The following is a 288,358-nucleotide window of genomic DNA, read 5'->3' as shown; positions in this document are numbered from 1 at the left end:
GCAGAGAGCCTCTCTGCCAGCCCCTTGGTCAGTATTACAGAATACCCAGTGTATTTTGCTTTGTAGTACTTATCTGCAACTTTATAATTCGCCCCCCAACCATCTTGTGTGTATACCAGTGAGTCTGAAGGTAACATCTAGGTGAGAGAAGTAGCGTAGAGCCCCTAGGAACAAGGGGTGGGGGTGGTAAGCAGGTCCGAGGTAGAGGATCTGAATAGAATAGCTGATGGGTTTGGGTAAGGAATGAGTAGGGTATTGGTCAGTGGAGTTGCTTCCTGGGCCTGTGTGAATGCTTGTGCAATTCATTGACCCTGGTTGCCCCAGGTGAAGGGACAAAAACAGAGGGCTTTCCACTCACTGGGAGCTTCTGGGGTATGCCAGAAGCCTATCAGGCATGCGGTGGCTGCCTGGATCTAAAGTTCAGAGAGGTCATAGTGGCAGGTGTCATGTGCTATCAGCCACAGGCCCAGAAGGCATGAAGGAAGATGGGAGAAATGATGAGGGCCTTGGGGCAGCAGGTGAGGAGCTCCCTGCGGGAAGAGCCAGTTAGGGTGAGTATGATACAAACTCAACACTGAACCAGGAAGGTAGATGCAGCAAGCCGGGAGAACACAGCATCACTGGACCAAAACGCAAGGTTATGTCAGAAGATGTTGGTCCTTGGCTCCTAAGATGGACCCCTTAAAAATTTCCACCAGCCGGTCTCTCCAGTGCCTGATCCAAAGACATGTGTTGGGTGGACTACAGAAATTCTTTGCTCTCCAAGTGACCTCTTTCATGAACTTTCCACCCATGAACTGAATTGAGCCCCACGAGAACCCTTATTCATCATTCAATTTTTCCAAGAGAGAAACCAAAGCATGGGGAGAATAAATAACTTTTCCATATCAAAGGGCCAGCAGGGATTGTTGGGGATTTGAACCCAGGCAGTGTGGGTTCCGGAGTCCACAGCTCTGACCACCACCCTGTCTTAGAACCCCGACCCTTTTTCTGGCTCTTCAAGGAATAATTTTTAGATTGATTTATTTATTGGAGGAGGGTGAGGCATACATGTCATAACACATGTGTGGAGGTCAAAGGGCAGCTTGAGGGGCCAGTTCTCTCCTTCCACTATGTGGGTCGGGAGGGTGAAATTCAGGCCATCAGGATCGGTGCCCAATGCTTTTATCCACTGAGCTATCTTGCCAGCCCCTGGCTCTTCTTGGATGGCAAACCATTTGCATTCTCCAAATTTCATGGATCAGAATGGTAGCTGTGGGTGTAAACACACAGGAAGGAGTCAAACTTGCCTTCTAAGCCATTTGGTTAAGGCAACAGTCCCATCTTGCTTCGTTTTGCCCTTCTTCATTTGCTTTATTACAGGTTGGGGAAGGTTTCCAAGCTCCAGGATCCTTCTTTCCAGTTTCTGGGGTCAAGATGCCCACCCAGAGGGCACTGAACCATCCAGAGTTGACCCTGCTTCCGGGGTGGGCAGGGATTCTGAAGCCAGAGCCCACTGGAGCCATTTGGGGGAAGATGGTCTACATAGCCAGCAGCCATCCACACATATCCACTCAGGACATGCCTCCCCACCCCCAAGTTTCTTGACTGGACTCTAATCCAAGTCTGTTTTGTTCTGAGCCCCGTACACCAACACCCTTGGTGACAGGCAGGCTGCACCCATCTCTTTATGACTGAGTTTCAGAAGGGGCCATCTTTCAGCGTTATTCAAACCATGATGCTTTCCCACAAAGTTAATAATCTATGTGTATGTCTCTGTTGGCATTCATCTTCAAATCTACATGAGCCTAGAAGACAGCCTGCATTAAAAAAAGAAAAAGAGATCCTGATAGGCAGCCAGTTGTGTCTTTCACAAAACTGAGCTGCAGTTTCTTTGGCTGATAAAGTCTCGGCCTGGCCAACTGTAGAGTATATTTTAGTTATTTCACACGCAAACAACACTCCGGAGTTTTGTGTTCGGTTGTGTTTTTACTATATTGACCTATAAATACGTTGAAAACATCAATGTGTTATTGTGATAGGCTTTCTGAAAACCTACCCGAACTTTCTCCACTTCAGAAATGATATGTTTTAAGGTAGAACTTCCTGTTTATGAAACCACACAAATTCCCCACCCTTCCCCCTTTGAACACCTCACCAACCTGAGTGTTGCGGTTGCCGCTTGACACCAAACGTTAAGAAGCATTAAGGAAGTATCAGGAACTGGGTGGCACTGAGGTAGGCAGATGCCCCAGGGCTGTTTATCCTTACTGGAAAGTCATGGATTCAGATTGTCCCCATAGGTCTGTTGCAATGAATATCTAGAAAACAGAGTTTGGCCTCATGACAAGCATTGAGAGAAATATGTTGGCCTTTTCATTAATGTAACATTATGCGGATTTTGTAGTTAAAGAAACAACACAACTTGAGCCTGGGGAGATGACTAAGCAGGTGGGGGTGCTTGTGCAAACATGAGGATCTGGCTGTGGATTCTACATGAAAAGTCTGATATAACCATCCATGAGCCAGGAGGATCCTGGGACTTGCTGGCCTTCAGAGAAGCTCCAGGTTCAGTGAGAGACTGTGCCTCAAGGGAATGAGGTGAAGAGTGATAGAGCAAAACATCTGTCCCCCTCTGGCCTCTGTGCATAAGGGTGGGTATGCACACCTGCACACATGTGCAGAGAGAGAGAGAGAGAGAGAAAGAGAGAGAGAGAGAGAGAGAGAGAGAGAGAGAGAGAGAGAGAGAGGGGAGTCTCCACTCTATAGCCGCATTCTACGTAAGAAATCTTGCCTTTGACTGGCCAGTTTCACCAGCTAATTGGTTCTGCACTGATGACCCTACTCATTCATTCTTAGTAACAAGTGGTAAGCCAGACCTCCATGGAGAAACAATGGCTTCCTCATGGAAACTCAGGCTCAGACAATTCCTCTGGGTCTGTGTCCAAGCTATTGAACCTCAGCTAGGATCCAACTTAATGTCCTGAAGGGCTGTCTAGGCAGAACAACCTGGGTGCAAATTCTCCCCTGATAGCTGTCTAAGCAGGAGCTTGGCTTCTTGTTCCTCCCTCTCCATCCACCAGACACAATCACCACGCTGTGCTAACCGAGTCTCCTAAATACCAATCGACTCAAGGCGTTCTGCCTCAGCCTCCACCACCCTTAGCTTCAATACAATCTCCTCAGGGCCTCCTTGCCTCCACATAAAGGTCTTTAAACACACACACACACACAAACACACACACATGCACACACACACACATTATAACTGGGCACAGTAACACAGGCCCATAACCTCAGCACTCAGGAGGCTGAGGCAGGAGAATGGCTTCAAGTTTAAGACCAGTTTGGGTTATATATCAAAATTATCTCTCAAAAGCAAACAAATGAATACAAATTATGCAAGAGCCCTGTCTAGTTTAAATGTCATCAGTGAGTGCCACCAGTCACTTCTGAGGCGCCTCTTTGTTAGCCTCATGTCTCTCTCCACACCCTTGGCACTCCTGCCTTCCCAGGTTTGTCTCCTATATGCCCACTTGTACCAGCTACCTCCAAAACCCTCTCCAGTGTGAATGCAGCACATACCCTCCCAGGCCTGTTCTCTGCATTCCTCCCAAGAATTCCTTCTCCTCTCTCTACTTAGCACCTAATTCTTGGACTTCATTTTCTTCTTTCTTTCTTTCTTTCTTTCTTTCTTTCTTTCTTTCTTTCTTCCTTTGTGGTTTTTGTTTGTTTGTTTTTTTGTTTTGTTTTTTTTTTTGGCAGGCTTTCGCTGTAGCTTTGGAGCCTACTCTGGAACTCACTCTGTAGACCAGGCTGGCCTCGAACTCACAGAGATCTGCCTGCCTCTGCCTCTAGAGTACTGTAATTAAAGGCTTGTGCCACTACCACCCTGCTGGACTTTACCTTCAATGGTTCCAATTATCTGTAATCATTCTACATTATGTGGAATATTTCAGATGTAAATGATCTGTGATGTTTAAATTATTTTTGTATAGTTTATTGTTGTTGTGACTCTGATTCATTATGAGATCTTGATCATCTCTTGCTGTACCTAATTTACGAGTTAAATTTTGGGGCTGGAGAGATAGCTCACAGGTTGAAAGTACAGTATTGCTCTGGAAGAGGACCAAGTTTGGTTCCCAGCATCCATAAGTGATATGGGATTCCCCTCTGTATGCTGTGATTACCGTTGATTAATAAAGAAATGTCTTTGATCCTATAGTAGAGCAGAACAAAGCTAGGTGAGGGAAACTAAACTGAATGCTGGGAGAAAGAAGGCAAGAGTCAGGAGAAGCCATGTAGCCCATCAGAGATAGATGCTGGACGCAACCTTGCCAGTAAGCCACAACCACAAGGCAACACACAGATTAATAGAAATTGGTTAAATTAAGATGTAAGAGCTAGCCAATAAGAAGCTAGAGCTAATAGGCCAAGCAGTGGTTTAATTAATACAGTTTCTGTGTGGTTATTTCAAGGCTAAACACCCAGGAACAAACACAAGCAGCCTCCTACAACACACAAGTGACTCACAACCACCTGTAACTCTAGCTCCAGGGTATCTGACACCCTCTTCTGCTTGAATGTATGCAAACACATACCCAATTTTTTAAAAGACGAATTTTTATAATTTAAATTTATCATAGGTACACGTAAGAGAAAATATAGCATATTTTGAGCTTTGTGCTATCTGTCTTAGATTTTTACATAGCATTTAAAACATGCACCTGACACAGGTAAGAATTCATGGTCTCCAGAAACTGCTCTGTCCCCATGCACTGTGCCAGCGGCCCCCTGATGCCTCGGGCTCTCCATTGTCCTGGATGGAATTTCTCTCTGGTCTTAGCTAGTTTTTCAGGCCGAAGTCTCACTTTGTGTGCCATATTTTGTCCTGTGTCTTCAGCTGCATGTAGCCTCTGTCACAGAGGAGACATTAAATACATTTTTGGTTACTGACCAGGTTCAGGCTCAAGGGTGTCATTTTTGTTTGTTTTGTTTTTGCTGTTTTGTTTTGTTTGTGAGACAAGGACTCACTATGTAGCCCTGGTTGGACTGGAACTAACTATATAGACCAGGTTGGCCTGGCACTCAAACGTTCCTGGCTACCTCTGCCTCCGAATTTTTGAGCTTAAAGGTTATTTTGCCATGCTTAGCCTACTCAAAGTGGCTTTTAATATATTGGCCTCACCTAACATCATTGACGGGTTTACAGATACTAGATTCAAATTTCAGCTTTAAGATATTGTTAAACTTTCCTAGTTTATGAAGACATGGATGATATGTTTTTGTGGGTTTTGTTTTGGCATTTCAATAGTGCTTGCCATACTATTTCCCCATGTACACTGTATATCGGCTGGTACTTTAGAATTCAGTTCACGCCACTGTTACTTTATAGCGCTCTAGAGATAGGACCATTTTAGAATAAGCTGGATGGATTAAAAAAAATTAGTAAAGCAAAAAGAGAATTAGAATGAAATCTACAAAAAAAATGTCAGTGGAGTAGCAATGGGAAAAACTTAACACAGGCTTTATAATTTACAATGCTCAGAGAAGAGAATGTGAAAATACTTAATAAAATGTTTATTGTGAACATTCATAAAAAAAGATATTATTAAATTATGCTTTCATGCTATAGTATAATAGATTTGACCATATCATTTACAATGGATATAGCATATTGCAGGCCGGTGGGCATGTTATAAAACAAGTTTGTTTTGAGGACCTTCAGAGACATCGTACATATCCTGTCATTTTCTGATTACTTACAGAAAAATTTTCAAGGTTGCAAGGCTGGCCATTTTTAAGAAAAATGTCATGGTTTATAGTCCTTTATCTGTGCAAAGGAGGAATTTCTCATTAGAGTGTGACCAAAATAAACTGTAGGAATAATCTAAACCCCGAGGCTGGCTTCAGACAGCAACGGGTCCATAGCCTTTCTGAATTTTCCATCTATAAAGCAGCCCACAGTTCACACGGCTGGGCTCTACAGTGTATGACTTTAATAAGTTTGAGGCTAGCATGGGAGTATATGTGTAAAATGAACCATTAGTCATTTGATATTTTAGGGATTTCTGGAATGTTATTTGAAAGATGGGTTGAGCCGTTTCTTTGAAAGTTTCAAAACCGCTAGCTGAGGAGGCAATGTCCTAGACCCGAGCCTGCCAGTAATTCAACAATCAGTGCCTAAAAAAACAAGGCTGCCTGGGGACTGAGCCCAGGGAGGCCCAAACAGGAAAAAACACTTTAGCATTTTGCTAAAGAAGCCTGGAGAACGAGAATATGCTTCGAGCTTCATCCGGGCACCCAGATCCCTGACCTCAAAGATTTGTGGCTTAGCCTCAGAGCTGACTTCAAAATGGTCTGGCCCCTCCCTGCTCAGCAGTGGGGGAATCCCTTGAGGAACAGACACAGGTGCCTGAACACTAGAAGCTGAGACATAGACCTGGAACGTTCTAAATTCAACGACAATAGAGCTCAGAGCGAGCCAGGTGAAGCTAAATGAAAAGGGCCAGTCAGGGCCGTTCTGTTCAGAACGAGGATAGGACACAGCAGCCCTTCCTTCTCCTATTTCCAGATACCATATTCAACACAGGGGTTTAACTTTGCTTGGGGCTTCATGGCTCCCCCTGGTCATATGACTTTTTCAACAAAGGTAGATTAGATACCAGACTCTCTTCTGGTCCTTCCTCCTCGTCCTTTTCTGCTTCCCCAGAACTTTCCCCCACTCTTCAAAAACATTGTCTCTCCAACAGTTGGCGGAGGGGGAGGGGAGATATCTCCTTCATTGATGTAGAGCTACTGGTAAGGTGCCCATGTTCCTGCAAACACCCCCTCCCCATCCTCCTGCAAACACCCCCTCCCCATGTTCCTGCAAACACCCCCTCCCCATCCTCCTGCAAACACCCCCTCCCCATATTCCTGCAAACATCTCCTCCCCATCCTCCTGCAAACACCCCCTCCCCATCCTCCTGCAAACACCCCCTCCCCATCCTCCTGCAAACATCCCCTCCCCATCCTCCTGTAAACACCCCCTCCCCATCCTCCTGCAAACACCCCCTCCCCATCCTCCTGCAAACATCCCCTCCTCATGCTTCTGTAAATAACCCTAATGAAACTTACTGGGTGATGAAATAAGGGGGCGGAGCATGAGAGTAGAAAGTGGACTAGTTGGGGAGAGGAATGGAATTAATTGGGTGTGGGAAGAGGCAAGATGTTGAGGTGATAAAATAGGATCAAAATATATAATGAGAATAATTATCTGCAATTAAAATTTGATAGTAAAGCCGTTTTGTAAAGTCCTCTCTCAGTTCTACCTCTGTTGCTACTGGCCTATCTGTCCCTGAGCTTCACATGCAACGTCCTGCCCTCAAGACATGACTGTTCCATTGAGTCCCCTCCCCAACCCAGTGCACCTGGATTTCCCCTGCTGTACCAATAACATCATCTTTTCAAAGGTCACTGGCAACTTCCTGATTTAAGTCCCAGAAGCTTTCTGGAAACCCACGCTCTCACTGGCTTTTTTCGTAAGGATTTCTACAAGCGACCACGCCTCAGTTTTGAGATGCCCTTTGCTCTTGTGACCTCACTTCCTGCTTCTCCCTCCCCCTTCCTCACCACTTCTGTCTCCAGAAGCTTTTTCTACCCCTTTCCATGCTTCTAAAGTAGTGGTTCTCAACCTGTGGGTCATGACCCCTCTGGGGTTGAATGACCCTTTTACAGGGTATCCTGGGTATCAGATCTTTACATTATGAATCATAACAGTAGAAAAATTATAGTTATGAAGTGGCAATGAAACAATTTTATGTCTGGAGGTCACTGAACCATGACACTTAGTTTCTTCTGTACGTTGTCTTATTGGTTTGTAGATGGTGATGTCTTTCTGTGACCTTGTGTTCTCCTCTCTGTTTATACGTGTCCCTAAGCTCCTTTTCCCCTGTATGAAGTCATACTGAATGAGGGTCTCCTAATGACTTCATCTTAATCATCTCTGAAAAATTCCCCCTTTCCCCAAATGCAGCCCATTCTGGGACACAGGAGATGGCCATTTCAACACACGGATGTTTGGAAGTGGAAGGAGAGACACAATGTGGCCCTTAACAGTGACCATTCTCATTCAATTCTTGGTCCTTTTAGATTTTTTTTTCTTATGCCCATTCTAAAACTGGGTATATTGTTATCAAGCAAAATGTTTTTGTTTTCTCTTATTGAAAAAGTATCATATCTCATGAAAACATCCAAGGTGTTGGGGAAGAAAGATTAATATGATGCTGTGAGTTCTAAATGAAATTTAGCTCTGTTTTCATCTGCACTCACAGGCCCATTCCCAGAATGCTCCCAGCACTTCTGGTGAGTGCTGGCGGTGCCCACAGGCTGTGCTCCCATCTCCCACCTAAATTCCCACAACCTTTCCAGGCTCCTCCTTCCTCTGCCTGGATACGGTGACCAGATTGTTCGTCCCTTTCCAAGACTGGCTGTGTAATTTGTCGTTCAATACAATATTTACAGGGCTCCTTATTGAAAAGTATTTTTAGAACTTTAGATAATGATGTTCAGAGTATGAAATTCACTGAGGAAACAATCTATTAAGCAATCAGGACACTATCTGGTCTTCTGTACATCCCCCCCGGCCCCACCTTTTCTGGCATTGTGCAATCCCTCATCAGCTTGGGCTTCTGTGAATCTCCCAGGAGCCACGTTCATCTTTATATGCTTGTTAATTCCCACCCAAGACATCACACCTTGAAGCCTCTGATTGAAACCTTTGGGATCCCCACACTTCTTACCCACAGAGCCCAGGGTTTCGAGCCAGTGTTTCTTGATCACTTGACTTGACTCCTGCTCACTCATTCACAGAACACAGAAATGGGGCAAATATCGTGCCCATTTGCTTTGCCCTGGCTGTCCTCACACAGCTCCACCTCCATTCATTGGCATCGACTCTGATGTTCTTTTGAAATACTGCTTCCCCATCTAGGCCATCAGAACCCCTAAAGACAGGGCCTGCCTCTCAAAGGAAGTGTTTCATGGCCTCTCACTTGCTTTGAGTACACCACTCTGGGAAGCTCTATATCCAGAGTCTTGTTGAGCCAAGCTGATGACAAGCCAAATGTCCAACTTGGGGCTTATGTATGTTTTACATTTCTACTTTGAGGTTCCCATTCTTGTCCCTCTAAGGGCTTAATGAGGATGGGTGGGTTGTGCAAGGCCACAAGTATTGGCAGGTGGTGGGTCAGAATTCAAAGCCAAATCGAAACTCAAAATTTGTGATGAACCTTGTGTGGCCAATGTTGATGTGCTACTCAGAGACCCACACAAAGAAAACCCATCTTTGTCGTTTTAACCTTGCGTGAAGTGCTGTGCCAGCCACGTTCGGCCCTGGTTATTCATGTGACCATGTGATCGAGCAGCATGCTTGGAATTCTAGATTAGTCAAAGACATTGTAGAGAATAATCATATTACCTTTATCTTTTCTGTGTGTGTACACATTTACATATGCTTGTGGGTTCATATGTATGTGCAGAACAGAGATTGATGCTGGGTGTCTCTCTTAATTGCTCTTCACCGCATTTTTTTTAAAATATTTATTTATTGGGGTATATATTCCATAGTGTGTGTGTGTGTGTGTGATGTGTATGTAGGTCAAAGGACAACTTGTGGATATAAGTTCTATCATGTGGATCCCAGGATTAGAACTTAGGTCTTTGGTTTTTTGTTACAGCAACAAGAAACCGACTAAGAAAGGGCCCAGATATGAATGGTTCTAACCTTTTTTTAGCCCCTCCCCTGCCCAGCATTATAACGTTGTAGAGTAAGAACTGGGGGAGGGCTCAGCACCTGTCAACACGAAGAGAATGCACAGCCACTACCTGCCTTGTGTAACAACTCTGAAGGATAGGGGAGAAGCCCATCATATACTTCCAAGTGAAGAGAAAACAGAAGGTAAAGTTCTGTGTGTAGTGGGATCCCGTTCTAATACTTCTACATTTGAACAAACGCGTTATGTCTTACTCGTAGCAACTTGAAAAAACAAGCACGGTGGAAAATGAAGACCTATTTCCCCAAAGGTATTCCCCCAATGTGTTGTATACATTTTGGATGAGATTATCTTAACAACTTTAAAATGTGTTTAATGTGTCCAGTTAAGACACATTACAGCTATAACTACAGGTAAAACCGCTAAGGTGTGTATTTCTTGGGACCATGTGTGGGTGCCCCCTATTTAGTTGGAACTCAGAGGCAAATCTACGTGTGGCAATGGGCTTCAGGATTTCAGCAACTCTGTCCTTACCACACTCTGGCAGCTGTTGGGAGAAATAGAAGAAGATGTTGCCAAAGGCCCTTCGCCTTCTGTCTGTAGGCATGTGAGTCTCTGTGCCTGGCAGGAACTTGGTCAGGCGTATACCACTTCCTCTTCATTGGGAATTCCAGGACTGACGTGGTAATGTGCTTTGACCTAAGAGCGGGTGACCAACCCGAAGCAAGGCTGGTAAATGAGCAGAGTTCTGCTGACTCACTGTCTTGTGTCTTCCCACACGGCCTGTGAGAAAGGAGCAGGGGATGCTGGCTCAGATGGCTCCTGGCACCTCTGTCAGCCAATGCCCCTCTCTGTTCCACTTGCCCCCACTGTTTCTAAGTTACCTGATTCTGACCTGGTCTGTAGTGAACCGCCATCTGCCCATCAGCTGCCCCTTGCTGGCATTCTAAGAATGCAGGTTGGGTGTTCATGTCTTCACAGTCTCCTTACCAATTCCACATCTCTTGTCACATCTCTGCTTAGACAGGAACTTCCTGACGCTCTGTGCCGACGTCCAGCCTCAGTGAACAGCAAGAATCTCACTAAATACAACACATCCCACGCTCTGACATCTCTCTGAGGCTGGAGACAGAGCTCAGTGGTAGACCATAAACTTAGCATACCCAAGGAAAAGCTTACTGAGCTTCAGAGAAATGGAATGAATGAGGAAAAACCACAATAGCACGATGAAACAAGTCAGGCAGAAAGAAACGCTTGGTGCTAGGTCCATCTGGGTCTGCCCACCCTGTGAGGAGAGAGACCATCCGTGGTCACTATCTTAGTTTGCTCTCTGTTGCCGTGATAAATACCATGAGCTAAAGTAACCTGGTTAGGAAAGGGCCTATTTCAGCTTACAGTTTACAGTTCATCGTGAAGGGAAGACAGGGCAGGAACCTGGAGGCAGGAACTGATGAAGAGGCCACAGAGGAACACTGCTTACAGTTTGCTCCCTATGGCTTGCTCAGCCTGCTTTGTTAATACAATCCAGGACCACCTGACCAGAGATGGCACCATTCACAGCGGTTTGGGCCCTCCTACACTTTGTAATTAATCAAGAAAATGACACGCAGAGTAGACTATGGGCCAATCTGATGGAGGCATTTTCTCAGTTGAGGCTCCATCCTCATGACCCTAGTTTGTGTTGAGGTGACAGAAAACTGACTAACATAGTCATTCATCTGCCTGTGCTGCTTTCTCCCCACTTCTTCTTCTGGTCCATCTGTTGGGGGATATTCAATCACATCATGACTTTTGAATTTGCATTTGTGTTGATTAAATAAAATTAACCTTGGGAGGAAGCTGAGTTAGCAACTTGTTGACATAAAGTAATTCTAGAACATTAGAGGGCATCCGGGAGAGATAGAGAGACACAGGAAGCAGTAGGGAGTGATTTGGAGAGGTGCAGCTTTTTCTGGTTTGGTGAAATGGAAGGACGTTCTCTTTGGGAGATGCCAGCAAAGAGAGAATGTTAACTAGTTGTGACCCGGTCTCTCTGAGCTAGCAGGTTTTCACCCCAACCTTTGGCTCTCGAGTCTTATTTATAAAAAGAACAACTGCTACCATTAGCAGCAGTGACATAGCCAGTGCCTGAGGGAGCAGAATTCTCACCAGACTGCACCCAGAGAAGCAGGCAGGTAACTGAAGAGTCATAATCGCTGGCTGAAATAGCAGTAGATTAAGGCACAACCACTGTGCTGAGGTTAAAACAATACCCATCTTTCTCCATAAAGCATCACAAATGTTGCTAGGACAGCACTTAAATTATTTCATTGTTTCCTATGTATCCTTATCTCTTCCCAGACAAGACACTCTTTGAGAACTCAGACTACTTTTCTGAGTGTATTAAACTTGGGATTGAGCCAAGTACTCTTACCTGGCTCAGCCCCTTGATGGTTATATGACCACAGTAAATCACAGAACTGCCCTGGGGAATGGTAATAATTATGCATGACTAGTAGAAGTAACAAGCACTATATGAAAGAGACGTGGTATTTGTTTCCCCAGTCTCGACACATGCCGTGTTTTGTAATGCCAGTCACGGGCTCATCATGTCATAGGTGGTCAATGAATATTCGCTGTTGACTGGCAGATGATGAATTATATTCCACTAAACATATATGGATCTCATCTATGTGTCTATTCCTTAAGCACGCTTTATGGAAGAGTTTGATGGTTCTCCCCTGAGAGCCATGGTAAATTAGAAATCAACATTACAGATTTTGCTGGGTTTGGGGATGGGTAGGGAATGGGTTTGAATCCATGCTAAGTACATCATGCACCACTGATCCCTTATTGATTTTTTTTTTAATCCCTCTACAATTTCACCGAAACTGTTGTCAATCAGTGTTACATCAGTTTTCTGCTCATGGGGAAAACTAACAATTCTTTCTTTGATCTGTCTGCATCTTCCAGCTCACCCAGGGTGATTCATATGGAGCCCCGCATAGTGGTGTGCCCCTATACACATGCTTGGAGACAGGAGGGTTGTGAGTTCAAGATCAGCTTGGGTTATATAGCAAGAAAAAAAAGATTTGCACAGGGCTCGGTCACTCTCCTTAATATAAAGCCCATTGCCTTCATTGCCAAGGTTGTTAGTCACATAAGTTGACACAAAAATTGTATAGCCTTAGAGGAAACCCCACACCAACTGCTGCTTTGGAGGACTTGTGCGAGCAGCCTGTGTTCTTTCCCACAAATGATCCCTCCATTAACCAACACTACTAAATGTAGCATGTGGAAAACTTACAGGAAAACCAGAGCCTTATACACATGTCACAAAGCCATAGATTCTACAGATTATTGAGCAAGGAGTTTAATCCATGACACTCAGAAGGAAGTTGATTTTAATACTTACCCTAAGTAGCGTCACATCTTAGGGAGATTCCCACATGCGTGCAGTTGTATTTCTCCCACCTGGTGCAGGGCAGGCTTAGAAGGCACTCTTCCGAATTTCATAACTACTTTCCGTTCCTAGTACTTAGCATATATCAGGTGTTTAATAAAGGCCTAATAAAAGAGGGATGAGTGAGTAGCCAAGAAGTTCCCATTTTCCAGGAACTGTATTAATCTGTATAAAAACTGAAACCAGGTAGAATTCATTTTCATATTCTGTTTGGTTTATCTAAAATTCTCTTTTGAAAATGCCCTCAGTGTATGCACCATTAAATTGCTTTACATCCTCTCCAATCTTCTACCGTTGAAAGCCAGTATCTAGTTCCCACTTGAAACGAATTTCACTTAAATTACAAAATGTTCCTAAGCACATTTGCTCAGGGACCTGCTCAGCAAGAGCACTTGCTGAGGGCTCCAGCTCCAGCCCCAGCACCCATGCCTGGCAGCTCACAATCACATGCCATGCCAGCTCCAGGAGATCCAACACCTCGTTCTAGCCTCCTCCAGTACCTGGGCGGACATGCACATACCTGTTTACACAATGCATATCATTAAAAATGCAATGTTTCAAAAAGAAACCTTTGTTTGGTTGTCAGCTTCAATGAAACTTACTGTTGCAGGATATTTGATCCCACTGTGTGAAAATGTATCTGTTTTACCTTGCCTGCCTAAGGGATCTGATTGGTTTAAAAGAGAGTGCAATGACCAATAGTTAGGCAGAAGAGACGAGGCAGGACTTCCAGGCAAAGAAAAGAATTCAGGGTTGGAATCTGGTGCAGCAGGAGATGCCAGCAAGACACAGAGGAGTCGGATGTGCAGAATGAAGGAGAGGTAAAGAGCCACTTGGCAAAACATAGACGACTAGAAACTGATTGATTTAACCGTTGGAATAGCTAGTTGGAAACAAGCCAAAGCTAAGGTCAAGCTTTCATAATTAGTAATAAGTCTCTGTGTCATTATTTGGGGTCTGACGGTCCCAAAAGGAAGTCCAACGAGAAAGACCAGATGGGAAAGATGACAAGTTAGTATTGAAAAGAACTTCCAACTACCAAGTTGTTGAAATCAGTTAAAAGTTTTCTAATACATAACTGGGTGGTGGTGGCGCACACCTTTAATCCCAGAACTCGGGATGTAGAGGCAGGCGGATCTCTGTGAGTTCGAGGCCAGACTGGTTTACACAGCAAGTTCTAGGACAGGCTCCAAAGTTACACAGAGAAACCCTGTCTTGAAAAAGCCAAAAAAAAAAAAAGTTTTCTACTACTAAATTGAACTGAGCCTCACTCATAAAGGCTCAGTGGCCATATCCAGCTGCAGGCTACCACACAGGACATTGTGGCCCTGGTCCATGTAAGTCTCCATGCAGCCTGCAGTCATCACTTACAAAGCATTCCACAGAAACCAGCCTTCACTGTCTGTGACATGTTAGGCGATGGAACTTTCCATCTGGGCCTCTATGTAAAGTCACTTTCCTGCTGAGCCACTGGGAAGAAGTAAGATAACCTTGGACTATCAAATACCCCTCCCTGGTAGCTCAAGTTAAATTCTATGTAACAGTAGCATCTTCTGTAGATCCCCGGGCAGCTGAAGTGGCAGGGAATTTTCAAAGGAATTTACAGCCCAAAGGACACTGCAAGAAGATGGTGAAAGCACCTGGCTCTGCCCCCTGGGGAAGATGGTGGGGACTCTCTGAACCTGCCCAGAGCTTCAACAGGCCTGATGCCAACACCCTGGGCCACCTCTCTCCTTCTCCAGCTTGGCTCGGTCAGAAAAGAGGACCAATGTCAGATAAAGAAACTAAACACTCCAGTCAGGTCATTCTACTCACTGTGGCAGAGCCTGGGGGAGGTTCCTACTCAGATGGCCTTGTCCTCTCCCAGCTGGCCCTTCCAGCCCAGGAAAGAGTCGGGGAAAGGTCAAGGACCTCTCTGTCGACATGCGCACTGGCTTGCAGGGACAGCCAGGGCAAGGCTTCATGTCTAAGACTCTGCAACAAGAATTAAGGGATTTTACTCAGCCCCGTGGACTACTGTGAAGGTTAAAATGAATGCACAAACTGTGTATAAAAACAGTTGAAAAGTATTTCAGTATTTCCCCCTACTACTATACTATGGAAGCCCATCAGCTGCGTGGCTTTCTAACGTGCATCAGGAAAACCCGAAAAGGCTGGGATGCGCGATGGATTGTGTTAATTTCTATTCAGGGCTAGAGATTGGGAAAGCAAATGCATGAAGTTTTTGGAGGTAAATGAGGCTTTCAGAATGTTAAAGGCTTGTACCCTTGAACCCACAAATTCTACATTTAAGGGTAACTGGGGAAACACGTGGCAAAGATTTATGTGCAAGGATTTCACTGCACTGTAGCCTGGAGCAGCAGAAGGCAAAATCTGCCTGAAGTTCTAGCAGTGGTTGAGAGGAGAGAGAGACAGAGACAGAGAGAGAGACAGAGAGAGAGAATTGTGTGCTGCCGAGAAACAATGGGACCTATGTGTGTCCCTGTGCAAAGGAGGCCATGACATTGCGCTCGTTTTTAAAAGCCAATTCAGGCAGATCAGGAACTATAAATATGCCGTGTATCACATCACGCTAAAATTATAGAAAGACATCAACAAGTAAGCTCTTGAAAATGGACCTCGTTATACTCGATACTTTGTATTTTGTTTTTCAGTTGTTTACATTATGCATGGGCCACTTCTTAATAATCAAAAGAGTAAATATAATTCCATCTTTTATAAAAAAGAAAAGGGGGAAAGGAAAAATTATGTCCAAAATGTGCTAAGCAATGAAGATTTGAAAGGATTTCAAAATACAGTACAGTTCCTCGAGCAGTTTGGAGAATAGCTGAGCAGGCTTAAAAGAAAAGCGTGAGGTTCTGGAGATGGTTCGGTGGCTAAATCACTTGCCATGCCAGCTTGAGAACTGGAGTTTGAATTTTCAGACTCCACATAAATGCCGGGTGGGTGTGGAGACCCAACTCCAGGGTCCGGAAGGGGAGATAGAAAATCCTCAGAGCAAGCTACTAGCTAGCCTAGCCACACCAGAGAGCTCTGGGTTCGAGTGAGCCCTGTGTCGGTGAAAAAAGTGGAGGCAGATCGGGGAAGACTCCCAGTGTCAACGCCGCACCTCCACACACGTGCCCACAAGCACTCGAACACACATATAAATACACGTGTGCGTGCATACGCACAGGAAAAGAAAGAAACCCTTCCCTTCCTTATCTTCATTACTCTCTCAGGAGTTACGTTTCCCAAATCACTGGGCAAATTTTATCTTTAAATGATTACGTGAGATCTCTTACTATTTTTTTTTAAAGCATTTCAAATCTTTTGAAATCTCAAAACAGATTTTTACTCTACTTTTCCTGTTTATTCAAAGACTATTCCCAGAATTCCCTACAGCATGGATGGGACCGTGTGCTAGAGGGGAGCAGACATATTTCTTACCTGACCGTGGAGGCTTTGCAGTAGGATGAGAACACAAGAGACTTAGGTAAATAACAATAATGTAGAAGAACAATTACAATAAGTGTCATAAAGATATGCTGGATACAGGGTTGCAGGGTGGCAGGGTGCCACTCAGCAGACTGTGACAGACCAGAAGACACTTGGCCTGCTCTGGGAAAGGGCGGTACAATTGGGAAGGTAAACATTACTTTCCAATTTTAGAAATGAGCTGAGAACTGTCTGGTAGCTCGGGCAGGCTCAAAATCTTTTATTTCCAGTGACTCAACCAACCTCTGCCCACAGCACTGCCTTGTTGGCTTCCCCCAAGGGTGAGCATGTGGGCTTGGTGGGCTGGTGTCCTGACCTCAGGGTAAGTAGTCTCAGCTCTTGGCTGAATGTCTGCACTGCAGGGTGATTTCCCCTCAGCCCATAAAAGCAGACATTGGATGGACTCTCTTGGTTCATTTGAAACCTCTCAACAATCCTGACCTCTGAAAACAGGCAAAAATCACATGCATGTGCCACCCCCACACACACCGTATGAGTCGTAGTGTGACCCACGTGAAGAAGCCACTTCCACCACGTGGGTTCCCAGAACTAGCCCTTGAGCCAGGGCTCCCCTGTGAAACAGCCGTAGAAACTATTTCCTCCTTACTGCCACATTCTAGAATGTTCCTGAGCAAGATGCTCATTTTCCTCTTTCTGTGGCTTTGTTCTCAGGGCAGCATAAGGAGAGTCTGTGTGAAGGTCACCCTTTCCTCTGGTGACAGTTCTAAGTCCTGGAGAACAAAGGAGCGGGTCGGAGGCTGGCATCTTGGACCGAATAAGCCACATTCAGACAGGCATTCTGGGGAACCACGAGACTGTGAGCAGCAGATGGTCAGGCGCCGTTAGCCAGAATGGTCCTCTCCCGTTCTGCCCCGTAGACATTTATTACTCGGCTGGAAGGTGCCAAGCACAGGGGGTACAGAAACGAACAACCTGGTCCCGAATCCCTGGGAGGCTGCAGTCTGTGGAGGAGAGGTGGCAGATGATATTCATAGCCATCAGCGACCAAGCGCTATGCTAGCAATGACTTCAATCCTACAAGATAGATTTTGTTCAGGCTTCTTTTCATACATGCCGAAGCAAGTGCCCTTAGAGCCCAGAGATGGAGCACATCGCCCAGGAGCGCCCAGGGGGGCTGCAGTAGGGATTGTCTTACAGAAAGTTCACTTCATGTTTCGGTGATCCGTACGGAAACAGCAGAGCTGGAAGGAAGTTCAGGCGAAGTGGGAGACTGTGGAAGCAGAGGATAGATAGGTAAGCAGACCTTAGTGGGCCAGTTCTCCAGGGACAGGGGCTTCGTGAAGGTGGCTACTCCTGTTCCAAGAGACGCTCTAGAGTGCTGCTTCCCTAACAGAGGCCGCTTCAGCTCTCTCTTGGGTAACTCCTCTTTTCCCCTCAGCAGCGGGTTGTTCTTATTCAGCATCTCCGAACCTAGTGAGGACAAACATATCCAAGAAGGTTGTCAAGGGGCGTTGTTACCAGTCTACTCTGAGTTCTAAGAGCGAGGCTTCAGTCTCCAGAGAATGACCTTGCAGGAGGACTTCACCTCCTGAGAGCACTTCGTGTGTTTGCTCCAAGCAAGAATCCTAGCAGGAAGGTTGGGGAAGGGGACCTGAACCAACTGAATTTGCCCCGGGGCCACCTTTCCTGTTTCCGGAAAGCTCCACAGGTGGTGGCCAGCTGTGACCTTTGTTTTTCCAGTAGCTGTCAGTTTACTCAATTGTAGAATGTACAGAGTTGGGGTTGGTACTTCCTCTGACCCACCCTGTCAGAAACACCCACGAGCCCAAGTGAGCACCGCAAGAAGAAAGGTGAATCTCCACGCCCCTTTGTGCCCATTCAATGAGCTACTTTTATTTCAAATAGTCACTCTTTACGGGTGGGGAAAAATTGTCCTAACCTCTGCTTGCATTGGCAGAATCTAGACATATGGGTTCTGAGGATCTTAAAGGTAATTTGAATTGCCGTCTGGGTTTCGAGGTCTGGGCCCATTCCGCTGTAACCCTTTCTACCTTTGTCAATGGTAGGAAACCGTTTTATCATGTAGGTTGCTGGATGTTTCAGATAAGATGGCAGATACAAGAGAGAGTATCAGACAGATAAGAAACCAGACCAGGGTTCATTGGGAAGAGACTTTACAACATCCATCTCATGATGGGCTGATGTTTTAGCAGGCAAGGGACAAAAAAAGTAAAAAACTGGAAATGAACATAGCGACCACACACCAGGGCTCATCAGTAAAGTAAGTCCCGGCAAGAGCTTGCTGTCAGAATGAGAATCATGAACGAGGTGGTTTGGTTCACGTGAAGACAAGGGAGAGAGCTGCAGTGAGCAGAACAGATGACCACAGCGGTGCAGAGAGAGGCCGAGCGTGAGCTCTTCCCCATGTGCCTGTCCCCCTTCCCACTGGAAAGTGAGCGTGGGGTCAGGAAGTCTTGGAGTTCAGGTTGCTTCTCAGATTGCTAACTCGGGGATCATCTGGCTGCCCCAGTCATGGCTTTTAAGAGTGGGGAAACCAGCCAGGGAAGGCGAGACGGCTAACCTGAGGTCACAGGGCGGAGCATAGCCAATGGCTCTGCAAGCAGACCAAAGGGTGAGGGGGGGGAGAGGGAGGGTTGTGGGCACTGAGGGATGGGACCCAACCCAGCCAAGGCAGATCTTTCCTTGCTCTAAAGGGACTGCAGCAGATGCCACTAGAATCGGAATTTTACCTCCATGATTAGACTTCCCAGGCAAGTCTGAGAAACACAAGGCAAACCAACTGGCTGTATAGTTTCCACCGTGCCAATTAGGGTCAGTGACAAGAACGGAGCTTTCTCCATCTCTGCTGTTGCCACATGGGGTCAATAGATTCCTCAGGCTGTCACAAAACAACTCTGTATCCTTATTTGCTCTATATGTAAAGAATTTTTTAAAACTTCTTATTTTGTAAGAATGTGCCCAGTCCAAAAAAATACATTTAAAATTTTTTTGACTGAAATTTTTATAAATTGTCTAATAGAAGAAGTATGTAGAAAACATCCTATGTCATGAAGTCTACACTTAAAAGTTCAAGTTGTCATGCTGAGGAGTTGTCATGCTGAGGAGGTGTTCGGTGGGTCTGATTGCTTTTGCCTAAGGACCCCAGTGCAGATTCCAGATCCCCGGTACTCACCTAGAAAGCCAGCCTTACTGCACTCACCTGAAACCCCTGTGCTGAGGACTGTTGGGACTTGTTGGCCATCAGCCAAGCAAATAAACTGTGAGCTCCAGGTTGGGTGAGAGACCCTGTCTAAAGGGAACAAAGCAGAGAGTGGCAGAGAACATCGAACATCCTTCTTTGGCCTCTTGATGCTCACGGACGGGTGTGTGTACCTACACGCACAGACACACATGCGCACGTATCCCAATCAAATGCATCCAGGTTTCGAAGCCATCCTAAGGCAAAGTGTTTTTGGAAGACAAGTGTGTCTCTGCCGGTGTTGCATGATCTGCAGAATACCAGGGCAAGCAGCTTCTGATGTGGGACTGCTCCAGAGACAGACCTCTGCAGGCTCTCAGGGCGGCAGTGAAACTGAGACGTCTCCTCTGGATCAAAGGTCCGGCAACAAGTCATGGCAGCAATTAGTTCATCAGGACAGCCGATTGGTTGGGCTGTTTAGTAATCAATTTGCTGGTACGTGGCCCTTCCAGAAGGTGGATGACCTTGTAGGGTGCCTGCTCTGTGTTCTAAGTAGCTTCCCTGGGCCTACTTTGTACAAACAACCAATAACAATTGATTTGATGATGTCATCCATAGAAAACTGGTAGAAGTTATTTTTGCCAATCTATTGTGCCTATTATGTAGGGCCTTCTATGGGTCCTGGGCTGAGCTGTCTCCACCTACCTGAGTACCCATCTGTACAGTAACCCAGTCATGCATTTACAGATCCATCTCCTGAGGCTCAGTATGTTTAAGGAACTTACCAAGGTCACACAGCAGTTAAGCAACTTAGCGAAAACTTATAGCCATTTACACTTGTTTCTAAATCCTACCCAAGATTCCTCCGACTACTGTATACTGCAGTAATGGCAGACAATTACCAGAGCCAATATCCCGGGCAGTTCCTGTATCCAAATACTAAAGTCTATCAGGATTCAACAATCAAAACTGCCATAGACCTGATTATTTTCCTCTTTGGTTTAACACACCATTTAGAGACGGAGCACAGGGAGCAGGTAGGCCAGGGGAGCATAGCGCTTCTCCAGGCTCTCAGAATAGCTGAGGACCCATGTCTGTACGATGCCTGCTTAACAGGAGCTGGGTATATTCAGTAAGCACTCATGCGCATCAGCAGTTCTAAGAATACGATCTAAGAGTGAATGCTGGCTTTTAGGGAGGCAGAGGCAGGCGGATCTCTGGGAGTTCGAGGCCAGCCTGGTCTACAAGAGCTAGTTCCGGGACGGTCACCAAAGCTACAGAGAAACCCTGTCTCGCAAAACCAAAAAAAAAAAAAGACCTTAAGGTGACATATAGGGGCAATGTCAATAGCCCTGACTAATGCTTAGTAGGCATCTCAGGGCTCTTGTAAAAATAGTCTCTATTAGTTGACTCAGTAACTCCATGCAACTGGACCATTTAGAGAAGTGATTCAAAGAAAGCTGATCTCTCTCTCTCTCTCTCTAACAATAGTTAGAGATCTGGAAGACAAGTGGAGAGAGATATAATAGGATTCAAGAGATGAGCTTGGAAACAGGAATCTGTAGCTTGTGTAATATGAAGATGCCAAAGCTGAGATAGGCATTGCTTCCTTTTGACTCGTTAGGGTGTCCGCCACCCTATTCCCAAATAAATTCGCGTGGAGGTTTATTCTTTCTTATGAATGCTTGGCCTTAGGTTGGGCTTGTTTCTAGCCAGCTTTTCTTTAATTATCCTGTCTTTTGCCTTGGGACATTTATCTTTCTCTATTTCTACATATTTTTTTTCTTCTTATTCCGTGTCTGGCTGTGTGTCTGGGTGGCTGGCCCCTTCTTTTCTTGCTCCTTGAATGTTTTCCCCCAGGTTTCTCCTCCTATTTAGTCTCTCTACCTGCAAGCCCTGCATTCCCTTTCTCTTGCCTTGCTATTGGCTGTTCATCTCTTTATTAGACCTATCAGGTGTTTTAGACAGGCAAAATAACACAGCTTCACAGAGTTAAACAAACGCAACCTGAAAGAATGTAACACATATTTGCATCATTAAAACAAATGTTTCACAGCATAAATGAATGCAGTGCATCTTAAATTAATGCTCCACAACAAGCTATGATGAAGCAAGGAATCTGCTTCTTGGGGAAGGCCAGAGGCACGGGCCATTGGGGGTAGCTACTCGCATCTCCTGCCGCCTTCAGTAGCACCTTCCTTGTCTTCCCTCCAAAACAAGAACCTGGGAAGACTGAGAGTTCGCAGGGATGTGGTAGGCAAGCCAAGAACATTCTGGTGCAGAAGGCCTGAGGGGTATTACTGACTTTGGAATCACTGGTTCTATTTCCATTATCTTGTCCTAAAAAAAAAAAATCAGTAATAAGATGCATACATTTCAGTCAGTCTCACTGCTCCAGTTTGAATATGACTCACATGTTGGAAGCTGAGTTCCAGTGTGGTAGTTGTGAAAGGTCATGGAACCTTCATGAGCTTAGGGCTGGAGAGATGGCTCACTGGTTTTGAGAGCACCCAGCTCTTGCAGAGGACTTGAGTTCAGTTCCCAGCATTCCTTTCCGACAGTTCACAACCATCTGTAACTCTAGCTCCAGAGGATCTGATGCATCTGGCCTTTGAGGGCAACTGTCCATATACTCCATACATAAACACACTCATACACATAATTAAAAATAAAATATATGTTTTTAAAAATTTAAGCCCGGGCTGTGAGGTGATGCATGGATGAAGACTCCTGTCCCCAGGCTGAACAACCTGAGTATGATGCCTGGAACCTACACGTGGAAAGACAGCCATTCCCCGCAAGTTGTCCTCTGGCCTCAACTCCTGTGCCCCACCCCACACACTACACACAAGGCCTTGGGAAAGATACAGGTCACCAGGGACATCACCCTCAGGAGGGAAAAATGCTGGTGATTAGTTCCCATCAGAGAAAGGCAAGAGTCACCCTCCCCACACAGGCTTCCTTTTTCCCCATCCAATTGTCCTCTCCCGTAATGTGTGGCCACGAACCCAGACTAGAGCCGAAGAGAAGTGAGCCATGCCCATGAGCTACATAGACTTACCCAGCGTCAACTATTTTACTATAACAACGGAAAAGGGACTAGTAGAGCCACTGAGAGTTAGATGGTATAGCGGTGCCTACGCAGGTGCTATTTCTGTCCTCCTGTCAACTACTCTGTGAAACTGCCTTTAATAGCTAAATTTTTTGTTTTTCTTTATTATATTTTTTAAGAAAACAAAACTATCTTTTTTCATTATACATACCAATCCAAGTTCCCACTTCCTCCCCTCCTCCCATTCCCTCCACCTACATCTCCCCCCATCCACTCCTCAGAGAGGGTAAGGCACATTGTTTTGGGGAAGGTCCAAGGCCCTCCCTACTAAATCTACATTAAGCAAGGTATCCATTCAAAGAGAATAGGTTCCAAAAAAGCCAATACAAGCAGTAAGGATAAATCCCGGTGCCACTGCCAGTGGCCCCTCAGTCTGCCCCAGCCGTTCAACTGTGAACCATATTCAGAGGGACTAGTTTGGTCCTATGCCTGTTCCTTTCCAGTCTGGCTGGTGTTGGTGAGCTCCCACTAGCTCAGGTAGACTGTTTCAGTGGGTGTACCCATCATGGGCTTGACCTCTTTGCTCATATTCTCATTCCTTCCACTATTCAGGTGGACTTTGGGAGTTCAGTCCAGTGCTCCGATGTGGGTCTCTGCCTCTGTTTCCATCAGTTGCTGGATGAAGGTTCTATGGTGATATTTAAGATATTCATCAGTCTGACTACAGGGCAAGGCCAGTTCGGGCACCCTCTCCTCTATTGCTTAGGGTCCTTGTTATTTAGATTTTCTACATGAACTTTAGTTGAGGATCACGAACTACAGGCTCAATATCCTTTGTTTACAGCTAGTATCCACTTATGAGTAAGTATATACCATTTTTTTTTCAAGACAGGGCTTCTCTGTGTAACAACTCTGACTGTCCTGGAACTCACTCTGTAGACCAGGCTAGCCTCAAGCTCACAGATCTGCTGCCTTTGCCTCCTGAGCGCTCAGATTAAAGGCTTGGACCTTTTTGAGAGCTGGTTGGTGAGATTAAAGGCATATGCCAGCACCGCCCGGTTTAATATCTAATTTTTATACATGAAAATAGCCTAAACTTAGTGCGGTTCATTTACTCAGGTTTGGATATCCAGGATTTCCACCCTCGCTTTCCTAGGACCCAGGAACTTCCCACTGTCTCATATAACCTTTTACTCTTCAGTCCAACCAACACTTACTGAGCCTTCTCTGAAACATGGGAAATATAGGGAGAAATCTGAAGAGGCAAAACAAAGGAGCAAGGGTTCCGGACATTGGACGGCTTGTAAGAAAATGAATCTACAGGCCCCTGTCACCCAAAGGACTGGGAAGAAGGCCCCATTGTGATTATGAACTGGCATGTGATGAAGACATGGGAGAGAAAGAGAAACGGAGCTGAAGCTACGCTGCCACCTGGGGTGGGGCCATGTGATGTTTGGGCCTGCGCTGCTGCTGAGGGCCATGTCTGGGTCCATAGTCCAACCGCAGCCAGGGTGTGTGATGATGTCCATAGCCTGTGTTATCACTGAAGGCTGTGTGGATGCCTGGGGTCTAGGCCACCACCTGAGGTCACATTAGTGTCAGAGGCCATGATCTCACAGGGACCATACTGATCTGATTGGCCCATGCTGCCACCCAGGGCCATGGTGATGTCCTGGTCTGAGCTGTGGCCCAGGGCCATATCTGGTCCATGGTCCTACTGCATCCTGGGTTTGCACTGATGTCTGTGACCCGTGTTACCACCAGGGACCATGGGAGAGCTGGCCCCCGTGTCTTGTGCACCAGAGAGTTTGTTCCCACCCCTTGTCAGCTACCTCAGTGGGAGAACTGGCCCCCACTCCTGGGAGAACTGGCTTCAGTGGTGCGAGCATGAGAGAGCTAAGCTAGCCCCAACTTGATGGCCCTGGGAGAACTGGCCCCCCACCTTGTCAGCCACTGCAGTGGGAGAGCTGGCACTGCCATTCATCTAGGGAGGGGTCCTGGCAGAGGCCCAGGCTAACCAACGTAGCTACCACCCAGGCCCACATCCAAGGTTTTGAATTGACCCACTCCAACATCTACCCCATCTATGACCTTTTGGAACATATGAAGGCAGCGGTCCTGTGTAACCGTAGCTGCAGGAGCTCCATGACCTGAGAAAACAGCAGGATATCCCAAAGGAGTTTCAGTGGGGGTCCAGTATTGATGGTGTTCCAGAAACCAGAGGCCCTGAAGCAGACCGACGACTCACTGCAATCACCACTGACTCTGTTTGAGCAGAAGGGTAGAGTATGTGACACACTATAGTTCTCAAGGCCACTATGACAAATGAATATGTGCCAGAGAGGCAGGAAAGATGGAGGAGCAAAGGGTTTTTTGGTTTTCGTTTTCAATTATTTTTATTTTCTTTTGGGGGAAGTCTACAAGAGTGTAGGGAGAACATGGAGGCCTGGGAAATGAGTGGGATTGGGGTGTATGGTGTGAAATTTTCAAAGATTCAAAAAACATTATACTAAAAAAAAAAATCTCTGAAGAATCTACTCAAAAAAAAAAAAGAAGGAAGGAAGGAAGGAATAAGGGAAGAAAGGAAGGAAGGAACGAAGAAGGAAGGAAGGAAGGAAGAAACAAAGATTACTACGAAGAAGAAAGATGATTCGTGAATAAGTGTGAAGTCACAGACAGGAGCAGTTCCTGGTGAGAGGAACAGAGGCGTAGGTCATCTTTGACTGAGCGCTGCAGGACAAGTTGGGGTTAGAACAAGACAGAAGCGACATCCATGGTACTTCAGAAACTGAGAAACAGCCGGATCATTCTGGGGACATTTTGAAGATCTTATTCATTCATTTTAGTTAAGAAGAAAGCATTGCAGCTTTAAAAAGAAAATGTATTACACTCCATTCCACATAAAGAGAAATTCACATACCTCAGGAGTACATTCGGTGATTTTTAAGAACTGTGTATACCTGTGCCATCACCATCCTAGTCAAAACAAACCACTCCAATCACCCAGCAGGCACCCTCAATCAGCCCCATCCCTCACCACCACGCCAGCCCTCTGGCGTGTGCCACTTTGTGTCTGATTACTTTCTTACAGTGTGGTGTCGGGACCCACTTAGGCCTCCTGAATACTAAGTAAGCAGTTTCCCCCTGAGCTATAATCCAGCCCAGTTACGTTTTTTTGTTGTTTTGTTTTAATATGGGTGACATTCTCACACAGAAAACAGAAAGACCTGAAGCTATGGCTTCTCCCACAGTTGGCGCACCCACAGAGCCTTTATGTTCAGACCTTCCACATGAAGAACAGCTGTGGAGTTTATAGGCACTTCCTCCTGATTGTCGAGCATCCTGGTGAACTTGAAGAGACTATTTGCAAAGTTTTTGGAAACAATGTTTTACACTCCAGAACATGTTTCTACCGCCTTCTATCTGGCCCTCCCTGCTTCCTCCTGAGTAAAGGTTACAGGAACAAGTCCCCTGCCAAACACAAGGGTGCTTCATCCTCCCAGCTGTGATAAAAGAAAGAAAGAGGCCCAAAGTGATTCTGCATCTTCCATGCACAACAAGCTAAAAAGCTAAGGAAGGCTGGGCACAATTTAATGTTACTTTGGAGGCAGAGGCGGACTTAAGCTAAGGAGTTCAAAATCAGCCTCTCTCTCTCTCTCTCTCTCTCTCTCTCTCTCTCTCTCTCTCTCTCTCTCTCTCTCTCTCTGTGTGTGTGTGTGTGTGTGTGTGTGTGTGTGTGTGTAAGAGAGAGAGAGACAGACAGACAGACAGAGTCTCAAATTAAAAAAATAAGCGAATGAGGTTAAGAAACCAATTGGAAAGTTGACATAAATATTACTTATTTATGTACTTACATGGTAGCCCATAACCATTCCAAACTCGAGTTCCAGGGGGTCTGATACCCTACTCTGAATTCCAAAGACACCAGGCACACACATAGTGCACACACATATCTGCAGACAAAACACTCCTATGCATAAAATAACCAAATCTTTTTTTTTAATTTTTAAAGAAACTAAGTGATAGGAAGAAATTTGGCACCCACCCCGCTGCATCTTCTATTTACGACAATTTCTCTCTCCAGTCTTGCAGTTCAACCCCAGTCAGTGCTTTCTTTACAAACCAAATTGCTCTGATAACACTAATGACTAGCCAGGGGGCCACCCTGGTGAGGTGGCCTGTTCCACCCTGAGTCACTCACTGTCCAGGTGACTTCCTGTGTTACCGCTGTTGGGAGGGGGGGCTGGCTTTTCTTCAACAGCAGAATTTGAGATCCACCAAGAAGGATCTCCCAGAGGCAGAGGAACAGAGAAGAGAGAAGAACAGACAGGAGGGAAGCATTCACCGCGTGAGGCAGTATCCTGGAAGAAAAGGACGCATTTGTAGAGGAAGGCGACTCACCAACAACTGCAGAACTGTCCTCAAATTACATGGCATTGCTACACACCCCGGACAGAAACTCTTAAAGACTTCCACTGATTCCAAACAGTACCAAGGCTTTGGAAAGAGACTGGGGCATCCGTATGGATCAGCTTCTGCTGTAAGTGATAACGAGAGGACAATGCACATGTATACCTTCAACATCCTACAGGAAAACATGTTGGAATGAAATTCCCACCGAACCCAGCCATGACCAGAACGGAATGGCATTCCAATGCTTTGTTCTGCTTTGCTCTGTCTTGTGGTGGTTGTTTGATTTGGAGAGGGTCTAGATGTGTAGCTCCTCAGGTTAATCTCAAACTTGGGATCCTCCTGCCTCAGCCTAAGGGTTGGGATTATAGCCCGGCTCCCTCCCATCCCTAACTCCTCTTTTGTGTTCTTAAAGGAAGGGTAGGATCTACCAGGATGAAGGAAGGGTCTAACAAGTGAGCCCCCCTAGATTCAAGACACTCTCCAGCCCAGTGAGAGAGAAGTGCCCACTCTGAAGATGGGCCTGTTGTGGTGACAGAGAAGAAAGACAGATGGACAAACTGTTAAAGAAAGGGTCTCCCCAAAGGGGAAAAAAATGATAGTAATAAATTATATACTATTAGGACACTTAAAGGGGAAGCTGATGTTTGGAAATAGTTATAAGAATAGGATAAATCATCAGTTGTCACATAAAAATCTAACCACAAAGATTTTTGAACCTGGTGGCTCCCACCTGTCATTCTGTCCTCAAAATGCTGAAGTAGGAGGATTGGTGTGAGTTTGAAGCCAGCTTGAGCGACATAGTGAGTTCCAGGAGAACCCGGACAGAGTGTTCAGAGTAAGACTCTGTTTCCAACAAACAAAAACTTATTATTGTGGTAGGAAGGATGGTGGAGGTTTAATGAAAAGGAGAGAGCCGTAACCGCAGCAGGGTATAGGTCTGAGCCTTGAGGACCGTTTCCATTGTCCTGGTGACAGAAACATCACTGCTGCTGCTGACTGAAGTAGTGGAGGCTCAACCTGAGAGGGAGCTGTGACCTGTGAGGGCAGATTCGCTCCTTCTGGACAAGGGACGTAAACGGTAATGCTAAAATGGAAACATAGAGACAGGCACCAAAAGCAAGGTTTTAAAAAGTATGGACACCAATGGGCTGGAAAGATGGCTTGGTGGTTAAGAGCACTAGCTGCTCTTCCAGAGGACCTGGGTTCAAGTCCCTGTACCCACATGGTGGCTCACAGCCTCCTGTAATTCTAGTTCCAGGGCATTTAACACCCTCTTCTGCCTCTGTAGGCACTGCACACACACACGCGCGCACACACACACACACACACACACACACACACACACACACATATATATATATATATATATATATATATATATACACACACACACACACACACACACACACACATATATATGCAGGCAAAACACCCACATACATTAAAAACAAAACCTTCAAAAAAATTTGTTTTAAAAAGTATGGAGGCACGGGGGCTGGGGAAGATGGCTCAGTTGGGAAATTGCTTGCCACTAACCAGGCCAGAGCCCTACCACCCAGGTAGAAGCTGGTGTCTGTGGTGTCAGTGCTGGGGGAGGGGTGGAAAAGAGACAGATGTATCTCTGGAGCTCATTGGTCAAGCCATCTATCTGAATGGGCCTCTCTCTGCAGCTTGTGTGCCATCTGGAATTGGTTTTGATAAATCCAAACATTAGGGCTACATCAATAAGTGATGTTCTCTCCAAAACTAGGGTGAAGAATCATAGAGAATGACATTTTGATTGACTTCTGGCCTACACACACATATACACACCACACACACCTGTGCACATGCACCTGAACACACACACACACACACACACACACACACACACAGATATGCATGCACCCTCACACGCCCCCACACAAGAAAAAAAAATCCAAAGAAACAGCTGACCTGGGAACGGGATAGGTTTTAAAGGGAGACATGGAAAGACTGGGGTAGGGCTGCTGTTTTGTTACAAGCTTGGACAATGATTTTACTTTTTTATGTGCGTGCACAAATGTAAAGAAGGCAATTCTCGAAAGAGAAGGAGGAAAGTTGCTGGCTGCCTTTAGTCTTTAGGTGTCTGGAGACTAGAGTTGCTTTTGAGTAATAACCCAGGATGGGAAACACATCCAAACCCCGCCCCCATCCTGCCAGATGCTGCGATCTGCAGGCCCTCAGGGCAGTGTCTACACCCCTTCAGGGACTCAGCTGGCCTCTGGATCTTTGAAACCGGTCTAGAGGTCATTGAAGGCAGACTGATTTCTCTTGGCGGCTTCCTGGGGGAACAAAACACACAGGCCAGCTCCAGCCCTATCTTGTTTAGCTTGTGAAAGCAATGCATAGGTTGCCAGGCTAATGAACTAACTGTTATATTTAGCTGGAAAGATAATGTAGCCCTAATGTTTGGATTTATCAAAACCAATTCCAGATGGCACACGAGCTGTGGAGAGAGGGCCATCTGGTAAACAAGAGCAGGGCTTGTTTCTTTCTTTCTTCAAGGTGAAAGGTGATAAATGTCACAACTTCCTATGTGAGAAATTCATCTCTGCTGCTGGAAGGATGGTCCTGGGCCTCACATCTTATCGGTGTTCATTCAAACACCTGGCCCACTGTGCTCCTTCAAATAGAGTCAGCTGGCTTTGAAAACCACCTAGTGCGTGGGGAAAGGTTTCAGGGGACCCTGCCTTCGGTGGATTTCAGTATTTCAAACATGCACTTCAAACATATACTCCTGGTGACAGAGGTAGGCATTAATAAAGCCATTGAACAGGCCCTACAGTTACGCAGATTCCTTGAGTATATAAACCAATAACATCAGAAATTATATTTCTTTCTAAAAATGATTTAAGCCTCTGCTGTTATTGTTTTGTTTAGCTCAGTGGGGGGATGTTTTAAGGGCACTTTCTGTTTGACAAGGTGTTTCTGGCATGTTCTTTTGTCTTCGGTTGTTCCCTCTGTAACCAAGTACCCTGTGCCTGGATTTATTCATCAGTTTCCCACCCTCCAGCATCTCTTACTCCCTCCCTCTCCCTCTGCTCAACTCACAACCGAACCAGTAAAATCTTCTTTAAACATTGCTCTGTTTACAGACCTTTACAGCACAGAAAAGCCACCGCCTCTCCAGTGTCTAGAAGACACTGCACAGGTTGTTGTAAAATGACATCCCACCCCCCTTGCTCACCTCTGCCCCTCAACCTCAGCCCCCCACCTTCCCGGCTCCAAGGACTGAAGTCGCTTTTCTTCTGCAATGGGCTTACTAGCTTTCTTCCCAAGGGTCAGACCCTATTCCATGTTCTCTGGAGATAAATGCCTGGTGCTAAATTCAGCAGGAAGGAGAGAATTAGAGGCCAGTCTGGTCTACAAGAGCTAGTTCCAGGACAGGCTCCAAAGCTACAGAGAATCCCTGTCTCGAAAAACTGAGGCGGAGGCGAGAGGGGGAGTGGAGGATTCTGGGTTAAGTACATTTCCAAGTCTGCTCTAGAACTGGCACTATTTGCATGGATTTTGTGTGTCGGTCATCCTAGACGTTAGGCTACACAACACCCTCTCAATACGATGGTGTCCACGTCTCCAGAACTGTGACTGTCCCGTCTTCCATAGCAGAAGAGTCTCTGCAATGAAATCAAGGATCTTGAGATGAGGAGTTTATCTAGTTTATATCCTGGTGGCTCCAGAGAAAACACAAGCGTCCTTACAAGAGGAAGGCAAGAAGTCAGAGACAGAAATTGATATGAGGCCAGAAGAGAGGCGAAGGGGGGGAATGCAGAGGAGGGGTGGAGAAGAGGGAGAGAGAGAGATTTCAAAGAAGCTACACTGTTGGTTTTGAAAATGGAGAAAGAGGTCACATGCTTTAAGATGCCAGCAGCCTCTGGATGCTGGAAAAGACAAGCAAGCAGTGACTTCCAATCCCAGAGCCTCCAGAAGAGCCAGTATCCCTATCAGCATCAGTAAGAAACTAGCATAGCTTCTCTGCAGAAGCCCCTGGTTCTAGTCTCGGGCTACCCTGTGGGATCTCGGTGAGATTCTACCTGGCCCAGAAGCTCAGGCTAATGACTGTTAAAAGTTGTCCTACGTACATCTGTCACTAGTCACATGTGAGCATTTATATTTAAACTGAATTAAAGCACAGTGAAGCATTCAATTCTTGTACCATCCACGTTTTAAGTGTTAATAACCCCTTGTGGCTGCTGAACTGGAAAGCGAAGATGGGATAATTCCATTGTCATGAAAAGTTCTCTTGGGCAACATGAGTTGGAATAGAGTACACACGCCACTCCGTAAAAATCTACTGCCCCGGATCATCGAGATGGGTTCAGTGCTTAAGTGCTCTTGTCAAACCTGACGACCCGCATTTGACCCAGGATCTGCATTATGGAAAGAGAGAACCAAGTCCTCAAAGTCCTCCTCTGGCCTCCACATGCGCTCCATGTATACACACCAATAAATAAATGTAATCCCCCCTCCAGAAAATCTACTGCGCTGATCGAGTCAAATGAAGACACCCATGGAAGTTAAATCTACGACAGCAATAACTCAGTTTTGTGTCTTCATTCTAAAGGGGATGTCCATGGTGTCGTGAGGTCTCTGGCAGCAACAGCGTCAGCTTGGGAATAGCGTTCGAACCCAGATAGATCCAGTTTTTCTGGCTCCTGTTGTACTATAAGGTAGCGTGAGTGCCTCGGGGCATCTCCAGGCTGATGAAACAGGACTCGGAAGGACCATAAGCTCAAAGAGGGACCTCTCAGAACACTTACTCTTCCCAGGCAGGGAGAGCCCTGGGAGCTAGGACTCCCACTCCTAGAGCTAGGCTGGGCCACTGCCTTGCATGGGAACTCTGGTCCACAGCCAGCAACCCTGTTCCTTCCCAAGTTCAGAAGTCTCTTTCTCTAAGTAGAACTGGGATCAGTTGGTGCCTGTGATATAAGGCAGTGATCTGTGTTTTCCCAATGGATAGCAAATGTCCTACCGCTTCCCACACTGATTTGAAACGCCCCTTGGGTGATGCAATAAATTCCCCGGTATAAGCGGCGGCGCTTTTCCGGTTCTCTCTCCCGGCACTGCTATCACGCTGCTCTAACTGCTCTAGTCTGGCAGTTTGGTTTGCCATCTGGCAGGGCGATTCTCCCCTCGTTATCCTTGCTTTTCAGTATTTCTGCCAGTTCTTGATACTTTCCTCTCCCCGATGGGCTTGGACTCAATTTGCCAACTTCCCCTGAATATCCGAGTGAGATTCCCTTTGGAGTTTGCAAACTGATGCGCTAGCTCACTGCCAATTTTAAAACACAAGAGTTCTTATTCGGATGTCTAGTCTCGTATTCCCTGAAAGCTGTACGTTTGTCTTCATTGTATTGTAAGTCACTTCCATGGCATTTGTATCAGAGCAGCTTTTCTCAACCTGTGGGTAGCCACCCGTTTTTGCGCCACCTAAGACCACTGGAAAACACAAGTATTTGCATTATGATTCATAACAGCACAATTACAGTAAGAAGAAACAATGGAAATAGTTTTATGCCTGGGGGTCACCACAACATGAGGAACTGTATTAAAGGGTCGCAGCAGTAGGAAGTTTGAGAACCACACTGCCATAGAGGAGTAAAGAATAACAGCAAAGGAAAATTCTTTCTTTTTCTAATTTACTTAAAGAGGTTGGAATTTGATGGACGTTGTGTTCTATATTATACAGTCTTCTCTTCTTTAAGTTGCTGGAATCTTCCATCCTAGTGAGAGGTTTCTCAAGGATGGACTGCCCTGGACTCCGGGGATAAACCCACAGGCTGCAGAGTGAGTCAGAGCTCAGGTAAACTGTACTTCTCTGCCTCCTTTTAGGATCCTTTCCTCTTATGTTTTCAGTAACGATTCTTTATAAGTTTCTTCTTAGCCTATTTATTAAGAATTTTGTCTAGTCAGGGTTGTGTTAGCCTTCTAGAATGATAAAGGCAATATTTTTTTTCTAGGAACCTTTACCTGTCTTGTGAGTCTAGGAAAAGTTTCTTATTACCAAAGCAGAGAACTTTGCAAGGGAAGATTTTTGTTTGTTTGTTTTTGTTTTTGAGACAAGGTCTTTCTACATAGCCCTGGCTAGCCTGAATTTCACTGTGTAGACCAGGTTGTACTTGAACTCACAGAGATCTGCCCTTCTCTGCTTCCAGAGTTCTGGGATTAAAGGCGTGCACCACCACATCCAACCTAAAGGAGGGATTTTTTCACTGACTCTGTTCCAAAGCAATTGATCTGTTGTTGGCTATGTTCTTTCAAAGTCACTATTGGCCATGGTGCTCTGAGCATAGGACAGTATTAACCCATAAACGCTAATGAACTTCTGACAGATGATATGGCTGGATGGAACTTGAAGACATGCCCCTGAAATCAGAAGTCTCAAGACAAAAAGGTGTGTGGTTCTCCGTCATGGAATAGCTAGAACAGGGAATGGGAGGTGGTATTCCTTATCAGTTATAGGATTTCTGTTTGCCTGATGGAAAAGGCTTGGAAAGTGTGTTGAGTTACTGTTCCCAATATGTCTACTTAATGTGGCACACGTGTGCGTGCATGCATGTGTGTGTGTGTGTGTGTATTCTACCACAATATAGCATTCAAAAATTCCCATAAAGTGATTTTTGCTTTTTAAAATGTCACTTTTGGTCATTTATAGTTCCCTAGAATGTGTTTCATCTAGATGTGAAAACTCTTGATGAGAAATGAGAATGTTGTCCTTCCTCTTAACTTAATACTTATTTATACATCTTTTTCTGTCATTTATTCTAAGCTTTCAAAGTGTATCTGTTTTCCTCACTAACTTCCTCAAATAGTCTTTGGTTATATTGATTATATTGATTTTTTTTTCATTTCAGTTAATTCCTCCTACTTTTATAGAGATCGTTTGTGTATGTGTTCATGAGTGTGCATGTGTGTGTGTGTGTGTGAGTGTGTGTGTGTGTGCTTGCGTGCCTGTGTGTGCAACAGGAGACGACCTTAGGTATAGTTTCTCAGGCTGTTGCCTCACCCCGGCCTGGAGCTTCCTAATCAGGGTAAGCTGGTAGACCAGCTACCTCAGGGACCCACCTATCTCTGCTGCCCCAGGGTTGGGTTACAAGTGCACAGCGCCCGCCACACCTGGTTCTCCTGAGTGGGTTCTGGGTTGTGAATTCCACCTTATCAGCAAGTAATGGACTTGCTGATTGAGCCATCTCCCCAGCCCTTCACACATCTTCTTTAAGAAGATTCTGTTGTCGCTTTTAAGATTCTGTCTTTGTCCATTTCATCTTAACTTAAAATCTGTTTTAGGTTAGCAACTGTTCATTTCAAAGGAGTTAATGACGTCAGTAAAAATGTCTTTTTAACTCTAGAGATAAACAATAAACGTTTATTAGTGACTTAATCTTTTTGCTGCCATTTTACTTTCCCTATTTCTAACTTTACTGTCCGTGGCTTGAGACTTTGTGGTCATATATGTACGTTCCTGGTGAACCATACCGGAATTTTTAACATGTACTGATGAGTAATGCCTCTTAAATTTTTTAAAATTACAAGTGTGGGGCATATACCACGGCACACCTTGGAGATCAGAGGTCAGGTAGTGGGAATTTGTCCTCTTTTATCGGGTGGGTCCTGTGGATGGACCTCGAGTCTTTGGTCTCCATGGCAAACGCCTTCATGTGTTGAGTTGCCTCCCTAACCCTAAATGTATTTTATGAGTGCTCTAAGGTCAACCGAAAAGAATGTACATAAATATATGTCTGCAAATATTCATATAGTTGTGTAAATGTATTCTACGTAATTCTACTATTCATGTCTTGCTTGAATACAGAATTAAATTTTTTTCTGTTTAATCTTAGCTTTTTGAGAAAGGTTTGGATGATGTTCTAATAAACTTGTTATTGCCAATGTTTCTGGTGTATTTTAATGTGTGTTAAGGCTATTTATTATATATAATTAAGAGAATAAAGATTCATGACAATATGTTTTCTTGCTAGACAGAAACATTACCATCACAAAACAACTTTTCTCATTGTAATACATTTAGCTTAAATCTCATTTTATCTGATATTAATATTGTCATGTCTACTGTGTTTACATTTTTAATCTATATAAATTTCAACTTGTATGGGTACTTGGTTTTTAAAATCAAAGTATTATATGAGACTTAAAGTCAAATCTCTTTGCTTCATCCATTTGCCTCCGTATTTCCTCTCCCACTTATTACATTGCCTCCGCTGGTAATTGCTTCCATATTTCTACATAATCATCTTCCATTACTATCTCCTGAATTTCATTTTAGATTCAACCTCTTTCCGGGGTGGGACATTTGCTAGTTAGGGCTCTTACACTCCCCCATCCCACTCCCAGCTTCGTTCCTCGCTCTTCTTAGCAGAGCTAGAATTGTTGATATCTGCATTTGAAAGTATGATTCATAGCTAAACTACTTAATATCCTTTCATTATATATTCTTTTCCATGTAACATCTGCTCTCTTGGCTGTTCATAAAGCTCTGCTTTTGCTTGGTTTAGGTACTTTCCCCCACCCAGCCTTCCTCAAGAAGAGTACGTGTTTCCTTAGCACCCAGCAACTCTCTGCCCACCTGCCATTGGTTGAACCTGAGTGCCTCCCCTTCCCCCTGGGTGTACCCTTCATTCCCTGTGTTGAGCTCAGCACTTGCTCCCTTGTTTTGGGGGACATGACCAGACTCACGGGGACAGGCTGTTTGAGAGAAGCTTGGTTGCATATGTCTTTTCCTAGTCTTCATCTGAGTAGGAGTTTGGGGGAATCTGGGGTGTATTTTTGTGTTGGAAAACATTTTTCCCCCAGGATTTTTTTTTTTATGGTTTTTTGAGACTGGGTTTCTCTGTAGCTTTGGAACCTTTCCTGGAACTAGCTCTTGTAGACCAGGCTGGCCTCAAACATACAGAGATCCACCTGCTTCTGTCTCCCGAGTGCTGGGATTAAAGGCGTGTGCCATCTCTGTGTGACGACTATTTTAACTTGCTTTCTATTGCTGTGATAAACAGCCTGACCAAAAGCAAGTTGGAGGAGCAAGTGGTCTTTTGTTTACTCCATGAGGAATTTTCTCAAATTTCTTGTTGAGTATTTTCAGTTCCCTTCTTCCATCCCCAGTTTTATTTGACTGAATTTCTCAAATGTGCTATGGCAGTTTTTAATTTCCAAAGAAATTAAAGGCAAGGTCTACCACATGCTTGACAAGCACTCTAACTGAGCTATCTCCTCTATCCCAGTGACAACTGTTTTGTTGTTGTTTTTGTTTGTTTGTTTGTTAGTCGAGACAGGGTTTTGCTGAAGTTTTGGGGCCTCTCCTGGAACTAGCTCTTGTAGACGAGGCTGGCCTTGAACTCACAGAGATCCGCCTGCCTCTGCCTCCCGAGTGCTGGGATTAAAGGCTAAAGAGACCCTACTTACTATTGTCAGGTACCAGCATTCTTGGAGTCAAGCACGGAAGGGGACAGGTCACACCTTCTCTACCCATAGGATTCCTTTAACTCTGCATCTCTGCATCTCTGCTCCTCATCTGAGCCCAATGTTTCCCTAGTTAATTTGCCGTCCAGTCTTCTGCCAAGGTGTCTTTAAAGTCCCAGCTGGACCACACATAACCTTTCCTATCATATTTTCTTCTTTCTTCTCACAGCAACCCCTTCTCTGTATGCCCAGAGCGGTGCTTCTGGTGTGGGCTTTGTGCTGGTTGTGACGGAAAACTGCCTGTGTCTGGCTTCCTGGGCCACTAAAGGCACATTAGTTTCTTCTGGGTGGTGAATCATTTAGCAATTAGCTGTCTAACTGTTTCTGTTTTCTAAGTTGTGTTTGTAGTTTATCTTTATAGTTATATATGTGTCTTATTATATATTTACACACACAGATATATGTTTTACATACACACACACTGTCAGTGGGATGATGCAAGCGTAGGGCACCTTTCCTCCACTGTGTTTAACTCAATGCTCCTTGTCTATTAGTATCTCTTTATTTGTTTCTGCATTTTCCAACTTTAAATATATCTTTTGTTCAAGGTATCTTTTCCCATAACAATAACTGCTTTAGATACTTTGCCGGGTACTTTACCCATGTGTTTTTTAATTATGTTTTGGGGTGAAAGTACTGTTCATGCGTCATGTGCTCTGTTATTCACAAAACATTGTTAATTAGGTAGCAGATACATTTATTTGCTGGGATTAATGATAATATAAAAATGAGGTTTTTACTCTGCGATTAATTATATTTTACTAGCAAACTGTTCCCCCTCTTTTCCATATGGCGAGGACACATCAGTTCCTCTGCTGCTGGGCTTCGACATTTATTTTACTCTCTTTTTCCCTCCAGTTACAGCTGTGGCCCTCACTTCCATGACAGCTGCTTAAAAACCCAGTTCTGAGCCGGGCAGTAGTGGCGCACACCTTTAATCCCAGCACTCAGGAGGCAGAGGCAGGCGGATCTCTGTGAGTTTGAGGCCAGCCTGGTCTACAGAGTGAGTTCCAGGACAACCAGGGCTACACCAAGCAACCCGGTCTTGGAAAAACAAAACAAAACAAAGCAACACATCCCAGGCCTGTTCTTTGTAATTGCACACACTGTGTGGAAGAAACAGAACTGTTTCTGTGGTTCTGAGTTCCCAACAACAGCCCCTGTGCAATTCTAGCTACCTTTTGTATTCCAGGGATTGACAGAAATAACTTTCTTATGTTATTTCTCTTCTTGGTCTGTTTGTTTTAATGATTCCTTTGTGGAGGGGGTGTCTTAGTTAGGGTTTCTATTGCTGTGATGAAACACCACAACCAAAAGCAAACTGGGGAGGAGAGGGTTTATTTGGCTTACGCTGCTACTTCACTGTTCAACACTGAAGGAAGTCAGAACAGAAACTCAAACAGGGCAGAAATTTGGAGACAGGAGCTGATGCAGAGGCCGTGGAGGGTGCTACTTACTGGCTTGCCCCTCATGGCTCGCTCAACCTGCTTTCTTATAGACCCTCAAGACCACCAGACCAGGGAAGGCACCACCCCCAATGGGCTGGGCTCCCCCACCAATCACTAATTAAGAAAATGTTCTACAAACTAGCCTATGGCCTCCTGAGTACTAGGATTAGGATTAAAAGAATGTACCACCATGCCTGGGTCCACTAGTCTGCTTTCTATTGTTATGGCAGATTACCACAGACTGACTAACTTTTTTAAAATAAAGTTTAACATAATTTCTTTATTGAATCTTTGGGAATTTCACATCATGCACCCCAGTTTGGCTCACCTCCCAGTCCCGCCATATCCTCCCCTCCCCCCTGCAGAGCCTCCCCAAATGAAAATTTAAAAACATCAAACCAAACCAAAACAAGCAAACAAAAAGAAAAATAAAAACAAAAGAACAAAATCAAAACAACAAAAAACAAGCAAAAAGTCCTCTTCACTCCTCCATCTTCCCCACCTCTCAACACCTCTTCATTCTTCTAGTGGCGTTGGGAGCCCTGACGGGCTAATTCTTGAACAGAGGTTTGTGTAGCTCGGGGCTCTGGAGGCCAAGAAGACTCTGAGCATGGCACCAGCATCAGCTTGACCCCTTCCTGATGATGCAGCGTGGCATGCAGAAGGCATGAAGCAACAAGACAGAACAAGTGTGCCCACTAGAGCTCGCCTTCCAAACAAAGCTGCTCCGTGAATAGCTGAATTCATTCTTGGGAGCTGAGACTCCACAATCCAGTCACCTTCCAACATTCCACTTGTCTAGGAACAGATCTCTGCCGACCACACATCAGAAAGGGGGTCTGTCATCTAGTACAGCGTACCGCACCAGTGAACCACCAAAGCCCAAGTCATCCAGCCTGAAAATAAACTAAAGAAGAAATAAAAAACAGTCAATAAATATTACAGAAAGTGTTCAACATCCTTGATCAAGAAAATACAAATGCAAACTGGTTTGAGACTTTTCTCTCACCCTGGACAGAAAGGCTATAATCAAGAGATCAAATGCCGGCCGGGAAGTGGAAACGGAGGGATCCTTTTTCACTGTTGTGGGAATGTAAATCTGTGAAGCCACTATGGAAAATCTAAAAATAAAATGACCCTCTGACCTACTCTTGGGTCAAATACCCAAAGGACTCTAAGTCAACATACCACAGAGCACAATAGCTGGGAAACGCAGGCAGCCGAAATGCCCATCAACGGATAGAGAAAATACATACGCATGATGGAATTTTGTGTAACCATGAAGAAAAATCGCAGCTTTGCAAGAAAATAGATGTAACTGGAACTCATTAGGTTAAGCAAAACAACCAAGACTTAGAAAGACAAATATTCCCATGTTTAAAGACTGCATGTTTTTGCTTATATGTGGAACCTACATTTAAAATGATCTGTGTATGTGTGTGTGTGCGTGTGTGTATATGTGTGTGGGGTTTTCTTTGTGTGTGATTTGTGTGTGCATATGTATGTGTGTGCATGTATGTTCACATGTGTGTATATGTGCATGCGTGCTCGCGCGTGCGTGCACATTTGTGTGTGTGTGCATGTGTGTATGTGTGTGCATGCATGTGCGCATGTTTGCGTGTGTTTGTGTGTGCGTGTTTGTGTGTGTGCGTGTTTGTGTGTGTGCGTGTTTGTGTGTGTATATGTGTGTGTTGTGTGTGTGTGTGATGAATCTAAGAGAGGGCAGCAGAGTACATATGACTTGAAAGAATAGCTTGCCTGGGAGCAAGCTGGAAACCAGCAAGGGACATTCGAGGAGGGGAGAGCAGGAGAACAAAGCATACCGACATGTATGTATGAAGATGCCATGGTGAAACACAGTCTTTTGTATACCAACTGAGAAAAATCAATGATAATTTTTTTAAATCCTGCTTGTCACAACCAATATGTACTGTGTGGTTGCGTTTCTACCGTATGATATTTAGGCAGCTCCTCTGCTGCCTAAATTCTTCCTTCTTGGACTTGCCACTCTCCATCTTTTTCCTGCTCAGGTCACAGAGTCATATCAGTTAGCGTGGCTATCAGCTACATAAAGATGTCCAGTGAGCCAGGCACGGTAACACATGCACTTAATCCTTCTGCTGCATACACACCTCAGCTTCAAAGATAGGCATTATCTCAGAGTAAAGGGTTGGGAAAAGAGTTTTCAGAAAAAAGTGGACCTAAGAAGCAAGTCAGTGTAGCTATCCTAATATCTAACAAAATAGACTTCAAACTAAAATGAATCAAAAGAGACGAAGAAGGGCATTTTATGTTTATCAAAGAAAATAAATCCATCAAAATGAAGTTTCAGTTCTGAACATCTATGCCTCAAATATAAGGCCACCCACATTTGTAAAAGAAATATTACTAAAGCTTAAATTTGTTGTGTGATGTTTTACTCTTTTGGCTCTTTGGGGGACCCGCCACTCAGTTCCCAAATAAATCACACACGAAAGCTTATTCTTAGTAATAAATGTCCGGCTTTAGCTTAGCTAGTTTCTTGCCAGCTTTTCTTAAATTATCCCAACTACCATTTGCCTCTGGGCTTTTAACTCTTTCTATTTCTGTACACCTTTAGTTACTTCTTCCTCTGTGGCTGGCTGTGTAGCTGGGTGGCTGGACCCTGATGTCCTCCTCTCCTTGCTCTCCTGCTCCTCTTCTTCCTCAGTGCTCCTTCTATTTCTCCTCTCTGCCTGCTAGCCCCGCCAATCCTTGCTTCTGCCTCGGTATTGGCCATTCATATCTTTATTAGGAGCACTAGGTGTTTTAGACTGGCACAGTAACACAGCTTCACAGAGTTAAACAAATGCAGCATAAACAACTGAAAATAATATTCCCCAACATAAAGTGCACATCAAACCCCACACATTAATAGTGGGAAATTTCAACACCCCACCCTCACCAATGAACAGGTTGGCCAGCAGAGCTTTAACAGAAAAATAAAGGAACTAACCTAACAGATGTTATGACTCAAATTGACTTAATAGATATCTACAGAACATTCCATCCAAACACAAAAGAATATACCTTCTTCCCAGCAACTCATGGAACCTTCTCTAAAACTGACCACATACTCAATCACAAAGAAAATCTCAATAGATATGAAAAAATTGTAATAAGCTCCTGTATCTTATTGGACCACCATGGATTAAAGTTAGAGTTCAACAACAACACAAATTACAGAAGACCTTCAGCGCATAGAAACTGAACAACTCTCAACTGAATCACCACAGTGTCAGGGAAGAAACAAAGAAAGAAGTTAAACACTTCCTGGAATTCAACGATAGTGAATCCACATCATACCCAAACTTATGGGACACTATGAAAACAGTGCTAAGAGGAAACTTCATAACACTAAGTGCTTACAAAAAATAATTTGGAGAAATCTCACAATAGTGATTTAACAGCATACCTGAACGCTCTAGAACAAAAAGAAGGAAACTCACCCAGGAGAAGTAGGTATCATGAAATAATCAAACTCTGGGCTGAAATCAATAAAAAAATAGAAGCAAAGAAAAAGATACAAAGAATCAATGAAACAGAGAGTTGGTTCTTTGAGAAAATCACCAAGATAGACAAACCCTTATTCAAACTAACCAAAAGGCAGAGAGAAAATAGCCAAATTAGCAAACTAAGGAAATACAGAGAATCATTAAATTATACTTCAAAAACCTGTATGCCACAAAATTGGAAAATCAAAAAATAGACAAGGTACCACGAACCAAAATTAAATTAAGACCAGATAAACAACCTAAATTGACCTATAACCTCTAAGGACATAGAAGCAGTCATTAAAAGTCTCCCAATCAAAAAAAGTCCAGCACAGAGTTCTACAAGAATTTCAAAGAGCTAATATCAATACTCCTCAAATTGTTCCACACAATAGATTTCCCTAAAAAAGGGAAGTAGAAGAGATTTCCTGGGTAATCTGGGGATGGGGTGGGGGGTGGGTGAAGATGTGGAAACATGGGGGTTTGGGTTGGGCAGTTTGGGGGTGGGACAAACAGGGAGAATAATTAAAGAGAAGATATCCCTATTGGGAGCAGTTTGGAGGTTAGGTAGAAATTTGGTGCCAGAGAACCCCCCAGGAATCCACAATGATGACCCTAACTAAGACTTCTAGCAATAGTGGAGAAGTTGCCTGAACTGGCCTTATCCTGTAGTCAGATTGGTGACTACCCTAATTGTCATTAGGGAACCTTCATCCAGTAACTGATGGAAGCAGATGCAGAGATCCCCAGTCAACTGTAGTATAGGAGGGCTAGCTTACACCTGAAATAATCACACGGAAATTGTATTAATTAATTTACTGCCTGGCCCATTAGTTCTAGCCTCTTCTTGCCTAATTTTTACATCTTGATTCAACCCATTTCTAATAATCTGTTTAGAACTACGAGGTCGTGGCTTACCGAGAAAGATTCAGCATGTCTGACTCTGGCAACTTCATGGTGGCTCTCTCTGCCTGCCTTCTTCCCAGCATCCTGTTCTGTCTACTCCACCCACTTAATTTTCTGCCCTATCAAAAGGCCAAGGCAGTCTATTTAATCACCCTTCTACACCAGTCAAGCACTGGACCAAACTTTAGGAGTCCTTCTGAAGAAAAGGAGGAAGGATTTTTACTAGCGGAGGTGGTGTGTGTGTGTGTCTTGGTCATGACAGGGGAACCCACAGAGACAGCTGACCTGAGCTGTTGGGAGCTCACAGACTATGGACTGACAAGGAATCTGCATGGGAGCCATCTAAGCCCTCTGCATGTGTGTGACAGTTATGTAATTTGATTTGTTTATGGGATTCCTTGCAGTAGGATCAGGACCTGTCCCTGGTGCTTGAACTGGCTTTTGGGAACCCATTCCCCCTTGCCCAATCTTGATGCTGGGTGAGGAGCTTGGTCCTACCTCAACTTGGTGTGCCAGGCTTTGTTGATTCCCTTGGGAGGCCTGACCCTTTCTGAAAGAGATGGGAGAGGAGGATGGGAGGGTACAAGGGAGATAGGGTGAAGGAGTGGGAGGAGAGGAGGGGAAAAAAACTGTAGTTAGTATGTAAAATAAATGAAAAAAATTAATAGAAAAAAATCCCTTTATGTCCTACAGGCAAAGTGAGCCACTTTGTCCTTGGTTTACTGCGTTTGTCTGATTCCTTCTCTTGCTTTCCAACCCTCTGCATCTATTCTAAGTCAGACATCCTATCATTTCCTGTTAGTCCTATTCACGGTGTGGCTTTGAATTTCCGATCACATCAGCTATGTCTTTGTTCTGCCTTGCCACATTTTTGATATTTGTACCAGCAACAGGAGCATTTTCAGCCTGTCTCCCCATCTGTAAAAAGAGCATTACATCGGTCTTACCTGAAAGGAGATTTGATAATGAAGTGCCTTTCATACTAAGTGCTTAGCAGAACATCTTGTACGAGAGGCTGTACTGGGGGTGGAGATAAATGGAGGACGGGACAGAGAGCAGCCTAGGCATTTTTTTCTTCTTCTTAAACACATTGTTCCAAGTCAGACTTGGTAGTTTTGATGTTTGCTGTTGTGTTTTGAGTTTTTAAGGTAAAAGCACGCAGGTTCCATGATGGTGATTGCAATATCCTAAGCTCTGGAGAGAAAGGGAAAGACAATAACCTGTTCACCTCGAAGGTAACACAAGAGGAAGATAGCACAAGGACGGAGCATCCATATGGGCTAGTCTCAGCACTGCCCCAGACGGTCGCTCTCTTCACCATCTCCACATGACCGTGCTTCTTCACCTTTATGAGTTACTCTGGACATTTATTTAGAACAGTGGCTGAGCTGTCACGTGGAAACACAAAAATCCAGGACAGCAAAAACAGTGCTGAATAATGAAAGAATGGCTAGAGGCATCACCACCCTGTACTTCAGATCTACGTAAAAACATCGCTGTATTGGCATAAAAATAGACATATTGATCAATGGAAAGGACCTGAAGACTCAGACATAAGTCCACACACCTATGGAGACCTAATTTCTTTTTTTTTTTACAAAGACGTCAAAAATACGTATTAGAAATAAGACAGCATCTTTAATTCATGTGCTAGTCCAACTGGATGACTGCATGTAAAAAAGTGCAAATAGATCCATAGTTAGCACCCTGCATAAAACTCAACTCCAAATGGATCAAGGACCTCAACATAAAACCAGATACCCTGAATCTGAATAGACTAAAAAGTGGAAATAGTCTTGAATCCATTGGCACAGCAAGGGCGTTCTGAACAAGATGCAGATAGCACAGGCACTAAGACCAACAATTAATAAATAGGACTTCATGAAACTGAAAAGCTTCCGTATGGCAAAGAACACCATCATTTGGACACAGTGGCAGCCTACCGAATGGGAAAAGATCTTCACCAGGTATATATTTGATGGAGAGTTAGGTATCTAAAGAATATAAAAAACTAAAAAACAAACAAAAACTGGACATCAAGAAAGGAAATAACCCAGTTAAAAAAAATGTGGTCTAGAACTAAGCAAGAGTTCTGAAAGGGTGAGACCCAAATGTTTGAAAAACACTTAGAGAAATGTTCAACATCCTTAGTCATCAGGGAAATGCAAATTCAAACTACTTTGAGAGTTCATCTTACACCAGTAAGAATGGCCAAGATCAATAAAACAAATGACAGCTCATGCTGGCAAGGATGTGGGATAAGAAGAACACTCATCCTTTGCTGGTGGGAGTGCAAAGTTGTACAGCCGCTATGGAAATCGGTGTGTCAGTTTCTCAGTAATCAGGGAATAGATCTACCTCAGAATCCAGCTTTATCACTCGGGCAAATCCCCAAAGGACTCGACACCTTACTAGAGAGACACTTACTCATTCGTGTTCTTTGCTGCTTTATTCATAATACCCAGAAATTGGAAACTTCCTAGATATCAACTCATGAATAATGAATTGTGGTACGTTTACATGATAGAAAATTGATCAGCTGTTTAAAAATGAAATTTACAGGTAAATGGATGGAGCTGGGAAAAAAAACTCATTCTGCATATTTTTTGACGGGGTAGTATTGGTTGTCCTGGAACTCACCACATAGACCAGGCTTGCCTTGAACTCACAGAGATCTGACTGCCTCTACCTCTCAAGTGCTGAGATTAAAGGCATTGCACCACCATGCCCAGCTCACTGGACATCTTTTCTTCGCTGGTAGCCAAACTCACTGATGTTAGCCTGTATTTGGAAGCAGGTTTGCCCACTTGGTATTTTTGGATTTGAGTCAGAAAGTGTGAATTAAAAATGAGCCCCACTAGAACATTTAAACAACTGACTTAATCACACTAAAGCTTATTTTCCTCTGCAAAGAGAAAGAGTTAGAGCAGGCATGCCCCCGGAGTATTGGGGCTCTAGGTTAAATGTCTGTTTTTGCAGAACTAGTTTGGTGAGTAACAACCAAGAGGTGCAGCCTAACTCCGTCAAACTCAGGCTCTCCTGCCTGGTAAACACACAATCACTGAGTTCCCGTCTTTTTTTTTTTTTTTTTTAAATGATTTATTTATTTATTATGTACACAGTGTTCAGCCTCCATGCCTGCAGGCCAGAAGAGGGCACCAGATCTCATTACAGATGATTGTGAGTTACCACGTGGGTGCTGGGAATTGAACTCAGGACCTCTGGGAGAGCAGTCCGTGCTCTTAACCTCTGAGCCATCTCTCCAGCCCTCCCGTCTTTTTTATATGATCACATTGACTCTTTCTTTCCTCAGTGCTTGGGACTGAACTCAGGGCCTGGCACATCAAGGCAACCACTCTACCACCTAGGTATGCCTCTAGCTCTTTCTACCATTTGCCAGTGTGTTCTTGCTTTAACTGAGTCATGACACAGTCTCACGTATTCCTCTTAACCATGATGGAATTTCATGTCTTGTACACCACTGTGTTACAGACCAGACTGAGCTATCAGTGGGGTGAGTCGATGGAATGCCTTTTATTATCGCTAAATTTGGGATGAGGAGTCACGACACATATTGCAGTTCACGTCAGTTGTCAACTTGCTACACCTGGGAAGAGAGAACTTCAATTGGGGAAATGCCTCTATTGAGCGTGCCCGTGGGGCATTTTCATAACTGCTAATGGATGTAGGAGGTTCTAGTCCACTGTGGGTGGTGTCATTCCTAGGCAGATGGGCCCCAGGCTATATAAGAAAAGTTGCTAAACCTGGCAATGGTGGCGCATTCCTTTAATAATTCTAGCACTCGGAAGGCAAAGGCAGGCAGATCTCTGTGAGTTCAAGGCCAGCCTGGTCTACAGAGCTAGTTCTAGAACAGCCAGGGCTGCTACACCTTGCCTTTTGCCTTTAAAAACAAAAGCAAACATACCAAAAAGTTGCTCACTGTGAGCCTGCAAGGAAGACTATAATAGAGTTCATCCATGGTTTCAGTTCCAGGCTCCTGCCTTTAGTTTCTGTCCTGATTTCCCTTGATGATGAACTGTGAGCTGGAAGGTGAAATTATAGTTTTCCTTTTCTCCTCAAGTTGTGTTTTTGTCGTAGTGGGTACCATAGCAACAGAAAGCCAACTAGAACACCATGGCTCCATCAATGGGTGTATACAGAGAAGGGAAGCTTCAGGCCAACCAACTAGCTCATACACACAACTAAATTAACTATGATATATTAAAATCCTCTTTCAGAAATCATCTATGCACCACAGAACATATTTTAATGTTCATTAAACATGTCTTATCACAGAGAAACTAGGAAGTAAAACATGGAAACCCCGGTGTCTTAGTTTACCATTCTAGTGTTGTGAGGAGACACCATGACTGAGACAATGCATAACAAAAGAAGATATTTAATTGAGGGCTTACTTTCAGTCTCTGAGGGTTAGTCTGTGACCATCATGGTGGGGAGCATGGAGCAGGCAGGCTCAGTGCTGCAGCAGCAGCTGAGAGCTCACATCTGGTCTGCAAGTTGCAGGCAGAGAGAGAGAGAGAGAGAGAGAGAGAGAGAGAGAGAGAGAGAGAGAGAGAGAGACTGAGCCTGGTGTGGGCTTTTAAGACATCGAAATCCCACCCCCAGTGGCATACTCCTCTAAGGCTATAGGGCCTCCAACAAGGCTGAAACTCTAATCCTTCCTAAACAATTCACCAGCTGGGAAACAAATAGCCAAATATTTGAGCCTATGGGGCCATTTTTTATTGAAACGTCACCACACCCTGTTTGCTGCACTTCAGTCCGTTCCAATCAGAGTCAGTTTTGGGGATTCATATTTTGTCTGGGGCAGGGATGATGACCCTGGTCACTCCTGATGCAATAAAGCACAACAACCCCAACCAAGGCATGCCCAGAGGCTACAGCTACAAAACACTTTTTACAAACTGTCTCCGCTTCTTATTTCTGCCCTACTTTGGTACTGTGTAAGAAAAAAGAAGAATTTGGTAAAATGTAAGTCTGTATTATACATGTTACACCCTCTGGAATGGACAGGCAAACCTGGAAACGTCCTCAATGCCATTTCTCTTGACCTCAGGTGAAAGAAGGGCACACCACATGCCAAGCTCCCTTCCCTTCTGTCGACACCACAAAATGGCACACAGAATCATGCCCGAGGGTGAGCTTTGTTCGCCTTTGTTCAGGCCAACAAACCAGGCATTGTCTTTGCACAGTCATTCCGAGCTCTAAGTAGTCGCTGAGAATGTGTAACCAGACGTGGCAATTACCACAAGTGGCCCTTTCCAGTCCCCGGTTCAGCGGAGTGCATTCCCCTCATTCCCGCTTTTGCCTGGTTTTGCCGGCCAAGCTGAAGGCTCGGCACCAGCTGTGTGTAAGACGGCATCTGTTATGTGGCTGGAATTCAGCAAAGGGGAAAAAATAATGGTAACTTGTTCAGCAAGTCTAGGGGCTCCGTGTTGTGACGGTGCTGGTGCATAGTTCCACCTGCGGACGGGAGGGAGGGCCTCTGAGGAAGTGACTCTGGGTGGAACAGGGAGTAAGTCTCTCTCCTGAATCCTAACGCTCTGGAGGCAAAGGCAGGAGTGCAGCCAAGTCTAAAGCCAGCCTGGTCTACAAAATGAGTTGAGGGCCATCCAGGGCTACAGAGTGAGATTCTGTCTCAAACAACCCAGACAAAACAAAACAAAAAGCAAAACAAAGACGGTGTCCCATGACTAATGCCAGCTCCTGTACACAGGGGAACGTGATGCTATGACAACCACCTGGTGCATCATTCTAGAACCTGACAAGAAGCGGAGGAATCCGCAGGCAAAAAGTCCCCCGTTTGCACGCGGAGAACTTTCCTGCCGGTCACTCTACACCTTTGCTTTTGCAGTGGTTTCTCGTGTTTCTCCCAGGCTGCCAAGCCCACATCTGTGAGCTGGACGGCAATGCCAAACCTGAACCTGGGTGTGACATCCTCTGACCCTGACCTTTGGTGCTTCTGGAACCCACAGGCGGACACCAGGTGCCAAAAGGAACCGGGAAATCTGGTGAGTGATCTCCGTGCCTGTATCTCCCTCCAGAGCTGGTGCCACAGTGTACACATCTCGCCGTTCCAGTTCTCCCTCTCACAACTTGGCAGGAAAGTTTTGGATGGAGTTTGAGAAAATATACCAAGAATCTTATATGTGTTCATAGGCTTTGGATTGCAATTCTATTTCAAGAATTTCTCTTAGGAAGCTGAGTAGCCCTCTTTATATATGCAGGGGATACATCCCAAGACACCCCGTGGGTACCTGAAATGAATGGTATGCATACTGTATTTTTTTTTCCTACACGAAATGATTAACTCTGTGTGTGTGTGTGTGTGTGTGTGTGTGTGTGTGTACTTGGTCTAAGTGTATGGAGCATGAATATTCAGGACAAAGACACAATTCCTTCATGCCTCACAAGGGACAAAATAAGCCATTGCAAGATTTTTGTCACTTCCCAGCTTCAAATTGGCCAACTGTCCAATAGGTTTTTCCACTGACTATTTTTGGACTGTGGTTGACTCTGAGTAACTGTCACTATAGGCAGAGAAAGAGAGGATAAAGCAGGACATCCATGCTGGTGTGTCTGGTACTCAGAGCCTAAGTGATTCGAAATAAACTAACAAAATAGGATGGGGGAAATAAATTACATTATAGTCAAACAAGCTATTAAAAATTAGCTCATAAAAATATTCAGTGTTGTAAGAATGTTAAAAATAAATGAAGTGAAAAGAAGCATGCCACCAAATAGTACAATTTTGATTACATTTGCATATAAGGAGATAAAGAAGCAAACCAACATACTTGGGGGAAATGGGGATGTCAATATAGCAAATGTTACGAATTATTGATAAGAATTATTGGTAAATACTTATTAATTTTATACTTTTCTATATTTTATTTAATAATTACATTACTTCGTAACCAAGGGAGTTTTTTTTAAAGCCCCTTTTCATTGTTAATGAATTGGATCTTTTCTCAAAGCTTGGTTAAAATGCGTAAGTTGCCTAAAACGCCATAGTCAAAAGCATGGGTTTGGGGTTGTTGTAAGGAGTCAGTAGATGAAGGCACACAGTAGATGAAGGCATGTGTCGCCAAGTCTGATGACCTAAGTTCAATCTCAGGAACCTATAGGAGGAAGGAGAGAACCAATTCCTGCAAGTCGTCCTCTGGCTCCTCATGTGCACTGTGGCGCGCGCGCGCGCGCACACACACACACACATCCCACTCACAGAGGGGACACGAAACTAAACTAAAAATAAAAGCAACAGGTTGCCAGATGGATCTGGCCTCCAGCCCTGCGCCTGCTACCTTCCGAAGGTGCAATTAAAGAAGGCGTGGTCAAACGACCCGATGCCTCCATGTCTCCCTCACCATGAAACAGTTACGACAAACGTGTTTATTACACAGCATGTAAGGGTTTAATAAGACATGCAAGGAAAGTCCCAGGGATGGTGCCCAACAAATGGTAAACACGTGCTAAATGGGCGCAGCCACCATGCTCTGCTGCTGACGACCTCTGTCATGTCAACACTTGATGGATAGCGATCCTTGGTATCGACTAGCGATTGCTCATCACCCAGCACTTCCGCCCACTACCAACCCTGCACACCCAAATCCACACAGGCTGGAGTCCCCTAGACAAAAACTGTGGACTCTACACAGAGTGAACTCAGCCTCTTTTAAATGATCTCTTGATTCCTTAAAGTACCCACCATGACATCCACGCTTTGGAAATGGGTGGTCTATTATCTTGTTTAGGGAAGGGTGATGGAGTCTATACATGCTCCATAGTATAGAATTGGTTCTTTTCAAATAGCAGCCATCTGCAGGTCATTGAGTTCATAACCAACTGACGAATTTCTGGCTTTCTTGTAGGAGAGGCAAGAGGACTTGAGAAGGGACAAGGTGAATCACCCAGGAGACCCAGCCACACCACTGTGTATTAAAGAGGAGAGAAGAGGTACTTTTGTGTCTCAACAATATTACTGTGGGGGGAAACCTGGCCCCCCTTCCAGCCTTCTGACCCTTGATATTCAGAGTAGTTGATTCTAATTTCCTGACTGCTCAGAGTCAAGTTTTGTGGTCCCAGCTTAGCTTTGCATTTAATTTCTTTAGGCCTTTAACACAAACAAAGCGCTCTCAGTAAGAAAATGGAAATAAGAAGAATAACTGCACAATGTAGTACACATGCCAATCTGATGATGTCACTGACATTCTCATTAAAATACGTGTGTGCGTGCAACAAGACAAATAAATATTTTTGCTTGCAAAGGCCTGCAGCAGCAATAGAGTCATATTCCAGGGATATAAGGAAAGCCGTGCTTACTTTGTCCATGCCACACTCTAATTCCTTACTTACAATTTTGTGTCATGTCATTCTGCCAAATTTGGCAAAAGATATTCTTTCGAAATATTAAACAAATGCATTTGTCTCAGTACTAAACTTGCCACCATTTCTAACTCTGCCATTAGAAAAATTCACAAAATGAATAGTCCAAAGCCAGGAAGGCCTTGTCTTAAAACATGAGTTAGTTTGCAAATATCTCAGCAGAACTAGAGATTATTCAATGTGGAAAAATTGTCATTTTGGAAAATTAAATTTCTGTTTAGAGCTATTTGAACCTTATCTGGCTTTCTTCTTTTTCCTTAATAGTCTCTTCTCTCTCATCTCTTTAGGTGTCCATCAAATGGCCTGATTTTTTATTTATATATAATGCCATCCTAAGGACGCTCTTTATAGAGACTCACAAGTTGTACCTATTTGTTTTAAAAAGTCATTGTATAAATAAATAAATAAGCAACTCACAGCTTCTGGCTGCAGTTTTAAATTTTGATAACGGCTAGAGAGATGGCTCAGTGGTTAAAGAGCACCAGCTGCTTTTCCAGAGGACTCAGGTTCAATTCCCAGCACCCACAAGGCATTTCAAAATCATCTGTCAAAGCAGCGAAACTCAGTGCCTCTTTTGGCTTCTGCAGGCACTCATGGTGCACAGAGAGGTGTCCAGGAAAAACACCCACATACATAAAACAAAGTGAAAAAAATTAAATTTTTGTTAGATGAATGCAGTGTGTGACTAATAAGTACATGCTAGAATAGATAACAAGGAGGGTGGCAGGGGAGAAAACGAGGTGAACCATGGGAAAAACCTACCTAAACCATCACTCATGTGACGAAAGTGTGGAAACCACCACATTCCAGTTAGAAAGAATAATGGGGTACCTTTGAGGATGGGGCAAATCTGGTCTGCACAGAGAGTTCCAGGCCAAACCGGGTTATAATAAATACATAAGTGAAGAAAGAGAGAGAGAAGAAGAAGAAAAGAAAGGCAGAGAGAGAGGAGGGATGTAACTACGGAAAGAAACACCAAAATGGCAAATTACAGTTTGAATAGTGTCTTTTCTCCTCTCTCCAAAAACACATGTTGAAGCCTGTCTTTGAGTTTCCATTGCTGTGAAGAGATACCATGACCAAGGCAACTACTATGAGGAAAACGGTTAATTAGGTTGGTTTGTTTTCCGGTTTCAGTCTTATCATCATGGTGGGGAGCAAGGTGGCATGCAGGCTATATCTTCATCAGAAGGCAACAGAAAGTTGACTGTGACACTGGGAGTGGCTTGCATACAGGACAACTCAAAGCCCACCCCCACATTGACACACTTCCTCCAACAAGGCCACACCCACTCCAACAAAACCACACCTCCTCACAGTGCCCCGCCCCTCGGAGGCCAGTTTCTTTCAAACTGCCACAAATCTCTTACCCCATTACCTCAGAAAGTGACTTTACATGAAAACAGAGGATTTCATTCTCTAAAGTGTGCTCTGTGAAAAACATGAGTGCCATGGTTAGTCAATTTGATGGGATCTAGAGTCACCTAGGAGATGATTTTGGCCAGAAAGCTGCTGGGATGCCAGTGTTCAGCTGTCTCCACTCCGCCTCTGGTGCAATGCGGCCAGCTACCTCACTCTTCTGCCAGCACGACCAACTGTGTCACTTCAAACTGCGAGCCAGAATAAGCCCCTCCTTCCCTGGGTTGCTCTTCTTGTCTATTTTGTCAAATGACCAATATAAAAGACCGGTCTATTTGGTTAGACAAACACACGGAATGAATACATGACCACTTGGTCTATTTCTGGTTGCTGATGCAGAACACCTGACTTTGGTTCGCCTGTACAGAAAGGTTGTTTTAGTTCATAGTTCTGTAGATTACCAGTCCAAGACCAGGCGGGGCTAGCTGCTGGGCTTCTGATGAGGACCTGGCGCTGTTTCGATTATTGGAGGAAAATGAATGGGAAGTGGTTTGGCAGAAAGAAAGCAGGGGTGAGGGGGTGGAGAGGTGGGGAGTGAGGGATGGGGTGGAGGGTTGGGGAGTGGGGGGAGTGGGGTTGGGGAGGATGCTTTCTAACAGCTCAGTCCTTGACAATTTCACATGTGTGTATAATGCCCTCTGACCACCCTTACCTCCCTACCCTCCTTCCTACAAATCCTTTCCCCATATTCTCATCTAATCATTTTGTTTTATGACCCACTGAGTTTAACCAGGGCGGTCTGTGTGACCATGGAGCCATCTATCCACTGGAACACAGTGGGCTCGACAGCAGGTGTGTAACTAAAGATCACATTTTCCCTTCTCCAAGAATCTATCAATATCCGTAAACCTATCAGCAGTAAAGGGTAAGGCCTCATTAGCTGCTCCCCTTTTCATGTCCGATTATTGATAGATTGTCTATCTTGTATAGGCCTGGTGCTGGTAGTTCCAGTTGTGAGTTCATGATTATTTAGTTATTTCAAGTCTCAATGTCATCTCCCAGTTTCTCACCCTATCTTTTACATAAATAACTCATTCTTATAGTAACTAACCCATCCTCTCAGGACTTGATTCCTTCATGGGCTTCAGGTCAGGGGTGGAGTCCCTGAGACCAGAATAACTCCTTTTTTTTTTCTTTTGAGACAGGGTCTCTCTTTGTAGCACTGTCCAGTCTGGAGCTTACTATGTATAGCAGGCTGGCCTTGAACTCACAGAGATCCACCTGCCTTTGCTGCTATCTCTGCCTCCTGAGTGCTGGGATCAAAGGCATCTACTACCACACCTGGCCTAGCATAATAAGTCTTAAGGCCCCATGATCTGTCTGTATTCCTACAGTGACAATGGCTTTTCAACACAAGCTTTTCTGAGGACAAGCTATATCCAGACCATAGCGCCCTCACCAACTGAAATAGTCACAGGCCATTCTCTGATCTATGCATTAGGCACCCACAATGCCAGGGTAGCTTCTGAATCGAGAGGCCAGGTTCCTGACTCACACTCCTTAGTCATTTCTTTCTCTCTTCTCAAGTCCTGGAAACGATTTAAAAACTGTTTATAAAGTATTGCTTAGTGTTGAATTAAAAAATACACTTAATAAATATATGTTATGTGATTACAGTTTCTAGTATACCTTAATGTAGGATTTTCTACTTTCTTAGCAATGAAATCTCATTAAAAATATCACTCACCCTTTAATCCCAGCACTTGGGAGGCAGAGGCAGGCAGATCTCTATTAGTTCAAGGCCACCCAGTCTACGTGTAGAGCTCAAAGCTAGTCAGGGTGTTACAGTGAGACTCTGTCTCAAAAAAAAAATCACTCATATTCTCAGACTTGCGTCACATCAAAAACCAGAATTTGTAGGTGGAAAAAGAGAAAGGAAGGCAGTATTCCTGATACTCTGATGCCCTGGAAACCTCCAGGAACATCTGGTGCCCTCGAAATTCTATGGAATGTCCAGTACTGCAATGCTCCAGAGATTCCACAGACTGTCCAGTATTGTGGTCCTCTAGAGACCCCATGAAATGTCCAGTACTGTGGTCCTCTAGAAACACCATGGAATGTCCAGTACTATGGTCCTCTAGAGACCCCATGGAATGTCCAGTACTGTGGTCCTCTAGAGACCCCATGGAATGTCCAGTACTGTGGTCCTCTAGAGACCCCATGGAATGTCCAGTACTGTGGTCCTCTAGAGACCCCATGGAATGTCCAGTACTGTGGTCCTCTAGAAACACCATGGAATGTCCAGTACTGTGGTCCTCTAGAGACCCCATGGAATGTCCAGTACTGTGGTCCTCTAGAGACCCCATGGAATGTCCAGTACTGTGGTCCTCTAGAGACCCCATGGAATGTCCAGTACTGTGGTCCTCTAGAAACACCATAGAATGTCCAGTACTGTGGTCCTCTAGAAACACCATGGAATGTCCAGTACTGAGGTCCTCTAGAAACACCATGGAATGTCCAGTACTGTGGTCCTCTAGAGACCCCATGGAATGTCCAGTACTGTGGTCCTCTAGAAACACCATGGAATGTCCAGAAAATCTTGCACAATTGTCAGGGAACCTTATGACTCTGAGGAACACAGTTTGAATACCAACTCAGATTTCAGTTTTATCTATTCAATATTCAATGGCACTGGATGATTTTCTCATAGCTCTCTTGTGTCTAAAAAATTGATGATTATAAAATTAATTTTAAGGTTCCTTTAAATAACTGGTCTGCTGAGTTCCTACCTTGTCCTTAGTTTTTGGAAATTTCGAAATGGGTGGTGACTCTTAGAAGTGACATATATTGCTGCGTGGTGGTGGTGGTGCACATCTTTAATCCTAGCACTTGGGAGTCAGGGTCAGGGGTATCTCCAATCACAGTTAATCCTAGAACTCAGGAGGCAGAGTCAGTCAGATCTCTGAGTTCAAGGCCAGCCTGGTCTATAGAGTGAGTTCCAGGACAACCAAGGCTACGCAGAGGATAAACAAAAACAAAAAGCAAATAATAAAACAAAACAAAAAAGAAATGGATATGTTGAATCCATATCCAGATCTTAAATTTTTAGCTTCTCTCCCTATTGACTGGCTTCCTCTGCATTTTCTTCCCTCTATAGAATGACAGAGCTAAGTTGAAAACCATGCCTGCTTAACAGTTCTGTGCACAGTACTATTACAGATTAGAATATTTGCTCTGCTTCTTCTCCGCCTTCTTTCTTCTTCCTTCTTCTCCTTCTCTTTCTCCTTTTAAAACAAACCAGCCAGCTAGAAACAGTATGTTCTAATTCAAGATGCAGTTTGGTGAGAGTAAGCTGCCTTTGTCTTTTGTGGTTCTGAGTTATGCTTCCAGAGTTGAAAGGCACTGTGCCTAGCCAGTCATCCTTGTTCGTTTCCCTTTAACCCTGCCTCTCAGTCCCAGCAATCTCAAGGAGCTGTTCATAGTCCAGAATCAGGATCCAGTCAGTGCCTCCCATCAGTCATGGCTGGCCTCTTGACCTGATTTTGTTGGTCTTCTTTTCTCAATGGTTTCATCACAGAACAGAAGCCTACGGGCATGGGCCAGATGATGGGAATGACAGCGAGTTACGTGAGAGGACAGGAATTTTACAGCTCCCCAGTTCAGCATTCAAAACTCACAGTTCATCATTGGTATTTCACCGCTTTCTCTTTGCTACAGGATACCTTTCGAGAAGTTTTGAGATGGGAGCCACTGTAATTAACCAAGAACTGATCAATAGCCCCGGTGAGCTTGCTTCACCGCTATTGGAGTCTTGCCGTTCATTTTTAAATTTGACTGTTATGGTGTGCATGTGTGTGGTGTATTTGTGGGTGTGCATGGCTCCAGGCGTATGCTGGGGGTGTCTCTGTCACTCTCCACCTTATTTTTAGGGGTAAGGCTCAATCTTTCCTGAGTTTCCTCATTTGGCTAGACTGGCTGGTGAATGAGCTATGGAGATCCACTTACCCCCCAAACACTGGTAGCTTTCGGGTGGGGGCTGGGCATCTCGACTCAAATCATCACGCTTAAGGAGCAAATACCTCACCCACTCCCCATGCCTGACTCCCTTTCGAAGGGATAAACCTGAGTATGACTGAAGTTCCTCTTTAACGGGTACTCTGATAGACAAGTCTCTTTCTGCTCTCACAAAGTAGATGCTGAGCCCCAGAGACCCCTCTGGTCGGGCTCCTTTCTGGAGCTGTATATACTGTGGATACCGGGGGCACAAACACCTACCTGTTGAAGCATCCATAACGCCCACTCAAGGTTTCCAAATGGTTGATTTATACACTGCAAGTTGCTCTGAACTTAAAACTGTTCTGGTTGGGTGTGGTGGCGCATGCCTATAATCTCAGCAGGCTGAAGGCTAATCAAGCGGCTACAAAAGGACATTCTATTTGGAAAGCCAAGATTTGGGATGTAGCTCAGTGGTAGAGTACTTGCCTAGTCTGGAGTTTGAGGCCTAGCTACCCTATAGAGCCCCACTCCCAGCCCCACCCCCCACTAAACCTGTAACAAATACAAAACAGAATTCTGCTTTTTCTTTTATTGATTGGGATCAGTCTCAGGATGTTGGTGAGGTGGCCCTGAAATGCCAAATCCTGCCTCAGTTTCCTAAGTAGCTCCGTGTGCAGGTGTAGGCCGCCTCGCCCAGCTTACTGTTTTCACGTCTACAAAACCCTTTCCTATGAGCACAAGCGCTATGTATGGCTTGACTTCGAAACCCATGGTGAAACGAGATTGTCCTTCTGGCTTTCTCTTGGGAGGGGTGCGGTCACTTTAAGAGGGATTAATACTTTTCTGAGTTTGTTCTTTTGCAGACGGCATTAGTCATCCCAAGAGTGGATTGGTATAGAGCTAGGCTGGGTCTGCTCCCTCCTGCACACACCTGCTTGCCCTTCCCTTTCGGGCATGTGGTGAAGCAGCAGGATGATGTCACGCTCTTGGACTTCCCAGCCTCCAGAACTGTGCGCCAACTGATCTGTTCTTTAAAAACCACTCAGTCTACACCGGCATTATGAAATGATCTTAGGTGGTTCTCTTTTTGTTTTCAGCCTTAGCCAGCTAGGAATGCCTAGCCTAGCTGTTTACAGCAATCCCTTGCTTGGGAACACAGTTGTTCCTAACACCACACGCCTTCCCATGTGTATTTTGGAGGATGATCCTGGCAATGAAACTGACCATACCTAAATCCGTGTCTCTGGATCTGCCTTTGGGAGATCCGCGCTAAGACTACTTCCTCATCACAGATCTGCCAACACCCACAGCCTTAGAAGCACGGACAGGATGTTGGTCCCTCCTAGGGACCACTTCTTCTTTTGTTGCCCTTTGATCTAGCTTCTGTAGTTCACACTGTCTACCCGGTCGGGTGGCTCTCTGGTTATTTCCTTTATTCCTAATGATCTGATCAGTAGTTTAAAGCGTTTTGGTCTTGATTTCAATGATCAAAGGTGATTTTTTTTTTTTGGACAAAATCTCACTCTGGGCCGGAACTCAGATTCTCTTGTTTTTGCTTCACTACAACTGAAATCAGAGGTGTGCCCCACCATTTCCCGGGTGTCTTCTTCTGTTTTTCAGAGCTAAGGATGCGACTCAGGGCTTTGCAAATGCTATGTAAGTGGTCTCATACCAAACCATACTGATAGTCCTTCAAAAATGGCTTTTAAAGGTGGGAACTTGCTGCCAAATTTATCATATTCTCCATCTGTTATTTTTACTGCACATGGTTGGTGCTGTCTCCATACATGGCTGACAGAAATTTGGAGGTTTTTAAGAGGATCTGCTAATCATTTTACCCAATTCTCCAATTTTATGTTAGAAAACTGAAGATTCAAGAGGGTATAAATCTTCTCAACACCTAGGCCACCAGAGAAAGCTCTCTGGCCTGTTGGCCTGCCTCTCCCCCTTTATCCTTCTCTGAACACAGTTAAACATCTTTCCCCTTATTAGATTCAATTGCCTTTTCTCATCAATACTTTTTTTTATTACTTATTTCTAATCAATCTATATCCTCAATGACTTTGAATGCTCAAATCATATCCATGCTATCTACTGCCCTATTCTGATCTGGAAAATACATTTCCCCAAATACTTTTGCAACAAAGAAAAGCTAAGAAATAAGTAAAGCGATGTTGTAATTGTCAGACAGCCTTGCATAATGAAGCTCTCCCCTGAACTTCTGCGCTTGGGCACAGATGTGACTGTCGCCCCTTATACTTCAGGCAGATGAGCTTTCAAAGGTCCCATAACCTACTAGGCTTAGGAGTTACTCACGGGCTGTGGTTTGCATGTATCACTCAGAGTTCCTGTGTTGGAAACGGAATCCCCAGCACAACAGTGTTGAGAAGCAGGATGTTTAGAGGTGCATGAGCTTCGCAGACACTGTCTGCACACTCCTTGACATAACTGGGATTTTAGATGTCCCTCAAAGGCCCTTGTGTTGTGTTGATGGCTTATTCCCAGATAAGCCAGGAAGTTAATGGGAGAACTTTAAAAAGTGAGGTCTAGTATGGATCCTGGATCACTAAGCAGTGTGTGTGGGGGGAATAGGTGGGACCCTCCCCCAACTGCTCCTTCTTCTTTCTTTGCTTCTGGCTGCCTTGGGATGAATGGCGCTGCTCTGGCAGGGTTCCCTGCCACTCTGCCATCTTACTGTATCTTACTGTAGGTCTAGAAGCAATGGGGCCCATGTATCATGGACTGAAACTTCCCAAACTGAGGAAAACAGAGCCTGCTCTTGTTACAGTGATGGACGAGTGACATATTCTGCCTTTACTGAGGACCCTGACTTGAGTCTTCTGCCTAGTCTGGCTGATCTCTCCACTCTTCCAAGTTTTCCTTCTTTATCTAAGACAGCTTTTTTACTCCCTGACCTGAAATGTCAGGGTGGTATTTATTTTCTAATTCTCCACCTTCATAGCTCAGTTTGTGTGCTCAATCAGATACCATTGTAGCAACTTTTCTATTGCCGTGATACAATGCATGAACAGTATAGAAGGAAGGGTTTTTTTTGGGGCTTACAGTTCCAGAGGGGTAGAAGTCCATCACCACCGTGGCAGGGAGCATGGCAGAGGGCAGGCAGGAATGACTGGGTCAGCAGCCGAAAGTTCACAATCCGATCTACAAGCAGGAGGCAGAAAAACACAGCGGGGATGGCATGAGTCTTCTGAAGCCTCAAACCTACCCTTTGTGACACATCTTTGGGAACAAAGCCACACCCCCGAATACTTCCCAAATAGTTCCATCAACTGGAAACCAGGTATTCAAACGTATTAGTCTATGGGGGCATTCTCATTTAAACCACCACAGACACCTAAGGACTAGGGCTTGTCTCTACCCCATTCATATGGTGAAGTTTTACCTCCTCTCTATGGGTTTGTACTTGGAGGTAGGTTCCTTGGGGGAAGTAATTAAGTCGGGGGAAGTCAGAGAGTGGCACCTAATGCCACCAGAAGATGGCTCAGTGGTTACTATCATTTACTGCTCTTGTAGAACTTGAAGATCTGGGCTTGGCTCCCCAAATCCATGTCAGAAGGTTCATAAATACCTGTAATTTCAGTTCAGGGGCACTGACGACTTTTTCAGGCACTTGCACACACGGTGTATGTATCAACAAGCAGGCAGACATACATACATGTAAATAAAAATAAAACAAGAAAAAAAATTAACAAGGGTGAAGCGCAGAAGGTCAGGACAGCACAGAGCACACCCTCTTCTCCTTAATCAGGCACCCAGGTGGATGTCTTCCAGAGAGGTAAAAGCTGAATACTTAAAAGCATTCATCTTGCACATAGAGCCTCTAGAACCATAAGAAAATACATTTTGCTAGTTACACATCGGTAAGTAGCTGCCAAGATCCTCAGTGGATATCTGAAAATGCAGATAATATCCCGCCCCCCACATGCACATGCATACACACACATATATGCATACAAAAACAATAAAGTCAAGCAATTATAACAACATACTATAATAGGTTGTTTAAAACTCGTGAAGCTTATTTCCAGAATTTTCCACTTAACATTTTCAGATTGAAGTTGTTCTCAGGTAAAGGCTACCTCGGAAAGGAAAAGCATAGTTCACAGAGGGCTACCACACGAAAGGTACCCGGGTCAAGGTCTTTGGCTATGATTACCTGAACTAAAGCATGGCTGTGCATTTTTAGCAAGGCTCCTACCCACAGAGTTAGGGGTTCAAGTGGGGCAGAGGTAAAAGGGTTCAGTTTACGTTGGTTTTGGGTGTAAAAGCAAACATTTGGTCACTGTTATCCAGCAACTCCATCTTTTCCCTGCTCCTGGCAATATGCTGCGCGTGTCGGCACAGTTCTGAGGCACAAGGACAGGGTCTTACCTTTCACCTCCATGCTGCTCTCTGGAATCCCTTCAGGTGTCAAGTCTTTGGAGAATCTAGCATCCCATGACCTCTGAGATCTAGTCACCAGTCCTCATTACTCTGGCCCGAGCTCTTGCTTCTCAGTTTGTCTTTCTTATCTCTTGCCTTTATCTAGTATACTGAAGAGGAAATAGGCTGGGGGGGTTAAGCAACAGGAGCAAGGTTGCACAATTGATAAATAATAGAGCTAGGGTTCAGCCCCAGTTCAGCTTTGCCCTGATTTCTGCAGACTTCAGAGGACAGCTCTTTCTGTCTGGCCGGGATTACAATACTTCGAGTTATGGGTATTTATGAAACTGTCCCATGACCATCACTCAGCTGTAAATTCTCTGAGGATACACTGTGATACTCTTCTGATATCCTGGGCACTGGTTAGCCCTTTCAATAATACATACTGCCCTGAAAGTGGAAAACGACAGCCTCAGCGGTGACATTGGCCATTGCATCTTAGAATGGATGGGGGACTTACAGTAGGATGTGGTGGCTCTGAAGTGATGGGAGGGATTCATATATATAGATGAGAAGGAAGTGGTATGAGGTAGACCTCAATGTCATGGGTCTGATGCTAATCCGTGGAAAGAGCTGGGGGGGGGATTGCTATATCTGGATAGTGATCAGCTGTGCACACGGGACAAGCTACTTCTTCAGATTTCATTTTCCACTGTGTGAAGCAGGACAGTTAAGAGCACCACTATATTATTATTAATAATAGCATGATCTGAAAGTTCAGTGATGTGCGCTGCTCTAGTTCTCTGAGTAAGTTAACCTTCTCAGGGGAATAACTTAAAATGTCATTGCTGTTGACCAAAACAAAACCATTTAAAAGCACGGATAGACAGTGGAGAGGAACCTCAGAAGAATGCTTACCTTGCATGTGAAAAGCCCTGAACTAGATCCCCAACACAGAATAAACTGTACACAGGTTTAATCCTACCAGGCTGGGAGAATCAGAGTTTAAGGCTATATTTAGCTAACCTAGTGGGGTTTGATGCCAGCCTGGCGTGGGTGACACCTTGTCTTAGAAACCAAAACAAAACCAAATTAAAAAACAAAAGCGGGTGGTGGTGGAACATGCCTTTAATCCCAGCACTCGGGAGGCAGAGGCAGAAGGATTGCTATAAATTCGAAGCTGGCCTAGCGAGTTACACGACAGCCAGGGCTGTTAGTTACATAAAGAGAGAGAGGGGTGGGGGAGGGAGGGAGAGAGAAGGAAGAGAGGAAGAACACTAACAAATTCTCAAACACCTGTTACTATGAATTTCCTAATAAATGGATATAAGGAGTTTCAAATGTAAGTTAACTTTACAATGGAGTTCCACGTCAAAAATCGTAGACTGTAAACAACTAGCAGGAAGCAGGGGAGTGCTAGTCATTCTCTGGGCGCAGCTGACTTGAACTTTGGGTATATACAGGCTGGCCTGGCGAGCGTCCCCACTCCTTTTCCACATTAGGCTCTTAATGGGGTTGTGTAAAACACTTAAGAGTATTTGGGATTTTCCACTCTGAGGCTATAACGTGGCTACCGCCTAACTTAGACCAGTTCATGAGTGTGTGGCAAGGAAGTAGGTGCAGGGCTGCTAGTGACAATAGATGCCCATGTCTGTGAAGCCTGGTACCCTGGAACACCAAGCTCCGCTTCATCTGCTAACTGGTCAGGCCCATTCCAGGCCTCTTAACATGTGGGAGTCAAGTCCCCAATCGGCGATTTTACAATACTATCTGGCCATTCTGGGGTTACTCCCGAGAACACCGGCTCTAAGGTAACAGGGAGCCACCGAACATGTTTTTGGCTGGTCCAGAAATGTGATAAAGATGACTTGATGAAACAGGGTGTAAACTGGCTAGCTGACTTGCTTCCATTGTATTGGAAGAAGCCTGTCTGGTGACTCGTGGTGATCTCCAGGTACTAAGCACGGTCCCGGCTTTAGAGCCCAAACAGATTGTCAGGAACATAGCAACAAGCAATTACAGGGGATTGTTTTGGATTCGGTCCGGCGGTCAAGTGATGTTCAGCCAATCCTCTAACTGCAACCTTGTCACAAATCTAGCCTGGAAAAGAGAATGGAAAGGAAAACCCTGTGGGGAAATGGGGAAACCAGGGGCTCCGCGAACGATAGGCGGCGGAGGGGCAAACCGGGAGAGGTGGGTGGGGACGGAGGTAGCTCCCTTTGCCCGGTCGGGCACACCCTTTCCCCGGCGCGGCGTGGGTCCGTGGCCTTGCGGCCGCGGGGCTCCTCACTGTTCTCCATTCATTGTTAGCAGAGGCAGGGGCGTTCCCTGGAGCCCCGCACCTCCTCCGGGAAGGCCCCGAGGGCTCCCCAGCCCCACCCAGGGCCGGGCTGCCGTCCCGCGGAGGTCCCCGCCGCCCCGCCATTGTTCGAACCCCACCCCTGCTGAATATTCACGCGGTGCTGGCGAGGGCGAGAGCCGGGTTCCGCCCGCTTTCCCGGCCAGACGAGGAGGAGGCGGGGGTAGCTGCTCGCTCCTCCTCAGAAGCGCCGGTCGCTGCCCCGCGTCCCCGCCCCCGCCCCCGCCTCCCGCGGCATCTTTGTCTCGCGGCCTCGCGCTCGCTCGCCGCACTCTCCGGCGCTGCCGCGGCCCCAGCTCCGGGCCGCTCCTCCGAGGCGGACGGACGGACGGGCGGGCGCGCGCGCACGGGCGGGCGAGCGAGCGAGCGGGCGCCGGGGTCTGAGGCGGCGGGCGACGCCCGGGGGGTGGGGTGGGGGGCTGACGGCCGCCGCGCCATGGTGTGAGCCCCGCGGCCCGCGCCCGCTGCGCTCCGAGGAGAAGCCGCGCCGACCCCGGCGGCGGCCTTGCCCGTACGGCCCGCGCCCCGGCGCCGCGGAGCTCCTGACCGCCGCGGCTTGTCGCTCTCGGGGCGGCGACCGGGGAAGATGGCGAACGATTCGCCCGCGAAGAGTCTGGTGGACATCGATCTCTCGTCCCTGCGGGTGAGTGTGGCCGCGCCCTGGGCATCGCGGTGGCCGCGGACACCCGCGGGCGCGGCGGCCCCTTTGTCTGCCGGGCGGGCGGGACTCGTCGCGGCGCTCCTGGCCGGCGGGGACCCGGCGGGGCCAGAGCCTTTGTCACCGCCCTGCATCCCTCCGCCCGGCTCTGTCTCTTCATTTGGGGGGCCCCCTTTTAAAACGACCATCTCCCCCTCCTCTCTCTCCAGGACCCGGCTGGGATTTTCGAGCTGGTGGAAGTGGTTGGAAATGGCACCTATGGACAAGTCTATAAGGTCGGTGTGGGGCGCCTTTGTTCCCCGTGGCGTGGAGAAACTTCTTAGGGGACGAGGGAAAGGGTGACGAGACGCTGCTTGCTGACTGGAGGCCATGCCGCCTGGCCAAAGTTGGGAAAGGGGTTTCGCCTGGCTTTTTTTTTTTCGCTTGTGTTCAGACTGGCCTTAAAAGACCTCATTTCCTGGCTTTGAGATAAAGGAAATAAGCCACACTGTTAGGCATGCACTTTGCTTCAGCAAAATAGAAAAGGAATTTTGAGTTCGAAGATGACCAGAGGGTCTCCCCCCTTCACCCCACCCCCCATTTTTCCTCCAAATCTGGCCTCCACGAAACGTTTGCATTGGTTGGTGAATTAAAATTCAGTGTAGACAGGCCTTGCCTGTGATTCCCCTCAACCACTGGCTGGGTCTTCTTCAAAACTGTCGTCATGCTTCTTCCTGAAGAGTGCTTGCCAGATGACTTGACGTGGGGAGTTTGGTGTTACCTGGAACTGCTTTTCAAAGCTCTGGCCAGCCTGCCCATTTCTGGCGGACAGTATTTTGGGGAGGCCGGGGGTGGGGTGGGGTGGGATGGGGGGGAGTGTGTGTTTGGGTCACCGGAGCAGGAAGAATTACAGTGTGGGGATTATAAAATCTGAATTCCAGGAATAACCTGTGTAACAGCTGTGTAATTGAGATAGCAAGGGAGGAGGAGTAGAGAGGGTGCCCGGTTTCACACCCACCACCCCGGGTCTTTCTCTTCCTTTACAGTTGTGGAGACTGTTAGTCTGTGCTGGGTAGTAGCTGGCACCCGATGTGCCTAACTGTGTCGTTCATTCTGTTGAGTGCACGTTCTAGAAGAAGGCTCAGGCTCCCCCTCCCCCCAAAAAAATGAAGAAAGAAAGAAAGAACTTTAAATTCTCTTTTCCGATTTTTTTCTTGTTACTAAACGTTCTCTGGAAGCTGTCTTCGCCGGGAGAGTTTTCCCGTTGTTAGGACTGGGTCAAGGTTGAGCTACAAGAAAATTATCTTATGAAGGAGGGCTTTGTGGCTCACCATGAAGAATTGTGATTGTTTCACTAAAAATGGGGGTGGTGGTGGAAGCTGACTGCAGACATTTTCTGAGGCCAAATTAAGTGTGGATTCCATTGTCCCTTTTCTGTTTTATGAATAGGGTTTATGTGTTCCCCGTTGCTTCTCCTAGCTTTAGTGCCCCCCTTCCCCACTCTGGGATCTGGATGCTGGCATTGACAGGCCATGGTCTGAACTTGAGTCCATATTTTTAGGTGATCTCAAGTGAATTAGTGTGTTTTGTTGTTTAACTGTTGGGGCCCAGGCCAGATTTTTGAATTTGAAAGGCAGCCCTGTTAACAGCCTGCTGGGCTCATCTGAGTTTGGAAGGCTTTGGAAAATTTTGGAAAAGCTTGTGTTGCAACTCAGAGTGGCTGGTAACTGGCTTAGAGGCTTGCTTCCCAGCCCCAGTGTTTGCTTAAGCACTGCTTGGTTTTTTTCTAACCCACTTTCTCTGGCCAACTCTGAGTGGTGAGTAGACTCTTCCAAGGGAGTTAGCCAGAGCTTGTTTTTGACCTGGTTACACAGTAGTTGGATTGTTCGGGTCTTTCTGGGTGAGCCTGGAGGCTGTGGTAGCAGAGTCAGCTAGAAGGCCCTGGTGCGGTTTAAAAGGCCTGCCCGGATGAAATTAGTTTTAAGAGGTGGGCACTTGGTGGTGTGAATTTGGGCAGGTTCTTTATTGTTCTCCTCCTCTCTTCTTTCGCCCCACGCTTCCTACCCCAAGGGCTCTGCTAAGCAGTGCTTTTGGGGAGTGTTAGGGATACAGTCTCTAGTGTTCTTGGACTCCACCCTCTGCAGCTGAAGTATCCTCTATGCAAATCTAAGGAATTAAGACCTTGACATAGAAGTTGCAGGTCAACGATAACAAAGTAGCGCTAAAGGTTTTCTTCCCAGGCAGTTACACATTTCCCCTCTTCTTTGAGGAAGTTTTCAAGAGAGCACAGTTTTTATAGCACAGTTTGATAGCACACCATTGATTCTGTTTCATCTGTAGTCTTCTTTTTCCTTTTTCTTGAACTTAAGATAACATTTTATTGATAAATACTGGAGTGTTTCCTCCTTCTTTTTAAACATTGTCACAGTGTTATTCCACACTTAGACACACATCAGATTTTCTCTAGCGTGCCCCACCTGCCCTAGTCCTTGCCACTTAGCAGGTACAGGAGCTTGAATTTCTTAGAAATGGCATGTTTCCTTTTCCTTTTAAATGCATAATTTCTAGATCCGATACTGTTGTGCAGAGTGGTTTAGTTGCTATTTTTTTTCCTTGGTTGCTTGGCATGGGGTAGTTTTGGGATTAGTTGAATTTATTACAACTTATAAATTTTAAGCATTTTTAGGTTAAGCACTTGGACAACCTAGAATTCTAATTTATTTCAGTGTTTTATTTTCTATATATATACACACATGTACGTGTATATATATATTCTACATATATACACGTATGTATGTGTGTATGTATATATATATGTATGTATGTGTATATATGTGTATGTATGTGTGTGATTGAGTGTGTAACCCCATGTATGAATATGTATGTGGGTGGCATGTGGAGGCCTGTGGTTAATGTTAGGTGTCTTTGATTGTTTTCTACCTTACATCTTGTCGTAGGCTTTCCACTTAGACCCAGATCTTGTCAGTTTAGCTGGTCTAGTTAGTTGCTTGTTCTAGGTTCCCTGTTTCTACCTCCTACATGGGGGGTTACCATGGGTCACCATGCCCTCTGGGTGCTGGAGATCTGAACTCCTAGCCTTGGATTTGTGCTGCAAGTGTTTTACTTCCTAAGCCACCCTACCTGCCCCTCTATTTTATAGGAACAGAGTGAGGTAGGGTGCTTGTTTTGAGGGGCTGTGCTGAATGAAGTGAGTTTTTTTGAAGATGACTTTGTGAGGATATGGCCTGGTGTGTTTGAACTATATCTGTAGTCTTTTCTTTGAGAGGTAGCTCAGCAGGCAAGAATGCTTGCTGTACTAGCACAAGGACGAGTTCGAATCCCCAGCACCCATGTGAAAGCTGGGTTACCTGTTTATGTGGGGTTGGAAGCTGGAAGACCACTGGGGTTCGCCCTCCAGTCTAGCTTCAGATTCCCTGAGAGATTCTGTCTCCAGGGAATGAGGCAGTGTGACAGAGGAGGATCTATCTCCTCTGTCCTCTGGGTGGTGAACACAGGCTCCAAACACATATGCATATAACATACCTACCCCAAAGGTAAAAAAAAAAACATTAAAAAAATGAATTGAAAGACTATACTTTCTTCAGAGAAATTTATTTCTAGCCTTACTTATCTGGATGATCGTGTGGAAAGATACTCATAGATTAAAGCTTAGAAAAATAATCTTTGGGCTGCTTCCTATGTTCAGTGAGCAGGTGCTTGCCTACTCAGAGGTGGGCCTTCAGTTCTGTCCCTAGAAACCTACTGTGTGTGCAGCTCTGGTTACAAGGTTCTATTCAGAATACCATGTAAGAACAATGTCTGTAGTAGTGGTTTCTTTATCTGCTTTCTAGTTATCCACATTGAATAAATGGCAAATTACAAGTGTTTTTGTTAGTGAGACAATAATAGCATGGAAGATTAAGACCAGCAAAAGGCTAATTTCCATGTTACTTTGGGTTTTATTTTTCTTCTGAATATTTGGGGATTTTTGCTTTTCTTGGGTAACTACCATTATTTTGTATTTTATGAGCATACTGCCGTCTTGAGAAGTACTTAGTAATAGGCATTGCAGGTCTGGGGGGGAGGGAGAGAAGGAGAGAGAGAGAGAGAGAGAGAGAGAGAGAGAGAGAGAGAGAGAGAGAAACATCTGGGTGGACTCAGAGGTACCATAGTTATGGAGGACAGAGCAGATTTGGCCCTGTTTTGCTGACCTTGGAGGAGAGGTGTCAGGCAAACCTGGGTGGCTAAACAGGAAGCTTGTTTAGGCCCAAAGACCTTGATGTAAGGGTAACTAACACTGAGAGTTTGTTTTTGATGATCCTGCCTCTTCAGTTATTATTTAAGGAAGATAGAGGGACAAGCGTGTGTGGCGGACGAAGGAGTGAGAGTGACCATTGGGAATGACAGTATCAGGAAGGCATTGTTTTTGGACTGCAGCTGAGGAACAACCGTATTCCTGAAGCACTGAGAAGCCTTTAAAAGGTTTTACTGGGCTCGGGGATCCCTAGGGACCTATATCAGATGATATTTTGGGAAGAGCAGGTAGGATGGGTGACTTAGGACCTGAGTCCAGAGAGGGGTGGCGAAGGTCTGAAGCAGGGCAGTGGTGGAGGTGCTAGAGGGGAGCAAGGTGGAGGCAAATGCTCTGGAATGTCTTTTTCTCAGTATTTAACTTGGGGAATGCATGTATGCTTTGGTTCTCCCTTTTAAATGCAAGTTCTTGTTACTAGATTAGGTGGAGCTTTGGCTGACAGGGTAGGAGTGCCCCAATTTCCCAGTTGGTTCTGATTGCTGCTCAGGGATAAAGAACCCAACAAGCAGAGCACCTCTTGTTCCTGGTCGGACGTGAAGCCATGCAGTGGGCAGTGAGAATTCTGAGCGTGATGTTCCATCAGGAGAGTGTTGTGTCAGCTGATCTGTAGCTGAGTGGCATGTTCAGACTTGTTCTGAGACTTGGGCTCCCTCACGCTGGAAGGATCCTGGCTGTGGGTAAGGTGGGAGGAAGCCAGCCTGTTGAACAAGTATTGCTGTGCAGCTCTTCAGACTGTCAACCCCAGACTTCTACATGCTGTTTCCCAAAAGCAGGAACATCAAAGCTTGACCAGCGGGCCCTGCTAAGGTGCAGCTTTAACAGTTTCTAAAACATTGTAATAAATATGAACTCATGAATAGCTGCAAACTTGTATTTTGCCTTTTTTCTTAGCAAGAATTGGAGATGTTTATATTTCTATGTATTAACACAGACTGAAAGTATATCCATGCCTTTTGATAGAAGTGCATGTGTTCACAGATTGAGCCTGAAAGAACAACAACAAAAAAAAAAAAACATAAAAAGGTGTTCTCCTTTTGGAGTAGTGTGTCCCAGGAAAGTGGTGCTGAGCGGAAGAATAGTTACCAAAGCAGCTTCCTTTCTAGGGAGTAGAAACATTGTGGTTGAGTGCCTGAAAGGTGGAAGCTTTATCTTAGGGATTTCTGGGTGGTATTTTGTTAGTTTCTTTGCCCCCTGGTGTGAGTGACTGAACTAAGCACGGCCCACACTTGGATCATCAGGCAGTTCTCATTTCTCTCTGCTGTGTTAAGTTCACAATGCCCATTTTATCAGTGCTTTCATTTTTCCCATCATTTATTCCAGTCATTGAAAACAATAGCAGGTAGCAGTAGGACATGCAATTGCAGAAATTCACACTTTTTGTACCCAAAAAGGCAAGGTGCTGAGACACAGCTCTGGTGAGAGGTGAGCACTGCCATGTGGTCACCCCTCAGGTTTATTCTCCAGCTTAAATGAGGGGGTTTCATGGACAGTAGAGTGAAGTGTTCAGAAGGTATTAGATGGCTTCTCTGTCTTCTGTTTCAGGGTTTGAATTGGTGTTAGCAGTGTCTCTCACAGGGTAGACAGATACCAAGTAGATTGTAGCAGACTGGGTATTTGCAAATAGTTACTTAGAGAATTTAAGTAGATTTTACACTGTGTTTGGCTTCTCATCTGAATGATCAGTGTTACAATACTAGTGCTGATAAGGGTAAGGATCCCCATGTGCTTCACTGTGGAAGACTGGGGTGACATTAGTTGACTCTGCTCATAGCACAAGGATTGAATCAAGGTAAACTGTTTGGATATGGCAAGATGGATGGGGAGACTGGAGAAGGGCTACATTGTTACCAGTCGTCAGAAATGTATCTGGATTTTAGAATTTTACACCACTGTTTGCCAAATAGAATATGATCTTTTGTATGAGACTGCTTCACTACCACAGACTGCTGGCTTTGTTTGGGCTAAGAAATTCGCATAGTAATGATTTAGGATACATGTTTTCATGAACATATTTTAAAGAACAGTGTTTTAGGACTTTTATGTTTTATTTAAGGCAAGGAATGTTTTGTGTTTGGGGAGTTTAGAACTAAATTGAGGAGTCAAAAGAAAAATGTATAGCAGAGTTTTTTTCTTTTTTCAGGTACTTATTGTACTGTTTCCAGCATGGGGCTTCTTGTGTGTGTCAGTGCACTGTGGGGAGGGACACTGCTTCCTTTGATGAAGGCAGGAAAGACGGGAGTGGACACAAAGTGACAGCAGCCAGCTGTATGTGCAGCAGGCCTCTCTGTGTGGCCCCCAGGACCTCAGCACCTGCTTTCAGACCCGTGGAACCAGCACAGTTCAAGCTTATTGTGAGACAGATTCTCGCTACACAGTCCTTGATTCATAGCTCTTGACTGGTTAGGAACTCACTGTGTAGACCCTGCTGGCTTTGAACTTGTAGATCTGCCTGCCTCTGCTTTCAGTGCTGGCATTAAAGGCAAGTGCCACTACACTGGCCTAAGGTTGCTTTGAAATGAGGCAGGATCTCCTTAGTTTATCTTTGTAGCTCAGCCTGGCCTTGAACTCAAGGTTCTCCTGCCTTACTTAGTCTCCAGAATAGTGGGGACTGTAGGAATGTCTTACACCTGGCTACAGTTTAGGAGGTTCAGGAACTGTTCAGTAAAACACAGTACAAGCAGATGATTGGAGAATGGGAAGGGAAGATCGGCATATAGAGTGCTGGTGTGTAGTTTCCCACAAGAGTTTGCTGTGCGTGTGCTGTGTCAGAAATGATCTTATTGCACACTGGTAGTGAACTGTGCTCTGAGAAGCTTGGAGCTGACTTGTAAAACTCATAGGGAGCAGGCTCTTAGCTCACCTGGCTTGGCACATCAGCAGGCTGTTGTCAGTGTCTAGCAGTTAACTTCCCACCACTGAGCAGCCGAGCCAAGGAACCTGTGCTTCCAGCTTTGTGCTTATTGCCAAATACCTCTGGTCTCTGGCATTGTGTCTCAGATATGGCTTCGTGTGGACAAGTTATTCTATTACAGTTAAATAATTAAAGAAGGAACCCCAGCTTGGCATTATAATTTAAAAAAATATCTGTTATTTATGATAAGGGCCTTAATGTGTACTACAGTTAGAAGCAGAGTAGGGATCAAGAATCCTAGGATGCTTGTTTCAATATGTGGAGCTGTCCTGTCCTTCAGAGGCATCAGTTTCTGTCCTGTTACCTGCCGCGTTTGATATTTACTGCCATGTCTCCCTATTGTATGTTGGTACCCATTTTTCCTCAGTTTACTAGGTTAGTTCTGCATTGACAGCCTGTGACAGTAGTTGCTGCTCTGAGCTGCTGCAGTTCAAGAGCAGCTGAATACTTGGCTCCTGCACTTGCTCCTTCCATAAATGAGTATGTCATCATTTGGGGCTAAAATGATAGCAGTTTATATTATCAAGACTGTGTAAATATTATTATCTGCGAGCCAACTGGCATATAATGTTTCCTTTCCTAAACAGTACCCTTCCTCTTACATTCCTTTTCTTTGTTATTGCTTAGTTTTCAATGCTTTGCCGTTTCTTTCTCATTCATACACTTTGAAAGATAAGCTAAATTAAGGCCTAGCAAAGTTCAACCTCTCAGCCGTTTTCCCTAATGCTGAGTACATAGAATTAATTGTTTCAGATAACCTGTTAATTTCAGCTTTTCCACCCTGGAGCCCCCTCAGAGCTGGGCGGATAAGACTGCCCCTAGACCTGGTGTCCAGCTGTGTCATGGAGTGTCCCTGTTTCTTATGGCCCTTTCTTTGACTTACTATTGATTATGCTGAGATACATCCTCCAGCAGCCTTCAGGAAAGCATGCAGAATGTGAAGCCGTAAGTCACTGCAGGTCTAAAGCACATCTCCACCTCTGCCCTCCGTTGGCCTCTGCCATGTGCTGGAGCATCCCTTCTTCTAGGGGCTAACCATACTCGCCATGGTATGGAGTGATGTCAGAGAGTCACCCAGTTGTGCAAGACAAAGCAAGGGCTGCAAACTTAGATACGTTCTCTGGAGGTTCGCCCTGTACTCGCTCCGGATGAGTTGCTTTCTTTCAGGTGATGTTTTCTGGGCTCCAGAGGCAGACTGCCTGACTTGTGTCTGTGTCCGTCCTGCCTGGCATTGGGTTCATAAATGCTCTGTGTCTCCTTTCGGTTTTCAGAAATTGATAGAAATGATCTCTGTCATAGTCTCTCTTGGTCTCTCTTTCATTCTTTTGTTTACCTTATGATTTCCAGTAGTTCATGGTGCACATGATAACTCCACCACGATTAGCCAGGAGTTGTGGCTGTGTTGTAAACTTAGGGGTTGGCTCAGGTGTTTCCTGTACTCGGACAGTAACAGAAGCAGCATGGAAACAAAGGGGAACAGGTCAGCCGGGCCTAGTGCAGGCTCCTGTGCTGACTTAGGATGTGCAGGCCCTGGAGGTGAAGGAGAGGAAGGGGGAACGGAGGAGGCATGTGTAGCGCGGTGCTCTGGGGTGCCCTGTGCTGCTTGGAGCAGCTTTTCAAGACAGTGAGTTTGGAAATTGATTTTTCAAAGTTTTTCCTATTTGCTGTAAAGTTGGCCCTGTTGAAGCTTGCATTTTGATGATTTTTGATCCATTTATAGAGCAGCGCAGCCTTTGCCCCCAGCAGTTTTCATAAGGTGATGGCCCAGGTAAGATACTCATCCTCATATGCATTTACTCCCCATTCTAACTCAGCACCAGGCCAGTCCTGGTGGTTCTGTTTGTGTAAATTTACCTTTTTATTTAAATTAGCTCAGTGTGTAGCGTGTGATTTATTTCACATCCTGTTTTTGAGGTTTACCTATATAGTGGTCTGGTGGTTTCTTTTTATTAGTTCATAGTATTCCAGTATGTGGATATACCATACATCTGCCTAGATGTCCACCGCTTCACAGACACTGCAGTTGCGTTTTGTGTGTGGCTCGCTTGAGTGGTGCATTTGGAAGATATTTTTGCCTGGCATTGCGTTCTTGTTCAGAAGGCAGACTGATGGAGTTACCTGAAGAGAAAGGAGCAGGGGTTTTGTGTCCTTGGGGCTTTCCATTTCTGTCAATTTAACCAAACACCCTTTCTGACTATACTACCCTGAATGTGCCTTATCTCTGATTCTCATGACACAGCTTTGCTACAGGGGTGGGGGGGTTGGTGTGGGAGGGGGGAGGTAGCATTTGAAAGTTCCACTTTCCTGAAATCTTTACCTTCTCCCTTGCTGTAAGGCTAAGTCATAGTCTTGAGCTGTGAGTACAGTTTCTTTCTCATTGCTGTACAGACAAGCTTTACTGTCACTGAGTTCACTCTCATCTGAAATAGCATTCTCCCTTCTGTGTGTTTTATAGATTTTATTTTATAAAGGTAGCCAGTGCCGTAATGCTGAAGACCGTTGTCTTCCTTTATCCCAAAAAGGAGCTGTTGATCTGCCAGGATTTAAAAGCCACAAGGTTCAGAGGATAGAGGAGCAGGCCTGAGAGGTCCTGAATTCCACTATGGGATCACACTAGGTGGCAGGAGAGAAGTGACTCATGTGTGTTGCCTGTAGCATTTGTGCACATGCGTAAAAATCTGTATTTGGACAGAAAAATGCATCTCAAGTTAAATAAATGATTTTCTCTGTTATGTGTGAAGGAATGAGGTTACTCATCTGAGTTTGCTGCAGAAGTTCCTTCAGAATGTTTCCTGGGGGAGGGGTATGGGTTATGGGTGGTACTGTGAGACAGGATGTTGCTAAGAAATCCAGACTGGTTTTGAACTCATGATCCTTCTGCCTTAGCCTCCTGAGTGTCTGTCTGAGTGTTGGGAGAATAGGTGTGTGCCAACTTGTACAACTTTACATTTTTTAAAAAATGATTATTTTTTATTAGAGACTTGAGGCATTAGCCCTCCTCTTATTAAGAGTTATGATTGTGCACCTCTTGGGAACTCTTGACCAGGGAACATTCTTTCTTACCTATTTAGACAATGAAAGAACAGTGTTGCCTCTCAGACAAACTTCTTTGCCTACCTCAGTTTTTTCTGATGTCTTTGTGTAATTGCTGAGTAGCTTTTCTGACCGTAACTTTGAGATCTCTGGTTAAAGATAGTTATGGGAGTAGAGACTGTGCATCAAGGGACACAGACCTTCTTAGGGATTCCCAGTGAGATACTGAGTGTTGGGTGTGGTTGAGGATGCACACAGTTGTTGGCTATGCTCACTTTTACATGACTCAAGTCCCAGGGCATGCCAGTGTGAATTTGGGGTGTGTAGCTCCTCAGGCCTCTGAGGCTGTGGGTGCTCTTTCCTGTCATTCTTGCTTTGCTCTCCTATGATTGTCAGGAAAAGAAATTATGGATCCTCAGCTCTTACTTTGGATTTAAAGTCTTAATATTCTTTTTTTTTTTTTTTTTGGTTCACTATCCACAAGTATTTGAGTCTAGTTCAGCTCGGCGAGATCTCTTATTCATTACTGAAATGCTTAATGTGTGTATAATGTGTGCCAGGCACCAATGGAACAGCGAACAGGCAAGTCCGTGTGTGCCGCTGCGTATTTACAAGCCCAATGTTAGGCAGACAGTGAACAGTTTAAGGAAGTGAAGTTACAGATGGAGTCCTGCAGAGGCTGTGAGAGAACCTGTGACTGGAGCAGAAGTGCATTTGTTAAGTAGATGGTGTGTCCACAGTAGAGAGTCTTTGCAGGAGGCATAGACTAGCAAGGAGAAGTAGTCCCTAGGTTCCAGAGAAGCCATTTAGCCTGTGACTTATCGTCTTGGTTAATACCATATTGGAGGCTTGAATAAAGAGAAAGAGAATGGGGAGGATTCTGTGTTTATTATGGTGATTGACTCTCTACCTCAGTTTGCTTTGAGCTAGTTGTGTCTTGGGAACCGTTGCCTCCAACAGCTACTACTGTTGGGTGTTGGTTGCTTTGAGTCTCCTGTATCCATGTTTCAGCCTGTCCATCTCTTCAGAGGTAGGTCTCATTGGCCTGGAATGTCCTCTGAGTAATATTTGGATTCATACTTGGAGAGTGGAGACCCAAAGCCATGTGTGCCCTGCACACAGAAAGGAATCACTTTCTCAGGTGCTGGCCCTCCTGATCTTAGAGCTGGAAAGGGGGGCCCTCTGTAAGATGGCTACATTGGTTACAGGTTTTCGGGATAAACCCATATGCAGGTTTAAAAGTTTCTAGAGTTTCTGTAATAGAAGTAAATGATTGAAAGATGAACTTGCCATTTCTTTCTTAAGCTGTTTTTGAGCAGTTAGTTGTGGGTTGTTTAGTGCTGGGAGTACATTCTGAGAAATGTTGCCCTGGAGGTATTTTGTTTTTCCAGTGTGTAACTTCAGTGTGTGTATAAATGAATGCAACTGTCACTAGGCAGGACGTCATCATGTGTTGAGTCTGTTACTCAGCACATAATTGTTTGCTTTTTGATAATGGATAAAAATTTTATTTTTCAGAGCTTACTAAGTAAAATGGCTTTGTTGGATTTTCCATTTTTAATTTTTAAAATTATAATTATTTGTATATGGTTGGGAACATGCCATGATGTCAGTGTGGAAGACAGAGGACAGCTTACTAGAGTTCGTTCTCTCCTACATTGAGTCCCAGAGATCAAGCTCAGGTTGTCAGACTTGGGTGAAGTGCCCATACTTGTAGAGCCATCTCGTAGGCCCACAAAATCAACAGAATATTTCTAACCTTTTTCTGATCTTAATAGAAAAAAACTCTGCAGCTATTAATGTTAGCTTTCAAAGTGTGAAATTCCTTTTATTTTGATTTAATAGGGCTTTGTCAGCCATCAACCCCCAAGATTGAATTAGACAATTCATTTTTCACTAGTTTGTTACTTAATTAGCTGAAAATAATTTCTGCTGCTTACTTACTGTTACATGAAAGAAGTAGTTTAATGCTAAGTTTTCTATAGGATTTCCTTGTTTGTTTGTTTCGTTGCCCACGACTCTGTATGTAAGGAGTTGTTTTTCCCTTTTTGTCTTTGGGAGTCTTTCCTCCTCCCATAATTCCATTTTTTTTCTTTGCAGGTTACTAGCTGTAATTTTGTTATTTTATAGGTTGCTTTAGAACTTGCAGTGCTCTGCTTGCTTACTTATTAATGAGATAGGGTTTCCCATTTGTAGACCGGGCTGGTCTCCAACTCAAAGAGATTCTCCTGCCTCTGCCTCCCAAGTGCTGGGATTAAAGGCATGCCTAAGTTTTAGTGTAAATTTTTAGCTTACAGTCTAAGTTGAGACGGCATACGTTTCATGTGTAAGTTAGCCTGTATTACCTGTTAAGAAGCAAAGATAAGGGAGGAAGGGTTTATCTCAGTTTGAGGTTTGAGGGCACAGTCCATTATGGTGGAAAGGCATGGCAGCAGAGAGTGGGAGTTGGTCACACTGTAGCCACACAGAGAGCCATTTGTCTTTGCTCAGCTGGCTTCTCTTATTTTTCAATCTAGGATCCCTGTCCTTGGACTGATGTAGCTGACACATTGGGGGATCTTTGCATCTCTGTTCATGCAGAGTGCCTAATCCCTCACAGACATGCCTAGGGCTTGTGTCTCCCAGGTGATTCTAGGTCCTGTCAACTTGATGGTATTGACCAAGTTTGCCATGTTACTGTGTTAGCCAGCGTTCTGTTGCTGTGAAGAGACACTATGACCAAGGCAGCCCCTATAGAAGGAAACATTTAATTGAGACTTGCTTTCAGTTTCAAAGGTTTAGTCCATTATCCTCATGTCAGGGAACATAGTGGCATGCAGGCAGACATGGTAGCTGAGAGTTCTGCATTTGGATTTGCAGGCAGCACAAAGAGTGAGATACTGGGTTTGGCTTTGACTTTTGAAACCTCAAAGCCCACCCATGTGATGTACTTCCTCTAGCAAGGCCACATCTACTAATAAGGCCACACCTCCCAATTCTTTTAAGTAGTGCCACTCCCTGATGATTAAGCATTCAAATTTATGAGCCTGTGGGGACTGTTCTTACTCAACCACCAAATTCTACTCCCTGGTCTCCTTAGGCTTGTAAGCATATCAGAATATAAAAATGCATTCAGTCCAACCTCAGAAGTCCCCATCCTTTGTCAGTCTCAGCACTGTTTAAAAGTTCAAAGTCTCTTCTGAGACTCATGGCAATCTCTTACCTGTAACCCCTGTAAAATCAAAAAAATCAGAAAGCAGACCACATACTCCCAACATACAGCGACACAGGGTATATATTACCAGTCCAAAAGGGAGGAAAGGGAGCATAGTGAGGAAATGCTCAACCAAAACAAGACCTAAAACCAGCAGGGTAAGTCCCAAACTCTGCATCTCCATGTCTGATGTCAAAGCACTTTTCAGATCCAGCTCCTTTCAGCTTTGTTGTCTGCAACATACTTATTATCTCTGTTGGGCTGGCTCCACACCTGGCTTGCAGCTCTTCTTGGCGGGTATCCCACAGCTCTGGAATCTCCAACATCTTGGGGTCTCTAATGAAGTTAGGTTTCACCTTCACACTTTCATGCGGTGGCCCCTCTGGGTCTCCATTCAGGGACACCCCTGTCACATGCCTGGCTTCAGCAGCTTTCCTTAATTGAGGAGGGAGATTCCGTAACCCCTTTCTTGTATCCTTGACTCTAAAGCCAGAACCATGAGGCCAAAGCTGCCAAGTTCTGCTGCTTGCTAGGCTAGGGCTTGCCCACCTCGTTCAATTACAATTGTTCAGCTGTCTGTTGTTGATGGTTTCCTTCACTGCTTAAGCTTTTCTGTAATTTCTTTCTGCAAGTTGGAAGCTTAGCTGGGTGGGATCTTGCCCTGAGGTCACCACTCCCTTTGGACCATTTAGCACCAAGGCTTTTCTTAGCTTTTTATCTTCTCCATCACAGGACTTAGCTTCTTTAGACTTCCTGGTGCTCATTTTCTCCTCAAACTATGTTTTGTAATTTTTTTATTCACTTGCTCCTTTTCGTTATAGATCTGCTTATGACTGGCCATTAATAATCACATGACAGAGTCAGTACTAGATTGTCTTGAAATCTCCTGTGTTAACACCATTAATTCAAAACTCTTCATTTTAGCCTCATGCAGATTTTTTGGGGGGGGGGCAAGGATAAAAAGCAGCCACATTTTTTAAGGAGACAAAACTGGTCTTCTTAGAAATGGTGACTTACTAATATTCTTCCGCTCTGCAACTTCTTGAGCTGGGCTCTCGCAGTCCACCACACTCAGGACCATTATCTTGTATGCTTTTACCAGGATGGCCTGTTAAACCTTGCTTAAAGCGTTCAACTGCTTTCCTGCCTAATCCATAGTTCATGTCTTGCCAAATAACATGGTCAGGCCTGTCACAGAAATACCCATCTCCCTGGCACCAGCTTCTGTCTTGGTCAGTGTCTGTTTCTGCGAAGAGACATTCTGTCACTGGGCCTACCCACACTGACATACTTCCTTCAACAAAGCCACACCACCTAATCCTTCTAGGTAGTACTACTCCTCCATGGCTAAGCATTCAGATATATGAGCCTATGGGGACATTCTTACCCACCTACCACACATGACCTTATAGCATTGTGGCATACAAGTGATTACCATGGATAGTACTTGTCATTTTTTATTTAGACCTGTATTTCTTGGTATCATCTTCTTGTGTCTGAGTATTTTCTGTAATTTATTGTTATTGTTTAGTGCAAGTTGGCTGACAATAAATTCTTTCAGCTTAGTACATCTGAAAGCATTTATTTTTAATTTCTGGAAGATATTTTTGTGCATATAGCATTCTAGGCTCATATTTTTCCTTTCAGTATGTTAGAGTTACTGTCTTCATTTCCATTTTTGCCTCTATTTGAATCTGTTAATTCTTATTTTGTTCCTTTGTTTATAAATGTCATTCTTTCCTGGCTGCCTTTAAAATTTTATTTTTATTGTTGGCTTGATTTGATTATCCTGTGCTCATGTGTGTATGTGTGTGTGTGTTTGTTTGTGTGTCTGTGTGTATGCATTTACCCTGTTGTTTGCTCAGACTCTTTCAAGGCTTCATTTGGGGTGGTCACTACTGCTCAGGTTTCATGTTCACTTACCCTTTAAAAACAAATTTGTTTTTACTAATTTATGTGTATGTATATGTTTGTGGGTATGTGCATGTGAGTTTGGTGTCTACAGAGGCCAGAGGCATTGGATCCCTTGGAGCTGGAGTTCCAGGGACCTGTGAGCTGTCAATGTGAGTGTAGGGAGCCACTTGGTCCTCTGCTGCGCACTTTGAGCCTCCACGCCGCCAGTCAAGCATCTTTTAGTTCCAGGGTCTACTTTGCTAGTAGTTTCATCTACTATATATTTTTAAATTTCAGACATTTTTTTCAAGGATTTTGGATTTTTTTTTGTATTTTTCTAGGCTTTATATTGTCTCTATTTTTTTTGAGCAAAAGAAATAGCTATACTGTTTTAAATAATGCCGATTAATTCTAACCTTTCAATTTTGCAGTTTTCAGTTGACTTTCAGAGACTTATTGTTCTCTTATGGGTTATACTTCCCAGTATGTTTATCTTGAAATGGATGCCATTTACCTTGAATTTTACTGTGTTTTAGTGCTGGGTATTTTTATCTGGGAGTTCAGTTACATAGGAGAAAGTAAGTTAATCTTCTAGGGACCCATTTCTCTGATTTCTAAATAGGACACAACAGGGTGGCACTAGCTGTTTCTTTCTACGCATGCGAGACATTTTGGAGTGCTTAGTTTTCTATGAACTCTGCATTCAGCCATCTCTCTGAATTGGCTCTGTTCCATCAGTTTTTTTCAGTATATATTTTATCTTCACCATAGGTAGTTTCCTTATGCATGTATGGTTTGCACTGGCTGAACTCATACAGACCCCCTTTTAGAGCTTGGGGTTCTTTATGTCTGGGCAGCCTCTGTATCCCTGCTTCTGCATTCCCATTTTAACTCTGACTTCTTTTTTTTTTTAATTTATTTGTTTATTAAAGATTTCTGTCTCTTCCCCGCCACCGCCTCCCAATTCCCTCCCCCCCAATTAAATCCCCCCCCCAGCCCGAAAAGCAATCAGGGTTCCCTGTCCTGTGGGAAGTCCAAGGAACCCCCACCTCCATCCAGGTCTAGTAAGTTGAGCATCCAAACTGCCTAGGCTCCCACAAAGCCAGTGCGTGCAGTAGGATCAGAAACCCATTGCCATTGTTCTTGATCTACCCAGACTCTAAGCTCATCCTTAGCTAAGGGAATATTGGCTGGGTTTTGCTTTGGTTTCTTCTTGAGTAATGGCCTGAAACTTTAGAGGGAGTAGGTAGTCCCAGGAGTCAGGGATCATTCTCTGCCTTTCATTGTTTGACATCCAGTTTCCCCTTTTTTCCTCTCCTTTTTTCTTCCTTTCATTTAAAAACAATTCATTGTATATGCAGATGCACCTGTAAGGCAGTGGTTCCCATCCGGTGGGTTGCGTATCTGACATCCTGCGTATCAGATATTTGCATTCTGATTCATAATGATAGCAAACTTACAGTTATGAAGTAGCAACAAATTAATTTTATGGTTGGGGTCGCCATAACATGAGGAACTATACTAAAGGGTCGCAGTGTTAGGAAGGCTGAGAACCATGGGTGTAAGAACAGAAACGAATATCCAGTGTCTGACTCTATCATTCTCTGCTTATTCTTTTGAGGCATAGTCTGTCTCAGAACTTGGGACTTGGGTTTTCTGAGCAAGGTTGGAAGCCAGTAAGCCCTGTGCTTAGAAGGATGTTGGATGCCCTGGGTTGTTAATGGGCGCTGTGATCTGAACTCTGTGTAATTGCCTGGCAAGTACTCTTAACCACTGAACCATTTCTCCAGGCCTCCTTTTTCTTGGTTGGATCTTGCTTTGTAATTAGTTGCCTTGAGATTCTCCCTTCTCAGCCTCTTGTGTGTTGGAATGTAAGGTGTGTGTACTACCACAATTGCCTAAACATCTAGGTTTCTTGTTTTTGAGAGAGTCTCACAGGTAAAACTTGGCTGGCCTGCTGGTGTTAAAGGTGTATACAAACATGCCTTCCTCCTATTTTTTTTTTTGATGGTAGTATTGACATGTGGAACAAACATGTTAGCTTTAGAAAGAGCTGCTTGTCTTTGTTTTTGTTTTTGAGACAGGGTTTCTCTCTGTTGCCCTGGCTGTTCTGAAATTCACTCTGTAGACCAGGCAGGCCTCAAACTCAGATCTAACTGCTTCTCCCTCAGTACTAGGATTAAAGGTGAGAGCCACCACTACCCAGCTAGAAATAAAGAATTTTTTTTTTTAAAAAAAGAAAAGTGTTATTCTGACGATGTGATTCATTTCCTGCATCACACACCCATTTATAACATGCTCTCCATGGCTCTTAATGTATTCAGAATTGCACACAGTCACAGTCTGATGACATCCTTCACATAGACCCATGTTCTAGTCCTCCTGGTGCCTGATGCCTTCAGCACCTCAGCCTTCTGCTACCACCTTTGTTTCTGTCTTTTGTGGATGTAGGTACTGTAGACATTTCATAGAAATAGAGCCACACAGTGCCTGTCTTCTTTTGACGTGGTGTTTTTAAGGTTCATGGATGTCTTAGTAGGCGTCAGGGGTTCGTTTCCACTTTTTGTCTAATGGTGTTCTATTTTGTGTTTATACCACATTGTATTGGTTCATCAGTTGTTGGACACGTGGCTGGTTCCAGTTTGAGCTACTAGGAATAATGCTTCTGTGGGCATGCACGTGTAGTTTCTGTGTAGACAGTTAGGGCTGTAGGAGTCTGATAAGTGTGAATTTGGAGGAGCTACAGAGTATGTACTTTCTGTGACACCCCCATTAGCCGTATAGGAATGTACTTTTTTTTGCTAATGCTTGTAATATTTGTCATTTTTATTATGGCCTTCATAATGAGTATAGAGTGTATCCTTATTTGTGGTTTTGATTTGCATTTCTCTGATGACTAATGGTGTTGAGCATGGTTTTACTTGCTTTTGGCCTTTTGAATATTTTTATGGATAGAGTTTTCAAGTCTTTTAGCCGTTGTTTAAGTTGGGTGATAACGATTTCTGAATTTACTGCCTGAAAGTTCTTTGTAAGTCTAGGATCGCCAGGCATACAGTGCGCAGCATTTTTCTGAATTCTGTGACTGCATTTTCACTTTCTTGTTGTATAGTTTTTCCAAGCACATTTTTCATTTTGATGAAATCCAGTGTGCCTCTTTTGCCTGTGATGTTGGTGTCATATCCGAGAAACCTTTTCCTAATCCAGGGTTTAGAAGGTTCACGCTTATGTTTTCTGCTTTGCTTTATTTAGCTCTTAGATTCATTTTTAATTACTCTCTATGTGTTTCACGTTGTGTGCATGGCCACCCATTTGCACATGGGTATCTGATTTCTATCCCCATTGTTTGAACCCACTTGTTAAAACTGTTGATTTAATGCGAGAGCTGCTGGACTCCGGCCTCAGTGGCTGCTGTCTGCTTCTGCCAGCCTCACAGCACCTCAATCACTGCACCTTTGCAGTGTTTGGAGGTAGAAAGTGAGCCTTCTTCCAGAGCAGCTCGTCAAAGAGCCTGCTGCTTTTACTTGACATATGACACATTTTTAAGGAACATTGTTAGCAGTTGCTATAAATTTTTACATTCAGTACTTATTTCTCTCAAAGTTAATATCTCACCATTTCTCCAGAATAACACATTTATATATTCATACATATCATGTATATAGTAGATCACCATGTTTTTGTAAGGGGGCATATAGCATATAGAAACATTGCTAAGTCTCACTTGCCATACACATTACTTCAAAGAATAATTTGATAATACCAATGATTTCAGGATCTCGACCTTATCAAATTATAGGCCATATAGTATAGAAGAAGATAAAAGATTTTAAGGAATGGGAATCAAGCCAATATCTAGATGTAAGATATCTGCAAAAAAAATTATGGTGTAAAACACTTCCAGAATATGTACAAATTCTCTATGTTGATAACATATCTTTCAATATCACAAAAGTCTAGTGATCTAGGGTAGATCAAAGTCTGTCCATGGAACACTAAGTAATAGTTTGCTTTGATTTTTTTTTCCCAGAGCCAATTAGTAAAAAATGTCTGTTAAACCGAAATCTTTATTTTGCTTAAAATATTTCCATAGTAGGAAAAATGTGCTCTGCTATCCCCATGTTCCTGTGACAAATGGAAGTTTTTAGTCTCCCATCATCTGACCCTACCAGAAACACTACACCGAGGTGCTTCCTATTTCAGTTGCCATCCTGAATGGTCTCATGAAAAGAGTAAGTCGCCAAATATTTTTGTCTTAATACTCATACAATACAGATAAACCTCAAATCTAATCTAGAGCTCTTAAGAACAATGGTGTACTTAACAAGGAACTCCCTGTATCAGGCTTACCTTAAACTCAAGAGAGTAAAGGCGTATGCCACCATGCCTGGCCCTTCTCACACTTTCAGAGCATAGTTTTCATTCAGTTTGTTCAACTGCTGGTTTATAAATATTAGTAAAAGAGGAACTACCCAGAACACAGATTTCATCAAGCAACCTGTTGAGACTAAATTTCAGGGGAGGAAGTTTTTGCTAAGATGCCTTTCCTTTATGGTGAAGAAACCTTTGTTGAGAAATTAACGTCAACTCTGAGAAAATGGTGGCATTTCTGTGCAGCCTTTAAGGAGCATAATTTTCTGACATTTCAGTTCAGATCTTTGAAGAGAATCTTTTTTTTCTGCTACAGAAGTACAAGGAACTTATTTTACAGCTATCCTATGTGACTACCCACAAGACTTCTGTGCTGGTTTGAAAGAAAATGACCCCCAAAGGGAGTGGCACTAATAACAGGTGTGGCCTTGTTGGAGGAAGTATGTCATTATAGGGGTGGACTTTGTGGTCCCTTGTGCTCAAGATAACCACCCAGTGTCTCAGTTCACTTCCTGTTGCCTGCAAGATGTAGAACTCTCAGCCACTTCTCTAGTACTATGTCTGCCTGTGTACCACCATGTCCTGCCATGATGATAATAGACAAAACCTCTGAAACTGTAAGCCATCTAATTAGATATTTTCCTAATTAGAGTTGCTGTGGTCATGATGTCTCTTCACAGCAATACAAGCCCTAAGACCCCCTCCATTTTTCTAAAGCACGAGGAAACTGACCTTCAGTGAAAGTCAACTCTTATGTTAACTACCTTAAGATGAAAAGTTAAAACTCCTTTCTAAATTGTTTTGCAGACTATTCTGATATTCCATGTAAGCTCGCTTAGGGTTAGTGGCAGTCCTGGCAGGATATTTTGTTTGAACTGTGATCAAAGAATGGATCCTCTAGAGACTATATAGACCTTCTCCTGAATATAAAACCCGCTAGTCATGGTACTAAAACCCACCTCAATTAAAAAAATGCTTGTTCTCCAATTTCCATGAACTCTAGTTGATTTATTAAGAATCCTCCCCAGCCCCTACCCCTTTTTTTTAAATATTTATTTATTTATTATGTATACAATATTCTGTCTGTATGCCTGAAGGCCAGAAGAGGGTGCCAGACCTCTTTACAGATGGTTGTGAGCCACCATGTGGTTGCTGGGAATTGAACTCAGGACCTTTGGAAGAGCAGGCAATGCTCTTAACCACTAAGCCATCTCTCCAGCCCAGCCCCTACCCCTTAAAACAGTGTTGTTATGTTGTGCTGGCCAGCCTTTCATGATTAAGCAGAGCAATGACTGGGCTGGGTCCATGCTCAGCATGGTGGTTCTAGCCCCTCAGGCAGCTGCTGTGTCACTGAGTTAACTGGAAGTTTTGTGGTGTAACATAGGGGTTGGCAGATGTTTAAAAACACTCCTGCCACCTTGGTCACATCAGTTTTCTCTTTGTTCTTTTTAATATAATGTTAAAAAGATACTGGCCATGCCAGGCAGTGGTGGCGCACACCTTTAATTCCAGCACCTGGGAAGCAGAGACAGTGGATCTCTGTGAGTTCAAGGCTAGCCTGGTCTATAGAGTGAGTTCCAGAACAGGCTCCAAAGTTACAGAGAAACCCTGTCTTGAAAAATCAAAAAAAAAAAAAAAAGTTGACTTTGTGGAAGAGCTGGTGCTGAGGGAAAGTTAGGAATTTTCCTCTATCACTTAGGACAGTAGTAGAGTGACCAAATGGTTGTAAGCTTTGCTTTGGTGTAGGAGCCTCAGTTCATGCGTGGCTATGCTAGACCTGCTTTGCTTAGCTTTACAGGAATGAGAGTAGAACTCTGTAGAAGGAAGTCCTATGTTCTCAGCTTTCAGTGTGCAGGCTTCTCATCGGTGGTCTAGGAGAACAATCATGTTGTTCTTGCTCCTCAAATTGCTCATGTTTGAAAAAAAAACTCAGGTACAGCTACAGTAGATTCTGATTCAATATGTCTGTGGGGAGGCCTGGAACTCTGTGTCTAGTCTGCTTGTCTTCGATTCCACACTTTGAGTACTGAGGACACAGGAGACTGAAGTGTTTCATTGGAGCAGAGTGTACCAGTGTCAATTTGGATTGAGATTGTGCAGGGTGAAGTGTCATGTGTAGTCACACACATTGATGATGTGATTAGATTGTGGCTTTAGTGAGAATTCTAGTTTTGGGAGGACTTGGTGTTCTTAGTAGAGAACAGGATATTAGAGATTGCAGTGCCTGACCTTTGGGTACACAGATGGAAGTGGGGTCTTTGTGACTGGGTTAAGGAGATCTGGGGTCTCCCGAAGTCTTTCCTCCTATTAGGAGTACAGATAGGTGGTGCTTCTTCCTTGCCACCTCAAGTGGGGATGTGGTGATTATTAATAGCATTAGAAACTCATGGAGCACATTCCATTTTGGTTTCTAGTGCACGTCTAGAATAAATGTAAAAGTGTCTGAGAGTGTGAATGAAGAAGAGGCCTGTCTTCAGAGTGAGCTGGGTCACAGTAGGCCCAGAGCCAGAGTGGCTTGCACTGTTTGTACTAGAAAAAACAGATGAGACCATTGTGGTGGTGTGGAAAAAAGCTATAGACTCATACAGTGACAGGCGTTCAGACCACAGCTGTGATCTGAGTCAGCGAATTGGGCAGGTATAAAAATAATCAGATGGGTAGCTCAGGGAAGAAGCTTATGCATGCTCCTCCCCTTCTGATTATGTGCCCATTCTTCCATCTAGGGAAGCAGTCAGGAAAAGATGTCATAGTTAGAGTAAAAGCCTGGGACCCAGGTTGTGGGAATACAGATGTCATAAAAGCAGTGGCTGGAAGGTAGGGTGAGCTTGATGAGGGGAAGGACAGGTGAGGGAGAAGCAGGTTAAAAATCAGTCTTGGCAGAGATTTGCATGTCATGCTTAAGCATGCCCCTGTGGGCTGGCGGGTAAGAACAGTGGCTTCTATGTTGGAGCTCTGGAACTTTAGAATGGTGGTTCTGAGGGAACTTTGGGAGCCGGTATTCTCTCTTTTCTGGAAGTTCCAAGACTCATTGAGGTAGAGGGACTTGATCAAAGATTAGTGTCATTCCAGTGTAAATTTCCTCCTCCTCCTCACCCCCACTCCGCCTTCTCGCTGGAAATGTTATCTGAAATAAATTTCTTTCCAGAGCTTGCAAACCAGTGGTTTGAGGTGAAGGAAAAGCTGCTCTGCTAGACCGTATACCGACAGAGTCCCACAGTCACTCTGGTGATTTGTGTGATCTCTTCCTGCCTTGTTTTTAGTTCACATTCACCGTCTTGAATAACAGTTTTGACTCTAAGTAACAGAAAATATAGCGGAATCCCAGCCAGTTTCAAAAGTGGCTGTCCTGTGACATGATGACTCAGGACTTAGGGTTTGCTGGTTTTCCACTTGGCTGTCTTAAGGATGTGGATCTTTCTAGCTGCAACCTCTCTTGTAAAATTTTAAAAAATTTTTATTATCTTGGGTACAGACACTGTAATAAATGTTATTTTTATCAGCTTTATTTTTTGACTTTAATTTCTTTGTTTTTAAACATTCATTTATTTTATCTGTATGAGTGTGTCTACATGTATATATGTGTACTGTGTGTGGTGGTGTCCTTGGAGGCCAATAAAGGGCATTGGCGTCTCTTACTATGGTTGTGAGCCACCAGAGAGTGATGGGAACAGAACCCAGATCCTCTGCAAGAACAGCAAAGTCCTCTTAGCCACTGGGCATCTTTTTAGTTCTCTAGTTTCTAGAAATGTATTCATGCAACTTAATGAAAAAATCTTGGGTTGAACACGTTAGACTAGGTTGTAATTCCAGGACTCTGGAGTCTGCGACAGGATGAGTTCTAGACTAGTCTGGGCTAGTGAGACCCTGTTTCAATGCCCCTTCCCAGGAAGTGAAATCTTTTGTTAATGTTGTCTTGATACGCGAATAATTACTAAGTCTATTTACGGCAGGCTATTATGTAATTTGGAAAAACAAGTACAAGTGTTTATTGCTGAATTTGGTCAGCCGTGGTACAAATTTTGCAGTCTGTTGCATCAGGCGGGCCAGTCTTTAGAGAATAACAGTTTTAAGACTATTTCCTATGATTCATAAGAATGAAAACCAGATTTTATATTTTGACCTTTCAAAGAACTGTAGTCTGGCAGAATTGCACTTAGCTTTATTATAGCAGTTCTAGCATTAATTCAAACTGTCTAGTTATCTACAAGTATAGATTTAACATTTCAGTTTTACAAGTGTGACTTTGATAGTTAATTTCCATCTTCAAGTTAGCAGGCTCAGAATTAAAATAAGTTTGACTACTACTGGAAACTGTCAATATGACATGCCACTATACAGAGGTAATCCCTTGAAGCAGCCTGATAAACAAAGTCCACCTTTAGATGACTTTGGAAAAGAACATTTACCTTTCGTTTTAGAAACGACTTTCCAGGAGATCGCCCAGGTTTGAGAAGGAGGAAGGGCTGTGGACTTGGCAAGGAGAGACGATGTTAGCGGACACTGCCAGAACCATGTCTGAATAGTGTATTCAGCAAGGTGCACCTTAGCTTTGGACTGTAGCCTTTGGCCTGCTGTGTGAGAGGAAGTATGATTAATATTGGATTAGAGACTTGTCATAAAGCTTTACTTTCCCCAGCAGTATTTAGAATATAGTCCTCTCCCACCTCATTTAAAACAGCCCTGAACCTAGCAACAGATCAGCCTCATAGTAGACCTGCTCTCAGTGAATAGCAGCTGCTCAGGTTAGCTGTGTGTAGTCGCTGCCTCCTACTGCACCTGGTGAGTGCTTGCCTATGCCGTGCTCTTTGGAGTTTGGAGACTGCTTACTGGGGTTTATTCAGAGAAAGCAGTCATACAAAATTTGAAGGGAAAATTTCGGACAGCATTGCCGTGTTGTTCAGAATCATCTTGGGGGAGCTGTAAGCAGAAAGGCAGCTTTATACAATGGAACTGTTTATCCGAGGTGTGGACATAGCTAATTGAAAACTTTCCCCACTACCTTGCTCACACAGTATAGTCACTAAGGAAGATCAGAAAAAAATTGTTGCCTGTGCTGCAGCCCCAGGAAGAAAGACTTGATTATTCTTCAGTGCTCTTTGGGCATTGGCGTTTTACAAAGCACTTAGATTACCTTGTCGTGCACACTGCTTCCAAATCCCAGTGCTTCGGTAGCACTGTCAGCCAGGGTTGGTGTGAGACTTGAGCTGATACTGAATTTAGAAGTCCTTTGCAGTACACACACACACACACACTGGAGGTGGGGTGGGGAGGAGGGGCAGGAATAGAACCATTTGGAGCACAGTTACGACTGTAAGTAGGGAACATTTAGAACAAGTGAACTTCAAAGATTGCCAGGGTGCTGTTGTTCTCCACAGATCAGTAGCACGGGAGGTGAGTTTAAATTCAGCCCAAGCACTCTGATTTTTCCAGTTTAGGACAAGGCTGGAGTTAGACTTATAGGCACTAAAGACAGAAGATGTATGGAGTTTGCATGGGCATGGGAGGAAAGGGGTTTATATTATACATACCTGTGCACAGGTGGCCATGGACAGTGCCCACTTGCCATGTCTTTCTTTATCTGTTCTGCTGGAGGAGGGATGGCATTGTTAGGAAAATAGCAACGATTTGTAGACTCTCACAGATTGGTTTTGTGATCCTAAAAGAAAATCCTGTTTGAATCCTAGACATAGCAGTGCTGACTCATCTTAGTGGGTGCACTAATACAAAGTGTCGTACCTGGCGAGCATTTTATAAATTTGATGAAGTCTCATAAGAATTCTTTATCATCTTTTCTTTTATTATTATTCTGCTAATTGGTAGAAAAAAGTTCCCAAATAAAGTGAGCTATTGTCCATTATGTGGTATCACACTGGAGTGTCTGTAATAGGAAAGATTGAGGCTTTGGAAATGCTTTAATTGAAAATCGGTGTCAAGTCAGATCTTGAAAGTATAAAAAAATGACCTGGTAAAATGTTATGTTGAAGTGCCCCCATTTTTTCTAAATTGTATAGCTAACAATTATGTGCTATAAAATTCCCTTTTGTAGTAAAAAAAAAATCTAGAAGAGAAGAACCTCACGGCTAAGTCTGAGACACATAGTTGTCTACGTTGAGAATGTGCAGAATGGAACAGTATGAGAACCGGGCAGTTTGCTTAAAAAGTGTCCACGGCCTCATTATATAGCAGGCCAGAGTTTTAATACTCTTACTTTTCTTTCTTTTTTTAAAAATATTATTTATGTTTTTTATGTATGTGCGTTCTGCATGCCAGAGAGGGCATCAGATCCTATTATAGATGGTTGTAGCCACCATGTGGGTGCTGGGAATTGAACTCAGGTCCTCTGGAAGAGCAGCCAGTGCTCTTAACCACTGAACCACCTTCCCAGCCCTACTCTTATTTGTCAGTTGCCTATCCTTGCATCTGCTCTGACACAGCAGTTCAGCCTTCTCTAGTTTTCCTGATCCTCTGCAAGAAAAAGAGCCCTAACCATCGAGCCATCTCTCCAGCCCTAGACTAGTCATTTTTGCCAAGGCTATCCTCCCTCTGAGTTTCTCGTATGAGGGCAGTGGGTTTTACTTCTTGAATGGTGTCTAAGTAAAAGTCTTCCTGAATGGACAAGTCAACACACTGTACATGCTACCTGTTCTTTGATGCTGGAGTTTCCCGTTGACCTTGCTGTGGAAAATTTTGCATTTTCAAGCAAAATTTTTTTCAAGCAAACAGTTTTCAGAATATTCCAGTTATTCCTCATTTTGGGCAGGGCCTGAAGGTTGTGGCTAGAGGACTGTTAAATTAGTGAGTCCAGGCTGTATTCTGAAGGAAGACCTGTTCTAGCGTAGTGGGCAGGCCAGCATGGAGCCATGTGGCTGAAGGTACTGCTTTGGCTGTTGCTGGGTTAGGAGCCGGAGAGAAAATAAACATGGAGGTGTGTGGAAGAGTCAGTGCTAGAGACAAGAGAAGTACAGACCAAGGGGTAGCTGGCAGAGCAAACTGGGATTTTGACAGACTTTTTTTTTTTTTTTTAAAAAAAAGATTGTTTCATTGTCTTTTTAATTTTTTTTTATTGAGCTATACATTTTTCTCCTCTCCCTTTCTTCCCCTCTCCCATGATCCCCATGCTCCCAATTTACTCAGGAGATCTTCTTTTTCTCCTTCCTATGTAGATCCATCATGTATGCCTCTCTCAGGGTCCTCTTTGTTGTCTAGGTTCTTTGTGGTTGTGGACTGTAGGTTGGTTTTTCTTTGCTTTATGTTTAAAGCCAGTTATGAGTGAATATATATTATATTTGTTTTTCTGGATCTGAGTTACTTCAATATGTTTTTTTTTTCTAGATCCATCCACTTGCCTGCAAATTTCAATATGTTATTATTTTTTGCCACTTTGTAGTACTCCACTGTGTAAATGTACCACATTTTCTTTATCCCTTCTTCGGTTGAGGGGCATTTAGATTGTTTCCAGGTTCTTGCTATTATGAATAAGGCTGCTATGAACATAGTTGGGCGCACATGTCCTTGTGGTATGATTGAACATCCTTTGGGTATCTGCCCAAGTGTGGTATTGCTGGGTCTTTAGTGCTGTAGGAAGATTTGCCACACTTGAGGTAGATTTTTTTTCTTAATTTTCTGAGAAATCACCATACTGATTTTCAAAGCAGCCATACAAGTTTGTACTCCCACCAGCAATCGAGATAGAGGAACATTTCCTTTACTCCACATCCTCTCCAGCATAAGCTGTCATCAGTGTTTTTGATTTGGCTATTCTAACAGGTGTAAGATGGAATCTCAGAGTTGTTTTGATTTGCATTTCTCTGATGGCTAAGGATGTTGAACATTTCCTTAAGTGTCTTTCAGACATTTGAGATTTGTCTGTTTCGAGTTCTCTGTTTAGATCTATACCCCATTTTTTTTTTTTTAAATTGGGTTATTCACTCTTTGGATGTCAAGTTTCTTGAGTTCTTTGTATATCTTTGAGAGTCTTGATGTGGAGTTGGTGAAAATCTTTTTCCATTCTGTAGGCTGCAGTTTTGTCCTGTTGACCGTGTCCTTTGCTTTACAGAAGCTTTTCAGTTTCAGGAGGTCCCATTTACTAATTGTTGTTCTCAGTTTGACACAGACTGAGATCTGAGCAGTGTTGAAGGACTGCTGGCAGGTGCTTTCAGGACAGTTGATGCAGTGGTGCTTTTTTCTCAAGCAGACATGCACCTGCTTTCAGCTTGTGTTTGCTGATGTCGCCTGTTGACATGCGAGGGGCCCGCTTCCGAGGTGTTTCACGCCACTCAAGCATGTTGCCATCGAGTGTTTTGAAGACCAGAATGGTAGACTTGGTACCAGCGCTGCTGCCGTGGTCAGGGTCCTTCTGTTTATCCTTCAACCTTTGACCTTATAGTTACAGATGTTCCCACAAGCGATTGATTATGTCACCTTCTTCTCTGTTCCGAGTGCTGTGACATGTACTGTTAGACACATTCTGCCTGGCCCTGGAGCAGTACAAGCCCAGCTGACATGCGTCCCTTCTTGTTGCTACCTCTCTAGCCTTCTGTCAGGCCCTGGTTCTTACATCATTTCCATCTAGCGCTTAAAATTCTTCTGACCTCTGCCTGAATTCCTCACTGGGCCCAAGTTATAGATGTAGGTGATTAGTCTATTGCCATAGCACTTGGCATTTTCTTTCTGCAGTCTTTGATTAGTGTTAGAGAGGGCTCACCACTACCCTCCTGGCTATCACATAGCTGAATTCAGCCTAGCCTGGTGTAGTAATTCATTATGTCGCTGAATCCTAACCCCCCTAAGAAGTTTCATTTGGTAGGTCTTTCTGATCATCCTACTGAAGTTACCCTTTACGCTGGGCTCTGTAGTGCCTCTTACAGCTTTGCATTGCTCTGTGAATTTTATTGTCAGTGGTGATCTTTTGGGGTGCAGGATTAGTGCTCCTGACACAATAGTTTTTGGCATCCACTGGGTGCTATATCAAGGTTTGTTGGGCAAGATTCACCTTCAGAAAGGTGTGTGTAAAATTAAAAGTCCTGGCAGCAAAAGTCTTCATCAGTTCTTTCTTCTCACTCTTCCTCTCCCTCATTGGTCGGTTCATTTTACTCTTGTAGTATGTGTTTGCTTTGTTATGAGCTGTTCACACACAGGAAAGGAGGAATGTTGGGCAATTTGGAATTCTGGGTATGAAAGTTAGTCATTATGACTAGTCTGTGAAACACAGGTGATAAAGCTGCTAATAAACTTTAATCTCTGAGATTACTCGTCTTCCGGAAGAGCAGCCGTTCTGAGGATACCTTTACGGCTGGAGGGTGTGTGTGCTGCTGTTTACTACATAGTCTTAGATGGTGCCTTGTTTTGGGCTTGCTGTTTTCTTCTTGACTTTTAGATTACATTGTATTGGTCTCATGGTTCCGGAGAACTTAGCAGTGCACACCATCGCTGCCAATGACTAGTGAAGTCTTAGCAAGGCGAGGTGTTTTCATTTCTGTCCCCTCCGCCCTTTGCTATTACTAATTGTTGTCTCATTTGATGGATCACAGAGTATGATTGGGAAATACTGAGTAGTTACATTTGGAGAGAGACAGCTGGAGTAATCTGGCAGGACTGCCCAGTCTCATTAAACATGTTGATGAGTGCACACAGGAGCGGTCCTGTGCTTCCTCCTCTCTTGAATCACTCAAGACCCTGCAGGGTCCTGGGCTTGGAACAGGTGACTCAGATGAAAGTTTGGAAAGTAAAACTGCTGTCGTTTCCGGCTGTTGTTACCATTCATGGCCTGAGCTAATGAACGCCTTCCCCTGCTTTCTCTCCTCTTGCTCTCTCGTGTGAATTCTTGCCTACTTTATTTCTTTTTGCACAGTCTTTGTTTTCCAGGAATGAGTAGAAATGCAGAAGAATGCCGTCATTACTATCTGTTGATCCTGCTGCATGGCAGGCTCTGACCTCCTGTCTGTACATCACTCCCAGATCCTTCTCTCTGGGGGTCTTGCTGTGGAGCCCCGGTTGCCCTGGAGTTTTAACCTTCTGAGTAGTAGCAAGACAGTGGACACTAGGTACTGTGCCAGCAGAACATTATTTTGTAATAGTTTATATGCCATGTACTAGGTTGGTTGGTTCTTTTTTTTTCTTCCATGTGCGTTTGTATCACTGCATAGGAGTAGAGATAGTGAACAATTTTTGAATCCCTTTTCTTCCACCATGTGGGTACCAAGGAACAGAGCCAGGTAGTCAGGTGTGGCAGCAAGTGTCCTTGTTGATCCAACTTGGCAGATCTGCCAGAACAGCTTTTAGTATTTTTAATATAAGTCGCTTGGAAGTTTTCAGCTGTTTTCTTAGAGGACATGTTGTATAGATCAGGGCCGATGATGTATAATTAAATAAGATGGAAACTCTTCCTTTATGGTGGTTACATAGAATTTGTAGTGAAACCGTAAACCCCAGAAATTAATAAAGAATTTGCTTCAGTTAGAGACAGTCACTTCTTTGACTCTCCACTTTGAGAAGTCGAACGTACAGAGGCTCTGGACCTGCCCAGTGGGTCCTGCCTATCTGTAAAAGGCATTCTCCCTTCCTTGCTGTGCTTGGGCAGAGTCTCTGGTTCTTACACCAGAAGAAGTAAGAGTGAGCAGGGTTATTGGGGCTTCTAGGTGCTGACACGGGAGGCCCAGGGTGAAGACCGTGAGTTTCCTGGGAGGAGAGAAAGTTCTGCCATGGCTTCAGTGCAGCATCTGCTGTTTGGGGTTTTAAAGTGACTTACCATCTTGATATCTTCTCCCTAAACATTGTAATTCAAGCCCACATTGTATTCTGTCTCTAATTTATTCTATAAATCTGAAATAGTCCAGAAAGGATTTCCGTCTTCAGTGTCATCACAATGGAAACTGTATTTTGACCTTGATGTCTGCAGTTACTGTTGTTTTCAGGTGTACTGAGTAGACTGCAGTGTTGACATCCAAATGCGAAAATAAACATTTGAAGATTTATTTAGTTTTCTCAGTTCCACTGTCAGCACAAGAAAGCCTTTTTCTTATCTGTGCTGAAAAAGCACCTTATGTTTAGAGTAAGGAAAGGAGCAGGGATAGGTTTTATGAAGTGGGACACTCAACCTCTCTCCTTGCTGCAGCTAACCACAGCAGTGAAGATTATTACATCGGCATGAGTCTCTGTGGCCAGGTCTTCAACTACATACCTGGCCCCTAAAAACATCTCAGTGGTTGTTCCTTGTTTCTGTGGGTGATGAGGCTGAGTTTATAGGGCTTGTTATCTCTCCCAAGGCAAGAGAGAGTTAAGCACTCTCTGCTACCTCAGGACTCTGGGAACATTAGTGTAATAAATAGATATTCTTCTCCCTTAAGGATCTCACAGATTCTGTGTTAATGATGGATTCCTAATTCATACTAAATTAGATCAAGGGCATTTTATTCTGTCTCCTTTCTCTCTGTAGTTACTCATCTTTAATTTCTAATGTAAACTGTGATAGTATTCACCTAAACAAAACTGGAAACAAAACCACTGGCATATGTTTTGGGACATGCTGCCTTGAGTTTGTTCCCTTTCTTTAATCTTTAGCTGTGGGTCCTTATGGTATTTATTTTTCTGATTCTCAGTGCCCTTATTTGAAACAAATAAACAGACAAAAAAACCAAACCAGCCAATCAGAGTAAGTAATGGGGTTGTGAGATGAAGTAAACTTCCTCACCAAGTGTCTCTCCAGGCTGAATGCAGAGTTACCATTGTGCTAGACACCAGAGATAGCAAGAGTCTTCTAACTGCAAGTCTGGAAGAGCTTACAGTCAGTCATTCTGAGGCAGATTTACTTGTCAACAGATAAATAAAAATGTATTGGTAGACAGGAAAAGCACTCCCTAGTGAACATCTACTATTTGAAGATGTCGCTAACAAAGGCATAGGTCAAAGAGTTCTGAGATCTGGTCCCGGGACCTTCCGTGCTCCAGTGGGCCTTGCCATTTGTCCAGGAGGACATGTAAAGACCTCTTCAAAATCTTATGTTCTGGAATTGGTTTCATCCTATCTCTAGAGAAAGTGCCATCCAGCAGGAACTATGAACTTCAACCTCTCTCTGGTCCCCTGGGATTTCTTTTGGAGACCTCCTAGGCATGTGCCAGCATGTTCTGATCTTGATTCATTCAGGTTGAATAACAAGGTATTGTCGAAGGCAACAGGGCTCTGCACTGAAAGCCTTTTGGTAATCTCAGGTTGTCTGATGTCAGTGATCTCTTTGGACTAGGTTGTTTCCCTGAGTCTTTTAAATTAGTTGACTTCTGTTTTCCTTGGCTTCCTGTGCCACACTGCCCTCCCACATCCCTGCTCATGTCCCTCTGCTTACTCATCTGTTGCGCTCCCAGTGCCTTTGTCTTTTCATTGTATGGGGCTTACAGTGAAGAGTGTGTGCCAAAAAGTGAAGCGTCTTCACTCCAGTGCTAGCTTGGGCATGCATTAAAGGAGTGAGACTTCCCACTTCCTCTGGTGCTGCTTTGTCGTGGAGAAACTTTGACTGGCAGATGGAATGGAGGGCACAGAGATTTTTGCTCACTATGCACGCTTTACACGTGGCAGGCAGCCTTCTTCACATTCTAGACGTGACAGGAAGATGACTGCCCTACAGCAGCTGCTCACAGGAAGAGCACTGATTGGTCTCTTGAGACTCCAGTTCTCAGCCGCAGTCAGCCCCTCCACAGATGTGTAGTGCTCCCCCATGTGGCAGGGCCACAGTGAGCTCTTGTATTCTATGGAAAGATGTTGTCACCCTTTATTTCTGTCCTGTCTGCCCTACCCCAGATACAATCACCGTTTTTACCAAGGAGAAAGATACCATAACTCCCTTCAGTGCTGTACCTAGACTGTGATTGATCTGGCTGTTCAGTGCTGACTACAGGAGCTATCAGTGCAGTTTACCTTCATGTGCTGGGACACAATAATATAGAATCTTGAAGGCATTGTTTGTAATTCTCACTGATTCTCAAACTATGTGAGCAGCACTGGCCAGCAGAATTATGATAGGAACCATGTGTCTTTTAAATTTTCCTACAGTGCAATAGAATGTGAAAAAAAATAGGTAAATTTGATTTTAATAATAGGTTTTGTTTAACTTATTATAGCCACAGCTGTTGCTTCATCATTTTAAAATGTCATTATTAATCAGGCAGTTTCCTTTCTAGAAAAAATAAGCCCACTGTATAGTGTGTGTTTATAGTACATGTTCACACCTTCTCAAAGCCCTCAGATAGGCAGAGCAGACTTAGGGGATTTAGCCTTACCTCTCTTCTCAGCTTTTTGGCTAAAATTGAGGGTTGTGAGAATTTGATTTATAATTAAATGAAACTTTGTTTAATTCCTTTTTTCTACTCAATGAATTTTAGGCGGTAGATTTACAGATTTGCCCTTTGGCTAGTACGGAATGGTGTGCTGCCGCTTGTGTTGCGAGGCCTGAACTTGTCTGAGTTCTTTGTGAGTGGTGGTATGTGCAGGGTGGGTGCCTCGAGGGAGTACCGTGAGGGCCAGACCAGTGGCTTCACTGGCCATAGAAAAGGCCTGCCCACGTCTTATTCCAGGTGAAGAACAAATTCTTCAGAGAAACTTGATTTCTGGGCTGATTTGTGTTGTTGCTGAAACCGAAGGTTTACTGAAAGGTCTGTCTGCAACTCCATAGCTTAGCTCCCCCCTTCTCCCAGACAGACTTTGAAGTGGACCTCCCACAGAAGAGTTGACTCCCAGGATAGAGGATGAAACTGACAAACAAATCTAACAACTTGGCCTTGGATTGTTTCTGTGCACTTCAGTTCGGCCAAGAATGATCTATATGTCCTTGTGTCTGAGGGGTGTGAGGCGTTGATCCTGGTCTCCCTAGAACGGAGTAGGCATTTCAGAGCTGAATAATTAGAGACTTCTTTAAAGGAACGGGCATTCCAAACTTCTAATTAGAAAAGTCTGTACTGCATATGACTGCAAATTAAAACAGCTCAGCTGGTAAAGGAGTCTTGATGGCAGTGCCCAACAGCCTTGTTTATTTCTCCTTTTTCCGAAGGATCATTTTTCCTTCCTAAGCCTTATTTATATAGGGATTAGAGAAACTGTCTGGCTTACAAAGTTACCAAAAAACAACAAAAGCTCCCACATGTTATCTCAGACTAACTGTGCCTGTGTTGGGACGAGAAGGAAGCTTTGATTAACTTTGCAGCCTTTCAAAATAATTGGCTAGGCTTGGGCTAGACTGCTCTCACTATGACTGACCAGTTTGTAAAATGATTCTTGTGAGGCACTTGAGAAACTTGGAGCCGTTGATAATAACTTTGGCATTAGCCTCAGAGAAACAGAAATACTTTAAATGTCTTTAGCATATTGATATGTTGGGCATAATTGTAATGTATTTTCCATCTGTTCAAAGGAGCAGCCACACCCTGAGGCTGTGGGTGTAAAGCAGTATCATAGTAATTTAGGAAGTATCCCAGAGAATTTCAGTGGGTTGTGCACATAAATCTATACCCTGCTTTTTGGCTTCTGAATAGTTGAAAGTTTAGTAAGTAAAGCTGTTGAGAGCATGTTAAATACCCAACAAAGGTAGCTAGGTATGGGTGTGTGCCTATAGTGGCCTCAGAAGAAACGTGTTTCTGATAAACAAGCAAAACAAAACAAAAAGCAACTCTATTCTCCGGCTTTGAAATTAGAATTGTTTACTGTCAGGTGATGGACTTATTGAATCTTCATTTATTTATATAATTTGTGTTTCTCCCTCTTGATCCTGAACTTGGAATAGCAGGAAACTACAGTTAGAAATAAAGAATGAGGAAACATATCCAGGGCTATCAGGATGACCTAACAGAGGAAGAGGCTGTCAAAATTATGCATCCAGCTATTGCTAGCTATTGCTGTAAGCTATCTACCATTGTATCTTTTCATTCTTCTTCTTTTTAAAAAATTTTTTTTGGGGGTGTGTGTGCGCAGGCACATTCATTGTGTATGATTGCGTGGGTGTGTATGTGGAGGCCAGAAGTGGGCACATCAGACACCGGATGTCTTCTTCAATTGTTTGCCACCTTATTTTCGAGGCAGTTTTTTTTTTGTTTGTTTTTTAAAATTGAACTTGGACCTTGCTGATTACATCAGCTGGGCTAGCCAGCAATCCCTAGGAACCCTCTTTCTCTGCCTCCCTGGTGCTGGGACTGCATGTGTGTGCTGCCATACCAGGAATTTTATGTGGATGCTGGGCATCTGAAGTCAGTTTCTCCCAACTGGATGAGGCATCTATCTTCTTAGCCCATCGTTTCACTCCCCTTCATGTTGGTATTTTAGCTGTCTCCAGGGTTGACAGCTTGGCTGTAGCACTGATCAGAGCGATAAGAAGTGAGGTAGTGCCATGACCTTGCATGGTTTGAGTCCCAGAATCTTGGCTACACAGAAAATCTGGGATCAGGTGGTCTGGTCTCCCTGGAGAACCTACAGCACTCTTGAGCCCAGTGTGTTTATCATATACATCTAAACAGGAAAGTGGGGTTATTGCATACAGCTGGAAAAGGATGAACTACGAGGCAGGCTTTGTTTGTCTCTATAGGACCAGTCTCTGTCGGGGACTGTTTTAGGCCGTAAGCATCTTTGGGGAAAAGCTGTGGTGGATATTTTCTGTGTACACTGTCAGCATTTGCACTCGGATACAGTCCAAGGAAGACTTTGCCATTCCTCTGAGCCTCACCTGGGGGGAGACTTTGCCAATTCCATGGGGCTGAGTGTTTGCTCCTTGATATGGCCAAGCTCATGTCAACACACATCTGCTCAAGCCTTCACTTGCTCCCTACACGACATCCTTGGGTATTCTGTTGGTGTTCTGCCACTTTCACTTCCCTGGCTGTCCTGGAAAGTTTGACAGAGCTTTAATAATGGTGTTTGAGGTACAAATTAGCATTTCTGCGAAGAATTTTTGTTTACTCTCCGGATGCACACATTCTTACCAGCTGAAGAAACATGACGTCAACTATGAAACAGACTAAGAAACAGGGAAATTGGGCAGTTCTATGAAGTAAAGTACTGCTTCCCCAGAATGGTATTCCTTCCTGGCGTGCCTATGCCGGGGAGAGGTAGAATCCAAAGATCCTTTCTGCATCCTGACCACAGCATATAACTGTTACAGCAAGTAGCATAGCCTTCGCTTCATGGGGAATGGAGTATCTCTGCTGAGGATGGACTTCCTTTTTCCCCGGTGCCTGCTGAGTGCTACTAGGCACAGTGCTCTTTCCATTTACAGGAAGAAGTGACCTCTGCCCTCCTTTGTTCATGCAGACAGTATAGTGGGGTAAGCAGGGACAGAGAAGATGATAGTTTTATTTAGACATAGGAGGGATGTTAGAGATTTGACTGCTGTCCACAACAACAGAATTTAGAGGCTTTAACTGTGTGTGTGCGCGTGCACTATTTTAGTTGGGCTCTCTGGGTTTGCATACACCTCAAGTTTCTGTGTCCTGATGGAAGGTAGGAGAGTTGAGTGTTGAGGCGGGAAACACGTATATATGACTGGATGGATGCGTGAGAAAGAGTTAGGGTGAGAGAATTGAGGGAACATACATTTGTAACTGACTCAGAAAGGCTTTTTAGGTGTCATTTTATTCTCCAAAATCTTTGCATCTTGAACACCTTAAGTGACTAAATTTAGCAGGCATTGTTGTCACAGTCAGTGTGCGTCTCTTGTCCTTAGTGGTCAAGTTGCTTTGTTTTCAGTTATACTCTGTCTCAGTGTAGACCCAGAGGAGCCTGAGGTGTGGGCCGGGATTCTCCTGCTTCTCTGGCAGTGTTTGCATTTTACCTGTGAGTGGTCTGCGTGCATTACTGGGCGCTAGAGAAACGCCCCCAGCACTTGGGGTGCGTCGGTACAGCTCTTTGATTTCTCTGTTATATTTTCCCTTGGAGCCATCCCTTCTTTTCAGAGTTTTAAAGTGGGTTGACACTAATTTATACTGAAGTTGAAGGTCTGACATGCACAAGGATAAAGAAGTCCAAGTAATAGAAGCCTGGTCTGTGAGTTAGGGAGAGTAGCCTAGGATCACACTGCGTGGCGCCACGTGGGTTTGAGATTCTCAGGCTGTGCCTGCAATGCCCTGGCTTGTCCCTTTCTGAGCATTTCATTCAGTGATTCATGCGCCTATCTGAAAGGGGGCAGTTACATCATTGGTTCAGTTTTGCATTGGTTCATTCTTGGCTGAGAAGAGGATGCCACTCCCCTTATTAACCTGCATTTTCTCATGAACACAGTTGTATGACAGAAGCTACTTGGTGTTAGACAGTTCCAGGGCAAAGAAGGAGGGGAGAAAGAAACAGGATGATCTGGAAGGTTCATGGAAGTAGGCCCTGTGCCAGCACTGTCATGTGCTTATCTGTTTGAGCTGAGGAGGACATGGGAAGCTTAGTAAAGTTGAGTTACCTGTCTGTGATTATATGGCTTGAAAGGTTCTGGCTTGGAATTCAAGATCTTTCCACTGAGCAGTACTAAGAATTTTCACTACATCCACTTTCTACGTCATTATCATTGCTGGTCCCTGTCTGTGTCTGTCTGTAAAACCATGGCCAACTGAAGCGCCCCTGTCCTGTTTTTTTCTGGTGCCAGGTTCTGCCTATAGGGAGCACTGGCAGCCTTGTACTGATGGGGTCCTGGCACCAAGGGCAGAACAAACCATAGGACAATGCTTGTTCTGTCTGTGCCATAAGTGACTATAACATTCAGTGGCCGGCTGGAGAGGTGGCTCAGATGTTTAAGAGCACTGACTGCTCTTCCGGAGGTCCTGAGTCCCAGCAACCACATGGTGGCTCACAACCATCTGTAATGAGGTCTGGTGCCCTCTTCTGGCCTGCAGGCATACATGGAGGCTGAACACTGTGTACATAATAAATATATCTTAAAAAAAAAACAATCAGTGGCATTTACTGTGTGTTCTGTGCATGCTGGAAGTTAGAGAGCATGCTTGTACGTAAACCACCATCTCAGGTAATTCTTCAGATTATTTTGTTGTCCATCTTGTAGGTGATGACATTTAGGCTTGGAGTTGTTTATGAAGTTGCCTGAGTTCTTACAGAGCTAGTCTGTGCAGAGTTGTGACTTGAGATCTCTGTTTGAAATAAAAGCTTTTGAATGTGTTTTGGTGGTTTTGCACACACATTTTCATTGTGCTGCCTGGAGGAGATTGTGGAAATGCATTTCCTGGAGAACTTAGCAAAATAGGGTAGACAGACTTTGTTGAAGCTGAGACATGAGAAATGAAGTAGTGGATACAGAGGCCTCATCTGGCTCTGCTCTCTGGAGCACAGAGATAAGTGATTTCAGCAAGCGTGCAAACCATTTTTGGCTTTTTGTGAACTTTATTTCCATCCATTTTGTCCACAAATAGTCACTCACCGAGTCTCATTTAACTCAACAGAACATTTCCAAGCTTTAATCTAACAGATACTTCTTTTCAAACAATATTCACTGTAGAAATTGCCAGCTCTCGAAGGTATTTTGCTGCTTGCTTTGGATTTAGTCAGCTGTGTTTTTATAAGTTTCCCTCACTCTGTGGCTTAAAGAATGAAGTCATCTGTGTGATTTGCTCTTCAGCACGACATCTTGTTGTCTGCTGGAGTTTTTTCCCTTATCTTTCAGTGCTGCGGCCTGCACAGTCTGGATAGCCGAGACTGTGTGTGTGTGCGCGCTCGCCGGAATTGAGACACGGAGGCTTCTTTTCAGGTGGAAGAACAGCAACCTTTATTTTGCCCAGCAACCTTTTATACCTCTATTCCTTCTGTGGAGACCCACCGGCCAGAAAGAACACAAACATCCTTGTCAATTACAGACCACAAGGAAGTTCCCCTGCCGGTCAGGGGGATCACAACATTTCAGGAGTCACTATTGCTCAGCTCATGTGCAGAAGGGTGGTCCTAGTAAAAATGAAGCCAGGTTCTAGGATGATTAGCTAGCCCAACGGGTTCAGAGTTTCTTTCTCTTAATCGAGAAAGACTCAAAGAACGACACCCCCACCCTTTTTGTTCATTGTCAGATATCTATGTGCATGGTCTTTCCTCCCTCATTTTGTGAATGAGCCTTGTGCAGGGTATCAGCAGTAAATTCATTTTAATGTCTTCATGTTGCTGTTCAGATTCAGGAGGTGGTTGCTGGCCCATTTGTGAGAAATCTCTTTCTAGTTTTAGGTATTCCCCTATTCTTCTGTTGCAGTTAGAATTGTTGATTTAAGTTTGCATTAAACAGAGTGAATTAAAGCCCTAGGAAAATGCTCTGGGAGAATGAGGCTGGCATTTAGTTGGTGCTAAAACCAGCAGTAGCGTCTGAGTATTCAGCAGCTAGCTCAGTGGTGGAAAGCTAGAGTCTTTTCTGCTTTAAGCATTTTCAAGAGTGCTGGGAAGGTATCCAGAGGAAGAATATATAGTAACATTAACAAAGATTGACCATCAAGTTGTGTGTTGTATCACAAGAGTGAGTAGCAGAGTTAAATGTGTTTGTTTTCATTTGTTCCTTGCTATTGGGAAAAAAATAAAGATGTATCCTCACTGTTTAGAGTAGCCCATTGAAGGTAGTTGGGGGTAATGAGGAATTTGCCTGTGCTGAACTTGGATTTCATCAAATGTTTTCTAAAAATGGAATTTGTTTTGATTTTTTTTAAAGTAGAGTGAAAAATTCTGTATTCTGGTCTAAAATTTTTGAAGGTTTTCTTGTAGGCTTCACAGTAAAGCTTTTGTCTGCTATACAAACTGAATTCATATGATTAGTACTGGGGAATAAGTATTTAAACACAGCAAGGGTACATTGTCTTGTCTTCTCAGTCTACCCTCTATTTTTCTGAGTCTAAGACTCTACTGGAAAAAAGGTTTATACAGCTAGTCTTGACCTAGGACACTTGGAGGGGCTGAAGCGTATCAAGACTACCTGACTTAAAGCTTCTGTTCCTAGTGTACTGTTCATCCTCGCAGTCAGTACCTGAGTTTGGCCTCTTTCCCTGTTGAGTGTACTTGTTGTTGGACAGGACAGAATAAATATAAACAGGTATTTGTGCTTCATTAAGAAGTATGTGTAGCGGCGTAAACGAATGCAGACAGTTTGTAAAAATATATATAGTTTTAATGTAGAAATAGACTTACAGAACCACCGTTCCCGCGGAGACCAGGAAAGTAGAAGAGCCAGCTCGGAGCGAAATTTATAGGCAGACATTAGCCCGAGGCGAACACGCCCCCTAAGGGGTGGGACTTATCCCTACAAGTATGTATCTCAAGGATGACCTCAGCTAAGACTTTTAACAATAGTGGAGAGGGTATCTGAACTGGCCCTCTCCTGTAATCAGATTAGTGACTACACTAATTGTCTTCAGAGAGCCTTCTTCCAGTAACTGATGGAAACAGGTGCAGAGATCCCCAGCCAAGCACTGGACCAAGCTCCCAAAGTCCAGTTGAAGAGAGGGAAGAGGTTTTGTACCAGCCAGGGGGTCAAAATCATGGTGGGAAAACCCACATAGACAGCTGGCCTGCGCTAGTGGGAGCTCATGGACTCTGGACTGACCTAGCTAGGGAGCCTGCATGGGGCCAACCTAGCCCTCTGCATGTGTGTGACAGTTGTGTAGCTTGCTCTGTTTGGGGCTCCTAGCATTGGGACCAGGACCTGTGCCTGGTACTTGAGCTGACTTTTGGCAACCCATTTCCCTTGCCCAGCCTTGATGCTGGGGGAGGAGCTTGGACCTGCCTCAACTTGATATGCCATGCTTTGTTGACTCCCATTGGAGGCCTGCCCCTTTCTGAATGGAGAGATGGAGGTGGGGTTAGGAGAGAGGGGCTGGTATGTAAAATAAATGAAAAAATTTGAGAAAAGTGTGTATCTTGTATAGGCGTCCTGGCCATACTTTCGTGCATGAAGGAAACCTTATCCATAGCCAAATTTTCATTCTAAGTTTGATAAAAAGGGCTAACAAGAGTCAGTTTCATCTCTTTTTTGTTAGCCACCCTTCTGAAAGTTGTGTATTAGCAAAGCACTTAGAGTGACTTCCAGACAGTTTCGTCCACTTTCTCCACTTTTCTTTTGCATAAGGTTGTTTGTACTAATAAACTCACAATTTCTTTTTTGAGGGGTAACTTTTGAGAAATGAGAATTATATGAGAGGACTTAAACTGAATCTCCCGTGTTAATAAGGGAGTAAATGTCTATGTTTGCTTTCTCGTTAGTCATTGACTTTTCCATCAGAAACTGTAGCCCTCCCTGTAGCTGAGAGGACACCCGGGAGCTGAGGAGATACCATCTAGTCCAGCCTACTCTTGTTTGTGCCTCTCCTGTAGGGGTTGAAAAGGTCCGGGAGATTATTGATCGGTGATGCTTTCTATTGGTAGGGACAGGATTGAACCCTGGCCGTGTCCTTTGTCCTCGAGCCATCTTCATCACAGCTGCGCTGCTATCACTTAGAAGTGCAGCCCTGTGTTAGTTGGACTTTATCCAATTTATTGAAGCCCTGTAGTCATGATTCCACCATTGTTAGTGAATTTTTCATTTTATTTCATGGAGAACATAGAGATGCAGGGCTTGCTTTCTTCCTATGGTTTCACTCAACTGTTGAGACTACTTCAGAAGGGTTTGTGTGTAACTTTGAGATAGAAGTGAGAGGAACACCAAAGGCCAGAAAGACCCCTGCACACTTAGCTAATGTAATTAACAACATTAGCAGCTCACTGAAGTGATTGTTTGACAAGATGCTTTTGGAATATTAACACATTAACCTTCTATTTTTAGGGCATCCCCTCTTGGCAACTCTAGAACACTTGTTAAAAGTTTCAGAAATATTGTGTATAAACTTTGTTTCTGTGTCTATCTCTCTATGAAAATGGAAAACACTATTCTGGTAAATGCTGTAGTGAGCAAATGAAATCTGTAGTATGTTTCAGAATTTTTACTCAGTACAGTAGCAGTAGCAGATCATTGAGTATTTCAATGGGAAAGTGAAACTTTCTAAAAATGGTCAGTAATTGTGGTGGTTTGGGATAAAATGACTTAGAAACTCATAGGGAGTGGCTCAGTTGGGAGGTGTAGCCTTGTTGGAGGAGGGGTGTCGCTGGGTGGGGTGCTTTGAGGCCCCTGGTGATCAGCTAGGCCCAGTGGGCCACTGTTCCTTCCTGCTGTCTAAGGATCCAGAACTCAAAGCCCCTCTCCAGCACCATGTCTGTTTACATTCTGCCGTTGTCTTAGTTAAGGTTTCTATTCCTGTGACGAAATACCATGGCCAGAAAGTAAGTTGGAGAGGCAAGGGTTTATTTGCCTTAGGCTTCCCATGTTCATCATTGGAGGAAGGCAGAACAGGAGCTCAGGCAGGGCTGGAACCTGGAGACAGGAGCTGATGCAGAGGCCATGAAGGGGAGCTGCTTACTGACCTGCTTTCCCTGGTTTGCTCAGCCTGCTTTCTTATGGAACCCAGGAACACCAGTCCAGTGGCAGTCCCATCCACCATGGCCCGGGCCCTCGGCCATTGATCACTAATTGAGAAAATGCCTTACAGCTTGATTTCATAGGGGCTTTTTCTCAACTGAGGCTCCTTCCTCTCTGATGACTTTAGCTTGTGTCAAGTTGACACACAAAACCAGCCAATTCAGCCATGCTTCCCATCATTACAATAATGGACTAAACCTCTCAACTATAATCCGGCCCCTAATTAAATGTTTTCCTTTATAAGAGTTGCTGTGGTCATGGTGTCTCTTCACAGCAATAGAAACCCAAACTAAGGCAGTCATATAACGGTGGATTTAATCATAGAACCCATTGTCCTGGAAGGTGATAGATAACTCAGAGAGATTTTGTATGTTGTAGCTGTGGTGGTAATACATCTGACATCTCTTTTTTGGAAATGGATGGCATAGAGGGTCTTAGGGCTACCATGCCACTTTAGTCCTTTCTGCTAAGTATATAAAGCTCCCCCAGGTTTCAGGCTGGCTATACACTTTTCCCCTGGTGTCCTTAGTTCTAAGGGTCCTACAACTTTGCTTTATATGCTTTTCTGCTTATGAGGAAGCAACTGGTCTAAAGAAAGGAAGGAAAAGACTTGAGAAATTCAGCCAGTGTCAGGAATAGAGATGTTAGAAATAGCCACACACATCATCAACTCCTTCTCTCAGGTCAAACAGAAATCAATCTCTTTCGGGTATTCCCGGCTGTAAAAATTTAGGCTTCTTACTTCAGTGTCAGTAGATTGAAAAGGCTCATTAAGCCATATTAAAATCTTTCTGTGAACAAAATTTGCTGCCTTGGACACTTTTCCCTAGAAAGGAGCTCTTAGCTATTTCTGTTTTTGAAGACATCTTGCGTACCACCATCTCTTAGGCATTTCCTTCAGTCTGTGGATTTCCTAGGAGGGGGAGAGGAAGAGGCCATGAAACTGAGTGTTCTCACTAGCTCCACCCTTCCTCTCTTCTTTCCTTCCTCTCTTTCTGTTTCTTTCTTTGTTCCTCTCTCTCCCGTCCCTCCATTTCTTTCTCTCTCTTTTTCTTTTCCCTCCCTCCCTCTTTCTCTTTCCTTGTTTCTTTCTCTTTCTCTTTCCCTCTTTCCCTCCCTCTCTCCCTCCCTTCCTACCTATGTTTTATTTCCATGTTCTTATATGGTGTAGGACCTTGTACTGAGTCACTGACATAATGAAACAGCAGCATTAACTGGATAAAATAACGCAGTCAAGTGATAGGCAGGTAAACCGTGATTAGAAAAATGCTGTTTAAAAAATCCAGCTGAAACCAGAGTCCTTTAACTGGATGAATAAAAGGAATCTTTTGTCTTAGATGTAGGCTGGTCTCAGACTCATAGTGTATCTGAGTATGTCCTTGGACTCTTGATCTTTCTACCTCTTCTGAGTTCTGATTAGGATTATATGCAACTTCTACTCATGCAGGACTCAAAGAACTTGATTTTATCTTCGGAATTGCTAAGTCTTCTAGAAGCAAAATGTTCAGGCAATAATAGATTTTTTAAGTAGCATTTGTGCTTTACAAATACACTATAAACATTAAATATTCTACTGGAGTAGTATTACTTTTCTTTGATAGCACTTCATTTTTAAGATTATGGTTGTGAAGATTTTCGGATTTGGTTTTTCTTTTATGATTGTGTATACAGTGATGGCTTGGCTTTTCCCAGTGACATATGGGAGACATTACTTCAGCAGTCATGCTTGTGCATCTGGCATTATCGTAGGTGCCCATCTGCATCCGCCCGTCTGCACCGAGTTTATGCAGTATGGGTCTGGATTTAGGACAGTCAGATTCAGGTCAGTTACAGCTGGAAAAGCAGGGAGCTCTAGGGAGAGAGTCCACCTTGCTGCGCTCCCTGGCTGTGCCTCAGCAGGTCTGGAGATTGGACAACTGAGCCTCTTAGTTGATTTATTGACTGGAAAAATTAAACTAGGAGCCCCTGGCAAGCAAAGTCATTTTCAGGATAGGAAGTGTGTGATGGGAAGTGAACTTTTAACTAAACATGATGTAAATGGTGGTGCTGTGACCCATCCTGATGATGGCTTTGATGTCAGAACTTGAGTGTTCTCCATTTAGAGGGGCCCTATCTTAATGGTCTACAAGAATTCTTCATCTAGAATATGTAATATGGTAAGTGACATGTCTTGATGTGATGCTTAACCTACCCTGACTTTAAAGTGGCAAGTTGTCTAGGCTGGCATAGGTAGCACATTTGGTGGTGTCCCCTCCCTTCCCTTTCCTCTGCGCAGTGAGGATTCCCCTGCATTGACTTGAATGCTTAGGGTTTAGAAGGCCAGAGGAGTTTTCAAAGGAGGCCCTTGTGAATAGAGTCTCTGTCTGGCCCAGGCCTTCGATCCTCCATTCAGCTCTGAGTACAGAACTGCTTTTGATACCATCTGCTGAGTTGTCAGCTCTTGTAGAGGTAAAACAGCTGAAGTGGCACAGGGGGAGATTATTAAGGGAACAACCATCTAAATGGGAGCTCTTTAACAAAAGTCTGGCAATAAACATAATTTCCTCATTCGAAATTGCTGTGGAGAAACCCCGAGCATGTGGTACACAAAGCTGTACTGTTGTCTCACTGGGCTAGCAAAGGGCTGAGGGGTTCTCGGACTTAATACAAATTTCCTCCTCTTGGGCCGTAGTGCTTGGCCCTCCTTCTGGTGGAATTGGAAAAAGGAGAGGAAAGGATTGTGGGAAGCAGTGGTTTCTTTTATGCTGGTTCCAGCAGTCGTTTTGGATGGGTAGAGCTGGGTATGTATGGTAATGAATTTTAGTAGCTACATGTATGGAAAGGTAACATATGACTATCATTTACTGTATGTGAGGAAAAGAGGCCAGAACAGCACAGAGACAGAACATTCAAATTGCATTCTTAGACACCTGCTTTGGACTGAGGTAACTGGGAGCCTAAATCCACTTTACCTCAGCATATGGCTCTAGAGAAGAATCTAGCAAGAACAGGAGAAACATAACTTCTTTGCACATACCCTTTACTTCCTGTTTCAGCAGTGGATGTGGCCCTGTCCTCACAGCTGCTGTGAGTGGGATGGGAGTTGGTTCATGGTAGAACCGTTTTGAACAGAGTAAAAGCCCAACCCATTTATTTGTTGGGGTATGCCTTTACAAATTCCAGCCAAGTCGGGTGACTTTTGATAGTATGTATGAACTCTTAGGTCCCCTTGTGCTTTGTGTTGGACAGTGTAGTTTTTCAAGGTTTTTGGTGGTTAAATTGGTGGGGCTTGTAATATAAAATTTTCACCCAGTTAGTTTGTTCTAGACAGAGAAGTATCTGAGTTGTTTCCAGAATGTGCACAAGTTCTCTTGTTTTTCCCAGACAAAGGAATTGGGTGAAGCAAATTTTTCTTGAGTTTTTAAAAACTGTTAACATTCAGAGACTCAGAGGAATGGCCTGGAAAGTGCAAGCTTTCTATAGGAAACAAAGATTAGGAATTAAATAGGATTCTGGCACGAATGCATCTGTGAAAGAGTTGGAAATCCACCTTAACCTGGTACATTTGCAGTATATCTAACAAAGCAACAGCACAAGTGTGCCAGCCCCAGGCTGAGGATGGAGAGAGGTGAGATTTCACAGAGACCAGGCTGCCAACGCTGGGGTACTGACAACCCCTAAATGCTGTTTTTGTCTGAGCACACAGGAATAGATTCTGGCAGTTGTAGTGCAGCTTTTGTTTGTCCTGTGGAGCTGTGTGACAGCGTTATGTGTGGGGGGAGCTTTGTGGGTTTGATGTGCCTTATTAAAGAGGGTTTATTTCACACACTTGGAGATTCTGTTCGCTCAGGTAAGAGGGCATTGACATTAACAAAAACTTATATATAGTTTACATATATTGTTTATATATATAGTACATAAAATGGTACCTTGGTTTATAAAAAGAATGTTGTTGCACTGTAGTATCACATTAAAATATTGTGAGAAATTGCACTCCAGTGGAACCTTGCTTCAGAATTCATATCTCAGGTTTATTAGAAAGGCCATTATACTGAGTATCAGGCTATGGGAAATTTAACTTTGACACCATGTTGCAGTACAATGAGGGTGAGAACATTTTAGTCTCCCCTCACTATTAAGTGGCTATTAAGAGAGATCCAGTGTGTGTGATTCATGTATGGATGTGAGCGAGCTCTTGTGTGTTTGAAAGTTTATGGATTCGAAGACGGCATATCCGTTTGCTTGCATATATTTTAAAATGTATTTTAATGCTATCCAAAGAATTAGTTTGAGGATTAGATTTCCAGTGTTAATTGTATAACTGTTACCTCCTGGCAGTAAAGCAGACCGACAGACTCCACTTTCTGTTTATTTGTTACTCATAACCTAAACTAATATAATAGAAATCCAAGACCCGGATTTCTGTGGTTGTGGCTCATTTACTTCTTTTATTATTCCCTTTTTTCTTCTTGTATTCTCTCGTTTATGATGCTTGTAGGTGAAATGATCTTAGAGTAAAATACTGAAATCATTGCTTAATTGAGCGCAGGATCACTAGTATACGGCCAGTCGGATAGCCGGCCATTATATTGTAGATTTGTAATACTGCCATTATATTGTAGATTTGTAATACTGCCATTATATTGCAGCTTATGCCATTATCCATAGCGTGTTCATAACAGTTAATCAGGACCTACTGGGGGTAAACTCACTAAGAGGAACAAATTTATCAACACAGCTAACACAAGGGAACTGTCAGATGAATTCAAAGCAGGAGACTTTCTTTAAGGAAGCTGCCCCTGCTGTATTAGTTACTTTTCTAGGTGCTCTGACCACCCACTTGACCGGCAAGGAAATGTTTATCTTGGCTTGCAGTTTAAGAAAGGGTGTGGCCTCCCGTGGGAGGTACTGTATGCTGGCTGGGGAGTGGGCTGTCTATTTATACTGTATTATTGTTAGCAAGCAGAAAGAAAGTGAGAACTGGCCATAAAACCTCTACTCTAGGCTCACCTTTAGTGACAAACCTCCTCTGGCAAGTCTCCACCTTCAAAGGTTTTATAACCTTCCCAGACAATGCCAGCAGCTGCACAGCTAAGGTTCAAGGACATTATGAATGTCGGAGGGGGAGGGGCGATGTCACTTTCACAGTGACAAAGTCAAAAGAATGAGTGTGTAAGACCGTTTAGAAACACGCTGAAGTATAGGGTGTGAGTGTATACTAGCTAGTGGGTAACATCTGGGCCATCGTTTTCTTAGCTGTGATAGCGGTATTGGAAAACTCCATGTAATGCTCTTTTTGGAAAGGGTTGTTTTGATGTCTCTGTTTTGAAGTAGTTCATTGCAGTAACCTGTCTTAACTAGAAGAAATCGGTAATGTTACTGTTAGCAGGTGTGTAATCTAGGTATTAAACAATTAGATAACCATTACATGTAGGGCTGTTACTGTTTGTGTTTTAACAATAATAAATCCACAAAATTGTTTTCACTTCTGAAGCAGTACTTTACAGATTGTATTAAAATGTAGACTCACGAATTTCTTTAATGAAATTTGTCATACTTTTTTTTTCTTAACTTTTAATTTTCAAAGCCCAAACAAACCTAAAACAATAACAGAAAAGCTTGTGGCAGTAACGAGTTTGTTTTGTGGTCCAGGGCGTGGGGCGTGCCTGCTGTTTCTGTTGGTCCTGTACCAGTCACACAGGCTCCTTCTCTGTCACCACCTTCTGTGGACACGTGCTCTCATTTAGATTGTTTCTGGACAAAATTTCCTTTCTCCCTTGGTCAGAAAATTGAACTGAAGTGGCTGCCCAGTCTTCCGTGCTGCAAGAATTGTTGACAGGGAAAACCAGTTGTGACTGTTGTTTCCCTCTTCTTTCTGAATGATAGGTGAAGCCGGACTGGGAGAGGGTGATGGCCCTGTAGACTGGGTGTGAGGGATGACACTGCTGTAGCCCTTGTCAGCCAGCGGAGCAGTTTGCTTTTGCCTTAAAGTTTGACCTTAGAAAGGGCCTGGAGGCCTGGAGCAGCCTGTGCCCAGCTCTCAATCATTGAGGCATGGCCTTGGTCTCTTCAGTGTCTTCCCCATGCATAAATATACACACAAGTGGAATTGATTAGGTAGTTTGGAAGGAAATAAACCTCAAGCTTCGTATTTCCAGCTGCTTTCAGATTTAGAGCCTTCTCAGAATTGAGGGTTTTTTTTCTCCCACTTTTCAGAGTTTCCTTTAAAAGTTTGCACGTTTGGTTGTGTTTTCCTAACCTGTGTCCAGCGTTGGCATCTTTGTCTTCATTTCTCTGTTTCCTGTACTAGGAAACTTTTAAACTCTGCTTCTTTGCAGTGGAGAGATATGTTGACAGTGGAAAGGGGAACCATGGCACGTGGTCTGCTCTAATGAGAAAATGTTTTGAGAGGCTTATTTGAGAAGACTGTCTACACGTTGAATAGAAGAGGCTGTAATTTAACCTGGCTCTTATTTCACCTCTCCTCCACTAATTCAAGATTATAAAGTTTTCACCCCTTCCCTCAGTGTGGTTTCCCAGCCTCTAGTCTGAATTCATCTTCAGAAGGAGCTCTCTGACTGCAAAGGATTTTTCCTGAGCAGGATGACTTGCTTTGGTGTCTTGGCTTTGGCTGTGCTGTGATCTCTTATCTCCAAAATAACCTTACTGTTTATTCTCAGATTTTAGAAAGCATAGCTTTGCTACTTTTTTGGTGTGATCCAGTGTCTTTCCTTTGGTGCTGCACCCGCCGCTTTCTCCAGGCCACAGCTTTTGGTGTTGAGAGTGTTTTCTACCTGCTGGCTCAGGGCAGCCTCCCCTGACAGAGGTGCTCCCTTCTGACTGGCACTGAGATGAAGTGTATGGCAAGGCAACTTGTGTTAGCCTTTAATTAGGTATGAAGTTTGCTTTAATAGTTGCTGGGGCAGCCTGGCATGCTAATAACACACACCGCTGCTTGTCCTCAGACCTGCAGTTCTTTTCCTACCTGCTCTCCCACAGTTCACACTGCCTTTTGAGTGTGTGGCTTAATATAAATTGATGCAGTTGTTCAATATAAAGTTATCTCTAAGCTTTTTTTAAAAAATGAATTGAAACACAGAATTTAAAATTTTTCATAATGGTTACTTATTTGTGTATTTTTCCCTTGACATGTACCTCATTACTGCAATTACTTAAGCTGTTTAACTACATTACTGCCTTATCTTTTGAGGCAGCATTCCCGCATATAAGAGAGGCTTGGCTAGGATTCAGGAACCCTCTATTTACCACACTCTCCCATGTGCTGGGATATGGACATGCACTACCACACTTGGCTCGTCTTGAAGTTTTACAGAATAAAAAATACTACTGTGTAAAATTGTGCCAGTGCAAACAATGTGATTTAGCAACAGCTTACCTTCCTCCTGGCCTTGTTCTCCTTTCCTCTTTCCTTTCCTTTCCTTTGCTTTCCTTTGCTTTCCTTTCCTTTCCTTTCCTTTCCTTTCCTTTCCTTTCCTTTCCTTTTTCCTTTTTCCTTTTTCCTTTTTCCTTTCTGTGTTTTTGGGTTTTTTGTTGTTGTTTTGTTTTGTTTTTTGAAACAGAGTTTTCCTATGTAACAATCCTGGCTGTTCTGGAACTAGCTCTTTTAGACCAGGCTGCCCTCGAACTCACAGAGATCCACCTGCCTCTGCTTCCTGAGTGCTGGGATTAAAGGTGTGTGCCCACTGCCTGGCCTGGCCTTGTTTCTTAGGACTCAATATTTCTCTTTGATCATCTCCATTGCATCGAATTGAAAAATGAAATGTATGCCTTGGCAATGCTGCAGCCTGCATGGGCAGCCCGTATATGGCGGGTCTGTTGAGTCTATGTTGATGAGGACAACTGACTAGGTCTCTTTCTCAAGAGGGCGCCAGATCTCATTACAGATGCTTGTGAGCCACCATATGATTGCTGGGAATTGAACTCAGGACCTTTGGAACAGCAGGCAGTGCTCTTAACCGCTGAGCTATCTCTCCAGCCCCCTTCCCATTTCATTGACCTTAGATTAATCGAGTTCTTGGGGTGTTGTCTTGGTGGCAGTCAGTTATAGGAGCTAAAATGATTATAAGAGGCAGTTTGCTGGGCAGACAGCTGTTACCAGGTGCTGGGCTATTGTGACCAGGATCCAGCTGAATGTAGATTGTACACGTAGTTCACAGTGCTGCTTCCCCTATATATCCTTCATTCATAGGTTGAATTGAAGACTGCCATTTGAAAGCAGGAGGGGCTATAAAAGGAGGATCCCAGTCAACTGCACTCTTTCTCTCATTAGATAGAGGCTGAAATCAGGAGTAAAGCAGGCATTGGTTTGTGATAGATGATTGAAATATCATTGCTACTGGTGAGGTCAGCAGCTTCCTCCCTGAGCTTAGCTCTCTAAGCATAGCCTGACATGGCAGGGCCAGGCCTCCTGCAGACCCCACTGTCTTTACACTGAGATTGTTTCATTGGGCTTCAGAAGTCTTGGCTCAGTGTGCATTGAAAGGACAATGACCAAATAAAGTGGTCAGGCATGGCCCTAATGAGGAGGACTGCAAGCTCACCGACTTGTGTTAGCCTCTAGGCTACCCAGCAACCATTCAGAATCATTCCATGTGTTTTTCTCACTGAAAGGACAAATCCGTCTCTCCAGACTTGAAGTCATTTTAAACTTGGTTTATGAACTTAAGGTAAAATTTAATGAATTTTGCAAAAATTCTTTTAAAATGTCAAATTAGAAACACACCTACCACTTAAGCACAGCAGAACTTTTAAAATAATTTGTTTTCACACAAACTTTGTTCTTTTTAAATTGTGGACAATTGTAACTTACTTTCTGAAAACCTGATTGAAATTATTTTGTTTCCTTTCAAGGAGGACAAAGAAAAGTTGCCACAGACGTTAGTTTCCACCTTTACTTTGAGGTGGAGGTGTCCAGCGAGGGGACACTGGAGGTGTGAGCCTAGGCTGCTCACCACTTCATGTGATTCCTCCGCTTTGTTTTATCTGAGGGATACAATTCATTTATTTGCATTAGGTTTTCAGGAAACCGTAGTAGAAATGCATGTTGGTGTAGGGTGGTGTTTATGGATATTGGAGGATTCCACGATTCACGGTCCTTGTACTCCACTGAAGAGTCTTAGCACTGGAGGAAGAGCTCTCCTTGTCTTGGACCTCCCAGATCACCAGGAACTCTTAACTTTGAATTTCTTGAGTGTCAATGTGAAAAGAATAGGAAAAGGGAAGGCAAGGGGGAGAAGGAAGGAAGACAATGCCAAGAAACACAATCTCTGAGCGGATGTGTCTGTCTGTCTTGAGGGGCACCTCACTGAGAAAACAGGAAAAGAGAACCAAGGGCTGAGAGACACATAGGGTTTTGAGTCATTGCTGCTTCAGCTCAGTGACTTAAAAAAGTTGCCAAGTAAAAGTGACTCTAGTTTTCCTTGTGTGTACAAGTCTGAATAGAGTTTTTAACACATGTAAGGATTGTTGAATCTATAGCTAGAACAGATCCAGTACCCTAAGGCCTACCATGTGGTCTTCCTTTGGTTTCTGAGTGGAGAGAGAGAGAGAGAGAGAGAGAGAGAGAGAGAGAGAGAGAGAGAGAGAGAGAGAGAGCGAGCTGTTTTTTCCCTAAGAAGTGCTCTTGGAGGACCTGGGGGTCATACACAGACAGCCCCACAGGTCTTCTACAGAGGCAGCTAGGTGTCTTTCCAGCTAGGTGTCTGGGTTTTGTCTTTATCACATTTTTGTTGGTATATACATTTAATGGCGAATAGGGTTTCCTGGTTTGTTTGTTTGTTTTTCCCCTCCTTGATGTATATAGTTCTTATTTTTTTTCAAGGACTGGATTAAGATCGTAGCCATCCATCTGTAGGTTTATATTTTCCTGTCAATGTAGATCCCTGAGGTTTACTGTGTGTCATGCAGTGGCTCCGCGAGGCTACTATAGTATACCTGTGAGGAGCAGGCCATGGGGCACCTGGCCTAAAAGGAACAGCAGGGGTGTCTGGCACTGGAGAGGCGATGTCCTGTCTACTGCAGAGGCAGATGAGTTAATTATATCTACCTGCCTTCCTTCCTTTTCCCTCTCCCCTCTCCCCTCTCCCACTTTCCTGCCTCCATTTGATTGTGTTTTTGAAGAAGTTGTATTTCAGTGAGCTCATCCTGGGTGGTCTGTTGAAGGAGATGCTGCCTGGAAACCTGGAAGGAAAGGCCACTGAGAGGTTTCAGGGTCTGGCCCTGTTGCCATTGCATATACAAAGGTTTGTTTATAGACCACTGACTGGATTTCTCTTCGCTACTTGCTGATCTCCTGCTGTGAGCGGTCCTGGACTGGCATTAGGGGTGAGAGGTTAGCGTCCAATAATTCATGATTTGCCATCTTTTTTCTCCCTTCTCTCCAGGGCCTTAGACAACAAAAGCAACAGCAACTTGCAGCCTGGTGAAAGGAGGGTTTCATACCTCCAGTTCGCCTGGTCTGGCATAGTTTTACTCCGGGTCCTGTTTGCAGGGTGGGTTAGTGTGGTCAGAGCAGGGAAAGGAGGACAGGGCTCTCAGAAGTCTCCTGTTGGTGCCTCATGGGGTCGGCTTCTTGTGTGCCTTCTTGTTTGTCAGTTCAACACCTGCCTCTTCCGTGCATCCAGGAGACAACCGCATGTCTTATTAGGTCAACTTACTGCAACTTATTAGTTCAACTTACTGCAACGTGTGGTAGTGTTTGGGGGAATCTTACAACTTTTTTTCTTAGTGACAGTTTGGGTTTTGGTGTTACATATTGAGGTGTGCTGATATTACTGTCCACGGGGTATGGTACAGTAGATTTAGGTCAAACATATTTGACCAAAAACAAAACAAAACCCACACAGTAAGAAGTCTTTTCCAGAGACTGAGCTATGGTTCAAGACCTACTGCTGTCTGGAGCCTTGCAAATATTTTTCAGGACTCTTTGTTGAAAAAGGCCTGGAGGATGCTGAGAGCTGCTGCTGCTTGGTCAGCACCCAGAGGCAACAGTCAGCTCCGCTTTAGATGCTGATCCCTGGGCCTAGCCTAAGACACAAATTTTAACTAGGGTTTTTAAAGTGGTGAGTGTTTGGGAAGAAGAAAATTAGTGAGAGAGGGAAAGGGAGACAGGAGATGCTAATGGGGAGGGAACATGCTCAAAGCTCATGATATACTTGAGCAAAATGTTACAAAATCCATTGCTTTGTACCCTGTACATGCATTAATAAAGTTTTAAAGTATGTAATGCCCTGATTTTTGTAATATTCAGCAGAAAAGGTGGAATGCAGATATCACCCCACTACTCACTCTACAGCAAACAAGCTGCAGGAACCGTGCTGTCCAGCTTAGTCTGCGAGCTACCAGGGAGAAGACCCCCGTTAACCTTTAGAGAGTGGGCTCTGCATTCCGAGCCTTCGGGAAGCCTGTAATACGGTGCTAGGGTGATATGAAATGAGAGCTGTGCAGCCGTAGCAGACAACGCAGAGGCTCTGAGTATGGGCGCTCATGAACTTCTTCTGCAGCTGTTTCTCAGCACCCGAGTCTATGGTGACCTCAGAGCCCATGGAGCCACATGTAAATAATAACATGTAGCGGGTGCGCCATAAGTTTGCTTTCTTTCTTTTTTTTTTTTTTTGGTTTTTCGAGACAGGGTTTCTCTGTAGCTTAGGTTCCCGTCCCGGAACTAGCTCTTGTAGACCAGGCTGGCCTCGAACTCACAGAGATCCGCCTGCCTCTGCCTCCTGAGTGCTGGGATTAAAGGCGTGCGCCACCACCGCCTGGCCTAAGTTTTCTTATTTTTAAAATGATCTTTTTCTCCGTTTCTCTCTTTGATTCATTTGACTGCATAAGCAGTGTACCATGTCTCGGCTCAGGAGCAGGGCTTTTTAGAGAAGCAACAGTTGGAAACCTTAATTGAGGGTTGGCTAGTGGTGAGTGGAAATCCATGGGCGGGTCCGCTGCCCGGAATGGAACCGGAGTCCTTTTTTTCACACGATCTTCTGTCTTTGGATAGTGTCTCAAATGCTGATGCTCGGCCCTAAGCCAATGGGAAACGTTACCCTTAGTGCTTTAGTGATGTTTGAACTTAGTTTCCAGGGTCGCAGTGATGTGGTGGATATAGTTTCACAAAATGAAGTATGCTATAAAGTCACAAGGAAGACATGTATGGAAACTTCTTGGGTGAGGGGATAATGCTGATTTCTGCTTGGTCTTTTATTCTGGACAGATGGTCACCATTATAATGAACAGGGTTTTTATTAAAAGTCACAGGTGGATGGTAGTAGATGGTAATATATGTGCTCATGGAGGCCAGAGGTCAGTGTTAAATATCTTCCTCAACTCAATCTCTTGCTTATTTATTTAGTTTTCACAACAGGGTCTCACTGATCAGGAGCTCACTGGTGGGCTAGACTGGCTGGGCAGTGAGTCCGTGGACCATCTTATCTCTGCCCTCAGTACTAGTGTTTACTATAGGTACATGCTGTCATGACCGGCTTTTAACATGGGTGCTGGGGATCTGAACTCATTACACAGTGTGCTATTTCCTATCTCCCAAGCCCCTAGTATTTATCCTTTTTTTGATACCCACTGTGTAGAGATGGAATTCACCACTTAAAGGTTTGTACCCTGACACCTAATTCATTTCTAACGCGTCAGGACAGAATGTGAATTTGAGGTTTAGCATGAACAGACTGACTAGTTACGTGCGAATGTATATTTCTTGGTGGGTAAGTTTGCATATAGTATGAAGAATAGAGAGTTTTTCTAGTGAATGAAGGGAGTAGTGGTTATACCGGTATGATACATGTGGTCATAGGTATCTGCAGCCAGAATTTTCCATTGTTCTAGCCCTTAAAACAAACATTCTCACAAAACAATCCAAACACACATTGATTTGATACTTATATGCTGAGGAATGGCAGTAGAAAAATATTCAGAGTCTCTTTTCTGAACTAGAACTGTTAGGTTTCCATAAAAGCAGTAAGAAGCGTGCCGCTCACCATAGGCAGTGAGTGGCCTGACTGAGCTGGGGTGTCTTGGGCAGCGTTCCTTGGTGTTGGGTGGCATCTGGCACATGCTGTACAGAGTATTCACCTGTGTCCACAGCCCAGGCTGCGGGGACAGCATCCCTGTGAGGCCACGAACACCTAGAATCAAGTATTTTGAGTTTTTAATTAATTTTTCTCTACAAAGAGTTAAGAAATTTTTGCTATTCCCTAATTCTTTTTATACCCCATATTTAATTAGGCTCCCTCTATGGGGTCTGACCTCACAGCTTAAGAAATTGTGTTTTGAGACAATTTCTAAATGACAGAACAGATACGTAGGCCCTTTGTACTGCTGGGCGAACAGTTCCCTGAAGTGCTCTAATTGCAGGGACTGGGTAGTACTTGTGTTCACAATGTCCCTGAGCCATTAGGAAAAGCGTTTTTATGGCACTGAAGAGCTCAAGGTTTAGGAAGTTTCTAGACTGGCCCCTTAAAGAAAATGTGCTACGTAATGCATTTAACTTTCTGATCTTTGCTAACTCTGCTATGCAAGGTGATGACTCATTGGCTGGGGAGGGGCATGGCATAAGGCAGGCATCCTGTTGTCCGTTTTTGCTTTTCCCTCACTCTTATCTCCATTTACATAGTCGTCTTTAGTGTTGTTTTATCTAAGCAAGGTATGATTTGACATTGAGGTTTTTAATCTTAAACTCTTGGGAGTGTTCTTTTTTTTTTTTTTAATTCTGACTGATCTTATAATACGCATTCTAATGCTTCTTCTGTCTACCTGCTCACTTGAGGCACTGGTCCTGGGAGATGGAGAAGCAACAAGCCATTGCTAGTTGTATTAAGTAGGAGCTATAGGATTTAGGTGTGAGCCTGCCTGTTTTTAGCCATGGGTCAGTGGTCTCCTGCTGCCTTATTCTTACTGCCCTGCAGGGAGATATTTAGAACATTCTAGTTGTTTTCTCAAGTGCTCTCAACTGACTCCTAAACTAGGGATAAGCTTTCGTAGATGGCTCACAGTGCTGCCTGGCTGCCTTGTACCTTCTCCCCTGCTGCCTGCCTGCCTGCCATCCATCCATCCATCCATCCATCCATCCATCCATCCATCCATCTAAAGGCACTTCCTGTAAAGTCCACTCTGAAGTGGTTTTGAGGTTTACAGTGCGGAACCAGTTAACCTGTCCCTCTCTGCCTTTGGGATGGATCGATGGAGTGGTCATCCAACTGCCTAGTGCTGAACTCATGCTGTTTAGCAGAGAGCCATGGAGGTTTCATATGTGCTTTAGAAAGCAAACTCAGAGCAGGGAGGGCCTTGGAATTTTCAAGCTGACTTCATGGTGGTCTATATAAGATGCTGCCATGATATGTTGGTCTAGATGAGGCACTATGTGGCTCTTTGACTTTCCTTTCTCATATGAACTGCTTGTAAGCGATAGGGGAATCTTAGTCTGGCCCTCTCAAACAATTATTTTATTAAACTTTAAAAAATATTTTTGAGATTGTATTATAATTACATTTCTCCTTCTCATTTCCTCCCTTCAAACCTTTCTATATACCCTTCCTTTATCTATTTCAAACTCATGGCTTTTTTTATTAACTGTTAGTACACACATACATGTATATGTGTGTATAAATACATATTTCTAAACATTACCTGTTCAATCTATATAATGTTACTTGTCTGTTTTCAGGACTGGCCATTTGGTATTGGATAACCAATTGGTGTGCTCTTCCCTGGAAAAGACTGTTTCTCCCACTCCCAGCATTCCTCAGAAGTGCCTCAAACCCTAGGGGGGCACAAGAAGCCACCAGGCACTGCTTTAGAAAGCTGTGGATCTTGTCTTGCTCTCTTCAGTTCTCATGGGCTGGAAGTCTACGCATTATGTATGAACAGGAACAATTTTTTGTGTGTGTTTTGTTTTGGAACATGACTTGTTTACTAGAAAAGTTTAACGCTTCTACGTTGGGTAGATTTTGTTTTCTTTTTAAACAAATTGTGTGTGTGTGTGTGTATTTGCATGTACATGCATGCCACCTGTGTACAGGTACCTGTGGTGGTCAGAAGAGCATGTTGGATCCTGTGGCGCTGAAGCTACAGGTGTTTGTGAGCCTTCTGATGTGGGTGCTGGAAACCAAACTCAGGTCCTGGAAGAGCAATACACACTCTTGACCACTGAGCCATTTCTTCAGACTCCTTCATAAACTTGACTTAAAAAAAAAAATCTCTGTGTGTGTATGCATGTGGGTGCATTTGTCTGGAGGTCAGAGGATAACCTTGGGCCAGGATCTCTGGTTGATTGCTGCTGAATGAATTGGGCTAACTGGCCTGTGGACTTCTGTGGCTTCTCCTGTCACTGCCTTCCTCTTGCCATATGAGATTCGGTCTGTTCAACCTTTTGTGAATGAGCCCTGGGCATTCATTCTAAGTTCTTCATGCTTATACTCCAACCTCCTGTGAACATCTCAAACCCAACTAACTTTTCCAAATCAACAAGACATCACGTCTAGGAACAGAGGTTTCGGAAACAAAGCTTTTCTTTGGGTGGGAATGAGAAGCAGCCAGATCTGCTTCCCTTTTTATACTGTGATGAAATCTCTTCCTAAGCTTTCGAGAGAGCTGCTATCTTGGCTGGGTGCAGCGCATGCCACTGCCTGTTGGTCTGCAGAGAGTTTGCATGGTTTTGTGACACAGCTTTTCATCCCAGGTGAATCATCGTGTTCTTCCTTTCATTTCTGGCCACCTATATGTCTGTTCCGGGATATAGGAAAGATTGTGTGCAGCTCCAATTCTCAGGAGGGAACCCATGCCCTACTCTTTGATCGATTGTTTTCAGATTATTATTGCTCCCTAAAAACCCACCCTTTTGCCTTTTCTAGCAAAGGAGAACAGTTGGTTTCTCACTGTCAGGCAATTCTACTATCGAGTCCCAATAGTGCTTTTCTTATTGGGTAAACACAGTATTTCTACACACACACATTTCCAAATTACCATTTCTCTGAGCAGGCACCATGTCGTTAAGCAGTTTTGGACAGTGAGATAACTGTGGGAATAAACAAAAGCCCAATACAAGTTTCAGAGACACATGGGCTTAGAATTTGACCTCATATACTTCTGCCTACATATCTCTCTCCTCACTGGGATTTAAAAGCTTCCCTTAATGTTATTTCCTCTGTGCTTCCCATGGGACAGGGACAAACTTCACTAAAGGTACAGACAGGCTGTAATGGTGTCCTGAATCTTAAAGCTATATAGTGTGATTTTTCCTTGGAACATGTGTTGTGTATTGTATATTTGGAAGGGCAAAGTGGTGATTGTGACTGGGTTAGAAACTCAAAGGGGAGTTGAAAAATAGGTCGTTTCCTTAGCCTGTATCTCTACCAGGCCTCGTCCCCCCCCCCCCCTTAAAAGAAGACATTCATTTTCCTAGTTGGGGTGGGGAGCAAAAGTGAATCAAAAGCTATGAGGTTCTGTACTGAGGGGTAATTCTGGTTACTGTGAGTCAGGCAGACTGTCATGAAATGACACTGGTAGAGTATTGTTACCTAATTGGGATAAAGAAAGATGACACGGTGTCAGTCTTTGGAGAGAGAGTGTTTTGACAGACTCATGTTTTCTAGATTTAGAGTCCCTCCTCTATATTTTATCTGGGCCGGTCCAGCATTACATACCTATCTTCTCAAAAAGAAGAAAGCCCAAACAGCTCCTGCTGTTTTCTACAGTCACCTGGTTTCTAGCAGGGAGAAGTTTGCTGCAGTGATCTGGAAATAGCCTTTTAGCCACTGTAGAAAGGCCAAAAGATTGAGGGCTGTGTGGGAGGAGATCATCGTACTCTTTCTATTGCCGGTGTCTTAAGTGTACTCTTCCTTCTTGGATTCAAGAAAAGCACAGTTTGGCTTTGTGATTGTGCTGTCACATGGGAGATGCTTGATGCTGTTACTGATGGAGGGGATAGACTCATCTTCTGCGGTTATATTTGACTACTGCCCAAGTGCCCCACAGTATATTTTGCATCTCGATTATTATATTTCACAATGCTATGAAGTGTATCACTTCCGGTACCCCATCCTCCATGGAGCTCATACACCAGTCTGAAACATGTCTCCACTACTGGTTGCCGAGTATGCTAGTTGTTGTTTAATTACAGTGTACTAGCTGTCAGGTGGTACCATTTCAGGGACTGCTTTGTCCTTGTTGTAACGTGAGTTTCTGCACAAATTTCGTGAGTAAAGACAGAGTTGTCCTTTGATGTTATAAATTCATTCTTTCTGTCATGAGACCACAAGATAGACAGATCTTCGGGAAATGTAAGGGTGTTATTTCTGCTTTGCGTAGTTGCAGAAGGGCCATTTGTAAACACTGCATCCTTAAGTAGCTCATGTACAAGATAGCTGGGTGGTTCCTAGTTACTGCCTTGAGAAATGCTAGCAAGGCTTTGCTGCAGAGAGTAGGCTGGTAACCAAACCCAAACTGAGAGAGAAGAATTATACCAGATTTTTGAAATACAGAGTGACATGAATGAGCAACACAGTTTTAGGTCCTAGATCAAAAATTATAGTTGTGACAAAGTTATTTTGCTTGCCTCTGAATCTTTTTGTATACTTCCTTTACTCTGGAATATAGTCTCTATACTCCCTGCATTGTAGGGGCTGTAGGAAGATTTTAAAGAGGACATTCTTTATAATTTGTGAAATCAAATAGTTACTATTGAGATTCCACTAGGAAAATGCAATTACCCATTTATGGCTTTAAATAAATAGCTAGAGCTTTATCCATCCATCCATCCATCCATCCATCCATCCATCCATCCATCCATCTATTGGCCATTGAAGGAAAGGTTGGTGACCCTGATATATAGACAAACACATTACTTAAGTTGATTGGAGGACTGGAGAGATGGTTTGTTCGTTTGGCTGCCAGCACCCACATAGTGGCTCAGACTCCCCCACCTCCATTACCTCCAGTTGTAGGGGGATCTGATGCCCTCTTTTGACCTTCATGACTCCTGAATGCATGAAACTTACACAGGCACACATAAATTTAACTAAAGTATTTTAAGTACCTTGGATTAAACCAGAAGAAAAAGAATTGATGTTTTATTTAAATTCATTTGAACTTCTCTTATTAGTAACAGAACAAGCATAGGGAAGAGATACTGTGTGAGAGACTTCAGCCATTCTGTTTGGGTGACTGTCCAGAATGTTGGTATTAACCAGTCTTTCTTTTCTCCTTGTTCAGGGTCGACATGTTAAAACAGGTCAGCTGGCGGCCATCAAGGTTATGGATGTCACCGAGGTAAGGCTGGATCACGTATGTTTATGAAAGGATTGTGGCTTTAAAGTTACTCCTGCCCTAGTAAAAAGCCTCTCTGTGTTTGGAGATTGTGATCCCTTGAGCACATGGCTCTGCTGTGGCATTTGGTGCTCAGGGTCCAGTGGCAGGCCAGTTGACATATTTGAGTTGTTGCAGGTGGTCCCCAGGTAGCTAAGTCAGTAGCATTTGTTTATTATTATTATTATTATTTTTAAAACAGCCGTCCTAGAACACCTCCCTGTGATGTCATCCTTGGCTACAAAATGGAGTGTAATGGGAAACATCTTCACTAATAGGGAAAAAATCGGAGGCAGGATCATGGAGGTCACATGAATAGAGAGTGAAGGAAAGCTTCCCTTAGGGTAGTAGTCTACACCTGTGCTATTTATTTTATCACGGGAGAAGAAAACATCCAGCCAAGTTCCCAGGGGTTGTAAGAGAAACATCTGTTAGAACGTTGAGTAGATTGTTGGCAAAATTTAGTGGGAAAAGATAGTTCTTGAAATGATTGAGGATTTATGGTGTAGCTTTACATAGGAAAAGAGAACTGAGCCAAACAAAATGTGAGTCCACACACGTGGACATGCAGGGGCCTGCCTGTTTGAGTGCTCTGAGAATGCATGCTTAGTTCATAAGATAGACATACGGTGTGAGGAGCTGGGGGTGTCTTTACATCAAATCGTCTGGAATCTACTGAGGATCCTAATGGCTACACTGAGTTCAGTGTGCCACCAGTAATCTAGTGAGGTGTTCTCTGACCTCTCCGCTGCTTTCAAACAGCACGTACCTCTCCAATCTGCCTGCTTCTGTGCCCCACCCCCTATTTGCAGCTCAGATAAGCATTTGAAAGAACAATGAAAGAGTGGTACATTCTAACTTGGTGTGATTTAAATATTTGTGAAGTACTCTCTGAGACTGGACCAGGCAGTGGCACCTTCTTGCTGAAACCCCTATTCCTGTCTCTGTGACTCTTACTGCTATCTTGGGATATGGTATCCCGGAGCCCAGGAATTTTGAATATTTATAAACTTACTTGTTGACTGCTTTATTGTTAGATTTGTCGATACCATTTTAAATATAGACTTTGGTCCAGGCGTAGGTGTGCAACCTTTAATCCCTACACTCAGGAACCAGAGGCAGATAAATCTCCATGAGTTCAGGGCCAGCCTACATAACAAGTTCCTGGACAGCAAGGGCCATATAAAGAGACCCTGTCTCAAAAACAAAAACAACAAAACAAAACTAAAAAAAAGTAAGCCTTAAGCTTTGGATATTTATAAATCCAGAATTTAGGGCTCAGTGTCTTTAGCCTGTGCTGTGCTTCCTGAATAGCTGCTGTGGCCTCCTTGTATGTTGCCTTCACACTTCAGATAGACTTCAAGCGGAGGACCTCCTTATCCAAGGCAGAGTCTGATAAATGTGCAATGCATGGTCACCAGAGAAAGAGATTGTAATATATAGGAAAATATAAAGAAAAGTTACATCCTTCCACCTTTCTACAGTAGCCACTGTGTGCCTCGGTATATTTCTCTTCCAATCATGCATCTGTGAGAACATCTATAAAGTACATGCAAACTTATACATGTACTAGATGCTTTTGTATTGTATTATTGTTGTTGTTATTTTCTATGCTGGGGATTAATGAGGACCTTGTGTGTCCTAGCTAAATAAGTGCTGTACCACTGACCTACACACCAACTGTGTGTTTTCTTTCCTGAAAAGTAAGGCAACAGTTGGCAAATGCATGACACAAGTATATTTAGGGTTTCTTTAAAAATAATTAGTGTAAAGCTCATGTATTCCAGTAAAGTGAAAACCAGAGTGTGACCCTTAAAAAGAACCGACCTTCAATCAATCATTGAGTACATTGTATTGTATTGAGTAATATTTCTTACATGTGCTTTTCCTGTACTGACCTCTGTTGTAGCCTGGGGCTCAGAAAGGATCTAGAGTAAGTGTAGATTGTGAATAGAAGACCATGTTCAGCTGCATGGAGAACATGCTCTTGTCTGCCCTGAACATCAGTAGCTTCTAGGCTTTGCCTGTGAACTTGTAGGCCTGGCTGGAACCTGGGAGGCACATAGGAGAGATTTCGCACCAGACTTGAGCTCCAGCAGGAGATGTCATTGGATAGGAAGGTTCTGTCTGATTTCCACTCTATTTCATCTCAGGGACAAAATGGTGCAAAAGCTAGTTCCTGGGGGGCTGGGAGGGATCAGACTGAGACTTGTTAGGAGAAACTTAATGGTTGATGCAGACTCAGAAGGGAGAAATGGTATGGATGGGAAGACTAAGGCATGGTTCTATCCCTCAGTTAGCTATTGGCAGCCTGAGTGAATCCAGTTCCAGCACCAGCTGCAGTGAGTGGGAAAATGGAGGCCTGCTTCACCCAGTATACTTGGTTATGTGAAGAACCTGGACACAACCAACCAAGAACTCACGTTCTGCTCTGGGGTGTTTGGACATGAGTCTGTTGTAGACTATTATTTTAAGATGCGTTAACATTTGTTTATGCTGTGGAACATTTAATAATGCAAAGATGTGTTGCATTTTTTTGTTTACATTTGTTTAACTCTGTGAAACTGTGATACTTTGCCTGCCCAAAACACCCCATGGTCTGATAAAAAGCTGAATGGCCAATAATGAGGCAGGAGAGAGGATAGGTGGGGCTGGCAGGCAGAGAGAATAAACAGAAGAAAAGAGCAAGGAGCAAGAAAGGAATGGGCAACAAGGGAGCGACCTCTGAGGGAGCAGGCCCATGGCAGCTACCTTAGTGGAAGCAGCCCGAAGCAAGCAACTACCTTGGAAACAGGCCCAAATGAACCTCAGTATTGCAGATCGATCCCCCAGGAGTTCTGAGCAACCTTCAGGAACACCAAGTGACCTCCAGGGCTGACTGGAACCTTGGCCCTGACTACGAGGAACAACCATCTGAGCCTAGCATCCACTGGCATCTGGAAGATTGATCACCAGAGATACAGACAGTCCCAGCTACACCAATCAAAGGAAAAGATGGATAGATAAGACAAGAATACATTCAACACCACAAAGAGCAACAAGACACCAATAAAAACTAGTGGCCCTAAAACAGCAAGACTTGAACAACCAAATATAGATGAAGCAGAAGAAAATGACCTAAAAAATAATACTATCCTGCCTTGAAACCCCCTCTGCCAAACATATTAGTCCATTACTTTTAAATCGTCCTTATTCAGTGTCTTGGGACATGAACATAATGCAGCCAGATTCTGTGATGGTGTGCAGCCTTGATGGCTTCTGTCTGACTTCCTAAGAGTCCTTATTTTCCCTGAAGGGTAAACCTATGAGTTAGGACATCACTGTCACATTTCTCTATGTATTCTAGTCTTCCATATTCTGACCGAAATGCCCTGGTAAGCACTGTTTATAACATTATAGGGGTTTTCACCTGCACAGCGAACTTCTCATTCCTCCTGGGAAACCTGTTCCCAGAGTGTATGGATTCGTCACACACTCTGTCATACACGGTCAGATTTGCCACAGCGAAGACTTGACTTCTCAGCACTGATTTTCTCCTGGCTCCCTTGTGTGTTGTGACAGAAGGGGAAAGGTCTGTTCTGGTTCACAGTTTGAGGAAGAGCAGTGTCAGGTGGGAGGCTCGCAGGCCACACTGCGTCTGTACTTGGGGAGCAGGATATGAACAGGAAATGGAACGGAGTTCACCCCCTTTACCTACTCTCTCCAGCAAAACTAACGGTTTTATAATCTTCTTAAATAGTGCCCACCTACTAGGGTCTAATTTTCAGACACATGAGCTTATGAAAGACATTTCACATTAAGACTCCAATGGTTGGCACCATTAATTACTTGCATACAATATTGGTTTCTTTGGCCAAGAAAATTAATCTTATTTTCATATCCTTTTTATAATTGCAGATATCGTAATTAATTAGGAATGCTAATAATCACCAGGTATAGTGGTGCAGGCTTTTAATCTTAGCATGGGGGAGGCAGAGGCAGGTGTAGATCTGAGTTTGAGGCCAGCCTGGTCTACAGAGTGAGTTCCAGGACAGGTAGGGCTACAAAGAGAAACCCTGTGTCAAACAAAACAAAACACCCTGCCACACACAAAAAAAACCAGAAATGCTAACAATCAAATAGTAACATGCTATGTTCTTTATACTTTCACACTTACATTTCATGTCCCAAGAAAAGAAATTATTAAATTGACCATGTCTATAATTCCAGCACTTTGGAGACAGGAAGATTGCCCCAAATAAAATAGGCTGAACCTTGTTAAGAAGACAAAGACTTTGTCGCTGAATGAATAGAAAATGCCTTAGCCTTTTACCTGTAGACATCCATTTGAAGAACATAAGTACCCTTCAAGTTGAGTTTATAGTTGTGAACCTCTAGTATTTTATGTTCATGTCCTTGCTTTCTCCTGGAGAAATCTTACATCATTCCTTAGAATATTACTCAGGATTAAACAAGATAACATTTCAGTTTGCTTGTATATAGAATGGAAAAATAATTCCGATCTTGTAGGCTTTTTATCAGGGCTAAAGCATCTAGTTAAGTACTTTTTACTTGATAAGCCACGCTTCCTTGCTTCATTGTTCTCTCTCAGTACATTAAAATACCGTTTTAAAAGTTACTTTATCATTGTATGTTATTTGTATGTTTATTTTACATGCACATTTGTCTGTACCATGTGCATGTATGCCAGTGGAGGCTAGAAGAAGGCTCTGGATCCTCCAGAACTGGAGTTAGAGACAGTTGTGAGCTGCCATGTGGGTGCTGAGAATTGAACCCAGGTCCTCTGGAATAGCAACTGGTGTTCTTAACCAAGCCACCTCTCCAGCCCCGAAAACACCATTTGCTGAAGATATTTTAAGGCCTCCTGGTGCTCTTATTGCATGTTTGCTACTGCAGTGAACTAGAATAGTTAACTATGCTGTAGAACATTTATTCTTTATTTTTTTAAAAAACTTTTTGTGGCAGGATGTGCCTAGTGTTAATGAACACTTCACAATCAGATTGGATGTCTACATATTTTAGTTCAAGTTTATTTTAAAGTAAAATAAATAAATAAAAATTACTCAACGTATTTTGTACGACTAAATATTTTTTTTTTATATCTGTCTTTTGTCCTTCCATTATTCTGTTCTTTCTCCTTACCATGTTATTTTAGAGCATGAGACTACAAAGCAAAATGAGCATGGGTGTGGGGAGATGTATTAGTGAAGTTGGAGGAGTGTAGGCACAGACCTCCGATGCCCCGGGGGCACATAGGGCAGACATACTTTCTTCCAAAGACAACTGGGCACTTTCATCTACCAGTGAAGCTTGTTAGACTCAGGCCCTGAGCTTTAGTTTGGGGCTGACAGTATAAACAGCCACTGTTAGCCCTATTCTTCAGCAACAGTTCTACACAGTGCCCTTTTGTCTTCCTTCTGAGCCACACTCCATGTCTCCTCCATAGCTTCTGGGAGACTAGGTAACTTTTTCCTGACCCTGTGAGCTGGCAGCTTGTCTTCTCCCTTGTGGAGGTTGGGAAGGAATCAAGATAGTGGCAGAGGGAGCTAGAGCCAAACAACATCCCAAGCCAGCCTGAGATCTCACATCCTACCCTGTTGGCTCTCTCTGATCCTATCTCCATAGCTCTCACAGAGCCTGGAGAGACAGAGGTGGCTGTGACGTTTTGTTGTCCCTCATAGAGAGCAGCAGCGAGGGCAGTAGCTGTCCGGGTGATGCAGTACTTCCTGGGGGTGACCATTTCTTTTGTGAATGAGAGATGTTTATACAAAATAGGTGGGCGTTGTCTTTGTAGCTGTTTCCCTTCTGACAATGCCAGCTGAACTCCACAGACTCTTCTCTAATTCCTACTCTCTAGTAGAGATTCTGGACTACCTTTGCCCTAGAACTAAAGAAAGTTGTGGTCTTTCATTACGTTGTATGGAAGAGGAGAAAACAGTGGAAAGTGCTTCAGTAGATTTTAAAAATACTTTTGCTTAATTTTTTTCATGAAATATATTTTGATCATATTCTGTCCCCTCCCCAGCTCCTTCAAGATCTATGTATATTTAGTGAAGTCTTAAGGTCACGTACTCACCTAGAGATAGAACATGGATTTCCCCTTATCTTGGGCCGTTCCTCAGTTGCTTAGCTTCTGACTGTTCCCAGTATTTCTTACTACTGCCAGACACTCAAAGGACTCTACTTGGTCATTTGCTTACCTTATGGTTACATTTAATTTCAGAACTTTGTGTTTATTCCAGGAAATGTTCTAAATAATTCAGAAGGTGAGTTCCTTAACTTACCTCATCTCAAATATGTCCCTTAATGTATTTCAGATACACCCCCCCCATTTCCCTCCTCACAGTGAGCTCTGTTTTGTAGCTTGTAAACAGCGTGCATAGCCAGTCCACGCATAGTCCTTCTGTCTGTGCTCTTAGGCAGCTGGCTTTAGGTTGTGAATCCCGAAAGACCAGACCAGTTTTAGTGACAGTTTTTACTTCTTTCTTGTAGTTACTTTTGTGGTTGGCGCACAGGGTCTTGGAAGGTGACTCTTCATTACCACCGTCTATACTGAAGGTTTAATGAGTGCTCTCCTTCACAGATACTCCTAAAAGGGCAAGACAATTGCCATCACTTTTATTATTTTAACTTGTAGAGAAAGAAGCATATAACCCATGACTGAAACCTACCCATTTTAAACCGTTCTCCTGATGTGGACGCTTGAGCCCAGGTGATGTAGATTGATCCTATTTCGTCACACACCAGGGAAGGAAGATGACTGGAAGATGACAGTCACTAAGCTGGGCTGCAGCATGGTGTCTGTGACCAGCGGAGCATCGGTACTAAAACACCTGGTTTAGAGCGTTCTCTGCAGCTGGATGAAAAGTAATAGAATAATGCCAGTATACTTAATTGGCATAGGAGGGAGGCACGTGATTTAAAAATCCAATAGGCTTTTGATTTTTCCATGAAGCCCTAAGGATTTCAGTGAGTTGGACGTGGTGTTACTGTATTTCTATGCTCCTGTGCAGGTAGCTTGTCTGTACAGTGCATGTGTACTCCGGCTGTGCTAACTCCCTGTGCTCCAAGCACACAAAGAGCAGTGAAAGCTTCAGCTAATCTCAGGGTGAATTTGGTTTGGATTAGATTTCTTGTTTTTTTTTTTTTTGTTTTGTTTTGTTTTTGTTTTTCGAGACAGGGTTTCTCTGTGGCTTTGGAGCCTGTCCTGGAACTAGCTCTGTAGACCAGGCTGGTCTCGAACTCAGAGATCCGCCTGCCTCTGCCTCCCGAGTGCTGGGATTAAAGGCATGCGCCACCATCGCCCGGCTTGGATTAGATTTCTTGAGAACTGCTGTGTTCTTTTTTTTTTTTTTTAAAAAAAAAGATTTATTTATTATGTATACAACATTCTGCCTCCATGTATGCCCGCATGCCAGAGGAGGGCGCCAGAGCTCAGTACAGATGGTTGTGAGCTACCATGTGGTTGCTGGGAATTTAACTCAGGACCTCTGGAAGAGCAGCCAGTGCTTTTAACCTCTGAGCCATCTCTCCAGCCCCCCAGAGATGTGTTCTTAGTAACTTTTGTACATTTTAAAAAGGATCTTTAGAAAATTTACCCTCACTGGGTGGTGGCGGTGGCACACACCTTCAATCCCAGCACTCAGGAGACAATGTCAGGCAGATCTCTGAGTTTGAGGCCATATTGGTCTAGCTAGTGAGTTCCAGGAGAGCCAGGGATACACAAAACCTTGTCTCAAAAAACAAAACCAAACAAAAAAGAAAGAATAATTTCCATCAATACCACTATGGGTATTTTCTTTATATAATTAACATTTTCAAAACTATACAGTGCACATTTATGTGCTTGTATTATTTTTTCTATATTAAACTCATGCATGCCCATGGTTAATGTGTAATAGTTAACCTTACTAGTTCTTGCATTGGATGGGTTGTTCTTATCTCAAGATTTTACAATCTGTTTTCCACATAATCAAGGACGTAATCTTAAGTGAAGTCACTTAACTTGATGAGCTGTGTGCTCAGCGTTAGAGTGGTCAGCTGCTTCTTTTTCCCAGCCTGTCTAATTCTAGTCAGCTGACTGCAAACAGAGGCTGCATTTCTCTGCTGCCATATTTTAGGCAAGACTGTAGTGTTTCATAGAAAGATGAGCTGCGAAATGTGTGGGGTGCAGCCTCTGCTCCTTACACTTTTGCTTTGTCTGATAGGTTCATTAGTGTGGGCTTGAGCATGAATATAATTGTTCTGACCTGTAGGAGTGTGTGTGTTGTGTGTCCGTGTCTGTCTGTCCCTCCATGTCTGCTTCATTTTAGATGCTGTGAGTCATGTTCTGGATGACTTGATGCTATAAGATTATCTCAAGCACCATCTTCAGTCTCCTGTCTGTCATCATCTTCCTGGGGAGCCAGTGGCTGTTGTCTGTCCCTGTGCTGCAGAGTCTGTAGATGTTTGTTGCATAGTGTCCATCCCTGCCCTGTGCATGCTCCCTTGTTCCAGTTCAGCTTCAGCTGTGAAGCTGACCCTCAGTGTGAACACGGAAATTGAAAATACTTTATCAGCAAGCAGGAGAATGCATTTAAAAGGCTGGCAAGGAAAGTGACATGGTCTCCTCAATCTTCTTATACTTCTCATTTATTACTGGTGGGAGGAGGAAGAACAAGGCAGATTTTTACTTAGAAATTTAAGTCGGTAATGGTCTTTCAGGGTCTTGACTGGGGAATAGTCATTTCGGCATATAACTAATCGGCTTAAATTCTAGTCTCTATAAACCAGTATGTATTGAGGAGGTAATGTCATTTGGTCTCCTTCCCTCCCTCTCCCTGTGTGTGTATATGTATGTATGATGGTGATAGATTTAATTTTTCTTTGATGCAGAAACCCAGTTCTGCTGTCCCACTACCTTGAGTGCAGACATGGGATAGTAGGTGGTCCTCTTTCTGACAAGTGAGTTCTGTTTCTTGTCTCCTGTGAGAGTTCCATTTTTAAAACAATTGTTCTGACTTGGCCAACCTCAGGAGACTCCAGACAAACTCTTACCATGTGTTTTGCTTTATGGTCATGTAGAGTGCCAAGAGAGGGTCTCTGGGGAGAGATGGCTGTGTTATTAGGGGGTGGCATCACTCGTCTGCTGGCGGGACGGAGAGCTGTTCTGAGGCTCTGCTCCCAGACCTCTCTTCCAGAGAGTTCCACTGCCTCTGTCTGTCTGTGTACTTGCACTGTAGCCATGACTTCAGAATAGAAGGAGGAAGAAGGGACTAAAGAGCCTATCTCGGGTTAGTGAGCCGCTTTTAGACCAGACTGAAATGTGCATGCCGTCGGCTGCCCTGGAGTGCTGTGTTATGATTCATCATCAAACAGTGTTCCAGTCACTTCCCTTCCTAGTTATCTAAGGTAGAGCTCTGTTTTTCTTTTACTTTCAGTAATTGCTATGCAGCTTTCTTGCAGTGCCTAGTAGGGTTATGAAGTAGTAAAGTAGTAGGCTTAACCAACTTCTGTTTTCAAAACTTCACAAGTTATAGTTTGTTTGCCCTTTTGAATTGGATCATGCGAATCCTGTAAAAGTTTACTTTTATATTTAACAAAATCTCACATCTTAAACAGTTGTCTTATATATATCTTTTAAAATCACATTTGAAAGGACAACTATTCTTTGATAAGATACACACAGTGTTCAGTATCAACAACTGTGCGGTGTGTTCAGAACATACCCTAGCATGCATTTAAGGGAGCGGCTGCAGTAGAGCTCATGGTAGTGGGACTCCTGGTGTAGCACTGTTGAGCAGGACTAGCATCAACACTGGGTGAATATAATTATCTTTCCTTACCAGTTTCTTTGACATCTGTAGATTATAGTCATCTTTCCTGTTTTTCTAAGAAGGAACACTTGCAGGGTTGTGTGTGTGTGTGTGTGTGTGTGTGTGTGTGTGTGTGTCGTTGTATGAATAGAAGTAACAGTATATATAGTTAAGACTCAAATTGCTATTCATTGTTAGCAAGAGATTAGCCTAACTGGCCGTTGGAAATAAAGCAGGTTACACTGGCATTGGCTGGTTTGACCTGTGTCATCCTTACTCTGTCTTCTTGCTTCATCCCAGCAGTAAGTTTTAGATTTCCTGTCTGCCCACTGCTGCTAGCAGAAGGCCATGCTGAGGATTTGTGCCTGTGTTCAACAGTGCTTGCTTTTGTGTTACAGGCTGCTGTAGGAATGCAATGTAAAAAGGCAGAGGTAATTGAAGTTAAAATCACAGCACATATTTGCTATGTGCTGTACACTGTAAAAATATTTTTATGCTAACCTAATTTATTATTTATAACACTAGGAGGCTCACCTGTTTGGAATGGATCCCCTATCTTAGATGTAAAGAAACTTGAGTGTAAGGAATTGGCTCATGTTATTTTTAAAGCAAAAACATCATCATTGCTGTGTGTGGTGGATAATGTTTCTGAAAGCAGGTGCTGTAAAGAATAAGACCACGAATTTTTGTTGTGTGCATGTGTGTAAAAATATTAAAGAAAAAGACCATGACTTTGAAGGGAAACAAAGTGGGGAGGGGTGAGATAAGTGGGAAGGATCTTAGGCAGAAAAAAGAAGTTGTGCAGTTATATTAAAAATAGAAACTAATTAAAAATCTTTGGTTGTTTGCTAGTACTTTTAAAGTCAGAATTAAAAATCACTTTATTATTGCTTGCAGTATGGGCTGTCTAATAGTTTCCATGGTATCTGTACTTTTGGTTCTGTATTGTTGTGTTAGCAGTTGATACGCAATAAAAATCATTAAAGTGCTGTGATTTGGTACATTAATTTTAAGGAGGGTTTTCTTTCCTAAGTGTGATAATAATGTTTATTAAAAATCATGATTCGTTCCTGGTGCTGCATGCCTCTGATTCCATCAAAGTTAAGGCCAGCAAGATTGTGGGTTTCAGGATAGTCTGATCCGCATAGTGAGATTGTGTCCAGACAGTTACATTCTCCCAGCGCTAGGTAAGTGGAGACAGATGGTCTGTGGGGTTTTCTTTGTCATCGTCTGGAGGAACTGAAACATGTAAATCAAGTTGTGTTAATGTAGCACACCCTATCAAGCCACGTGATGCTATTTCAGGAGCATGTTCCTAACCAGCACAATAGTCAAAACCAACAGGAATAGATTGTTGGTTGTTTATCCCCTTCTCTTCTGTGGTTATTTGTTCTAATATCTTTACCTGGCAGTTTCTAGTTAGATCAGCACCATGAATTCTACCTTCTTGGATTCACAATATTTTATGCTTTGAGGTGGGGTTCAGTTAATTACCATAAATTGGGATTGGATCAGCATCTAGTCGATGACTAGTTTCTCTCCGCTGTTGAGACCATGGCTTTCAGAGTCCTGTGGGATGATGTTCAGTTGGGTTTGTGGCAGTCTGCACGGTTCCTGTCTCTGAGGGCTGGTTTCTGCTCACAGGTGCCTGGTAAAGACTGGATTCTTCCCATACCCCAAGTGGTTTTTTGGTGGTGGTGCTCTCCTGCAACCTGAGAAGGGTTCCATATTCCACAGCTTTCATCTGTGCAATTCTCTCCTCTCTGGACGTTTATTCATGTGGCTGCTGCTGATCTTCCAAACTCTGTTCTACTCCCTGAGCTCATAGGCTCCTCTTGTTCCATTTGAGTCTCCTGTTCTTGGTTAGTCTAGACTCTCTCCTTAAGGCACGAAACTGCCCATCCTTACCTGGTATCTTAGCCTCCTCAGGATTTGTTTAATTTTAGTAGGAGGGTAAATCATCTGGCCCTTGATACTTTATCTCCTCCAGGAGCAGATGTCCCTCCCTATATTCTTTCTAATTGCAGATACTTCTGAGAGCATAGCCTGTATCTGAGCATGCCAAGTGAGTAAGCAGGAGCTCCCATGACCTGAGGTCACAGACGGGTACTGCCCATCACTCCCTTGCAGTTTCCCTTTGTCAATCTGCACTTGAGTGTTTGTATGACTTAAACACCACTATTCAGCATACACAGTATTTTTTTTTTCTTTCTTGTATGTAGTATGGGGAGCTTCGTGAATTTGACACTGGCATGAAAGTCTACAGTGTCTGGATGGCCTGAAGCTATCTATATCCCTATAAGGGGGCCTCTGGCAGTCAGAAGTTAAGACAGGATGATGAGCCTCTTTCTTGCTTCTTACTGGGAATGACTTGCTTTTGGAAACTGCTGATCTTAGGTCACAGCAGACAAGAAAGAACAAGCCTGAGGCCTTGTAGTGCCTCTGGCCTAGTCCTAGCCAGGCTTTGAGGGTCTTAGGTTTGGCAGAATCCTGCAACATTAGGTACAGGAGACACACATGGAGCAGACCATAAGAACTGACAAAGTTCTGTTGAATTTTCACAGGACTCACATTCCTGTTCCATAAACCATAAGTTTTTCAAAATTAGCCAAATATTACATGGCCATGTAGAAGATTAAGAGATTAAGGGGGCTGGAGAGATGGCTCAGTGGTTAAGAGCATTGCTTGCTCTTCCAAAGGTCCTGAGTTCAATTCCCAGCAACCACATGGTGGCTCACAACCATCTGTAAAGAGGTCTGGTGCCCTCTTCTGGCCTGCAGACATGCACACAGACAGAATATTGTATACATAATAAATTTAAAAAAAAAAGATTAAGAGATTAAAGAAGAAACTGACCTAGAGATGGCCTGTAGTAGGATCTCCTCCTCTTCCTCTCCTTTGTGTACTCCTTCTCCCTGTCTATAGCACATTTACATTATGGACAGCTGCATCTGTTGCCAAGGTCATAACTGCTTTGCTAGCTTCTGGGTATTTTAGATCTTGGATCCCCCCTCCCTTTTTGTTCTTATAATTTAACAGTTTGGGCCCTTTAAAACGTTGATGTAAAATCACTTTTAAAACATTGAAGTGTAATTATAATTTGGTTTTGGAAATAAATTTGTGTTATTTGAGGCTGTTTCATTAGAAATACTTATACCTATGGTATTTTGCCTTATGGCTTGGGACTGACTTTGGTGTCTGGGTGTTGACACGAAATTTTGGAACAAGCTATTAGTTCAAGAACCTAGAAAAATAGTGCTTTATTGGGACTTGATGGAAATCACCATGTGCTGTGCCTTTTGGAGGTGTGCTTTGGGCTTCTGTGTTTTTTTCATCGTGTTCATAGGGGCACCAGTCCCCCAAGGCTGCTCACAGGTGAGTGCGGGTGTAGAAGGAAAGGGTTCTGCTCACAGGTGAGTGCAGGTGTAGGAGGAAAGGGTTCTGCTCACAGATGAGTGTGGGTGTAGGAGGAAAGGGTTCTGCTCACTGTGGTGGTGTTTTAGTTACGATCTCAGGTCTGTCCCATTCTTTCGAGCTGTTACTTGTTTTGTTTTTAATCACACTGCTAGATAACCAGGTGAAGCACTCAGCAAGGGGCAAACTTAGTTAGAGAAAGGATGTAGAAGACTCAGGGCTGTTCTGACTAGATGTGTCAGTAGGCAAAGAAGAGCTTCAAGGCCAAGCCATTACCAGAAGAAACACCCTGGTTCAGTTACATAAAAAGAGTGTGTTCAAAAGAGTGTTTTTCTTCTATATCTTGAGCAAGCTTTTTGTGCATATGCGATTTTCACTTTGGTTATATTAATTTTCATGAGTTTTTACTGTAGTATTCAGTGATTTGGATGAGGATGTTAGTTTTGAAGATTGTCAGTCTTGTGACCTGATTCCATAATCTTAATTTTGTTCTAAAATTTATCCTCTTCTAGAATCTGTAAAATTTTCTTCATTTACATATTGTTGAATGGTGAATTTAAGATGTGTAACTTTTTATGTTTGAATCAAATTAAACTTAATTGAATCTGTGCTCCCTTTAACTTGACTTTAACTGAGTAATACACTCAGATCTACCAGGACTCTGTAAGTTGAAATATCTTAATTTCTTTCAGCTTGCAGCCATAAGGAAGAGCAGAGTAGCAGTTGACTATAAACCATTCATTTCTTTCAGGAACATGCTTACATCTTAGTGCAGAAATCCTCCAGGAGACTGTCTCACTTTACCAGTGTTTTTCTCCAGTTTTGCAAAGACCACCAGTTGCCCCTCTATTTGTTCAACTGTCAATAACTGATATTTAAATTTGTAAAGAAGCCAGGTGGAAAGATGGTAAACTCAGAACATTTCTCAGTCCTCTTGTTTCCCAGTTAGCATCCCGGAGGTCTGCCTGTCAGTCCTACCATCAGAGGAATGAGACAGCACTGAGACAATAAGGAGTTAAAGCATATTTTAAGGGAACAAAAAAACGGCTGGAGATGTTAGCTCAGTGGTAGAGCGCTTACCTAACATACTCAAGGCACTGCAAAACAATCTTCAGAACACCACCCAAGGGGCCATTAAAAGACAAAGAGCCAAAGTAATAATTTGCACCCCTATGTGCTCAGATGGTGAAGTGGGCAGTGCTTCTCATTTGACTCATTTACAACCCATAGCTGCTTGTGCAAATTAATGTTGTGCAGATGTTGGCTCCTCCCAGCCCCCAATCCTCTGATAGCCAACTGAAAGCTCACCCACTGTCATAGCCCAGCTCTAGACAAAGACCTTTTCTCTGAGAATTGCTCCTGTTGGTCAGAGGCCAAAATGCTAATTGGCACCAGCTGCATTAACTCACTAAGTGGGGGTCAGCAGCTGCCTCGTCATTGCAGGAAACCAGAAGAGAGCCCTCTTCCCTTTTGCTCCAAGAAGCCCCCACCCCATCCTTCAGATCCTCCTATTTGCGATCATCTTGGCTCCCCTAAAGTAGAGTATGAAGGACACAGTAATTTGGACTCTAAACTAGACACATGGGGTGTTGTATAAACTTTCTCTGTGTAGCTTTGTCAGTTCAGCTATTTTTTAAATGCCAGCCCCAAGTCTGTTTACTGACTGTTTACTGCTGTATCTTCTACTTAAATACAGTGTTTACTTTGGTGGTGGTGGTGTGTATATCTAATAAATGTTGAAATAAGACTACCAAACTTATTTTTTAAGAAAACATTTGTTTTTTATTTTATGTGTATACAGTCTGTGTACCTGGTCACCATGGAGGCCAGAAAAGGACATTGGATCCCCTAAAACTAGAGTTCTAAATGGTTGTGCACCTCCATGTGGGGGCTGGGTATAGAATCAGGATCCTCTGGAAGAGTAGCCAGTGTTCTTAACTGCTGAGCTATCTTTCTAACCGTGAACCTTACTTTAAACCAATGATCAAAGGGAAGTTGAAACTCAAACTTGCTTCATTATATCTATAGTCTAAAGAAAATGTAGATTATTGCATACTCAGTATTAGTCCTTAGGTTCTAGTTGTAATTGGCTCAAAGTCCTCTGGCAAATCTCTATTTCTGATGCTTTTTCCTCCAAGGCTAGGTCTTCATAATAAGTCAGTAAATGACAATAAGTGGTGGAGAAGAATGTCTTTATTAGATATGCAGTAGTCATCTATTTTAAAATCATAAAAACAATAGAGATAATGTTTAGAGTATCCATTACATTACATCATCCTAATACAGTACTTTGGAAAAGAGACCACGATTTCCTCTCAATATTCTTTGTAGTCGAGTTTCTTATGGCTTATGATTTGACTCCTTAAGACCTCAAGGGCATATTTTGGCAAGTAAATGAATGTGATCACTTTCTCTCTAGATGATGTACCAGTCCTCTAGAAAGGCTACTGTTGAACTGAGTGCACTTAGGGTCTTGTATTTCATTGACTAAGACGTAACCCAGTTTCTCTTTTTGAGATGAGTCCCATTATATAGCCTACAAACTTGCATAGTCTTCCTGCCTCAGCCTCCCAGATGCTGGGATTCCAGGCTTCCCAGCCCAGTTCGAAGGTGTGACAGCATGAGTCTTGTGATGGTGAACATAGTTACAGAACACACTAGTGTGTTTTTGTCTAAAGATGTTTAGAATTAGAAGAAACAGTGCAATGAAAACCCATCAATCATATTTCTCAGTATACATATTCAACATTTTCAGACCACTGGACAGTACTGAATTTAAGCTTATAATGAGAATATGTGCTTGTTTTTAACCAGTGGGTTATGAAACTATCAAGTACCTTTGGAAGCATTTGACGAACAGCTAGATCCTAGAAGAATTGCCTTCTGGTACTCAAAGGAAAAGTGCACTGCAGCCAGTCAGACTCTTCTGATTCTTAATTACTCTTCAGGGAGCTGCTTTTGTTTATTCTCTGCCAAGAAGCAGAACCAACCCTTTGTGTAGTGGGATGCGACAATGACCCTGGGAAAAATCAACCGAGATGGAGAGTGGAAGAAGGTGGGAGTGAGGGATATATGGGTAAACATGTCCCTGAACGAGGACAGCTCTGCACCAGTGAACTGTAGGTAATGTTTAGCTTTTTCCTGCCTACTGAAAGTACTCTTTTTGTTTTGTACATGTATGCTCTTTAAAGACAGGATCTCACTGTATCCCCGGCCTGCAACTCCGTATGTAGACCGCGGCGGCCTCAAAGGCTGGCACAGCCACACCTGGCTGTGCACTTTTTTTTTAATGTACTCCAAATTTCTATATGTTTATTTATTTTTTTTGTTTAAGTAAAAATGATCTGATCTTTAGTTTTTGCTGTGATATCCTGGCTACAGCTAATGTAAGAAACGGGATTTTGGGCTCTTTGGATCATGTGTTTAGCTGTGGACCTTGTTCCAGGAGAGGCATTGAATGGCTTTGTAAGCAGACCTTCTCATGTCTCATATATATTATTCTGTACATATGAGTGTGCATGTATAGGTAAATCTCATATATATTATTCTGTACATATGAGTGTGCATGTATAGGTAAATCTCATATATATTATTCTGTACATATGAGTGTGCATGTATAGGTAAATCTCATATATATTATTCTGTACATATGAGTGTGCATGTATAGGTAAAGGACACAATTAAAGCCTTTCTGTGAATTGAGAATTCTTAGTTTTGCTAGAGACATTATTTCTTTCTGCCTTTGTTCATACTACTTTCTGTTTTAATATAAAGTTCCTTTGAAGAAAAATTTAGATAGAATCATTTTTTCTTAAATTAGCCAAGTTAAATGTTAGTTTGTATAGAATTAAGATAATTACCATAGCCATAATTATTGTCCCAGTTTTCATTGCTGCTTTGAACATGGCCATGTTTGAGTCAATTGTTGAAGTGGTATGCATTTTGGTATGGTTTTCCTCTACAGGGCGGAGAATCATTGTAGAGCACTATATTTGGACAGCTTACTCTGCTGCCTTGTGGACAGTTGTCTCCTATGGAAATTATAAGATCACTGTATTTGCAGAACATCTGTAACATCCTAATATCTGTGTCTTTGATTTATCATATCTTTTTTGGTAATAATACCCAGTAGGAAATCTGCCATTCATAGATTCACTACTTTAAGGTGACTGCAAACCTTCTGAGGTGTTTGGTTTCTAAAGTAAAATATATAACTGAAATTATAATTAGTATTTTTCCTTTTTCCATTTCTTTTGGTCTTCTCTTTAATATCTAATTAGTGATAGTTATCTTTTATCTTAGAGTATAATAGTGATAAAGTCTAATATATTTTTTGAGTCTTTAAGAGAGCTTCTGTAGATGCTAGCCTTAAGCAATTGATATCTTCATACCTTGTGTCTGTACTCATACACACACACACACACAAACACACACTTGTGGGTACTTTACTATGCTTCACTGGACATGCGTGTGCACACCTGTGTATTACTCAAGTTATTCCATGAAAAGGGAGGAACATCAATGTCGAGTGGGTGTGTTTGTGCAGAAATCTAAGGAAGCTGTAACAATGGAGTGCAGAAGGAATTTTAGAGATTTTTATCATGAATTTACCCGTTATACTAGACTCTCATTTCAAGTCCTGTGTGTGTGTGCGCGCGCGCGCACGCACGCACGCACGCACACACACACACACACACACACACACACACACACACGGTTTTCTCGCTTTAATCCTAATTTTCCTTCATTTGGAAGATACTTCAAGAACTTCCATAATCTGCTCTGTCTTACAGGAAGTTTGTCAGTGTTTGTAGCAGGCAACAAAATAAAATGTCCCTGTTGATTGATGCACTTTCTTCCCTAAGTGTGAAGAGAGGCGGAGACTATGACCTCTCTCCCTTTGTCATTCACAGGACAACTGGCTGAAGTTTTAGTGCCCATGCGTCTGTCTGTTTCCTTCTTCCTCCTCATCCCATCTTCTTTTCCTGCTGCTCTACTTATTAATATGACAGCAGACGCAAGGAAGAGCTTAGTCTGAAACAGCCTGTGTAAGGAGGTCAGCCTCTGAGTGGAGCCTCGCACAACACCCGGAACACACGTGTTGTCATCTGAAGTCTATTCATAAATGTTTCCTAAAAAGAAAATAGCCCTTCTTAATGATCATTTGAAATAGTAGCAGTCAAATTACCATTTAACACTGGGGTGGGGTTTTACTTGAGCAAACTGCCTTTCGGAGAAGTAGAGTCAGTAGCCTGAGGTCACAGGTGGTGGAGGAGCAGGCTGGAACTCCGCCCTGGTCCATCCTGCTGTGTATCACACTGGTTATCGCTCTCTTTATTGTCTTGTAGTCACCTGCAGGAGGGTGAGCTGAGAGTGGAGGGAGCCTGTGTTCCTCCTGTCACTTTACCTTTGTTTCTGTGGGAGGAAATCAAATCATTCAAAAGCCATGTTTTGTTTTATTTTTTTTTCTTAAGGATGAAGAGGAAGAAATAAAACTGGAGATAAATATGCTGAAGAAATATTCTCATCATAGAAATATTGCAACATACTATGGTGCTTTCATTAAGAAGAGCCCTCCAGGACATGATGACCAACTCTGGGTAGGTAGCTCTTTGCAAGTCTTGGGTGTGTTTTCTCTCTGTGGTTGTTGTAATAAGGGAATTAAGGACTTCACAGGGAATGTGGAGAGAGAGAAAAAAAAAGCAAAACCAAACCAAAGGGGGTTGTTATCATTACCCTTCCTTATCCTGTATCTGTGGTGTGGCAAGGAGATCGGGAATGAGAGGCCATTTCATAGACATCTCAAGACAGTGTGGTATTATCAGTCATTGCCGACACTAATGTTAGTAGTATTTTATGAACCAGAAGTTCCAGGAAAAATTCCTAAACCAATGCATTCAACCTTAAAAGAAATTATATTCAAAATGATGACTGAGGGACCGTCATCTGTGTGAGTTGCATGAGCTAAACTGAAGGTATTGGATTTATAGAACAAGAAGATTAATTGATAGCTTTTTCTAATGATTTTAAAAAGGCTAATGTAGGAAGCATTAGCAGCTTGGTACCGACATGAGAGAAGAGAAGAATGGGGGTAGAACTGAGGACCCAGAAGCAGATATGCACAGTCATAGCCACTGATGTGTGACAGAGATGTCAGAAGCAGACCTTGGAGAATAACGTCTATAACAGAGGACTCTGGGGAAAGTTGCTCAGAAGAGTGGAGCCAGATTGCTATCTCTCATGATGTACGAAAATAATTGAAAATGGGTCAAAGGTCTTACTGTAAGGCCTGGCCCTGTGAAACTGTTAGAGAACCGCATAGGAGCACTGATGGAGGACAGGTGAGGGTTTTCAGAGAGGACCCAGCTGTCCAGGACATAATACCAACAGTTGACAAAGGGAATTGCATAAGATTGAAAAGGTCTCCACAACAGAGGAGACAGTCAAGTGAAGAAACTGGTCTGAGGAGTAGAAGAAACTCTTCTGGCTGTGCATCTAATGGAGGATTAATATCTAGAATACATTTAAAAAATCCAAAACCAAACAACCCAATCAATAGATGTGGTAATGAACCGACAGGCCTCAGATGAAGTACATATCACCAACAAATACTTGAAAAAGTGTTCAGTATTCTTAGCTGTCAGGGAGAAGCTGTCACAAATGCCTGTGAGGATGTGGGGAAGGGAACTCATACACACTGCTGGAGGAACGTAAATTGTTGGCCAGTGTGGAAGTCAGTGTGGAAGTTCATGTGACCAGCTATATATACCACTTGTAAGTAGGTACCCGACGAGCCCCAGTGTGATGGGCCTCAGGAGATACTTACACACAGGGTTGTTGGCAGCACTGTTCATAATAGCCACATTTGCAGCCAGACTGTGTACCCATTAGCAGATGAATGGATAAAGGAAATGCAGTATATACACACTGGAGTTCTGTTGAGCCACAAAGAAAGAGAAAACTATGTCATGTGCTGGAAAATAGATGTAACTGGAGGTCATCCAAATAGAAAGACATGTGTTGTATGATCTTTCACATTTGTGGAACCTAGAATATTTTACTGATAAATAAATCACACACACACAGAGTCCAAAACAACAAAATGGTGAAACCTCACTCAGTTAGTCCTTTGTCCTCCACATACAGATGAAAAGGTGCTTTGATTCAATCCTTGCACATGCATATTGTGTTAAGACACCAACAAAAGCAATTTAGAGGAGAAAGGGGTTTATTCTGGCTTACAGTTCCAGCGTCCATCACGATGAGGAAGTGATAGCAGCCAGGAGCATGAGGCACGCTCCTCACATAGCATCAGCAGTCCCAAAGCAGAGAGCAGACAAGAAGTGGGGCCGGGTTATAAAACCTCAAAACCTTCCGCAAGGGACATATGTCCATCATCAGGACTCTTGTTACTAAATGTCCCACAACCTCTCAAACAGCACCACCGGACACATGAGCCTGTGGGGGCCATTCATTCAGAGTAAAACACATGGACTACAGATGAGAGAGAGGGAGAAAGAGGGAAGAAGAAAGGAGAAGGGAAAAGGGGGAGCAGAAAGAAAAGGGAAGGAAAATAGAAATGAAATAGTTACTATTGCCTAAATCCAGTCATAATTGAAATTTTAGAATTGTTCAGTTCATTTTCTAGGAACTTCAAGTGTAGTTGTTATTATGTTTAGCTATTTCAGATAGATATATTTTCAGAACTATGTAATTGCTCAGAAGTACCATAGGAAATATTATGAAATAATTTGAAAATCATCTCAAGGAAGAACTTCTGGAATACTGATTTCTGTTAGTTTGGCAATGATGACCAGCAAAATGACCTCTGTTATTTGCCACTCAGATGTGTGTGAGAGTCTTCTGGACTGTATGAATATACTTTCAGCGAAGAGACACAGTGAATATACTCTCTGTATAAAGCAACTGTTATTACTTGGATGCTTCCAACATGATTGTGTGTGTGCCTAGGTGTTCAGGGGAGCAAGCAATTCGGCTGTGTGTTTTGTTTTGAATGTGTACTCAGTCTGGTCTATGATTGTTTCCATCTATCTTGTCTGCCCTGTAGCTTGTTATGGAGTTTTGTGGGGCTGGGTCCATCACAGACCTTGTGAAGAACACCAAAGGGAACACACTCAAAGAAGACTGGATTGCCTACATCTCCAGAGAAATCCTCAGGGTAAGTAAGGAAAGCGAAGTGTCCCATTCCTATATCATGTGTCCATCCTCAACTGAATCTCACGTGTGTTCTACATCAAGAGATAATCATCTATTGTGATAGCCAAGTATTTTCTGTACTTCGTTAATTTATTCTACATTATGGTTTGAAACTTGCCACTCTGTGGAAAGGTTGATTTAAAAAAAAAAAAGTAGCGTTTCCTACCTAAGAGCTTGCCTTGTGTGGTTGGAAAACACTTGAAACAAATTGCTGTGTTCAGAGTACACAGACTCCCCCTTTCATTACTTCATAAATAATACAGTATAATAGCTATACCATCCTAAATTATGAATGTGACCTAAAGAAGAGGATATATATATAGTTTATATGCAAACACTGCACCGTTACAATATGAGGAACTTGAGCATGCTCATTCATATATTTTATATATATATATATATGTATACACACACACACACAAACACACAAATATATAAATTTCTTGAGACACGGTTTCTTTATGTAGCCCTGATTGTCCTGGTACTTGCTATATAGACCAGGCTGGCCTCGAACCTGGAGGTCTTCCTGCCTCTGCCACACAAGTGCTAGGATTAAATGTGTGCACCATCACTGCCTGACTGACTGCGTGTTCGCATTTTATATATTAGAGGTTTTGGTATTCTGGAACCAGTCTCCAGATATACCCGAGGGTAACTGTAGTCTCTGAATTTGACTTCGTTGTTATTATAAGGCACCCAATAGTTCCTTTCTTTGGCATTTAAAGGAAATAAGATTGAAGGAGATGAGAAATGAACCTGAAATGTTGTGTCTGTAGACAGTGTGGGGGAAGCTACAGATCAATACTAAAAGGACTGAATGCTGGGTTCCAGAATCTTCAGCGGACTTTGGCATTAGCTGTTAGAACCTCTTGGAATATTTATGAAGTGAGTCTTAATGCTTAATGTTAGTTACAGCTGATTGCAGAGCTGGCTAATGAGCTCAGAGAAAGTTCCTAAATTGCTGTTTTTTAGCCACTAAATGGTTCCTTTCAGTGGTAAAGCCATCCTGACAGCACAGAGGTTTTCAGGGCTTCATATTTAAAAGCTGCATGAGAGTTGAAAGGATGTCTTTTATTCCATGACCATAGTTTTTCTTTTCCTTCACCCCTAAATTACACACTTAAATTAATTGGCTGCATTGTTTATCCTCCATTTTTTTAAAAATAAAGACTCTGAATGTAAACTGAAATTTTACTTCCTATTTCCTGCTAAAGTCTGGTAACAAGTTAGTCATTTTTTTTTTATTGTAACTAAATTTACTTTCTATATTTAAGATTCATAGAAGACTACAAACTTAAAAACTGCCAACTAGAATTCCTAGAGAAATGTTTAATTTCTCTTTCCTCATATATTTTATGGAGTGTTCAATAAAACTTCCTTCACAACCAGTGTAAGGAAGGGAGGCTGATGGAAGGAGAGCCATACTTTTATAATTACTCAGACTTGTCATTATTAAAATAGCAGGTGCTTACTTTTTATGGCTATTACTGAAAACTGAGGCTGAAAGGGAAAAGCTGCTGTACGGGCTCCTTGGTGACAGGCAGGGTACAGCAGCAAGGACTGGACTACAGAGCTGCTTAGATACAGATCTGAGGAGCTTGATGGACTACTTATTCTATTTAAACATAGACATACCTTTTTTGCGGCTTTAGACTTGTGGCCTCCTGCTTTGGCTTCCTGTGTGTTGTAGTTTCGGGGTAGAGCACCCTGCTTAGCAGATGAGAGATTTCTCAAGTGGAGAAATCTGTGCTTTTAGCATAATGTTATAGACATAAGATGTATTATCAGACATCAAAGATGATTGACCTGTTTTTATATACCTGGGAGGAACAGTTTACCTCTCAAGTATTATGTGTTTGTTTTAGCATTTTGTCACCCTTGACCCCAGGAACATTGAAGAGAAGACCAAGTCTGCAGCACTTCATCCTTTTGAAGTGCTGCAGACTGTTTCCTTCTCAGTGAGCGTCTTTAATAGGAACCTTCTCCACTCATGAACCATATACAATAAAAATTTTCTGTAGCAGAGTTTTAGTTCAAAACAAAGGAATGCCCCATATTGTATGCTGGTGTTTGCTTTAGGCGTTATGTTGATGTTGATAGAGAAAGCAGGGTACCAAGATGGAGGTGTGGTCTCATGTAAAAGGCACCCCAGTGGGTCCTCTGGGTTCCCACACATTGTTGAAAGTAGCTGGTTTCTCTGTGGGAAAGCTTTTCCTCACCCCTTAGTGGACATTCGAGAAGACTAGACCAGGCAAGGGTCCTAAGTCTGTAGACCACAGCTGTCAGAAGTCCTCTATTGGGCTAGTCTGCTGAATGGTGAGGGCCCCAAAGTTTACCACACAGCCATTCCTGCTCATTCACAATCTAAGCAACAATTTTCTCATCTTAGTAGAAAGCACTATTTCATACTGAAGATGAGAACTTAGGACTTTACGTTACCAATGTTGAGGGACAGTTTGCTCTTTGGTTACATGTAGTCAGTTACGATAGACTTAGAAGAAAACTGTTTCCTAGCTCAGAAACACTGTCCCAGTTGATTTAGAGCAGGCTGTTTGCAGAGTGAAATGGACTGGAATCTTTACCAAGGAGGAATGATTGTGGCCTTAGTTCAGGCTTGGCTACCAAAGTCCTTCGTATAAGGGACACGTATTCATGTTTGTCCTGAGTAATTATACTTCAAGATAGCAGTATTATGAGCTATTTTTGAGTAGAAGCAGCAATGCTTGCACAGTATGGACTGGGAAATGGGCATCATTTCCCATACTTCCTGCTGGAAGTGTGTAGGATCGCACATAAGCCGTAACTCTGAAGTCAGGCTGCTTATGTTTGTGGAGATGTGGCGGGTCAGAAGTAAGTTCATGCAGGTTAGAAAGCAGAAATGAACTGGAGCAGTAGAAGTAGGAATTCTGTAAAAGAATACAGTGGCTTCATTTTGCTCTTTCAGCATTTAATGTTATAGCATGCAGAGAGGGAGATGTGCTTCCTAATTAGACCACTGAAGGATCACGTGTTGGGTGCTTTTCCCCCATCACAGCCTTAGGGTATACTACTATACCTTGTGTTACGAGAATAGATAAGTATCGCATAAGCTGTGTTCTGTTTCACTGGCAGATTAGTCAGATGAATTTAGAGCCTACTATGCTTCAAAAGGTAGTGATCTAGAGCTGCAAAATGATGGAAGTTAGGCTTGATATCATAGCTGTGGTCCTAGCACTCAAAGCTAAGGCAGGAGGTTTTCAAGTTGCACAGTAATGACTCTGCTTGCCGCCGCCACCACCACAGCCCTTCATATATATATATATATATATATATATATATATATATATATATATATATATATATAAAGCAAGCCCCTTACAAGTAGTAATGAGGCATTTCAGGAAAAACAGGTTGTTTATGTCTTAAGGAGGCGCGTTCTGGGGTGTGGCTTCTCTAGCCAGGAAGAGGAAAGCAGTGAGTTGCGGCAGTGGTGCATAGCCGTCTTCACACCACAGTTTGGGTGCAGCATGTGTGGTGCATAGCCGCCTTCACACCACAGTTGGGTGCAGCAGTGTTTTCCCACTGCCTCCTGAGATGTTGTTGGGCTCATTCTAGATACAAGGGCATCAAAAAGTGCTCTATGCCAGAAACATTTTCCCCTCTAGGGAAGAAAGACATTTTATCCCTGTACAAGGCTGTTCTGGTGGCAGAATTATTTTACATCTGGATGGAAGGTAGGGTACATCAGCACTTAAGTTGTTTCTGTGTAATGGGAAGACAGGCCTGCATTTTAAGCCCCTCTCTAATCTAGACCGGACTGGGTCTAGCTCAGATAAGTTCACAGGGTTACCCACTGAAAGATAGAAGTTTGGCGTGGGAAAGGAGCTAGCCTGTACACAAATAGCACAAATTATAGCAGAGGAACTATAGATGGCAATCAGGGCTTGTGTCATAGGCACAGCTAGAGAGTGGTGTGATCATCCCAGAGGGAACACCCAGCCTGCTGCTTACTGTGTGTGTGGTAAGGCTGACAGCGCCTTCCTGGGAATGCGCCATGGGTAAATTTTATGTTCTAAATGTGGACTTACAAACCCTTGGCCCACGTGTGCCACTTACTGTAAACGGGTGCTGCTGGCTGTCTGCTTACAGGGACTGAGAGCTGAACTCTGCTCTGCTTTCCGTTCCAGGGCCTGGCACATCTCCACGTCCACCACGTTATTCACCGAGATATCAAGGGGCAGAATGTGCTGCTGACCGAGAATGCGGAGGTGAAACTTGGTACGTAGCTGATGTGTGTGAGGTCTGCTGCACCCACCTGGTACAAGCCAGCAGCATGCTGTGCCCCTTCAACATTTAGCTAAAAGTTCATTCTCCCACTTTAAGACTAAGAGACCTGGCCTATTGCTTAGTCAGGTACCAGCCTTGTCCCATGCTTCTGTAGACTCCTCTATCTGGATAGAGCAACTAGCCAGAGTGTTTTAATTTTTTATTTTGATTAACTTTGAGGAAGGGGACTGAGAGGTTTCTCTTGGTTAGGGTTTATTGCTGTGAAGAGACACCATGACCATGACAACTCATATAAAGGAAAACATTTAATTGGGGTTAGCTTACAATTCAGAGGTTTAGTCTGTTGTCACCATGGTGGGAAGCAGAGCAGCATGCAGGCAGACATGGTGCTGGAAAGGTAGCTGAGATTATATTTGGATCCACAGGCAGTTTGAAGATACAGTGATTAGGCCTGGCTTGAGCTTCTGAAACCTCACAGCCCACCCCAGTGACACACTTCCTCTAATATGGCCACACCAACTCCAACAAGGCCAGACCTCCTAATAGTGCCATTCCCATGGGCCTGTGGGGGCTGTTGTATGCAAACCACCACAAGACCCAATCCCAGGAACTGATGACGGAGGAACGCTTTCAGCCCTACGCTGACATAGAAGTCAGACTTTCTTGCTTCAACACCACCCTTAGTGGTGTCTGGCATTCTATTCCTAGTACTTGGAAGGCTTAAACAGGAAGATTGTGAGTTTGAAGCCAGCCTAAGGTATGAAGTCAGAAAGAGGGAAGGGGACAGAGAGACACACACAGAGAAGCAGACACCCCTAATGATTTCCTGTTTCATGTCACAAAAATTCGCACTTCTTGCCCTGACTAATGAATAGTGTGGGCATGACCACTGCTACTTTCCTGCCCGTCATCTGACCCCCTTTTTCTACCCTACGTTACATGTTATAACATGGAAGCAATTTTATGAAGTTTTTCTAGTAATAGAATAAGGAAAATCATAAATAAAGTCATAAAAAGTAAATCAAGATGCATTTGAGATACAAAAGATCGGTGGAAGCATCAACCACCCAGTCACTGCCGTTTCTTTTCCTTGACGTCTTAAATGGCACCCAGACCCTTTGCATATCCTGCTCTCCCTTGGTAATACTTGTCCGCATTTTCAAACTTACCATTTTTCCTGTTCTCAGGGGCTCTCTGTGGCCCTTTGACCCTCCTTGGACTCCTGCCTCCTTTCTATAGCGCTGTTGATAATTTATGATTCTGTTGAGAGTGTGTGGCATTTTTCAAAGAAAAGAAAGCATTGTTCTTCACCAGAATACTCTGGAGTCCAGCGCCAGGGCTGTGTTAGTCCCTGCTGCCTTCACCTAGCACCTCGTGTGTTGTCTTCTGTGTTGTAGGTATTGACAGATGTCATAGTGGGTACTGTTTCCTAGAGGTGTCTTCTAATGATTCACAGTGTTTCCTGTCTCTCCTAGCTACACCTGAACTTATTCTCATTTTATTTTTACTCTGTTAACATTTTTAAACAGAATCAACATTAACTTTTCTTCTACTTTTCACATTATTTTTCCTTTGTCCACTCAACAATTTAGTCTCCCTTCTCAAAAGTCTGAACCATAGAAGTTGCTTTTTAGAGTTCAGATCACTGCTCTCTTTCTTAGTGCCTGTGCTGACTGGCTATCTACAGATGCTCTGACACTTGGAAGTCTGCATAGGGCTAAGCTGGAACACTTGCTCCATCCCTGCTCCGACTGCCTTGGTTAGGTGTGTCCACGCACTGACCTCATGACACCGAGACTGTGATACCCTTCAGTAGTTACCCAGTTATCGGTTGCTGTTGCTAGCCAGGGTTCTAGAACACTTATTTAGTCTTTGTCCTGATGTTGTTGTCTTGTATTGAAGAGCATTCAACAAGTAAGCCTGCGGTTTCCTGAACTTGTTCTGTACACAGAGGTGAAATGTGCAGCTCCTGCCAATTGTCCAGCATTTTGTGGACCTGTGTGTGAGCTGCTCCTGTTCTCGACCCTCCTGCTGGGCTCATGGCAGTGTGGGGGCTATGATGATGGGGGCAAACATCCAACACGTGGGCTTTCTGCCAGCCCTGCCTCCCATCCTTTAGCTTTCTTCTCGACCACCATCATTAAATTTGTGGGAAGTAGAAGTTACTCTGAAAAGTCAACTGAAGGCCCAGTTGTTCTGGGGAATGTTTATTGTAGGTTTATTTGCCCTCCCTCCCTCCCTCCCTCCCTCCCTCCCTCCCTTCCTACCTTCCTTCCTTCCTCTTACTCTGTGTGTGTGTGTAAATGTGGGTGCAAATGCCACAATGCACATGTGGAGGTCAGAATAACTGGAGCCTGTTCTTTCCATTCACCTTACATAGGCTCCAGGGATGGACCTTAGATCCCTAGGTATGTTCAGTGAGTTCTTTTAAGCGCCCATATCTGCTGAGCCATCTCACAGGCCCCTTTGTGTCTTCGTGTGTTAGCCTGGGGCCTGTATGCTGAATAAACTCTGACAGTGGAGAAAGCAAGGATCTGGGAAACAACCCTTACAGACAGCTCTTGCCTACCTGGAACCTTTCAGTGTGTTCTTTCCAGGAAAACCACAGCTGTGAATTGCAGAGCTAATCTAGGACGGGCTCTATGTCCGTTCTCCTAAACTTGGGGCTTTCTTTAATTTGCACTTGTTTTGACACACACATTTTCTAAAAAGTGCAAACCTCATTATTGTCCCTGTAACAAACAGGTCCTCTTCTGGTCCGGGGCCAGGCCTCTTAGGTTCTTCTGGAGTGGTACAGGCTCTTGGTGTCATTGCTCTGCCTGAACAGTTCTGCAGATGACAAAGCAGTGTTGTTTGTGTTTGCTGTGACACCTCAGTTTTTTTCTTCTTTGTTAATTGTGCTCCACTTTTCCTTGCTTTTTGTTCCTCAGTTGATTTTGGTGTGAGCGCTCAGCTGGACAGGACGGTTGGCCGGAGAAATACATTCATAGGCACACCCTACTGGATGGCTCCTGAGGTCATTGCCTGCGATGAGAACCCAGACGCTACTTATGACTACAGAGTAAGTGGCACCTGCTCTCCTGGGCCATCCATGGGTCCTTAGCATTGCAGAGGACTGGGGGCTTGGCTGTGAACCGCACACCACTCCACCTACTGGACATACACAGACTGTTGAAAGAGGTTTTCAGGCCTGTGCAAAAATACTTTTTTGGTGCTGTTGATCTTTTGCTTCGTTTCTGATTTCACTGAGGTTACAAACAGCCAGCCAGACAGAAATCTCCTCATGAGCCTGTCTGCCCCTCCCCTAGCAGCCTTTTTATCTTGAAGAACACATTAGAATCAGATACGGTTTCTTTTGAATATACCATTAAAATTTATAATAGCATCCTCTGAAATTTTATAGTATTTTTCTGTAACGAGTTTTACAACCTCTTAGTTATACAAATAAATTGAAGTGATTATACAGTGACCTCTAGGGACTTGAAGCCATAATGCACTTTTTTCATCCAGACATAAAACCTGTGTTTAATAATCTCATTCAGGTTGACTACATTGCTGTTTCATTTGTCAACAAACCAAAACGTTTGCATAAGTGGTTATTGTGTCTGTTAATGATGTTAAAACTGGGTTCATCTTTCAGTTGTTCCCCATGTAGCTCAGCATTTGTTTCAAATACCCAGTTAACGAGGATTAATCTAAACCATTGCCGCAGAGGAATTTTCTCTTGATTCAAGTATTTAAAAATATATTGCAGAGTTTATAATTTCCTACTATTAATATATACCTAAAATTTGAAAACACCTTCCAACATTGTCAAAGTAATATCCTGCTGAAATAAATGGCAAATATTTCCTGGCACTGGGGAGGTAATGTTTGTTTGTTTCCTTGAAGGATGTGTTTATTTCATTTGTATGCCTGACCAGAAATATAAATAGGTATCCGGAAGATTCTCTTTTTGTTTTTGCAGAGTGACCTTTGGTCTTGTGGCATCACAGCAATTGAGATGGCAGAAGGTGCCCCCCGTGAGTAACTTCTTCCTTTTGAGCTCATTTCTTCTGTGTAACTTGAACTGGGCGGAACCAGTGGAGCGAGTGGATGAAGGGCCCACCAGCAAGAGTGGCTTTAGATGTAGAGCGAATTCTTGGTAACCAGTAATCCTCCTGGGCTCCAGATTTAATAAGGGCTATTTTTTCTTAATTGCATTTAAAAATATCATTTGGAACAGGGCCCTAATCTTTAAAATTTTGTTGTTTCTTATTTTGACTTTATAAATTGAGATACTGTCTTTTATTTGTGGAACTTTTTGTGAAGATTTGATTGGGTTAAATCAGTAAATTGATTGATCATGAAACTGATATTTAATTAAGGTTGTACTAGAAATGTAGAGAAAATAAGGAAAGAAAGCATGTGTAGCATTTTCTCCTGGTCTGCTTCAGCGAGGTGTGCACAAACTGTACAATGCCCCGCACATATTTGTTGAATAAATACTTGTTCAGTGAATGAAAAATATTGGCAGTAAAGAAGCAGTTACAAAGCAGAATCCGGGTCCCTTGTGTATTTGTATGCCATTGAGACAGGGGACCTATTGCTGACTCATTTGCCTGTTTTCTTTCACACTGGGACACTGGTGTCTGCTAGTCTAGGCCCCACGTTCCTCCTAGAAATGTGTCTCATCTACCGTGACACGCTAGTGTGCGTGTCTGCTGAGTTCACCTTGCTCGGATTGTGTAAATACAGACGGTAACTACAAAGACTGTTTACACTCAGCTGTATTCTTCCTGGTGACTTTAGCTGTAGTAACAGACAGTATTGCGTGGAGGCTCTGAAGGCCTTCACAAGCCGCTCTGAGCCTTAAACTAGACTTACGGAAACAGCCATTTTCATTACAATCGTAAAGGTGATTTGAAGACTTAAGTATTTTCTCCTTTTAAATTTGAATTAATATTTATCTTTGATTTATGAAAACTTTTTAGGGTCTATTTGAAGTTATGAATTGTTGGTTTTCTCCTTATATTTTGCTGTTTTTAAATGGTAAATTTAAGATATGGCCTAGGGTTTGTAAAATACATCTCGGCTGCTTGACATTCATGGCAGTTGAACAGTGGGATAGAGTATTTGAAATTATTTGTGAATGAATCCTGAAGTCAAGAATGAGTAAATACGTGCCTTACTGACACAGCCATCTCCTTTCCCCAGCTCTCTGTGACATGCATCCCATGAGAGCACTGTTTCTCATCCCTAGAAACCCTCCTCCCAGACTGAAGTCCAAAAAATGGTAAGCTGTATATGGATTTCCCTCCCTCCAAAACCCCACCCCGAATAGTTTCACTTTGCTCTGGGATAAAATTCTGGCCATTCTATTTTCGGTAACAAAAGTCAGCACCCCCAAACAATCTAAAGTACATTTATTTCTTTGTGCTATTGTTCTTGATACGTGTTTGGATTACACACTTACGACTAGTGACACCTGGTAGCTTCATAAATATAGAGAAAAGGTTATATTTTAATGTTTAAACATCTTTTAAGTGTAATATGTCGCAGAACAATGGCAAAGATGTGTTGGAAGTCCTATGATAATAAGACTGTAATATTGGTGGAAGGTATTTGGGCTGTGGTGCATGCTTGCAGGCCCCATGACTTGTGAGACTACAACAGGAGGAACGTTTGAATGTGGGGGTTTGAAGCATCTAGATAATAGAGCAAGACCGTGTCTATAAAGGGGACATTTACTGTAATGATGGTTTATAGAATGGCAGGTGGGCACACCTCTTTGTCGCAGAAGAGCTGGTTAGCAGAATGGCCCTTCGCCACCGGGCATCCAGCTCCCCTTCTTGCCGCTTTCTGAGTTTGTTGTTCAGAATTCTGACACTCATGGAGGGTAGGCATGATGACCGCTGAGCAAAGCGTTTAGAATCGTAGCTTGTGAAGACACGTGTTTTGGTCAAATTTAAATCTTTGAGGGGCAGTTTCTTTTTTTGGGGAGGGGAACTGAGAGTTTTGCCTAACCGCCCCGTGAATGTTGTCTGGTAGTTCCTGTCTGCACTCAAGCACCCCATGCTTTCTGGCCTGGCTCTCCCCCCATCCCGCCTCTGTGCCCTCTGCTCTCGGCTTGTTTAGTCCTGCCACACCACTGTGCTTTCCATTTTCCTCTTGTTTGAAATCTTACTAATTTTCCAATTAATTAATGGTATCCTTCTTACTCTCTCTCTCTCTGAAATACACACAAGGCCTCACAGTCAGTCCATCCATCTGGATTTGGTTTTTCAGTTTCTGCTGACTGCTGTATTCATGGTTGCCTGTGTTCTGAGCCATGCAGACTTCCTTTGCCTCAGCTGTAGGTGCACACGCCATCCCACCTCTCTCCTTTCTCCTTGTTTACTTTCCTGGTGTTCAACACATTTCACTTTTCCTTTCCCACCTTTCTTTTACTTGAAAGGTTTTTTTTTCCCTTTCTTTACACACCCTTTAACCTTAAATCGATGCTAAGTAAAAGAATTGCCTAATTCTGTTAAACCAGTGTTTAGAGAGATCCGAAGGACCACACAGTTGCAAAGATTTTGGCCCCGATTAGTTCCATGTATTAATAAGTGAGATATGATGATTCTGGGCATCATTGATAACCAGTGCCAAGGACACAAATGTGTGTAGTGGGCGCTTTCCAGGGTCAAGCTAAGGGGCTGGAGGAACTATTTAGCTCCTGCTAAACCAAGTGGTCTTTGTTTTCCTTTCTTTTTTTTCCTTGTGAGATTTTATTAATGAGATTCTGTTCTGGAAGGATTACAAATCAGTATTATGTATGAAGAATAACTCACACGGTCTCCATTATATGTAAATTTTGGTTAACCATTTGCATGTAGTATATGCTAATAGAGACAGTGGTAGATGGGGAGTGATACCTCATGGGTTCTTCAGGCAAACTCTTGTCTAAATTAGGTAAAATGCTACATTGATTCTTTTGCGCCACTATTCTCATCTTATCCAAGTATTTGAAAGTACAGCAAGCTTCTTCCTTTGTGATTTCTGTCTTAATTCCCAGATGTAATTTCTGTTACTTTTTCTGGAGAAATGGCTATCAGAAATGGCCAGTGGCTTATCTGTCCGAAGAATTCACTTTCTGATTTTAAGGAATATACCATGGCTGGTTGATTCCTAAGTGTTATCTGGTGGACATGGTGCATAAGTGGTTTTTAATTTAGGGATTGAGTCTCAAAATTTGGAATTTTGGTGTAGTGAGTCAGCACTTGTTTCTTTAGTCAATTCTATGAATGATCTTAGTGCAAGGTTTGGTAATCTGTGTTAGGATGCTGTACTATACATGTTACATAGACTGTCATGTTCCTCTTTAACCTTAGACCCTTCTGTGAAGTGATCCTGACCTGTCTTTCCATTCTCTTCTGCCTTTTGTAATAGCCTCAGAAAGTGACTCTTTAGTCTCTGATACTTTTGCCCTTTTGTTCATGGTCTTGTTGCCTGAATACAGTCTTCTTGTTCCCAACTTGGAATAACAATATTGTACCTTTGGTTTATGCTTAAACACTGACATAGTTTTATTTTTCTGCCTTTATATACCTGCTGTTGTGTATACTTAACTTTCCTCTACTTTACTTTACATGTGTGTTTCTTACTGAGTCTAACACAGATAGATGTACATATAAATATTGCTTAAACTGAAAAAATAGCTTGAAAATATGAGATATAGAAGTGACATAATTAGAACTGAAGTAAATATAAAGATGAATAACTCATTCATTCAACAAAAACTTATTAAAATACTCTTTGTGGTATGTTAATATTGAACATGACTGACAGGTTGAAAAATAAGAACCCATCTCAGTATGTACCAAAGAAACAAAACTATAGTCTATAAACTGTGACTTGCAGATCTCTCCAGAAGAAATGGTCTTAACTTGGGGTGGGGTGCTACCAGGAAAGGCTTACCAGGAGACCATCGCAGAACTGAGTATCAAAAGATAACCCAGCAGAATGACTTAACTTGGGCCAATGAGACTGCTCAGTGAATAAAGGAAGTTGTCCCCTTGTAAGGTCTAGAAACCTGAGTGTGATCTCCAGATCCTGTGTAAAGGTGGAAGGAGAGAAATGAATTCATGGAGTTGTTCCCAACCTCCACACATGCGCGCCTCTCTCTCTCTCTCTCTCTCTCTCTCTCTCTCTCTCTCTCTCTCTCTCTCTCTCTCTCTCTCTCTCTCACACACACACACACACACACACACACACACACATATATTTTTACAAAGATTTTATTTATTTCATATGCAGTGTTCTGCCTGCATATATGCCTACATGTCAGAAGAGGGCACCACATCTCATTATATATGGCTGTGAGCCACCATGTGGCTGCTGGGAATTGAACTCAGGATCTCTGGAAGAGCAGCCAGTGCTCTTAACCTCTGAGCCATCTCTCATTCACATACATACATACATACATACATACATACATACATACATACATACATACATTTTTAAATGTTCCAACCAAAGGTAGGGCTAGGTATGAGTGTTCATGCGCTGGGCCAGGAACAGGAAAAGGGCAAAGCTCAGAAAGTGACTAGTGGCACACATGTGGGCGACAAGTTATTGTGCCCTCCCCCAAAGTAAAAACCGGCTGCTTCTGCCTTTGTTCATCAAGCCCTGGGATCTGATGAGTCAAACTAGTGCAAGACTGGATGGAGCATCAGTGGGTTCAGAATGCCCTGCACTTGCCCACTGAGACAGACCCTCTGCTCATCTCTCTGTCTGTTCTTGTTTTCTGGATACCAGACAGCTATCTTCATCTGTGCTCCTGCATGTGCTGTACACAGTCCTTTCATCCATGTGTCCATGTCCTCCCCCCTCCCTTAGTGAAGCCCTTCCTCTATTCTCTTGCCTCTTCTACACCCCTGATGTGGTGGAAACTGAGTGACATTAGCCTTAACCTCTTTTCCTTTAAATCTGGCTTCTTTTACAATGGTTTCTGGTACATCGTTAGTGGTGTGCTGCGAGTGTAAAGCCACATTAATGCTCCTGCCCCCTTGCCCTCAGTCCTGGGCTCCTGTGTTCTCCCAGCGTGGCTGCGTATTGGCAGACCGCTTTTCAGGCTTCTCACTGCTATTTTGGAGCTATACTTTTGTGGTAGAAGTTTGATGATGTGTTTCACTTCCTCTTACAGGTCAAAGAAATTTTTCAGCTTCATAGAAGGCTGCCTGGTGAAGAATTACATGCAGCGGCCCTCTACAGAACAGCTTTTGAAACACCCTTTCATAAGGGACCAGCCCAATGAAAGGCAGGTTCGAATCCAGCTGAAGGATCATATAGACCGGACCAGGAAGAAGAGGGGGGAGAAAGGTATTACGGCTCTTTTATTTTCACTTTTTTTCTAACATAGCATTGAATAAATTTTAGAAGATTATAAACTAGTGTTAAAGGCTTCACCCTAACATTTTTAGATAGAGGAGTTTTGTTGTTGTTATTGAGCCTCCCACTGCCTTCCCCACCATCCCTCTCCCTCTGTGCCCTTCCATCCTCACATCCTCTTTCCACTTTCCTGTCACATGATCTTCTACCTTCCTGTATACGTACACTGCAAGCGTAAAGCCACAGTAAACGGCCATATCCCCTCTCGGGGTTCCCGCTGACTTTGTGTCATCTACGCACACACCAACACACATATGTAAACACTGTAAGGAGGGACTCGTGAAAGATGCTTGTCACTGCGACTCCGAAGACTACTGCGCTCTGTCGGTCACTGTGACTCTGAAGTGTCATTTGCGATCAGTTATTAAGGTGTCCCCAGTTGTACTCTTTTCATTTCTATTTAGCAAAACTTTCTCTTGCCATTTTGCTAGAAGCTGGAATGTAAAAATAATTAAATTTGGTTATGATTTTGGTTGCTTTGGTTAAATTCAGTAGATAATTTTTGTGTCTATCTACTTATCTACCATTTATCTCTACCATGTATATGTGTATCGTCTATTTGTATTTACTTTGTTATAATAGGTTTCTTTGTGAATATGTTGGTGCTGTTGGACTATTTTTCTTGTGTGTACTCTCACAGAAAATCCCACAGCTAAGAATTTATCGGTGCTGAAAACCCAGCACTTCTGTAGGGAGTGTGGCTAGCTCCAGGAATTTACTGCCATTGATATGGGAAGGCAGCATCTGTTCTGTGCAAGTTCTCCTAACCGCCATGTTCAGAAAGAGCATCTTGTGTTGGTCACCGTGCCTCTGGAGATGCTCGCCTCCTCAGGTGCCTGTCAGGATGTGTCAACGCTCCTGCTTGTCTTGTAGATGAAACCGAGTATGAGTACAGCGGGAGTGAGGAGGAAGAGGAGGAAGTGCCTGAACAGGAAGGAGAGCCAAGGTAAGGGCGCCGCCATTGCCGCTTTGTGAGAGATGAAGCTCCATTGAAGCTGGCATTCCACAGGAACAGATAGCACTGGCTCGCTTCCTGTCCCCATCCTCACCTCATGACAGATGTCTATGAGCAGCTCCCCACTCCAAACTGTTACCTAGTGTTTTTTTTTTAACCCAGTTTTATATTTGGGGCTGAGGAAATACTGCTGCTGACATTTAGTGCTCCAGGAGGCACAGTGGTACAAGTCCTACAATAACTTAAACAATCTGAGTCCATTTCAAACTAAAATTTGCACAAAATTAGAATTGATTTCATGACACTATAATTGCTTTTAGAGAATAAAATGGCATGTGTAAGACACACACTGGCATATGTAGTAAAAGGAATTGCAGCATGTTTGTATTCTTGCTGTTCTGTGTGATATGGGATTGGGGAAGACAGAACAGTACTAGCTCAGCGTCCTGTGCAAAGTCCACTCACAAGCCCGCTTGGGGCCTGCTGCTGTCCCCGATCCTAAAGAGCAGAGGTAGGGAATACAGAGCAGGCTTGATGCTGGCCAGATGAAGGAAAATGAAGGAATGCTGAGCACCAGTGAGTGCCATTTCTTTGTGATGATGGAAAATAAGAGGGCCAAAGAGAGACCACTGAAATGATAGAAAGTGAGCTCAGTCTTCCATTGTGTTGTTGAATTGATAGAAATGCCTACTAAGCATCTAGAACTGATTTTTCAGACATTACTAATGATAATGGATGATGCAAGCCTTCTGAGCTGTAAACATAGTTGTCCCTGACCTGTTGATTGAACGCCTGGGTCAAGTTCTCATTAAGAGAATTGGGTGTAGAAGAGGAAAAGGATGCCCATGCTCTTGGCGCCCTCAGAGCCAAGGTGATGCGTGAAGCCCTGATAGCCCTCTTCACTCTGCAGTTCCATTGTCAATGTGCCTGGAGAGTCGACTCTGCGCCGTGATTTCCTGAGACTGCAGCAGGAGAACAAGGAGCGTTCTGAGGCTCTGCGGAGACAGCAGCTTCTTCAGGAGCAACAACTCCGGGAGCAGGAGGAGTATAAGAGGCAGCTGTTGGCGGAGAGGCAGAAACGGATTGAACAGCAGAAGGAACAGAGGAGGCGGCTGGAAGAGGTAGGAGACATCCGCGTTGGTCTTTTCCTTTTCCATACTCATGTCTGTTGGTTACCAGACACCCCGCCAGGTTGCCGAGGTGATGTGGTACTGAGACAATAGGTGCAGGCCCTGTTGTAGCCATTCAGACCTTCTGAAGGGAAGCTTGTGCTTTGGTCTGGCAGGCTTCACATTCCTGGACCTTAGAAATGTGTTCCTTGTAAAACATGCTGAAGACCTGCCCAACACTTAGTTTACATGTGTATTTTGAGGTGTAGAACTCCATTGTCCTGAAGATGGCACCAGACCAGCTTTCTATAGTGTTTCCATTGTGTTTAAGTTGACTTGCTTAGACTTGACCTGATTTCTTTTCCATTCTCGGCTTTTGGATCCCAATTTTTTATTTTTCTGACACTTAAGACATATATATATATATATATGGAAAAGATTGTTCTCAAAATGCCTTAACTTTGGGGTGGATTTAAGAGTAAAAAATTCAGGCCAAGAAGATGGTTCCATGGATGTAGATTCATGCCACCAAGCCTGACAACTGGAGTTTGGTCCCTAGGTCCTAGGTAGTATATTAGAGAGAATGAACTCTAGCAAGTTGTCTTCCTCCACACGTGTGCTGTGACACGTGCATTGCATGTACTACACACACACATACAACAAATGTATTTTTTTAAAAAGGAGTAAGAAATTCAGAAAACAGAATAATTTTGTTCTGTGGCAGGCAAGTGCAGTTTACACCATGTTAATTTACACCATTAATATTCTCAGCATTGGTAATGTAGTTATTTAAAGGTTTTTATTTTTAATTCACAGAAATGTAGTTTCCCTGTGATTCACTTGAGAATCAAGAGTGTTTTGATTTTCATTTCTTGACTGCCTTTTATTTACTATGCCATAGCCCCTAATTTCTCACAATCATTTGTTTCCATTTGATTTGAACATACTTTTTCCGCCTCTATAATTTTTTCCTAGTAGAAGAATCATCAGAAATAAAGCCCTGTAATGACATTTCCAGTGGGATTTACTTTAAATAACTAAGCATGCTGTTGCGTAGGTCATGCAGCGAGTATGCTGGCACGGTGTCTTTTTTTATCCTGTGGCTTTGCTCACTGCTTGGAAACCAGCGTGTGCCTCACAAAGGGAGATATGTAAATACTCTGAACTTTATAGTGAAAAAATTAAGTGTTTGTAGGACTTTTAAAAGCTTACTCGCAAATCTCTTTAAAAGATTTAAGTCTTGCCGGGCGGTGGTGGCGCACGCCTTTAATCCCAGCACTTGGGAGGCAGAGGCAGGTGGATCTCTATGAGTTCGAGACCAGCCTGGTCTACAAGAGCTAGTTCCAGGACAGGCTCCAAAACCACAGGGAAACCCTGTCTCGAAAAACCAAAAAAAAAAAAAAAGATTTAAGTCTTTTCTTACTGTTTTGTGAACAGACTGGAAAACTTGGATGAGTTTGGAAACTCACTGCAGGTACTGGGATGAGCTCTGACCCTGTCTAGTTCCACTGCCCAGGCAGGTGGGAAGGGTTGCCCTATGGGGATATGATGAACTGGATTGTCTAGAGTTTGTTTGTAACGCAGGCAATGACAGTGGCTTTCAGGCTGTAGTAGTGAGATTGGCATCTCTCCTCTCTGTGAGGTAGGCAGTGAGGATCACACAGTGAAGACAGCTGAAGTTCGTTGATGTTTTTGGGTCATTTGTTTCACTCAGTACATTGATGCCTAGTGGGTTAGAGATGTCTGCTTTGCATGTTTTTCTCATGTTTTGCCAGTTTATGATCGAGTGTAAATTCATACTCAGGGTCACCGCTGATTCCACTTTTCCTAAACATAGGGGAGGGGCTGGAGAGATGCTCGGTGGCTAAGAGCACACTTGTTGCTCTTGTAGAGAAACCCAGATCTGGTTCACAGTACCCACGTGTGGGTTACAATCATTCATAAGTCCATGGGCACCAAGCACACACATGCTACACATGCAGGCTAAACACTCATTTGCTAAAAGAGAAATAAAGAAAGAAAAATAGAGGAAATGTGGTGTTAGGGTAGTTGGAGGGGTGAGAATGAGGGGATGGAGTTGATCAAAACATTATATGTATGTGTGAAATTCTCAAACAATAAAAAAGAAACCTTAAAAATAGAGCTAGGCACTGGAACGGCAAGTGTTCTCACAAACAGAATCTGCTTGTTGGGATTCTAGGAGGTCTAGCTCCTTTTCCTTAATTGGAGGCAGTTGTAAGCATTGTTTGCACTTTAGCTTCCAGAAAGGTAATTTGGGAATCTTTGAGGCTGAGTAATTTGTAACCCTTTCAACAAAAGGCTATGTTAGCCCCCCTTTTAAATGGAAATAAAAATTCCTTTAAAAAAAATTCCCATTATAAACAATGTAGGTGAAGAAATGCAGCCCCATTCATGAGATGAGTGAATGTTGGGCCACTGAGATGGCTCAGAGCTTCAGTCCCTGGGACCCACATGACAAAAGGAGAAAACAGACTCTTCAAGTTGTCTTCTGACCTCCATGTGTGCACTGTGGTAGCATGCTCTTCACATGTGCATACTAAATAAACATAATTTAAAAATTCCCAAAGCCTAAATAATTTCCTTTCATTAGGCCAGCCAGAAATGCTTTAAAATGAGGAGTAAGGGGCCATGGTGCAGAGCCCCCCCCCTTTTGCCCTGCTTTAAAACTAGTCTTGCTGCAGCTAGGTGTGTCCTCTTTCTTCCTAGCAGAGGCCCATTATATTTCAGTACTTGTGTGCCTCTCCCTTAGCTAGGAGATACCAGCTGCTCCTTCTGTTTGCTGGTGTGTTATACATGGCGTGCAGATGCAGCATTCGCCTCAGAGGGAGTGACCATGGCTAGGAAGAGTCCGTGTTACCCCAATACCCTACTACACATTACCTTTACGTTACATACCTAATCACATATTACCATTACATCACAGCTTTATGAAGTTGTTGTGATTGAGCAAAGACAAACAAGTCAAGATGCTTCTGTCAGGACGACTTCCTAGCTTTGCTAAGGAGAGCCTATTACACACCCCAGGCCCTGCTCTCTGATGACCTCCTAACCTTTGTTGGAAGCAAAGGATTTACCTAGTAATCATGGCTATTAGGTCAGACACAGTGGGCAGGGAATGGTTATTAAAGAGGCTAAAGACAGCCAAGAAGCTCGTCTCCCAGTAGTTCCGGTCAGCCAGCAGCCTTGCAGAATCTCCAACACAGGAGCTTGTTCTTACATCTCAGCTCACGTAGGTATCTGGGAACTGGTTTTCTAGTTTTGTTGCTTTCTGCTTTTCCTGTCACATTCTCTTAGTGCCAGGAAGGAGTCCACGCGGGCCAGTCTTTCCATAACACTCTTGGCTCCCTTCCCTGCTGCTGTCCCCTCTCTGTCTGTGAACACTGCAGTAGGATACCCACTCTTCCCTCTTGTGTCCTTTCCTCAGCAGGGTGGACATGTAGTGTGTGCTCAGTAGAGTCCCTCTCCCCAGGAGGACACATGGATTATTCAGTTTAGAGGGGCAGGTGGAAGTGAATACATTAAAAGCAAAGGGAAGTGAGAGAAAAGAAAATTTCTTTGTGAAGTGGGGTTAGCATTAGGCAGACATAGTTTCTCAGTAAGAGTTAATAAGCCATCCTGTGTCTGTTGTGTTTTTTGGCTCTGAGATCATAGAAGGGAAAATTTGAACTCCTTTGCCTCAGAGAATTTTCAGAGGCTTTCCACACATTTCAAAGGAATAAGAACCATTTCCTCACTTGCCTTCATACAAAAGGCCATTGTTGTGCAAACATCAGCATCTGACAACAGGGTCGGCCTTGGCCTGGCACTGCCTTTTTCACAGCTCCCGCTTTAAAGATCTGCTTTATCCCTGGGCCTGGCAACCCAGGGCCGAAGCTAAGGCCTTGCCTAGTCCAGTTGGCAGTGATTGTCTTGTTCATAAGAACCTCTTGTAAGTTCTTGATGTTCTTTTGACGTGCAGTCTTGTGCTTTTATTTTTAGTTAAATTTGGTGAAGAATTTAATTCAGCAAACATTGGTATCTTAAGATGGGGAGGATTTTCTTTTGGGAAATTCCAGTCATTTTTTTTTCTCTTTTAAAAGGTGATCAGAACTGTAACATAAGCAAACACACTGTCACCTGTATGCAGTAGCATGTTCTCAAGCCTCTTGAATGGAAGTAATTAGAATATTGCTAACACTAGTAAATCCAGGTCATGTGTGAATGGGCTTTCGAGCTGTATTGGTATGGCAGACTTGGGGAAGATTTTAATAGCCCAAAAAGTATGCATTTACTCTGACACACTTAAGAACACTTCAGTAATAAGAAAATCTGTGATTTGAGAGACCTTGAGAATCATTCTTATAACATTATGCAGTCTTTCACTTTGATGTTTGTTAAATTGATGCAAGAAAACAAGACAAGATTAAACTATTATATTTGTAGTTATTAACAGGAGATTCATTTCATTTAGGTTATTTTCTTTCATGAAAACAGCCTTTCATATTAATCATCTGTTAAGAGATATTTAGGGGGCTGGAGAAATGGCTCAGAGGTTAAAAGCACTGGCTACTCTTCCAAAGGTCCTGAGTTCAATTCCTGGCAACCTCATGGTGGCTCGCAACCATCTATAATGAGATCTGGTGCCCTCTTCTGACCTGCAGGCAGAATACTGTATACATAATAAATAAATGGACCATTAAAAAAAAGAGCTATGTAATAGAATACATTTAGAAAGTCAGTTGTTTGGATTCTACTGTTAGGGTCTTTCTGAATGTGAAGAACTTTGGTTGCTCACAACTGTCCTGTTGATTCTTGGTCAGATTCTCAGACTCCGGGTCTTGGGAGGATGGTGGGGAGAGTGTGCAGTGTAGCAGTGCCTCTGTCCTGTGGTGTCCACCTCTCTGCCCTGCCCTGGAGGTGCATTTGCCCTTTCTCTCCCCAGATACTGCCAAGACCACTCATTGCTCCACTTACCTAAGGGGTTGAACATTGGTGATTCTTTCTGGACCTGTCTTCTTTTTCTCCTCCCTAAATTAGAGCAGTCTTATACTCTTGTTTCAGTTTATACTTGTGAATATTCAAGTCTATTATGGATGGCAAGTAAGAAAGAAATTGTCTTATTCTTTGCCTTGGCCATTCATTCATTCTTCCTCTAGGCAAGACTTGCTTAATGGGATAGTCTCAGGAATTTTTGCATGTGCCTCATTGTTCAAATTTATCTTCATATGTCCATGATACTTGCTAATACAGGTTTCTCAAGTGGATAAATCAGTCATTTCTAGGCCTGTGTGTATCTCTGAAAAGTGACTGTTGATACTGTACTTATTTGAAAATCGATCCTTATATGTGAGGTCTCTGAGTCTCGGATACTTTATTATTATTATTTTATTAGTTTTCTTTTATTGGTTTTATTGAGCTATACATTTTTCCACTCCCCTTCCTTCCTCCCTGTTCTCTTCTATCCTTCCCTTGTCCCCCACACTCCTGATTTACTCAGGTCTTACACTTTGGACCACTCAAAGACCTTATGTCCTGAGAAACAGAGGCTGTGCTTTGAAAATATGATACCCTACCCACATATACCAGCTATTCCTCAAGCTTATCTGTACTTTATGCAAAGATTATCGTAGGATTTGATTGAGTTTCAACTCTGAATAGATAGTTCTGTCTTCCATCACTCTGAGTGTGAGATGCTGAGTACAACCACAACAGTTTTCTCCAGGATGCCATGTGCTTGTCACGAGTCGGATTTAATTTAAATTAAGGCTGACAGGGGAGCTCAGTAGTAGCTGAGCATTGCCTGGCATGTTTGAGGCCTTGGAGTCAATCCCCAGCGCACACACACACGCGCGTACACACATACATGCACGTGCACCCTATATTCCCCTCAGAAAGGTGATGTGTACATGGAGAAGGCTAAATATAACCATGCTTTCAAAGGACTTAAATTTCTAAAACGTTTCATTTAACACTAAGAAGAAAATTCCTTTTGAAAACTTTCAGTCAATAGTTGAGGTTTTTCTTTTTAAGATTTATTATTTTATTCTATGTGTATGGGGTTTTACTTATGCCTACCTATGCACACAGTGCCACAGTGGCCAGAAGACAGCATTAGATCCTTTAGTGGTCTGGAAGTCCCGGTCCCTGACCACCACCCAGGCTAACTCAGAGAATGCTTCTCGGGAGCGAGGATTGAAAGATTTCTATAATAGCTTGCACAGTGTCTGAAGGTAATTCTCTTTTATTATTCTTAGATCTAATTCTCTTGTCCTAATTGTCTATAGTTCTCTAGCTTCTAATTCTTCAGTTCCAATTCTATAATTTTAAATCTTTGGTTTCAATATTCTGTTCCAATTCTCTGTAGCTTCCTGTTCAATCTAGCCTGAATACACTTTCTACAGGAGGCTTGAAGTTTTAATTTAAAAATTACAGGAGTTACATCTCGTTGGTAAGAAGCACATTCCTTTGGGTGAGTGACAAGGGGAGAGCCCTTTACCATGGCCACACAAAGCTTCAAGGTCTCTGGAGTGACTGTGACCAAAGGGCAGGCACAGTGCCCAGGGAGATGAGCTATGAGACACAGTTTCATCAGCTACTCTTGGCAAGTGAAGAAGTGATAGGGTTTTTTAGACTTTGTGTTAGTAACTTTGGTTAGGCACCCACGACTCTGAACTTGTGCAGAGCTGTAAAGTTTTAAAACGTATACTCCATTCACAAAAACCTTTAGTTTAGTTTGAACTTGCTCTAAAAAACGAGCTGATTGTGTACAGTTTGTCTTAGATTGAGGAGACATTTGTTACTTTCTTGTTAGTCGGAGTAAAGGGAACAAAGCGGCTTCTAAGTGCCTCACAGTCCTCGTGGGATAATAGATCTAGTTATGAAGCATATTTTAGCATATTTCTATATATATCAAAATCATACAGCTTAATGAGAAGTCATCTTCCTGACGATCCATAGATATATGTGTGCCCAGTAGATGGAATATTTTCAGGAGATAAACACACAGGCAGTGGGAAAACATCCAAAGCTGCTCTTAGGGAGGAAATGAAGTGACTCATGAGAGAAATTACAGAAGAGTCAAACAGTTGTCTACAGTGACCCCATGGCCTTACCAAGTAGGGCTCCCATCAGAGGGTCACTCATCTGATAATAGGTCAGCCTATTGGACACTAGTTATCACCTGCTGTATACTCCCATGGCCTCCAACAAGATCCCCAGGAATTGGAGTTACAGATAGTTGTGAGCTACCCTGTGAGTGCTGGGAACTGAACCTGAGTCCTTTGGAAGAGGAGCCAGTGCTCTTAAGTTCTGAGCCAGCTCTCAAGCCCCTGAGGATGGTTTTTTTAACTTGTTGTTTGTTTTAATGTAGTAAGAATTCCTGAAGTGTTTAAAAACTCTTAGAAAATAGGAAAAGAAGAAAAGACAAATTTATGGGTAATAGAACAAAAGAAAACCAATTGATCCAGGAGCCCCACATTGCCTTTAGACATTCTAAGACATTGGTGTGTTGGGAAGAACATACAGTTAAACAAATAGTTAAACAAAATTTCTAGCTCTGAGAAATACATTTATGTCAGGCATGTTCTGCCATTCCAGAACTCAGAAAGAGGCAGGAGAATTGAAAATTCAAAGTCAGCCTGGGCTACATAGTAAACCAAAAATCAAAAACCAAAAGATACGGTTTCTGAGTTGAAAAACTTAATACATACACAGCACACGGTTGAAAACACGAAGAAAGAAGGGCCCACGCGAAGGCCCATGTCATCTTCGAGTCTCTGTATTGAAGACAGAAAGGGGCTCCTAGAAGCTGCAGAGCAGGCACTTTGTGGTCCTGTTGCAGGTACCGAGAGTCAGCGTGGACCTCGGTTGGGCAGACTGCACAGTCTCAGTGGGACATCACCCCCGTCCAGGCCCAGCACACACAGGACATGCCTTAGACGCTGCTGGAGTATGGGGAAGATTCAGAAGGGGTACTAAGCTCTAACAGATCCTTATGTTGTGTACCCACTGTAACCTTGTGATATGGTATTTTTATTTAGTCTTGTTGTTAGCCACAGTAGCACAGATAGAATTCGTGAGCTGTATCAGTTTTCTCTCTCTGAAAAAGTGATATATTCTGTAGAGGTGTTGTCCAGTGGAGTAGCCACTAATAAACTCGTTTCCTTATGCGTGCAAGCTACAATTTAGCGGTAGTGTTCGCCATGTATTAGACAGTGCTGGTTGAATGTTAGCATTTCCCATATTCACAGAAAGAACTAATAAACTTTAGACTCCACAGCATGTTAGTGCTTTGCTGACAGGTACTGTGTCATTTTGCAAGAACAGTTAGGGAAGTAGCTGTGTTGTTGTTGTACACTGCGTGCATGTCTGGAGCGGGCCGAGTCTACCGAGTTGGTTCTACACTCTGTCTGTCAGGGGGTGCTAGGTGGAGCGTACTTAAGAATGAGCCTTATAGGGAGAATGGCTTTTCCAGCAGAGGCTTTTTGGCCAGTGACATTGGACAGGTCATTTTATTTTTCTGAGCCTGTTTTCTGTGTAGTCGCAATGAGTTACAGTAGGAATGAGATCCTGACTTCCCAGGGTTGTAAAGAGAATTATAACTTTGAGATATTCCCAGCAGTAATAGTGATCCTTTTCTTTGCTGATGCTCATTTCTTTCTGTTCTTTTTTCTCGTGCATACTTCTAATTTTTAAGATATTTTTTGTTTTTTTTCTTCTTTGTCCTTTTTTTCTACCCTCTAATCATTTATTTCTTTCTGTTCTGATTTAAGAGTCCTAGATAGTGATGCCATTAATAACAATGAATGGTGGAGTTCAGTAGGCAGTGAGGATGATTGGAGTCAAAGCAGAACAGAAACCCTGTAAGAGCTCAAAGGAACGTTACACCTGTGACCAGTAGTTATGGGGAAGCTGTTAAGTACATGGTACATGTAGAACACTTGGTCAGAAGAGGCTGCAGGGTCCAGGAGTTTCGCTCATTGACACCTGTTTCTCACTGTCGGCAAATCTCCGAGGACCACAGCCAGCGGATCCCTGGTAACTCCACAGTTCTTCTTCTGCAGCAACAAAGAAGAGAGAGGGAAGCCAGGAGGCAGCAGGAGCGAGAGCAGCGAAGGCGAGAACAAGAAGAAAAGAGGCGTCTAGAGGAACTGGAGAGGAGGCGCAAAGAAGAAGAGGAGAGGAGAAGGGCTGAGGAGGAGAAGAGGAGAGTGGAACGGGAGCAGGTTAGTTTATCAAATCGTAGTGTTTGTTATCCTGTTGAGCTGGAGACTGGGAACCAAAAGTACTCTCCTGTGTGCATTCATGTACACTCAGAAGTTTAGGTTAGTGTTTACATTGGAAGCACTAATGACTTGACTCCTTATCTTCAAAAAGAATAGAAACTAATGCAGTGAAGAGACCCCTTGAAACTAGCCAGAGTCCTGACGAGTGTGACATGTGACAGATTTCTGCATATATGTTCACAGACTCGGCTTACATACTGTGAACTCCAGGTATCTGGGAGTTAACTTTTTAGACAAGGAAATTAAAAACCAACTGTAAGGGAATTTTTAATACATGTTTGAAATATCTAGTGACTGAATGCATTTTCAAACATATATTTGTAATATTAAAGATTTTTTCGATATAGTTTAACAGAAACAGTTTTTGTAATGCTTTCAATTTTAGTATTGCTTTCTAGTTTATTTGTAAATTTCTTAAACCATATGTAAACAAAAAATAACTTTTCTTAGTTTATTTGGCTTTCCTGTCTTTGAATTGATCATTCTTTGTTTTGAGCTTTGAATAAAGAAGAAACTCAATGAATGGAAACCATTTGAACAGTGCTTGGATTTCAGATTTAAAGTACTTTCAGACCATGATTTTAACTCCAGATGGGATGATCCAGCTGCTGTTCTTGGTTCTCCTCCTGGACCTTGAGTGTCTGAGCTTGGGTCTGCATATACACCACTGTCTGTTTGAACGTCCGTGATACAGCCTACGTATTACTGTCTACTTCTTGGTGCTTAACAGCATTGCTTGTTTGTTTGTGGTGGCTGTCATTAATATTTTATCATGTTTATCCCTGAGGGCTACAAATTTGTGAAAATGCCACTTGTCAAGAAGTCACCGGGGTGTTGCTGTGTTTGATTGTGAGAGGCTTGTGAGGGTGGTGCTTCCCCTTTAATTCTGTGGTGGAAGTTGCAGTTGTTCAGATATTGTGAATAGGGGCTGGTGAGCTTGCCCAGCAGGGGAGAGCACTGGCTGCTCCTCCAGAAGACCCGAATTCAGTTCTTAGCACCCACGTGGCCCCTTAGGAACCCCGTCACTCCAGTTCCAGGGATCCAGTGGCCTCTTCCTGGAATGCATACACATGGTCTACAAATATTCATGTAGGCAGAACACTCATAAATACAAAATAAAAATAAATCTTAACCTTAACTGGCAAGTACTCTGCACTTTAAGGGTTTCTTAAAATTGTTTCTGTTTTCTGCTTTTCCTTTTCGATTCCTAAAAAGTAGTACACATAGCATTCCCATGCAAGTGTGTGTTCCATCTTCTCTGATCATTGTATGTCAGAATCTTTGTGGTTTGGATAGCATGTGATTTTTTTTTCCCCTCCAGTTTTCTTGCATTTTAAAGGAAGAACATGGAAGATCAAGTTACTATACTCATTTAAATTAGGATTTAATTCTGTTTTGCTAAAACAAAAAAATATATGATTTGATATTCAGATTCTCCTTTTCAGACAGCTAAGGCCAAATGTCCATCACAAAGACTCTCCTTGCTAAGCATGATCCTGGGGAGCCAGGGACCAGGGACCTGGCTTTGGGGACTCAGTCTTTATAAGATACAGTGCCCTGAGGGTGTTTACAGGACATTGTTTTTGTGTTGTCTAATACTCTTCTGGTTAGCTTAAGCATCTGTGCAGCCCATATCTTTGGCTCTTTACTTCAAGGCATGTGCCATGAAACAGGGGCTGGTCAGTAGGAGGCATCTAAAGAAACAGAACCCACCTCCATGGAACAGTTTTCCCACAAGCCCTTTCTTTGCTCCCCTTCTAGGGCGGGTGGGTAGTTTTCACTAATGCAGGGGTGGCAGTGTTTGTTTTCCTGACGGAAAGACTTCTTGTAAAATGCTTTTGCTCCAGAGAGATATTTCATATCTAGCTCATATTCCATTTCTCTAGTGAAGAAACATAATGGAAGGTTGAACATATGCAGCAAATTACTCAGCTTGTTTTTGATGGAACTGAGTTTAGGATCTCCTGATCGCTTTGTTAAAATAAGATAGGTACAGCTTCAAGCTTGAGTATATTCCTGCCTCTTACTTCTTCCCCCAGAGTGGAACTTGAACTACAGACTTTAGGCAGGTCAAAGTAGCATTATTACCTTTGTGTATTATGCTTCATATGTGATTGCCTTTCCCATTGTGATACAGATCTGTCATTTTCACCCGCTGTCGTGCCCGTGCACACGTCTGTGCACAATACACAAACACGCAGACTCATCACCAAGAGCTTGGGCCTGTTTACTTGTAGAGAAGTGCCCGTAGCCTGTGATCCCTGACCATATCCTTCAGACTATAGTCATTCAAGTACCTTTCGAGTCATTAGCAAAAGCACAATTTGTGTTTGGGGTTTTTTTTGGTTTTAGGTCTTAAAACAGATTTGAGTTTTAGTTTTCAAAAGTTGCTGACCCATGCTGTTTAAAATGATGTCACGTAAGCAGGTATTTACTAATCAGAATCCCTTGCTCCTAATTCAGCTCAGTGGCTGTGGAGTCTGTCATCTTAAGAGGAAGACCTCCTTTACAGTTCTGTGTTGGGTGTGGTAATAGCATTGTACAGTAGTGCTCCCACATGGCCACGTGTCACTGGATGCCCTGGCCTCCCTGCACTCACTGGCCAGCTTGAAGCCTTTGTAAAAGTCCCCAGCTAGAGGTTGTTTTTAGGTTAGGTGTGCATTCTTCGGTGAGTTTGCTGTGAAGCTTATTGGAGTAGTTCTTGGTTGCCCACACAGGTGACTGATGCTTTCCTTCTGGATGTATTGACTGCTGGGTAATTTCTGTGTGACAGGAGTACATCAGGCGGCAGCTAGAGGAGGAGCAGCGGCACCTGGAAATCCTGCAGCAGCAGCTGCTCCAGGAGCAGGCCATGTTACTGGTAACGCCCCGCCTCTGTCCCATTCCCAAGCCACAGGGCCTGTCCCTCCCCTGAGTTGGCCGGCTGTGGTGACTCCAGAGCTTTTTGGTTTTATGTGGAAGTCAGGTTTCTAATGAAGATGTCCTCTGTGGTCATGCTGTCAAGCACAGTGTAAACTGGCCTTTGTTTATTTCCCATTAGTAAGTTAACTGCTTTGTTCAGTACGTGCCTGTCATGTTTTAAACAGAACTTGGCATTCAGTGAATGTGAAAGTGCTGAAGGTGTCAGGCTCACCGAGCATGTGTAGAATTTTCGCTGAATTTGTGTGTATATATACCACTGAATCTGATGTTTAATTAAATTCTTTTACTCTGCAATGATGTTACAGTTAGCAAATGCTGTCAGATTTTACACAGGTAACATGCTATTTAAAATCCCAACCATTTGTTTTGCTCTTATACAAGAGGGGAAGTGCTGTTTAAACAAACAAAAATCAAGAAGGGACTCAGAGACGAGATGAGCTCGCCGTGGTCCCCAGATTCAGTGTTGCCCTCTCCCTCTCCAAGGAGTGCCGATGGCGGGAGATGGAGGAGCACCGGCAGGCAGAGAGGCTCCAGAGGCAGTTGCAACAAGAACAAGCATATCTCCTGTCTCTACAGCACGATCACAGGAGGCCGCACCCGCAGCAGCAGCCGCAGCAGCCGCAGCAGGACAGGAGCAAGCCAAGCTATCATGCTCCAGAGCCCAAGCCTCACTACGACCCTGCTGACAGAGCTCGGGAGGTATCTTCTTTCACTTTGCTTAAATGCTGGTCCTGAAAAGGCTCTGAGACGTTCCCTCATGACTGGTGAGAGAGCTGTACCATGAATTTCAGAAGGGACCAGCAAATCACCCGTTTTCTGTGTGGATGCCTCATTTAACAAGTATTAGAGGAATTAGAAGTAAAACTACACAAAAAAGAATGTTTGGCACCATCATTCTTTAGTGTGTGAACAAGAGAAGTGGTCTGGTGTAAGACTAGGATGAAGATCCAATGGACCTTTAGCCTGATTTCTTATTGGGTCAGTTGGTACATTTGGTCACAGCCTCAAACTCAGATGCAACCAAGCCTTCTTCCACCTCTGGGCTAGACAAAAGGGTTTGGTTGCTTCCAGGAGCACTGAGCAGTTCTGGCCTGTAGATGGCACTCTTACTCTACATCCTCCTTCACAGGGCGGAGAGTCAGGGAACAAATTCTCTTACAGATAGAGTAATGAAACTGGGCACGGAGGCTATCTTAGAGGCTGCTTTGCTTAATTTTAATTTTCATAGTTTTTAAAAATCCTGTATCAAATCTTAGCCCTGCTTTTTGCCACCCCTCAGCTGCTCTCTCTCTTTTCTTATAGCTGAAGAGAACAATTTCTCTTAATGTCCTGCTCTTAGACTTCCTTCTTCATCTCTCCTTTCCCTACTAACATGGCGCTATGTCTTCTAATTCTCTGATGCAGGTGGAAGATAGATTTAGAAAGACTAACCACAGCTCCCCTGAGGCCCAGTCTAAGCAAACAGGCAGAGGATTGGAGCCGCCGGTGCCTTCCCGATCAGAATCTTTTTCCAATGGCAACTCCGAGTCTGTGCACCCTGCCCTGCAGAGACCAGCGGAGCCACAGGTAGCAGCAGCAGCCTTTGCTGTGCTGAAGACACATAGTGGCTCACTGGCCACACTTAGTGCATTGTCACGTGGAGAGGAGAGAGCTGCTGTGGCGGTACAGCTAAAGAAGGATATGCAGTCGCACTTCATTGTTTAAGTCATTAGGAACAGTATATCTATAGTCAGTAATTTCATTTTTGCCCTTTTTAACTCAGATGTGAAGTCCCTCCTTCCTCTTAAACAAATACTTTTTTTCACTAGGTTTTTAGAAAGTTGTTTTATTGTGTAAGCACGTTTGAAAAGAACCAGAGGCTCTTCTCTCAAACATTTTAAAGTAAGTGCTTTACTCCTGTGGTCCCCAGTTCCCTGGAGGATGCTTGGAGGCTGAAGATGCCTGAGATCCATGCAGAATTCTGTTTATTTGGCTGAATATGTCTGGGAAAGTCTTTGTTTTTACCAGATTCACAAACACTTCAAGATTCAAACAGGTTATGACCATTAGATTGAATATTGATTTCCTGGAGGAAGTCTTGACAAAGGTTATGACTTTTCTTCAGTCCGTACCATATTCTGCCTTGTCTGAGTACTCAAAAGAGAAACTGCCATGTTGTCTAGGAAGGAAAGTAGATGGCAGAGACATCCTAGGCTGACTGTTGGCCTCAAATCCTAATTCTTGCTCTCTTGCTGACGACAGTGTTTAGATACTCCTTCCATGCTGTTCTGTACTGCAGGCTGCCTCAGACAGATGCTAACTTCCCTGCATTTGCCACTGGAGTTTGCATGTCTCCTAGGACAAAAGTTCGTGGTTTTGAGACAGAAGTAATGATTGTGCTTTGACAAATGCATTCACCTGAGAGTTTGAATGTGCTTTACAATAACAAATCCTCCTATTGGACAGTGGGGTGCTATGGCAAGGGGTCAAGAGGAGCAGATCTGAGGCACAGTATGTAGGGAGAGGGTTTATGTGGGTACAGCAGCAGAGAACTCCAGAGATTAAAAGATGGACAGAAAAAGATACAGCATAGGGTGAGAGAACAGGAACAGACCCAAGTAGAAAAGTTTGGTTGCCACTCGCTCCTAAACTTGGAGCTTGTTTCCTGGTGTGCTGCGTGGTAAATGCACAAGAAGCATTTGTCTTGAAAGTTAAACCCAGCACAAGGGTCAGACTTCTGAGTCTTCAAGAGCAGTAGAATTCAAGAGCTCCTGAGTTACGTGACCTCATTTTTATTTCATGAGTGATTAATACAGTATTTAGAAATAGTCTCCCTTTTCCTCCTCCTTTGCTGAGAGTGCTCTTGGCCTAAGCAAGCACTGTAGAGTGTTCTTGGAGGGAACCTTCTCAGTGGCACCTAACGTTGAGCCCCACTTACTACTGCTTGGTGACACATTTGTTTGTATCTTTCCCAGTGAACGTTTAAAATATTTTAGTAGTATGAAATTGTAACAAAACTAGGATTATATGATCCACTTGTGAGCTATGGAGATTGTGCACGGGGATTTGGCCACAAGTTATATCGGCAGAAGTCAAGTGGGTTAAGGACTTTGTGATTTCAGTTTGCACTAAACACACTGATCAGTAAGTATGTAGCAAGAATTATGAGAATCGTAATGTTGGGCAGTTATTCTACAATAATAAGACAACATTTAATGAAAATATTTCATAGATTTTTGAGAGAATGTTTTTAAAGCAACTGAATAAATTAACTTGGCAAAGTCACCTTCTTGAGTTCTTAATTGGAAGGCACACTTCGACACTGGTCAGCCTGGGGTGACTTGTCATTGGATTTTTTGCTAAAGAAATTTTAATTCCACTTTTTTCATAATTAATATAAAGTCTCAAAGATTAGGAGGAAATAAGAAAAAGCTATTGGTATATTTGGAAAGTCAGTTGTTTGTGTTCTACTGTTAGGGTCTTTCTGAATGTGAAGAACTTTGGTTGCTCACAACTGTCCTGTTGATTCTTGGTCAGATTCTCAGACTCCGGGTCTTGGGAGGATGGTGGGGAGAGTGTGCAGTGTAGCAGTGCCTCTGTCCTGTGGTGTCCACCTCTCTGCCCTGCCCTGGAGGTGCATGCAGCGCACTCTCCCCTCTCGGGGTCCAAGTCTGCAGCATGTGTCTGGTGCTGGTCTCCCTGTGAGTGCGCATTTGCCCTTTCTCTCCTTCATCAGAATTTAACCGGTTTGCTGCTCCATGCCTGACCCTGCGCTGCTCTGATTCCCATTTCACTTCTACTAGCTCCTGTTGGATTTAGTGTTGACCAGAAAAGCTAGTTGTATGCAGAACGCATTGAATGTTTTGTGTTTTGTTTTCTCGTAAGGTACAGTGGTCCCACCTGGCATCTCTCAAGAACAATGTTTCCCCTGTCTCGAGATCCCATTCCTTCAGTGACCCTTCTCCTCCCAAATTCGCACACCACCATCTTCGCTCTCAGGACCCATGTCCACCTTCCCGCAGTGAGGTGCTCAGTCAAAGCTCTGACTCTAAGTCAGAGCTACCTGACCCCACCCAAAAGGCTTGGTCTAGATCAGACAGTGACGAGGTGCCTCCAAGGGTAAGGAGCAGAAAGACAGATGTGTGTTTCTTTTTTCTTTTAAGAGTTATTATTTACTTTGATTATGGGTATGGTGAGTTCACCAGATTTAAAGGGGCAATGAAATTTCAAAGTAACTTTTTATAGAGAGAAAAACATTCCATGTTTAGTCAGTTACATTTAGCCAATGGTCTATTGTTAACTGGTTTAAAACGTAATTGTTAACTGGTTTAAAACGTAATTTAATAAAAAGATTTAAAAGGGGACTAGAGAGATGTCTCATGTTAAGAGTAGTGGTTGCTCTCCCAGAGGTCCTGAGTTCAACTTCCAACAACTCCATGGTGGCTCACAACCATCTTTAATGAGATCTGGTGCCCTCTTCTGATATGCGGGCATACATGTAGACAGAAAACTGTATACACAATAAATAAATCTTAAAAAATTTTTAAAGAAAAATTGTAAACAGCATGCTTCTAAAGTAAATAGAATTGTAAGTTTAAGCAGAAGCTTTTCATTATTATGCATAACATCAAAAATTTCAGAAAAAGTCTTATGAGGAAAAAATTAACAAAATGATTTTTTTATTGTAAAGTTATTTTGTAATTAGTAACAAAATGAAATTAAAAGGCATATTTTAGTGTATTTTTTCCTTCACATGGAATTTGCTTCCTCTTAATAATTTCTTGCTTTTGCCAGTCTTTGCTTCTTGCTAATCTATTTGTAAACCATTGTTTGATTCCTTTGAGCTTATCTCTTGATTCTTACATTATCTCAGCGAAGTGCTGTTGTGCGTTCCTGCCACCAGCTTCAGTCCACACATCACATCATGTTGCAGAGTGTAGAGATTGCCCAGGCCGGTTTGTTCAGTGCAGGACAAGGGCAGGACTGGGAGAGGGAGGAGCCTAGTGATAGGGTGCCAGCATAAGGAGGACTGTGTTGGAATGTGTTTTGAAGAGCTTTGAAGATGAGCTTTGTTGCTCAGCTCATGTCTTTAGTTTTAACTGCTATGTTTTCCTATCTAAAGGTTCCTGTGAGAACAACATCTCGTTCCCCTGTCTTATCCCGCCGGGATTCCCCACTGCAGGGCAGTGGACAGCAAAATAGCCAAGCAGGACAGAGAAACTCCACCAGGTAAAAGAAGATTGACAGGAGCCGATGTCCTGTGTGCTTGTTCTCAGAGTCATCTGTTGTCTATTTTCATAAGTGTGCTCTTCCCAGAACTGAAGTTCTAGACAAAAGACATGAGCAGCTTTGTGTACACACACCCCTACCTCATTAGTATGAACAACAAATTGATCTGTAGTAAAAAGATTTGGTATGTATTGTAGTTGAAATGAAAACAGCTTTTCTCTGTAAAGCAGAGAATGGAGGCTTGGGAACAGGTTCTGAGAAACTTGAAGTTTGAGGAAGTTTTTAGCCTAAAAGACTAAACTGTGAAGGTGTAGACTGATGTAAAAGTCACAGCAAAGTCAGTGTTGTAGCAGCCTGCAGCAGGCTAGTGAGCTTGTCAAATGGCATCACACTGGGGTTGGGGCAGCTCTGCGTGATGCTGTAGTGTTGGCCACACAAGGCTAAGTGGGAATTTAACTGACTTTAAATGAAATAAAATTAACACTTCACCTCCTTGGTGGGGCATTAGCCGTGTTTCAGGTGCTGGTGTCACGTGTACTGCTAGTACAGTGATCAGATGTGGCGTGTGTTACATGTTCAGCTTACTGGAAATTTCTGTTTGTCAGCATTGCCCTAGAGATTATCCTTGCTAAGTCTTTGGCAGTTTGGTCATCACTGAGCCTTTCGTATTGGCAACCGTGGTATAGTTACAGGTGGCTAGATGGATGGTAACTCAGAATCTGCAGGCAGCCCTTTAATGCCAGTGACCAGAACACGAATTCTCCCCAGCAGATGTGTGCTGTGGGTCTGACCATAGCCAGAAAGCCTTCCCAGTTTTGCTTCCCCCACACATCTCAGACAAAAGAATGAATTGTGGACATTCAGGGTGTGAGAACTGTAATGGGTGAACGAGGGCAACCTAGATATAATGGGTAATTATCTCAGTGATGTTTATTTCCCATCAAGAATTGGCTCTGATTAGGACAGAAATGCTGCTTGTAGCTCTAGACTGTGTGCATCCATAACATGGATGTCGTTTGCTTCAGGAGGAGGTGTCTTTTGGTGTGTGGCAAGTCCACAAGGTCTGCACCACCGTGTGTATGCAGTGCACTGTGTTAAATGCTGTTCATAGGCTTCTCTCTCCTCCACACATTCCACATCATGTACACATTTATGCCATAACATAGTGGAATGACACCGTTCTCTCTTCTTTTCCAACAGCAGTATTGAGCCCCGGCTCCTATGGGAGAGAGTGGAGAAGCTGGTCCCCAGGCCAGGCAGTGGCAGCTCCTCGGGGTCCAGCAACTCAGGATCCCAGCCTGGCTCCCATCCTGGGTCTCAGAGCGGCTCTGGTGAACGCTTCAGAGTGAGATGTAGGCTATCTCTCCTACACACTTTCTTTGGGAACACCCGTGGCTGTAATTAGTGATTGAAAGACCTCCTTGTGTAAAAGAGACCTGGACTTGCATACAGCTGCGTTTCACAAATGATGCTTTGACATAGATTGCTGAGGATATAAGTAATCATAAATAATAAGTAATCATAAGTAGTCATAATAATTTTACTCAGAGAGCTATATTGTCAAAACTTCACACATATCTAGCACCATAAACACTTTAGAGTTGAGTGCAATCAGATAATGTGCCTAAAGTGAATTAAAATGCCTAAGCTGGGGTTTGACATTTCTTCCTGTTTGGATTCTGAGACTTGTGCTATCGTTAGTATGTATTATTGACAACAGTAGTTACTGTTTTCTTCATAGTCCTTGGGAGCACCCATGAAACTGATGCAGGGCTTTCAGTAAGATATCAGAAAGAGTGCAGAGTGTCCCTAGATCCCATTTTTTGCCTGAAGTTCAGACTCTGTGGAGAGAAGTCAACAGGGAGAAATGGGAAGCTGGGTGGATGGGGGTGGGGCAGGAAGAGTGTATGATTTGCATATATCTGTGTTTCTACTTTTTTGTCTCTTGAACTGAACAGCATCATCCAAGTCTGAAGGCTCTCCATCTCAGCGCCTTGAAAATGTAGCCAAAAAACCTGAGGAAAAGAAAGAAGTATTTCGACCTCTCAAGCCTGCTGTAAGGACTGTGTAAAATCAATCGGTTCTGTCCCAAGCTTGAGTGAAATCTCTGTAGTAAAAATATGACTGAAGGGCTAGGGTGTGGGGCTGTACTTCAGAGGTTCTAGTTCAGTCTCTAGCAAAAAGAAGGAAGCAAACTGATTGAGAAGCCTGTGGTGGTTTGATTTGTGTGTGGTCCTTTCCCTGTGTGCGGAGGTCGAAGGAATGTCCTATGCCAGGATGCATTTGTGGGTTCTCTCTTAGGTATCTCACACCTGAAATCCCTAGTGGGGCAGATTTTTTTTTACTTTAGCCTTATATTTTCTGTCCAGTCCTCTTTACAGAAAAGTACAGAACAAAATGTAGTTTTATTTGAAAGGCATTTTTAAAGGGAACACATACTTTATAGTAATACTAAGTAAAAGCTAAGATTCCCCCTGCACACGTGCGCAGACACACACACACACACACACACACACAAATCACAGGTGGGCATTAAACCTTATGCTAAATGAGTTTGGCATTTACAGTACTGACTTTCAAAATGAACTGTTGTAAGTCAGCTTTTCAAAGCCTCCTGTTGCTTGAGTGCTGCTGCCTTTGGTCTCTGGAATGATGGCTGTGACTGCCCCTCACACTCCCCTTCTCTCCTTGAATAATAACTAGTTATGTGACTGTGGGTGGTTGTAGATTTAAACCTACTGAAGTTTGAATTTCCTGCTTGGACTGATTTCTTGACTTCTTCCCCCTCCTTTTTTTTTTCTGCTGTCTGCTCCCCTTTTCTCTGCATCCCCCATCAACGATGGCCTCCCCCGCCACCTCCATGAATTGCCGTGTCCTGAAGGGTGAAGTGGTAAGCCCTAACTCTGGCTCGTCTACCTTCAGCAGCGCTCTCTCTACCTTTTAACTTGGCTTAAATTTGAACTCTGCTCTCGACTTGCCTTATTGTTTTCTAGACGTCACAAACTGTATTTCATTGGTAATCAGATATCTTAGCACTAGGACATGCTCTGGGTATTCACTGTGGTCAGACTTCAGTCCCTTGAGCGTCTGTTTGAGAACTGCTGCAGTGGCACAGATAATTAGCAGGATATGAGGGCTCAGACTTGCTCCCCGTTGTTTCAGAGGCTCAAGGGTGAATTAAAAAACATACTCTTAACTGCATAAAAGAAGAAAGCTAAACCAGAACTGCTCTTTAAATAGAAAGGAAAAATAGCTATATAGTTGTTTGTTTTTTTTTTTAAATGTCATTGCTTTTAAGTAAAATTCTCAGTGAATTTGGAATTGGCATGTAAATGGGAGGGGTAAGTAATCATCACTCTGGAAAATTAGATTTGGCAGATTGATAAGAATCTTAAAATATCTCAGCACAGTAAAGAGAAATGAAGCCAGGGTTTAGTAAGTTTTCCTTTGATGTTCACACTCCTTGGCCATATTGCAGGGAGCGTGGCTGAGTCTAGAAGGGGGGCCTGGAAAACATCTCTCCTGTTACATGGCGTGTAGCAGAGAGACTTTCCCCTGTGACTCGGCAAGATGGTAGTTACTCGTAGGGAAGTGGGGGGTGGCTGTGCTAGAAGCACCCCATTCTCTTGTGGCCTCAGAATTCTGTACAAATGAGGGAAGAAAACTCAGATATGTTAACTCAGATCTGTGTGATTCGAGGCTGGTGTTCTGAGTTATCCCTTTAAAAGAAATACTATCGTGTAGTCAGGACACATCATAGCAAAGCCTCGGCCCTGTTTCTATACGTAACAGACATAAAATATTACTTCCTATTTGAAAACAGAATGCTGTCAGCTTATCCTAAGCAGATCCTTGAATTGTGATTGCCAACAGCATCTGCCTATTTCTATCAAAAACTGTACAGACTCCTTCATTTGAAACACACATCTCCAGAGAGCCCTCTCTGACACCAACCCTGGCTGCTTACTGGCAGTTAGCCTGGAAAGCTTATTACCTGTCTCTCCTCCTGGCCCCTTTGCCTAACTCCCGTTTTCCATCCTGTGTGTTAGGACTTGACTGCATTGGCCAAAGAGCTTCGAGCAGTGGAAGATGTTCGACCACCTCACAAAGTGACAGACTACTCCTCCTCCAGTGAGGAGTCTGGGACCACAGATGAGGAGGAGGAGGACGTGGAGCAGGAGGGGCCTGATGACTCCACCTCAGGACCGGAGGACACCAGAGCAGCGTCAGTGCTTGCTGTATTAGCAGATGAGAGTCTTCCCTCTACGCTTTCCTTCTGATGCAGCCTTTTGCCCTAGCACTGTTGCAGAAGTTTGATGTGGTTTTCATGAACTCAGTAGAATATAAACTTACACACACACACACACACACACACACACACACACACACACACACACACACACACGTCAGTGCCTCCTCACAATATCTCAGAATGTGTTTTTTTAAATTTAAGGGTGCAGTACAAGGGAAGTTTGGGTGTAGTTAAAAAGTATACTTTCTGAGGTTTTGCTTAAGAACAAAGTAAACAGCAGAGAACTCTCTGTCAAAAGGATAGAGCCAAATCCTGCTACCTAGAGGAAGCTCATGCCTGCAGCCTCCTCTCACCTTAGGCTTTGAGATGGTAAGGAGGTTTAGCTTGATATCCTTGACATGGGATTTTGTCACCACAGGTCATCTCTGAATCTGAGCAATGGGGAAACAGAATCTGTGAAAACTATGATTGTTCACGATGATGTGGAAAGTGAGCCAGCCATGACCCCATCCAAGGAGGGCACCCTGATCGTCCGCCAGGTACCTGTGTCTCTTCTTTCTGTTGTCAGAGGCTGAGCTTCTCCTGTAGTCATTAACCCACTTGCTCATTCACTCACTCATGCTATTCTACATCATCATCTGTTTTCATGTTAACACAACTCTGAGGGTAGGGTATCCTGGGCTAGGGAGGCAGGTGTGCTGCATGCCACCAAGGTAGCCAGTAGTCTTCCACCCCACATTGCTGCTCCCCTGCATGCCTGTGGCAGCCTTCATCCAAGCACCATGCTGAGTTTCACAATCTGTGTTAGAGTGGTAGAAAAGCCACAGAGAGTCTGAGATCTGGAGCCTGTAAGAGGGCCACCAAGAGGCTCTGCTGGGGCATCTGGCCCTGAGTGTCTGCAGTATTGCAGGAGTGGGGCACAAGGATAAGCAGGTCTCCTGTGGTCCAAAGTGATTATCTCGGTTTGTGATGCAAGATGTGGTCTCTTTGGACCGTGATGTTTTATAACTGTTCATTCTTAACTTAGATTTCATTCAAGTGATAGGGTCCTTATTGACGTAGGACAGGGCACTCTCGGCTTTGGGATTTTGCCCTGAGTGTTTTATGCCACAGCAGTGTATTTGGATGGAAAGTAGGAAGAACATGAGAAAACCAGGATTCAAAGAAACCGCAGGGTATTTTCTAGGGGTAATTTGGAGAGATTTACAGTGAGAACAAGGGGGTGGTCTTCCATGCTATTGCTGCAGATGAACCAGGTGAAACACTTGCTACTTGCATTCGGTTGCATTGGGTACTTTGAATTCAATTGGCTCAAATTGGGCATTTGGCAAGGAAGTTTGAGCGATTCCGGCTAATTTCATTGGATTTTCCTTGGTAATTTTAACAGTTTGAAAAGTCACACAGCACCTTGAACAAAGCAGTTATCAGTAGGGTTGTCAGCAATGTCAGCAGTGCTTGAGCGAGACCAGTGTGCCTGTTTTTTCTACAGAGTACAGTTGACCAAAAGCGTGCCAGCCATCATGAGAGCAATGGCTTTGCCGGTCGCATTCACCTCTTGCCAGATCTCTTACAGCAAAGCCATTCCTCCTCCACTTCCTCCACCTCTTCCTCCCCATCCTCCAGCCAGCCGACACCCACCATGTCCCCACAGACACCCCAGGACAAGCTCACTGCTAATGAGGTATGTCTCACACCACAGCTGGCTGCTTTCCTGGGGTTAGACCAGCACTGCCGAGGAGCTAGTTTGCAAAGAAGCCCTTCCCAGAAACCCTCTCCCTCTTCCTCCCCCTGCTTTTCTGTCATCTGCCCTCCTCCCCAATCCCAAGTAACATGTTCAGATCTGCATACAAATCCCTAACCCTAGATGGATCGATTCCCCAAAACTTGCCAGTTCACTGTTTACTTTTTCTAGATAAGTATAGTTGCATGGCTTGCTTTATTCTGTTCATTTTTTTTTAAATAAAATGATTGCTGTGTTCTCAGATCCATTACGTATTTGGCATGAAATCCTTGTAGTCATCTGTGGAATTTGCCTCTTCATCCTTTTTATCCAGTTTATAAAATACAGGAAAATGTGACTACATAAACTTGGCCTTACTTGCACAAACTTCTTGTCTTGTGTGAGAATCTCCTTCAAATAGGCATTGATTGTGTTTTGGTTACTGGTTTCGTCTGTTTATTTTGGGGAGGGGTTGGTTGTTGGTTGATGACTTTGGTTTTAACCAGTCCTTTTATCTTTTTCCTTGACATCCACATATACTCAGGGTTTAAGAAGAGTCAAGGACTTTTGGGGTAAAATGTAGACAATTATGATGCTAAGCAAGAACAAAGGTCTGAGCTTTCTTTTAATTTAAATTCTGTTTAGGTAGTCCTGTGTGTTTGTGGCATAGCTGTGCTGCTCAGTCTGGGTCCTAGGTGGGTGAGCCTTTGTTCTTTAAGTAGGTCATGCACAAGTGCAGTGATAGCCCACCTGAGCACCTGCTTAATTAAACAAGATTTCATTTCAGTGTGCAGACTTACTGTGTCCATTTGTTTAATAGCTGAGAGAGGTCTAAACATTTAGTTTCAGCCAATCTTGTCAAGTAGACACCTGATTGACTGCTAGGCAGCAGCAATACTTTGGTTCCCTCACTAGAAAGTATGAGAAAAGTCTCCTGAGGACAATGTCAGGCAGCTGCTTTCTCAGCAAATCGGCTTGGCCACTGATTGACAGGGCAGGGAGAGAAGTCTGTGAGATGGCAACCTGGGCAGGTGGGGAATCTTAGGATGGTATGGGCTGTAGGACATGGTGACTCTCAGGTGCCCCACAGAGGAAGCAAGTAGAGGAAAGGCGCTTGCTGAGCTGTATTCTGTCCCTGAGATCTGTGCTTGCACTCCTTGTTTATATCTCACACACGCTCCATCTTACTGTAACCCTTAACTCACTAAACTGGCAAGTTTTTCTCTTTGGTTTTAATCATCATTGCATTTCCACTTAACAACTTGTTTCACTTTCTTTGTGAGCTTTTTGTTTGTTTAATTTTTTGATTTTAAGTTACATTATTAACACCAGTGCTCCTAAAAGATCAGAAGGTCATGCCTATTGTCATTTGTACGTTTACTAATGAGCCCCTGTTGTGTGGTATGGGCTTAATGGTCATTCACCTTTTAGCAACATTGGCATTCTGGAAGAGGCTCAATTAAAATAAACAATGAACAAAAGAAGTATGTGCCCATAGTCTGTCCCAGTAGATAGTAGGTCACACTAATCACCTACCATAGTGGATAGGAGGTTATAACAATATTTTCTATCACTGTAAAGAGTAGAGCATACCAGTAATCTACCACAGTACCTAGGAGATCATACCAGCAGTCACCACAGTATATAGGAGATCACACCAGTAGTCTATCACAGTAGATAGGAGATTACACCAGTAGTCTATCACAGTAGATAGGAGATTACACCAGTATTCTGTCATAGTAGATAGGAGATCACACCAGTATTCTGTCACAGTAGATAGGAGATCACACCAGTAATCTATCACAGTAGATAGGAGATCACACCAGTAGTCTATCACAATAGGTAGGAGATCACACCAGTAATCTGTAGATAGATCACACCAGTAGTCTATCACAGTACATAAGAGATCACACCAGTAGTCTGTTCCAGTAGATAGAAGATCACACCACATAGATCACACCAGTAGTCTATCACAGTACATAAGAGATCACACCAGTAGTCTGTTCCAGTAGATAGAAGATCACACCACATAGGAGATCACACCAATAGTCTGCCACAGTAGATAGTAGATAGTAGGTTACATTGGGGGGGGGGGTATGAGAAGTAAATCCAGAAGGTACTGAAGTGATGTTAAGACACTTTAGATGCTGTTTAAGAATTTCCATTACTTTTTTTAAAGCTGATTATGAAGTGGTGCTTTTATTGGTAGTTTACAGCATCACTGCCCTAGGTGTGCATCTCGGGGAAGAGATACAGCAGTTGAAATGCCTGCTGGGGTTTTTGGGGAATGATGCAGGAAGAGGTGGCTTGGATTGGGAAATTAATGTTCACTTTTTAAATGTCTCTTATATTAATGAAATTGAAATTTACATTGCAGACTCAATCCGCTAGTAGCACACTCCAGAAACACAAATCTTCCTCCTCCTTTACACCTTTTATAGACCCCAGGTTACTACAGATTTCTCCATCTAGTGGAACGACAGTTACTTCCGTGGGTAAGTACAGCAGCAACAAGGAAAGCAGCTGACAGACAGGACCTGGTCCCTCGAGTAGCTTCCCAAGTGGCTTAGGCATGGCATGGTTGCTCATGGCACAGACCTCTGCTAAGGAGTCCATCCCACTCTCATTGCCTGCTTAGCAGTGAGCCTCACAGTCAGTTTCCTTTTCCATGTATGTTTTACAGAATGCCTTTTCTTTGAGAAAGTGTCAGGTACAGCATATGGCTGTTTATCTGGGGCATGCTGAGGGGGGCTGGGCAGTTGTGAGTGTACAGGAGATAAGGTTTCACATGTACTGTGTTTCAGTGGGATTTTCCTGTGACGGAATGAGACCAGAAGCCATAAGGCAAGATCCTACTCGGAAAGGCTCAGTGGTCAATGTGAACCCCACCAACACTAGACCACAGAGTGACACCCCTGAGATTCGTAAATACAAGAAGAGGTTTAACTCGGAGATACTGTGTGCTGCCTTATGGGGTAGGTGTCTCACTGCTGTAAATTGTGTGGTTTTATTGTGACAAACAGATTGTCTGTCATTCAGAGAATCGCTGTTTTAATAGTGCAGAGATTTTTTTTTTCTTTTTGAAGGACTTATGATTTCTGTGGTTGCTGCCTTAAGTCTAGCTGAGTATGTGTTAGGGGGACAGAGTGCGTGTGTGGCTGCCGTCATTCCAGCAGTAGATGTTGTCTCCTTTTCTCCCGTGGAGGTGCACGGTGAGGATGAGCAGGAGGTGGTCCTTAGCACAGGGAGATGAAGTGTCTGTCAGTGCTTGTGTTCACCTTTTGCCTGTGACTTTGACCAGTTTCCAAATGACACTCTTAGAAACAGTCTGCAGAGGGACTGTCTGCCTGTCTTGTCTTACATGTGTGGACTCAGGGCAGTAGCAGGGAGCCTGCTGTACACTCGGGTCTGCCTTCGCAAACCCAAACTTGCCTTTCTGTCCTGTCCTGACCCTGACATCTAGGCCCACGGTTTGTGTTCTGCTTTAAGAGTACACAACTTCTACTTACAAATGACATCGCGTCTTCTGGAGGGGTCCACAGCACATACGTCCTACAGTCCTAGTCCCTGAAATCACAGCCACCACATCATGCAGTAGTAAATCAGCCGTCCCCTCCCAGCCCAGCCTTGCATGCCCCTTTCTGTTGTTGTTGGGAGAAAAAAAGTGAGACCAACGCAAGGGCTCAGCTTTTACCTTTAGATCCTGCAAACGCTCCCTGCCCCTGTCCTCGCCCACGCCGCCTGCCCTCTTTCGCCTGGCTCTGAAGCTCCTGCCCAGCCATCTCCCAAACTCTTTTGAAGAGCTATGCATACTCATAGCAAACACACCTGCTCTCTTGGGGTCAGGAACTCTGCCATGTTGTGACTGTTTTAAAGCTCATGGCACACAATGAGGACTTTATTAGCTGTCTAGATCAATGGTTCTCAACCTGTGGGTCAGGACTCTCTCATAGGGATCACCTAAGACCATCAGAAAACAGATATTTACATAATGATTCATAACAGTAGCAAAATTAGTTATGAAGTAGCAACGACAATAATCTTCCTGTTGGGGTCACCGCAGCTTGAGCAGCTGTGTTAAAGGGTGGCAGCACTAGGAAGGCTGAGAACCACGGCTAGGTAAACTAAAACTAGGTGAGGGGTTGTGGGCTCCATGCAGCAGGAGCCTGGCACACAGGTGTGACTAGCAAGCTGCTGCTGCTCAGCAGACGTCAGTAGCCGTTGTTTCTGGAAGCAGGCTGTCAGTTATTCATACTGAAAGATTTTAATGTAGTTTATACGTTACACCATAGTTGGTGTAGAGATTGTGTTAAACATGTCGGTTATGTTGAAACTGATAATAAATGCTTAGCGAATGATGTCATTTTATCCAGAGAAGTTAGGCCTGGGAACAGTCTTAGTGTTACATCATGTTCCTCTAATGTCCCAGCAAGTTCCAGGCCCACCTCATTTTTGTACTTTTGTCTATGTGTTGGTCATCTAAAAGGACTTTGACCTTAGTTCCTTTCTTGTGATCAAATGCCTGAGAAGAAGCAAGGTAAAGGCAAGGGTTATTTGATTCCTAGTGTTAGTCTATTTACATAGGTGGTGTTCCTATGGATAGTCCGTTAGCGGATGAATCAGAGCATTGACTTAGATAGAGCATGTGTCCTTACAGCTTCATAAACTTCCAGCAAAACTCTTAGTAACAAATTCTTTAGTAGTCATGCAAATCTGATAATGACTTAATTCTGGGGGAAAATGCCCAAATTGTAGAGACTCTCTTAAAATGTTCTTAAGCTGTTTTATAGACTGCTCCCCTTTAACAAACTGTCTTGACCTCTCCCACTGCCCATTTCATGTGTGTAAGATGATTGACCTAGCAGGGACTTTGTAAGAGCACAAAGACTTGGTTATTTGTCTTGCTGAGTTTATACCCAGCTTAGAGGATTGACATGAATGGATGTGTTTAGTTCGCTGGAAGATGCTTCCAAAGGTAAAGGTTTTAGAGCAAAGAAGTACAAACATTTGGATAAATATGTGAATGTAGAGGGAGAATCCATATTAACTGAAGCTTTTAGTGGAAGAAGGCTACTGGCTGGAGAAGTGTGGGGTCCTGATTGTCAGACCAGAGATTTTGACACTGCATCTTGGGAGGTGTAAATTTTAAAGATACAGCATGACTCCTGAGTTTTAAGAAAATGAACACTTGAAAGAAAGTGGAAGTTATCTGGACAGTCTGAATCAAGGCCTGTGTCCATCATCTCTAAAATGGTCAGCAAGCGTGGTAGACCCTCGAGAGGACAGAAGGAAGGGGCAAGAAGATTTTTACCTGACTTGGAGACCAGGCTAGGTAGCTTTGTCAGGTGGGAAGCCTGGGTTCAGTAGGAGTCTTTAGTGTGCGGAAGAATAATTCGGAAGTAAAGCGTGGCAGTAGGAGCCACTGTTTCTGTTACCTGACATATGTGGGCAGCAACTTCAGTGTCCATGGAAGAAGCAGAGATACTTCCTGACTAGGAGTAAGCACAAGTTTGCCAGTTGTGAGGCCATGGTATCAGAGGAAGGTTTTTTCAATGTGGCCAGATCTGTAAAAGCTAAGAACCAGTAAGCTCATGGTACACTCAGGACAGAAGGACGGTGGGCACAGATAAGGTGATGGGGTTTCTTCAGTACTTAAGTAAATGTCACTGTCATTCCTTGTGTGGCAAGAATCATTTGCCTTAACCTCACTGTTCTGAGCATTTCTTTCTGAATTAAGGAAGCTATCGTCCTTTCAAGTAGAGAATGGTTTCCTTTCCTTACGGTACAGCTCCATACAAGCACAGCCTAAAATGTAGCCACTCTGTGTTCTTGAAACAGGGGTGAATTTGCTAGTTGGCACAGAGAGCGGTCTGATGCTCTTGGACAGAAGTGGCCAAGGGAAAGTGTATCCTCTGATCAACAGAAGACGGTTCCAGCAGATGGATGTTCTTGAGGGCCTGAATGTCTTGGTGACAATATCTGGTAAGTGTTTTGTAAAGCAGAATCTATAGCATCGGTCATTATGTCTAGCCTTAAATACTGAACTCTGCTCCTTCTTGAACTACTGGTTAAATAATCACAGAGTATTGTGAGTTTGCCTGATGTGGGAAGGTGTGCAGAGTCACTACATGCACCCAGTTGTCCTTATTACTAACCTATTTTTTATTTGTAGTCCATTATTTTTTATTGTTATTAATAGTATGCTACTATTAATTAAAATGTAATTTATATTGCTATGCAGTGCGTTAACTTGGTTTTTTATTTTTTAATTTTATTGATTTTTTATTGAGCTTTACATTTTTCTCTGCTCCTCTCCCTGCCTCTCCCCTCCCTTCCAACCCTCCCCCAAGGTGTCCATGCTCCTAATTTACTAAGGAGATCTTGTCTTTTTCTACTTCCCATGTAGATTATCCATGTATGTCTCTCTTAGTGTCCTCATTGTTGTCTAGTCTCTGGGATTGTAATTTGTAGACCGGTTTTCTTTATGTTTAAAAACCACCTATAAGTGAGTACATGTGATAATTATCTATCTGTGTCTGGGTTACCTCACTCAAAATAATGTTTTCTAGCTCCATCCATTTTCCTGCAGCATTCAAGATGTTATTTTTTTCTGCTGTGTAGTACTCCATTGTGTAAATGTACCACATTTTCCTTATCCATTCTTGAGTCAAGGGGCATTTAGGTTGTTTCCAGGTTCTGGCTATGACAAACAAAGTTGCTATGAACATAGTTGAACACATGTCCTTGTGGCACGATTGAGCATCCTTTGGATATATACTCAAAAGTGGTATTACTGGATCTTGAGGAAGGTTGTTTCCTAATTTTCTGAGAAATCACCACACTGACATCCAAAGAGGCTGTACCAGCTTGCATTCCCACCAGCAATGCAGAAGTGTATTAACTTGGTTTTGACAACTATATTACGACATATATATTCCATTATTCTGTCATCTAGTACTATTTGTACTTTGTTCTGAGTTCCTGGTGACAGCTGATCAACTTTTTGATTACTTTACTATTCTTGCATGCTGTATCATTGGATTCATATAGCGCTAACCTTGCATGACTGTTTGGATCATGTAATACGTGGACTGACTTCTTTCCTTTGAAAATACACTTTCAAGTTAAGATTGCTTCATGTTTTTTGTGGTTTGGTGTCTGTCTCTTTTATATTGCTAAATGTTCCTCATACAGATGTGTCGCTGTGTATCCAGTCACTTACTGAATGACATCTTGGTGCTTCTGGGTAGGAAGTTATAGGGAAAGCTGCTAGATAAGTATTTGTGTGCAGCTTTTTACTTCATTTCATGTACTTGATAAAAAGCCAAGTAACACAACTAATAGTAGCATAGGCCAAAAGCTTCGTTAGTCTGGAGATTTGCTGAACAGTCTTGCAAAGTGGCTCCATGTTCACAATTGACAGTTAGGGAAGGGGGCTTCTGTACCTCATCTCTAATGCCCAAGATTGTTAGTGTTTTGGATTTTCCATCTTGATAGGTTAGTAGAGTGGTCTCTTGTTCAAATGGGGAATCCCCTGGTGATGTGTGTATTTTCATGCTTTTCTGCCTTCTCTGTCTCTTCCTTGGGGACCTGTGTACTTAGTGTCTGCGTAGATCTTTAGCCCATATTGCAACCGGGTTACTTTTCCCCCTACTCTTGGATTATAAGGAGTCTCTGTATATTTTAGATAGCAGCCTTTCATTGCATGTCTCTGGGAATACCTTTTCCCTGCCTGTGGCTTCTCTGTTAATTCTCTTTACCAGTATCTTGAAGAGCAGACTCCTTAGTGAAATCAAATACTTGGTTTTCTTTTTCCTTTTGTGTATTGCTCTTTTGGTGTTTTACCTAAAAAGTCACTGCCAAATCCAAGCTCCGATTTGTATATGCTTTCTTCTAGAAGCTGCAAGCTTGGATTTTCACATTTACCTCTGTGACTCGCTTGTACTTTATGTTTGTGGAACACTGAAGGCTTGCGAACAGATTCCCTTCCATTCACAGCATTCCGTTTATTTTAGAAGGGGCTTCTTCCTTTTGCCGTTAGTTCACTGCATTGTGTGCATCTGTTTCTGGGCCCTGCTTTTTCACTGTTTTCTTACTTCTTTTGCTAATAACCACATGGTCTTGGTTACTATAATGGGTATATGGTCTTGAAATCAAGAATTGTCCAGAAACTTTGTTTTTGTTTCAGTATTTTGTTCACCATGTCACTGCATTGCTCCTGAATATAAATTTTAGAGTATGTTTATGGTATGGACAGATAACTCCACTGGGTTCGACTAGAATTCTGTTGAGTCTGTAATTCAAGTTGGGAAGAACTGATGGTGCATTTTTCTATGAACACAAAGTATTTCTGTTTAATTCTTTGACAAGAATTTTATAATTATCCTCAAATAGATCTTTAAAAGAGCTATTTTGTGAGATTTGTGCCTTTTTCTTTTTGGAGGTAGAGTTTCTCTAGCTTTGAAACCTGTCCTGGAACTAGCTCTTGTAGCGTAGGCTGGCCTCGAACTCACAGAGATCTGCCTGCCTCTGCCTCCCAAGTGCTGGGATTAAAGGCATGTGCCACCAGTGCCTGGCCTATTTCATTTCTTTAGTGTTACTATGAATATTATGTTAAATTTCAGCTCTGTTATTTTGCAGTTGATGTATAGGAAAGTAATTGGCTTATGTGTGATAGGCTTGTTATCCAAAATCATCACTGTAATTGTTTCAAGAAGTTTTCATCCTTTCCCAGATGGACTGTCTCCCAGCACCCTCACATGTTCTGCTATCTGAAAGTTCATTTTAACTCTGTAATTCTGTTTTTTTTTTAAATGGAGACCTCATTTTATAGACTTAATCCTTGGCTAATGGTGTTAGACTCAGGAGACAAGGGGTGGAGCAGAAAGCCATGCTGCTCTGGTCTTTCTGGTTCCTAGCTCTCATCCTGAGCTGCACAATAGCCTGCTACCCACCATTCTATCATTAACATAGAGTAAAATACAAAAAACCAGAAGTGTTTCTACTGTATGGTTTATGATCTGTCGTGTAAGTGAAGATTCACTATTCTTTCGAATCCTGTCCTAGCCATGCCTGCTTATACCATTGGTAATTTTTAAAGGGGCTTTAGAACTCCTTGAAGTAGCCCAAATAGGAATTTCAGATAAAACTGATACTAAATAATTCCCTAGGGGAAATGTATTTACTGTTTCTTTTGAATATTTTTGTTATTAGTGATAAGATTTATTTTTGACCATGCATATAAAATACTTATATTTATCAAAATATAAATTTTTATGTTATTTTTTAGGAAAAAAGGACAAGTTACGTGTCTACTATTTATCCTGGTTAAGAAATAAAATCCTTCATAATGACCCAGAAGTTGAGAAGAAGCAAGGGTGGACGACTGTGGGCGATTTGGAAGGATGCGTACACTATAAAGTGGGTAAGTTCCCAGGGAGTTGTAGCGTTTGATCTCTTCAGCTTAGTTAGGGTTCATCTGGACATCTTAGTGTATTGTTCGTCTATAAGTACAGCACAGCGTGTTCCTTCCGCTCACTCTGTCCTCAGTCTTCCCTACACCTTTTCCCCTGAGAGTCTCCCACCCTCTTTAACAGCCCTCATTCTCCCCTGTAAGGTGTGATTCTAGATGACCTCTCTGAGAAAATGCTACCATACTGAGCCCTCGGACTTTGATCCCTTTACCTTTCGGCTCTTATTTAGAGTGTGCTGGGTGCCCCTTAGCAGTCACTAGTAGAACATTGGAGAATTTGACTGATTTTTGTGCCTTGTTATTTTTACTTAACTACATTATGCAGAGGTAGCTACCGTAGTCCTTATGTATAAACAACTGTGGCATGCTAGTTGTTGTTTCTTGGCAACCATTGTTTGATTGGCATTTTCCTCCCTTGGAACATTCAGTGAATCTCACAAAGTTAGCTAACCATATGAGAAAAATGAAAGTGTGTGTTAGAAATAAATGGGAAATAATGAACCATAACAAAGTCAGTTTTAAGGACTGATAATGTGGTTTTATAGAATTTGGCTGGTTAAGGTTAGAGAATCCATTGAGTACTGATCTGTGCTTGCATATTTTACTAAGGTACAGACTATACACAATTGTTCTGCCCACCTCCCCCAGAATATTGTAATCTGCGACGTTGTCTTCTTTATCTATAATGCCAGCTCATCGGTTAATAATTATTACAGGAGTCATCTTTCTATTTGGAATGATTCTGAGTTTCTAACAAGATCAGGTGGCTAAAATACAGTTAATTAGTGTTAGCAATCTTTAGTTCAGCTCCCATGTGGCCCTAGGACCTCTTCAATGTCAGTAGCTATGGTATTCTCTACAGGGATTAGTAGTACACATAGAACGATTTCCATCATTCCAGAAAAGTCTATTAACAGTGTTCATTGGACAGCCTCTTATAATTCTTTGTATGACTCTTTAACATTTGACAGTATGTGATGTTTACCAGAGCTGTATCAGATAGAGGTGTGATGATAGAAAGTTCCTGTGGAGTGGGTGGCATGTGGAAACAGACATCACCTGTGCTTAGGGAACACTAGGGAGCAGTTGTAGCTCTGAAAGAACACAAGGGCTTTATCATTCAAGCAGCATGTACTACTTTGCTCCTTCCCTATTCTTGTCTGTATGAGCCCCTTGGTTGACCTGTCACACTATTATTACTTGGAAGTAATAATGAGTCCTCCAGTCTTTAGGATTGGCTGCCTAGGCTGGCCATTGGTAATAAAATACTTAGAATCTAAGACATTATGATCATCTGCTAAACTATTTATTGTTTTTGTAGAATTGATCTAGGGAAGTGAATTACACACGGAAGAATTAGAAAAGCAAAGTGTGTGGCTTCAGCTCTCTCTTGATTTTGGATGAGCAATAAGAGGCATATTTATAAAGTTTACAAATGGCTACAGAAAGAATTTGTGACTCTGTGTTAATACTGATAGTATTTCTCTTGACTTTTATGTTTATTTCAGTAAAATATGAAAGAATCAAATTTCTGGTAATTGCTTTGAAGAGTTCTGTGGAAGTCTATGCGTGGGCACCGAAGCCGTATCACAAGTTTATGGCCTTTAAGGTAAAACCACCAGTTTTAAATTGGCTTAAGAAGCCTGAACAGTTAATATAAAGCTATATATTAATGTAAAATAACTGTCGAATAAAAAGCTATATATAACATAACATAATAATAATAAGCACATGTAACTATTTTCTGAGTTCTCAGATAATCATTTTTCCCAAATGGTACTTGCACCCTCTCTTAAAACTTAGATTTTCAACTGGACACGTTGGCTCACGCCTTTAATCCCAGCTGTCAGGAGTCAGAGGCAGGCGATCTCTCAAGTCCAAGGATAGTCAGGGTTACACAGAAACCCTGTCTTAAAATCCATCATCATGATGATGATGACGGTGATGGTGATGTAGATCTCCATGAAAAGACATAGATGTGATGACGATCCAGATATGGTTAAAAGAGCTCAGCAGAAATCAGTAGTAAAGGGTGTGTTTAGTGCAGTACAGTTGAAAAACTGAGTAATAAACTGGGTGTGATGTGCACACCAAAGAGGCGGGAACATTGTTGTGGAGTCAAGGCCAGCCAGGTATACATAGCAAAGCCCTATCACAAAACAAACAGATAATTGAATTATAGAGATTCTGGAGGGTATAAACAATAGATATTACACATTAAATAAATGGAAGAAGGAAGTTAATGACTATACTATAGTCCTGTTTTTCTTTCAATTAAAAAACTGTCAGTTTAACAGTATCTTGATATTTACAGTAAGGTGGTTTTACCATTCTACAAGTAGAGTTCGGGTGAAGTAATAATGTTTGTGCTAAACTTGATACTGTTTAGGGTGTGAGTTTATACGCACTCATGATTGGTCTTATATTTACTTGCAGTGTATGTGATAAAAGGTAGTATATGGAACACTTCCAGTAAGCCTTGTACTCCATAATCATCCACACCACCAAATACAGAGAACTGACAGTCATTGTCCTGTGTATATTTTTAGTAATTTATTTTAGGGAGTGCCCTAAATCCAATGCATAAAATTCTTGATTATAATTGATACGGTTCTAGCATTAGATAGAAATAATAATTATTTCTATTTTGAGATATAGAGCCTTAAGAGTAGTGCAGGGACATTTTACTAGAAGTTAAGAAATAAGATATTTCATCTAAAATAATTGCATTTAAAATAATTTTGATACAGTTTATTGAAAGAGTAAGTTTCAGTTACTTGGGAAGTTTGAATTAAGGGGATGCTTACTGCTTGATTTCCCCAGTGAATCAGAGTCAGTGGGGTTAGCATTTTTGGTAAATCTAGTATTACTGAGTAAAGATAGATTCAATTTAAATTGGAAATTTGCCTACATTGTCTTCTGGAATCTAGTTTTAGTATTCCTACATGACAGGCACTGTGCATGTTGCTTTGCCTTACGTCACTACTCCAGTTTACTGTCCTGGTCCTGTGAGCTGTGGTGATGTGAAGAACTGGGGCTCTCCCAGTTGAGTCACACAAAGTCTATAGCTCCTAACAACAGCCAGATGCTCAGTGCTGTGACTCCTACAGCTTCCCATTCCACTGCTGTGTTTGAATATTCAAATACTGTGTTGTGCCAACTCCTCATTGTTGACTTTGCACGTATTCTAATCAAGACACAGGACAGAGCATTTTCCTGCTAGGTGGGAGGGAAGAAGTATCTTCCAGAGGCTAATTAACAATGCCATGTGATAAACCAGATGCCCACAGCCAGTTTCTTATCTGATGTAAGTTTGTCTTCCTGCTTCTGTCTTGGTTATCTCTGTAGTCATTTGGAGAACTGGTACATAAACCATTACTGGTGGATCTCACTGTTGAGGAAGGCCAGAGGTTAAAAGTGATCTATGGATCTTGTGCTGGATTCCATGCTGTTGATGTGGATTCAGGCTCAGTCTATGACATTTATCTACCAACACACGTAAGAAAGAACCCACACTCTATGGTTGGTTGACTGGCTTCACTTTGTTTTCACTTTCCCTTTACTCTGCTTAGTGAACTAACACAAGCAGGGTTTCCTCATTTCCCTGGCATGTAGGGTGAGTATTTAAATGAAACAGCATTTTCCTGGCTCTGTTAGGGCCTGAAGACCATTTAGCACTTGCTTTAACTAACATGGGATGGAGTTGGGCAGTTGCTGTCAGGCCAAAACAGCCTGGGTTGGGAATGTTTCTCAAATGTGTCTACTATCCAGTTATGTTTCCAGGACTCAAAAATTGTGAGTCAGTAGAGTCCATGACCTGTAAATGGTAGACTTGGGGTTGTATATTGCATGGGTTTCCCAAGAGTCCTGCCTATTTGTGGTAGGTATGGCCAGGGGTATAGCACTATTGCATTCTCTAGACAGTCTTACTGAGCATTTTCATGGGGCTGGAGATAGCTACAAACATGCTTCCTTGTTTCTGTTCTCTAGATTCAGTGTAGCATCAAACCCCATGCAATCATTATTCTCCCCAACACGGATGGAATGGAGCTTCTGGTGTGCTATGAAGATGAGGGGGTTTATGTAAACACGTATGGAAGGATCACCAAGGATGTGGTTCTGCAGTGGGGAGAGATGCCAACATCTGTAGGTAATGATGCATCATGAAGAGGCATTTGTGAGAGGAGCCCACTAAGAGCACATCTCTTTATTGTACTAACTTGCATGTTGCTCATACCTTCTGGTTGGTCAGTGGTCATCAGCAGATGGGAGAAGGTTAAATAAGACAAAACCCACGTAATTCTTGAGTGCCTTTAACAGCTGTGCTAGTGCTCTAGTTTGGCCCTTACTTTATATAGAATAAAGGAGGTGTATTTTTTTTTTGACCAATTTATATGGAGTGAAGCAAATCATAGAAACATTTTGAGCTGCAGAGCCCCAGTTAGAAACAGCCTCTTGCCCAGTCTTCTGCTTTGTATCCAGGAGCAGAGGCTGGTGTTTGACCATTTCATGGCTTTGTGTTTACATCCCTGAACTGTCTGCTCGTCATTTCTTCCTCACCGTCTCTCATGCTGTGTTGATGAAACATGTATGATAATCCACACACCATGGCTATTTCCAGAAGTTGATTAAAAGCCTAAGGAAAATCAGTTCTTTCAATTATTAATTCATATGACTACTTCCCATGACAGACAGTGTATAGAGGCACACTCCCCCTTTTTGATCAATACCTGGGCCTTGTGCACAGGAGGTAGGCTTTCAGTGATTGAACAGATGCCCAGCCCCAAGGCAGAACGCCTGAAATACCAAAGTCCTCACATGCCAGGCACTCAGGTAGACGTGCGTGTGCGTCACAAGCGCCTTGTCACAAGTCTGCTATGCTAACACTTTTTCCCTCTCTAAAAGCATATATCCGATCGAACCAGACCATGGGCTGGGGAGAGAAGGCGATCGAGATACGGTCTGTGGAAACCGGCCACTTGGATGGTGTATTTATGCACAAAAGGGCTCAAAGACTAAAATTCTTATGTGAACGCAATGACAAGGTAATGTTTCCTTATGGCTCCTATGTTGTTGTGGCTGTTTTTTTAAGTGGCTTATTCTTTATGGACATTGATGGTGAATCTTCTTGCAGTTCTGGCATATTTTAAAATAAATTAAGGAAAATTTTTAGACATTTCCTTTTAGACATATTTTGGGGGGTGGGGTTAGGCACTAGAAGGTAGCAGATGGCCTGCTGACTGCCCTCTCTGGTTGTGTTTGCAGGTGTTCTTCGCCTCCGTTCGGTCTGGTGGCAGCAGTCAGGTTTATTTCATGACCTTAGGCAGGACTTCTCTTCTGAGCTGGTAGAGGCGGTGTGAGCTGGGATCACTGACCCCCGGAGTCGTCAAGACCCTGAGAACTTGGAATTCCTTGCAACTGGAGCTCAGAGCTGCACCGGTGCAGCCAGGACAGCTGTATATGCAGGCCTCTTGCGTGTTGGGTCCTCTCCCCTCCTTCCTACACTTTCTGCCAGTTTATTCCCGTTCTCTCCTTTTCCTTAGTCGAAAATAAATCAAGGCTGCATTGCAGCTGGTGCTGTTTAGACTCTACCATCGGTGCTAGGAGTGTTTGGGGATGAGCATCAGACCAGAAAGAGCGCCTTTCCACAGCTCCAGGATTCCTTGTCTCTGAGTGACTCTGGCCTGTGGGTGTCTGAAGGTTGTGATGAGCACACCATCAGATGTTGGCAGTGGGCACAAGGAGGTGTAAGTGGTGTAAGAAGCAGCTTGCTGAAGCAGAGAACAGATTTAATATAGTAACCTTAACAATGTATTTAATTGACATTTCTTTTTTTGTAATGTGACAATATGTGGACAAAGAAGAAGGTGCAGGTTTAAGAAGTTAATATTTATAAAATGTGAAAGACACAGCTACTAGGATAACTTTTTGTGGGTGGGGCTAGGGTGGGTGGAGTGGGTTAAGGGATCCCATTTTGTTTCTTTGAAAATTTTTGGAGAGGGTTGTCCTGGCCAAGAACTGAGTCATTTTTCTGTGTACCAAGTTTTGCCTAAATTGTGCAGATGGTTCTAAAAAAAAGAAAAAGAAAGAAAAAAGAAAATGTGTGTGTCTTGTTCGATGGCCAGAACTTTGTTGTGTGACAGTATTAGCACTGCTTCTGCTAAAGGTTTGATTTCTGTTGAAGCCTGGAAGAGCAACAGCAGCTCCACCATGGTCTGCACTTGGAATAGGAAAAAAGTCAACTTTCCTGTGGGTTTTTTTTTTGTTGTTACTGTTTTGTTTTTTGCCTACCTCATTGTTTTTAATGCATTGAGAGGTGATTTAGTTTATGGATTTGGCAGAAAACATTAATGTTTAATTTAACTTTAATACCAAAACTATCTGATTGAAGTTTGACTGACTTTGTCACAAGTCTAATCAGGTACCAGAAAAGCTGTCTGTGAAGGCGGAGACCAGCCTCATGGCTGGTGCGGTCTGCTTTCAAAAAGCAGAGCCTCTGTTTTCACCAGGTTCACCATTCATGGTCGGTGGGTGGGCCACCTTCACCTATCCTTAACACACGAGATTGCATTGTTCTCAGTTGGGGTTTGGTAGCAGGCAGGTTGTCACATTTGAGTAGTCATGCAAACTGTTCATTGTTTCAGGAACCTTTTCTTGGGGGTAAGGGGGTGTCCCTTTTCTAAAAATGCAACGCACTAAAACTATTTTAAGAATGTAGTTGATTCTACCTATTCATAAAGATGGCATCTCCCTGTGTTTTAGGTGTAATATTGAAGCCCTGGCTTTTCTTGTTTTCTCACTTGCTCTCTCGTTCTGTTTTTTTTTTAACTAATTTTTCTTTATGAATATGTCTGTGACATTTGTAATAAATGTCTTGTAATAATTTGCTTCATGGCTTCATGGTGATCACTACATTCCTCTGAGGATGCTAGTGTCTCAGAGAAGGGACAGTCATGCTGAGTCATGCCCTGCCTTCCTGCTGTAGCTCTTACGACAACTGCTGTGGGCTTCATTCCCCAGACAGAAACTGCTTGTTTCAAAGGCTTGATCTTGCTCGATGGTGCATTCGCTTTTAGAGCATGAGCCATCTGATCCCCTGTCCCGTGAAATAGTTATCTGTACCTAGTGCCAAGCCTGTCCCATCTGTCCCATTCAGATACCTGTCCTTCTCTTAGCTCTGGTGTAGTAGTTTTGTGAACAAAAGTCTAGTAAAGAATACATAAAACTGCAGTTAAGTGGTTGGTTGTAAATACCAGCAAAGACAGGTCAGAATAAGTGAGCAACCCTTACTCTTAGAGGGTAAAGGAGGGAAAAGTAGTTTTCCATTGATGCAAGGACTTCAGAGCAGCCCAAGAACTATTACTGTTCTTCTCTAATTGTGGTCAACCTAGAGTAGTTTAAAGAATTAATCCCACACAAGACTGAGACGATCCCAGAAGCAAAGAACTCAAAATCTAATGCTGACAGCCTCCTGCCCACACTCAGGTCTTTGAAATGAGAGGTACCACCAAGGCAGATGGGTGAATCAGGAGGACACAGAGTTGTTCAGGTGATGTCGGCCTTTCCCCTGGGTTTAGAGCGCTGTGGAAGGTGAGCAGATGGCTTTGAAGAAGCATCAAGCTACAAATACCAAGGAGCCGGAAGTGACAAAGGAGGCTGCTGTCCACTTGACTTCTGTGTCACCGGGCACCACTGTCATGGCCCCTCATCCACAGGCTGCAAGCTCTGTCTTCAGTGAGAGGTTGCAAATAGTACAAGCATGTGTTGTTGGGATTGTTCATACCTAGAACCTTCCTGTGGGGGTGGCAGGAGAAAAAACGTCCCTCCCAGCCCAGTGTGCATTCCCCTAGTTGACCCAGACCAATTCCATGGCCATCTTGATTGAAGCAGAACAGAAGCAGCTGCTCCCCTCTGTCATCTTGACTGTTCCCTCTCTAGCTTGACACCTTGTAAACCAAGTTGAGATTGAGTTATACAGATGAATTCAGGTGTCTAGAGAGAGTTGCCCAGGAGAGAAAAAAGCAGGCTGCTGTGACTTCATATTCCTTTAGGGAGGACAGAGTGTCATTTTGACAAAGCAGTATTAAGGTGACACACCACCGGTGTGGATCATGAATGTGCCGAGGGGGTGCTCATCGCGGTGCCTCCACGCCCGGTGTGTCTAAGAGCGCCAGAGCTTCAGTGCCTTTCTGTACGTAAGTTCGAAGAACCTCTGTGTGTGTAGTACAGTGTACCATGCACATTCTACATGGGAGGGGATGTTTACAGGGATGGTTTGTGGCACTAATGTGCACCCAGTTATGGTTTACTTCTAAATGACTTTCATGGGCTGTGGGGTTTCTAGCTTAGGTGTAGCACACTTCAGGATTTGTAATTGCTAATTTTACTAGTTTGAGTAATAATACAGGTGAGAAAGTGCATTAAATTTACTAGTCATGAAGCTGAGCAGGCTAGGACAAGTACACAGCCTTTGCTTTTTCGTTTTTGCAGTGCTAACTTGTCTACTGTTATATAAATTATTGTTCTCCCCTACCTTTCTTTCCTAAATAAAGTAAAAATAATTTCTACTTAAGTGTGTCCTGACCCTTTAGACATCTCCTTCCTACGAAGATCCCTGTTTTGTGCATCCCCTCCCTCCTCCAGCTGGCCACTCCAGGCCAGAGCGGTCTCCCACATCCTGCTGTCTCTGGCTGGGGGAGATTGGTGAAGGACAGCTTTGAAAGGGGCAGACCTATGCACAAACTTATCAGAAGTAAGGTGGAAAGTTCTCAGTCCCTAGGGCAAAAATGAGAGGAAAGGGAGAAAGGAGGCTGGGGTTTTGCATGTCTAAATAGGATCAGGATGTAAACCAGCTGGTGAGGAGGCTCAGCAGTTAATAGCACCTGCTATTCTAGCAGGACCAGGTTCAGCTCAGCACTCACACATCCACCAGGCAGCTGTGACTCCAGCTCCAGGGAAACCTACACCCTCTTTCTGTCCTGCATGTGGAAGACACATGGCAGACACACGAATGAAGGGGAACAAAATCTTTTTAAAATGTAAAGTAGCATCTTATTCCCAGTAGGACATAAAGTAACCCTTTCTTTATTGGTGCTTAAATGCTGTGTTGGGTGCAATGGCTAGATGGTGTCAGTGGGACTGAGTGCCCAGTCGTATCCCAAAGTGTTCTAAACATGTGCCATTTCTGACAGATGGGCACTAGCTCTTAGGACCATCACCTTGCCTTTGTTGCAGGGATGCATTGTCAAGGAAACTAACGCCTGCGTCTCGGAGCATGTTCTCTCCAAAGGTGAGAGTAAAATGAATTCCTTGGCCACCAGATGATCTAAGGTTTGCTCTACTTGCAGCTGGTGGCCAATGAAGCATGAAAATCGGGTGACATCTTGGACTATCCGTGAGTCTTCCTCTTCTAGCCCCCCGCCCCGCACTCCCCCTCCCCATCCCTGTTTGAGAGTTCACTCAAAGGAAGTAATTGGAATCAGATTCGGCCTCTTAGCTGACACCAGCTGTTTTGGTGTCACATTCAGAGACATAGTTGAATTGTTGCTTCCTTCTGTGTAACACTTTAAAAGAATGATGTCTCCGCTTCCCTGAATAGGAGCAGATGGGGTGCTTTAAAAAAGGCTAAGGAGTTGAAAGTTGGCAAAAGTCATTACCACATTTTCATAGTGAGAAGACCGGTGCATTCAAGCACTAGGTTCTAGTCTCTCAAGGTTAACCTGTTTTTCGTAATAAGAATGAAATACAAATTAATAGGAATCCTGGGGAAGTGCTACCCTCGTGCAGTATGGACCTGGTGTGATGGCTCAGCTTTGGGAGGACGGAACAGCGGTTGAGAACTGCCCCTGTCAAATGGGGCTGTGGGCATGGCTGTGGGGCATTGTTTGGATGCTAATTGGTGGAGAGGAGCCCAGCACATTGTGGCCAGTGCCACTCCTAGACAGGTGGTCGTAGGTTGTATAAGGAAGCTGCCAGAAGCAAGTAAGCATCACTCCTCCCTCAAGAGAAATTTGTGATCTGGGACACAGATGAGACAAACCTTTTCCTTCCCACCTTGGTCTTGGTCAGTGTTTTATCTATCAGCAGAAAGGCAGACTAGAACTGCCAGCCTGTACATGGGAGGCCAGGGCTCGCCCCAGCGTCCCCATTGGAGTTGCCATGGCAACACTGAGGGCTCTCCCTGACCAAGGTCTCCAGGGAATTTGAGTTGGTGTCTAGCTTTCTTCATCTCTTTGTTCATTCTGTGCTGGTATGAGTTTTTATTATTTTTAAGACATCTTCATTTCTATTTTGGTCTAAAATGTAGAAGGCCGGCAAGGTACGCACGTGTTCTAGACAGGATCCAGAGCTGGAGCAAGCGTATCCTGTCCCTTCCCTGAGTTTGCAGAAGTTAGACCTGATCACAGCTACACAGACCAGTGCTGACTGACCTTCATCAATAGGTGACACTGAATACTGTCTTAATCTTCACATACGACTCGTCCACTGAGACACAGGTGGATGGCCTGTGTGTTCGGGCTTCCCGCACCCTTTTGCAGTTATCTCCTGATAATAGGCAACCTCCTGTTTCCTGGTCACATTCGGTTTGCCTCCTCCACGTTCATGGATTACAGCATCCATGGTGTGGCCTCTGCCTTTGGTGTAGTTTTCAGTGCATCTGCTATAGCATTGCCGGTAGCTGATGCTTTATTGGCGTTCTTGGTTCTTAGTCTATGGCCAAGGTGCCTGCCTTTATCTTTAGAACTGACTACCTAAACCACAAGGCTTCTCTCAAGAAGAGCCATAGGTTACTCTGTCACCCCTTGGGAGACAGCCACCAAAGCTACCCTAGATTTCCAGGGTGTGTTTTCAGTTTCAGAAACCCAATGGTCCTTTTCTCCCTAAATAATCCTGCTGAACATCAAGTTTATTGTAGACTAGATATGGGTCGCAATTTAGAGCGGATGCCATCCGGAAGCTAGCATCGTGCAAACTGGCCCTGCCTATTGCGGACAGTCTGTGGACAGGTTGGTGAGGTCAGGGCCTCAGTTGTCCCCTCGCGCTTCCTGTTCACTCCTACAGAGAGGCAGAACTGGGCTGCATAGGATCCATTTCTTATATGGGAAAGATGTTTCAAAAGGTCTTGTCTTGGATCTCTGTGTGTTACTGGCATCTAGGATACTTCCTTGGTGTGCTCTCTGAAGGACTAGTTGTCCCCTCACCTTCCCTAGCAGGGTACATCATTGAGTAAGTTCTGGGAACTTGGCGGCTTTTTTGGTCAAGTTGAGCAATCCCTGTGTGCTGAGCAGTCATAAGGCACAGTACTCCTGTGGGGAAACTGGCCTAAAGGGCGGCTGGGACTAGTGATCATGGTCCTAGAAGCTACATCAGAGCCTCTGGTCTCAGTGCATATGCTGAAGATTTTGTGTGTGTGTATCTGTCTGCACATACGTACATATGAATATATAGAGACCAGAATGCCAGTGCCAGGGGTCCTTGTCAATTGTCTTCCACCTGATTTTTGGTTGTGAGCCTAGCCTTACCAGCTGAGCCATCTCCAACCCTCTCTACCTTATTTTTGAAATAGTCTCTACCTGTAGCTTCACTGGTTGCATTAGATTGGTTGACCAGCCTGCAAACTCCAGGAGTCCTCCCGTTTTCATCTCTCTCTTGAGCTGTGATTATGAGTGCATGCCATTGGGGCTTAGCTAGCCCCTGGGGATCTCTGTGGGCTGTTTTTTTCTGTGTTTCAGTGTATGTTATGGTGACATATGTCACTAAAATCAGAGGTCTACAGGATAACCAAGACAAGGTCCCACTAGATCAGCGGTTGTCAACCTGTGGGTTGTGACCCCTTTGGGGGTCAAATGACCCTTTCTCAGGGGTCACATATGAGATAATCCTGCACATCAGATATTTGCCTTATGATTCATAACAATAGCAAAATTACAGTTATGAAGTAGAAACAAAAAAGTAATTTTATGGTTGTGGGTCACCACAACACGAGGAACTGTATTAAAGGGTTGCAGCATTAGGAAGGCTGAGAACCATTGCATGTAATGTTACCTATGCTGAATTTTACGAAATCATTCCATCCCCCACATCTACAAAGCTCTCGTTCCTTGCATCTATTAAAATGGTACCGTGAGATGGTCAAAGTGGGAGGCCGTACTCTGCAAACTTCAAGGCAGTGCATTGGCTCTGGGTGAAACCTAAGAAACCCTCCTTCCTAGTGGCAATCCAGCATGCTCCTGTGTCCTGCATTTTCTAAAGGCTGCAAGGAAGGCAAGGTTCCCATATGAAGTTGCAAACTGTGCTCATGCAGCAGAGGTGTTCATCCGAGCCTCTGACTCACTGACGGCAGTGAGCAGGGACCCATCAGGCTGGGAAATGAGGCGCTCAGAGACTTCTTGTGGTTGTGGGGAAAACCCACCCTTCCACTGCATCCGGATTCTGGCTCCTACCCTTGTGTACTCTATGAAAGAATGGAGCACAGACCTGTAGAGGAAGGAATTGAGAAGCTTGATGGCAGCTGTGTAATTTGTTGTCCTCATGGTACAGTCAGATATATCCTTCCCAGTCACTAACAAGATTCCAGTGTTCCTTCATGAGTCGCTCTGGACTGTGCCATGGGATGGATGCCGCCTGTGTCTAGATCATAATCCCCCTGACTGGTTTCAAACAAAACTCCAAACTCCATTGTCAGCTCCTGCTGTTGGGACCTCACTCTAGCTAAGTGCTGTCATGAAGGCTGTGCACCCTGAGTTGGGAGAAACACAAGAGAATGGTCAGCCTGAAATCTGCTGAGTCACCGCTTCCCATCATGTAGGACAACATTTCCCCAGCTTCACATCACAGTTGTCTTTCACAGACATGGAGCAGCACGGAGCATTGCCATTGCATCAGAAACTGAGGGGTTTTGTGTCCACGCAGTAAACGTTTATGAATTGCTGCACTTTGTACCAGTCACCGTAATTATAACGTACGGTGGCTTTGTAGTGCTCAGACACTGAAGTTACCATGAGTGAGGCTCTGATCCGATTCCAAAAGGAAGCAAACTATATAAAATAAAAAAGGCAGTATGTGCAGATCCCAAGAATGCAGCATGCGGCTCCAGAGAGGCCAGCTAAGTGCAGGCCTTAGAGGAAGGTCCAGCTGCAAACGTAAGGGTCTTCCAACCTGGGACATAGATGGCATTCCCAAGAAGGGAAAGTTCTTTTTTGTTTTTACTCATTTTATTTTTTAAAATAAGGGCTTTTTGTTTGTTTGAGAACTTCATGCCTGCATATATACTATGTTTTAGTCAAATGCAACCCCAATTCCCTCACCTCCAATTCCTCGTTTCCCCTCTCCCCAACTTTCAACTCCCAACTTCATGTACTTTTTTATTTTTTTTTAATGCACTGAGTCAGCTTTGTGCTTCTATATATGCACGGGTGTAGGTCGGTCTGCGGAGCATGTATAGGCTTCTGGAGCTGAAGAAAACAGACCCTCCCCCCAGCAGCCGTCCATTGTTCATAGCCCCCCAGTGAGGGATGGGATTTGTACACCCCTCCTCCAGCCATGCTGGTGCTTTGCTTGGCTCGATTTTTGTGCGTGCAATCACAGCTACTGTTGGGTTTGTGTGTGCAATGACCCTGTCATATCCAACAAATGCTGTTTGACTCCAGACATCCACTCTCTCTAGTTCTGATATTTTCACCCCCTTTTAAGCAGTGAGCTCTGAGCATGAAGTGGAGAATTTGGTGAAGATGGCTGGCTGGGTCTCACCCTCCAGAGTATTTGTTTATCCAGATTTGAGGTGTCATGGGAAAGCCCCAAGTGACAAGAGACTACTGGAGAGAAAACAAAGAGTCTCTAGATAGAAGGTTCTGTACCTTCCTCCTTATTTCCAGATTGCTTATAATCCCCAGTGTTTCTGGTGCAGTCTTAAGAAGCTGTAGACCAGCCAGGCGGTGGTGGCGCACACCTTTAATCCCAGCACTCGGGAGGCAGAGGCAGGCAGATCTCTGTGAATTCGAGACCAGCCTGGTCTACAGAGCTAGTTCCAGGACAGGCTCCAAAGCTACAGAGAAACCCTGTCTCGAAAAAACCAAAACCAAAAAAAAAAAAAAAAAAAAAAGAAGCTGTAGACCCCAGTCCTGTGTAGACTCTGTGTTTTAACCAGAAGAGGTTTTAGGTCCAATCCTGTGAATAATGTGAGTGTCTTCACTTGACCATTATGGAGATGATATGCACATAGGCTAAAGTTGCTTTTTAAATCTTGTAGCTGTGGAAAAACTAAAGTATTTATAAAAATAATAGGAAGTTAGATGGCTTAGCAGTTTCAGAGCACGTATGCTCTTGCGGTGGTCCTGAGTTCAGTTCATAGCACCAAAGTCAACTGACTGACAGCTGCCTATAAATACAGTTCTGAGGGAGTGCAATGGCCTACACATACACACACAAATGAACAATCTTAAATGTTTCCATCTTCCTGCTTCAATTACATTTTTAATATATTTTTATATGTATAGCTGTTTTGTCTGTACCATGGAGACCAAAAGAGGATGCCAGATCCCCTGGGACTGTAGTTACAGGTGGTTGTAAGCTGCCAGGTAGGTGCTGGAAATTGAACCCTGGTCCTCTGAATGAGCAACCCGTGTTTTTAATTACTGAGCCGTTTCATCACCCACCTCTTGCTTCAGGTATCTGTTCTTACCTCATTTTACCTATGGGTCATCTCAAAGCAATCCCTAGACTTTAGACCATTTTACTCATAAATACACAGTATCCATGTCCAAATACATCCAATAATTGCACCAAAATCTAGCAGAAGTGATTTCATCAAATATTCAATTGTCATGTGTTCTTGTGAGTATTTTTTTGTTTTATTTTTAACTGTGAATGGATCAATTAGATGAGTGTCAGCATTATTTGTGCACTATTTTAAACTTTGGCCCACAGAAGCTTGTCCTGTTAGCTCTTGGATGTAAGAGACAGTTGTAGTCTCTCTGATACATTTCCTGTACTCACTGGATTCATCTGTTTCTCTAAGACTGCCCCATCTTCATGAGAAATAGTATTTTCTGATCAGTCTGGTACTCAGATTTCTAGTAGCTACAGTGAATTTTTCTGTTTTCCTTGCAATGTAAAGATTTTTTTTAAAGGACTGCTTCATACTCATGTCAACAGCACATATACTAACATTGGAATGATACAGAGAAGACTCACACGGTGCTGGCATAATGACATGCAAATCTGTGATTTTGCTTTTAAGAACAAGGGCTCACTGTGTAGCCCAGGCTGGCCTCAAATTCTTTATCTTTTCTCTTGAGTCTTCTCAGTGCCAGAATTGTGCTTGCAGGCTATTATGCCTGACTGAAGATTTTATTAATAATATTAATAATATTTTTATTCTTTGAAAAATGTGCCTTTATTAATATAATTTAAACATACCCATTCACCTCTCACTTTTCTGACCTTATTTTAATGACAGCAAATGCTGGGTTTATACTTGATATTCAGGCTGGCAGGCTTTTTTTAATTTTAACTCTTTGGTTGGTTTTATAATTCTAGATCTACTTTCTCCTCTCCTGAATACCAGTACCATTCCCTGGTCACAATACATACACCAAAGCCAGAATACTATTAAACCCATCCTAAATAATGTATGATCATTGGGAAGAAGTTACGGGTTTGTTGGTCGACTTTGTTTTTCTTGTTGCTTTTGCCCTTAGAATGGTGATGCCACCAGAGTGATACATAATTTTGTCTGCTTTAGAGTTTTCAGGATTGTTTTTTTAAATTTAACTTTTATACTCATGTGAAATAATATGTTACTGAGCCAGTTTTACTAAACAAAATCTAGGCAGTCAGGGAATCGAAGCTTCTTTGCTTTCTCCAGTCATTAGCCTCTTTATCTTTCTAGGTAACTTTTAAAAATGAAGTTGACGGCCAGAGGTGGTGACACACACATATAATCCCAGCACTTGGGAAATTGGGACAGGTAAATCAAGTTCTAGGGTATCCTTTCCTAGCATGAGTTAAAGACCATGCTGAGAAATTTAGAAAGAACCTGTCTCAAAAAGCCAACACACACACAAGCTAGGTTTCTTTTTATCTCCATTAAAAAGAAAAATACAAGCAAACGTGTTTGTGTTGTTGTAGCCACAGCCATGGCTATATTGCTGACACTCAAGTACTCATTCATCGCAGAACATCCCATGGCCATATGAAAGGGCTTTGCATTTTATTTAAAAAACAGCTTTAACGAGATATCCCTTAAATAGATCTGAGAGGTCCACGTGGATGAAGTCTAATCATGCATCACTCATCACAACCTCCTTTTTTTTTTTCTTTTTGGTTTTTCGAGACAGGGTTTCTCTGTGGTTTTGGAGCCTGTCCTGGAACTAGCTCTTGTAGACCAGGCTGGTCTCGAACTCACAGAGATCCGCCTGCCTCTGCCTCCCGAGTGCTGGGATTAAAGGCGTGCGCCACCACCGCCCGGCTCACAACCTCCTTTAATACTCGTACCATTCCAGAAAGTACCTTGCTATGTCAGCTATGAGAACCAATAGTGTGTTATTCTCCGCATAGTCTGTGGTCAAATGTTGTGACCTGTGTACCACTGAAAGGAGATGTTTCTGATAGGAGAATGAACAGCCTTTTCCAACACTGTTAACTCTTCAAAGCGTGCTAAATAGTTTGTTCATATTTTCCCTGAACTTAAGCATGTTTTTCCCCACTAGATGTTGAACAAACGGCTAAGAAGTTATCTTCATCTGGTCTACCCAACTTTCCATCAGTTCTACCAGATCTTCAATCTTGCCTTAGTATTGAAACTATAGAATGCAATACTTTTCCTATCAGGATCTCTTGTAGACCACCACAGCTTCCTCTCCTTCCTAGATGATGCTGTCTAGGACTGTAGGCCAGATCTCACTTGGCACTTCACTTCTGTGACTGCTGTTCTTCTCTTTACCTGGGTTAGATGTTTTCTGGATTTCATTTCCTTCTCTCTTTTCCTTCCTTATTTTCTTGAAGAACATCCTTGAGCAACTTCCTCAACAGTTTGTGGGAAGAAACCTTTACAGTAGTCTTTCTGAAAATGTTCATGTTCATCCTGTGTCTCATAATTGGTAGTTTTGGGGTTCTGTATTGACCTGAGTCAATACAGACCTTCAGATTCCATTATGTTCTGTCATTGATTGTTAACTCATTTGAAGACATGTATTGATATCATCCTGTTCTTTGGTACTTGAAAGTTTTCCCTGTTCTACTTTCCATTTCTGTTGCTGTGATAAAATATCCTGACAAAAAGAAGCTTAGAAGAAAAGGATTTCTTTCAGCTTACAATTTCAAGTTATCGTCCATGATTATATATACAGTTCAAGATGCAGGGAGGTCGGCAAGGCTTCGGGAACTTGAAACAGCAGTCACAGCATCCATAGACAGTAGCAGAGAAGAATGAATGTTTGCATGTGCCTGGCTTATTTTCTCCATTCATGCAGTTCAGCCCAGGACCCCCTGGTTAGAGAATGGTGCCAGCCACAGAGGGCTGTGTCTTTCCATATCAATTAACTCAAGACAATCTCCAACAGACATGCCCACCAGATGTAGGCAATCCCCCAGTGAGACTCTCCTCAGTGATTCTAGGTGTGTCAAGTTGACAGCGCAAACCATCACACCCACTCTAGAAGCATCAGGGATTTTCCTTTTAGTGTCGGTGTTTGAAACACTTTCATTTTGGATTCAATCATTGAATTTAAAAACATATCCTAAGTGGCACTAATAGAGCCTTCCAATCTATAATCAGGTAGTGCTAATTTTCTCCACTGCGTTCACTAAGTCCAACAGTTGTTCAGATCTGCCTGATGAATTGGCTGTCTTATTCTGTCTTCCTGATTAAAGACTTGTTTGTCCTGTTTATTGGAATATCTTCACCTTAACTTGTTTTTGCTTACATTTTGGCCAAAACTATTTACTTAAACTCAGGTAAAAGTCTAAACCATTGATAAAACGCATGCTCCCAACTACTGACAGCAATTATAAGTGCTTTAAAAAGATTTTAAAAATCCACACGAAAGCAGGATAAGTATGCAGGCAAGCCAGTGTTCTTAAGTATTTCTGCTCTTGACAAGATGCTTATTTGAAAACAGTGTGGCCTAAGGTTGAAAATATAGGAGCTCATGAGCGGGAACTAAATCTAAGCTTCCCGCAGTTTCGTAGCCACTGGAGCCAAAAACATGGATGAGAGAGAGATCTTCAGGCTTAAGAAGCCGAGTCTTAGACATTTTATACTAAAAGGAGAAGCCAATGAGATGAACCAAGATTTTGTTGTATTTTCCTTATGTAACGGCTGGCTTTTATAAACAGCATGAATTCAAGGCCCTAAGAAGACTAAGAAAGGATACAGAGCTTTGACAGTCTGATAAGTCTGGAAGACATAGATTCCAGTGACTTTCTTAGTACACAGGACCAAGCCCCAGGCTCCCTGTGAGAACCACAGGACTGGGCTGCACTCTTAAGATTAGGGGCAAATCTGAAAAAGGAGCCTCCCCAAACACTAAAAACCAATTTCAAATCAGATCTATCCTGTACTGGATAAAGTGAGCTTCCTCTAACCCCAAGTGTGTGCCCAAAAGCAAAAGATATTCTCAGGACAACTTCAGGAAACCTCTAATTGTATCTATAATTTTTCCATACATAATATTCAGCATGTAATAAAAATCAGATATCCTTAGGAAGGAATAGCAAATATCCTCAGTAAAATATACTATGTCAAAGAATGGAGTTACCTTGGAACATTTATGACCATGTTTAAGAAAGTCAGACTAGAAAGTTCTATATAAAGCTGGGACCAATAAAACAGATTCATGGAAATCTGGTAAAAGAACTTATTATTGATAATATTTTACTTTAGATACCACTGTTCCCTGTCACCACTTCGCTGGCAGTCACGGTAAACCCTGCCCCATGTTCTTCAATGTCAGGGTAGACAATGTTTCAAGGGCAGCAGAGAACATTCATGCTCTGAGCAATAGAGAGAAAGAATTTGGAAATAAGGGTTCCTCCCTTCGCAGAAGTATTCTAGGACTCATGTTCCAGGGTGGTTACGTCACACATCATAAAGACATTGGTGGCAATTCCATCTACACAAATTTGAGGATGAAGATTTCATCCTGAAGTGTCCGGATCTTGTCATCTTGCCCATGGTAAATGCTGGACCAAACACCCATGGTTCATTGTTTTTCATCTGCCCTGCCAAGACTGAGTGGCTGGATGGCAAGCGTGGTCCTTGGGAAGGTGAAAGAAGAAATGAGCAGTATGGGAGCCATGGAGCATTTGGGGTCCAGGATGGCAAGACTAACAAGATCTCCCTCGCTGACTGTGGACAATTCTTAATTCTTCGAACTTGAGGGCACCTTACCCACCAGACCATTCTGTAGCTCAGGAGAACCACCCCCACCCCATCTGCATGTAATGATGGACAATCTTTGCTCTCACTGAAGTCCTTAGGGTTTCCGATTTTCCTCATTCCCTTCCAAGTCTAGCTGGATTACAGATTTAAGTTTATGAATCAAAATGAAATTAAAAAATTTAGGGAGAAAACAATTTGCACATCTTGTAGCTCATAAGGGATTAATGTGAACTTATTACATCTCAGGACAAAACAAAACAAAAACTGATTAAAACCTAGGCAAAAAACTTGAGTAGACATGTTTCCAAAGGATATGCACCAATGTCCAAGAATCACAGAAAACATAACGACATTAGCTGGGGGTGTGCGATTCAAATGCCAACAGAAAATATATGGATGAAAAGATGTGGAGGAATCAGGATTCTTGTTGGGAATGCAAAATACTTCAGCAGCAATAGCTGTGAGTCTGATAGTTCCTCGAAACGTAAGCACAGTCACCCACCTGGCATAGCAACCCCTCTTCTGCCTGTGTGTACACCAGCAGCAGTTCACATGCCCATAGTTGGATGAATGTATGAATATTCACAATACCAAACTGCAAAAGGACAGGAATTAAAAGACATCTTTCAAAAAATAATTTCAAGTAGCAATCCCATAATTAAAAGACATAGACTATCTGGTTGGACTAAACAATATCTAGCTCTTTGTTGCCTCCACAAAAAAACACAACCTTAGGGCAAAATCATGAAAAAAAAAAAGTATTCTAAACAAATGAACCAAGGAAGCAAACAGTTGTCACTGTGCTAATATCTGACCAAATAGTCTTCAGACCAAAATTAGAAAAGAATGCCACATCATACTGAAACATAAACAACTCCTAAGGAAATAGCACATCAAAAGGGTATTACAAACTAGGCACATACACACTGTGGTGGTTAATGTTGCAGGCCAACTGGGCAGGATATAGAATCTCCTTGGAGACAAACCTCTGGTTATGTCTAAGGGATTTCCTAGTTTAGTTTCATCGAAGTGGGAAGGCCCTCCCCAACTCCTGAGCCACATCAATAAGAGTCTGCTGATCACAATCAGGTCTCCTATAACAAACATAAATATTTAGGTGTGATGGTGTCCCAAAGTCCCAGCATGTAGCATCATTTCCTGGGTCAAGGGGATCTGGAGCTTCTCCAGCTGCCATCCAGGGGTGTCCACATGACTCCAGACTCTTGGGGGAAAGAAAACTGATGAGGCTTTGGAATCCTTACACAAGGTGGCCAGCCATTTATGGTCTTGCCTGTCTGCTCCTCTGCTACATGGAAGAGGAGAGCCTTCAGCCCTCCTCCTCGGGGAGCAGTTCAGCCCACCAGATGTGTACCTGGGACCCAAATCTAAGCTGAGAGAGAAAGCCTGCAGGAGAACATCTGTCTAAAGCAATGCTTCCCACCACTGCCTGAAGCAGGGGTGCTACGAAGAAGCCCTGCCCTCATCAAGATGCACAGGGACCCACCCAGGATCCAGCTGCTTCCATCCTGTTGAAAGCACCTTTCTTTCTCCAGAGGGTTTGACTTGGGGCCTTCACTGTGATTTTATTGCTTCCTTGTTTGGTTCGGTTTTTATCAGGCAGCTGGGATGTGGGGGAGTTGGGGGTGGGGGGAAATGGCCATCTCCATCTGCAGCACAGTGTTGTCTGGGGCCAGGGGGGTTGGAGGCCATCTTGATATTTATCTCACACATGCTCCACAAGTGTCTCAGAACCTTTGGAGAAGTCTGGGTGGATAACAGGGGACATTTCCCTCTTTCTGCTGAGGATAGCCCTCAACTGCCATCCTTGTTTTCTTTTCTCAAGACAATTATGAGTCAAATGTCGTAGTCACAGAAAGGTATCGGCCTCAGTGATGAACAGCTTGCCTTCCTTCCTCTTTCCACAGTCATCAGCCTGGCTTTGATTTCACTAACCCTGGCTTCCTACATTCTTGGGTAAACCACTTCAGAAACATGTTAGGGGCAGCTGTTATCCAAGTGTAGCTCAGAGAACTTGGCTCACCTGTAACATTAGCTTCGTGAAAGACAAGAGAGGAGGGGAGAGAAGAGGTGGGATGGGAGAGAATGGGAGGGGAGTGAAGGAAAAGGGGGTAAAGGAGAGAGGAGAGGAGGAGAGAAAAGAGGAGGGAAGAGGGGAGGGGAAGGGAGAGAGGAGTCACCTTAAGGAAATGATAAGATTCATACTTCCATTTCCCTGGAGCGTGTCCTTCCCCTAGAGACTAGGTTAGACAGGTTTTATCCCAAACTGTGAGTTCATTAGCAAAGATCCCTCTGAATGCTTCTCCTGGCCCCTGGACATATTTCCACACACCGTACATAGAGCGTACGCACTACACTGTTCTCTGGAAGTATCTCCAGTTGACCTTTGAGGGTGGCAATGACAAGAAACAGTGACTGACGGGGGTAGGGAAGCAGAAAGGGAAGGAAGTTCCCATTAGGTATTGGCCGCAAAGCCCACAGTCCCTTCCTGGAGAAGTTCTGAGTTATCATTAAATCATTTTCCCTAGGAAGATAAATTAGACACGATGTAAGGTACCTGGGAGATAGTGACTGAGGTAGCAAGAACAGCAAGATAACTGTGCAAGGCTTCCCTGGTACTTAAGAAAAGTGGGTTTCAGAGGGTGTTAACGCAAGGACAATACCACCGATTGGTCAGGACAGGGAAGCTAGACTTCCTGGGGAAGTCTGTCCTTCTCTGCCCTTCCATTTCTCCTCTCCCAATAAACGGGCCTTAAGTACCTGCAATGGAGAAAATTGTGATGTCTTTCAGGGTTAAACTGTTTCCAGACTCTGGAAACTTTGTCCTCAGCTGTCTGAAGGAAAAGCGAGTTCTAGGATACCAGGGGTGGACGGGCAGGCTTCTGGCAGCAACAGAGATACCACACCCCCTTCTTTACTGCTGCCTAGCTATGTGAGGTCACTGTGACTTATGGCCGAGTTGACTTCAGGATAGTCACACCTTCAGTGGGCTGGGTCCTCCCACGTCGGTCATATATGGAGAAAACATCAGAAAGGTCATCTTCAAGGGGCATTGTCTTAATTGATGGTCTCTCTAACCTGTGTCAAGTTGTCAGCACACAAACCTGAGGTCACACAGACAGGGAGTGATGGAGCTCATATCCCAAATCAGGCTGCCTGCTTTTTAACTGCATTTGTGCTGTCTCTCTTCAGTTGGTTTGCAATTTACCTATCACATGTGCTGGCACTATTAAACCCCCGTAAAAAAAGAGGAGGAGTCTAGAAAGATTGCTCAGTGGTTAGGAATGCTCAATGCTCTTGCAGAGGACCCAGGTTGGGTTCTCAGCACCCATATAAGTGGCTCATAACTGCTTGGTGTTTCAATGCCAGGGGATCTGACATCCTCTTCTGGCATTTGCACACACGTGCATGCACACACTCATAAACACAAAATAATTTTTTTTTAGAAAAAGAAACATGGAACTTCCTCCTTCATCTATAGTACAAAACATCCTACAGAAATCAAATGTAAAAACATTTAAATAAAAATCGCAAAAAGAAAATGCAAGGAGCCATGTTTTAATGCTTGTGACAGGGGAGACTTCTTAACCTAAGTCAATAAACCTAGATGGTATTGTATATTAGATTCAGGTACACTTAATTATACATATGTTTCTGAAATCAAATTATACTAGACAGGAAGCTATCAGCTTTCCATTGCTGCAATGAAATACTTGAAATAATCAACTTAAAAAGTAGAAAAGTTTCCTTGGGTTCACGGTTTTGGAGCATTCAGCCTGTGGTTGGTTGTTCATTTGTCCATGGCTTCGCAGCTTGTGGTGAGGTGGTGTGTCATCACGAGCGTATGACTGGCTGCTCACCTCATGGCCAGGAATGGAAAGGGGAAGCAGAAGAGCTTCAGGCTGCTGACCTTCACCACAGGAAGAAGTTCCACCTGCAAACATCTCCTCTGACTTCATAAGCTGAGGCCCTGAGCTCTCAGCCCTCTACCCATGGCCTCTGTCCGACGCACGTACAAGTCCTAATAGAAGTCAGGGGGGTAATGATCAGATGGAGGAAGGTACTGTTAATGCATATTGAAATACTGCTAACACTCATAAAACTGAAGAAAAAAGCAACGTAGAAAAATTGGCCAACTACATAAATAAGTAACCCATATATTCACAAAAGAAACCCAAAAAACTGCAAAGTTATGGACAACTGTAAAACATCATTAATTGTCATGGAGATGCAAATTAGAATATGCAAATTATAAAAATTAAGATAAAGAGCATTGCCCCACTGATCAGCTTGTAAGTTGGGCCTCTAAGATCCAACCCAGGTCCCCCATGCGTGTCAACTTGTTCTTTTTGGGAACCTTTCTCAGGCCTTTTTTGTCTCAACCAAGACTCCTGCAAAAAATACACCAGCCAGCTACTCTGAAGGATGCCCTGGTCTGATGTGTCCCCATAAGTAGATGATGATCATGTAATTCTGGCAGGAATTTCTCCAAAGGAATGTTAGTCATGTCTGTGCAGTAATATATTCCTTTTAAAAATGAGTTGTATTAACTTCACAGTATTTTGCGGCCCCTATCAGCACTTTTACATCTACCCCAAAGCAACTTTATAATCTCGTACTCTTTAGTCACTATTCCCTAAAGATCTCAAGCCTTCATCCCTAAGCGACTACTGCTTCCTTGATGTCCCTGGACTTTAGCTCATGCACCCCGAGGTCTTCTGCAGTCCGGATTCTTTCACTTGGCGTAAAGTTCCCCAGGTTGTGTCCTCATTTAGTTTATGTCTCTGTGATACCATATCCCCACAAAAGTCACCGAGGAGAGGACAGATTTCCTTTCTGTACAATTCTAGGTTACAGCCCGTCATTTCAGGGAAGTCAACGCAGGAACTTAAGCAGTTAGTCATATCACACCCACAGTCAAGAGCAAAGAGAGATTAAACTCATCCTTGATTGCCTTCTGCTCCTGTTCAGCTGGCGTTCTGGCTTTTGTGCAGGTCAGGGCCCGCCCATGAAACAGCCTTGTCTATCACTGAAGGGGGGTCTTCCCACTTCAGTCAGGAGTCAAGACAGTCTTCCACAGATGGCTCCCACAAGCTAACCTGAGCTACGTAATTTCTCACTCAGGCTCTTGTCCCAGGCGATTCCAGGTTCTAACACACATTTTCGGTCTATTGATTTATAGGTGAATGATAGTAACATAGGTGAAATTGCTTGCAGAATCCACTGGGATTTCTGAGGGCCTCCTTTTACTGTTGCTTTCCAGGCCTACTGCAGCCGCTAACATCAGCCTCAAACTACAGCAAGAGTAGGCCCTCACCAGACCTGCTAGCCTTCGCTCCTGAAAGACCTCCTCACAGGGCGAGGGATCTTCTAAGTGAAGAAGTCAGGCCAGCTATTGCCTGTACTCTTCCTTCTAGGCTGTACCCCAGTACTAGCACCTTGAATCCTGAACTTCGGGGTCATGTCACCCCACCATGCTTCCCAAGCCTGTAATGTCTTCTTCTCTGGGTCTGTTCCCTGAGTGTGAGCCTTTTGGTCTAATGGGGATATCTACTAGGAGATGAAGGTAGGCCTAGCCAGAGTAGCCAGAGCTGCTTGCAAGTGGGCTGGGGACATTCTTGCACTTGAGTTTTCTGGTGTGTTAAACAGTCTTGGAGGAAAGGGAAGATTGTGGACAAGGTAGCCAGGGCTCTCTAGAGAAACAGATCCATTGGAATCTCTCTCCTCTCCCTCTTTTCTCTACCACATCTATCTATGTCTGTTGGAAGAGTCTTCTTGTTTGTTCCTGGCTGCCCGGCTAGTTTAGACCCGAAATAATCACACAGAAAACTTTATTAATTAAATCACCACTTGGCCCATTCTTATTGGCTAACTCTTCTATTAATTTAACCCATTTCTATTAATCTGTATATTGCCAGGGGCTTACCAGCAAGGTTTCAGCATGTCTGACTCTGGAGGAAGCTCCATGGCATCTCTCTGACTCTGCCCTTCTTTCTCCCAGCATACAGCCTAGCTTTCCCTGCCTAGTTCTGTTCTTCCCTGCCATAGGCTCAAAGCAGTTCTTTATTCATTAACCAATAAAAACAAGACATAGACAGAAGGACCTCCCATACCATATGTTCACATATCTATATCAAGAAAGATTTATGATAAGGAATTGACTCATATTCATAGAAGTTGAGCAATTCATGACATCCTGTCTGCAAGCTTGAGACTCAGGACCCCTCAACCGGTTTAGTATAAAACCTCCAGATCAAAAGATTCATGGTATAGATTCCAGCCCAGGTCCAAAGGCCTGAGAACCAGAGAGCTCCATGTGCCTAGCTCGACCACCAGGCCTTGTCACTCTTACCCTGTTTATCTGTTAGACAGGTTGGTGGTTGTATTCCCACACTGGGCTGCTTTATCCAGCCTCCCAAAATGTGCTAATCTTTTAAGAAGTTCCCTCTGGTCCCCACCAGAGACAATGTTAAAGCAGCTGCTGGGCACGTCATGGCTAGTCAAGCTGCCACCAGAGTAGCCGTCACACAGGTGTCTCTACAACCCTGCAGATGGAACCTGAAGACCTCTCCTCTCGCTAGAGTGTCATCCTAAAGCAGGGCTCTACAGGTGGTCCCTGACTTCTGATGAGTCAGTGTACGATTTTCAACTTCATTGTGGGTTGAAAATACTATGCACTGGATAGAAACTGTCCTTGGAATTTTCTCCATATTAATCAACTTATGGAATCTCTTTGACTCTTGGTGTGCTCTGCCTTGGAATTCTGGTTGGTTCCTTCCCATGCCTCCTTCACAGCCTCTCAAGATGCTGGATGGGAGCATTGAGCTTCAGCTCCAAGTCATCACTGTAGTCTTGAGAGCATTCAGGTGAGAATCTGTGGTAGGTGATTTGCTTACTTGTGGTGATCAGGATACTAGGCATATTAATCATATAGACTCATGATATTTTCGGTTTACAACAGGTTTTATTCCAATTCTATGGTAAACCAAGGTACGTCTGGGCACAGTTCATGAACTGTTTGGACTTGATTCCTATCTTAAACACGGATACACAGCCTCCACTTGTTGCCTTGCCCTGGGCACTGCAGTGTAAAGTGTGTGTGTGGGGGGTGGGCTCTCTGTTATTGTGGGCATTCTTTCTTTACAATATTCTTGAGTCAAGACTCTCATTTACTGGATCGTGTAATTTCCACGTGGCTATTGCTGGGCAAAGAATGATCTTGAAACCAAATGACTCAAAATAAAGATTTCTATTATTTCTTGTGGTTTCCTGGGATATCTGGGTGGTTCGTGGCCTCTGGGCTGGCTCAGCTGAGACTGGCCAGCGGGTTGGCATGGAGTTGGAATCTTTCTTCTCGGGACTGATCATTTTCCAGCAGGCCAACACAAGTCTGTTCACACGAGGGTGGGAGAATTCCTGGAATGACAGAAGTAACTGCACTGGTGTCTATGTTTTTGGTTGTGCGTCTAGCCTTTAGGACAGCCGAGCCATCTCCCCAGCCCTACAAAAGCTTCTTAAGACTTAGCTTCGAAAATCATTGGTCACCTCTGCCATCTGCTGTGCTCAAAGACAGTTGGAACAATAAATGAAAAAAAAAAACCAACAACACAATAGGGATGGTGAGGACAAGAGATCATTTCAATTATGATAGGTTGCAAGGACAGGCCAGACCCAATAATGAAGAAGTTAGAGAGAACTGCAGATCTTTCATTTTGTGGGGGTTTGGTTTTTTTTTTCCTTTACAGTCTGTCAAAATGTATAGTTTTACTATTCAGTAGATTCTCTAGATCTACTTTGGCAGAAAATCGGTATATCTTTCCTAGAATACCCGAGGACAAATGTTTGAGTCCTAAAATAACTACCTACAGTAACCACATGACTTGGTGTGGTGGCACAGGAAGAACCAGCAATGTTACTTAGCATTTGAGGGTTGGGTCATGACTGGAGGATGAGCCCATAATGGAGCTGCGGGATAAACTCTAGCTATGTAGGCACGGGTTAGTGGTTGGCAGTATCCCCTCACAGTGGCATATCAGTGCTGGTTAGGGGGTGAGGTACCCTGTCTCCACATTGCATTGCTCAACATGAAGCTGCTTTATCAGCTGTTTGTTGATAGTGATGGCAGAAGTGACTAGACAATGGCCGTGGTCTCCCTTGGTCTCCCAGACCACAAAGGAATGGACCCAATGGATGGGACCTCTCCTGCATCTCCAATCACAGCAGCAGATGCTTTGGGATCTTCAGTATAAGAAAGCTGTACTGGGCACACCTGTGCCAATCTAGCCTAGCTCTCAGTTATCTTAACAGTATGACCAGTCTGGGGCCTGGGGCGATAGCCGGTCTTGCAATACCCACTCTGTTGGGTGAAGCACATACATGAGGATGGCCTGGACAGTGATGATTAATCCATCTAGCCTGATTTTAGCACAATGTCAAAGCATTCAACCTGACCCCTTTCAGTTGCCTTTGGAACTGTAGGGGTCTCAACCAACTTATTTGCTGTGAAGAAATAAGATATTTTGTCTGTTTTCACCAGGAGCAGTGGATGATGTGTCTATAATGTATAGAAAATATATTGGGTATTGTATAACTCATTTTTTTGTTTCTGTAACAAGTACTTGAAGTTGGGTACTTTATAAAGAATAAGGGCTCACTTAGCTCAAGAGTATAAAGACTCGGGAGCCTGGTCCTGGCCTCTGTTCAGCTCCAGTGAGGACTTTCTGGTCGTATGCCAAAATGGTAGCTATATGTGTTGTAGTTTAACAGAGGCAAGAATGAACCACAACATACCATAAACCCACATGGGAGTAATTTGATAGAGGGGTATGGGGGGCCGTGATAGGAAAGAGAACAGCTGAAGGAGAGAGCCAGGGGCAGTCGGAACTTGCTTTAAAAGGACCCTTTGCACATGTTTACAGAGCCTTAAGCAACCACACAATGTATGGCATGGCCACGCAGTGCATGATGTAGTGATGTACGCCTGTAGGACCCCCAGGCTGACAAGTATTTGCCTGGCAGGTCCATGTGTGGCTGTAAGACTCTGAGGCTGGCTAGGTATTTGCCTGGGTGCTGTCAAAGCATCCTGTCAGCTGACAGGGGCTGGGTCAGCATAATGCCTGAATCCTAAGAGTATGCATATGGGAAGGGGGACTAGACAGGAAGCCAGAGAGCCTTAGGAAAAAGCCTTCCTACTATAATAACTGGCATTCATGGGAGCAATAATAGGGGTCCTGTGAGAGCCATCTTCCCCCAGACCCCACCTCTTAAAACATCTCCACATCTCAGGGTAATATCAGGCTATGGAGGTTGGCCATCATATCTGGATGACAGGCCCAGGAGACAATCTTGTTGAGGAAGGGACAACCACATGTTAGAGGGTCCAGCCACATGCTCTGCTGTTCTTCCTCTTAGACCAGCAGCCCCCACACCTACCATACCACTCACTCTTTAAAAGTCAACTTCCCTTGTTAGGCCAAGGAAAAGTAAAGTTTGGCAAAGCACAGAGGAGTTGGTGTTGGCTTGATAACCAGGGTCCCCCTCCTGCAGAGTACTGCTTTCCTCTTCCACCTCCAAAGGGAACTCTCAGGGACAGAAAATGAATCTCTCACTCTGTATTTTTCATGTCAGTTTCTTTATTGTTCTGCCTCTATCCTAATTCTCCTGTCCTACTTCTAACTTCTTCTGGCGTCTTCTTCTTTTAATCTAAAAACTCTTCTCCTTCAAGAGCCTTGACACAATGAAGAAATTACAGGAGCTCTTTCTCATTGGTCAAGAGCATATTCCTAGGGCAAGCAATAAATAGGGAATTGAGCCATTGCCATGGCAACACAAGGATCCAAGGTTATAGAAGTAAAACCATGACCAGAGGGGTAATGGTGAGATAATCTTTGAGACATAGATCTTTTGTTAGTAGACTGGCAAGTGAAGAATCGACATGCTTTCCTTAGTAACCTTGTTTGGACATTACCACCTATTTACAAAAAGCCTTTATTCAGTTTGAACTTACTCTGAGACGAAAGTGAGCTAATTGTGTGCAGTTAGTCTGAGCAAAAGAACAAAGGATCCACAGTCCTTGTGGGACAAATAGATCCAGTTATGAAGCAAGTCTCAGTATATATTCTATGTATCAAAATTATACAGGTAAATGAAAAGTCATCTTCCTGACCACCCACAGATATGTGTGCCCAGCAGATGGAATATTTTCATGAGATAAACACCCAAAAGCTATTCTTAAGGAAGAAATGAAGAGACTTACGAGAGAAATTATAGACAGGAGCAAGTGGTTTCCACAGTTAGGAACTCCACTGCCTTTCCTATCAAAGAGACACTCATCTGGTAGGTTGGTCTACTGAACATGAGGTATATCACCTGCTGTATCTCTCATGGCCCTGGACAGGTCACCAGGCTACTTAACAATCATTTGCTGTCAGCCTAGGCAAGAACAGAGCCCAAGCAAGACAGATGGGTGAGTAGGAGGCTGGATCACAGGACCTTCAGCAGAGAACAGTATCCTTCAGCCCTCCCAGATCACCCAGGTCATCTCACCAAGCCCTCATTTGACAAAAGGAGGCACACGAAGGGAGGCTGATACTGCCCAGGGCTTCTAAGCCATTACTCTCTCTGTGAAAGCCAAAGCTGCTGGAGACCATAAAGGAGACCTGCTTTTCCTTTGGCCAAGCCAGTAGGCTAAACTAAACCGGGCTGGTCAACTTTGGGTGCTTTGAGGTACTGAGGGCTCACATCTGCCTGGCCACTCCTGAGGTTCCCTATATCCTGCTGCCTTGAAGAGCAGGCACTGCTGCCCAGCTAAGCCCTTGGCAAATGAGGACTCCAGCTGGGGAGGCTGAGTGACTTGACAGGAAGTGGAAGAATCGGCAGGTTCTTCCCGAGCCCTGTGGGCTGCTGCCTCTTCCGGCCAGAGCCTCTTTGAGGGAGGCAGCATATGCTCTGGGAACTCCCTGCGCGGGGCCTCCTCTTGGTACGGTCTGTGAACTTATCTCAGAATCAAAAGATGTCAGGGGCCTCTGAGCCAGCTGCTCCCCTGGAGCTGGGGAATGAATGGTGGCCACCTGGGCTGTGTTATCTGCATTTCATCACCTCGTTCTGTTACGCAGAGTCAACCGCACGCTGTTTTTCCAGCAGGCAGAGGAGTTCTGGCAGGCTTCTTCACAGGCCTCTGCGGTGGGAAATCCCCGCGGGTGCAAACAACCCAGCTTCCAGCACAAACCTGGAGTGCTGCTGCCTTTTGTCCTGCAGATTCGGTGGCTCAGATCTACTTGAGAGCCCGCCCACCCTCCCGCTGTGCTCCTGGCCAGGCGACGACTTGCAGGCTGTGTCACTTGTGGGTGTTAGGGCCACCTCCCCTAACCTCTGTCTCCACACTTTCAAAATAGGACCCAAAACGCAGGAATTGGTGACTTTACCAATCTGAGCAGTATTCTTGGCTCACTGACTCTTTTTTCAAACTTCTCCCCAGAAGCCTCAGTGGGTTTCCAGTTTCCCGCCCCAAAGGGCTCCTCGCTTTAGCAACAGCACAGTAGAATTAGCCAAGGGTATCTGTAGGAGGTGTTGAGCTTGGCTGAGACCCAGGGACCTATCACACGAACAGAATGCTTTTGTGGGGTCAACACCTGGAGACCTAATGCACACGACTACATCCACCCCTTACTGCAAATGGTCCTGGAAGGGAGTAGGTAGTTTGCCAGGTAGGTAAAAGAGGTAAGTCAGGGTTGTGAGATCCAGGAATCAATCCCTGCTCCCTCTCTGAGGCAAGGTCTTATGCAGCTCAGTCTACTATAAAATACACGCTCACTAGAGAGCCAAGGATCACCTGGAATTTCTAATTGCCTTGCCTTCATCCCCTGAGTGTTGGGGTTGCAATAATTATACCATGAAAGCTGACCCGAGAGTACATCCTGATGGCAAAGACGGGCTCATTGCTGGTGTGTTGCCTAGCAAGACCCTAAGACAAGGAGTGAAGCCAGCCACCCAGCTGAGGGCAGGGGAGTCTCTTGCCTCAGGAGAGGTGAAAGAAGGGACCACAGCTGGAGATGAGAAGAGTGGGAGGTTTTCCAGCAGGGACAAGAAGAGCACAGCACACTTTCAGTGGGTACCGGGCTCGGGCTCAGGGGCACCTGGAGAAACACCTTTTTAAAATCTCTCAGGGTCCCATCTCCTGCCTGACCTCCCGAGAGTCAGAGGAGCCTAAAGAGTGCACAGGGCAGGGATAGCCAGCCTGGCCTAGCTAGGGTGGTGTGAGCTTGTGTAGGCATGTGCGGTGGAAAATTCCAGGCTCCTCAACAAGCCACTTTTAATCTTGCCCATCATAGTGGAAGGACATCAATGCCCTGCTGGCCTCACAGCTGGTCCCCGCAGCACAGGCTTCCCCTGCTTGCCCTTCAGGGCATGGGACATGGAGGGCAAGGCAAGACACAGCCCCAAGGATGAACCATGAACACATCTGTCCCCTCCTAGGCTAACTCAGTTGCCAGGGTGAGATCTTGACTCCACCGTATTGTGCAATCCTGATTTATATTCTTTCTGTAGCATGCTTTAAGAGAGCAGCTGCACTGTGTAAATTGGCTCTGGGAAGACATTCGTGTTTAGCTTGTGGCTTCATGTCGTGTCAGGTCACAGGCCCCTCATGGCCCTACCTCAGCTAGTTTCCAGATGTAACAGCCCAGCTGTACCAGCTGTAGTCCCGCAGTCTGCTAAGGCCTCTGGGAATCAACTTTGCCAAGCTGCAGGGGAGAATGGATCCGTGCCCACAACATGCTAAAAAGAATTTCAGATAAGCCACACAGGAAAGAAAAGGTCCCAGAAGAAAAATAGCCAAGCCCCTTGGAGGCTCCAGAGTCCTGTCCCTCAGGGGGCCCCTGGCCACCTTCAAGTCCTGACTCCCTGGGGCTGCCCCTCTTTCTCTGAGTCATCTTGGGCTAATCCACATGTGATGTAAAGATGAGCGTTCCTCACTTATGGGATCGCCCACGTATACCACTGGTCAGCCTGGGAACTCGAGAACATGACCTTGACTGCTCTGGGCTTCAGCCCTCAGGTCCAGGGGCTGCTAATCAGGATAGGAAGACTGTCTTGATTCTCAGGATCTTAAAGAACAGAAAGGGTTTGGGTTTGTTGGTGCCGTTCATACATCCCAGGTTGTGTTGAGCCTATGGGCAGTGCAGTGTACTGTAGTGGGAGAGAGCGTGGTACCCGAGGCCTGTTTACCTCACGGCACCCAGGAGACAGGAAGGGGAAGCCATTGTATTAGGATTACACTGGCCTACACGGTCACCTGGCAGGATGAACCCAGGTAGTACCCTAGCCAGCCCGGGGGGCCTACGGGCTATGTTACCATGCTAGTGCAAAGGTCTCTTTAAGAGACAAACTCTGGCTGGGTGGTGGTGGCAATGCATGCCTTTAATCTCAGCACTCAGGAGGCAGAGGCAGGCGGATCTCTGTGAGTTCGAGGCCACCCTGGTCTATAAGAGCTAGTTCCAGGACAGGCCTCTCTCTCTCTCTCTCCCCCTTACCCATTCCCTTTATCTCCTCATTCTAGCTCTGTCTGCACGATGTATTTCATCTCCCACCCATGTTCCTCACCTGCTGTGGAACCCACCAAGGTCTCTCTCAGGCCTATCTTACAGTGTTCTAATAGTCTTTGGATGGCCACTTCCATAGCATTTTGACTTCCTTTCCCTAAGCCCCACCTCCTAATGGTTTAACTACCCACCAGCTTGAGTTACAGGCTGATGGCCAAGAGTGTAACACAAGAGTTTTGGGTAGACGCTTATCTTCTGCCAGGGGACCTGTGGCCCAAGAGGACTCTGTGCTTCTGAGAAAAGAGGAAGTTGATGGTGATTTGTCCTACTTAGAAAACACAGTAAAACATGAAATTTCCCAACCCAGAAAACCTTTATACAAAGAAAACCAATTTATCATTTGATAAGCTTTAAACCAGGATGCGATGTGCATCATCACAACAATCTGCTAAGAGATTCCAGACGGAAATCTCATCCTTTTACACAGCCAAGTGGTATTGAGAGAAACAACCACTAAAGGGCCATGGTAGCCCTGGTAATGGCACATGTTCCCCTTCGCAGGTCATCTGATAGCTGGGTCACCGTCTGTGCTCGTTAACTGATGTCATACAAAGGCAGGGCAAATGCCTGTCTATGTGATGAGGACCAGCACTATGGCAACAGTCAGGTCCCAGCTCCCACAGAAACCGAGAGCTGCATACGTGCCGTCCCTAAATGTCTGTATCTCAGGGGAATGAAAGACAGGTCTGGGTCATAAAGCTGGTAGGTGGCTCCTTCAAATTCTCAAACAATTTATGCTCATTTTAAAGAAACCGCTGGAAGAACGTAGAACTCCCAGTTATAAAGGATAATGCGTAGGGAAGTGGAGGAGGAAGAGTCTGCCTTTCATTATTAATTTCTGTTACTAATTGCAGAGAACTGAGCTGATGCAACTGAGATACAAGAGCACATTTTAAGAGGAGGGGTTGTCCCCTGCTGTTAGCTGGGCTGATCAGTGATTTAGACGATGGTGAGGTTGGATAGCTACAGCAAGGCAGGGCTCTATGGAAAACGGCAGTGTGGTTTCAATCTTTTAGGGGGCTCAATGTGTCTCATGGAGTGTCTGAGGCCTGGGAGACATACTAAGCTAGCTCACCCGTACAGATGTCTGAAGACCCAGTGTTCGTGTTTCCATAGTGAGCATATCTGCCATTGCCATGATGTCTTTCAGAAACAGTTTAAATGAGGAAGGATTTGCTCCAGACGCAATTCTCAGAGGTTCAGGCCACAGTTGCTCAGCCTGTGTGTTTGGTTAATATATCATGATGGTGGGATATACTGTGGCAGAGGAAATGCTTCACTTTATGCTGGACGTGAAGCAGACAAAGAAAGAAACCAGGGTGAGATGTGACTCCAAGGACATTCTCCCCTCTCCCCACCAGGCTTTCCTACCTGCCTCCAACTAGGCTCCACCCCCTATGTTTCACTGCCTTCCAATGAAACCATTGTGTTATGAATCCATCTAGGGCTTAATCAATCGAGGAGTTCAGAACTCGCAGGATCTAACTGTCTCTAAATGCCATCATAAACACCCTTCCTGGTATCCTTCATTAATTGCCCAGGTATTGTACACACACACACACACACGCTTCACATATATCATATATAATATTCTATTACTACCTTGAGAATTTCACATATGCACCCAATATATTTGATCATATTCTGATGCACAATTAATAAAAGCCCAGGGTCAGAAATTGGGGTTCAACCTGAAGAGCTGAAAAACAAAAACCAGCTACTGGCTCTTACCTCGACCTCAGTCTGAAATGGCGATCCTGCCTCCTGGAATCTCAGAAGGAGACTGCATCTGAAAGCTGCCTCAGGCCCATTTTATATTTCTCTCTAGGGCTGGGATTAAAGGCATGCACCACTGGGATTAAAGGCATGCATTTCCCAGTTTCTATGGCAACTAGTGTGGCTACTGGTATTAAAGGTGTGTGTCATTATGGCTACTGAGATTAAAGGTGTGTGTTACCATAACCTGATCTGTAAGGCTGACCAGTGGGGCTGTTTTACTCTCAGATCTTCAGGCAGTCTTTACTTATTAAAATACAATTGAAATGTCACTACAATATTCAACACCTGCTTCCTCATTATTTCCTTTTAGATCAGGTTCATGCCTCCTCTCCTTCCCATCTCTCTCTCTCTCTCTCTCTCTCTCTCTCTCTCTCTCTCTCTCTCTCTTTGTTTATATCTCAAGAGTCTAATTTATGCTGCCTGTATACTTGCTGGTATGAGGCCATCCACTAAAGCTTACTTAACCTTCTGTGGGCTGTATCCTTAAAGAAAACTGACTCTCCCACCCTCAGAAGCCACAGCCTGTCAGTAGTCCCTCAGCAAGGGATGAGGCCTGTGACACCTCCCTGATCCCTGCTGCAATGTTGACTGGCTTGATCTCATGTTGATCCTGTGCAGGCCACCACACTACTGGGAGTTCATGTCCAGAAGATTCTGCTGTAAAAAGTAATACTGGTCTAAATGATGAAATCCATGTGGAGGATGAGTCAAAAAACCCAGTTGGACAGAGTAAACGTATATTTTGGCAGACTTCTATTAATGATCAAAGACCAAAGCTAAGAGTCTGTATAAATGGCACTTTTATTGAAGGCTTATTAGACACAGGTGCGGATGTAAGTATCATTACCCCAGAATCTTGGCATCCGAATTGGCCTCTTCAAGAGGTAGATGTTCAGTTCCTGGGAATTGGAACCCTATCTCGTGTAAAACAAAGCACAAGATGGGTTGAATGCATAGGGCCCGAAGGGCAAATAGGAAGACTAAGGCCATATATAGCCAATATTGCCATAAATTTATGGGGCCGTGACCTGCTACAGCAATGGAATACCCAGATTAACATTCCTGTAGTTCCAGGAACTCATAATTCTGGGAAGTATATGATGAGGTATTATGGAAAAAGGTCACTAGCCATTCAGGCTGTACAAGAACATACAGCAAATACCAAACCTTTAGAGGTACCAACAGCCCTACCTTTAAAATGGCTAACTGAGAAGCCAATATGGATCAAACAGTGGCCTCTAGCTGAAGATAAACTACAGGCATTGGAACAGCTGGTGCAGGAGCAACTAGATGCTCACCACATTGAAGAATCAACCAGCCCTTGGAATTCTCCTGTGTTTGTTGTAAAAAAGAAATCTGGTAAATGGAGAATGGTGACAGATCTAAGAGCTGTCAACAAAGTAATTCAACCTATGGGCTCACTACAATCTGGAATTCCTTTGCCTTCTCTGTTACCAAAAGGATGGCCTCTTATAGTTATTGATTTGAAAGATTGTTTTTTCACTATACCGTTACAAGAAAAGGATAGAGAAAAATTTGCCTTCACAGTGCCTACTTATAATAATTCTCAGCCCAATAGGAGATATCAATGGACTGTCCTCCCACAGGGTATGCTCAATAGTCCTACACTGTGCCAATATTTTGTAAGTAAGCCATTGGAAATAATTCGTAAACAATTCCCCAAGTCCATTATTTATCATTACATGGATGACATCTTGTTATCTGATTCAAATAAAGATACTTTAGAAAGGATGTTTGAAGAAGTAAAGAAAGTCTTGCCTAGGTGGGGATTACAAATTGCCCCTGAAAAGATTCAAAGAGGAAATTCTATTAATTACCTAGGTTACAGAATAGGGTTAGAGAAAATTAAAACGCAAAAGGCACAAATTAGGAGAGACCGCTTAAAGACTCTTAATGACTTCCAAAGATTGTTAGGAGACATTTCCAGTCTACGACCAGCTGTTGGGATAACACCTGATCTAATAGTTCATTTAAACAAAACCTTAGATGGTGATAAAGATTTGAATAGTCCAAGAAAACTGACAGCTGAAGCAGAAAAGGAACTGACAATGATTGAGGAAAAATTACAGGAGGCACATGTGGATAGGGTGAACCCAAATCTTAGCTGCATCCTAGTCATATTGCCTTCCAGAATTTCTCCTACAGGGATTCTAATGCAGAGGGAAGATATTATTTTAGAGTGGATATTTATACCTAATAAACCAAGTAAAAAATTAAAAACTTATGTGGAAAAAGTCTCTGAATTAATTATAAAAGGTAAGCTGAGACTTCGTCAACTAGCAGGTATAGACCCAGCAGAAATTATAGTGCCTTTTACTACTGAAGAAATAAAAAAGTTATGGGAAGACAATGAACCGTGGCAAAGAGCTTGTGCTAATTTTTTGGGAGAAATTAATAGCAACTATCCCAAAAGTGGTAGACTTAACCTCATAAAAAGAACTTCTTGGATTCTTCCTAGAATTGTACGTGATGCTCCAATAACTGGAGCCCGTACGTTCTATACTGATGCAAATAAATCAGGGAAAGCAGGTTACAAGTCAGATGAATTGAGTAAGGTGGAACAAAGCCCTTATAATTCTGTCCAGAAGGCAGAATTATATGCCATTCTTATGGTGCTAAGGGATTTTAAAGAACCTCTTAATATAGTTACAGATTCACAATATGCAGAAAGAGTTATCTTGCATATTGAAACCGCTGAATTTATACCAGATGACACAGAGTTGACTTCATTGTTTATCCAGGTACAAGACATAATCAGGAACAGGCTTTGTCCGATGTACATAACACACATCCGGTCCCATACAGGTCTGCCTGGTCCTCTAGCCCAAGGCAACGCTGAGATTGATCAATTATTGATTGGAAGTGTGTTGCAGGCCTCAGAATTTCATAAGAAGCATCATGTCAATAGTAAAGGCCTAAAGAAAGAATTTTCCATTACTTGGCAACAAGCTAAGGACATTATAAAGAGATGTCCTACTTGTTCTTTCTATAATCAAACACCGTTGCCTGCAGGGAGTAACCCAAAGGGCACTAAGAGAAATGAAATCTGGCAGATGGATGTGTTCCACTTTATAGAATTTGGTAAATTAAAATATGTACACCACACCATAGACACGTATTCAGGGTTTCAATGGGCTACTGCCCTGAGCTCAGAAAAGGCTGATTCAGTAATCACACATTTATTGGAAGTTATGGCCATCATGGGTATACCTGCGCAAATAAAGACAGATAATGGTCCAGCATATGTATCTAAGAAAATGAAACGCTTTTTTGATTATTATAATATAAAACATATTACAGGTATACCAAATAATCCTACAGGTCAGGCAGTTATAGAAAGATCAAATCGTACTATAAAGGATATGCTGAACAAACAGAAAGGGACCGAAAATACCCCCAGAAATAGATTACATAATGCTTTATTAACCTTGAATTTTCTTAACGCTAATGAGAAAGGAACGACAGCAGCAGAGAGACATTGGATAATGGAAAAGTCTGCTGAACTAAATCAACCGATTTATTTCAAAGATGTGCTGACCTCTCAATGGAAGCCAGGAGATGTGCTACGTTGGGGAAGGGGTTTTGCTCTTGTTTCCACAGGAGAAGAAAAATTGTGGATACCATCAAAATTAATAAAGTTTCGATTTGAAGAGGAAAAACCTCTTGGAAAGGAGAAATGACAACTTATCTACAATGATGATATTCATACAGATGGTAAGAAAAACATATAGAATGGGGGCAGGGTTCTGTTCTTATCTCCACAGGAAAACACTCATCTTTGAAAAATTCAAGGGACCCTGGATGTTTGGATACTGACAGATGGAAAAGTACCTGCCCGATAGGAAATATCAAGAAAACTGAATGGGTTGTGTAAGTAATATTAAACCATATTTCTAAATTTATAAAGCTGGTTTTGAAGTTGGACTCTGGCTCAGTCCCTCTCCAATTCCAAGCCTGTTAGTAAGAGAAAAACCCAGAGTTTCTGGAGTTTCTGTCTCATGTCAAGAGCCATGATGTGGGACAGAAAGAAATATGAGTTTAGAAAACATCTTTGCTTTTCTTCATATCTATCATACTTTTCATTGAATATATCTATCATGTCTTTCATTGAATATATATATATATATGTCTATATGATTAATGCTTAAGTTTCTCATAATGAACAATGAGTTTTTCCTGAAGTGACATTTGAAGTTTCCAGGAAGAAGATGGGGCCCCATAACAACAACTCCACCTGGTTGATATGACGTCATGATACTGATAGCGCTACAACAAGACCTGCTTTGGGTACCAGCTGCACAAGACAGTTCCAACTTGGTTAGCTGAAATGGTGCACATCTTATACAACATTTTGGCCAGACCTGCACAAAATACTCAGAGACTATTGGCAATTTTAAAAGACATTGATCTTGAAATTTAACCATCATTTTACTTTCACAGGATCCCCCAGAAAGAACGTCGCCCCCATGACAGCTGGAAGTAATTCTAGAGGACGACGTCCCCTCTCCCAGTAAAGTTTGCCCTTGGGTTTAGGGACATCATTTAGGGGTTGATTATAATTAGTATACGATTGAGGGTTGGGGGAGGAATTTTATAAGCTCAGGGATCATTTTGAAAAAAAAAAAAAGAGGGATGATGGGATAATAGATTTGTAATTGTGAGTTACTGTTTTTAGACAAATATATTGGTATAGATTCTTGTATATTGATACAAAGTTAAATTATATTGACTATTGGATGCATGCATGTTTCTACCTTGTTTAAAACATTTTTATGTATTGACATATATTGTATTGTATATATTTACCATATTGCTGTGTACATTTCTACCTCTGATTAAGATACTTATATAATGTTTGTGTATTGATATATATTTACCTACTGCAATGTATATTTGTACATTGTTTATATTTGGAGGTCATTGTCCTCATTTGTTTCACAGTTGTTTATTGTCTTAATCTTTAAGTTAGATAGATATTGAGAATTATATAGACTAATAGTCATCTAAGTTTGTCATTTATAATTAGACTAATCAGGTTCTTTAGATATATAGAGATTATACTCAGTATAGATAGATAATCTTCAACTTCTTCAAAGAGCTGTAGAAAATGGCCTTTAATCTAACTCAGAGTTTTGTGGTAGTGAGACACAATTGCTCCTGGCAACACCACTCTATTCCCGAGAGAATGTTGAGCACCAAAGACACTCCACCTGGAGCCTTTCCTTTTGGCAGAACTGGCCTTGGGGCAAAGAAATGCCCATACCTCAACCACTGACAAAGATACAGAGCGTGCATCAATGGATAAAACAGGGCTGTCTTATCCTGCCAAGACAGGGTAAGATAGTTTTGAAAAGTTGCTTGCCTTTGAAAATGGTGTGTCAGTTATGTTAGGCCTTAGCCAAAGTTGGTTGCTTCAACGCTGCTAATGTGACTTTGGGTGATTGCCTAGGTAGCTAGTTGTCTCTGTGATTTGTTGCATGTTTTGGAAGTTGTTTTATTGAACTTCCTAATTAACCAAGTAACATTATTTCCCTTCTCAGATCTTTGATGGGGTTGAAGACTATATAGATGTAGTTACTTTTCTCTCATGACTTGGCCAAGTTATTTATTATACAAGACCTAAGCTAGTTAGAATAGGATATTTGTACTTATTGTATATAATTTCATAGTAGGTTTAGAACTCTCTTATTTAAACAAAAGGGGGAGGTGTTACGGGAGGTCCTCCCACTCCTCCAGCCTATTGCCGCTGAGATACCAGCCCCTTGGGGCGTGGTCTCTCTCCCTTTAAAAAAGCGGCCACTTCCCTCTCCTCTCTCTCTTCACTTCCTGCTCCGCTGGTGACTTGACTTCCTTCCTGGTTACGCAGAGGGCTGACAGTGATCTGTAAGTTTTTTCCCCTTTAAATAAATACCACCCTATTAATCATAATTCCAAACTGGTGTGGCATTGTTTGTGACTTACGCCTTCACCTGTCTTCCCCAAACTCTGATTCTTAAAATATCCCTTCTTTCACAGTGTTCTCCAAGTCGTAGTAATTTTTTATCCAATCAAATGAGCAAAAGAATTGGCCATCACAAACAGCAAACCCAGTGAGGCTTGAGCAACCCTGGCTTTCCATTTTCAACCATTCCCCCATATAATGCTTGAGCCCCCCCGCAAGCAGGATTTCAGCAAAGCTGAAATGTGGTTGGGTACTCAGTGGTCCAAATGGGAGGACTAGCCCATCAGGAGACTCCAGAGCTGAGCCCCACACTCTAAATCTATGAAGGAAGGATGCCATATACGCCAGATCTCGCTTTGTACCAGTTCAGCGGTTCAGGCCTAACTCTCTGGCCCTTTAAATCCTTTGGGTACCAAATGGAGTGAGGGCACCAGGGGCTGGCTGGTGGAGACCAACCACCATTTCTTAACCATCCCTTCCTGCTCTCTCTCCCTTGCCCAGACATCATTCTGCTTGGCTCCTAGACCACACACATGGTCTTTCTAGTCTTGCACTGTTTAGAGTGTTTTTTCCCCCTTCTTCTTCAGAGCTAAAGTGGTGTATGTGAGGAGGAAATGGGGTGGCGAAGAAACTGTCAGCATGACTGCCTCATGATGTGATTAAGGAAGGAGAGAACACCTACAGGCATGTGGAAGAGTCCAGAAGAGAGAGAGAGAGAGAGAGAGAGAGAGAGAGACTGACTATGGCCAACAGACTAGACATGGCCAGAACCTGGGAAGTGGTAGAATGGGAGTGAACAGTGGAGCTAGTGAGACACAAGAGACAGAGAATAAACCACAGCAAGAGAGAGCATGCGTGGGAAGAGTAGAGAATAGAGTTAGAAGGAGAGCGAGTAGCTGCGGGTGGGAGACGGAGACTGTGTGGGGGCTTTGAGATACGTAACAAGCACTTGTGACTACTGAGATTTGTGACTAGTATTTGTGAGCCTGGAGGCTGGCAGAGGCTTTGCTATGCAGCCACAGGTACGTGTCACAGAAGCCACATCATGTCCCTTCTGCCAGAGGTTAGGGAAATGAACTCCTTTTGGCAGATAGGAACCAGTCTCACAAGTTCCTGAGGAATTCTGGCTTTTCTCTAACCCCCAAATCTTCCTACAGTCCAGGTTCGATTCATTTCTGGATATCTGGACAGCCTGAGACCTAACAGATGGGATTTAGCCAGTGGTATTTCTTAGGATCCCAGACGGGGCTGTATAGGTCTTGAGATCTACAGGAGACTCACAAGGGCAGATGCCCGGCTTTTCCACATGGGAAGAGCCTGGGGTGGGCTGGGTCTGGAGATTACTTCCCTACAACGGCGGGATCTGGAGGAAGAGCCTCCTCCACAGACAGGCACACGGAGAGGAGCACTGACCTCTGAGTCAGCAAAGCCAGCTTGCCAGTGATAGGTGGCTGATCTCAGCGTACTCCCCAAGGGGGACAAGGCTTCACAGTATTTGGGAGGGTTGTAGAGGAGACACGTACATAGACCATCTTAAAACCACAACCGGCTCTCACTAGTGGCAGCATAGTGCCGTCATTAAAGCACTTGGGTGTCTTCCGGGACGGTGTCCATCCTGTCTAGAAAATGAGGGGCTCTAGAAAGCAGCCAACTCCCTTGTTCCCAGTGTGGGCCCACCGCCATGTTTGTCTTATAAGACAGTCAGAAGAGATTTCATGGAAAATGTTACCACCAGCCTTTTCTGCTTCAACACGACCAGAGGTCAGGGGTCTGCACTCGCTCTGGCCTGTGCGCTGTTGGGTGACGTCATCTGCAGAGCATAGGGCCTGAAGAACCTTGCAACTGCCTCATTCACACGTACGTCTTTCTGGTCTTGATGATTCAGGCTGCTCTCATGCCTGTGTTCCTGTGAGGTCTTATTTTATATCCAAAGGACCAAGGTATACTCCAAGTGAAATATGTGTTTCGATACAGACCCTGTTCTCGGCGTGTGTAGCTGGTCTTCCTGGAAGGGTTTTAGGCTTGTGGGTGATAGAGACTGGATGGAATCTCCTCTTGTTTCTATGTAATGTTTGGTGTAGCATCAACCCTCTGTGTGAAGGGAGTTTAGCACTGTGGTTTTCTGAGATAAGTCCTGTTAGGAATATGAAGATATGGATTCTCAGTTATTATCATCTCCATAAATTGTTAAACACTGAATATACTTATTACAGACACGGAAGCTATGGGGGTTACCTATGAATTTTCTGCTTCCATCCTTTAAGTCACTGATAAGGTAGGTATCTTTACCTATTACCGCCAAGGACACTGTGACTCACACGATAACTCATGTGTCTGAAGTCCTAGAGGTGAGGCTCACCGGGCTGAGCTAGAAACAACTGGCCCCTCCCTTGTTCTCTACCTCTCTTACTAATAAATAGCTCCGTACATGATCTCATCTTTGCCGTACTCCCTACCCTTCCACTGTGACGGTAAGAAGAAAGGTGACCTTATATGGGAAACAGTGTCAGGCACGTGCTAAACCTGATGATCGAGAGGAGAAAGGACCAAATCCAAAACTGTTCAATTAAACCAAGCTGTACATTGGGGTGCCCCCAGGACTTGCCAGCTGGAATCTCATCTGATTTGAGAGAGCAGCCCCTGCCAGCCTCTTGAAATCCCTTTCATAGGAGAGATGCAGTCTTCACAAGGACGAGAGAGTTGGCTATCATACACGGCCGAAAGGAAGGAACAAAGGCAAGGATATATACGCCATGTGAACGGGGTTGCAAGCAGCGCACCTCAGATATCAGGTCTAAGAAACAGTGAAACTTATGCTTCACTGTGAATAGAAACTTTAACTTGCAAGGATTTAACACAGGACAGACAGGAACTTCTTTCATTTTTGATTATTGAATTAATTAATTTATTAATTTAGGTTTTTCAAGACAGGGTTTCTCTGTGTAATCCTGGCTGTCCTGGGACTCACTTTGTAGGCCAGGCTGGCCTCGAACTCATGGAGATCTGCCTGCCTCTGCCTCCTGAGTACTGGGCTTAAAGGTGTTTGCCATTGCCCTGCAGACAGGGATTTTTTAATTACAAATAGAAACCTTCATTTTCAAGGACAAATTAACAGAAGACAAACCGTACCTTACTCTTAACTGTCTTAACTGCAAACAGAGCCTTAACCCGCAAGGTAGATTGCTTCTGTTTTGGCCTCACACATGCCTGCCACTTTGATTGCATTTACTTACGTATGTATGCAAAGTAACACAGCTTCACAGAGTTAAACAAATGTAACATAAAAGAATGCGACACGCCTTTGCATCATTAAACAAATGTCCCAGAGCATAAACAAGTGTAACACATCTTCAATATTCCCCAGCAGATGGCAGTTGATTAGCAGGTGACTTGACGACTTCACTGCCCTTCCCACCGCCTTGGAAAGTCAGCCCCTCCACTTGCTGTCTCTTCCCACACTGCTTTTCCAATGTGAATCCATGCTGCTTAGACTTCTCCCCTGAGCCAGCTATAGCTGCTTGCAACCCTTGCGTCATTCCGAAAACCCTTACTACGTATTTGCTTACAAGACTTTAACTTGTTAAAAATATCTTTTAAAACAGAGTGTACGTATGGACACAGGAGTCAGGTATCTACAGGGGTGCCCCTGGAGGTCACCTACAAACGCGGGCTATGGGACTTGCTTGTGGAGGAGTTCACATAGCTTCAAGGTAAGCATGATGATGGCCTAACTGAGAACGAGTTTCTCGGCAACTTGAATATCTCCGATTGGGGAGTTGGGCATCTGGGAGTGCCCAGGGCCAGATTTAGTTGGATGTATCAGAATTCAGAAATTTAAGGTTTTTCTGCATCCAAATACTGTGGAACAAGGGCTGCACATGTAGCTACATTTTGGAGGCTGCCCTGGGCTCACAAAGACTGCGCAGGATGGGCCTACGCTGACTCACGTTTCCAGTCGACTAGAAGGTATGACGTCTTAGAGCGCTTGTGCGCAACACGCCGCTAGGAAGGGCAAGGATTTTAAGGATCTATTTTGGACTTGGAGAACCTAAAGCATCATGATTACAGCACAAAACCCTCTGAAGACATAAAGGAACCAATCTCTACAAGCCAGAAATCCTTCCATGAGAAGGAACAGCAGGCCTGGATGACGTGAGGGGGGACATGGAAAGACCCTATCTTTGTGCCTAACTTCTGGGATATATGAGGGCCCACTGGATGGTTAAGTGAATTATCAGTTGAGGATGGTTTTTGTAAGGAATGACTTGCCATCCTTTCTAGGAAGTATGGAACATTAGGTACTTGGCTCATCTGAGAGAGTGGAGCAATGCAGGCTGGGTGGCCAAGGAATCGTGTTGTTGAGGTTTTGAGGGTGCATTGTTCCAGGCGCTGGCTAGGTAATGAGTACTTCAAGCATGTCAAAACATACCCCTGATCGCTTAGAAGTCTGTTTTAGTGCTTTTTGAAATGCAGGCATGATTTTTGCAGCCTAGGTTGGAGTTAGGAGCTTGGGTTTCCTGGGGATTAGCTTTTGGTCTTTGCATGTAAAAAATCGAATATAAAGAATAAGCAATGGCCAGTGCATTTATATAAAACAGAACTCTGATCTGGGTACGTCTGCAGCAGCCAATCCAGGACGTACCCATTGATAGCTCAGCTCAGGCAGAGTAGAGCTTGAACAGGGTGATAAGAACAGGGAAGCCAAAGGATGCCTCAAACAACTGCCCCATCAGGGAGACAGATGACCACTGACAGCTGCCCCAGCTTTCAGTTTACAACCAGTGGAAGAAAGCACCACCCTGAACCAATCATCTGAACTGTCCACATCCAGTTTGCCACACGCAGCCCCCCACGGCAGCAGCTTGTGTCCCTCAGATGCTTCCCTGCCCCCTAGGAGGAGGCTCAATGCCACCTGCCTTTTTAATCTGCCAAATCTCAAGTGACTGATCTGTCAGAGCAAGCCTTTGCTGGTTCCCTCTTATTTGGGTAGTTCTTATTTCCACAGAATTAAGATCCCAATCAAAGAGGAAATGGGCCAACCTGGGGCATGCCTGGCTCTTTGCTCCATCAAGTCCCTAAACAACCAAAGCAAGCGGGGAAAGGGGTGTCACAGCACGAAATGTCAGAACTATGGACAGGCATGTCTAAGCTTTCCGGAATTGTTGAATTCCAAGAAACTGAGATTCACTGAGTTCGTGGTATTGGCAACCACTGTTTCTTTTACTCTCGTCTAAATGATATTAACTCTCAGATCTCAAATTGTGTGTGTGTGTGTGTGGTGTTCCCAAGTGACCAAGAATGGGTTAAAGAGTTGCAGAGTTCACAGACCTTGCCAGAGAAGCAAAGAGCAGATACAGATGCAGCCGTTGCATGTGCCAGCTTTGGCAAGGATTGGTAGCTGCTACCGTCCCAGTGTTAGGTGTCCCTCTGTTTATGTGACAATTGGAGGGAGAAGTATCACTTGTTGGTCAGGTGCTTTTAAAAGTCCAGGGGCTGGGATTTTTTTTGAAAAACGGTTTTGGTAGACGTGTGTGTTGTAGGTGGAGTGTTTTGTCGGGACCACAATCAACTCTGTTCCCCCAGCCGCTCCCCAAATAACCACTCAGAGAGTAATTATTAATTATAAATTCTCGGTTGATAGCTCAGGCTTATTACTCACTAGCTCTTACAACTTAACCCATTTCTATTCATTTGTGTGCTGCCTCAAGGCTCGTGGGTTTTACCTGCTTCCTTTTTGTCTACCGGGTGACTGACTCCTCTGACTCTGCTCTTTTTCTTCCCAGCATTCCCTCTGTCCTGAAAATCCTGCTTGATTATTCCACAGCAGCGTGTCCATACTTTCCCAGCTTAACTTGATAAATTAACTTGGTGGTCATGTTTTATTTGCATAACAACATTCAAGCCTGTTTTGCCATGCAGATGGTGGTATGTACTTGGTTGCACAGGCAAGATGCAGTCTTCTCCTTTTCCGGAGCATTCACACTCACTACGGAACAGGCTGCCTATAATATGGAGCCATGCAAGGTAAGGCACAGCCTGATAGATGCTCTTCTCCATAACACAGTGTCTTAGGGCAGTATACAGTCTGATCTCAAGGAGCAGGGTGTGGAGGAGAAATGGGGTTGAGGTTGAGATCTCAGCAGCTCTTCCAAGGAGTTCTAGAGAGAAGACCCTAAGGCCAGATGATGAGCCAAGGGGTTCTGGGACTTGAGGGCTGTGTTGTTTTAAACCTAAGTATTATTTCATTATGACTATATGCCTTGAAAAAACATGGCAAGAATAGTAGACAAAATCCATATATAATTCAATGAGATTCTCTGAATATCAATATTTTATTATATAGACGCTATCTTTTTCTATCCCTTCTCTCTGTATATGAATTAGTATTTTTTTGAATTAATGAAAGTTGTGACTAGGCACATTCTCTGTTTCTTAACACATCAGAACATATTTCCTGAAGAAAAGAAATTTTCTCCTAGCCAGAGAACCATGTGTGTGTGTGTGTGTGTGTGTGTGTGTATTTATGTATTCCCATTTGTCCCAATAATTCCCTTATAGCAAAAGCATCCTTCCTTGCATTTCATGGTCATATTTCATTAGCCCCTGTAACCTGGACTGTTTCACCACTTTTCTTTATATTTCATGATATTTGCCACTTATAAAAGATGGTAGCCTGGGGAGTCTTTGGAAGGCCCCTCCATGTTTGTCTAGTGTTTACTCAGGGTTACCTTCAGGTTTATATCATTGGCAGGAACCACAGGATCAAGCTACACTCAACTTATCATTTTTCTCATTGCTATGATCAAATATCTAATAAAACAACAAAGGAGGAGCAAGATTTTATTTTTGCTCATGGTTTCAGAGGTTTCGGTTCATTGTGTGAGAGCTTGTTCATTCAAAGTCAAAGCTGAGGCAGAATGCCATAGCAGTGGTGGAATATGACAGAGGCTTCACACATCATAGGGTGCAAAAAGGAAAAAGGGAAGAAGAGGGAGAGGAAAAAGGATAGGAAGAGGGGGAGGGAGAGAGAGAAAACAGGGATAATAAGAAGAGGTCAGAAATAGAACACTCCCAAGCACCTTCTGTCAGTCAGATTCCACCTCTTAAATTGTTCAGAACCTCCCCAGATGGTACTACTATCTGGAGCTCACCTCCCTGGCACACGAACTTTTCTCAGGGAACAAAATATATGCAAACTGCGCAGTGACATTAAAGTCATGTCAACATCTGCATCAGATGCCACAGGTGGTAGGTACTGGCATTGAGCCATACCTCAGGACTACAGGAGTATCAGGAAAGAGGTCTCAAGAAAGGGGTCATCAAGCCACTTAGTAAGAAAGTCACACCTACAGGACGTTTCCTGCTTATATCTTAGTCACCAACTGACTGAACACCAAAGTGGGTGTTTGTTGGTGAAAGGGTGACTTACTCAGGCCATGGTCTGAATTGGAAATGGGCTCTCACTGCTGACAGCAAAGGCCGTTGAGATGAGTGGGTTGGGCTGAACCATTTTAGGGAGTGCTGTATGATCTTGTTTTCAGGACAAAGGAACCCTGGAGGCATGATGATCTTTATTCTCTATTCAGCCCTGGTCATTTTCTCCAGGAAAGCAAATGGGTATTTACTTTCTGTCAAATTTTCAGGGTACTAGGAGTCTCGAAAGGAGGAGTTCACAGACACCCCTTTCATTTCTGGAGACTTCAACAGTGGGATCTTGGGCTCTGACTTCATCACTTCCTTATTCCGTGGTTCTCTGCTCTGCATTTCTGAGACAAAAGCCAGTGCTCCCCCGTGATGTGGTTTGGGACTGCATGCTCCTGAGAATGGTTCACTAGAGGGGCTTTGGTGAAAGAAGGCAGGAAGGGTTTGTCCTGGTGGTCAGGTCATGCGAGACAAGCCTGAAAGTAATTGAAAGCTGGGGTGAGGGGTACTGGTTTTCTGCAGAATGTGGGCTCCAGGGAAGGTCTGGGTCAGCACAGCCGGGGCCAGCAGGCCGATGCTTAGAGTGGCCACCCTGAGGGTGGGCCTGTGTCCTGTGTCCTCGGAGCAACATCTGGATTTGACTGCCGAGGAGACCACATTGGGAATCCACTCCACTGAACCCCAATTTTTGATCAGATTCTGATCATGTTGCCTGGTAAAAAGTTGGTGCATTCAGGGGCCTCTTGTGGCCAAGAGGGTCCTGGGGAGATAAGAACCCTGTTATCTCAGAATGCACTGTGCTGATCCCTGACTGTCTAGGACAAAGAGATTCAGTCCTGTTGGTGTGTGTAGTGCTGGTGACCTGGAGTTTTGTAGCTGTCACCAGGACAGTGAGGAGCCCCAGTGCTCTGACCTCTCAGCTTTGTCCATGCATCCTGAGTAACCGGTTAGCTATTACTTCATGGTGAATCTCCATGATCCACAGAAATGGACAGAGTGAGGAGAAGGATTCCCCCACATGCGCCCACAGCTTTGGAAGCTGAGGGAGGGTAAGGAATCAGGGTCAGCTGTGTGAGCAGGAGGGGAGAAAGACACGGCATAGGTATTGTTAGGCTGAGAGGGGTTCAGATATAGGAGAGGGAGCAGGGTGGGGTCACAAGATGCCCTGGGGCGCGATTCTTTTCCTTTACTTATGGAACCATGTGGCCTGGCTTTGCTAATTCAGGCTCCTTGTCACCTTGACAAGATGAGTGGCTATGACTCACTGCCTGGAGGCCTAGAGGCTTAAAGACCTGGGCCACGGAGACCTGGTGCAGGTAGCATAAAACAAGTGACCAAGTGCTGCAAGCATCGGCTCCCTGTGCCTCCTTCTGTGGAAATGCAGTGCCCAGGACACATGAACATGATGGGAAAATCTTGAGCTCTATCCACAGACCAGGTATCTGTGAGAGTGTCCTATCTCCTTAGGGAGCTGGCTCCCAGGGCTGACTAGGTACACTGGGTATCTCTAGAGGAGGACAAGGACCCCATCTGCCCCAGTCCCTCTGCATCTCTTATTCCTTCACCCTCCACAGCTGTCACTAGCTTCTCAGTACTCGACCTATGCCCTGACATCTGCTTTTGCTTCACCAAGGTGCTAGGCCTTGGATGCCTGTGCCAATCTGTAAAGGAGAGCAGCTAGAGCAGGTCCAGGCCTGAGCTGGGAGTGGAACAAGGCAGGAACAAGGTCATGAGCTGGCAAGGTTGACACGACCCTGAGCCAGCAGCTTCAGGATCCCTAACTTGGGCCCTATTGCTTAGAACGGTGCTTGTTCACACAAGTAAGGGCCAAGACCCAAGAGCTGAGGCAGGACTCGCTTCTTGCTAGAATTCACCTGGCATCAATGGTCTTGTGTTCTCAATCCTTGTAGTTCAGGCTGAGACCTCTGTGTTCATTAGTTTATGTTAGCTCTGTAGAAGTTGCTGACACGACCGGGAGTTTTCCTTTGTGCTCAACCTTTTCAGACGTCAGTTTTATCCTAAAACACTGTTAGAGAGAATACGATTGTCTCCACACTGCAGAAGAGCACACTGAGGTATAGAGGGTCAGCCACATGCTTAGTTACTATCTGTGGTAGTTTGAATGTAACTGGCCCCCATAATCTCATAATGGCACTATTAGAAGGCTTGGCTTTGTTAGAGGAAGTATGGCCTTGTTGGAGGAAGTGTGTCACTGTGGGGTGGGTTTTGAGGTTTCCTATGCTCAGGATACTGCCCAGTGTTACAGTTGACTTCCTGTTGCCTGCAAGATATAGGACTCTTAGTTGTTCCTTCAGCACCACATCTGCCTGCACACCGCCATGCTCCGAATCATGATGATAATGGACTGGACCTCTGAAATTGTAAGTGAGCCCTCCTCAATGAAATGTTTTCCTTATGAGTTGTGGTGGTTATGGTGTCTCTATCTATAGTGCTATCTAAGACACTATAGAGCACTAAGACACTATCTATAGCATCACGTTCACCCTTACACCTTGACTCCAGAAGCCAAGCTGGTGCTTCATAATGGTTTGGGGGCCAGAGCGATGAAACGGCCCAGTAGTTAATAACACTTACTCTTCCAGACCACCCTAGTTTGCTTCCCAGTACCCATGTCAGACAGCTTAAAATTCCTGTAACCTGAGCTCCAGTGGATTCAACACCTTCTTCTCACTGCTGATGGTACCCACACACATGTGGTATATACTCACACAGACACACATATACATATTTAAAAATATCTAGAGACTGGAGGGGCAGAGGAGCAGTTAAGAGCCCTGCTGCTCTTTCAGAGGACCTGAATTCAGTTTCCAGAACCCATGTTGGGCAATTGACCTATAACTTTAGCTCCAGGGGATCTGACACCCTTTTCTGCCTACCATAGGCACACACACACACACACACACACACACACACACACACACACACACACACACATAAATAATAAGAAATTAATATTCAAGCGATCAGTGCTAGGCAAGCTGGGTTGAATTGGTGACCTGTACCCCTGGGGATGTTGGTTACTACCTTTGCTCACAGGGCCTATGTTTTTCAGGGTGACTGGTTAATGCCTGTTGTGTAGATGCTGTTCTGACATCAGGGTGAGAAACTCACTTTCATACAGCCCTCAATAATTCAGTTTGAAGTCTGTCCCACCCTGGTGGTGCCCAGTCTTTGTGGGAGCAAGTTTGGGGGTGCCCCTCGTCTACCCTCTGGGCACACAGTTTGCTCTGGCCTCATTCCTCCTGGCAGGAGTAGCAGACTCATGCTGCAAGTTACGGGGTCAAACCCTTGCAGAGTGAAAAATCACCTCAAAACGTGGTAAACAAGCCCAACCTATTACTGGGGCACATGCCATTCTTCACAAAAGTGTTCTGTTACTACAAGCTACAGTGTCGGGGGTGGTTTCAGTCTTGTTGGAGAGGTTTGTCAACGTGCCTCTATCTTAATCTTTTGAGAATGTAGATGAGCAATGAATGAAACGTTATCTACCATCTATTCTGTATCTGTGGAGTTCTTGGCCAACCACCACCAATACCACCACCATGAGCACCACCTCCACCTCCACCACCTCCATCTCCTCCACCTCCACCTCCACCACCTTCATCTCCACCACCTCCACCTCCACCACCTCCACCTCCACCTCCACCACCTCCATCTCCTCCACCTCCACCTCCACCACCTTCATCTCTACCACCTCCACCTCCACCATCTCCTCCACCTCCACCTCCACCTCCACCTCCTCCACCACCTCCATCTCCTCCACCTCCACCACCTTCATCTCCACCACCTCCACCTCCACCACCTCCACCTCCACCGCCTCCACCACCTCCATCTCCTCCACCTCCACCTCCACCACCTTCATCTCCACCACCTCCACCTCCACCACCTCCACCACCTCCATCTCCTCCACCTCCACCTCCACCTCCACCACCTTCATCTCCACCACCACCACCACCACCACCTCCACCACCACCACCACCTCCTTCACCTCCACCACCACCTCCACCACCTCCACCTCCTCCACCACTTCCTCTTCCACCTCCACCACCTCCACCTCTTCCACCACTTCCTCTTCCACCACCTCCTCCACCTCCACCACCACCACCTCCTCCACCACTTCCTCTTCCACCACCTCCTCCTCCACCTCCACAACTTCCTCTTCCACCTCCACCACTTCCTCTTCCACCACCTCCACCACCACCTCCACCACCTCCACCACCTCCACCATCACCTCCACCTCCTCCACCACTTCCACCTCCACCACTTCCACCATCACCTCCACCACCTCCACCATCACCTCCACCATCACCTCCACCACCTCCACCTCCTCCACCACCTCCACCATCACCTCCACCTCCTCCACCACCTCCACCTCCTCCACCACCCCCACCACCCCCACCTCCACCACCCCCACCTCCACCACCTCCTCCACCTCCACCACCTCCACCACTTTCACCTCCACCACCATGAGTTGTGCTCCCTGCTGCTTTATTTACAGTCATCCAAGCTCTGCACTACCCGAAGGCACATGTGTGGTTTAGCCTAACAAAGAACTGCCTGCTAGATAGTTTAGAACAATCAATTTTAATTGTATCTGCCATCTGAGGTCTTCCATCTGAGTTCAGACTGTGGGGTCAAGTCACACTCCCTCTGGTGGCTGCAGGAGGATGCTTCTGTACCTTTTCCATATCCTGGTGTTGCTGGCCATCCTTGGCATCCCTCTGTTTGCCACACCAGCCACAGTTGTCCTCTCAGTTTGCCTTTAAGTCCTCTTCCTTCTCTCTGTGTTTTTCTCTGTGCTGGCTTTTCTCCTTTGTGTACAGGCCCCAGTCAGTGGCCTAGAACCCACCCTGATGATCTTGTTTTGACTCTCTTTCATATAGACCATAGTTCCAACAAAGACACAAATAAAGTTAGAGTATTAGGATTCAACATATCTGCCTTGGGAAAACGCATTTATTGTCTTGCCTTTGGAAAATTATTAGTGCCATCAGGGATCCATTTCTTTATCTGTAGACTGGGTCATTAGGTCACTGTATGATTAAATGAGCTACTATATAAATGGAGTGTTTGGAACAGAGTCAGGGTCTTAGTTCTGCTGCCATCACCGCCATCTTACTGCACTTGTACGAATGTAGGCTCCGGGGAAGTCATGGTGTTCCCTGAAGGGTTTGAAGATGGGTTAGGAACCCAACTCTGCCTGCACTGGGACAAAGCTCCAGGACAGGCTTCTACCCAGACCAGCATCATGGCTCATAGACAGGCTCCATGGAGCACCTCTGGAAAGTAATGTCTCTCCATCTCTGTCTGTCTCTCTCCACAGTTCACTGACCTTGTCTGAGGCAGCACATATCATACACAGATGTAACTTTAGCAGTGTTTGGGAAGTGGCATTGTGTGGTCATCACACTGAGTTTCAGTTAGACAAAACTATCCTCTGAGCCAAACAGCCACCATCTTGGGAAGTTTAGCTGCGCCCTCTTGTAAAAGATCATCCCTGCTTGGGTTTTGACTGTTTCCCCCATTCCCACCTCATAGAGTGTAGAGAAGGGTGTGAGGACCCTCACCTGAGTGGTCAGCTGCTCCCTACCGCCAGGCGTATACAGCTTTACCCTAACTATGTAGGGGAAGACTAGGTGAGTGGGTCCTAGCTACAGAACAGCTGAAAAAGCCATCATTTCTGCTGGTAAAGACTTTCCAATGTGGCCTTTTGGTGGGCGTTCCCACACTGCAGTTAGTGAGGGATTTTATGCTCTGCAATGAAGCTCAATAATCTTATTGGTTCCTCCAAAAGAACGGTGGTGGAATTGTATCGGAGTTTGTCATTGGAATTGCAAAAGAAGAAGTAGATGGAGCTCACGTGGATCCCTGGAAAGAAAATGTAGCTTTCCTATGAAAGCTGCCATTGTAGGATGAGGAACCTAGAGTCCTCTTCCTGGCTGGCTTCACTGTCACAGCCTGAGTCTGACAAGCCAAAGCAGGGAACCCATTCACACCAGTGTGTCCTGGGGAGGGGAGGGGTTTGAAGATGACAGGTCTGAGTCAGGGCTCTGCAGAAAGCATTCGCGTGTGGGGAGCCACACTAGTATGTCGCAGTGCCCAAGTGGGGTTCACAAAAAGTTGCCATGTATACAACGTGATACAAGAAGAGGCCCTGGGAGCTCTTGGGCCTTATGGGATGGCTGCGTTGCAGAGACGTGGGCTGTTGACAGCAGCCGAGGAAAGCGAAAGTTCTGTTGTCCTATGGAGAGATCAGTCAGAGTGTAGAGGGCTCACGATTCTAGAAAAGAAAAGACTTGGAAGCTAGAAGGTTACATAGAAACGAGGGGTGTGGTGTGACGGGCAACTGAGGGTGGAGGGGTAAAGGAAACCGCCAACCTAAGACTCAGTCATACAAGGCTTTGGGTGATGGCTTTGAGATTTGAGATTTGAGTTCTCAAGGCTTTGGGTGATGGCTTTGAGATTTGTCTTAAATGAGTTCTCCACATGGGGTCTATTTAAGTCTTAAAACACTTTCCAAATGCAAACTTTTAAACAAAGTCTGTGCTTGCTACTCTGTTTTGGCACGGGTCTTTAATTTTTAATACACTGAGAGCTTAATACAAAACTGTGACAAGGTGTGTAGTTTGTCACCCGTTGGCAGTCCTGTCAGGTCTATGTGGAAATGGTGATAATTGGTGGATCAGGGATGGCGGGAGACTGAGCGTGGCTCTGGGAGGCAGGAATGGAGAGCTGTAATTCATTCACACTTCGGGGGGATATCTACAAACATGTAACACCCTCTCCACATATCCGAGGGATCCTAAAGTAGAGACCTCATCTAAAGGTTTGTGTGTGTGTGTGTGTATTTGTGTGTGTGTGTGACAAACCTCAACCAGACCTGTCACAGACTCTTCTAGAATCGACACTTTGCACAATGGCTACCACAACCTTACACACATACACACACACACACACACACACACACACACACACACGTTTCTGCTCAATGACTTCCTGTTTAATGTAACTGAAGCCACACATGGTATTGATCCTGTGGCCTGGCATTATTATTTCAAAATAACTTAAGCAAGCCTCCCCCGTTTCTCTTTAAAAGCTGCCCTTTGACTCAACTTCCTTAAACCCCACGTTATTTACTATTGTGCATTTCCGGCCTGATAAAGTTCATTGTGTTTGGAGGCTCTCCCTGTGGATGTTGGTGTTTGATTCATGCAAAGAAGACAGTGGGCTCAGATCAGGGTAGGAAACCACATGGTGTCCCTGGAGCCCCAGGGTTGGAGGAAAGACTTAGAGGAATTGATGGAAGAACATACAGGGTCTTGGGTCCTGGATTAGGCTTAGGTGCTCTTGGGATGGCCAGACGGCATGGAACTGAGACCAGATTCTAGCAGCCCTGTTATTAAGTCCTGGCTCCCGTGGGAAGGTGAGCTGGTGTGAGGGTGGTCAGCGGCGGTCAGTGGTAAGGCTGGTCCCTCTGGAGGTCATTCCCGTTCTTCCTCAGTTTGCCTGGAAACCTAAGGTGGGAATAAGGAAAGACAGGAAATCAAAAATCCTTCCACAGTGATCACTGGCTTTTCTTGGAATTGAACTGCCAAGTAAAGTCTCCTGGAAATCTCCAAAACTCCATACTTTGTTTCCACCTTAACCTGGGCTATGAAAGGAATTGTGGGATTCCAGTGAACAATTATGCTCAGCCATTTGTTGTTAAGAGACAGAATCTCTATGCTGGGCAGACTGGCCTTGAACTCTGGGACTTGAGCGATCTTGACGCAGTCTCTGAGCGCTGGGACTCCAGGTGCATACTGATGTACTGGCCGGAACCACCTTCTCAGTCTTCTATTTAGAATTGAAAAGCACGGATCGTGAGTGCTGGAAGGAAGCTTTGCACTTAAACAGGCTGAAGAACTGAGCCGAAGGATGTCTGCCTCTGAGACATTGGAAGCTGGGAGCATGCTATGTGGTGTGGAGAAAGGGACTTCATTAAGGATTTCCAGGTGGGAGGACAGGGTTGGTTTTGGTGCTTAAGGGAAGAGTGGTAAGCTGGCTAAAGGAGAAAGGGGGTAGTGTGTGTAGGGCTGTAGCCAATGAGCAGGAAAGCCACAGAGGCTGGGAAAAGACCGAGGCATGAATGCTGCCCTTGAGGTTCCAGCAGAGATCCGATATTAACTGCAATTCATTTTAGCCCGCGTAGACTCATTCAGACCTCTGACTCCCAGAATGATGTAGTAACAGGGAACAATCAAAGATCTCGTTTACCCCTGTCTTCATCCTATCTTCTCAAAAAACAGGAGCCTGAAGCCCATGTCTTCTCCCCTTGCCCTGAATTTATGAAGTACTTATATACAAGAATACTTTTTCTCATGTCTCTGTGAAAAAGAGAACTGTTGCTCAGTTGGCCAGATTAGGGCTGAGAATTCCCAATTGTATGATGTCTCACGGTGAATTTTATCCTAGGTGTTTGATGACCACATTTTCTTCCATCAAAACTGCAGGATTTGGGTCTGATAAAAACAGATGAATTGGATTTTAGAGTTAAGACTTTGCCCTCAAACTGGTAACAAATTCATGCTGTTAGCTGGCCCCCCTGCTGTCTTCCTGCTCACTTCCCTCCACCCTCTGATCTGAACATCACCAAAAAGGACCTGGCCACCGGGTTTTCAGATGTGGCTGCTGGTTTCTGAGCCAGAACACACGTTGGGAAAGCTTCCTTGGGGCTAAAAGAGGAGGAGTCGCTGCTTCAGCCTTTACAATGAACATCTTGGGTAACAGGCATCTTGAAGCTCAGGAGATCTTACGATGCTCTTGTTCATTTCCCATCAGCTGGTGGGGAAGCTGAACCAAACATCCTGTTGCTGGTGGGACCATGAATGGAAGATAGAGGGATGCAGGAGAAGCAGCCATTGTCCCTGGGTCCTGTAGCAGGTTTGGGGATTTAGTCCCTGTGACTACTAAGTTGAAACCTTAGTTGTTTTCTTATTGTCCTCCTCCCTCTTATTCTCTTCCTCTTTCTCTTCTTCCTTTTGTTAGAGTCTTACCATTTAACCCTAGCTAGACTGGGACTCTATGTAGAACCAGGCTGGTCTTGAACTCACGGAGACCTACCTGCCTCTGCCTCCCAAATTGCTGGGTTTACTAACACACATTCCCAAACTAGGCCTTGAGCATTAGTACTTGAAAGGACTATTAGACTCTGATTGCCTTAATTAAGTTTCTAATGCTATGATAAATACCATGACCAAGGGCAACTTGGGGAGAAAAGGGCTTATTTCAAATTACAATTTACAGTCCTTCGTAAAGAAAACTCAAGGCAGGGACCTGGAGGCAGGAACTGGAGTAGACACCATGGAGAGACGCTGCTTACTGGCTTGGTCCTCTTGGATTGCTCTGCCTGCATTCTTATCCTATCCAGGACCACCTTCCCAGGGATGGCAGGCTGTTCTGCCCTGCCTTCTGAGATGGGCCCTCCCATATCAATCAGTTATCAAGAAAATTTCCCCACAGACTTGCCTATAAGTCAGTCTGATGGAGACATTTTCTCAATGAAAATCTCTTTTCCCAGATAGGTCTAGGTTTGTGTCCAGTCAACAAAAGCAAATCAACACAATGATCAAGCTTTTCCATAACAGAAAATGAGGTTGGGTAAATTCCTCTTTACGGATCACAAGGTCCCACAGTTCCTCTTGAGTGTAGTCAAAGGCGTCTGCCAGGATCTTGCTTCTCCTCTGAGGCTGCCTTAAGCCGTGTGTTGCCTTTGCTGTTGAGTGGATAGGATCCTACGTTAGGCAGGTCAGCTGCAGAGATGAGAGTGAAGGAGTCTGCCATTTGCATGGTCTTTATGCTGGGATGGAGATGGCATTTAGGAAAACCTTCCTGTTGGGGTGAATTTCTGCCTTTGAAACTTCCTTGGCATGGCTCCAAACTTAGAGCTTACTCTTCAATCTTACCATGTCAGAATTAAGAAACAAAAGTATGAACATATAACTTAAGACTTACCCTTTGTCCTAAAAGCTCATTTGGGGGTAGTTATAGCTTTATAAGACTATTGCCCAGTGTACATGTTGGCTTTGACACAAACCTAGACATATGGAAAAGGCAATCAACTCGGAAAACACTTCTTTAAGACTGGCCTGTAGGCCAGACTGAGGGGGATTTTCTTGACAAATGATTGAGATGGGAGGGCCCACACCATTGTGGATTGCACTCCCCTTGGCAGGAGGTACTAGATATTCTAAGAAAGCAGGCTGAGTAAGCTGTGGGGAGCAAGCTCTTTGGCCTCTGTTTCAGTTCCTGCTTTTAGGTTCCTGCCCGGTGATAGATTGTGATGATCTGAGAATTATGTGATGAAATAAACCTTCTCCAAATTGCTTTTGGTTATGGACTTTTATCACAATAATAGAAACCATAACTAAGACACCTAGTATGATGTTGTGTGTGTAATTAAATTAACATAGCTAACTCAAACATGGCCCCACAACTGCCTGGACCTCAGGTCACTCCTTTTCAACTGAAGGATGGATTTGATTATTGCCAAGTTTCTATTTAGTTCCCCTATTATATTTCTTTTCAATACCATTTGCTCAACTTGAAATTTCAATTCCAAGAATTACCTTCCTTGCTTTCCAAAGACTGTCCGTTTTAACTTGACCTTGAGACTTGAAAAAAATTGTTTAAATTTTTAAAGTTACTTCTATGTGTATATCTGTGTAAGGTTAAGTGCTTTGGAATGGAGGGTCCTTTATGGCAAGAAGAGAAAGTTATATCGCCTGGAATTACAGGCAGTTGTGAGCCACTTTGACATGATGGGAACCAAACTTGGGACTTCTGCAAGAGCTGTATGTATTCTTAACTGCTGAGTCTTCCCTCCAGACCTAGCCTTGAGACTCTTGTTGAGGATATGGAAGTCTTAATACTTTTCTTAAATGCTTTTGTACCTACTTTTTCACCTGTGGGGACATGATGAGCAGGTATAAACAAGGTAGAAAATAACACCGGAGTTAATAGCATGGGTTGGTGGTTTGTTTCTTCCATCACTGATATTGTTTGTGATTATTACTCGCAGGGCTGGATTTTCAAGTACATTTTGTGAAGCATTATTTTTTATCCTCCAATAGGGGGCCTCCAAATGCACCTGTTTATACTGTGTGGCACTGTCCAACATCTATACAGCCGAGCAAAAGGGCTGTTGGGACTGCATAGAGCTGGAAGACCTGGTGCTTGTCTTCTGGATAGGCCAGGGCCAAGACCTCACTCTCCTACTTGGCTCCCTAACAGCACCCAGTGGTAGACCATGATGTCTTTGGGATCTTGCTAGGCGTCAGGGGATAGATTGGAGCTGGGGCTCTGAGCCACACTTGTACTCATCCTGCCCCGCTCCCTGTGTGGAGCTGACTTGTGAATGAGAGAGAGAGAGCAAGCAATGGTATCATTTGGACCTTTTGGGGGAGTTCATGAGATGTTAACTCATTAACATGTTAATGAGATGTTAATGAGAAACTACTATCAGAACAATTCCACAAACCAGAAAAAGAATTAGAAAATCAACTCATTTTTAAAATTGTTTTTATTGAGCTATATATTTTTCTTCACTCCCTTCCCTGCCTCTTCCTTCCCCTTCTACCCTCTTCCATGATCCCCATGTTCCCAATTCACTCAGGAGATCTTATCTTTTTCTACTTCCCATGTAGATTAGATCCATGTGTGTCTCTCTTAGGATCCTCATTGTTGTCTAAGTTTTCTGGGATTGCTTTATAGTCTAAAAACTACTTATGAGTGAGTACATATTATATTTGTCTTTCTGGGTCTGGGTTACCTAACTTAATATGATGTTTTCTAGATCCATCCATTTGCTGCAAATTTCAAGATGTCATTATTTTTTTCTGCTGTGTAGTACTCCATTGTGTAAATGTACCACATTTTCCTTATCCATTCTTCAGTTGAGGGGCATTTAGGTTGTTTCTAGGTTCTGGCTATGGCAAACAAAGCTTCTATGAACATAGTTGAGCACGTGTCCTTGTTGTACGATTGAGCATCCTTTGGGTATATACCCAAAGTGGTTTTGCTGGGTCTTAAAGTAGGTTGTTTCCTACTCTGAGAAATCACCATACTGTTATCCAAAGTAGTTCTACCAGTTTGCATTCCCACCATCAATGCAGGAGTGTTCCCTGTACCCCACATTCTCTCCAGCATAAGTTGTCATCAGTGTTTTTGAAAATCAACTCTTTACATCACCTCTCTTTGAAAAAAAAAAACAAGGTTAAGAAACAAACAACTAAAAACCAAAAACCTAAATCGAATCCCCTAAAACAATCCCATAAGCTTAACCCTCTTTAGATCTCAGAGAGATTCTCGTGGGTAGGAGTGGGGACCTTCTCTCCCACTCGTTAGACACCTCCTTGTCTCTTTAATGGGACTATGTTTGGGTTTCAACCAGCGTCCAGCTAATGTGGTGAAATCCCATCCATGGAACTGTTTAAATGTTGGATATACAACCAGAATCACTTTAAGATGTATTCTTAGTCGGAAGTACGTCATTTTAGCCAGTCACATACACACACACACACACACACACACACACGGGAAACTCAGAGTTTCCTTAGGCCACTTCCCCATCTGGCAGGCATTCACGCACAAAAAAACGCCATGAGCCTAAACCGGCTGCTCCCCTGTGAGGAGGGAAAAGGTGTGTCCACTGCCACCCATTTAGAGCGAGTGACACAGCCCAGTTAGGAAGTCCCAACAGACAGGAGTGTATAAATCCCTGTGGTGACTCTGGAGACATCACTGAAGGTGAAAGTCTGACCTGGCAGCTGTCCCCAGGCAAGAAGCAGCAAGCTACAAGAATGCAGAGCTCCAGGTAAGAAGGTTAGAGAGAGCCTGGGAGAGACCAGAAAGCAGAATGGCAGGCTCTGTTTTTTTACTGGGACCTCAGACAACTCTCTATGCTCCTCCTGTCTTCATCTAGGTGACCTTTCTTCCCAGTGAGTGTCTATACAAGTGTGCAGGTCACTTTAGACATTTCTTTGCCTTTTCCCACTTTGATTTTTCTGTTAAAAAGTGTGTGTGTGAATTGGGTCAGAGGGCTTCTAAGACAGTCCACAATTACAGGCAGCTGACAAGCATCCAGAATCCTAAAATCCCCCCTGGAGGGACTGAATAGGTTGGGCTCTCACCTTAGGAGGCTGGGCATGTGGGGCAGAGTGCAGAGCGCCTCTTTGGAAGGCTCCTGAGACTTTCCTAATGTGGAGTGCTTGTTTGTTTTAAATGGACCTGAAGCATCTCAGAAGCCATAGCTTCTGGCAGAGTGAGCAGCCCTCTAGGATAGGCCTGGCATTCACAGCTGTTAGAGAAACTCTTTGGTTTTTTTTCCCTTGCTATTTACAGTCCCCTCTCTTGACTCCCTTTGGAATCTTTTCCCCTCCCCCTTAAAGCCCCACCTCACCAGTCTCTGACCTGAGCCTCCTTACACAGGGTGGTCTTGGCTAGAACTTTTCTCTGGGTAAATAGAGGCAGAGCACTGGACTGTCCTCCTCAGGCCCGCCCAGGATTCTGCTTGCAAGGAGATGTTGCTGTCTTCCCTCCGGGCTTCTTACCATCAGCCTCACCCTCTTCTCCCTCTGCCTTTCCAGGAGGCTTTTTTTTTTCTGGGATCAGTGTCTTGTTCCTACAGGCGTAAGTGCGGAAGAATGCCTTCCCCTGAGGCTCCTCTGAACCTCATCCGTCTCAATGCATTGCTTCGTAGGCTTTCCCAGGAGCTGCAGGTCTGGAAGTGTAGCCGGGATGGCTCCCCCATGGGCTGTCGGTGGGCCTGGGCTTCACCCGATATCTTCACTCGCATCTCATTTTCCAAAATTGTTTGATCCCTAGAGTGGAGCAATCCTGTGATCACATCCCTCCTCCCATACTCCAGGATAGCAGAGCCAGCTCCTAATGCTAGCAATGCTAGTACCTTCCGCAAGTGGTACTGATGCAGGCGCCTTGCCGTGGATGCTTCACCATGGCAGTGCCCATGTTCATCAGGTCCTCGGAATTTGCTGCTATCAGATCTGCCTACCACACAGATTGTTTGGCCCCCACGGATTTCCAGATTCAGTGGGTGTGGATGGGTACCCAGGGACTTGCGTCACAGACTGGCACTGCTCGCATGGAAAACCCATTTTGAGGACTGTTTTCTCAGGCGATAAGACAAGGTTCATGCCCATCAGTAAGCCTAGGAGGGAATTGTTTGGGGACAAGGACCTTGTGAGATCCCTGTTTTTCCTGGGAGTCTTGTAGACACACAGGTGATTTTTGTTCCCGCGGGCTGATATAGGGCCTGAGCATCTGCATTCCTTACAAGCGCCACTCATGTTGTTGGGCTACACTCTGAGCAACTAAGCTGTAAGGAGTTTGGAAGAGACCTTACTTGAGGGTGAGGAAGGAGAAAATGTAAAGCATTGGGTGGGTCTCGAATGTTCAAGAGGCAGTACTCATCGGGATATTTTACATGTGTGTAAGAGGCAGAACCGTAGAATGTGATCCACCGATTCATGCCCCGTATAAGCCCCTCTCTTTGAGTGAGGCTGGGATGTACGAACAGATGGATCTCACAGTCACGGCCTGGGTCACCTTATATAGTACAGCTGTGGGACTTTTGTGGGTGCAGTTCAGGCTCTTAACCAGCTGAGCAAAAGGAAGAGCAGATTGGTGGCTCCCATGCCAGAGCCTCACTCTTCCTAAGTGGGTCTGGAGGTCAGTGTCAGAGAGAGCCGAAGCTGCATCAGTGACCTGTTGGACTTAAAGAGGTGCACAAGCTAGAGCCTGGGTGGTCACTAGGAGCCAGCCTTCAGCCACTAGAAAGCAGGGACTTCAATATTCTAATTATAACCATCACAGAAACTTGGAAGAGGACTACAGGCTCATAAAAGGAACACAGCCCAGCTGACCCTTGGCTCTAATCAGGAAAGACTTTGAGCAGAGAAACCATTTAAACTGAGCTCAGACATTAGACCTACAGCTGGTGGGGCTAAATGCCCAGTGTATGGTCCTTGGTTTCACAGAAATAGGAAACAAAACTGTGTCCTGGTCTTTCTCTTTGACTTCTGTATGTCCTAATCCAAGTTGCAGCGCAGTGGTACCTACATCGCCCCGTAGTCTAACACAGCGTCAGTCAGTTTTTGCTTCTGCCATCTCGTCTTCCATCAACTGTGCCAGACCCTGATGACTTCCCACAGCTTCCCCAGGCCTCCCCGGCCGTTTTCAAATCAGTATTTACAGAGAACATCTGCTGGATTATATATTGTTTTGACATCCATTCTCTCTCCAACTCTCTCTGTGTGTGCGTGCGTGCATGCGTGTTTGTAATACCCCCCAGGCTTGCTACAGGATATTCAGGACGTGAAACTACTTCTCTGTCCTACGGAAGTGGTTTTCAATGTGTAGTCCCTGGACAAGAGGCTTCAGCATCATCTGGGAACTTCCTAGAAATGCAAATTCTTGTGTCTCCACTCATACTTCCTGAAAGAGATGAGGCAGGGACAAACGTGGGGATCAGCAACTGGACTTTGGTAATCACCTGTCAGGGTGTCCAGCTGTGTTCTGCTGGCAGCATTCACCAGAGCTCCTTGTTTCCCATGGCCAGAGAACAGAGGGCTGGCGTAGAGAACACCAGCTGTGAAGTGGGTAGGCCTGGAAGTCCAAGCGTTCCTATCAGTGCTGTGCCAGGACTAACTTCAAGGCTGCAGAGGAAAGAAATACCAGAGTAAGAAAGGGCCAGCCACTAATGAACCTGGGTATACTAATATCTACCATGTCCTGTTGCTCAGGTATGTTAGCTGGGGGTTGCTAGGAGGGAAATCCTGGAATCGATTTCAGACTCCAAACTTCTCAGGGATGTTCTCAGCAGCAGGAACAGGCTGGTGGTGGTGTTCTCCAGGAGACAGATGCCAGAGGGTTCAGCGTGGCAAGGGAACACAGCCCTTTGGGGAGAACCAAGAGTTTTTGAGCCCATGGAAAATGCAGCGGGTCTGGGATGACTTCCGGTCAATTAAAACATTTTCTTACAGCAAGGGGTTTCCCACGTGGTGTAGATAGAAAGTTCTTGGATTGTGTGTGTGTGTGTGTACATGGGTGGACGGGGATGTGTGCATATGTGCTCACTGTTGACCTTTAGTTTTTTCTCAAGGACATTCATCATGCACAGCTCAGGATAGCTTCTTTCGTTGGTGACCCTCAGAGCAGAGGGCATCTTAGCTGTTGTCCTTGGTTACCCTTAGACTGTTGTCCAGTCTAGGTTGGGCGCAGTTGCTGGAGAATGGGAAATAATCTTTCAAAGCATAAAAGGAAAAGTCCTATCTGTCCCAGAATCTTGACAGTTCTAGGAGAAAATGTTTCTACAATGTATAGCTATATTACAGAAAAACCATATGCTCACTGAAAATCATTGCCCCTCCGTGTAGCTGCTGTTGCGAAAAGAGTCTCCTTTGGTTCCTGAGTCCTTTTTCCACGGGGGAGGGAGATTCAGCCTGCTCTTGTGTATCTCCATCTCAGATGCCTCACCTTCATTCCTATTGGGCTCATCAGATTCCTTTGGGTAGATGCTCATTGCAGTTTCTCATCTGGTTCCTTATAGCCATCTTCTAAGATGCATTCCCCAAGAATGGTAGGAGGAAGTGTGCTTGATGTATACCTGCTGACCTAGGGTCACTCAATGGCTTCCTCAGATCTGTGTTTGTGTCTGCTGGGACCCATGGCTGGGAAAACCCATAGTCTAATGTCCCAGGTATGTGACAGCCAATGTCCTCTGTACTCCTCACTGACTCTACCAGTCCTCTGCATTTGGCCACCACTTTGTTTATTTTCCTCTGGTTCAGAATGTCCAGGTGATAACCAAAATAATTAGCAGCTGGTGGGGGACACACCCCAAACAATCCGAATGGATACTGCCACATCGATTGCTCAACTATGGTGATGTCTGGGAACATCAGGAAAGCTGGAGCATCAGAGCAGAGACAAAGTGGCTATGCCCTGATTCCTTCTCGGACCACTCCGCTGCTTCCCAATGACGGCTTCATCTAGATCAATCCCTTTCGCCGTGGCAGCCCCAGCCCAGCCCAACCCTTAGCTTACCTCCCATTCTTCACTGCACGTACAGTCTGAACCCTCTCCATTGACCCGGGAGTGAGACTACCAGCAAGTCATCTTATAGCAACCTAGCATCCCTTCTGTGGATGTATCCCATCGCCATTGCTTTTTCTCTCTGCTGTTCCCACCCTAGTAAGAGTAGCTAGCCAGACCAAGGTGGGACTCCTATACAGATCCGTTTGTAGTGAGCAAGAGTTCTTCTGCTTTTAGCTTATTGAAAAAAAAATCAAAATTCTTTTCTGATTGGCTTTCAGGTTTCAAACACATTATAGGCCTATCCATCTCTTTCATCTGGTACCTCTCTTTTCCATTTTCTGTGGACCCCAAAGGATCATTCTCTTCTGCTTGTCTTCCTGCTGAGAAGGAGTGTCCCCCATGTCTTATCTACATCCTTCCCTCCTTTCCAATCAGTGTGTTGTGCTTCCACTCCTGGGGCCATCTTGTAGAACCATCAGGAATAGCTTGGACACATTTCCTTCACTAAAAACATACCCTCGAACCAGAGTTGAATCGTTCTGTGCCATCCAAGGCCATCACTGAAAACCTTAGCTGTTCTGTGCTCTCACATTCCAAGGCCCTTGTTGGGACCCAATAACACGGAGGGAGGGCAATGCTTCTGTCTGCTTTTCCAAGCCCCACGTGGTTATTTCCTTTGCTTTTTGCAAGTCTTAGTTCTTTTCTCATCTCCTTTATTGCCAGGGAACCACCTGCTGTTGTTTGCAGTTTGCATTTTTTTCTATCAACCATTTACTTTTCTACCACCAATCAATTCCCACCCCCATCCTCCCAGGAGCTTAAATATGTTCAGCGTGTTCCGCTATACCAGCAGCATCGCATCTGCTTTTGAGTGAACATTCACCCTGGCCTCCATGATAAACTACACTAAAATGTAGCCGTTTGACACAACCACCGCTTTGTTATAACTCATACATCGCGTAGGCCTCATACTTGAGAAAGGGTGGGCAATTCTTCTGTGTATTTCAACTGAGTTCCAACTGTGGTTATCAGTTAATAAAGGGACATGTTTGTGTTGTCTATGGTTATCTCACACGGGTGGTACCTTTGAGGGGGTTCGAGAGGTTGCTGACAGCTCAATCAAGACCCTCACGCATGCCCCTCTGGGGACAGTCAGGCTGCTTCCAAGGTGGCTGGTTTTCCTCCAGGAAGCTAGGTGGCATCTGCTTTGCTCTCTCAACTAGCTGCAGAGTTCACACAGAGTGAGCTCACTTCTGTTGCATTCTTTTGGCCACTCATGAGTTACTAGCCTGCCCACATTCAAGGGAGATGAGCTGGACTCCACCTCTTGATGGCAGGCTGATGGTAGCACTACAGAGACTTATGAGGGATGGAAGCCATGCTCACGGACATCTGCAAGGTCTAATCTACTCTGCAAGAGAGCCACGCCACGTAGAGAGAGAAAGAATGTCGGAAGGGGCTTCTAGGATGTCGCTGTGAGTAAACACAGACTCTTGCGTTGAGAACCTAGGGCTCCTTCAACTGTTCCCATCTTTGGGTCCTTGTTTGTTCTCTCTGTGGTATTTTAGAGGGACAGGTTGTTTGGGTAACTGGTTCTTTGAATGTTTGACTTGTTTCCTATATTCATGATCTAGGGGTTGGAAGCACACATGTCATCTGAAGGGTGTTGTGTGTGCTGGGAGCCAGACTCAGCCCCAATGCCAGCAGAGCAGACCTGACCACTAGTTACAGTTGCCTAGAAATGGTCCAGAGGGGGCAGAAACGGCGAATCCTGAGCATTGGTTCTGTTCTTCGCTGCCCAAACAGCTCACATAGATGGGCTTACTTGATATACTTTGTTTGATGAAGCCCTTCAACTTGTATCTTTGGAAGTGGAGGTTGAAAGCCTGACCAAGACCTGTGCTCAAATCCCAATTAACTTTGAATCCTCAGTAGTGAGGCCCCGTCAGCATAGCCTTTGTATTTCAGAAATGAGGAAATGGTGACACAGATTGTGTAATTGACTTTGTGGTTGCCCAAGACTGCATAGCAACATGAAGACAGAGGGCCCAGTTCCTATCTCCATTACCTGTGTTTAAGGACTCTGTCACTAAGGGGTCAATCTGAAAAAAGGTACCAGAAAGCTTCGAATTCCCAACCAGCTTCATAAACCTGTAGGTATTTTTCTCCATGTACTTAAGATCATGCTTATATGTTAAATACATTCTGTAATTTAGAGGTATGCATTTGGTCTTACTGATTGCTTTAGGCAACAGTCTATACGTTTCTAGCATGGTGACTGGTATTAGCTCAGTTATTGACGAAGATGCTAGAAAGTTCCTGGCTGTGGAGGGCCACCAAAGCAGGAGCCAGGCAGAATGCAGAGGGTGGACTCTGTGACCACTCACTTGGGTCTGCCAGCTATGTGTGCTTGCCATGTTACTAACCCCCTCAAGTACCAGCGTCTGTGACATACCGGCCAGCCTTGCCTTGTATTGAGTGCTTTCTCTTTTCCAGCACTGTGTTGAGTTCTACAAGTGACATGTCTGTCATCCTAAAATTTTTACCAGATGAGGGGATGAACCACCCACATGTGATGTTTCTGGCCCTTGGCTGTGCCCCTGGTGTTCCTTGTGTTCTCACTCTCTGTCCTCATGAGCTTTCCCCTGGGTTTTCTAAAGAGTCTCACTGAGGTCCAGGCCTACTGACCAAGGTGAACAAAATTTCTGTGGACAACTCTAGGTAGCAACATCTGACCAACGAATGCCATTTAGAGAAAGGCAAGTTTGGGCCCTGAACTGGCAGAAAAGTATTGAGTTAGGGATTTGTCTGGAGATGGAAAAGGCCTGTCTATTAAGGAGGTAAGTTCGTGACCATCTACAGATGATACTGATGGAAAGAATTTTCTAGGAAGTGTCAACATCTCCCTCCCTAGGCTTCTCCAGGACACAGTGGGAGTTGGGGACCCTGGTTAGGGAGTGGTCAGTGTTCATTCTGACATGATTATGCAGTCAGAAATAGCACCATCACGCTGCTTGGAGGCAGAATCCCCTTTATTCTGGGGGTAAAACCTAGCTTCTGTTTTTCCAATAGAGCAGCAACAATCCCATCAAAGGCTCTGTCTCCAGACAGCACATTTGCCAATAAAAGTTGCGGCTGCCCGGTCATACATTCCTCCTGACTTACGCCAAGGATGCTCTGATCCCGTCAGTTCTTAAAGTTCTGAGATTTCCCGCCTAAGCTATGATGTGAATATTTATCTCCTTATCAGTCATAGAAGGCTTCATAGGATGCACATGGTACGTGTGTGGGCTTTAGGATCTTTGATTGCCACCCTGGCCGTGACTAAGTGATGGGTGCTTGAGCCAGTAGCTAATCAATTTGATTAATAGTCAACACTGCCACTTTGTCCTGTTGTTTTGGTGACTGTTCTGTCTGACTCAGAAGTGGGATAGTTGCCCAAAACCTCCAGGCATCAAAATGAGCACACTAAAGCTTAACTTCCCACTTTAATTTAGTCCTGACATATTCAAATACAGTATTGGAGGGTTTTTTTTGAAATATTTCAATTGATCTTTAAAAAGAATTTTGTTTATATACTCGCCTGTGATTCCACTCAGACCACATTTATATCTCTCCCACCTCCAGGCCCTCTTTGGATGACCCACTGAGTTTGGTTAGGGTGGCCTGGATGTGTATGGTGTCGAGCCAACCCCTAGAGCATGAGAAATTCATCAGGGCCTGCGTCTCCAAGGAAAGCTGACCCTCCCTTTCTTAGCAGCCATTAGCTGCCGGCTGCTCATCAGTTGGCAGTGGGGCTTCCTGTATCCCTCCTCCATCCACATGGAGACGTTGACTGGCTTGATATCTGCCGGTCTTTTGCAGACAACCCCAGAGGTTAGTGAGTTCACTCGTGCGATAGTTCTGACAGGCCCAGAAGACACACTTAAGCAGCTGTCTTCACTGATCTCAGGCTCCCACAGTCTTTTCTTCTCTCCCCTCAAGATGCTTCTGAGCCTTTTGAGGAGGGGGTTGTTCTAGATGTCTTTTTTAGGGATGAGCACATATCCCCACAGCGCACTTTGATGAGCTGTCTCCATAGTAACTGCGAAAAGACGCTTCTGTGATTGGGGGCTGAGAGCTGCCTAATCTGTGGATAGAAACTTAAGTATTTAGAAGGCAGTTTGATGATCTGTCTGTTTAGCCAAACAATGGCCCTAGGTCTTTCCCTAGGGCAAATGACTTCCCAGTCACGAGTTCTTATTTTTACTTAGTTCTTCTGTTAAATCTGTTAAAATGTATTTATTGCTATATGTATCCTGAAGTACTTAGACATTTGATGGTACCTGTAATTTTCAGATGTTGTATTTTTTTCTGTATATGGAATTTTACAGTATACAGAGAGGGAGAGAGAGAGAGAGAAAGAGGAGAGGAAAGGGGGAGGGAGAGAAGAGAAAGAGAGACAGAATGATGCACACAGAGAAAGAGACAGAGAGACACACAGAGAGACAAAGAGACAGAGAGAGACACACACACACACACAGAGAGAGAGAGAGAGAGAGAGAGAGAGAGAGAGAGAGACAGAGAGAGAGAGAGAGAGACAGAGACGACAATGAGTTCCAATTCTAGGTGAAATCTACTCTGAAGTACCCAGACCTTTTTCGTTTCCAGTTTGTGGAGTGATGTAATTGCTTACGTGCTCGTAAGCTGTTTGCATTGTCCATGTACAAGGGTCAGAAGCTAAACAGCTGCTCAAAGGCACAGGTCCCCCAGGCCTGAGTGAGTACCAGGAGAAGATGACTCCTGTCTGGTCAGGGCCTGGTCATTTGGGCCTTTTACTTTACTGTGTTATTTCTCTTTTCACCTCATCTTCACACAAACTGATCATTTGCATGTAAAATCTAGTCGCTCTCCTACCCCACTTTTCAGCCCATCGCCGTGTTCTTACATGGAATGAAAAGCATGAAACATGATTATTTGTCCAGAAAAAAAAATAGAGATCAAATTATGACTCCCGTGCTTGGAATGAACCACCCCTGAAATGTCCTCCCGATCACAAGGTCAGCTTGGACTCCAGGAGAAAAATCAAGCTGCCTGGGCTTTGGAGATGTGTTTAAAGAAAGCAGGGCAGGGAATGTGTTTGGGTGGGAGCCTCAGCGAATGATTGCGTCCCCTCTATGGGCCTGCCAAGGACTCGCTGTTTCCCACACGGCAGCAATTTTGGTTCCAGCCTTTTGTGAGGTTTTGATTATTGAAAACTGTCACTTCTACGTGCCTGCGGTTTGCTTGTCTGAAGCCACTTCCTGGGGAAGTCACGGTGAAGCAGCTGTTTTGCTGTAATCCAGAGAGAGAAAGAGAGAGAATTCAAGAGAACCTCTTGACTGGGGGTGGCCGGGGACATGGACAGGGGCAAACAGAGCTCAAGGAGGGCAGCCCTCGAGGATGTCCTTTTCTTATGGAAACAGTTACCTTCTTGCTTGACCAGATGGATAAACTGGACAGAACAGTCAACTTCCAGTTCTGTTTGGTTCCTTGCCCAAGGAAGATATTGGAGTAAAATTCTTGTATTAGTTACCTTTCTTGCTGCTGGAACAAAAGAAAAGAAAACATAAGAAGCAATGTAAAGCCAATTATTTTTGGCTTACAGTTCTAGGGGGATATAGTCTATCCTGGTAGACAAGGCAGCAAGCAAGACAGGAGACAAGCTGGTCACATTGCATCCACAGTCAGGAAGCAAAGAGTGAACAGGAAGTGAGGCCAGACCACAGAACCTCAAGACTACCCCTGTGACGTACTTCCTCTAGCAAGGACACATGTCCCAAAGGTTCCCCAACCTTCCAAAACAGTGCTGCTAGCTGAAGGCCAAGTGTTCGAATACATGGGCCTGGGGCATTCCCCACCTTAACCACACTTCCCTGATGCCAGAGCTTCATGATTCCATGAAGCATCAGCTAGAGACCATGCCAGCAGATACTAAATGACGTCTTGGTATCAGAGTAATTGTTATTCGTGTTATAGACCTCGATACAAACCCAAGGAAAGCCTGACTCAGAAACAGTGTGAGCCTTGGGGCGGGGACTGCTTTCATCCCCGCAGAGGCTGCAAGGCAACTCCCCAGTCAAAGTCATTTTTCAGAATCCTCCCACCAGATAAAGTCTGATCTGGGCCAAGTTGGTGTCAGAAGGAAGGCTGTGGGAACAGCACGCCTCATGCTGCCTTTTAGGGCTCCTTCCCCTGGGTATTTTTTAGAAAATTCTTTAATGATCTCCAGGCAGATCCCAGATCAGGTTTGGGTGCATACTATAGAAAGCTTGAGTAGAAATCTTGAGTACATAGAAGAAGGTGGTCTAGGAGCCAACTCTCTTCTCATTGATCCAACACTTTCCCATGAATCCTCTCAACTTGTGGTCCAAGATGATGGCTGCAGTCTAGCCACCAGTGGGTATGAACACTGAGGGCACAAGGAACTATGATTAGTGGAGATTTTGTTGGGGATGTTATTTCATTCTAGCTGATAATAGCACATGTTTATGAGATACAGCACAATATGGTACACACACACACATATATTATATAATGAGCAATTATATGCGATTAACAAATTGATCACTTGGTATAGATCTCATCCACAAACCTCCCAGCTACTTTGGAATACACATTGACTATAATTATCTGATTTCACAGTTAGAGAAGTAGCACTTATTTTGCCCGTCTACGTCTAACTTTGTGTCGTTGACCAACTACTTCAAATCTTTTCTGGCCCCAACCCCATCTCTGGAGACCACTATTTTACCCACACCTTCTATGTGATCAAGATTTTCAGATTCTACATACAAAGAAGATTTTATAGTAATTGTGTATGTCTGGCTTCTTTTGCCTGACACGATATCCCTTCTACTTATGTTGATACAAATGGAAGAATTTGCACTTTAAAAAATGACCAAACAGTATTCCATTATGCGTATATATTGCTACACATTCTTCATTCATTACATCTGGGTATTGAATTGACTCCAAATCCTGCTTTTTGTGAATAAGCACTAGTGTCTCTTTGACATACTCATTTCATTTCCTTTGGCTATATGCTTAATCATGGGGCTGTGAGGTTCATGAATATTATTTTAAGGGACCTCCCCAGGAAGACTATGCATTCCAGCTACATTCCATTGGCTCAAATTTTCGTTCTTACATGGACAACTCTAACAGCGGAGGGTGATGGGAAGTGTGGTCTTTGTATGGGATGGACCCAGAGGAGAGACAGAGGTAACATTATTAGGGAAAACAGGGTGGATAGGTATTGGCGGAGGAGAAAAAGAGTATCTGCCATAGAAAGTATCGCTCTGAAGAGCAGGGGGCTTTGAAGTCAGCAGTCTTGGGGTAAACTCCGGTTCTTACTTAGTAGCTATTCTATCATGGCCAAGCCCCCTTAATCTCTTTGATTTACTCTGATGCATCTTATATAAAATGGTACGATAGTCACCCCTAGGGACAAATGAAGAAATGTATGTTCAATATTTGTCACAGTCACTGTGGCTATCACATTAGCCTGCACACTTGTATATTTGGCTTAATTTTCTTATACAAAGGCATAGCATTTGTATGGTGTACTATTCCAACTGGATAGTCAGTTAGTCTGGGCTAGGGCCAGTGTACCTGAAGACATGATACTCAGATGAGTGTCTGAAGAGGACAAAGCAGCTTGCCTAATGTTTGTACAGTTTTCATGTCACCAAACAAGAGGACAGACAGGGTTAGAGGTGAGATTTAAGAAGTATTTATGTTTCAAGAATGCATGCGCGAGAGAAGCCTGTGGAAGCAAGAAGACCTTGGGGGACACAGAGCTAGGCCAGATACACACCTAAGAGAGAAGGATCCCCTGTCCTGTTACTAGAAGTGGGCTCCAAGGCTGAAGGTTTGGGTGTTTGGAATCTGAGATCCCCTGTTTATGAGGGAGGATTTTACTGGAATATTCTCAATGCTCTCCCTGCATTAGCGTGGATATTCATCTGAACTATTTCAAGTTGTTCCCAGGACAAGGGAGGTGTGGTGGTGGTTCAGACTACACCTCAGGTAGAATTTCAGTCATGAATATCCCCTGGTACTTTCCATGACTGGCTACTGAGGCCAGGAGACTTATAAACACAACACAGTTTCTGACCGGAAAGCTGTCACCACCCCTGGAGAACCAGGCAAAGAGCAAGCACAACAGAGAACATGAATGTTCCCATAATTACCCCTGCTGGTGTGTGACTCTTGCCTTGATCCCATGACCTGCTGAGGCCGTGGAATGTGGGCAAGTAAGAAGGCACTAGTTCCAAGCATAGCAATGCTTGCTTCTGCCTGCGTTGCTTGGCCATTACTGAGAACGGGTGTTTCCAGCTCTAAGAATACTGAGAGCAACATGGAGGCCACGCGGACTCCGCCTGTGTCTCGGAGTCATCCTCAGCCCTGCCTGGTCTTGACTAGTCAGCCTGTATGTGACATAAAGACTTGTGAGTCATGGCCAATGATCACTTTATGTCGTCAGCACTGGGGATAATCTGCTACGCTGCCTTGCTATGGTCATGGTTGGCTTGCTTAACCAGCAGTTGTGCGGTGTGAAAGGCCCAGGAGCCTTTTAGACAAGCAATTGGTGGACCATGCCTAGGGTAGGAATGCTTCATGAACTTGTACATGATATTCACTTTTTTAGATTCTCATCCCTTCAAGATATTCTTGCTCTCCCCTCCCCTGGCAATACTTTAGAGCAGGAACTTAGCACTATGTAGAATCTCTAAGTGTGTGTCAGAATTGTGTATAAAGTAAGAGTCAGTCTCCAGGTCTATGTCATTCACTTAAGGATCTTCTAGATACTGAAGACTGAGGATGCTCAAGACCCCTATGGAAGATGGTGCAGTACCTGTGTATGAATTGTATAACCTTCCTGTATGCTTTGAATCATGTCTATGCCACTTATGATAACAAACACAAAGGAAATGCTAGCTGTGCTGTTGCTCTAATGTCTTGCTTAAGGAATATCAAGAGTGGTCCATGTCTGTGCATGTATAGCAGAGATGGTGAGAAAGAATAGGAAGGGCCCAAGTGGCCCAACCACGTTTTATGACTTTGGCAAGTAGTCTTAGCAAATGGGTTTTTTAGATATAATATTGTTCTGTGAAAGGGAGGGGAGGTGGGAAGAAAGCCCGAAGGACAGGCCTTTATGAAATGCTGTCAGAACTCTATAGTAAAAAATCTTCTGTCATGGGTCTGTAGGGGTGCAAATCTCCAAATCCCTAGGTCTACAGCTCCCTTGCTCAGACAAGCAGACTCACCCCTCCATCTGGTACTTCACCCCAGTCTCATCCCCTCTTCAGACTCCCCCTCCTCCCACATAGAAGGTTGTATCTGGGAATGCAGCAGAGATGTGTAATTTTCTCAAACCCCCTTTTCTGTTGGAATTTAGACAAAGCAAAGCTCTCCAGATAGGAATTCCAGTCACACGTCTTTAAGGGTATCTCTGACAGGACACACGGATCTAGCTGCTTGCTGGCGGCAGGTTGGAGTCATCTGGGGGGAAGAAGGATTACTAATTTGGGGATCCCCCTTCAGCTGCAGTTTCTCAGGGTGTTAGGTACTTTTTGAAAGCTTCCAGGTGATCCTAGTACGTAGTCATGCTGAGAAACACGAATCCAAGTGGGGACTTCCTGAGAAGACCCAAGTGAATCAGAATCTAGGGCCCAAGAATCTCCTAACTTAACATGCGCTAAACAAGTCAGTTATGCGTGGCAAGTTCTGCTTAGACACCGTCTGAAGACACAAAGGGGTAAAGGGTGAAGGGCAATCACCTCTACAAATCATTTCTGCATACTTCAGCAGAACTATCTTAGTGAAAAAGCTTGGCCCCGCTTCCGAAGATGATATGCGATCACACTAATGTACCAAAGTAAGACTGAGGGACTTAACTTTCCTTGGAGTTTTTCCTTTCCAGTTTTTGAATTTTTAGATGTTTCTTTCTTTCTCTTTGGCCACCTACCCGCGTTTATCCCATCTTTGATGAGGCTGAGGTTAGGAAACCAGATGCCACTCTACCCTAGGCAAGAGACTCAATTTCCATCCTGGGAAATGACAACTTGAGAGGGAGGCATGATCAAGGAGCAGGTGTTCCTCTCAGCAATGGACATGGCCCAATAATAAGACAGACTTGGTAGCTTCTCAGAGAACCCTGAGAGATTCAGGGATGAGTTCCTAAAGTTTGACTTTCATCTTGCCTCGGAAGCGTGTTATTACTGCACCATGGGCCAGCACCCGATACACGGCCACATAGTTAATATTCAGTGACCCAGAAGAGATGGAGTTCCTTGTGTGGATCCCCACTGAGATGAAGAACTCTACCTCGAGGCTAGGGAGAGAATAGAACGTGACCTGTGTTTTTGAAAAAATGAAGGGTTTTAAGGTTGAGCCTGTTCAGTACAATCAGCTTAGGCCTTCTTGAGACTTTATCCGGATGCTCCTGAAAACATGACAACGCTGTCCCATGCTCAGTGGAAAGAGGGCTTCAGTGGCCACCCATCTTATGACACAGGTTGCCCCAGTGTCCTACAGGAAGTTACAAGGCTTGAGGCAGACTCACACCTTTTGTCTGCTCTGGTAGAGGCCTGTAAGGCTTTTCACCACAGAGTGGGTGGAAAGGTCTGAGAATCATAAGAGGTTAGAGAAACCTATGAAGCTCTGGCTTCCCTGACTTGATTGCTACCTCAGGGCCACCCCACAGAGCCCCTGAAGGTCTATAGCCAGCTCCAATAGGAACAGTGATATCAAAGTCGGAAACAGTGCACATAAAGGAAGGGAGCCTGCTCTCTCTGATCACCTCGGGAGGGCACGCTGAGAAGTGCCCCACGCTAAACCCAAGCTCAGTCTGAGCAGGAAATGTCACCACATGAACTGAAGAGGCCTGAGGGTCCTTCAGGCTCTACTGCCTTCCTCACAGAGTCACTGTCACCACAGAGTCACACCAGGAGAGCCTCGGCTTAAGTAACCCTTGACCCGCAAACAGGGTAACAGTTTTATTATATATGGAGTTTCCTGTTCTAGTCTAATCCAACTTCTTGGCCTTCATTGCAATGCCAGCTGCCCAATGATGGGTATAAGTGGGCAGCCTAAAGTCAGGAGTTTAACTTTCCTTCCAGTTAACACCTGATTCTATTTTCGTTTAGAGAGAATGGATAGGTTTCTATTTCTGTTTAGAAAGAATGGATAGGTTTCTTCATTCACTAACTTACTTTGATGGTACCAGTTCTAAACTCATATACATCCCTAACAGACAATCTCTGAAAATACAGGTTGGCTCTGGAATTGCTAGGGAGACAGACTCCTTAGACCCCACCCTTGTCCATGAAGATAGAGGGGAGCACCTTCTTGGTCCCTGGGGCTCAATGTTTATTCAAAAATTGAATCTCTTCAGGGTCACGATCCTGTGTGCCTTCTAAGGGTGTTATCGGGGCCTACAGGAAGCTCCCGAACTTTCCTGGGGTTGGGGACAGCCGCTATCTTTTTTGGGGGCAGTGTTTTTTAATCAAAGTACTATGAAAACCATGCTAAGAAAGGGAGCTGGGCTGCAAACACAGACAAGTGCCATTGTTAGGATCCAGAGGACAACCCTGTGCGTCCCAGGCATGGCAAACTATAGGTTTCTAACCTATACCCTTAGGAGAGGCATCAGGACCACATGTTACTAGAACTGCCAAGGAGAGATTTCAATGCCTCTAGCCGTTGAGCAGCCAGAAACAGATATTGTCAGTCATGAGCTATTAAAATCTCTGAAGATACTAATCTTGAGGGTGGAGGGTGGGATGAGAGATGAAGAAAGCTCTGATTTCTCAACCCTGCTTTCTAGCTTTAATGAGAAACAGGCTCTGCAGGATCACGCTATTTAAGCCATTTCCCTCACAAAGCGACTTCATGAGCAGTCCTGGGTGTCCAAGGCGAGCATCTCGGATTGTGTAGGCTTCGCTCCTCGCCCCGTCCGAGTGACCCAGGGACTCTAGTCTGTGTTCTGCTTCCTTGTGCCCACCTGAGCGTAATCCCCTCCAAAGCCTCCCGTGGAGTTGCTTGTTTTATTTTCTACCTTGAACGGAGCAGAAGAACCCAAGGCCAAGGAGGCACAGTAGCTTCCTGTGAGCTGTGGTCCCACCACTGGCAGGGCAAACAGGTAACAGGAAGGGCTGAGTGGACGGGTATTAATGAGAGGAGACCCTTTTGCTGGTTTCTCATCCATGGCCTGTTCAATCTGCCCATGTAGAACCAGGAAAATCTCCACGAGGAGTAAAACCTGAGGACTTCCGGCTTCTAGTGATTTGTTAAACTGTCCACAAATTCAGCAAATGAGTTGGGGAGGAGCAGGATGGTGAATAAAGTGGATTCCTTATCCACATAGAGTTTGTGTGTGTTTAATGAAGAATTGCTACAAAGGACCACAAAGCCAGAGAGGAGGGTGTGGAGGGGCCACTAGGGCCAGAGTGTAACGCAAGGCTCATGCTGAGGGTGAGGAGAGACCTCACTCAGAGAGTGGTGTGTGGGTGCATGCCTGGAGGAGAAATAGGTACAAAGAGTTGCCCAGGGCTGGAGCTATTGAGATGCATCACTGGAGAGACAAGACACTTGGGACCTGAAATTTTTGTTCCAGGCAGGTGTGTGGGAGACACCCAGGGGTTTAATGTTAGGCACCTTCAGAAACATAGCCGCAGGGAGAGAAATAAAATGGTTTGAGTTTTCTTGTTTGAAAATTTGTAGACCAAATGTTCCCCATTCTATGGTGCAGTTTCAAGACTCCATTCTATCCCCCAGGACCATCTTTCCACGGAAGCTCATGTTCCTACCAACTCTTCTTTCTCCTCTTGTAGGCTCCGAGAGTCCCGTGCCCTTGGGAAGTTAGTGCAGACAATGTTCATCTTGTGTGTGTTGATGACTTGCGTTTCTGCTCTCACCACTTCGCCAGTGGAACACACAGAAAGGGTTTCTGGAACCCCCACTACGCCAGAGAAACACATAGGTGAGAAACAACCACTTCAACAGGGAAAGGGCCTGACCCCGTGTTTCTGGGGAGCACAATTCTCTAAACAAATATACATATTCAGAATATGGCCAATCTGCCCTTATTTAAAGAAACATTTGTTATGGAGTTTGAGACCCCTGGAAAAAGACCACAGCCTTAATCCAGATTGTAAATAGTTAAGTTTAGTGAAGCTGTTAGCAGGACAGCAGATGCTGAGCCAAGCTAGACACTGCTGCTCAAGGGGGGGGGGGTGAAGGAAGGGGTTTTTACATGCGAAAACCACAAGAACACCTTGAGTATCAGCACAAGCAAATCAAGAACTGTTCTGCTCTGCCAAGATTAGGTAGCCAAGGCTACCTCAAAATAGTCCTTGAATGTCTATATAAGAAGGTTACAGAAGCAAAGCAAGTCTTCAGTCATATCATGGAAGTGGGTGGTCATGAGTGTGTATTTCTGGTTGGGAGTCACTGAGTTACTGAGATAAATTATTGGGGCTTATCTTTCAGGGACTGGCATCAGAGAGAAATGGCTAGTGGTTACTAAGGTGGAGGCTTAGCAGAAAATAGAATTTCTTTAGCCATCACACCTTTGATTTGAAATCTGTCTCAACCAACCTGTTTTATCTGTACTTATAGAGTTCGACGTTTAATATCAACAAATGAAAATATAAGACCATGTATTTAAATCTTTAAAAAAGAAATTTAAGATGTTTTTATTTCTGTGTGCATGCACGTAGGCGTGTGTATGTGTACGCCCATGTAGGCAGGAGCCCTGAAAGACCAGGAGAGAGTGTCAAATCTCCTGTAACTAGAGTTACAGGTGGTTCTGAGCTTTCTGACGTAGATGCTGAAGAATGGAACTCCAGCCCCCATTTTTAAAAAATAGCATTGTGAATCTGATTTAACTGACTCCTCGGGATGAAAACTGAAATTGGTGGTCCCCAGGTTATCATTTGGGGAATTCCAAAGCATAGTAGCAGGGAGTACTGCTCATGGGATCCTGGGTGCGGGTCAGTTTGTTGGGGATATACAGAGTCTTACTTAGATTATACCCTGTGTACCCTTTTGTTGGGACCACCTTCAGTTTGGGTACCTAGGGTTTTGCGATGTGAGCAGGTTTTGGATCTAAAGCCTACTCTCTCTGACTGGCAGAGCTTGGAGACAACTGCCAATTTCGTGGCAGAGAGTTCAAATCTGAATTCCGGCTGGAAGGTGAGCCTGTGGTTCTGCGGTGCCCTCTGACGTGGTCTTATTCAGATGCTGCCGCCAGTTCCTACCCCTTTCTGACCTGGCGTAAAATGAACTCATCTCAGCTGATCCCGGGAGATGAGCCAAGGCTGTGGGTAAAGGATGCCTCCCTCTGGGTTCTGCCAGCAGTGCAGCCGGACTCTGGGACCTACATCTGCACATTCAGGTAAGACCCTCTGGGACGGGGTGGTGTGGCTCCAGGCAGAATGGAGTCGAAGGTTCTCAGCACACACGGATGGCAATTCATGCTTTGTTCTCCTTGGGGTCCCTGCAGAGCCCCTGTGCTGGTTAGGGTTTATTTATTTATGTTTATTTCTTTGGTCAACTTGACATTAGCTAGTTTCACGGAGAAAGGGAATTCCATTGAGGAATTGTCTCCATCAGATTGACTTATAGACAAATAGGTGGAACTTTTTGATTAATGGTTTATATAGAAGGATCGAGCCCACTGTTTTAGTCAGTGTTCCTCTGCTACAAAGAGAAACCATGACCATGGCCATCTTTACAAAAGAAAACATTTAACTGGGGCTTTCTTTCAGCTTCAGAGGTTTAGCCCATTATTACCATGGTGGGAAGCATCATGGCGTGCGGGCAGACATGGTGCTAGAGAAGGAGCTGAGAGTTCTACATCCAGATCTACAGGCAACACTGGCACTGGCTTAGTCTTCTGAAACTCCAAAGTCCACCCCACCAGTGACGCACTTCCTCCAACAAGGTCATGCCTCCTAATCCCTCTCAAAATAGTGCCACTCCCAAATGATCGAGTATTCAAATACATGAGCCGCTGGGGGCCATTCTTTTTCAAACCACCACACCCACTGTAAGCAATGCCAATGCTAGTCAGAAGGTTCTGGTTATATAAGAAAGGAGGCTGAGTCATTCGTGCAAAGCAAGCCAGTAAGCAGTGTTTCTCTACAGCCTCTACTTCAGTTTCTGCCTCCAGATTCCTGCCTTGACTTCCCTTCATGATGGAATGTGAGCTGAGAGCTGAAATAGGTCCTTTCCTCTCCGAGGTGCTTTTAGTTAGGATGTCTATCAGTGATGGAAAGTCAACCAAGACAACACCTCGCCTGTGGTGTGTTTGATTTCTGCTCAAATGTCACTTCTCTGGAGAGAACTCCCGAGCTGATGCAGCATTCGGTCCTCTCTCCTTACACTGATGTCATTTTTCTTGACCGAGTTTTTCCCATCAGTCACACCTGTTCTGTGCACATGTCCGCCATCAGAACACGAGCCACAGAAAGAGGGGTATTTGCTTTGTGTCCTTCACTGGTGACTCATGGTAGAGAAACAAGACATAGATGGAAAATCCCAGGGAGAATTTTAGAACAGGATGGAATCTTAGAGATAGCTGAATCCGAGTGATTATTGCACAGATAGAGAAAGTGAGTATGCATAGAAAATTCTTCTAGAAAGGAGCAGGGGATAGACCATGAATCTGGACCAGTCCTCCCTATTTTATATCCTATTGCTTTTGGAAAATATTCTTACACACATGTAACATGGACCCTGCCATGTTAACTGTCTTTAAGTGTGCCACTCAAGCAAGTTAAGTGCTTCCATATTGTAGCACCACTGTGGTCACCATCCACCTCCAGAGCATCCTCTTCTTCCCAAACTGAAGCTTGGTCCTCATTAAACTGCAGCGTCCTTCTGTTCCTCACCCCCTCACCCCTGCAACCACTGCTCTACCCTCTCTCTCTGTAAATCTGCCTCTCTAGATGCTTCATGCAAGTATTGGTGCCCCTTCCTTTTCACGACTGATGGGTTGCTGTCTCATGGTGCAAACAACTTCCTGTCCGCTTGTCTGTTTGTCCTTCTGTGAACACTCAGGTTTCTTCTGCTTTGTGGCCATCTTCAGTAATGCCATTATGAACATGAGCTTTTGTTCATGTTTCTGGATCATCTGGCGGTTTATGTCTGATCTTAATCTGTTTCCCACAGCAGCTGCATTGTCTTCCATCCCCACCAGGGTTCTGCTGTTCTCCATGCTTGCCAGTGCTGGTTGCTCTTATTTTTCACAGGTCTGTTCTAATGGGTATGAACTGGTAGTTTGTGTCCTTGGCTGTAGTCTCCCGGTATTTCAGCTTTCCATGTCTTTTTTGGCCACTTGTGTATATTTCTTGGAGAAATGGCTGCTCAAGTCTTTGCCAGTTTTGAGAACTGCGCTTTATTGCTTGCTATTGAGTTGGAGGAGTTTGGAATGTCTTCTCCTGATTGGCTGTATGACTTAGGGATCCTTTATCTCCCTCTCTGGCTTGCTCATTCACTCCATTGATAGTTTCCTTTGGAGAAACTCATTTGCATTTTGGTGAATTCTCGATTATGTACTTGCCCTATTGTTCATGTTGTCTGGGATCAGGAAATCATGAATGAATTCAGAGTTATGAAGCTTTCCCCCGCGTTTTCTTCCTATAATTCTATGTTTAACTCTTGTGTTTTGGGTGTCTCGTACATTCTGAGCTATTTTTGGTACACAGTGTGAGGCAAGGGTCTGGCCCTGGTTTTGCATGGGGCTCTGCTGCTCTCTCAGCGCCATCTATTAAGAAGATTCTTTCTGCAGTGATTGGTGCTGATGTGTCCCGCCGCCTCTGGAAGGGTAAAGTTGTTGATTTCATGTTGATGATCTTGATCGTTTCCTGGCACAGTTCTTCTGAAAGGATTAGGGCACACCCTTGGCATGCCTGGAGAATAGCCTTCCTTCTTGAGATGGCTGCCTCTGTTCCTGGGCCTCTGCTTGTTCCACCTACTTGCTGGCTTTCGAGTTCCTCTAGATTTCATTAACTCATTTATGGCAAGATGGCCCAGAATACTGATGCTTAGAAGGAGATCTAGACAAGCTGACATTCTTAGCATGAATGGAGGAAGCTCAGACAATATCAGCTCCAGTCCCAGGTGCGGTGTATAAGCAACATGCGTGTGCTTGTGGAGTCAAAAGTTCTTTCAGATCCAATCCAGCTCTACATGGTGGTTGGTGTGCCTCACTTCCCCTGCTTAGAGGCAGGTTTCAACCTGTCCGCTTTTGCTGAGGAAGCAGGTCAGGGATCTCTTCCTCCTGTACTGGGGAAGTGGGAACATCCAACTTTGCAGCCGGCATAAAGCTGGTTTCCTTCTAGGTTTTCCGTCTGACTCTCTCTGAGGAACACTACCAGGAAGACTTAGAAGTGGAGTAGGAAAAAAAATGAACTTGCTCTGGAATCAGAAAGACATAAATGGGAATTTTAGCTGCTCCTCTGTGTATCCTGATACTTAAGTCTCTGTTTTCTTCCCCATTGGGAGGTTTGTTAGAAGAGTTGGATACACTAACACAGCCTAGGAAGGATCTGGTGTACTGAGACTCATGGCCTATAACCAATGTGAGCATGGAGCCCCTGCAGGGCTACTGCCTAGAGTTAGGAGTGTTAGGGAGGGGTGGACAGAGGCATGTTGGCCTTATAGTAAGTTTTATGCTAGATCAAGAACTATAGCTAATGCCCTTATTTTTGTGTGTGTGTGTGGGGGGGAAGGAGCTCTGATATTGAGGTGGAGTGCTGAGAATCCCAGTGTTTAAAGTGTTTCTTGCCTGGGGGAAATGCTTGCCGTCTCTTCCAAATGTGTAGTCCTGGGCTTCAATTCGAGTGGAAATCTCCAGCAGCTGCTAGGACAAGCTTTGGCATTTATGGTTCCAGGCCACAAGACTGCCCTGCTCTTCGATGTTTATGCTCTTGCTATTGGGAACTCACGTGGCCTTGCTGTTGCTCAGAGTAGTCAAGATAATACTGCCAGAACAAACAGTCCTCAGTCTCAATGCTTTGCCCAAGGGGGAAAATAATGGAATAAAAAGTGGAAAATATGGAAAAAAAATCTGGAATTAAACCAGATCAATAATGTGAACAAGCTTTAGACTCTTTATATGTCTGGCAAGCTTGGTTTCTGGAGACTTCTTGTAGTTTATGGGATTTCCAAGGGCCCTTGATTTTTGTCTTTTAGTAGCTATAGAGACTTAGGAGGTTATTTGAGTTTGAACTTAACTTACTTTGGTTGAAAACACTGTAATAGTCATGATTACCATATGTATGTCTATATGTACATATATACATAGTTAATTTAAGGTTACTTAAATGTGTACTTAATTTACTTTAGTTGAAATCACTATAATAATCATTGCTCCCATATATGTTACTTGACTGAAGACCACTTTGCTAAAACTAGCTACCTTGAGCACTTTTCAGACTTCTTCTCTTTTTTTAAATTGTTTTTATTGAGCTATATATTTGACTCCTTTCTTCCCCCTCCCATTCTACCCTTTCCCACGGTCCCCGTGCTCCCAATTTACTCAGGAGATCTTGTCTTTTTCTACTTCCCATGTAGATCAGATCCCTATATGTCTCTCTTAGGGTCCTCATTGTTGTCTAGGTTCTCTGGGGTTGTGAATTGCAGGCAGACTTCTCATTTTCATCTCTTCAATTTGTAATGTGATTATTTATTAGGCAACTTCATACACATATTTACTGAATTTTGGTTATTCCCATTGTTGTCTTTTATTTTCCTCTTTCTTTTCCATTGGAACCCCTTTTCTTCCCCTGAATCCTCTTCCAACTTTGGAGGTGTCTTTTTGTGTGCATGACCCATTATGTTTAATCATGGTTGCCTGCATAAACGTGACTGGGTTGTTGTTTACAAACGGATCAGCGGTAACTTAGCGGCTACACAACTGGAGAAAGCGACAGCCCCTTCTCCTGGTACCCATTAGTTGCCCATAGTTCTTCAGTGGGCAGTGGGCCTCAGGGGCTCCTCCCCAGTGTATTATGCAATTGTAACCAGTCCAATTTTATAAGGCAACCCCAGATGCTATGAGTTCATGGATGCAGTGGCTATGTCACGTCCAGAAGATGCTCTTTTGCGGCATTATCCCAGTCTCTGGGTCTTGCTTCTTTCCACCCCCTCTTCTGCAGTGTTCTCTCAGTCAGTGAGTAGGTGACATCTGTGTCGTATTTAGGGCCGAGCACTCCCTAGTCACTTATCCTTTACACTGGTAACAGCATCGAGTCTCTGTGCTGCCATCCGCTGCAAAAAGAGGCGTCTCTGATGAAGGCTGAAAGCAGCATTCATCTACAAATATAAAAATAAACACTTAGAAAGTGGTTTAACATCATGTCCATTTAATAAAACAAGACTCAAAGGTTCCCCGAAGGACCTATGACCTCTCTAGTCTTGGAGAACAGGTTTACAGAACCAAGCATGTGTTTCTTCCTGTGGAGGAAGCCTCAGATCACAGCAGGGAGCAGTTGGTTACCTCTGTAAGAGCTATGCCATTCTTACAGTAGCGTGCATATCTTGCCAGGTAGGAAGCTGCAGCATATGGGATCCACAGCCAGTTAGACTGCTGGTGACTTTTCTCCTCCCACAGTGTGCATAGCACGCTCTGACACTTGTGAAAACTAGCCAGGGGGGGAGGGAACTTCCAGCCATAGCTCAGCTGATTTTCTCAGTGTCCTTCAAATCCCAAGGGCGATTACTCATTGTTTTTAAAAGTTAGAGTTAACATTCTGCATTTTCTTTGTGCATAAATTGTCCATCCAATTCAATTTTTCTTGGTTTTATGTTTTTAATTCACTTTTAAAACTTTCATCCAGTTAAGGGATTATCAAATCTCTCTCACATATATTGGTCATGCAGTGTTGCTTCTTTGGATGTCTATTGTTTGAATTCTTTTGTGAAAGTAACTTTCATACCATATTTGCAATTGATTCTCATGCTCTTGATTGATGTGTTATTATTCATCTTAAGTGGCTATTCATATCTCAGGGTCTTAACTGATAGAACTGCATTTTTCTGCTTTATTTTGTTTCCTTTTTTGGATGCTGCAAATTAGATGCATAGCCCCATCCGCAAAAGTGCATGCTCAATTACTTCTCTACCTTCCAAGCCCTTGTTTTTCTATTTTAAAAACTAAATTTGTTAATCTCTTCTATCCTCCATCCATTCCCCCTCATATTTCCAGCACTATTTTTACCCCTGACTTTTTCTCAGTTCTAAGGGCTTGATAGAATCACAAGAGTAGGATTATGGGTGGGCTGATGAACAATCAAAAACATCTTACCTAGTTAATGGTCCCTGTCCCCCCCCCCACCCCGCCTGCCATGCAGTTGTGTTTATGTCTTTTAAAATCCAAACTCCAAGTTCTCAGCAGTTTCCTGAAACTAGAAATCAGTTGGTAATAAAGGACAGAGAAGGAAATTTTCTTTAATGGAGACAGTGGCTCTTGGGAAGCCATCTGTCTGGGTCTGGTCCTTTGGATCATATCTAGGCTAGTTTCAAGGTTCTCAACTTTCCAATTCCTTTGGAGAAGGCTTGGGGGTTTCTTAATGTCCTGGGCACTGGAATGAAACTTCTGCGGGGTCCTTCATGAAAAGCACAGTGCACACAGCTTCTATATAGCTGTTAGTATGTGACGCTTTGTTTTGTATCCCAAGAACTTAAAATAATCAGGAGTTAAGCCATAATCATCAAAACCATGCAGGCAGAATTGAACGAGGGTGGGAAATCACTCTTCTCTGCATTTTGGTTTTGTATTTCTGACTTATCATTCATTGCCTCTTTCTTTTTTTTCTCAATAAACAATTAGAAACGCATCTCATTGTGAGGAGATGTCCATTGAGCTCAAGGTTTTCAAGGACACTGAAGCATCCCTGCCATTTGTCTCCTACTCGCAAATCTCAACCGTTTCTACCACCGGGTTGCTAGTGTGCCCTGACCTGAAAGAATTCATTGGCAAAACCGGTGGAAATGTCCAGTGGTATAAGGTACGTGTGCCACTGAAATACGTCTTATGGCCCATAGAACACATACACAAAAGCTGTGAGAAGACAATCTATCCATGTAGACACACATCCGCTCACATATTTAGAATTATAATATTAATTTAAATGGCGGTGGTTAGTATTGTCTATTGGTCTTTTTCTGGTTTGTGGGTAAGGTTCATATAGACAGACTTTGAAATGATTCCAGGATAAATAGCTGCTAAGGGGCTTTTGACTGTCACTTGCCTAAAAATAAGCAGGAAAAAAAAAAACCCTGTTCATGACTACAAAAATGTTATATACACGTTAAAGAAGTCTCTTTTAAAGCACAAGGCAACTTTTGGATTACAGGAGGAAATGCAGTTGCACTTGGTCTTCCTGAATAAACAGCAAGTATTGTGTGGATTCTGAGGGCATCAGACATGGCTATGTCGAGTATAGGCCTCAAATTCTAGCCTAGAGTCACATAGCGCGGTCACCTGTCTTTGTGTAACTCATCAAGTGCGGCAAGTTTTCAGTTTAGAAATGCTTGAAACAATTAGAAGACTACTTCAGAGCACGTGACCACGGACAAAAGCTCAAACTTTGGTGTCCATAAACACACCTGAATTGTCCCATAATAGAGTATGACTATGACGTCACTCAAGGTTATATTTGACTACTAAAAGCTTTGCACTTTGATCACATTTTCTTTTCTTCCCCTTCCTCCCTTCCTTTTTTCTTCCTCAGCCCCTTTGCCCCACTCCTCCTCCCTTTTCCTTACAATAGGCTTTTTCTATATAGCTCAGACTGGCTTCAAACTCCTAATTCTCCTGTCTTAACTTCCCCACTGCTGAGATTATGGGTACAGAATACCGTGTATGGGTCTATCATGGTATCGAAAGCAATATTCTTGAGAACATGGTATAATAAGGATTTTTTTTTACCCTGTGCACTTCTCTTATTTTACTGGGGGCCTTGCCCTTGAACGTTCTATTTGCAGAGAATCTGCAGGACTCTGTGTCCGTATGAGACTATGGACCCAGGCTCCTCTATTTTCTTACTCTTGCAGTATGTCTTTTGTAGTATGTCCTAAAATTGAAATGATTTTTAAAGCAATTCCTGCAGCATGCTCTCTTCATATCTCCATAGCTGGTGAATAGTGGTCTTCCTTGATATTGTTCCTAGTCACTAGAAGGCTGTTAGATCTTTAATGGCCAAAAATATATTCATCTTTAAAACAGATGTTAGTAGATTCCTTTTCCTAAACTGGGTATGGGCATCCATCCACGTCATCCTAGAATCCAGATGGCTAAGACAGGAGACTATAGAGTGGAAGGCCAGTGTGGGCTACATGATAAGTTTCTGCCTCAAGAAAAAAGTATGAGTTTCTTAAAAACATAGTTAAAAGTGTGTCCCCAAAGACAAAATTGTCAATGTAAATATGTACTAGGGAAATTCTTGGGTTGCAGACTCTACATTGACTGACAGGCTAATGTGGTCCTGAGTGCTGAAGAGCTGTGTTAGTCTACAATGTAACGTTATGATCCATTTCCTCTCAAGGGCTCTGTCCTCTTGGATAGAGACAGTAAGAAATTCCTCAGAGTGCGAGACCCTACACGCTTACTGATCTCCAACACATCCCTGGAAGATGCTGGCTTTTACAGATGTGTCGCCACATTTCTCCACAAGGGCACGAAATACAACATCACTAGGAATATTAAGCTCCGTGTTGAAGGTGAGTACTTAACCACCAATGTACCTGTCATGCCTAGAAGCAGCCCGATGAGAATAAATTCAGAATCACATAGAAGCCCTTGAATATCTTTGACATGAAGGAAAAGAAAAATACATTTGTCAACTATTCTAAAACTTACTAATACATGTGCACGATACTTTAAACAGTATATACCAGGGAGTTCTGAGAGGAGAGTTAATTCTTGGGCAGGTAAAGGATTCAAGTAGGTGTTTGAAAATGGTAAGCCTAAAACTCACCACTAGAGGAGGCCAAACCAAAGAGTCTGGAACATGGAAGGTACAAACTGAGCTGGTGAGGACACACTTGCCATAATCTTGTATATACTTCTAAGGCACAGAGATTTTACTGTAGTGATTCTCAACCTGTGCTCTGTGACCCCTTTGGGGAGGTCATCCATCAAACAGCCTGCATATTAGATATTAAGATACATTAAATTAGAAAAATTACAGTTATAAAAGTAGCAATGAAGCAATTTTATGGTTGAGGGTCACCAAAACATGAGGAACTGTATTAAAGAGTTACAGCATTAGGAAGGTTGAGAACCACTACTTTATTTTATTTTTTTATTAAATTTATTCTACTTTATGTGTATGCCTCCACACATGTGTGTGTCCCACGTGTGTGCCTGTTGGATCCACTAGAACAAGGATTACAGATTGTTGTGAGCCACCATGTGGGATGTGGGATGGGGATAGAACCCTCATCATTTTGCAAGAGTAACAAGTGTTCTTAGCCACTAAGCCATCTCTCTAGCCCTGTTTTATTGGATTTCGAACAGAGCACTGTGCACTGACATGGCCCATTCAAAGTGTCCTGGTTGTTGTCTGCCGAGGGTATATCTCATTGTCCTTCATTCAGATTGAGCACTACCTGCCTGAAAGTTGACAACAGAAATCTTCAGGATCTTGATTTCCCTCACCCCTGAGAACTGGCATATTTACACTCACATATTTACACTGGCATAATGAGATATCTTGGGGATAGGCACAAGATTAAATATGAAATTAGTTTATGCTATATATATATGTTTAAATATGACCCAGAAATAGTTTGATGTTCGATCTATCTATCTATCTATCTATCTATCTATCTATCTATCTATCTATCTATCTATCTATCATCTATCATCTATCTATCTATCTATCTATCTATCTATCTATCTATCATCTATCTATCTATCTATCTATCTATCTATCTATCTATCTATCTATCTATCTATCTATCTATCATCTATCTATCTATCTATCTATCTATCTATCATCTATCTATCTATCATCTATCTATCTATCTATCTATCTATCTATCTATCTATCTACCTATCTATCTGTCATTTTTTTATTTTGAGGCGGGGTCTCAAGCTATTCTTAGAATGGTTATGTGGTCCAGGGGCTGCAGGCTGACGTCCAGCTAGAGAACGAACCTCTTGCAATCTTTCCATGCTGAGATCACAGACGCATGCCACCAGTATTTTAAGTAACTCTGCATAAAACCAAGTGTCACAGTACGGCATTTTCCATTCGCAGCATTATATTGGCGCTCAACGAATTCCAGATTTTAGAGGACTTCAGATTTTGAAAACCTGGAGAAGTGCCGCTCAGCTTAGACAAGGACAAATTATCTGGGAAAAGAAGGCAGTAGGCAGGGTTGGCTAGCATTTAACAGCGGTTTTAATATCCATCCCATCTCTTACATGCTGGAGGGGACGCTGAGTGAAAGGAGAATAAAATATGTGGGCCACATACTCTGTCCTTGAGAATACCCAGTCTTTCTTTATACTGAGGATCAGATACAACTGGAGACTTAAATTAAAGGCAGACCAGAGAGCTTGGGAACACTGAGGGTTAAGTAACTTCCATGAGGGGAAAATAGCTTCTCTCCCAGAACCCAGAGATTCATTTATGTCATAAGGGATATCTTATCCTCCATGAACCCAAGCCTCTGGGCTATGCTTTCTTTTTTCCTGTCCTGTGAGAACCCATTCATAACTTCTTGCTTGATTCAGGCTAGTGCTTGGGAACGTCCTCCACTGCTTGTTTGTGTGTAATACTGCACAGAAACACGAGGGGGCAGCAGACCTACACAGTGTACTGAGTTGTGAACCTGGGGAGGCACAGTGAGTCCCAAATGGTAGTCTTGAACCAGAACTAGCGGCGTCACCTGTGTACTGCCTATCCCAGGGCCTCCCCCTCAAGACCATGCAGGTATATCCTCAAGTTGGAGAACTCCCTTGACTGTCCCAGCCTTGTTAAAGGTAGCAATGTTACTTTCCCAGTGGAGAAGCCATCTGCTCCTTAACTTTCACTGTCAGCTCAGCAGGTCCTTATTTCACTGGTAATTTAAGTTCTTTTTAGTAGAAGAAAAGAGACCTATGAGGCCAGGTGAAGAATGGCTCCCAGCCCTTCACTTGCTCCCAGCTGTCCTTTCTGCTCCACGCCAGGTGCTCAGCTCCTTCAAGCTGGTTCAAATACCGTGGAGGTCCTCTCAAGCCTCCTTGAAGAGTTTATTATTTCCTTAGTTAAAAAGGCATCTGTGATCAGGGCTGGGTCACTGAATTTAATACCCAGCGTGGGATTAGTCTCATGCACGGGCGACTTTCCAACCCCTGGGTCTGCTCTTGAAGAAGTGAATCTTTAGCGTTGATGGGTAGGGCAGACATTAAGGCAAAAGCCATCCTGTGGCTATCATCAGTGTGCCTTCAGGAAGCCTGGGAGAGGACCAGCTGATTGTTCACTACAGAGCAGATAAAAAGATCATCTGCCAGAGGAATGTGCAACCGTGGCCTCTTCCAGTAATGTCTCTGCCGGGAAAAGGATTGGCTTAAGATGCTCAGTTTTATGGAGAGCCTGTTTCCGTTGCCAGACAAAGGCTGATTCTCGAAATGTTTGGCCACATGGGGAAGGATCATTTAATTAACTAAACAATGGAATCCGAATCTCAGCTCGAAACCGAGGCTTCCCTAATGCAAACTCTTTTCCTTCCAACCTTCTCAGAAATGACCGCGGAATCCATCCCTGTGATTATCTCTCCCCTAGAGACAATACCAGCATCTCTGGGTAAGGATCTGCGAGGACTGGGTATCCCACATGCCCACTGTGGTGCCTGAAATCCATCGGGGCGGGGGGTTGGAGACCTGCATCTGCTGACCACACCATGCCCTTGGGTGTATACTGCCTGAGTGGAACCCAAGAACCGCAATATGTAGGAACCGGCATGACCAATGTAAGGGACCTCTGTCTTTTGCCAAGCGCTTTTTAGGATTGCCAGTATTTGAGAGCAACAGTGCTTTATTTTCTAAAAGTTACACCTACAAAAGCCTAAATGTGAAGAGGTAAATCATTTGGTAACAGTTATTAACTGGAGGAAAGAGTCCTCAGAGCTGGCATCTTTGGTGTATATGGCTTAATTCTTGTTCTCAATGTTTAGCAACTGCTCAGAATCCCTAGAAGAATCTATTTGTCAGACAAAGCCAGCAGTGACTGCAGACAGTTTCCTGTTACAGGAGCTGCTATAGTCTCTCAAGGGTCTGAGGAAAAGGGCTTTTCCGTTCTCGCCCCATGCTGATGCTGGATGTCCTGACCACCACACACACTGGCTGGATGGTCCTTAGTGAGCGGCCAGTAAAGGCACATAAAGGAACTGTACTAGTCCCTTTTTGGCATTCATGGGAGGAAAGAGCTGGCCATTTATTGAGCATCTACTCTGTCCAGTGGGAGTCTATCCCATGCCTACACCAACTCTATAGGAAGGTTTTATTTCTGCAATTCACCATAAGGAAAAGCCACCGGTGAGTCATGGGGATAAGAGTGAACTTCCGAAACTCACACTTGGGGTCAAGTCTGGATACATATTCTGGTCTGCATGCCTGGGAAGTCAGCTGACATGTACATACCCTTTTATGTGTTTGGTTTTAATAATATAGATTTTTATAGTTTTGATGTTCATTCTGGCTTCAGAGGCCTTTTTAAAAACAAAACATTATTCTTATTACCTCGGTTTAGTGTTGGATTTAAATGCTGATGTTAAACCCTGAGGCCATTGAGGTAGAGAGCTCTTGTACAGAGGTTAGAATTGGTTGTATCCCTCATGCCTACCTATTGACCAGCTATTTGAAAGCCATAGTCTTGGAGACAGTAGTTGGTACTGCCTGGCTTCCAGGTTCTTAGATCTCAGGTGCTACCAGGCAAAGAGGATTCCAGTTCTGATCTCTTGCTTTGAGGGCACCACAGGGTGTAGGAGAGTCACATGACTACCGAGTTATTTATTTAATCCCAGTTCTGGGCATGGGGTCAGACTTTTTGCTCGTTAGACATGACCTAGATTTAATGGGCTATACTATAGCAGGGGTGAGGGTGGGGAGGGTTTAAGGTCACAGGGACAAGAAGCGATGGAGGAGAGCTGATGTTCTCTCTCTAAGTATGACATAGGACCAAGAATAGGAACAGGCCAACTGCAGAAGGTGTGTCTTAAGAGTAAGAAGTGAGGGAATGGGATTTACTCTTCTTTTTCATCGTCTCCTCTTTGGTGACTCAGAAAGAAAGGTAACTTCACAAGGCATTGGCACCATCTCATGGCACAGCCGTATAGGAGCCTCTGTCTTTAGATTATGCAGTTGGCTTTCAAAGGGTTAATTCTAAACTTTGGACCTCTTGGAATGGAGCCTTCTATTGGGAAAGAGTGGAGCTGAGACCAGCAAGGGGCCAAAAGAAAGACTCACATATGGTTGGATTTTACGTAGTTACAATCAGTGTGGAAGAAGACAGTCCTTGAATGTTGGGTGCTCTGTAGGAACTGAGCGACCATGATGAAGTCATTCAAGTCCATTGCCTGCATAGACCAGTGGATGGTCCTGGGGATATTTGTTAAATAAGAATCGAACAAAGCTTTACTTGAGCAGGACCATTTGAAGAAACTAAATTTTCCTCTAAGGAAGGGATTGACTTGTGAGGGGTGTTTGGGAAGACAAAGAAGCCCTGTGCTGAGAGCTTTCTGCAGGATGGGAAGTCAGGGGGCCCCTTTCCCTGCTGGGTTCTGATGGTTGATGTGTTCTATCTTGCTATCCCCAGGGTCAAGACTCATAGTCCCGTGCAAGGTGTTTCTGGGAACTGACACATCTTCCAACACCATAGTGTGGTGGATGGCTAACAGCACCTTTATCTCAGTGGCCTACCCGAGAGGCCGTGTGACCGAGGGGCTACTCCAGTAAGTGGGTGAGGGTCTCTGCTGTGATTTGCTTCCTTCTGGAGGAGGTGTTACATTCAGGGCCCGTTAATATGACATACGTGCAAGAAAAGTATTTCTTAAAACGATATAAACTCTTGGAGATTTGGAACTTGAAAAACTGAATTTTGCAAAAAGTTGTCTTGAGAACCAAACGTTCTCTAGACTTGGAGGAGTTGCAGTCTGCCAGTTGATTCTTTGAACATTTATTTCTTGAGTTTTTGCGTGTCTATCTCAGAGTTCATATAGTTCCATTGCCCACTCTGCCACATTCATTACTCTTAAAGATTTTCATAAGTTCTTATAAACACTGTAAGGCCTTGCCCTAGTATCTGCATTAGAACTGCAGTCTTGTAGCTCGATGTGTTCTAAGAGAGAGAAAGAATATGAATTAGTTGTGTATAAGCACCCATCCCTTCAATAGGTTTTTGCACTATGAAAGTTGACAGGGAAGGAGACAAGTGGTTCAAAACTTCCCCTGCTTTATAAGTCGCAGTCTTGATATTTCGAATTAGCCTGGATTTACGTTTGGCACTCTTTTGCATTTTGGGGAAGATTAACAAGAAGTTCTTTATGGGTGTAATTAGTGGATGAGAAGGATGCGCAGTAGCACAATCATTTGCTTTCAGTTCCTTGTTTCCAAAGACTTAGCCACAATAAATGTCCAAGGTTAGTAGACTCAGCCTGCTTTCTTAATAGCCCCAGTTAACACATGCTGGCATGTCTTTATTCAGATGAAGGGATGGTAGTGAATATCTTTGACTTCTGCTAACATTACAAATGGTGGCCACCCTGATTAAGGCTTTCCCCAGACTGGCTGATGCCTCTTACCTGCATTT

At 43.9% G+C, this 288,358-nt stretch overlaps 2 protein-coding genes across 50 annotated transcripts; both read left to right on the top strand.

Annotated features, from left to right (window-relative positions):
* The first annotated feature begins 63,583 nt into the window (after positions 1-63,583).
* On the top strand, positions 63,584-201,138 carry Map4k4 (mitogen-activated protein kinase kinase kinase kinase 4). 49 transcript variants are annotated; one of them, XM_075980343.1, is made up of 32 exons: positions 63,584-63,782; positions 64,007-64,072; positions 124,135-124,191; positions 142,910-143,035; positions 145,504-145,614; positions 149,819-149,909; positions 152,849-152,979; positions 153,886-153,940; positions 155,115-155,193; positions 159,085-159,260; positions 160,203-160,275; positions 161,195-161,405; positions 170,456-170,617; positions 173,451-173,537; positions 174,176-174,298; positions 175,004-175,165; positions 177,464-177,697; positions 178,701-178,807; positions 180,011-180,159; positions 180,766-180,872; positions 182,857-183,032; positions 183,478-183,598; positions 184,549-184,740; positions 187,157-187,274; positions 187,584-187,754; positions 190,618-190,761; positions 194,069-194,203; positions 195,760-195,860; positions 197,600-197,749; positions 198,242-198,401; positions 199,157-199,296; positions 199,517-201,138. In XM_075980343.1, the coding sequence occupies exons 1-32, from the start codon at positions 63,726-63,728 to the stop codon at positions 199,598-199,600; spliced, it is 4,056 nt and encodes a 1,351-aa protein (XP_075836458.1). In that variant the 5' UTR covers positions 63,584-63,725; the 3' UTR covers positions 199,601-201,138. The 49 variants fall into 49 exon arrangements, with proteins under 49 accessions (XP_075836458.1, XP_075836427.1, XP_075836428.1 ...); XM_075980312.1 differs by having other exon boundaries at positions 197,600-197,773; XM_075980313.1 differs by having other exon boundaries at positions 180,008-180,159; positions 180,766-180,863.
* Positions 201,139-255,224: 54,086 nt separating this feature from the next.
* On the top strand, positions 255,225-287,505 carry Il1r2 (interleukin 1 receptor type 2). The gene is made up of 7 exons (XM_075978882.1): positions 255,225-255,285; positions 272,384-272,532; positions 273,687-273,948; positions 280,390-280,567; positions 282,107-282,281; positions 285,293-285,355; positions 287,366-287,505. Exons 1-7 carry the CDS (start codon positions 255,272-255,274, stop codon positions 287,503-287,505), a joined length of 981 nt encoding a protein of 326 aa, XP_075834997.1. The 5' UTR covers positions 255,225-255,271.
* Positions 287,506-288,358: the final 853 nt, after the last annotated feature.

Source organism: Microtus pennsylvanicus, chromosome 7 (genome assembly GCF_037038515.1).
Source record: "Microtus pennsylvanicus isolate mMicPen1 chromosome 7, mMicPen1.hap1, whole genome shotgun sequence".
NCBI lineage: Eukaryota > Metazoa > Chordata > Mammalia > Rodentia > Cricetidae > Microtus > Microtus pennsylvanicus.
The sequence above is the reverse complement of the archived record's forward strand: the minus strand, read 5'-3'. Positions and strand labels throughout refer to the sequence as shown.

Coding starts and splice junctions, on each gene's coding strand:
- Map4k4 (XM_075980304.1), top strand. CDS start 63,726: ATGGCGAACGATTCGCCCGCGAAGAGTCTGGTGGACATCGATCTCTCG. Junction 155,194..159,084: donor AGACTGAAGTCCAAAAAATG/GTAAGCTGTATA, acceptor TTCCTCTTACAG/GTCAAAGAAATTTTTCAGCT. Junction 187,275..187,583: donor AACGACAGTTACTTCCGTGG/GTAAGTACAGCA, acceptor ACTGTGTTTCAG/TGGGATTTTCCTGTGACGGA.
- Il1r2 (XM_075978882.1), top strand. Junction 272,533..273,686: donor TACGCCAGAGAAACACATAG/GTGAGAAACAAC, acceptor TCTGACTGGCAG/AGCTTGGAGACAACTGCCAA. Junction 280,568..282,106: donor GAAATGTCCAGTGGTATAAG/GTACGTGTGCCA, acceptor TTTCCTCTCAAG/GGCTCTGTCCTCTTGGATAG.